Below are 281,984 nucleotides of genomic sequence, written 5' to 3'. Positions count from 1 at the left end.
GGCAGCATGGGGAGTGAAAAGCAAACGGATCACTGCTGGATTAAGCCGACCATCCCATCCCAGGTGTGACATAAGTAGCCAAGTGCATCTCTTTCCCTCCCAGCAGTCAGCAGAAGTGGAGAGATGCCCACTACCCTTCCAGCCTCCAGGAGGGGAGAGAGAGAGAGAATTCTTCTCCTTTCACCAACTGGGGCAGGGTCGTGCAGGTGCCATCAGATTCACAGTCAGCTAAATAAGTTAAACTGCGCCCCCGGTTATCAGGGATTTCACAAAGCGTTTGAACGATGCTGTTTTTGCTTTGTGGCGGTAGCCTGGGATGCAGACCCCAGCCGTCTGGGCTGTTGGACTCACTCTGCAGTCAGCTTAATAGGAAAAAGAAGGAGATGCCAGTAATCTTGACCATATATATTTTATACATAGCAAAATAAATATACAAGCCAAAAATACCTTTCTGGAGGTCCAAAGCACCTCAGACTCTAGTCTGATTGGTTGGATTAGCAATAGCCTACTCCTCCCCTGGTCATCCAATGTTAAACTTCTGCACCATCAGTTCCAGAATGCATGGCTTTGGGAGACAATCCTGCTGACTTGCCAAGCCTCCCAGCACACTGTCCCAGTGCACTCGAGTCAGGCCGCAAACTGAGCCCTCACCACGAGGGAAGGGTTTGTTGTAGCACCTCCTCTTCCAATTGTCCTGCCGCTCCTGTGGTATTGGGGACTGTGCTTTTGAGGGCTGAGCCTCCTAGACAGGCTGGGTAGGGGGTTTGTGAGGCTCTTGTTCTGAACAGCCAGGTGAGACCTGACAGGGGGAAAAGTAAAAGTACTCAGTGATCCCCGAACACCACAACTGAGGATGATGCACCATCAAAGAGTGATGCGATCTGCAGACCCATGTGTTGCAAAGGAATCCCTTTTGCTTCAGTAACTGTTCCAAACACAGCAGCTGGCAGTAAGGATGCTGCCCTGTTTGGGGTGATTATCCCAGCATCCTTTATAAAAACAATACGACAGTAACCATGCCATGATTGCTCAGTGGCTTTTTATGCTGCCACAGAATGACAAAGTGCCTCTACAGCTGGTAAAGGTTGAGTACCTCTTCTCTAACCGGTGTCAAGAGCGAGAGAGGAGGACTACTTGTGTAACGGTAAATTACACGGCATGTTACACCCAGCCCTGATATTCTTTCTGTTTTAACTATTTTGCATACCTTCAGGGAGGTAAGGAAGAAGAGAGAGGGAATAGGACTCTTCAGGTATCCAGCAAATATAATCACGAGCAATCAGGAAAAGACAATAAAGAACTAATTTATTACATAAAAGACTGTCGGATACACACACCTGACTAAGGACCTAATCTTGAGGATTTCAGCATAACATACCAGGGCCAGATTCTGATCTTACAGATACTGGTGTAAAATTGACATAGCTCCATTAACTTCAGTATGAATCTTCCCTATTTAAACCAATGCAAGACCAGAATCAGATCCTTAACCTTCCCTCTTAAACAGAATGCACGTTTTTCCAGTCCAGTATCGTACCACCCAGTGTTAGTGATGTTCAGTCTCTCTAGTGATTTCCCCTTCTTAGTATGGATCTCTTGGCCAGGTGATTCTTGTCTCAAAGACCCAATGCTTTGCTAAATTACTGGCTGCTTTGATCGGTGATCAATGATTTGCAGCAGAGGATGCTAAGTGGAATAATTGCATTTGAGTTTACACAGAACAAAGACGTCTAGAAATCAACAGCTTTCAAACCCATAAACCTGATCAGAGCCAGCCCTAGAAATCTTCAGAAGTTGTTATAGCTCAGACCTTCATGGGCCTTTTTCATCTAAAAAACAAAACCAAAGAACTCCCAAAGATCCCTTCCCTAACCCTCATCCTTGCAGTCAGTAAGAGCATTTGGTTCAGAAGTGATTGCAATAGGCAGTTCCATTTATTTACAAATAAAGTCAGTGAACTGGACCAGCCAGTACTGCCAATGTAGACAGAGGATTCCCCATTACAAGATTATTAATAAATAGGCACTTGTTCTGTTTTCTCCTTCCTCACATTGGGCAAGAGTCCCAAGCCTTTTCTGACTGTTCATGCCACTTCGGTGAGGCTTCTGGAGAACAGATAGGCACCTCTGTTATTTCTCATAACAGCCCTAGAAACCACCAGCTGTCCACTGCAAACAGTGCCCCTGGGTGGTAGCCCAGTTAATGACACCCAGTAGTGACTGGCTGACACTAGCCATCCAGTCTCTGGCTACCTGGTGTGTTAACCCACCCCTAAGAGTGCCTCAGATCACATGAGCTAGCCTGCCTTACTCCTACCACTGCCAGGAGCGGCGCCAGGGTTTCTGGCGCCCTAGGCAGAATTCGGGGGGCGGCATTTTGTGCGCTCCTCCCGGGGCGCGTGGGAGCTTCCGGTTCCGCTCCCGTCACACCGCCGAAGAAGGACCCTCCGCCGAAATGCCACAGGCGACAGCGGCAGTCATTGAGCTGCTCAATTGCCTGATGCTGTTTTCCGCGGCACGTCGGCGGAAGGTCCTTCTTCGGCGGCGCGACGGGAGCGGAACCGGAAGCTCCCGCGCGCCCCATGGGGAGCACACAAAATACTGCCGCCCGAATCCTGGCGCCCTAGACAACCACCTAGGGTCGCCTAATGGAAGCGCCGGCCCTGACCACTGCCCTGAATGACACTCAGCACAAGTCAGGCGCATTTCAGAATCTGGATAGAGTGTTTAAGACCATAAGAAAGGCCATACGGGGTCAGACCAAAGGTCCATCTAGCCCAGTTTCCTGTCTTCCAACAGGGCCCCAGAGGGAATGAACAGAACAGGAATCATCAAGTGATCCATCCATTGCCCATTCCCAGCTTCTGGCAAACAGGGACATCATCCCTGCAACTCAGAGCAACCTAAACACCAAAGATGTTTTTTTTAAATAAATTGATTTTTTTTAAATAGCCACTCCAGTCTTATTCATACTTCAACTCCAGTAGTTTGGTCATAAGGACAAAGGAAGAAGCAAACGATCTGGGCTTCGGTTCCCAGTTTGGCAGGACAGATGCTAGCCCCTGTATTCCCACTACAAGGAGGAGAGTAGAAATAGCACAAAAACAGCTGTTCTGTCACCACTTCTTGGGTCCAACAGAAGTGAGTAAGGCACAGATGTGGTCACGGTGACCACCTTCTTGGAGCCTCTGACTCTTTCGAGAGTCACCCTGAAGCAGTTCGTAGCCAGCCTCCCTGCGTTTTACGCCTCCAGCCAGTCAGGCCCTACAAGAATGATGTAGTTTGAAACAGCCTGATGAATGCATCCCAGGAAGCACTGAATCAATCAGTCACAACGCAGACGTGTTTTGAGACCCGTGCACAACCCGGCATGTTGAGACAGTGAATCTGAGCTTCCTTTGGAAAAGCCAGCAGCACTCAAGACCAGGTTAACCTGACTGATGCAGCACTAATCCACCTTAGCTTCCTCAGGAACCACGCACCGCTTGCGTTATGTGGGAAAGGATAGGACCCGAATCCTGAAGTCTTTCCAGAGCTAGCACATCGACAATGATTAACGGCCTTACGACCTATGCGATTTGGTTGTTGTAGGAGATCTAATTCTATGAAAACTGCATTTTGCTGAAAGGGCTTAAGTAATAAAGGGTCCAACCCCCGACAGCCCTCGCTCAGATGAGATTCCTTGCACAGCCAGAAGGAATTTGGTCTGGGTAAAGGCTGTTGGTCTTGCCACTCTAGCAATAAGTAAATGAAATACAGAGTATTAACTGAACAAGGCTTCAAGCTAAGAGGGTCTTTCTGAAATGTTTTAGCCTTCCCCCCATCTCATGAGTTCTACCTTGGGCTGCGATCCCAGCAATTCTCATAAGCGAAGCATGGCTGGGCCAAGTTAGCACTCAACAGGAGAGCTTCAAGGCCTAGCTTGTTGCAGGAAGTGGTGCTGATGACTCAGTTTTAGTCAGAATTGAACCAGTGCCCAGCACGGTGCTCAGAAGCATATTTAAGATGAGGCATAACATTGAGGTTCCTGAAGGCATATGCCCTTATGACAATCCAATGGCATTTTAATAAGAGCAGGAGTGTCAGCTTCAGCATCCCGGGGAACTGCTAACGTAGACAATTTACGTTCACCCCTAGCGAAACTGTCCTGTGTAGTTTCAGTTAAATAAATTGTTCTTCAGTTCCTGTCCTTAAACTGTCAGGCAGGGATGCTTTGCACTGTCATACGCCACCCCAGAAATGGCTGGATTATAGGGACAGTTGGGGCTGACTGCCATGGAGGAAGGACATACGCCACCCGCTCCATCCAAGGCTCAGCAGAAGCCTGCGGCCTGAGCAATCCCAGCTGCAGGAGCTGCTCCTGCCTAGCACTCCTGCAGTCACTAGGCAGCCCAACCCGGTGGGTGAGGAGATGCAAGGAGAAGGATTAGCTGTGGTCCTGCTCAGACATTTGCTGCACCCCAGGGTGGAGTAGCAGGTATATACCAGGAGGCTCCTGGAAACATTGCACCATCTTGAGGCACATTGCTCTGGGAGCTCCCCTGGGGGGGGATATCACATCCACCCCAGGGCTGTACCTACTTGTAGACACAAGGAGCCATGGCCTTCAGGAGAATAGGGAGCTCTAATGACTAGTGGCTGAAATTCCAGCTACTCCCACTCTGTTCAGTCAGCAGCCCCAGGAGTGTCTGTCCCCAGGAAGAATGAGGAGTACTTGTGGCACCTTAGAAACTAGCAAATTTATTTGGGCATCAGCTTTCATGAGCTAAAATCCACTTCATCGGATGCATGCAGTGGAAAATGCAGTAGGAAAATATATAGATACACCGAGAACATGAAAAAAATGGGTGTTGCCATACCCACTATAACGAGACTAATCAATTAAGGCAGGCTATTATCAGCAGGAGACAAAAAAACTTTTGTAGTGATAATCAGGCTGGCCCGTTTCCAACAGTTGACAGGAAGGTGTGAGTAACAGTAGGGGGAAAAGTTAGCATGGGGAAATAGCTTTACTTTGTGTAATGACCCATCCATTCTCAGTCTTTACTCAAGCCTAATTTAATGGTGTCCAGTTTGCAAATTAATTCCAATTCAGCAGTTTCTCATTGGAGTCTGTTTCTGAAGTCTTTTCGTTGGAGTATTGCGCCTTTTAGGTCTGTAATTGAGTGACCAGGGAGGTTGAAGTGTTCTCCGACTGGTTTTTGAATGTTATAATTCTTGACGTCTGATTTGTGTCCATCCATTCTTTTGCATGGAGACTGCCACGTACATCAGCCAAACCGGACAGAGGGGCACTGCTGGCACATGATGGCGTAGAACCCACCTACTGCAGAGCAGCAGCAGCTCTGGATGCTTGTGGCTTGTATTCTAGTGGAAGTTAAAATCTTCAATAGAATGATCAGTCCTTGAATGAAGAATGAAAAAGACCATTGTGTGCTGGGTTTAAGGGGCTGGGGTTTCACATACTCTAGGAAAAGCTGCAGATGTTAGGATCCCTGTCCCTCCTTAGAGATACAAAACCTGCACATTAGGGTGAACTAACACACCCTTCCTCTGAGCGCCAGTATTGCCATCTGTGCAGCTTCATTATCCCTCAGCGATGGAAGCGAAGGCGGCGGGGGCGGGGGGGGGCTATCTAAGAGGGGAGCAGAAGTGGCCACTGAAGCTTTGAATGGGTATTTACTTGGGGACCCATCCACAAACCGCTATGATCCCTTGCCCACATACTGCAGCTAGGAGCTGTTGGAGTGTTTAGTGCATTAGCATCCCCCTGTACAAGGCACAGGCTTGGGAGAGGGGTAATAATTAGGGTGGCAGGGAGTGGCGCCCCTGCTGCTCACTCGTGGCAATTGGAGGACATTAAAGAAAGTCTGCCTAACTTTTCCCTATCAGAAAACTCACCGACAGGGAGCACAGAAAGCCCCAGTCGGGATGTTAGACCTGCACCAGAAGCATGCGGCTGAGGACAACCTTGCACTGCATGGGGCGAGTGGGAAGGTGGCCCAGGCCCTCCAGTGTTTGTGGTGGTTTGGGGGTGATGTGTGGAAGGGGCTGAGTCCAACAGGGTTCACACAAGCAGGGCTGGGTTTCCCAGGGGAGCAGTGCTCAGCGGGGACGATGATGTGGGAGGCTGGTTTCTGGAAAAGCTGGACCAGAGCTCCTGGTTATTGTATGACAATGCATGCAGAGTCCCCTTAGCCTGATTATTGGCAAGAGCTGGCAGCCTCAGCTGCGAGACCACTGATTGAATGAGACCAGACCGCTCTGATCCCTGGACCAGCAAACACTCCCCCTACATGTGCTGCTGTGCTCAGAAGATTTCAGGCTCCCGGGTGATTGTGACACTGCACCCCAAATTCTTCATAGTGATATTATAATGTGGTTATGACATAATTGAGGCATTTTGTACAAGACAGGTCATGTGAGGTGTCATTGGAAAAGTTATGATTTGCTGAATGTGATTATGCTACTTATATGCATGTATCATTTTTGTATCTAAAGTTTTGAATATTGACTATGTATCTGTATTTCAAATGTGCTTACTCTGGGTGACACTCACAACTAGCCTTTCCGGTACAACAATGACAAGACAATGGACCCTGGAAGAACTTAACCGTCCTGGAAATGTTCCAGGCAGCCTGTAAGTAATGGCTGCTATGACTCGGTGAGGTATGCAAGGGTATGTAACCAGGCCACGTGACTCTGGACTCAGGGCCGGCTCCAGAGCCCAGCGGGGCAAGCACCTGCCTGGGGCGGCCCTTTCCCGGGGGGGCGGCAGGCTGGGCCGGTGGACCTGCCGCAGTCATGCCTGCGGGAGGTCCACCGGAGCCCCGGGAGCAGCGGACCTGCCGCAGGCATGACTGCGGAGGGGACGCTCGGCCGGCGGCTCCAGTGGACCTCCCGCAGGCATGACTGCGGACGGTTCGCTGGTCCCGCGGCTCGGCTGGACCTCCCGCAGGCATGCCTGCGGCAGCTCAACCGGAGCCGCCGGACCTGCGAACCGCCCGCAGCTGCGGGAGGTCCAGCCGAGCCGCGCAACCAGTGGACCCTCTGCAGTCATGCCCGCGGGAGGTCCGCTGCTCCCGCGGCTCGGGGGCGCCTCCCGGGCATGACTGCTTGGGGCGGCCAAAAACCTAGAGCCGCCCCTGTCTGGACTTCATCTTGGGCTGTTTGTATTTTTTCCACAAACTGGTCTGGGAACCAAGTTTAAAACAAAGGGTTCCTATGCCCTATGCTAAAACTATATAAGGCAGGGAGTGATATTGTCTGGTGTTCTTCACTCCCTACCCAAGAAGACACCTGAGGAACAAAGATTGAACTGGGGGAAGTGCTGGACCCAGGCTAAAGGAATTTCTAGCCTGTCTATGAAAACCTGGGATCCGAACCTGCAAAGCAAATGCAGCTTGTCCCTTACAAATCTGCAAGCCTGCTTATACCATCTCTTGGGGTGAGAAACTGCTAATTCATATCCTATCTATCTAATATGTTAAACAAATGAAAATGGAGCTTATTTGCTAAGTAATCTGTTTGCTATCCCTTATAATCACTTAATTAGGGCTGTCAAGTGATAAAAAAAATTAAGCATGATTAATCATGCTGTTAAACAATAATAGAATACTATTCCTATAAATATATTGGATGTTTTCCACATGCTCAAATATATTGATTTCAATTACAACACAGAATACAAACTGTACAGTGCTCATTTTTTTATTATAAATATTTGCACTGTACAAATAAAAAAATAGTATTTTTCAATTCGCTTACAAGTACTGAAGTGCAATCTCCATCATGAAAGTTGAACTTACAAATGTAGAATTGTGTACACAAAGGAGCTGCATTCAAAAAGAAAACAATGTAAAACTTTAGAACCTACAATTCCACTCAGTCCTACTTTTTGTTCAGTCAGTCACTCAGACAAACAAGTTTGTTTACAGGTGCAGGAGATAATGCTGCCTGCTTCTTGTTTATAATGTCACCTGAAAGTGAGAACAGGTGTTTGCATGGCACTGTTGTAGCCGGTGTTGCAAGATATTTATATGCCAGATGCACTAAAGTTTCATATGTCCCTTCATGCTTCAACCACCATTCCAGGGGACATGCGTCCATGATGACAGGTTCTGTTCAATAATGATTCAAAGCAATGCAGACCAACGCATGTCAATTTCCATCATCATGACTCACATGCCACCAGCAGAAGGTTGATTTTCTTTTTTGCTGGTGTGGGTTCTGTAGTTTCCGCATCAGAGTGTTGCTCTTTTAAGACTTCCAAAAAGCACGCTCTACACCCTGCTCCTGTCAGATTTTGGAAGGCACTTCAGATTCTTAAACCTTGGGTTGAGTGCTGTAGCTCTCCTTAGAAATCTCACATTGGTACCTTCTTTGCGTTTTGTCAAATCTGCAGTGAAAGTGTTCTTAATATGAACAACATGTGCTGGGTCATCATCCGAGACTGTTATAACATGAAATATATGGCAGAATGCAGGTAAAACACAGAGCAGAAGATATACAATTCTCCCCCAAGAAGTTCAGTCATAAATTTAATTAACACTTTTTTTAACGAGCATCATCAGCATGGAAGCACGTCCTCTGGAATGGAGACTAAAGCATGAAGGGGCATACGAATGTTTAGCACATCTGGCATGTAAATGCCTTGCAATGCCAGCTACAAAAGTGCCATGCAAACATCTGTTCTCACTTTCAGGTGAGATTGTAAATAAGAAGCAGGCAGCATTATCTGCTGTAAATGTAAACAAACTTGTTTCTCTTAATGATTGGCTGAACAAGAAGTAGGACTGAGTGGACTTGTAGGCTCTAAAGTTTTACATTGGGTTTTTTTGGAGTGCAGTTATGTAACAAAAAAAATCTACATTTGTAAGTTGTGCTTTCATGATAAAGCTACGGTGCTACAGTACTTGTATGAGGTGAATTGAAAAAATGCTATTTCTTTTGTTTATCATTTTTACAGTGCAAATATTTGTAATAAATATAAAGTGAGTACTATACACTTTGTATTCTGGTGTAATTGAAATTAATATATTTGAAAATGTAGGAAAAACATCCAAAATATTTAAATTTCAATTGGTATTCTACTGTTTAACAGTGCACTTAAAACTGCAATTAATCGTGATTAAGTTTTTAATCGTGATTTGAGTTAATTGTGTGAGTTCACTGCGATTAATCAATCGATTTTAAAATAGGGATATCTTTTATAGTTAATAAACTTGTTTTATGTTTTAATTTAAACCCAGTGTGCCTTTAAGTGAAGTGTCTTGGGGGAAAAAAAAATCTCAGCTTGGTTTAACACCGGCTTGTTGCATTTCCTCTCCACATTGATGGGAAGGTGAACTGGATAATAAATTCATACTGGTTGAGGTTTTGGCCAGGGCAGGACAGTACAGTTCTGTGGTCCCAGGCTGGGAAGCTGGTGATTATTTTGGCTGTAGCCTCTCTATTGTTGGTTTATGCAGTGGCTGGTCAGAGATCCTGCTTGTAACTGCAGCTCGTTGTGAGCCTACCTGTGTGAATGCTGGAGGCAGTGTAGGACCAGGAGCGGGTCTGCAATTTGTCACAGCAAACACAGTGTGAGAGGGAGCCCAGGCTGGTGGGTCAGAGGGCTCAGTGGTACCCCAGTTTGAGGTGGCACCCCCGGGGGCAACTCATCACAGTGGTCATTTCCGTAACACTACAATTCACCATAAAATACTATTTAAAACCCCAGCCCCATATGTGTAGGGATGTCTCCTGCTGGGTGACTATTTGTTAAGGGCTGAGAGTGCTTGGTGCTGTACGATCCCCACAGGTCCTAGAGTATGGCAGACACCCCATGCATGGGAGACCCAGAGGGGAGTTTCAGTTGTCTCTGGCTCACTGCCTCTCCTTACAGGGACCTTTGTTCCCCTCTCTTGCCTGCTCCTGAGGATGCAGCATGAACAGACCCCTCAGAACCCCATGTTTTCTGCAGTAAAACCACGCCCACCCCACCCCGCAAACACATCCAAACAACCAGCCACTAGTTTTGTGGATGCCGTTACCATGGAAACATGGCTCTGGAGATGCTCCTCCTGACAGTGCCAGAGCCCCTGCTGTCTCTCCAGGTGGGTATTTTCCTCAGGCTGCTTTACCACCAGTAACCGGAGCCCGGATATCACATGCCAGACTCCATGGGCTCTTACAGAAGGTCGTTTAGGAGACAATGGGCTATCGACAAGCAGCGGCTGGATTATCTTCCCTGGACTCCACAGAGGAAACCAGGCATCTTGTTTCATGTCTCACCCTCCATGCCCTCACACCCCAGAGGCTGTCAGAAAGAGCAGAGGTTGCCCACGATATAGAGGAAGGGCAGCTGACTGGTGCCTCAGAAGTTTGAGATCAATTCGACTCCCTCTTCCTCCACCGCCATTCTCGTCCCACAGGGCCTGAATGGGTTGACACAAGCCCCTCGGGGTGGGTGGTATCTTCCCAGGTGTTTGTACAATGCTCAGTCAATGGGGCCTTGAGTAGGGCATCTGGGCACTAAAGTAATACACATAATAATTCGCTGTCCCATGCATGGAGCAGGCTTCCCAAGAAGTGCATCTTTTACTCTCAGTCCTGGTTTCCTATTCAGAGTATCCTTCTTCCCACGTTACTTCTCGTAACCATGAATCAATCACGTGAACCTGCGTCCATCCACTTTTCCAAAAGAGGCCTAGTCGACGCTGCCTGGGACTGGAAGTCAGGATTCCTGGCTCTGCCACCAACATACTGTGTGAGCCTGGGCAAGTTGTTCCGCTCCTCTGGGGCCTCCGTTTCCTCCCTCATCCATAAAGTGAGGATAAATACCAACCTCGCATGGATGGGAATGAGTGGGTCAGACAGCACGACTTTCCAGCAGTTCTCTGATGAGCCCCATCAGTTTCTAAATAGGAGATTGAGGGGCAAACAGATGTCTTATCTCCAAGCTATGAACCCTGATGGCCCAGTTGCCTCCAGAGGCATTTTGGCCAAGCGATCTGCATAGTCACAGATCGGCTAGGAACAACTGCCCCTCCTCTAGTCCAGGGGAATGCTATGTTTGGAGAGGCTGCATACATGGTACAATCATGAAATTTGCCCTATGCTTTTAGTTCCATGTACTATTCTGTACAAATAGGGTGACCAGACGGCAAATGTGAAAAATCAGGATGGATTGGGAGGTAATAGGAGCCTATATAAGAAAAAGACCCAAAAATCAGGACTGTCCCTAAAAAAAAATCGGGACATCTGGTCACTCTATGTACAAACAGCATGATTAGAACAGCATGACAGTGACTATTTTAAACAAGTCAGAAACGACGGCTATCCCAGCACTGCTAGCTCATCATTATCTGTGAGGTATCTATGGTTTTTATGCAGCGTCCAAACATTTAAAACTTGGATGCCTAAACCTTAGGTTCCTAAATCTATGCTTGGGCACCTAAATAAGTAGCCTGATTTGTCAGGGGTGCTGAACACTTACAAACCCCACTGATTTCAGTGGGATTTGCGGGTGCTCATCACCTTGGGAAGAAAAAGAATCAGCCCATTGCCTATGGATTTAGGAGTCTAAGTTTAGGTATCTTAGCTTGAAAACTCTGGCTAACCACAGTACATCCTGTTTATAACCAGAACATGCATTTAATACCCTAAACAGCAATAGATTAAAGATTGATTAAACAAATGAGTAGAAAGTGTGACAACAAGCACGACGTAGTCAAGTCAACGTGACGGTGAGCATCTTGGAACTTGGTTTCCTGAGCCTTTCCTCTTTTTCTCCCCACGCACAATTATCTCCGTTGTTTGCGCATTGGCCTGCTAAACCCAGGGTTGCGAGTTCAGTCCTGGACAGGGCCATTTAGGGATCTGGGGCAAAAATCTGTCTGGGGACTGGCCCTGCTTTGAGCAGGGGGTTGGACTAGACGACCTCCTGAAGTCCCTTCCAACCCTGAGATTCTATGATTTGCTGCCTCCTTTCTCCCAATTTAAGTCACTTCAATGTATTTTAATTTGGGGGAGGGGCTTCCCTTTAAAATAAAGTGACGGGCATGGGGTTGAGACTGGGAAGGGAAAAGGAAAGCTAAGGAGTGTCAGGCAGTTGGGGCCCAGTCCTGGGAGCTGCTGTGCATTTCTAAGAGGTGCCGAGCAGCTTCTCCTCTCTCTGAGCCCCGTTCAGAAGCACACCACATCCTTCAAATTCAAGAGCATCTGCCCAAATCCTGCTGTCTTTACTCACCTGGCCAAGGCTCTGAGGGACTTCAGTAGGTGCTGCCGTGGTTCAGCACCTCACTGAAAGTTAGGCCACTTATTTAGGGACCCAAACTTTTACACAACCACGTCTGAAGATTTCATCTTTGATGCCTAAAGATTTTCCACACTGCAAGCTTTGAGCAGGGTGTCCATCTCTCAGGACCACAGTCGGCAGATCACAGACTGCCTGTCCACCAGGGTCAGAGAAATACCCCCACCTACCAATAGGCAGCTTCACATCATGGTCAAGCCTGGGGCTTCTCATGCTGTTTTGCCAAAAACGAGGCCTTGATTGCAAAATCTGGATTGTGCTCCGAGGAAGACACCAGCGTCCAAAGCAAGCAGCCCTTCTCAGGTAGGCACAGTGGCCTCAGCAGCTGCTAAAGATGAGTCCAGGCAGCGAAAGAGTTAGGAACCACGCTCAGTCCCTGGGCCAGCTTCAGAGGCAGCACTCAGCTCCAAAAAGCATCCTGTATCTCTTCCCCGAAAGGCTTCATCCCTGCCCAGCCAGCGGTGGCAGAGGACAGAAGCTCTGAGCAGGGATCCTCATGGAGTTTGCCTTCCCTAGTGGGTTCTTTCACAAGATGGGACAGTGTGGGCTATGGACAGCAAATTGACTGCAATCGGACATCTGTTAAATGTGTGACGTAACAAACTCTTACCAAGTGTTCAGTCTAATCCTTAAGCACCTTTCAGAACATCATACAATCTTTATGCACAGTTCAGGGAGCACCAGCTCTTCATGTCCTTTCAATTCTCCTCTGAAACCAGCTCCTTTCTCCCTTGCCTGCACATCTTAATTTCACTCGCTCAGCTATTACACCCATAGAGTGGGATAATGTGTATTATTTATCTCTGTAACCGAGCCAACTGGAACACCATGCGTTGCTCCTCCATTATTTATTTAGTTCTCTACAGCACTTTAAGAGGCACAGTTTGTATGAAAGACACTTTTAGGAGATGAGATAAAATTCTAATTATACCAACTTTCCACCACCATCACCTTTTGGGCCCCAATCCTGCTCCAATTCAAGTTAACTGCAGAACTCCAACAGATTTCAATGAAAGCAGGATCAGGCCCCAGTATAGGAACGGCTGCTATTCCTGCTCGGAGTCAAGTTCATGCCGGCTCGTGTGGAGGTTTGCTAGCTGCGCCCTAGACTCAGCTGAGGTCACCAACCTTTGGACCCAAACTAGATTTGCTCAAGGAACATTGCTGCTAAGATTTGCTTTGCTAAGACTCAGTTCTTCTAGTAGAGATGGGCGAGACCATGGGCCTATGGGTCTTGTGTTCCCAGGGTAGTGCAAGCCCTGGGTAATAAGAAACCCCTCCCCATCTTCAACCTGAACCCAGATCAGCCGGAAAAGCAGAAAGAAAGATCTGCCCTATGGGCTGTGGAGCTGCCTTGTCGGCAAACACGCGTATTAAACAGTTGTCACGAGAGTGGAAAAGGTGACTGGCTTCAATCCACAGTTATTCTACACTGAATGATCGAGACCATAACAGCCTCATATTGCTCACGCACTAGGGACAAGCCCGAACCAAAGCCCTGAATCCGACCAGCCCTGAGCTTTAGGGTAGCATGGTCCAGTGGCTAGGGCCTGCGCTGAGAGTTAGGAGACCTGGGCTCTGTTCCCAATGCTGCCACCAACCTGCTGAGTGTCTCTGGGCCAGTCACTTCCCCCCTCTGTACCGGTTTCCCCTCTTGCCCTTTGGCTGTTTAGGTTATCGGTACTTAGGGCAAAGTCTTATGGGCACGTACAGAACCAGCTACAACAGGCCCCTAATCTCAAGCGGAATCTCAAGTTGCTACTGTAATTCCGCTAATAGATGCTGAATCTGCAATTCCAACTCATCTATACTGATGGGAGACCCTCGAAAGGTCTGGTTTACAGGAACACCCCCCCCCACCCCCCAAGACCTTCTCCACATATTCAGCCCCCTGGGGTTATACAATAACAAAGCTTCCTCCCTCTCTTTTGAGGCTGTGGCTTCAGCTGCTTCCCAGAGTCAGGAAGTGTTGAAACCTGGGGTCGGGAAGGAATTTTCCTCCAGGGCAGATTGGCAGAGGCCCAGGAGGTTTTTTGCCTTCCTCTGCAGCGTGGGGCTCAGGTCACTTGCTGGAGGATTCTCTGCACCTTGAGGTCTTCAAACCACAATTTGAGGACTTCAGTAACTCAGACATAGGTTAGGGGTTTGTTCCAGGAGTGGGTGGGTGAGATTCTGTGGCCTGCGTTGTGCAGGAGGTCAGACTAGATGACCATAATGGTCCCTTCTGGCCTTAAAGTCTATAAGTCTATGAAACAGGCACAGAGATGAAAAATTGTTTTTGTTTATTCCCAGTTAACCTAAGGAGCCACAAAACATTGGTTCTGTGCACATTTGATTTGTCATTACTAATGTCTACATGCTTTGCACGCTGGCTGTGCCTCTCTCTCACACTAAGCTTTGTACGGTGCCCCTGTGAGGTCAGCAAGTATGATCATCTTTTCACAGAGAGGGTGACCAACATGACACAGGCCCCACGGTCACAGAGCTAGTCCTCGCTCCCAGTCCTTTGCTCGAACCCCTCCACACATGGCCTCTCAGAACACCCGGCCTCGGGAAAAGTTTGGGTCGTGTCATTAACTCTTTCCATTCTCCCCCTCCCCCCATTCCTCCTCTCCCCACCCCCCAGCAATCTGTCCAGGCCACATCTTTACTGGATACCAGCCACCTGCCATGCATGGTTAGTGGACTTTGGTGGGATGGTCAACCCCAGCACTTGAGCCGTGTGCTTAAAGTGCTTTATCATAATCTCAGCAGCAGCAGCATTGTAGAGATGCACCCTTAGCAACTTGGCTGTAGTTTTTAGGGTTTTTTTTTTTGCTGGGTCTGTGAACACCCACCCAGGGAGCGGAATGGGTGGGGGGAGGAAATCAGATGCTCCCCCTTAATTTGGCAGCAGGCCTTGTACATTCTAGCACCTATTTCCCCCATTCTCACTGCAGTTATGTGGCTGCACCTCTGTCACCGTCTTCCATCAACTTGCTTCAGTAGCGTATTCTCTCATGCCCTGGAATGTGTTAACGCCACCAGTGTGTTATATTCTGCACCTGTTTCTCCTTTCACCTCACACCAGTGTAACTCCACTGAGCGATTCCTGAATTACACCCGCATAAAGTGGGAAGAAAGTCAGGATCTGTGCGCTGCTGTAGTGCCAGTCTCTAAGAAAACCCAATCCAAATAACACTTAAAGATTCCCTGCAAGACACTCCCTGGAGGCTCCGGCAGGGAAAGGTATGTAATTTACACCAGGCTAGCTGTAGATGAGAAATGAAGTCTAATCAAAATAAGAATCACTCCTTCGTGTAACCTTCCCTGTGCCACTTCCTATGTAGATTGACTTCTCTGAATATTATTCATATGTTAAGGGAGAGAGATGCTGATGCATTTCAGAGGCAGTAAGTAATAATGAGGCCAGGCTGCAAACAGATGGGCTAACAGGATAAATCCTCTCTCCGTTGATTTTATTTTATTAGCGGCATTATTGCAGGCCTTAAAAAAGGCAGATTGCAATTTCCTCTCTCAAGGGGAATACTCTAATCTGCTTCGTAAAGGTGTAGCTACAGAGAAGCCAGTGGGGAAGAAAATGAGGCCTATTGGTTACAGCACGAGACCGGGAGTCAGCAGGCTTGGGTTCTGTTCCTGACTTTGCCACTACTGTTGGCGGACCATGGGGCCATTAGGAAGCCACCTCCCCATTTCACAGAAGGGTAAATGGAGGCAGAAGGAGAGAGAAAGATGTTGCTTACCTGGAAATTGAAAGGTCTAACTATGTGGCATGGAGAAGACACTCAACCAAAAGATACTACACAAAGGCCCTCTGCTCCCCGCTGCCCCATAGCCCATGACTAACATTCTATTACAGGAGGACCTGATTGTGCTGCTATTAAGGCTGCCTGATACTTTCATTTTAAGATCCTGTTTTCAGTTGCTTATAACTTTGCCAAACATTGGCCATTTCAGCTGAAATTATTCGCTCCCGGTGTTTGCCTCAAGCTGAATTAAGGTTGCACGGGGAAGCTTAATTCTGTTACTTCCTAACTTTTGAGTGCTTAGTATTGTAATCTGAATCATTCCCTTTTAACGTATTTTGGTGTATTATAAAGTAGGAGGCACCCAGCTGCTCGGACGGGGCCCCCTGGCAGTTCTCACACTAATCTTCAATCTCTCTCTGGAATCTCATCTTTGTATTTTCAGCGTCTTTCTCCCTATCACTCACTCTCTGTCCCTCACACATGTTGTGTGCAAACTAGGCATGGAACTCAGTCTCTGGGCAGGTTTGAACACAGGTTTTTGTTTGAAGACTCAACTTGAACACATGAAGCCCACCCTTAACAGCCTATTAACATTACCTCCCTGACTCCTCTCCCCTTTGGAAAGGTCCTGCTGCTTTCACTACACTGTCTCCTCCTCTGTCCAACCTGCAGGGAACTGAATTGGTTTTGTTGTTAAAGTGACAGCTATTAATACCAATCTATTATGGTTTGCTGTCCTTTACCTCTTCTGTTTAAGGCAATGCACAGCGACTCGACACACCAGCAGTCACTGGGAACTGAACTTAGGCACTCTCAAAAGACACAGCTCTCGACCTCGAAGATAAATCTTTTTACACATAAGTAGCAAGCTACTACAGTTGCTGGTACCAGCCACTAGGGGACACAATCCCATATCCCCATTCAGGATCAGGTCCCAGTCCTTAGCCGTATAATGGACTTTGACGTGAAGGACCAATGCTCAATATGCCCCACCATGGCATCTGTGTTTGCCAGGAACTGCGAAGTGGCAGAAACCTGGTTAAAACTCACTGAGAAGCCCTGGGGTGCACTTCTGTGAGTCTCCCTAAAAAAAAATATGCTCTAGCTCAACCTTAAGATATGAGCTTGGTGCTGGAATTACTGGGTGAAATGTTTAGGCTTGTGTTATGCAAGATGTCGGACTAGATGATCATAATGGCCCCTTCTGGCCTTAAATCTATGCACACTAAGACTGTTTATTCCATTAACAGGGGACACTGAGTACAGCCTGAGGGAGGTAGATAATAATCCACTTGACCTCTCCAGTAGGTGTCCTAGGGACAAACATCCTGCTTTTTCTAAAGCACATGCTTTTGTTTGCATTAGCACAGGTGCCTTCAAACTGCCGAGTCAAGAGCATAAAGACTGGAGTGCACAGAGGGCAAAGTCCTGATGAAAGAGATTGTCATTGTAAGAGACCTGGAGTCATGGAGGTAATTAGAAATGAGAAATCAAAAACACAATACCGAGTGCCAGCCCTCTTGCCAGCTCCCTAAGACTGCCCCAACTTGGGCAAGTGCCATGCCCTTCCCATCATAGCATTCCAAGAAAGGAGAGGTCATGAGGGGCGCATGATATCACATGACACCAAGCAGATCCGGTTATACCATTTCCCTGCACTTGCAGATGCAGAGACTCATTTATGAGCAGGATGCAACTCCCATGGACCCCAGGGCGCTCACCCCAGGGAAAATGAACTGGGTGTAAAATCTCTGGGTGGATGGCACTGTAGTTTGTTCTGTTTACATTGGCAACTGAGTAGCTGGAAATACTGGTCTCAGCTTGGTTTAACCCCAGGTTTAGCACTGTCAGAAAGCATGAATTGCTAAGAAATCCTGCAGGAGGGAGAGGTGAGCTACAGGAGATGAGGAATAGAAAGAATCTTCTTAACCCAGATGCGCTCAGAGGAGCCACCTCCCCTGAGGAGGGCTTGAATAAGACTATGTTAATCACCAACAGACTGCTTTGCCAGGGCTTGTGAGAGATGATCGCCAAGCTCCCCCAACAGCAAAGCCAGCTTCTCGCAATGAGGCCGCTCTTCCTTAGCCACAGAGCGGGACTCGCCCCGGCTATTATTATTAGACTGAAGGCTGCTACTTTCAAGGTCTTTCACAGAAGATAAAACCCTAAAACATGCTGGTTCTGCCTCTGCCCATTCAGGGAAACAGGCCCCAGACGCAGGGACGTCAGCGCCTCTTCACCACAAAGTGACCCGTCTCAGCAGCTCGGCATGGAAGGCAGGCAACCCAGAGTTCTATTCCTGGCGCTCAACTGCCTTGTTGTGTGGGCAAACCATTCCAGCTCTCTGTCAGACAGGGATAACGATGCTTATTTACCTGCCTTGTCACAGCGGCAGCACCATGGTGATGATTAGTTGATATTAATAGAGTGTTTTAAAGAAACCAGATTAGCAGAACCTGCTATGAAGCACCACTTCCGAGTGGGAGAGGTGGGCTGGAAATGCTAAGGGTGGAGGGGAAATTGTTCACCAGAAGACACTGGTGCTTTCCCCTAGAAAGGAGCCGGAATCAGAGAGTTAGAGGGCCAAATTCAGAGTCAGCGAAGTTAATGGAGTTGCACCAGGGTTCATACCAGATCTTTTCATGCCTGCAGCAGGCACCCTTTGAATCCTTTGCACTCCTTCCCCGACTGCCTGCAACAGCTGAGAAGCAATGTACTCTGCACCCCTCCCCTGCTCACACCACTTCCAACGTGGGGCCAACCATGCCTAATGGTCCACTAAAGAATACTGAAAAGACTATTGAGGGAAGAAGGTGCCATGGGGGTGGCCTTTCCAGGCCTGCACTATCCAATTAAAATATTCTCTAGGGCACTGCTGATCCTGCCAGCTGGAGGACCCATGGTTTGGTGATGTGGAGCCCTGTCCAGCAGCAAGTGAACTCACACTCAGGGCTTGTGTCGCCCAGGACACCAAACAGCCACCACTTTGAGTCACTGACAGCCTGACCTACATTTGCACCATTGGCCTGCAAGAGAACATCTCTATAGCCCAGAGAAGGAATCCTCCCAAAACCACCTGTGTTCTTTAGCTTTCAGGCTCTAAATCGACTCCTTAATCTGTCAGTGCCTGGGTGTGGGACAGAACCCATCTTGCAATGACACAGGGCTTGTTGCCACCACATGAGCAATATTTTCCAGCGCTTTGGTTTCCTGCTTCTGTATTTGAGAGGCCAGTTTGATACAAATAGACAGGACGCAACAGCAGCTTTCTGCAGCATGGAGTTAGAGGGGCACCTAAAATGCAGGGTGTGTCACAAACTGAGGGGCCGGTCACACCAGACTGCAGTTTTATCCCTTGTGAGCACACGAGAGATCAGCCAGAGGCCCAGGCTCAGTCCCTGGAGCAGGTTTTCTAACCCTAACCCTGACAATGCTCGGGGGTGGTCCCAAGGCAGCACCCTTTGCCAGTGTGAAGGTTTTCATCCGACATATCAACAGTTCCAGCAGTTTCTCCAGATTTCAGGGAGATGCCCCATGCTCCTGTGGCCCCTTCATGCCGCCATTTCACTCCCCAGCCTGAGATCGAGCTACTTCCTGTCAGAGGGCAACCCTGACTGAAGCCTCTTACAGCAGCAGGCTACAGCATGACCCACACACACCCCTTCCTCAGTTTCCCCTCTCAGGTAACCCAAGGACTCCAGCCCATGCTCTCTTGCCCCTTCGTTGGGGCTGGTTTATAACAAGAACGCACTGTAAATAGTACAAAAACTAAGCCCCCAAACATAGTCCGTTTGTCACCCCTGCACAAGTCACCTCTCCCCTCAGCCATTGATGTGACATCCTGCATTCCAGCGCCTTCCGCCACACCTGGTCCGTTGGTCAGTCCTCTCTATCCCTCTGCCAGGACAGCCATCCCACTCTTCCCAGTGGGCACCCCCACAGCCTCTCTGCTGGGAGCTGATCCTCCCCAGGGGAGCATCTCTTAGTCCCCCACCCCTCTCACTGTTCCCTGAGCCCAGCTCTCCAGCAAGGAGACTGCAACAAGTAGCCCCTCTGGCCTATGCGACTCCCCTCTCTGGCCCTTGGCTTCTGCTTTCCGGCTCCGAGCCGGCAAGCAGCTCCCCCCTCCCCCGCCCCCCACTTCAGCCCTGGCTCGAGATCAGCCAGCAAACCCCTCTTGCTGCTGTCCTTGCCTTTAGCCTCCCCGCAAGAAATACTCTGGCAGCTCTCACCTGCCCCTCCTCCTGACTCTCACTCAGGAAGTTCTGATTCACCAGGTCGCTGGGTTTATCTGCATCACCAGGGAGGTAGGCGGCTCCATCCATCTCTCTCGGAATCTCCCTGGGTTCCAGGCACTGCCCTGCCCTCTTAAGAGAGCAAACGGGAACACCTGTGCTCCTACAGGGGCGCTGGGCCTACTTCATTTATTGGGTCCAACCACCCTATGACATTTCCGCCAGCCATGTCCCCCTGACATGTGCCCCATACAGATAATTCCACTGACCACATCTCTCCGCAAACCTGCACTGCCTTCGCCACCCCCATGGGGGTTCCCCCAGGCACTGCGCACACCCCTCCTTGTAGAAACACGCCTGCATCTCACGCTCCCTCCAGAGACTCAGTCCACCACATTCCCCATACACCCCACTAAGGAGCAGCTGCTGCTGACCACGTCTCCTATACCCCTCCACACCCCCAAAGAGGCACGGCCTTCCGAGTCTCCTGTGCCTCCCAGAGACTCCAGCCGACCACATTCCCAGCACTGTCCCATCCAGGAACTCCCATGCGCGCTGGTTCCTTTCCCTGCACCCACCTCCTCCAGACTCCAGGCTCTTCCAGCACACTGCTGCCCATGATTCTCCTTCCCAAGATGTCAGTTTTTCAGAGGGTTCCCCCCCCCCAAATGTAGTAGCTTGCATCCCCCCATCCCCTCTAGCCCAAGATAAATGTGTTGTTTCCTTCCCATCTCTCCAAGGCCTCTGGGCTCCTTTGTATTATTTCTCTCCGGCCTCAATGTTTGCAAGGCCTCCCAGTTCAGGAACCTCAGCAAAGCTGATTAATGTGCTCTTTCCTCTACTGCTTATGGCTCATGGTTATCAGTTTCCCTCTGGACATTTAGGCTTTTAATTAAATTTTCTTAATATTTGCTCCATTATTTTACTAGGGAAGGAAGTTAGGCTTACCGGAGGCTAACTGGCAAGGTCGCATCTCTTCTCCTTTCTAGACAGTCAGTGGCACATTCGGTTTTCTTTAGTCCTCTCCTTTCTCCTCCGTTCTCCGTCCTTTCCCAGAAATGCTCAGCAGGAGCAGCACAGCAAGCTTGTTAGCTCCTTCCCCACTCACTCCGCCCAGCAAGTCGCCATGACCTGTTGGTTTGACATTCGCACCTTTTCCAGGTAGTCCCCTTACCGGCTTTTCCAGCTACAGCTGTTTTCGGCAGTTTATTATCCCTGGTTTTCTTTTTTTTTAAATTGTTAAAGGATATTTATAAATGCTTCTCCTCCTAATTGTTTTTAACAGCCTGCTGCCTACGTGCCCTCCAGTCAGTGAGTCAGCCCCTCTTGGCTGTTTCTGTAGCACCCCCTTACTACAATAGCTAAGCTCTGCTGGTATCCCATTGGTGGCACCTACCTGCCCCCTCTACTTCTAAGTGGTAACTTCCACACCTGTTGCCTATAGGCATTTTTCTTGTCCTTATGCTCCCTAAGACTCACTGGCCATGTTCTGTGACTGCCTCTTCCCAGTTACCACAGGCAACTTCCTACAGCTACATCGCCATCCACGGAGATGCTCCCTGACAACCTGCTATGACTCCATTCTCTCTCTGACTCCCAGAAGCCCTTGCACTCACCCTCACCTTTCACTGGTATTTAGCGCACAGCTTTGCCCTGTAGGTCTGCACTGAACACTTCCTCCCCACGTTACCCGCTCCAAATCACCTCAGCAACTTCCTGCACCAGTGACCCCTCCAAAATCACCGTGGCGACTTCCTGCAGGTGTGACCCTCCCAAAATCACCCCATGGCGACTTCCTGCACCTATGCCCTGCCCAAAATCACAACTTCTTGCACCTGTGGCCAAAGTCCTCCTCACACATCTGCCAGACATCCCCTGAAATCTGTCTGCAATTGCTCCTCTGTCCTGGATCTTGTTATATCTACCCTCCTTCCTTTCCTTCCCACTGAGAGACATGTCCACCATCCCCTTGGCTCCTTCTGGGGCACAGCACTTCCCAGTTTTCATTCTGAAACCAGGTGTTGAGGGGCAGGGGGTCTAAAGAGTCTGGTATAATTTATACCTCCTTCACACCTCTTCAGGGCCTAATACCACCCTCAGTTCCTTGTGGGTGACTCCATTTGACTTCCTCTAGTTTCTCCGCTGAGTGGAGGTCAAACTGAGTTCCAGGGGGAGGGAAAGTACCCCTACCCTGAGGCTAGACTGGTACTAAGGGACTGCAAAGCAGCCATATTGTCTCCCCATTGAATACCTGTGGCATAGGAGGCCTCCCTGGCAGACATCAAGCTGGCATTTTCGGGGACATGCAGAGGGGGCATGTCAGAGGACCGAGGAGGCATGCCCGAGGACATTCCTATACCTCGGTTATTCTCAGGCGGCACAGTAGCTCATTGCAGCTTGCCAATGGAGAAAGGATGGTTCTGTGCTTAGGGTACTAGACTAGTGCTTGGGAGCCCTAGATTAAGTTCCCTGACCTACCATAGTCCTCCTGTGTGAGGCACAAGCTTCTTTGTGCTCAGTACCCCATCTATACCATGAGGTAATAGCACTGCCCTACCTCATCAGCAGTGCTGCCGGATTAAAGAATTCTGGAAACTGGAAACTGCCCCCGTACACACTGGACTCGTGATGCTGTGAACTGGCACGTGGGGTCACAGTGCCACTCAGGTTTGGCCTGGTCACCCCTCGTTCACGACAGAGGGGCAGGCAGGCCAAATTTGAGTGGTGTGGCAGCCTGAAAAAACAACAACAAGGAGACTGGGGGCACCTTAAAGACTAACAGATTTATTTGGGCGTAAGCTTGCAGCCTGGCACGCTGGGTCACAGAGCCACTTTTTCGCTTTTTTTCTGGTGGTCGGGCCCCCGCCCCCAAGACGGGGGCCCTGGGCAAATGCACTGAATGCACCTTGGTTAATCCAGGCCGGCTCACAGGATACATAGATTATAGACCCTGTCCTGAAGCGCTTTGAGATCCACTGATGAAAAGTGCCATATGAGAGGTAGGTATTAGTATCCCTGAGCCCAACCCTGAATAAGGAAGGGGCAGCCCCAACGGGTCCCTCTGCTGAGCTCAGCACCAGCCCAGGGATGAGCTGGGCCCCTTGTGTGTGTAACTTACACCACCTTAGACTCCACAGGCTAAATTTGTCCCTGGCTAACGCAAGTGGAGACTGAAGTTGCACCAGGGATGAATTTGGCCACATTAGATTCTCTCCTACCCACTGCCTGAAGCATAACTTTACAACCCCTTCCACATCACCTCTGCACGTGGCCAAACAGGTTTTGCCACCGGTTGCCCTGGGTGCAGGCTCAGACACTATGTTTGCCTGCAATTGTATCATTTGATAGCAGCTATCTCAGAACCGCCGACGAGAGATTTCACTCGCTTTTACCAGAGAAACTGCAGCCAGGTGCAAGTCCCCCTGTGCTAGGACGTGCTGTCATTAACATTGCCTTATTCCGCACAGCAGGCTTTGGGATAGTTTTTACAATGTTCTTTTTTTTTTTTTCCTTCCCAAACAGGCAGGTTTTATAAACCAGAGCAGCTGTTCCAAGGGTGAGGGGAGAAGGGACTGTGCAGTCTCCAGTCTGAGATGACAGCTCCACTCAGCAGGAAGTTGCTTTTATTAAAATATTTTTTTGAAAGCATCCATCATGCCTTTTGCAGAACCTAGGCTACCACTGACACTGCATTCTTCTCAGCTGGCTTGGGGTTTGCACAGATTTCAGGGCTTGCGTTTATTGTACAAATATCAGTTCTCTCTTTGTTTCTAAGATTCTTGGTTTCCCCAAGCACAGTCAATACTCAATTTCCCTGCACAAAGCAACTGCTATTTGCAAAATGCCAAGCACCGGTGTTGGCCTCTTTACAACTAATCAGTAGTAGCAATAATAACTATTATTTTTAACGCTGCGAGCTGTGCCAATGGATGTGGTTCTTTTGTGATGTGTGAAATACACTTCTCAAGGTGTGATTAATTTTTATGGTCATAAGCATAAGGCAGAAGCATCCAAACTTTGCAACACTGAGGGATGTGTTGGCAATTAGCCAGCAGCCTGTGGGCATCACCTCATTTACATGTCAATTTACATACATTTAACTTTAAAAAAATCCACATGCCACCATAATATTTTTATCGTTGCTGGCAGGTGAATAGAGACTACTTGGTGTTTTAGTTCAGCGGCTGCTATACACAAACTGCAGGTGACTGGTTTTGTCTTCATCTATATAAAGGGAAAGGGCAGCTGCAGGACACTCCCTGCCCCCAGAAGTGTTTCACCCAAGAGCTGTGCTTTGGGGTCCCTGATCTAAGAGAAATATTTTGTGACTAATAATTATATTTATAGACTAAGAATTAATTTAACTTCCCATGAACAACTGTGCATTGTTAGTCTGAGCTATTCCACAACAGCTGTGCGGCATCCCAGAAATGGCTGCATTTCAGTGCTGGATGACATGTTATTGTATATACGTCTGACCTAACGCACAAGACCGTTGTGAGACTTAAGCTAGGGCCCAATCCTGCACACCCTTATTTGTGGGAATAAGCTTTACTTATGCTTGTTGTCCTATTAAAACCAATGGAATTGCTTGCGTCAGTGCATATTGCTAGCGTGAATGAGAATTTGCAGGATTGGGCCCTTCATGTTTGCCAAGTACTTTGAGATCCTCAGATGAAAGGCAAATGTGATGAATAGCCTGACCCTGCAATGGGCTTCACCTGGGCACAGAGGTCCACCTGCACGGAGCTCATTACAGGAATGGGTCTACAGTTCACATCTTTCAGTGGGTGCAGGATTGGGCTCTATTATTCTTAGGTCTGATTGTGCCTGACTTGTGCTGAGTGTGCCAGGAAGTCATTTTCTCTCTCCCTCTTTTCATTCTCTCTGCAGCTGCTTCTTTCATTTCTCTCTCCTCTCTCTTTTTAAAATCAATAATTTACAAGAGTTTGTAAAGAATTCCCCCAGCAGCAAGGCTGGGGGTGAAGGGTGTCTTTTAAATTGTCAGCCAGAATCCACCAAGATTTACATTTATTGCAAGTATTCAATTAATTGTGTTTGAATAATGCAGCCCTTGATGCTCAATCAATAAGAGAAGGATTATAGATTCTCTCATCATCTTAAGAGCTTAATATCCTCCCTTTCTATATTTACTGTTGCTCAGACATATTTTCACAATATGTTCTACACTTGGCATAATTTCCTGCCAATTAACATGCTTCCAGATTCCAAAGTGCATCCTTTACAGATGTTTACATTCACATTTTCCATTTAAAGATGCCTGTGACACGGAAGCGTCCACGAAACTAGCTGACACTGCCTCCTCACCACTGACACCATTGCTTTTGTGCTATTATAGTAATATTTTAATGCCATCTCCTGAAAAACAACCATCAGAGCCTTTCAACCACCAATTGACAAACCTACTCAGCTTGAGAATAGGAGCTCTTTGTTCGCGTTCCACAGCCATCCCCTCTGCATAATCCTCTCACAGTGTATTGTCCACAATGAAAAAAGGCTACACAACAGAAACCGCTCACACAATTGTTAGAGAGAAAAAAAGAAAAGAAAGAAAGAAAAGGGGAGAGGGAATAAATAGAATTAAGAAAATATATTTTTCAAATATATAAAAAGAGAGACATTTTCCAGTGATCAGTACAGTTTTGGAGGCGGGATAATATTTTTTTCCCTTTGTTCCCACCCTGCCCCTACCTCTCAAATGTCCCTGTTTTGAAGGAGGCCACTCATCTTAAGTCTAAAGGTACCTACAGCTGCATAGATCAGACATGTCCTCACTTTTAGTCTTGAAAGTTATTTACATTGGGTTTTTTTTGTTTGTTTTTTTTAATGACAAAGCTGAGGCTGTAGAAAGAGTTTATGATACTGAAGCAATGAATCCCATGGCATGGAAAGTTTTTTGCATTATTTTGCATGTCCCTCATTTGGGGCCTTGCTGACCTGTCGCATCTCACAATCAGGCGCTAGCAGATTGAGAGATACCCCTCTTAGCTCTTCCTGTTGAAATTACAATCTTCTTAACACCACTCTCCATAAATTTCACTTCCTAGCTGGGGCAGTTCTTTGGTGAAAGGATCTCAAACATAGCATTACACATACACACAAAACCCCCCAACGGCAGTAAATATGAATTCTTATTAACAACACAACCTAGCTGTCCCAGGGTGCTTTTCCTCCATTGAGATCACCCTGCGGCACCAGCCACTACAATAACGACCCATTTGTAGGCATCTTCATGTTTTAGTATTTATATAGTGGTAGGATCTAGTAGCCAACCAGAGTGGGGCCCCACTGCATTAGGTGGCGTAGAAACCTATAACAACTCGATTCACATGTGAGAGTCAGACCCCTGCACCTTTGTACGGCTATTGTTGTTATTCTAGAATTATGCTTCTTAGTCGCAATTGCCATTGTTCAGTGAAGACGACTCCTGAGTTACCCTCCTGGGCCCTTTTGTCCTGGCTGTTACATCTCTCTCCGTCACTCCCAGCCCTCATATCGCTCCGCTCAATGTTAGGACACCAGATCTCCAGAATCTTACCACCAGCCCCAGCGATGGCTTGGGAGTTCTGGTAAGAATCCAGGGAAGCCTCTTGCTGGCAAAGCTGGGAAGAGAAAAGTTGTGCTTGTTTTGCAAAACCAGAAACAGGAACAGTTTGGCTCCAGGTGCCATTTAATCTGAGCCCCCTCCCTCCCCTCGGCCCAAGGTCAGGGAAGGGGAGCTGGTGAATGGCTCTGCTTTGGCCCAGCTCCAGTAACAATCCAGGCAAACATACACTTCCTCCATCCCCCAGCCCCTTCTCCTTCACCTTCACCAGCAGAGGCTCCAGCAGCAGGCATGTTATTGTTCGACCCACTTGGCAACTGTTGGAAGCTAGGGATAGCACGTTAAAGCATGGGCAGGTTTCCTCAGCTGCGAAGGGGGCACAGGGAGCAAGCACAAGGATCCTGAGGGTTTTTTTTTCCATCTTTCAAGTAAAATCCTTCTCCTTGCCAGTAGTGAGTTTTTGTGTGTTTGTTTATCAATACACCAGGCAGGCAGTTCTAAGCAGGCAGGAATGGCTGGTGGGTTTGCTCTTGTGTAATGCCATCCAAGGAGAGACTGGCACAAAGATGGAGATATGTGTGTGTTGAAATGAATCAATGATGACTAGCACACCAACACACCCAACCCATCGGGGTCTATTTAACTTTCCCCTGGGGAGCAATCATCACAACTCCTCCATATGCCCAATTCCCTATTAGCCTCAGTATGAAAAGAAAGTACTTCCAGCATGGGCCAGCTCGACATTTCATTAATTTCTTCTTTCCTTGACATTCCCCCAGTGACCACCTAACACACCTCACTCTGAGACAGACCTAAGCAGCCTTAGCGTTCGGGCTGAAACAGATCTCTCTGCATGCTGCAGGCACAAAAACAAGACAAGAGATTGTGATCGGACACAGGAATAGACTGTTTTGTTTTTTATTGTACATTGCAGAAATAGCCCTGTGTCGTGGATAAAAGTGCAACATACACAATATTTAAGAAAAGGAAAAAAAAATAAAACCCTTCTTGAGGTCTGTCTTTCAAAGTTGCAAACAAAACCAGTAAAATAGTCCCTCACACAAGAGGCTTTTTTTTTTTGCACATATCATGCAAAAAAAAAAAAGTAAAAGAAAACTCAGAAGATATTTTTATATATAGATAGATGTCTAGATATCAATAAAATCCAGTAGAGAGCCCTATAAAGAACAGAAATGACACCAAAAGTGCTACTTTACATAGACTCAAAGAGCACTAAATAAGAAAGGAAAACAGACTGCCATTTGGCATCTCAAGATATTTGGCACTCTTGTGATTACATTGGATTTTTTTTGTTCCTTTTTTTTTTTTAAACACAGTCTATTAAAGAGAATAAACTGCCACAATATAGGGAAAAAAACCAGAGATCGCCCACACTACAGACTGCATGGTAGTTAGAAAAAGCTGAGCATTTTTTTTTCTGTTTTACATATAAAATTTGTCCATTTGCGCTAACTTGAGCAGTTGCTCACAGCAAAAGTAATACAAGCTTTAAAAAATAAAACAATAATTCTTCCTATAGTTCATTCCTTATAAAAGTTTTTGCACACATTCCATCGATACGTTAAAATGTGACTAAAATGAAAATATAATTTATATATAATTTTTTTTTAAACATCCAAGGACATCAACATAAAAAAACCCAATGAAACTGATAGCATGTTACATCCAAGTGCACGGAATCATTTTTGCAAGATTAAATAATGTAAACAAGGTGCTCATTTGGAACAACCATGACCAGCAAAAGGTACCCACGGTCTGAAAACACTGTGTTTTGCTGCATTGTTCAAAGTACTTTAAACCCCAGATCAAGAATTGTGCAATATTCATCATATAGAAAAAAGAAATGACTAGTAATTTAAACAACATAGCTGCAACTGATACACTTTGATTTATTACTGTTGTTTGTGGGCTGGGTTTAGGTTTTTGTGGGGTTTTTTGGTGGATTTTTGTTTTGTTTCGCACATTACTTAAACCTTCTTCCTTTTTGCACCTCTTCTGTCTCCAAGCCTGATGTTAAGATACAATCTGCTGATGTGCATTGTGGATCACAGGCTAGTAATGAAGGATTTCAGAGTGCTTTTTGTTTGTTTTTTTGCCAATAATGTGTTACATTGCAAATTATTTTCCCCCTTTACTCAGTGTCTCTGGGAGGGAATTAAACACCGGGAGGTGCCTTTTCTGAAAGATTTTTCAGCACATCATCAATTCTATCATCTTCAATGACAACTGTAAAGCAGAAAAACAAAATGATGAATACATTGTAGCTTCCCTTGTCCCCCCTCTCCTTGCTGTTGCATGAATTCCCCCGTTATTGCAATCTGCCCCCCTGAAACATGTATGGTTCAACAGAGTCTCTCTACCTAATGTCCAAGGCAACACTGGATTCCAACACACACACAGTTATTGCAAATGATTTTGTTTAAATAGCATTAAAGGCAGGGAAACGCGAGTTTCTTATAGAGAAAGAACTGTGTCCATTCAGCAATTTGCTCCTATTTAAAAAGAAGTGATACCATTGCAAAGAATTAAATGCACTCGATAATGTTACCCACTTAATCCAGTGTTTTCAAGGTCACCAAACACTTGGCCGCTAGGGTTAGGTTGCCTGAAACAACTGATGGTGTATTTATTTAATCAACTGGGGTAAGTCGTAGCTAAATGGAACCTATTCCCAGTTACAGGATCTCTGGAGCTCTCCAGAAGTCAAGAGACACCTCTAGGTTAGCTATGTTGTGATTATTGAGATCACCTGGAATTTCTTTGTCTCTACTAGGGACAGGGGGTTAGGACTGTTTTGGGTTTTTTATCATAAACATGCAACGTGGAGAAAGAGAGAGAAGAAAACACCTCTCTCACTGCCAGATGACCTTCCCTCTCCCCCATGAGTACCTACAGGATCTACTGCAGTTTTTCCACTCCTCTTTGCCACTCGATGCAGACTCAACACCTCCCCAGCAGCATTTTGACTTGCAAGCCGGAATGCCGCGCACAAGACTCAGACTTGGAGATGATACATTTAAACTAGTCAGAGAACTCCACACACCCTCTCCCCCGCCCCGGTACGCAGAATGTTTTAACTACAGGGATGTGTTCAGTTCTCTACAGAAGTGGAAATGCCCTTGGGGAGGCGCTGAGAGCGGCAAGGAGGAGTGGGGGAAAAAACCGCTTTGGATCTGCTCACCTAACCTGGGGGGTAAAAAAAAAGACCCATCGGTTTACACTGCTAAGTGAGCAGATGATCCCAAGCGACATTTATCCCCGCACCATTGATCACTCCTGTGCACAGAGCAGGCACACGGCGGCAAACGGAGCTGCCCCCGCGCCCGGTCCCCGCTGCCCCAGCATTCCCCCCGCAGCCTGGGGACCCCGACCCCGTACTCAGCCCGGCCACCCGTTCCGCGCGGGTGCCAAGCCCTGGCTCATCCCCTTGTTCTCCGCCAGCCGGGCACGAGTGGCCGCCGCTCGGGGAGCCCCATCTCGGGGCGCTTGCCTGGCTCCCTGCCTCGAGGGGCACACGGGGCGGCGGGGAGAGGGGCGAAGCAGGGGTGTGTGTGTAAGGGGGGGGGTGCGTCGGGGCGAAGTGACTCCGATTCCGAACAGCTGCGGGGCAGGCAGCGGGGCGGGCGCGGGGGAGACCCCCCCCCTCCCCAGCCGGGGGCTTTAGGAGACGGGGCGAGCCCGGCCCTTACCTCTCTTGCTCCGGCCGATCTGCCCCAGCTTGGGGGGCCGCTTGCTCGGCCCGCCCGCGAAGAAGCCGCTGGTGTCCTGCAGGCGGCAGGTGAAGGAGATCTGCCCCACCTCCCCGCCCTCCCCGTAGCGGCCCAGCTTGTCCTCGCCGTAGGGCAGCACCTCCGACATGGTCTGGCCGGGCGGGTCCGCTGCCCCTGGCGCTCCGCCCGCTCCGCCCCGCTCGCAGCCGGCAGACAGGGTCGCCGCTGGCCCGGCAGCCCCGGCCCGGCAGGGGAAGCTGCACCGGCGCTGGGGGTGGAGGGGTCCCGCTCCCGACTGGACTCGGCGGCGGCGGCAGCAGCAGCAGCGCAGCCCCAGCTACATCCTCCGGCGGCGGCGCGAGAGTGGCCGCCCGGCTGCCGGGCGCGAGGAGGGGGCGGGGGGCGGGAGTCCTTCCCCGCGCTGCCGCTGGGGGCGGGCTGCGGGCTCCGGCCGGCACCGAGCGAGATCCCGGGGAAAGGAGCAACGTCACCGGGGGCAGAGCCCGGCTGCCGCGCGCGCGGGCTGGGCGGGGCTCGCCCCTGGGGGGGGGGTCGCTCCTCCCTCGCAGCCCCCGCCCCAGGCTCCGCCTCCCCGCCCGGGGGCACGAGAGCTCGGTCCGGCTGCCCGGCTCTGCCCGAAGCCTCCCATCCCCCCCCCCCCCCCGCAGGTGGGGACAGCCAGGCACCGGGGGGTGGGTCCTGCTCGCCTGACCCAAGCCTTTGCTCTCACCACTGAGCCTTACTGCCGCCTAGAGGGAGAAACAGAACCCCGGGCTCCTGACTCCCAGACAGGGCTTAGCCCCGGCACCGCTGGGCCTGGCACATCGGTTATGAATGTAAAAAAAAAATTTGCCTGAGCCCCAGCACCTCTTTCATTCCAAATTAAGCCCTGTTCCCCAGCCTCCCGGCCAAGGCTACCCTTCCTCTCCTCAACCAGTTTGCCTCTTTGGTTTTCAGCAGCAGGGCAACGTCTCTGCTTCTGCTTCTACACCCCCACCCCACCCCATATATACTGCAGCATTCTTGCTTTTCTTGTCTTTTCTGATGCACATCCCCATGCTCCCTTGATTTCTTGGGGCGCCCCTCTTGCAGCAGAGTGCAGGAGGGGTGCTTTCAGCAACAAGATGGAGTGGAAGGGACAGAGCCAGCGAGCTGCCAGATGCTCTGCTGAAAAGGCAACGGCTGCTGCTTGAATGTATTATTATTGTTCATTATTTCGAGGAAACCCCCCCTCCCACCCAGCACCCCTCGCTGCTGTGATCTCCAAGAAAGGGTCTGACAATTGCCTTTCTCCCTCTGAGTACCCTGGTCTGGGTCAGGCTCCTCAGTAAAGGGGCAGGGACACAACCTCAGGTGGATGTTTCATTGGCTCCCTTTACAAATCTAAGGAGCATTTTGAACAGCTTCTGACCAAAAGCCTCAATACTGAGATTAACCTCAGAGAAACACAGAAAGAAGGGACCTAGATCATCTAACCTGGTCTAGCCAGGTATTTAGACTGCTCGTCAAATTGGGAAGGGACCAATGTCTCCCAATGCCCATGCTTGTCCCAGTCCTATGGAACTAATTGTAATGTTTTTACCTCTCTTAGCCAGAGAGTACATGCCCATCCCAGCTTTATAGACAAGCTCAGCTCATTGCTCCTGAACAAGCAGTGCCCTCCGGCAACAATCCCATTTATATCCTATCTCTAGCATCTAAGTAATTGTCCTTTTCCTCTCTCACCCCTTCCAGGAATCCCTGTCAAGTGGATTCTCCCACCACTTCCTGGGAAAAGAAGCCTGAATGTTGATTCCCTGACTAAGGTTATGCAATACCCTGGCCAGCCATTACAGCAGTGGGGAAAGGGATCATAGAATCATAGAATCTCAGGGTTGGAAGGGACCTCAGGAGGTATCTAGTCCAACCCCCTGCTCAAAGCAGGACCAAACCCAACTAAATCATCCCAGCCAGGGCTTTGTCAAGCCTGACCTTAAAAACCTCTAAGGAAGGAGATTCCACTACCTCCCTAGGTAACCCATTCCAGTTCTTCACCACCCTACTAGTGGTGAGCAAAGCCCAATTTTCTTTAGCTTCAGAGCAGCAGCTCTGCAGTAATGGCACTAATGCAGCGGGTGGAGCATTTGTGAGGCTTGGGCTGAGGCTATTGCCATCTTCCTTGTGATGAAGCCTTACGGCCAGGGAGATAAAATCTTCTACACTGCTGGCAGCTTTACTCTGTAAATGGCTCTGTTTCCTAATGTGTGCTTTGCCTCCATAACCAGTCCTCAGTGTGGATGGAAAGGAAGGATTCACTTACAAGGGGGGTGTAAATGGCAGAGAATGAGGGATGTGGCCTGCTCACAGTGCTGGAATATATAGTGAAGACTGCCGTGTGGTATCTATATGCTCCACATACCTGGCTCTCCACACAGCCAACACTGTAACAACCTACATGGAAGCTGGAGGGCGGAGCACAGGTTACAGGAGGGAAGAGTTTGGAGGAGGCGCTGGGAAGTCAGTCTGTGTGCACGTGGCTGGAATGCTAGCTGCCACTGCAGCACCCCCGTGAACAGTTCTCTTAATAAAGATTTGATTTAGTTTTAGAAACATGGTGCCCTCTCATGTCATTACTCAGCATGCGGTACGTGAAACAAGCACTGTGGGCATCTCACCTGTCCCACTCTCAGATGCATGTTTCTGCCACTACCTCCTCCCAGCAGTCCCTGCTGTACTGAGGGAGGTGATGTAATGTGATAAGGTGTGAATGCCTCCTGGAAACACTGTTGCACTCCCATGTGACATGGCATAACCCTGGTGCAGTGTGTCTGAAGCAATGCCTGGGCAACCTGATACCCTGTAACTTCCTGCTGCTGGAAGGCAGACAAATGAGTCTCTTTTGACCAGCAGGATGTGACTTCTGCAACTGGGGAAGCAAACAAGGGGAAGAAAGAAAATCCTACCCCAACACAAAGGTCATGCTACAAAACACATGAGCTGTGAAATTTTTAGTCTAAATCTGTAGTTCCCTGTGTCCCAATCCAACACAAATGGCTGTGAAACTGCAGGGCTGCGTGACCACAAAGGGTGCAACATCAAAGCTGTCCTATGACACATGGCAACCCCTCTGTAAGCCAAAGTGATGCTAGAGTAACAGCACAACCCAAGGGAACATGAGGTTATGCAATGCAGCAGGACCCGTGTAACCCAATGCAACAGAGGGAGATGGGCCACTGCAGCATAGTGCATTGCAGTGTCATCTGATACGAACCCCTAATCCAGTGCAGTGTGATAAAATGGTCTCCTGATTTGGCGATTTAAGCATAGTGATGCCCATTGCAGCAGAATGAGGCTGGAACCTCATGCAGTGCCACATACACACGCTGAAGCAACACTAACAAGGTTCTGCGATAGTGACTAGGAAAACCATGTACCATTCCATCCCAACACCCATAACGCGCAGCTCCAGTGTACACCCTTTTAAGGGAAAGGAGGGCATAGTTAGCAGAGTTCACGAGTCACTGCTGCTTCTTACAGGCCTTTTTTGTAGTCTGTTCTTCTCTTTGAGCAAACCTCTTTTGCTTGGAGGGTAACGTGTTGATCCTGCAGCAATTCCCTTGTTATTTAGCGCTAATTCAGATCCTCGTCTTGTGCAGATTTATTCAGTACGTGGAGACGGGTGTGAATTTTAGTGCTGGCAAAAGGTGCCAGACTGACAACCCTGACGACTGAAATCTTGTTTATGCAGAGAACAGGTACTAGCACAGGCAGTGGCATCTTACAGAGAAGGGGCGGGGATGGGTAGGGGCTCTGCTCCTTCTCTCCCATAGAGGTAACAGGAGTAGAAGCCAGTCACGCATGCTTTGAACCGTCCTATCAATGGCTAGTCTGCATGCCCACTCACGCCTTAGGCTCTCTGCTGAGGCTGCCAGGAAAGTTCCCAGTTAGTGCCCATCACAGTGGTTCGGGATGGTACCTGGATTGGTACTGCCTGCTCACTGCAAGTAGGTCCCTACGCCACCATCAGGTGGGAACAACGCTTCTGTCCTTCCTCAGCTGAATTTGAGCCATTGACCTAGAAGCAAAAGGCTCGGGCTATCCTGTTACCAAGCTCCTTGCCCCTGCTATAAAGTTTTGTGATAAATAATATTCTTTGTAGCATTCCCAACTAATAACAAATCACCACCTTGAAGCATTTAATGCTTCGCAAGCATCTCAGGAATCAAGGGTCCGGACAGCTCATGAGATGGAGCTATAGAACCTTTCGTTTCTGGGTACCGATCCGATTCCAGCTCCAGATGTCCGTGACTGAATGTTATTGCCACTCGACAGCTGTTCCATGCCCTCTCTGAAGTGAACTGGTGGTCTCAGGCCAGTTCCTAGTGAACAGATGTGCACGTGAGCCTCAGCACTAATTAACGCTCCTGCTGGCAGTCTCGGCTGAGATCCAGCAACCTAGGGTTGATGGGCTTAGAGACAGAGCTACCCTCTCCCTTTAAAGATGGGGGGTGCAGATCAAAAAAAGCAGGGTAGGAGAACGTGTACTGTTGTTGCGCACGACGTACTTGTTCTGTGGATACAGGACTTCAGCCTCAAACGTTCCACCACTACTGAATTCAATGGAAAAAACGGAAATCCTTCCCCTGGCCCTGGGCCCAGGAGCCCAGGTGACACCGAACATTGGCAGGCTGGGCTGAGGGACTCCGGTGTGTGTTTTGTGACAGTACGTCAGAGCGGGAGCTGGAGGGCACCGTGGTTAGTGACTGTGGCAGAATCACATCATCTGAAGGGGATGTTGTCTGTAATCTATAAAGTGCTTCAGCAGCGGATGAGCAGGTGAACAAGCACTTTCCACTCCCGAGAGGTTTAAGAGCTCCAAAATGGATTAAGTGTAAATGAAGAGCTCTTTGGTACTGTCTTCCAAGAACCAACCCACCCAGGAACTCGAAACCTGATTCTCTCAATCCTGCCCAGGCTTGCAAGGAGATGCTGGCTGTCAGCTCCCCAAAGCCTCTTGTTCTGATGTTTCTGTAACAAATAAGCCTATTTCAGGCTTTGCCTGCAGACTCGCTGGTCCCAGTGCACAGGAGATGTGTTTAAACAGTTATTTGCATGGCTACCTTCTTTTTCCCCTGGAAATCACTTGGCAACAGAGATAACAGAGCAATGGTGTGGCTGCTGCCTGAAAGGCTAAGTCTGGGCTGGAGAAGGAAGTATCACTTGTGCCAAAGTCCCTGATTAAAACAGACAAACAGGCTTCATGGGAAGCAACCCTGACCCTCTGTTTTGTGCAGTACATCGCTCAGCAGAGGGAAAATGATACAGCAAAGGAAATAGGCAGTAATGGGTCAAGCAGCTGGGCATAAAAGCCTGCACTAATTGAGCACAGCTTTTGGATAATTTCCCTGCCTCCAGAATGGGGGTTTCTCCTTTTATTAACCACAGGCCTCCTATACTGGGCAGGCAGCATGGCCCAGAGGACTGAACACAGGAACAATGACCAGAAGCAGTTAAAGCTTATGGACATCTCTGCCACTGATTCCCTTTGTGGCCTTGGACAAGTCACTTAACCACTCTGCTGCTCCCCATCTAAATGCATAGCAATGCATAATTCTTGTTAGCAGAGTGCTTTGAAAATGAAAAGTACCATGTTGCTACCTGATAAAGGAAAAGAGGCTTTTTAAAGGTTCCTCAGTAGCCTCACATTTTAGGGGCTAAATTTTCACTGCAACGCTTAAATTCACCTGGGTTTGTGGGCTCACCAGACCCAAAACAAGGCCTGTCCACCACACCGACTAGGGATCTCAAACCAGCTTGCTCTTAATTGCTGCAAAACACACACAATATATCTGACCATCCCACCAACCAGTGTGAGGTCCTTAGTGAAATTAGCAGCACTGCCTGCCACAGAGAGGTCCGGCAGCAAAAGGGTTAAAACAAAAGCGTCTCCGAACACCATGGTTTATTAATAAGGTATACAACTTTCTCTGGCCTTCAAACGTTCTTGGTGGGTTCCAGAAGCGGGGAGAGTTGCTTGCTGGTTCAGTTTTCGCTTGTGCTGGCACTGCGTACCCAGCCGGTCACGTGATCAGTTTCTGGCTGCTTTATACAACTATGGTTTCTAATCTAGCAGCTGGAGAGATCAGACTCATTTTTGAGAAGAGGAGGGGAGCGGGGGTGAAGCAGAGAGGCAGCATCTTCTGCATTGTAATTGTTCTGCTGCGTGAGAGTGCGTCTTGATTCAGGTCAGTAGTAACGTTTCCGGAGACACTGCTTTTAGGATGGATTCTGCAGAAGCGGCACTTTAGCTACATGAAATACCTATTTTACAACTGTACCTATTTACTGATCCTTCTAAGGCTCTTCTACCACTCATTGCAGATGCTCAGATCATGCAGCAGAGCTGATGCTGGATGAATGCCACCAAGCTGCCAAGTCCTACATGCAGATACCACGTGGCTGCTGATTATTTTGCTGCCACTGCAGGCTCTTGCTATTGCATTGGCTTGGTACACTCCATCTGAGGAAGTGACTTATAAGCACTACCTGGACCATCGTAGGCAATCCCCTGCTGAAGGAAGAGTTTGTCCGAGAAAGGAAATCGCCACCATGCACAACTGGCCCTGGGGAGGGGAATCCCATCACTGAAGGACAGATGGGAGTAAAAGGTTTGCCATCAATAGTCACTCTCATGCACAGTCCTGCTGATTTCAGTGGAATACTCATGCTAGTAACCACTCGCTAAAAGGTATAAAGGGTCAGAGTGTGTCCCTTGAGTGAAGGCACAGAAGCAGCTGGCAGGAGGAAATGAATAGCTTGTTAGAATGGGTCTCTCATTTGAGCAACATGGTGGGTAACGAGGCACATATGCTCATTCAGAGCCTGTCGCAGAGATTCCCCTGCCTTGATACTGTGGTTCTTATTATCAGTTCAGGCTGTGGCTGCTTTTTGGGTAGGATACATTTCACAAGTACTAAATTCCCATGCACTTTTTTCTATTTCTTCCTGAAGAGTCTGGCTGAAAACCAACAAGACAAGGTGGGGCAGGAGAAGGAGGGGAGACATAATGGTAAAATTAGCTCTGCTATCGTGCTTTACAAAGAATGGCCAGTATCACTAACCTTGTCCGGCAGCTGGCAAAACTAGAGGCAGAGAGAGGGGAAGTGACTTGCCCATGGACACAGGTATGGTCTAGGATAGTGATACTCTGACCTCAGTGGTTCAGGAGCCAAATTAGGACCAACATTACTCGAAGGAGCCAGAGTTGTGTGAATTCATTGTTTCATTTACTATGGACTATATCTTTTATATAAATAATTCTTCTCACAGCAAATAAGTTAATAACTTAGTGCAAGCTGATAACTTAATTGGTTAATAACAGAGTAAAAGTATCTTGACTGGTTAATAAATAAATCACACAGTGTTTTAATATTATGTGCTGCAGCAGATGTGGTAAAGAGCCCTCCGTCTGAGTATCTCTGGTCTAGCATCACCAGGAATAGAACCCCAGTCTCTTTGCTTGCAGACAGGCACACTGTCCACTGCACCATAGTGCCTCCTCCTTTGAAATATAAAAAAAATCCATTATTAAGAGGAAGGCAGAGAATGTAAAGCCCTTGAAACCCTGGAAAAAGAGAATGAGGGCACAGGCACAGGCACAGGCACAGGCACACACACACACACACACACACGCACACACACACACACACACACCTCTCTGTCACCGCATCGAAAACAACAGACGCGCCAATTTGTTTCTTTAGACGTTCAACATCTAGCAAGTTGATCAAGCTCTCGCTCTGAATTCTGTCCCTGGAGACAGCTGCAGCTAAAAGCTGAGATCTTGACAGATTCTGCTGTTTACTGGTGCGTTGCTATTAATTCTATCAGCTAAGGATGGAAAGGGATAGCAGTTAAATTGGCAAAGGTTCACAGTCCCCCAGATCCTGAAAAGAGGGGACTAATCAAGTGAGGCCAGGCTGCTTCCTGGCAATCCTCCAACAACTGAAAGCGCCTTTCTGCTCAGAAAACTGATTAACATGGCATCATTGCATCACCTGTGTGTCACAATCATCTTAATAACAAAGTAAGTTTACGAGTAAATTATGGGGCTTTTTCCTCCCCTCCAGCCCCCAGTTACCCCTTCATACTCCGTTTGGGATCCGAGGGTCATATGGGGTTATTCTCTTTGGCTGCATCATCACCCATGGCCATTGGGCGACCTCCTTGTCTACAAACTGTGGCCTCCGTGTACTTCCATTGCTATCCCTGTGTTGGCACATGCTAATTGACTGGAACTTACGACATAATTTTGCCAAGGCCTGACTAGAACCTCGCTCGCTTCTCTTTAGCTCTGCAGCGCTGACAAAGGTAAACACTTATTTTTGACAGTAAAATCAGCTGATCCGATTCCAAATACAAACAAGGAGCGGGTCTGTTGAGTAAGAGTGAGTTGTTTTTACACAGCGTCTTTTTCAAAAGAGACGGGCCCTTTGAGCTGCCCAAGAGATCATTTTTATGACATCATAAAATGCAAGGAAAGCGCTTTACGAGAAGACAAACTGCTGTAGAGAGAGACTGAAAATTAAAAGACACTTAGAAAACGTAACCTGGGAGAAAAACCAAAGAGAACGCAGGACAAAAAGAAAGACGACCACCTTTCCCGCAAGAGAACGAGAAGCAAATAAATGAAAGGGAGGGAAAAAAGAGACCAGAACATGGAATGAGAGGGAATTGTAATTGTAATACAGACGAAAGCACCAGTTTGGGCTCACTTATTTTCTATTGCAGTAACGCCCAGAAGTCTTACGTGAGAGGAGGGCCTCATTGTGTTTGACCCTGTACATACGCACAGTAAGAGAGAGTCCCGGCCCCAGAGAGTTTACAGCCCAAATAGACAAGACAGAACAAGGAAGTATTTGTATCTCCAGTGGACAGGGGAAACAGAGGCATAAAGAGATTAAGTAATTTGCCCAAGGTCACAGTCTGTAGCAGAGCCAGTAACTGAACCACGGCCTCAAGAGTCCCAGTCCGATTCCTCAACCACAAGATCATCTTTTGTCCCTTGTCCTGTAGATGTTTAATTAAAATGCTCAGTGAGCATTGAGCGGCTGTCTCTCAGTTTCATACCAAATCCTGCTGTCTCCCCTTCCTTACTCCCTATGAAGGAGTGAACCTCATGGAGAGAGAAATTATAGTTCACATTGGAATCAAATACAATGGTCACACTATACAGAGAGCCACAGAGCAAGGAGTGACCATATTAATAACAATATGCATGGTTATAGCGATTTTCATCAAGGAGGATCTCAAAGCACTTAAAAATGTAGTGTTTTTCGAACTATACACAGGATAGGGATCATTTCAGTGACCACTGAATTGCAGCCACCTCTGGGGGTGGGGCATGACAGCTGTTTAACAGCAATGCAAGAGTTCAAGACAGAAAGTGAGGGGAAACACTTTTTTCCGAGCAAATCTGCGAGGGAGAGGCAAGGAGAGATTTAGGAATTGTGACCAAGACATGAGAAGCTCAGCATTACAGGACTCATTACATAAATCCCCATTAGCATCCTTCTCCTCCCCAGCTCTGATCAGTTCTACTGTATTCCTCGACTGAAACAGGTGGCTGGGGGTGGTGGAAAACAAACCCTCCTCTGGACTGCATTGGCAGGTACAACGCTATCACAGTAGTGGGAGTGAAAGTGCCTAGTGGTGAAACAGAAATAGCCTTGTGTGGCAGTTCCCTCTTCCCTACCGCTCTTCATTATTGCCCCCTTCCACCCCTACGTCTCTCCTCCTCTGCCTGACCCCACCATTTCTAGGCGAGAGAGGCAGCCTGTTAACAGTTTTACAGCTGTTTTTGCTAGAACCAGTATTTTCAAAAAAGCACAGTGGTGAGAGAGCCATAGGCAGGTGTACTGGATATCACGGTTCTATTGCGCCATCTAGAGAACAGCCAGGACCGGACACGGCTAAAAACCTGTGGAAAACATGCAGCTTCAAACTCTGCAGCCTGAGAGCTTCTGAACATTCTGTTACAGATGAAACGTGTCTGGTGTAGGAACATGTTACGGTCCAACTGCTTCCGAAAGTTGATGATGCCGTTAGTCTCACTGCTGCAAAAATGTCGTCTTTGTTTTGGTAACAAGATGATAAATGAATCACCAGGAATAGCATCAAAACCGGCGAGAGGCAGAAAAGTCATTTTCGTGCTGCCTGTGAGGAGTTTCTTGATTCACTGCCTTATTTCTAACCCTCCAAAGATCTACTTTCGGCCACCAAGCCTATGCAAGTTAAGTCCTTAAATGAGAGAAACTCTGGACTAATGCAGGGCAACTGGCTTATCAGGAAGAAACAAAGCTCCATGAACTTCCATTAATAACTCTTAGTTAAATGTGAATCCGGCCATAAAGAGACTCTCACAGAGGGACATTATAACTTTGAGTTTCCCATTTCTATTTTTTAAAAGACACGCATAATTGATTACGCCGTTATCTCTTCCCTTTGCCACCCATCTTGCCTCGGATCTTGTGGACAAGCCTGTCAATGCAACATCCACCTCATCACTGCATGGTTGAGTGGTCTTTTAACTTGGCCACAGGCAGGGAAACTAGACTGCAGTGAAGATGCTCTTTTTCAGAATGCCAGTTGGGTTGGCACGGGGATAGCTACAGGGAAGGAGAGCAGCGAGTCCCCACTGGCCTCTTCCCACTACTTCGATGTCTCAAGCGCCGAAGCGTAGGCCCGAGTGGCATCCCCTCTAATCCCCACAGGCCTGCTCTCTCAAGTAATGGGCCGAATAACTGGGCCGCACTAGTGGCTTCCTCGCAAGGTTCTGCAGTTGCACTGCAGGATACCACCAACCGCTTGATACATATCTTGTTTCATAAGCATGCCTTGGATTGTTTCATTGTAAAACTAATAAAGAGAATTTACCTTTTAAAAAGACTCGGTTCAGCTCTGGAAACGGTTTCCTTAGGGGAAACTTGCCTGTCTATGCCTGCAATGAAATCCAACTACCCCTTGTTTTAGTGAGAACCCCAAAGGGCAATGGTCTTGTGCTCTCTGTCCCAGTTTTGCAGAAGCAGCTCATACTATTCCCAGAGCTGACATAATCCTTGATGCTAGTACACAAAGATCTCTCGGTTTAACCTTGTTAGCATTTAACAAAGAAACAAAGCACATAATTCACCCTTTATTCTAGCTGCTGACAAAAGGAGTGTGTATCAAAGGGGGAGTTGTTTTCATTTAAAACCAAACAAATACAGCTCTGAGCTCTCAGAGCAAAGGGGGTCCCAAAGTGAGGATTATAAAAGGCTGAAACTCCTGTTCAAGTTCACTGACTGCAGCAAAAAGAGTGACAGTCGTGCTATGCAGGATATAACCTTTAATGGTGTCAGTTTAATGTGCACAGTGCGGCCATCAGTCTCGCACAATGTGTATCAGGGAGTAAAATAACAACGAAACAGCTGTACAGGAAGTGACTAACAAGCACATCTGGGAGCCGTGAGGGATTTTTGGAGGCAATAAAATGGAAATTCTTTTGTCCAAGATTGATAAAGTGGCTCAACCCACTTCAAAATAAAGTGTAGTTCTGCTCCTCCTGGCCCATTTCAGCCAAAAAATCCTGGATTCAATGTCATAATGAAACACACTACAGTACAGCAAGCTCATCTCGCAAGGCAGACCCCAGTAATGTATTCTATTTCCATGACAACTACACCAAACCATTCTACTGATAAATGAAGAATACACTGTGATCAGAGAGGAAGAAAAAAAGCCATTGTCCCAAATCCCCTCCCCCACAACCTCCAATAACCTTCACAATCCTTGGTACCTCGCTCAACAGAGGATTAATGCACCAGGGCAGACAAGCTGGGGCACAGGATGTGCTGGGCACACTGTGTCTCAGACAGAGAGATGCTTGTTAACACAGGTAAGGGTATGACGACAAGTCTGAAGCTGTGAGCTTTGTAATGAGGACATGGAGCGGCTCTGGAGTAGCTGCAGCATCTCTCAAAGTGTTTTACTCTCTGTCATATGCTGGACTGGCTTAGGATACAAGAATATAAACAAACACACACAGATCTGTCAGAAGCCTTTTGATCTGCCAGCTTAAAGAGCCACACAGATCCAAACTATATGCTGGATTTCAGTGACAAGGGCAGCTGCAAGAAGAGGTACCTAGTCTATGTGGAAATGGGGTAACAGGTGGTTTCACTTATCAAAGCAACTCCTTCCTAGTCAGTCTGACGGACGGGCCTCTACACACGGCATGGGGTAACGAAACGTCAGGAACTAGGATACGAGCATAAACTAAGAATACATCCGATAGTCTCCCCTTGTTCCTTTAAGGCATCCGCATTCTTCTACCACGGGTAGTTGGGCGAATGTGGCGACATGAAAAAGGGCGAAATCGTTAAAGTGAATTTACAGACAAACTGGCCTGCTGCTAAATCACATCAGTGGTTTGGAACACTCCTGCTTTGGGTGATGCGCTAAGCCAGGGGTAGGCAACCTATGACACGCATGCCGCCTTTCAGCTGATTTTCAGTGGCACTCACACTGCCCGGGTCCTGGCCACCAGTCTGAGGGACTCTGCATTTTAATTTAATTTTAAATGACATTTCCTAAATATTTAAAAAAACTTATTTACTTTACATACAAGAATAGTTTAGTTATATATTATAGCCTTATAGAAAGAGACCTTCTAAAAATGTTAAAATGTATTACTGGCCCGCGAAACCTTAAATTAGAGAGAATAAATGAAGACTCGGCACAGCACTTCAGAAAGGTTGCCGACCCCTGCTCTAAGCAATGGTCACTCGATCTGTTTGTCCCATTCTCCCCAGGGGTGAGCACCTACCATTTCTCCAGAGAAGGTGATGAGGAACAGGCCAGTGCAGGGGCAGAAGAGGGAAGAGAAAAAAGGATGACAACCCATTTGGAACATCTTGTGCCTAAAAAGCAAGGGCTTGGCAGATGTCTAGTGCCCAGTAGTGGCAGGATGGGAAATGCAAAGGGGTTTGTTTGAGTGATTTAAGTACAAGACCAGCAGCCAAAAACCCCAAGGCTTTGGGCCAGTTTCAACTCTTCAGGTCTTTATTATCCCGTTTGTTAAATGCGGATAGGCACCTCATGCAGTTGTTTGAGATTACCCATTTGTAAAGCTACAGACCCTCCCCCAGGCTCTTGTTCCAATACAGGAGCCCCAACTCCCAGCCAGATCCTTGATTACAGTATTGCTTCTTTGGAATGGAGAGCCATACTGCACCACATTCAGCACTGCTCCACTCTGACGGAAGGAATCCTGAGACTATCTCCCCTCTCGTTACACTGACTCACAGGGCCAATGATTTATGGTTTAACTGCTTTGGAATATTGGCACTAGAGACCTGACATCCTCCCCTTAACTCCAGTTTTCCAGTTGTGCCTATCAGGGTCTCTAGAACTATCACAGCTACTAAAACACAAACGGTCAAAATATCAAGACCCCCATTAAAAAAAAAAAGAGACAGGCTGTCACAGGGTCCGCAGAGGTTTCTGCCTTCTCACCCTGTGCCCAGGCTGGTAAAATAAGAGACCTCACGCCTTCTTCTGGTGTTTCACCCTGTGCTTTATTTTACAGTGCCACCGTGCAGTCCCCCTTATCCCCCAACTGTTATCCCCTTTCCAACCCGTTCCAGGGTCTCTTGGCCCGTGAGGCTCCTTCCTGTGGTGAGGAGACAGAGCTGTAGCCTCCTGTCCCCTCCCAGGCTAGCCTCCTGACTGGGCTTTGTTCAGGGCTTTTATAGCCCTCCCAGCCTTCAGCCCAGCTGTCGCTGCTTAGCTCAGACTATTGCAGCGAGCCAGCCCTCGTTCGGGCCTGCAGCTGGGCTCCCTGCTGGCTGCTTTGCACCCCTGCCCCTGGCCTCTCTGCCTGAAAGCAGGGCCCTGCCGCACAGGCCCAAAAAGCCATCCAAGCGCCAACACAATTCCACTGTATGCCAAATTACTTTTAACCCATCAACTTCCATTGGAGTTGCCACCCTAATCCATCGCCTCCATCCTCTGGAATAGCAACAAAGAATCCTGTGGCACCTTATAGACTAACAGACGTTTTGCAGCATGAGCTTTCGTGGGTGAATACCCACTTTGTCTCTGATACTTGACATCCTCTGGAATGTTTACTCCCGTATATATGAGAAAAATCCTGGTCTCTAATTGCTATAATCTGTCATTGATGAGCCAGCAACTTGCTATGTACCTCCTCAGAGGTATGCAGTAATGTTAACCAATCAGAACATGTTATATAAATGAGCGCAACGTTATTGGCTGTGAGCTCCAAGACAGTAGTTTATTTTCCAGATATGTAGTGAAATCTCCTCTTTAGAATGACAGTTTCAAAGGAAATACTGTTACCCTTTTAAAATTCATGGCCACAACAGAAGTGGAATATACTAGAAATATCTCAAAATATTTTGAATGTACAAAAACACAATACATCGACTGACTTTCTGTTTACTGAATATGAAGATTTGATGTCCTCCAGTGTAAATATTGACCTTAGTGTCACCCGGATCAGGAAGTCTTTATATTTCATTCAAGAACAATTTCCATCTATTATTTAATAAGAAATTTGGGAAATGAAAGAGATTTGTGCTTTCTTTTTGCAGATAAACATTTATTTCTAATATACATGGTACGAAATAAAGAGGCGTACAGGAGTATCAACAAAGCTTTCCTTTATGTTGTGGTCAATGAACAAATATGCAATGCACCCCTTTGTTTCACAAATGTTGTGAAATAGTACTGAGGGTGACCAGCACTCTGTGGTTCACCACCACACATGAAATCAGAATGTTAAAACAAAGGAAGAAAGAAGGCAGAACGGTGTATTATAAAGTACATTAAAAAAAAAAATCTAATCCCACTCAAGATTTTACTTTATAACCATTGTGGAAGAGTTTTCTCCGACACCATACACTGTCTATTGTCATGACGCTGCTTGGCCAATTTGTGTATGTGTCAGAACAAACAGAAAGCAAAAGAAATACATACAACATAACACAAGGCTGCAGAGGAGTGCTGTTCTCTTATTGCTTACTGCTCTATTGCTGGGAAGTAGTAACATTTATTCTGACCTCGTGGGCAGAGACAGAAACTTTGAGAGTCAGATTCCAAAAGCCCAAATAACAATCCCATCCGTCATTTCCATCCCAGTTCCTAGCCTGACATCACTCCCAGTCTCACCTACTAAAAGAAGGGACATTGTCAAAATAAAAACTCATGAGAAAGGAAATGTCTTACCTGCTCTACCATCACCACTTTAAGATTTGTTTAGTTTTAATAATCTAAGTCAAATTTACTTTTCTTTTTGCATCCGACTCAAGCTTGGACAATGAAGCCAGACAGGCGAATTTCACTGCCTGGTTTCCGTGTGCTAGAATGACTCAGTCGTATATGGATTTCCAATGCTGCCGAGAAAGGTTTAACGAACAACCCCATATGTTCTGTGGTGGCGGCAGGAGAACAAGGAGAGGGCAATGGGAACGTAACTGCTCACTCTAATTAAATACAGTCTTTCTTGAAAATATTTCCATTCATATGAGGCTTTGTAAAAGCCCTTAAAAAATCCCTAACGCTAAATTCAGGCCCTAGAACTACTTGACAGCATCACTTTAATCCGGCAGTCTAAAGGCGATCTCAGACTAAAGCTTTTTCTAGCCCAGATATTTCAGACACTGAAATCAAGTGAGATCAAACTAAACCTACAGTGACTGCAGATCCAGTTACAATAAACCAATAACAGAAAGTACAAAAATCAAAAGATATGTAGATACCAACTGTAATAAACACAAGGGATTAGAAGTGCAGAAAGAGAAACATTAACTCACCATCTTAATAAAAACTTCATTTCTAGAGACTGCAAAAACCATCCTCAAAGTCTACGAGGTGCAATCTAAAGGAAACTCAATGCACTCATTAGCTGGATTTGCTCCCTTTAGGACCAGTTCTTGATTAAGTTATAAACTTTATGTCAGTTCTGCCCCTGCAGTAAAATTCTACTGTTGCATTTTGGATCACAAGGCAGCCTCACGCGCTCACTCTTCTCCCAACAAATCCCCCCCTTCCCCGGAACAGCACCCGCCCAAGTTGCCAGACAGACTAACCAGCTGGAGGACTTGAGAAAGCCCCTTAAGAGGGGAAACGTTTTTGCAAATTGCTCCAAAACCATGACCGTTTAGCTGTTATATAAAGGAACCACCCTAGAAATTGCCTGCCTACAAATAGGGCATTTCTTTGGGTCTGGAAGTGCCTGGTAGCACTCGTCACAGGAGCAGACGTGCCCACACTCGAGAAAGACACATGATTTCATGTTACTCAGACAGACGACACAGGCGTTTTTTACAGTCTCCCCACCCTCCGTGTTCATGTCATGCCTTAGCTGCTCCTGAGTCTGCCTGAATTCATCTTGCATTTGTTTCAGGCGCTGCTTTTCCCGAAACTGCCGGTACTGCTTCCGCAGAATGAAGAAGAGTGTGGCACAGGTGGCAAAGCCGAAAATGACCGTCAGGATTTTCCAGAGTTTGACATTTGATTCTTGCTTCTTCAGCAAGGAGTCAAAATCCAGGCTGCTCAGATAAAACTGCAACCCTTGCTTGGGGGGCTGCAGCTTGATAATGTTGTTGTCTAGGACCAACTCTCCCACTCCCGTTAACGTTGCTCCGACCTTCAGCATCTCTTCAGTTTCTTGGATGCCTTTGGGACGTTCGCCGCTAATGTAGTGGCCAATCACATCCGTGAAGGACTGAATAGAGGGATGGAACTTTTCGTACACCGTCTCCAAGCTGAGTTCTGCAGAATCCAGGGGCTTTACCACCCTTACTGCGACGCTGGCACTGTCCTCGTGAGGCACCAAGTCAAAGGGTGTTGCATTGGTTCTCTGGTGGATGATCTTTTCACAGTCATTCCTGGTGGAGGACAAGTGAGCGAGAAATAAAGCAAATGCAGGCATAGCCGTTTTGCCATCAGCTGGAACACATGACAAGCAAAAACACAAGCCACTTTCCCCTAATTAAAGACTAGCCATGAAATAGGTGTTTAATCTGCTTTGTTGTAAACACACCATCTTCGAGCCCTCTCCTCTTCTATAAGAGGTTAAAAAGTCTTCAAAAGATGCACTGAAAGTTGACTAATTTTATCTACAGCCAGGGGAAAAAAAAATCTTTAGCAGCACCTAACCCTACATAAGTTAAATCAACAATGCATCCTTCCTCTCACATACCTGACAGTAGCATACTACAGTGTTGTGAGGCTCAGCTAATTAATGCTTGAAAAGCACTTTGAGGTCCGTAGACAAAAAGTGCTAAAGAACAAAATATTACGTTAATTCACACTACTGGAGCCATTTAAAGTTTCTGCAGCATTTGATCCTCTTGAAAAATCCCTCCTTTATATTAGTGTGCCATAACAGGGCTTTCAGGCAAAGCACTGGTATTATCTGAATCCTTTTTTTACATGTCCTACCAAAGTTTCTCTAGGTCAAAATAACCGTAAAGCTTTTTCTTTCTGTAGCAGTGTTGCCTGGGGAATCTGTATTAGGCCCCTCTTTTGTATTCTCACACTTCTGCTTAGCTCCATTATAAGGAAGCAGACACCACACTTCCCCTGGCAAGAAGACGACACTCAGACATACCTAATCTTCCAAATGGGTTTCCACCTTTGACAAATTGTTGTGTGGCAAGAAGCACTGCAAGGCACATAAGCAATTTTAATAAGTATTACCCCATTTGACTGAGGCTTTGTTTAGGCTCAGAGAGTAGAGCAATGATCTGGTTTCAGCAGGTTCATTTGACAATGCGACTTCCGATTCCTTCTCCGGGTACCGAGTCCGGGAATCATGTTCTCACCTGATTTATCATTTGAATTATACTTATTAAGAACTCATTTTAACATCTGGGGAATTTTGCCAGGTTATGACCATTGTTCAATATGAACAATTTACAGCTGTTGACAAATGCTCTTAAACTAGCTAAGTTGGATTAATTCCCTATTTTCCAGTATTTTGCCAGCTACATGAGGGTCACAACACATCGTGATCTTGAAATCTTTATGCAGGCACCTCCATGAATTCTGCAGTGATTTTAGTTTATAAGGCTTTTGGGAGAATGCCTTCCACCCCAAATGACACTTCTGTTTCCTACACCCAACAGTTTCATTCATTCTCTGATTAGGCTAGTTATGTAAAGTCGCCCAATCTTGAACCTTTGGGGTGGGGACCAAGGGCTTGTAATAACAGCTCTCCTCACGCTTACAGAGTGAAATACCCTCCCTGATGTAAACAACTGCTAATGTGCAACAGAATTCTAAAGTAGGTTAAGGACGTGACTGTTTGCTCCCCACTTCAGTTCACCATCACTGATTTTTTATGATTTTATTGAACAGCGTTCAGACTTGGTGAGGGATGCTCTATGAGGCTCAGATTGTTGTTGTTGCCACTGCTAATAATAATCCACACTACCTTAAGGCTTTGCCATTCCCACCACTCGATTGCCAATGAATTAAAAACAAATGCATCACAGATGATGTTAAAAAACCTCACAAAACAGTGTAAATTACACCTGCACTAGCTATTAAAGGGAACAAATAAAGTTGGCAGGCCCAAAAATCTGACCTATTTACATTAATTTGTAAAGAAAGTGAGTGTTTACAGGTGTCTTCCTTCCCAATTACCACCATCAACACTCTCTACCCTGCTCACCTCAAGGGAAAAGAAAAAAAGAAATAGAAAATGGATTTGAGAGAGAAAAGTTTTCAGCTCCTAAAGAAGGATTTAATATAGGGAATGGGATGGAAGATGTTAAATCTTACTAAAAAGTATCCATGACATGCACATGCACCTTCAATATATACACACTTTAAGGGATTTACAAACTTTATGTATAGGAATGACTTCACCCCACACTGAAACATATTCACCTCTGAGTTCGATCACAGCAACCAGGGCTGGCTCCAGCCTTTTTGCCACCTCGAGCGGCGAAGCCAAAAAAAAGCCGATTGGCAGCACTTCGGCAGCAACTCAATTGCGCTGCTTCATTCTTCTGAGGCAATTCGGCGGTAGGTCCTTCGCTCCCTCTCTTCCTCTTCAGCGGCACTTCGGTGGCCGCTCAAAGAGGAAGAGAAGGACTGAGGGACCCGCCGCCGAAGACCCAGACACATTGCCCCTTTTGATTGGCCACCCCAAGCACCTGCTTTCTTCACTGGTGCCTGGAGCTGGCCCTGGCAGCAGCTGGTTAACACTGCACAGCAATATTACACACCAGTTACCATCATACCCAATGTTCACAGCAGAAAAAATTTAAGGAGCCAAAATAAATGGAATTTGGCTAGGACACCAAAGTTAACAATATTACTGCTCATGGAAAGTGTCATTTGACCTCCAGTAGCCAAGTGGTTACAGTTCGATCTGAATGACTGCATTACCAGCAACGAAAAGAGTCTGACAATCTACACTGGAGCCTTGGTTCAAAACTGATCAGTAACCCACCCAAATACCGACTAGACCATTTTAATTGTTGAATAACTCTCATGTCCATTCAAATCCAACACAATAATATTTGTCTGGTTTTGAAACAGCATCCATAATTCATGGAAAACAAAATACCCAGCCAACTAGTTACTAAGTAACCTTGGGTTACAGGCTATTTTATATGGAAGGAATTGCCCTATAGTTGCCTCTCCCATCAAGTAAACTGAGCTACAAAATCTAGTTCACGGTCAAACTCCTGCATTATTCAGTAGACTTCATGACCAAATGAAATCACACCACTAAATTATCTCACCAAATTCAATACCCAATTACTTTCTTTGGCAGCTGTCTTCATCATAAAGCCAACAGGGGGAGCACAGATGTCTGGATCTTTTCAAGAAGAGACGTAGACATACCAGATATGGGTTGTTCGATTCCACACCATTTTATGCTCCTGGAGTGTCAGCCTCTGAACTACCCCCTTGCAATTGTCCACAAATTGGCTGTTGAGAGTTTCCTTAACAGACCGCACAACACCTGAAAGATACAGAACCATTTAACCAAGAATTTTAAAGGCTATATATTTGTTAACCATTAATAAAAATGAAATGTATAATAAATACATATAAAATTAGTAATGCCAGAGTTAACCCTGTTATGCAACAAAGGAAGACTGGTATAGACAGGCTAAAAGTATAAGAAGAAGAGAATTAGTGCTTTCAATTGTCAGCAACTGTCCCAGATGAAGAACTAGATTAGGATCTAGAGCAGTGGTTCTCAAACGAGGGCTGATGCTTGTTCAGGAAAAGCCCCTGATGGGCTGGACCGGTTTGTTTACCTGCCGCGTCCGCAGGTTCAGCAGATCAGGGCTCCCACTGGCTGCCATTCGCCGCTCCAAGCCAATGGGGGCTGCAGGAAGGGTGGCCAGCGCGTCCCTTGGCCCACACCGCTTCCTGCAGCCCCCATTGGCCTGGAGCGGTGAACCGCGGCCAGTGGGAGCTGCGATCGGCTGGACCTGCGGACACGGCAGGTAAACAAACAGGCCCGGCCCGCCAGGGGCTTTCCCTGAACAAGCGGCGGCCCTAGTTTGAGAACCACTGGTCTAGAGGGTCAGGAGGTGGATATAGGCTAGGCAAGGAAACAGACACACTATTCTAGGGAGACTGCCTGACTTTCTATTCTAATGGAGGTCATTTAATGTAAGGACTTGTCTGGGATTAGACAGAAACCACTGGAAACATTAGGAACTATTTTGTACATGTATGTGCTGAGCCTACTGCTTGAAATGGAACGTCATTATCCTTGTGAGTTTTCTCGGATGGTTCGATGTTTTCTCGACCAACCTCTACTTTAGCTACCTGACCCAGTATCAGAGATGCTGGAGAAAAGTTATTTTCTTAGAAGAAGGGAAGGTGAAATGGAAAAGATTGGAAGCTATATTTATAACCCTTTAGCAACCCAGGCACTTCTGCACAATACCTTCAATAACTGCATATGGGACACATTTTCCTGGTGCTTCCATAAGAATGTTCTTCAAGTCTTGATCTAGATTCACTTGTTTTGCTCCCTACATAAAAAAAGAGCCCGCTGTATCAGTAGTTATAGACTAAATGTGCGTTATGAAACAGATGTAAGAGAGACTTCTCACTTATGACTAATTTCTAAAGACCGTGTTGTGCAGATAAACTTGGGGGTGGGGAAAAGAGGGTTTTGAGGAATAGGGGTCAGTTCAGTGCTAATTTACAATAAGCACTATATTTAGTCTTGGGAGCGTTAGGTTTTTATTGGTAAATGTCAATTTCACCACACACATACAAATTGACAAAAAATAATATTTCCATCGATAATATCAAAATTTACAGATAGGCAAAGTAAGAAAAATGCTGCTTGAGAAATTATTAGAGCTTGATTTAAGGATATTTACTTTGTATATTTTGGCATGTGATGTTGACAATATGTGTTTTAAGTTACAAAGCTTGAACTTTTTGAATCTCAATATCTACTGTCATTAAATAATTATTGCCTGGTCCCTCCACAATTTCCCACAACTGTGAAAATTTAAATTGATAAAAATTAAAAAAAAGTTTTAAAATAAACATCAATATTATCTGTCAAAATTGTGAAAATACAAAAAATAGAATTCTGCCAAGCCTAACTATATTAAGTCTTTTTCCTCCATAGTTTTAATAGGACAACTTTACTCTTATCTAGTGTTTTTCCTCAGTAGACTTCAAGGCACTCTACAAAAGATGTCCGTATCATTATCCCCATTTTACAGATGGAAAACTAAAGCACAGATCAGTGAACTGACTTCCCCAAGCTCACCCAGCCGGTCAGTAGCAGAATCAGGAACAGAACCCAGGTCACCTAAGTCCCAGTCTAGTGTTCTATCTTAAATCACCAGTGGGAATTACTTGCTATCATAAGTGTATCATGTTAATCTAACAAAACACCTCCAAACATGCTTATCATACTAGTTAGTTTAAGCTATTACAGTGAAGCAATCCCTGAACCAGTTTTAAAATACTGAAAAAAAAAAAACCAATATAAAGGGGGAACACTTCTGGGAACAGGATAAATACTGCACCGTCAAACAAATGAAGCACTAACAACACACTCTACCGCCAAATAAAGACATGAAATATTCAATTAAGAGAAAAAACAACTCCAAATGAACCAAATATTTCCTCATCAGAACACTCTATTCTTTTATATGGAGTTTCTAACCTATGATTGTGCTACAGTGTTACACACCAAACTGTAAAGTTAGTACTTTTCAATAATAAAATAAAAATATCACACAACTGACCTTGAGGCTGTGAGCAACTTTAGATTTCTGCCTGTAAATGGAGTACAGAATTGCCGTGACAGCCGAACTGGTGGCCAGCAGTATAAGCTGGCCAGTTGAAGGCCGCCCCCCACTTTCCATCATCGCAATTTAGATCTAGTTCAAACATATTTAAAAAATAAAAAGGTTACAGTAATGATCAGGTTATTAAGAGACTTTCCTGTGATCGTGCTTTTGAGGGGAGGAACAGACCTCATGAAGGAAAAGGATTTGCAATGGTCTCAATCTAAGCCAGAAGCACTGAGCCATGGGGAGGGGGGAGAGGTACCAGAAAGCAGTTCAGGAAGCAAGAGGGATAATTTAAGGCAGAAGCTGATAGCTCCTGGCAACAAGGGAGAGTCAGCAGGTGTGCACTGTATAAGCACAAGAAAAAGCAGGGCTGATGTCAGCTATTTACTTTATAGGGTTGGTGGCAGGAGGGCGAGGTGAGGAGAGCAGTCAGGGCTGAGCACTAGCGTCTGGGAAATCCAAATGTGACCAATGGGCAGGCAGGTCCCCGCCCCGTCCTACCTGTCCCACCCCCAAAACTTCCCTCCTAGCTCCAAACACCCCCCGCCCCCGGTAGCCCTACTCTGCCCCACCCCCCCCAAACACCCCCCCGGTAGCCCTACTCTGCCCCACCCCCCCCAAACACCCCCCCGGTAGCCCTACTCTGCCCCACCCCCCCAAACACCCCCCCGGTAGCCCTACTCTGCCCCACCCCCCCCAACACCCCCCCGGTAGCCCTACTCTGCCCCACCCCCGGTAGCCCTACTCTGCCCCACCCCCCCAAACACCCCCCCGGTAGCCCTACTCTGCCCCACCCCCTACTTTCTCTTCCCCATCCCTCACCCCGCCGCCAGCGTCCTCTCCTAATGCACCCAGCACACGCAGCGCGCCCCCCCCCGCAGCCCGTGGGGGGGAGGGGGCGAACCCCTTCCAGGGCCTGCCCCCCCCCCCGTATGACGCCCCCGGCCGCTGTCGTCGCCCCCCCCCCCGCTCTGTGCCAGAGAAGGACACTCACCCCACCCCGCCCTAGCCAAGCCTGTCCCTTCCCCTTCCGGCGCGGCCTGATGACGTCAGCGCCTACACTCTATCCGCGAGCAGCATAGAGTTGAATCGGGAGCATAGAGAGTGGGGCTAGAGGAGACACGCGGGGTCCTCCATTCCCCCACCCCTGTGAGATAGAGTCTCCTGCTTTCCTCTAGGGCTAGAGAGACAGGCTGGATCCCGCCCTTCTGCATGGCCCCAGCTATGCCTCCCTCTGGGGAGGGGAGCCAGGGTCAGGGCTTCTCTTCCCAGCTCGGCCCCTCATCTGTGTGCATGACGTAGACTAGCTAGGGCTTCCCATGAGTGGCTCTCGCAGCACTTCCCAAAGGAAGGCGGTGCCATCAGCCCCCTTTTACAGCTGGGGAAACTGAGGCATGCAGGGGGAAAGCAACTTGCCTACGGTCACCCAGCAGGCCGGTGGCAGAGAGCTGGGAATAGAACCCAGGTCTCTTCAGCCCAGGGCCCTGTCTGGTAGGCCACACTGCTTTATACATTTCATAGCACCTCTCATCCCAAAGTTTTGCAAACAGGAATCATTTCACCGAGAGCCAGTACTAGCCCAGTGGGGGGCTGAAGCAGAAATATCCTGAGCCCCTGCTTGCCCCTCAGCCACTCCCCTAAATATACAAATTGCATTATTTCCACAAACCAAAAAACATACCAACACAACATATACAAATACACTTGTTAAAAAGTCCACGTTAAATAAGATGAATGGTATGGGGGGGTCATACTAAACTGGGGGGCCCTTGAGCTTCTTGGAACCTTAAACAATTGCTTATTCTACTTATGCCTAGCGCAGTCTTCACCAACTGTTGAAGAGCAGAGGCCTTTGGGGGTGGAATTCAGCATAGCACTGCACAATTGGTTGGGGCCAGATTTTCAGATGTGGTTGGAGTAACAACTAGGCACCTAAGTAATCCATATTTAAGCATTTAAATCATAGGATATCAGGGTTGGAAGGGACCTCAGGAGGTATCTAGTCCAACCCCCTGCTCAAAGCAGGACCAATCCCCAACTAAATCATCCCAGCCAGGGCTTTGTCAAGCTGAGCCTTAAAAACCTCTAAGGAAGGAGATTCCAGCACCTCCCTAGGTAACCCCTTCCAGTGCTTCACCAATGTGTGGCTTGATTTTCTGAAGCACTAGGCACAGCTCCTGTGGAAGGAGTCTGAAGTCAATAGGAGTTGTGGGTGCTCAGCAACTTTGAAAATCAAGCCACTTACTCAGGTGTCCATATGTGCATTTAGGCACACAAGTTTGAAACGCATGGCCTGAATGCATTATTGAGGAGGAGGTCACCCTCAAGACAGAAAAATTTCACTTTAGAGATCTATTTATCTATAACTATATATGTAATTATACTTGAAGACGAGTTCTGTACAAGCTTGAGAACTTGTCTCTTTCACCGAGAGAAGCTGGTCCAATAAAAGATATAACCTCACCTACCTTGTCTATGTATTTATACCACAGTCACCATACCGGCACCTCTTCTTTGTTCCCATCAGTGCCGCATGTGTGGTTGATAGAAGAAGTTTCAGGGGCTCATCAAGAAGAAAATTTGTCCCATTAAATGTAATATTTCCAAGGCTGATTTAAGTTATTTTCTGTGTTGCTTTCTTTCTGTCCACTAGATGGTGAGATGCTCACATTGATAGCAAAAGCAGAATCTGGCTTTAACTTTGAAAGAGCTAGTGGTGGAAAGGATGGGATGTGTTTTCTAAGATGGGATGGCTCCACTGCATTCAGTGTTTAATGTTTAGGGGAATGGCCAATCCTAGGAGGGAAGTGTGGGAGGTCAGAGATACTTCCAAAAGGCTCATGGCCATTGCTTTCCACTAGAAGGAACTTGCACCAGTCGCTATTATATCAAAAGGGACCAGGTCATGGGGTATTGTTCCCAGTTTTTCTTCAGATGATTTTACAAAACAAATTAATTAAAAAATAGAAACCCATTCTGAACATTTCTTTTGCTAAGCAGCAGCAGGGAATGATGGTGCTAATTAATCTTTTATTCAGTGCTCTGAAGCTAAAAAGTACGATACAAGAGCAAAAACTATGTCTACACTACAGAGCCTATGCCAGCATAGGCCCCTAGTGTAGACACAGCATATGCCAACAGGAGTTTTTCTACTGGTGTAGGAATACCATCTTTCTGAACCACGTTAACTATGCCAATAAAAGCCCTCATAGCTATACCAGTATATGTTTTAAGTGTAGATCATGTCTAATTAATGTTAGAAGCAATGAACCTAGCCAGTTTCTCTAATTCCTTCAACTAGGAAATGAGGCCGGGACAGATTCCTTGGGATATGCATATGGATAATATTCAGTTCTTTGCTAATGAGCTTCTTATAGTGCATCCATCACCGTAGTATCTGAGCTACTGAGCTACTCCTAGGCTGAATATAATCAGCTATGGTACTGCTGAGCTACTTGGATCTCCATAGGGAATATACGTGTAATGTAATTGGCCGCTAGCTGTCATCAAGCACTTCACTTGCATTCTCAGAGAGAGCGAGTCCCAGTGCAAAGGTTCCTGTTGGCTCAACCTGTCACTGTAGGAGGACTGCCCCGTGATGTTTCCACTGCTGATAATACAAGTTGCCTATGGAGCACTTTTTATGAGTCGATGTCAAAGGAGGGAAAGCCGCAGTTTGCCCTTTTAATTAAGAGAGGGGAAATGAGGTATAGAGAGACAAAGGGACAGATTTTTAAAGGTATTTAGGCACCTAAAGATGCAGATAGATTCCCTAGTCGATTTTCAAAAGCCTCTTAAGCAGATTAGGTGCCTAAATCTCATAGGCATCTATCTGCACCTTTACATGCCTAAACACCTTTACAGATCTGGGCCTTAGTGACTTATCCAGGGTCTCATAGCAAGTGAGTCACAAAGCTGGCCCAAAATCTTAAGCTCCCATCCCATGCCCTGTCCACTACCATGCGCCAATTTGTATGCAATACTGACCTCCCCCACCCTTCATTCTTCTCTCCCATCATCTTCAACAGGGCTGCTTGGACTGAAGGTTGCAACTGGGTTTGAAAGGTTTCTCCCAGAATTACACACCCCACGTCCAACTCCCAGACAAGATATGAAACACAGAAGAAAGTGATCTAAATGAAGTGGAAAGAGGGCACACATGTTTAACAGTGAGGGTCATTAGCCACTGGAATAATTGAGCCAGAGCTTTTACGTCACTTTCAATCCAGAGTGGACATCCTTTAAAAGAGAGCAGCAAAGAATCCTGTGGCACCTTATAGACTAACAGACATTTTGGAGCATGAGCTTTTGTGGGTGAATACTCACTTCGTCGGATGCAAGTGAATACCCACTTTGTCTTGCATCCGATGAAGTGGGTATTCACCCACGAAAGCTCATGCTCCAAAACGTCTGTTAGTCTATAAAGTGCCACAGGATTCTTTGCTGCTTTTACAGATCCAGACTAACACGGCTACCCCTCTGATACTTTAAAAGAGAGATGCTCTAGTTCAACCACAGGTTACCAGGCTCAGTGCAGCTGAATTACTAGTTGGAAACTGGTTTCAGAGTAGCAGCCGTGTTAGTCTGTATCCGCAAAAAGAACAGGAGTACTTGTGGCACCTTAAAGACTAACAAATTTATTTTAGCATGAGCTTTCGTGAGCTGCAGCTCACTTCTTCGGATGCATAGAATGGAACACACAGACAGGAGAAATTTATACATACAGAGAACATGAAAAGGTGGAAGTATGCATACCAACAGGAAGAGTCTAATCAATTGAGATGAGCTATCGTCAGCAGGAGGAAAAAAACTTTTTGAAGTGATAATTAAGATGGCCCATAGAAGGTGTGAGGAGAACTTAACATAGGGAAATAGATTCAATTAGTGTAATGACCCAACCATTCCCAGTCTCTGTTTAGGCCACAGTTAATTGTGTCTAGTTTGCATATTAATTCAAGTTCAGCAGTTTCTCTTTGGAGTTTGTTTTTGAAGTTTTTTTGTTGCAAAATTGCCACCTTCAAGTCTGTCACTGAGTGGTTAGAGAGGTTGAAGTGTTCTCCCACTGGTTTTTGAATGTTATGATTCCTGATGTCAGATTTGTGTCCATTTATTCTTTTGCGTAGAGACTGTCCGGTTTGGCCAATGTACATGGCAGAGGGGCATTGCTGGCACATGATGGCATATATCACATTGGTAGATGTGCAGGTGGAAACTATGGCTTGTGCTACGCAGGAGGTCCAACTAGATGGCCACAGTGGTCCCTTCTGGCCTTGAACTTTATACATCTAGATGCGTTTGTCAGTGCTCAGCCTGTTTCCAGGTGAATAGATGTCCACACAACAACCCCCAAAACAAACAGCACTAACTCATTGGAGGAGCCAAGAACTGAATGGGTCTTAGACACTTAGGCCTGATCTGCACTTAAAAGTTAGGTTGACACAGCTATGGCACTCCGGGATTTGAAAAATGTATACCCCGGAGCACTGTAGTTAAGGTAACCTAGTCTCCAGTGTAGAAGAGGCTAGGTATATGGAAGAATATACTTAGCCTTTTGTAGACCTACCTGCCACCGCTTGGGGAGATGGATTACCAATGTCCATGGAAAAACCCCTTCCATCACCATAGAAGGCATTTACACTGTGGCAGTACAGCTGCATAGTGGTGTGCTACTGTAGCGCCCGTAATGTAGGCTTGGGCTGAGCTACCTTTCTACCCTAGCGGTAGTCGTCCCTCCAGATCAGGATTGGAGCAGCGCTGGAAACCGTGCAGTGCCACTGACTAGGCTCTGATCTGATTTGTGGGAGCCTGGTACCAGTGCAACAGCTGTTCGCCACCTCACCGTGTTTAGCTTGGAGGAGGAGAAAGAGGAAGCTTACTGAGAATGGAAAAGGAAAGAACACTCCAGTTCCTGCCCTATGTTACCAAATACCCAGTTAACTTTAATTTACCAATAGTGCTGCAGCATCCACCCAGGGACTGCATCGTTTACACACCTTCTGTAGGGAGCATGTCTGCAAATCCTTGAGCAAGGCATGGTAGAGATTCTTCCCTTTACTTCCCATGATGGTTTGGTAACTGTACTGTGCTTCAGGGAGCTAATCATTTCATTTCCCCCTCCAACAGACATCCCAGGGCACAGTCCAGAAGTGTCTGGATCCCGGTGGCAGGAGGAGGCAGGACCCCAGGTACAGAGCCATCTATCTCTTTCCAGCCGGGAGCTGCAGCTTTAATGAGAGATGAGCGTTGCACTTTAAAGAAAGCTCCACAATGGTACATTGCGGGGATAGGAAAAGCAAGGGGAAGCAGGGGGAGTGGGAAGGGAAAGAAAGGAAAGATGGAGGAGAAAGACAGAAGAGGAGGTTTATGGGAGCCTAAACCGTGCTGAATCCATTGGTCTAAATGCCCTTCTGAGCTCAGGAAAGGATGTCTCGGTGGATGGAGCCCTGTGCCGTCAGCTGTCCCCACTGGCTATAAAAACTAGGGCATCGCTCTGTTACACCGCGTGAGCTCCCTATATGCCACTCCCCCCATTCCTCTCTAGTTCACAGATTCCCTGCAACCCCACCTCTCGCTCTGTGTGGACCCCATTCCTCCTTTTCCCCACATACCAGGACCTTCCATTCTCCCCCATGCCAGAGGCTCTGTGTGCACCCCCTCTCTGGCCATCACTTCTCCATCGCCTCCTTCCCTCCCCCCACTCAGTTCTCTCTGTCTGGGAGAGAAGTCATTTAATACAAGGGTTCTCAAACTGGGGGTTGGGACCCCTCAGGGGGTCGTGAGGTTATTACATGGGGGGTTGCGAGCACTCAGCCTCCACCCCAAACTCCGCTTTGCCTCTAGCATTTATAATGGTGTTAAATATATTAAAAACTTATTTTTAATTTATAAGGGGGGTTGCACTCAGAGGCTTGCTATGTGAAAGGGGTCACCAGTACAAAAGTTTGAGAACTCCTGATGTAGGGTGTCACCGTGTTTAAACTGTATCGAGACAATGGGGGGTGTTGTTGTGCTGAAAGGTGTTCATGGCTGCCATCAACCAGTTCTTTGATATGTAGGCAATTACAGATCTGGTTAAAGCACCTGGGCCTGCTAACCAGATATAAGAGGCCCCGTGTGTCTTCCATGGCCAATGATACCGAGAACATTCACTGACATTTTGAAATAAATCAGATGTGGTGTTGACAGACAGCCAGACAGACAGACATGCCACTGAGTTGTGTGAGACCTCACGCTGCTTGGCCAATAGGATCAGCATCACAGCTTACGGAGAGCTGAGAATGGCCACTCGTCAACCTTTTTTCTTTCCGATCCCCCTGGAGACAGGCGCCAGTGTCCCTGGGTGAGCTCATTCTATAGCCAGAAGGCAGAAAGCGCATGAGCTGCCACAAACTGCACATATCCCTGCCAGCTGGAGAGAGATCAACATGAACAGAGTTACTCTCTCATCCTGGGGACCCGTGGCTCATGCCAGCAATGGCCCCACAGCTGAGACAAGGGCTGGGCCGAGCACCGCCACACAACAAGCCACACTTGGATTTTCACTCACATCAAGCATATTCTTGTTGTGACAGCACCAGGACCTTCTTCCACTGTGCTAAACCGTGGGGAGCAGCCGGCCTGAGAGCTGCTGCAGTCCATCCACTTGCGCTCCCTCTGGCCCACTCAGAAACCACTGGGGGTCAACGGTCTCTAGCATGGGATCCCCCAGGCGCACCTTTAACCGCGCATCCTTCATCTCACTGGCCATTATCTATGAAGATCACATTTGTGCTCACAGAAATGCCGATAAATCGGTAATGAATGGAATGCCAAGAGCACTCAGCAGGTGTATTCTGCCCAGCTGTACCTGGTCCTGGACCATACAGCTGCTCTCTGCCTGCAGTATCCATTTGGTCTGAACCTCAGGTTAACATCTCCTGGATAGATACCCCCAGCAGGACAGCAGCCCCTAACACCACAGTGGTATGTCAGTGCAAATCAGCCCAGACAGAAAAGTGGCTCTTCATTAGTCACCAGCCCCACCTCTTAAGGCAGTGAGGTGGCCCTTACAGGTCTCCCATCCAGGTTCTGCTCTAGCCTAACCATGCTTAGCTCATAAGATGTGTTAGGATCACACCCCACGGCCACATCTCTGACAAGTCAAAGCAGTTGAAGTTCTATGGCACATGAGATTCTTCTAAGCTCTCCAGGGACAAGCAGAAATCTACTAATGGGAGCGCTGAGTCCACCAGGGAGAATGTTCTCAAGCAACTTATCCTGGAGTTCTCTTTTGCCTCTGGTTGCTTCTCTTCCTTCAGGGATGTGTTCCTGTCTGACTGATGCTGGCCGTGGCTGCTGCACTGACTTGCCTCTAGCTGATTAAATCTCTAGGAGGTGAGAGCTGGAGTGTGATTTCTAAGCCACGTGCAGCGATCAGGGCTGCTTTAGCCCTAGCAACGTTTCTGCTTTTAGAGGAATCTTAACCTTAGGATGCTGGGGATGAGTCTGAAAATTCATCTGTAAGTTCATGCAGCTGCTGGACCCCGCCATGATTCCCCCACCCCCACCTCCTGGCAACAAACTGCCAAATCCTTCCTGTAATGAGGTTCTTGATCAGTGGTTCTCAAACTTGGGCGGCCGCTTGTTCAGGGAAAGCCCCTAGCGGGCCGGGCTGATTTGTTTACCTGCCGCGTCCGCAGGTTCAGCTGATTGCAGCTCCCACTGGCCACGGTTTGCTACTCCAGGCCAATGGGAGCTGTGGGAAGCGGTGCGGGCTGAGGGATGTGCTGGCTGCCCTTCTCGCAGCCCCCATTGGCCTGGAGAGGCAAACTGCGGCCCGTGAGAGCCACGATCAGCCGAACCTGTCGATGCGGCAGGTAAACAAATCGGCCCAGCCTGCCAGAGGCTTTCCCTGAACAAGAAGCAGCCCAAGTTTGAGAACCACTGTTCTTGATCTTCTACACAGCTGCTGTAACTCTCTTTCTAAAATCCTGGCCATCCACCGAGGTTCCCAGCTGCCAGAGGGATCACTTATCCAGAGAGGTGCCCTGACTCTGCACCAGCTGTCTAACCTGCCACCAAATGCCCCTCCTCAAGGCAAGACCACACTTCCCTTCCAAATCCAGAACCTCCTAGCCCCCTGTTGCGTGGCCTGACCCACTTCCCAGCCACCAGAATCCTCCTTCTACCTGCCCCCACTGCCCCCAAGACATGCACCTCCTGGCCAGGTGTCACCCACCTGGAAATCAGGACGCATTCTAAAGGGTTGATTCCTTTTGCTAGACACAAGCATGCGATGAGGTAATGGCCTTGGTGTCTCCACCAAGGAAAGGGTTACAAGTTAAACATGTACCTTCCATGTTCCTGTTGTGTCTAGTTGGGAGCTAAACACCTTCCACCTCTGGTCAGGCCAGGTCCACACACAGGGCCAGGATAGTCAGCCAGCTGAGAATGCTTCTCCTCTCTGTGAGAGGAGGGGTCTTACAGAAACAAGATAGGTGAGGTAATATCTCTTACTGGACCAGAGAGGTGAGAGAGACAAGCTTTGGAGCCACACAGAGCTCTTCGTCAGGTCTGGGGACCAGGGGCGGCTCTACCTTTTTGGCCGCCCCAAGCAGTCATGCGCGGGAGGCGCCCCGGAGCCGCGGGAGCAGCGGACCTCCCGTGGGCATGACTGCAGAGGGTCCGCTGGTCGCGCGGCTCGGCTGGACCTCCTGCAGCTGCGGACGATTCGCAGGTCTGGCGGCTCTGCTTGAGCTGCCGCAGGCATGCCTGCGGGAGGTCCAGCCGAGCCGCGGGACCAGCGAACCGTCCGCAGTCATGCCTGAGGGAGGTCCACTGGAGCCGCGGGACGAGCGCCCCCTCCGCAGTCATGCCTGCAGCAGGTCCGCCAGCCCAGCCTGCCGCCACCCCGGGAAAGGGCCGCCCCACGCGCGTGCTTGCCGCGCTGGGGTCTGGAGCCGGCCCTGCTGGGGACGTACACCGAGTGTCACAGCTCAGCAAGGTGGAATAGATTGTTCAGCCTAAGGAGTTAGCATATATTCTAAGGGATGCTCAGAGCACCTTTCCCAGACCTCAAGAAGAGCTCTGGGTAGGTCGAAAGCGCATCTCTGACACCAACAGAAGTTAGTCCAATAAAAGATACGACCTCCCCCACCTTGTCTCTCTAATATCCTGGGACCCACCCACGACTGCAACAGCAGGGTCTGTAAGTGTTCAGTTGGGTGGGGGTGGGAACTATGCTACTTTCATACTGAGTTCCAGGTTCAAGGTACCAGCCACACAGAGCTGGGGATTTTGCAACATCTGTCTGGCCCTGTCTGGCAGCAAAAGACAGGCCCCCTGCATCCAACTCCCCAAGAATACAGCCCTGACCATCCCAGTATGTTTAGGTCAGGTGGAGAGACCAGCTGGCCAATAAACCAGTTCCCAATACCAAGGGGCCGGGATAAAAATGGGACGAGGGGATGCTTTGTTAACTGGTGGGTTAGCCTCTCTCTCCAAGTTCTTAGGATGCCAATACACCTTGGGCTGGACTTTGGCCACACATCCACCTTGTAAGCTCTTTGGGGCAGCAGTGGGTCTTTTTCTGTGTATTCAACAACAGCGGAGGGCCAGTCATCAGCACTAGAGGAATAATAATGTCCCCCAGTCCTCGCCCCTGCTTTGGGGACGTGCGCCTGAATCTAACATCTGATTCTCAGCCCCGTCACTCAGCACAAAGCAAATAAGCTTTTAATAAAACCCACATGCCTCAAAGGCAGAAGAATAAAGGGAAAGAGAAAAACAATCTTCTTAGCTTAAATGGGACCAGTCCCTCCCTGGTGGAAGCTCCTCGCAGGGGGTGGAGTTATGCCATGGAGGCATTTTGCCTCATGATTTTAAAAATGCTGGTTGCCATGGTCACTGGAAGCGGCTGTTTATTTGACATCATTTCTAGAACTTCCGATGCCATCGGGAGGGAGTGTGGATTTTTAAAAGCATGTCGCGACTTTTCTTTGGTTTTGTTTTTTCAGGAGCTGTTTGTTCCTCCCAAGGGCCGAGATAAATGCTGCGGGAGTGTGGGGGTGGCGGCCCTGGGGAAGATGAAAGGGAATAATGCAGCTGTCTCCTCGCAAAACTACTTAACCCAGCCCCCTTTCTCCTCCTCCTGCAATACACTCTGGGATATTCCTTTATGTTAGAGCACAGAATCATTCCAGAGTTTCTCTCTTTTCTAATAATTGGTTGCTAGGGACTGATCTCCAGAGAGCACCACACAAAAAGGGTGAGATGCTTTCATGTCTACAACTTACCCAGCATACAGCACACAGAGAAATATAGGGCTCTGTTGTCAAACAAGTGCCTGAATGGGACATCCACATCTCACATTTGGTCACTGAAATGGGCACTTAGAGAGGGTATTTGTGCACTTGCAGGTAACTTACTGGTGGTACATGCTAATTTGAACGTCTGCATGTGGGCTTTGGGCATCCTGGTACAGCTCCCCAGTTTGAAGCCAAACATATATCTATATTCCTACATCTACCCACGGCAGACACATGAAATGCACACACACGCAAAGTGCGAGTCCACATTTGGAAAAGATACATGCATAGCCACACACTGAGCAACACAATCACAGATTCATATGCGTGTGCACACAAATAATCAAACACAAACCCCTTTTAGCAAACAAATCTTCATCCACATACACACCCACACAAACATCATCACCACCATCATCACCATCACAACAGAGCAGTAAAATCCCTCATTTATAATCAGGGCTTGGTATACAATCTAGCCAAATGGCCTTCCTGGTCCAGAACCTAGACTGGACCCCATAAAGGGAGAGGTGCCAGCATCTCCATGAAGACCACTAGGAACGTTGATACCGCTATTAATTTTACAGGAAGGTGCTCAGATACTCCTATGAAGGGCAGCAATATAAAACTCTGAGCTAGATCAATAGATAGAAGCCCGATCCCTCACCCAACACTGAGCTAGTTTAGGTTCCGGCTATTACAGCTCTTGAGATACAATGGCAGCGCAATGTTTACAGAAGATAAAGCACAGCAATCATATCGCAGAAAACGCAGAGAATCTTTATTACAATTACCACATTATATGCGTGCATGTGTGTGTGTACGCATGCACGCACACACATGCCGTTGGGCTTTGCATTGTGAACATACAAAGGAGACGTGCAGCTGACCATCTTCTCCTGGGGTTAAAACACCCCACATTTTGTGTCAGAACAAAGCTTCTCTCTCTCTCTCTGTGTGATGCTCTGCATCTCATCCCCAGAGTCAGACACATGTGGGCCAGATCTGTCCGTGATGTAACCTCACTGAAACCAAAGCATGATGAAGAATTTGACTCCCGGGTGTTCTAGAGCTCATTTCTTGAAGACACAGCTAGGCACCCCCAGGGCCAAATTTTCCAAACTTGGGTGCCAAATTGTAGACAGCTAACCCCACCTTTAGCTACCTAACTCAAAGAGGGCTGATTTTCAGAGGCACTGAACTTCTGCAAATCTCACCAAAGACAACAGGTGCTCAGCACCTCTGGAAATAAGGATGCTTATTTAGGTACCTAAATATGAATATAGACACTTACATTTAGCCATGTAACTGTGGCCTGATTTGCAGAGCTCTGGAGCACCCACACAACCCCTTCTGGAGAGTGATGGGAGCCCAGCACTTTTGAAAATCAGCCCCATCGTGCTGTACATCCCATCCCCGGCCACATCCCCTCCCCAGTGTCAGACACATACAGGCGCCTGTCCTATGTGACATGTACAAAACTGTACAGAAAAATTGCACATTGTAATAGAAGTGAAATCTAAGGGCATCTCTCTGTACATAGATGGCTTTTTTTTTAAATATATAAATGTTAGTTTAGATCAAGTAGTAAAAGTCACTTCAGCTAGACTCTGATGAAATGGAAATATCATCCCCCACCCCCAGTTTGTGTGTGTGTCTCTCTCTTTCCTTGAAACCACTGGAAGTACAAAATACACAAAAGAGTTGCTCCCTGCCCAATCTGCGGCAGCTGCCCATTCAGGGAACCTTCGCCCTTCCAGAACTTGCGGGTATGTCTCAGTTTAGCAAGAGCCCGTCCCTTGCTCTAATGCCAGTCAGTCTTTCTCTGAGCGGTTAGCAAGTGTCTGTGTGTGTGTAGGGGTGGGGAGGTGTGTGGAGGAGATGGAGATGTGCACCAACCCCTCTGGATCATTTCAGTGTCCGCTCAGCAGAAGAACAGGTGCCAGGGCCACCTCACAGCTGGTGCCTGTGCTCGGATGGCAGTGGAGGAGTGTTATCTGCAGGCTGGGTAGCTCAGTCTATCTGTGTGTGAGCCCTGGCAGCCAGCAGGGCCTGATGGCTGTTGTCTGCCTCTCCTCAGGCTGCAAAGGCAGCAGCCAGGGAGACGTGGGCAGGGGGCAAACAGCAGGCGGCCTTGGCAGACTCCTCCTGCCCCTCCTCACCCCGGGCAGGCGGGCCCTTCCGAGAAGGCAGCTGGGCGGTCTCTAGCCGCCTGGCTTCAGCAGCAGGGCCTCTCCCGGGCGGGCTGCCAGGGCGGCGGGCTCTGGAGGCTCCAGCCCCTCAGCTCCCGGGCTAAAGTCAGCACCTCGGCCCGCTCCCGGCGCTGGGGGGCGGCAGCGGGCGGGGCGCCGCCGGGGGCCGGGCTGAGGCCGGCGGGGGGCGCGTTGCGGCGGGGGGCGCCCAGGTTCTCCTCCTCCTCCTCCTCCAGGATGGAGCTGAGCCGGCGGGCGGCGGGGGGCCGGTAGGGGCCCTGCCCGTTGAGCAGCTTGCGGAGCGGCACCAGCGGGACGATGGAGTCGCCCAGGCGCTGGCGCCGGAGGCGGCGGGCGTCCTTCTGCCGCTGCAGGCGCTGGAAGTCGCGGAAGGCGGCGCCGGCCGCCTGGAGCAGCAGGCGCGCCAGGGCCCGCGCCGCGGCCGCCTTGGGGAGCAGCGCGGCGTGGCAGCGCAGCACCACGGCCTTGTGCTTCACCTGGTGCCGGTAGACCCAGGCGAAGAGCTTGGGGTGCCGGGCGTCGGCCGCGCAGTAGGTGACGCGGCGCAGCAGGTAGGCGTGGGCCGGCCGCCGCCCGCCGCCGCCGCCGCCCCGCTTCTCGCAGGGGGCCATGCGGAGGCCGTGCGCCCCCAGCGTCAGCTGCACCTTGGTGCCGCCGGCCCCGCCGCCGCTCTTGGCCCAGATCTTGCCCACCGCCTCGTCCGTGCAGCCCTCGCCCTTGGCCTGCAGCGTGACCGCGTTGCCCAGGTACCAGGCCGTGTAGGTGGGGTCCTCCGGGTTCAGCTCCACCGTGTGCCGCCGGCTGCGGAAGACGCTGCCCAGCCGCTCCAGCGGGCACTCGGGCAGCAGGTCCGGGCAGGAGCGCACGAAGCTGGAGAGCAGCGAGGCGTAGCTGAGCCCCGGGCCCAGGCTCTTGGCTTTGCCCTGTCGCTCCTCTTCCACCAGCACGAACTTGTTCCGGCGCCAGGGCAGCATCGCGGCTCTGCAAGGGGGGGAGCGGGGGGTAAGAGGCTGGGGAGGCAGCGGGATCCGGTGCCTGTGCGGGAATCGCTGCCTGCCCCCGGCTCGGGGAAGGGGCTTTCCCCCAAGCGCACCGGGAGGCGCCCCGACCCCGCTGCTCCTGCCTGAGCCACTGTGCCGCCCACCCCCGCCGGGAATGGCCCCGGTCCCTGCCCCACTGCCCCGCCGGGAGATGCCCCGGTCCCTACCCCACTGCCCCGCCGGGAGATGCCCCGGTCCCTGCCCCACTGCCCCGCCGGGAGATGCCCCGGTCCCTGCCCCACTGCCCCGCCGGGAGATGCCCCGGTCCCTACCCCACCGCTCCGCCTGGAATTGCCCCGGTCCCTACCCCACTGCCCCGCCGGGAGATGCCCCGGTCCCTGCCCCACTGCCCCGCCGGGAGATGCCCCGGTCCCTACCCCACCGCTCCGCCTGGAGATGTCCTGGTCCCTGCCCCACCGCTCCGCCGGGAATGGCCCCGGTCCCTGCCCCACTGACCCGCCGGGAGATGCCCCGCTCCCTCCCCCACTGCCCCGCCGGGAGATGCCCCGGTCCCTGCCCCACTGCCCCGCCGGGAGATGCCCCGGTCCCTGCCCCACTGCCCCGCCGGGAGATGCCCCGGTCCCTGCCCCACTGCCCCGCCGGGAGATGCCCCGGTCCCTACCCCACTGCCCCGCCGGGAGATGTCCCGGTCCCTACCCCACTGCCCCGCCGGGAGATGTCCCGGTCCCTACCCCACTGCAGATTGCTGGGGGTGCCCCTCCCTCTGGCCTGCCCCACTGCAAATGGATGGAGCTGCCCCTCTCTCAGCCCCCGCCACCCGCTCTGCTGCAGCTGGCGGGTGCCCCGGCCCGGTGTCCCTACCTCACTGCAGCTGGAGGAAGATGCGCCGATCCCGATCGCACTGCCCCGCAGCGGGCTCTGGCTCCCGGTCCCGCGGCTTCTCCTGCTGTGACAGCAATGAGGAGAGGATGCGGGGATTCATCCCTAACTGCGTGTGCTGCTCCCCCTCCCGGCCTGCTCCATCATGCAGCCACACACGCACACAGCAGCCCAGAGCTCTCACATAGACAAACACACACACCAGCCCAGAGCGCTCTCTGTCACTCACTCACACACACACACACACACACACACACACACACCAGCCCAAAGCTCTCACACAGACAAACACACACACCAGCCCAGAGCGCTCTCTGTCACACACACACACACACACCAGCCCAGAGATCTCACACAGACAAACACACACACCAGCCCAGAGCGCTCTCTGTCACACACACACACACGCACATGCCAGCCCAGAGCTCACACACACACACAGAGCAGCTCAGAGCTCACTCACGCACACATATATACATACACACAGAGAGATCAGTCCAGAGCTCACACACACACACACAGTGGCTCAGAGCTCATTCACACACACACACACATCAGCCCAGACTAGAGCGCTCTGTCTCACATATGCACACACCAGCCCAGAGCGTTCTCTGTCTCACACACGCACACAGCAGCCCAGAGCTCACACGCGTGCACACACACACACACATACATACACACACAGAGCGGCTCAGAGCTCTCAAACACATACACACACAGAAACACACATCAGTCCAGAGCCCCCCTCACATACACACACACACACACACACACACACACAAAATGGCTCAGAGCTCTCTCTCTCTCTCTCTCTCTCACACACACACACACACACACACACACACAGTGGCTCAGAGCTCACTCACACATACACATACACACACAGAGATCAGCCCAGAGCTCACTCTTTCTTACACACACACACACACACACACACACACACACACAGAGTGGCTCAGAGCTCACTCACACATACACATACACACACAGAGATCAGCCCAGAGCTCGCTCTCTCTTACACACACACACACACACACACAGCTCAGAGCTCACCCACAGGGAGACCCCACTTTTCTCACAGCCTCACCTGGACCATTCTGCAATGCCCATAACCCACCGTGCTGCCTCGCAAGCAGACACCTGCCTGGCTCTTGGCTACACATTGCTTTGGCCATGGTGATGTGATGGGGTGAGGTATGTTCCCTGCACTCACAATTCCGAGCACTCACAAAAGCAGAGAGATGCCAAGGATGTTTGCCATAGCAACCTTAGCTCAGGCCTGTGGTGTCCAAGTACTAGAAAGCCCACAGTTCCTCTGTCAGGGGAGAGAAACCAGTGCTGTGGTCCACTCACTGCAAAAGAACCTAGAATTAGCCCACGGTGGGGAAACAAATATTTACCCTGCCAACTACACTCGGGGTCAGTGCTGTGGGATTCTCATACCAGCTTCCTAGTGCTGGTTTCAAAGATGCTGGAGGCAAACATTTCCTGGGTGCTTAAAGAAGGCAATTGCATCAATATTTAGGCAGGTAAATAAGTGGCCCCATTTCCAGAGGTGCTGAGCACCTGCAAAATCAGGTGTCTTATTCCAGGCCTAAATGTGCATCTAGGCATCCACGTTTGGAAAGTTCATTATTTTTTGGCATGACTCCAAAGCACAAAGGCCATTGTCATCACTTATGCTGCACTCTTCATCTTCAAAGCACTTGGCGAACATTTATCATTGCAACAAACCAACAGGGGAGGTAAACATCAGGCTCCTGTTTTACAGATGGAGAAACTAAGGCAGAGCGGGTGGAAATGACTCGCCCAAGGTCTCAGAAGGGTCAGAGATTAACTCACGGGTTCCTAACCCCCATCTTTGCTCAGATCCCTAGACCAGGCCTCTCTTAGCCCAGCTCGCGTAATGCCATAAATCCCAGCTCAATTGTAATTTTCTTTTTATGAGTTTCTAATAGCCTCTGAACATTGTTTGAATGAAATATTTATGGCTGCTGGTGAGTATGGAGTTAGGGTTGCCAGGTGTCCAGTTTTTGACCAGCACACCCAGTCAAAAAGGGACCCTGGCGGCTCCAGTCACTTTGCGGACCAGGCCATTTAAAAGTCTGATTAGTGGTACAGTGGGGCTGGCAGGCTCCCTGCCCAGCTCCGCCCAGCTCCTGGGAAGCGGCTGGCATGTCTGGCTCCTAGGTGGAGGAGTGGCCAGGGGGCTCCGCGTGCTGCCCCCGCCCACAGGCGCAGCTCCCATTGGCCGGGTCAGGGCAGGGTTACATAGCGTGACTCGCGAGCGCTCCAGCTGGAGATGGCTGTTGAGGGGTTGTGGCGTGCGACTCTCCTGCTGCTGCCCCTTCTCCTCGCACTCCTGTGGCTGCATTGTGTGCCCCAGCGGCTACCCCGTGCTCTGTCACCCCAGTGCCAGCACCAGACGTTTGAGATATCTCTGTCTCCTAGTGCTGCAAGGGGCTCTGGGAATGGGGCTGTTGTATGGCCTCCCAAAGCCCGCACCCCCTCCCGCATCCCAACCCTCATCCCTAGCTCTGAGCCCCCTCCTGCACCCCAAACCCCTCATCCCCGGCCCCACCACAGAGCCCACACCCCCAGCCGGAGCCCTCACCCCTCCCACACCCCAACCCCCTGCCCACTGAAAATGAGTGAGTGAGCAAGGGTGGGGGAGAGTGAGCGATGGAGGGAGGGAGGATGGGGTAAGTGGGGGTGGGGCCTCAGAAGGGGTGGGTTCTCAGGGAAGGGGGTGGGGCAAGGGGCGGGGCAAGAGTGTTCGGTTTTCTGCAATTAGAAAGTTGGCAAGCCTAGATTCCATGCAGAAGGTGTGTATGTGCCTGTATGGCTAAGTGTGTATGTGTCAAGTGTACACAAAAGAGCCAATGTGAATCGTGTCTGTACGTGCTGGAGGCTGTATGTACTCACAATATATTGTCTGACACCAGCACATCTTGTAAATATTACAGACCTTGTTCACTCCAGAAATAATTCAGGTTTTATCAGAACTTGCCAGGAGAATAGGTGAGGCTGAATTCTCATTTACATTAAGGCCTTTTTACACTGAAAGGGACCTTAGTGTAAATGAGCATCAGGCCCTCAGTGTTCCTGAGAACTGTGACATGTGTGGTTGCGATAGCAATGCTGTCATGCTCCGGGTGCGTGACGGTGAGTGGGGGAGTCTGGAATCTGACACACAATTGCCTGCTAGAAGCCAGAGCTGCTGATTAAGCTTGGTAGCTCTCTGTGGTCCTGGATGAGAGCAAGGATGGGTTCAGCTCCTGGATTTGAGCCTTAAGACCCCTTGCAACCACCTAGAGAGCTACTGCCTGACAACATTTGGGTGTGATTCCCGGCATGCGTACACATGCTCATGCTAGCTTGAGGAGCGCTAGTGCGAGTATAAATAGTAGCTGTGGTAGTGTAACGGGACAGAGCCTGGTCGCCGGCGGGCAGGATCGAACCGCGGATCTCTGGAGCTTAGTGCATGAGCCAAAAGCCACCTGGCTGTTAGCTAAGGCTGTAGAACAGACTCATTAATGGTGCTTTCTCTAAGTGGTCTCAGTGCCACTAGCTGGGACCGAACACCACACCCAGACGGTGTGTGGGTTACAGCAGCACAGGCAGTGGCAGCACAGCTTAGCTGTGCCAAGTGAAACCCGCCTGCCCCTGTGGGTCTGTGTTTCAGCCACGCCACCGCAGCTGCTGCCTGGGCTACCATGGCTACTTGGCTATTTATACTGGTTCTAGCTCCCAACAAGCTGGCATGAGTACATGTACATGAACTGGGAATCACACCTCTAGCCCATTGTGTACACGTAGCCTTAGACATATGTCAGCCCCCCCTTAGATGCTGAGGCCTGATTTACACTTAAAACTTAGGTTGACATAGCTATGGCATTCGGGGAGGGCGGTGGTGAAAATCCACCTGCTAAGCACCACAGCGACACTGACCAAAATCCCCAGTGTAGACACAGCTAGGCAGGCGGATGCATTCCTCCTCCAGCCTACCTACCGTCTCCGGGGGAGACAGAGTTAGTACAGCCACCAAAGGGGTGCTTCCGTTGGAGCAACTTCCCCGTAGAGTTTACACCACGGGGTTACCCTTGCAGCCCCATCGCTATGCCAATGTAAGCCCTGGAGCACAGACCAGCCTTTAATCCAGAGGTCAGCAACCTTTGAGAAGTGGTGTGCCAAGTCTTCATTTATTTACTGTAATTTAAGGTTCCGAGTGCCAGTCATACATTTTACATTTACAGGGGCTGGCAGACTGAACCCCAGACCGGCAGTGGGGGGTGGCAGACAGAACCCCAGACCAGCAGCGGGCTGAGCGGGACTGGCAGCCGGAACCCCAGACTGGCAGGGGTAGGTGGCTGGAACCCCAGACCGGCAGTGGGGGGCGGCAGATGGAACCCCCGACCGGCAGTGGGGGGTGGCAGATGGAACCCCAGACCGGCAATTGGGGGTGGCAGACAGAACCCCAGACCGGCAGCGGGCTGAGCGGGGCTGGTGGCCGGAACCCCAGACCGGCAGGGGCAGGTGGCTGGAACCCCAGACCGGCAGTTGAGGGTGGCAGACAGAACCCCAGACTAGCAGTGGGGGCGGCAGACAGAACCCCAGACTGGCAGCAGGCTGAGCGGGGCCGGCGGCTGGAACCCCGGACCGGCAGTGGGAGTGGCAGACGGAACCCCCGTCCGGCAGTGGGCTGAGCGGGGCCAGTGGCCAGAACCCCAGCCAGCAGTGGGGGTGACAGACGGAACCCCCGACCGGCAGTGGGCTGAGCGGGGCCGGTGGCCGGAACCCCAGACCGGCAGTGGGGGCGGCAGACGGAACCCCCGACCGGCAGTGGGCTGAGCCGCTCAGCCCGCTGCCAGTCTGGGGTTCTGGCTGCCATCCCCTGCCAGGCGGGGTCCCAGCCGCTGGCCCCGCTCAGCTGCTGCCAGCCCAGGGTTCAGGGGACGGGGGGAGGGATAGCTCAGTGGTTTGAGCAGTGGCCAGCTAAACCAAGGGTTGTAAATTCAATCCTTGAGGGGGCCCATTTGGGGCAAAAATCTATCTGGGGACTGGCCCTGCTTTAAGCAGGGGGTTGGACTAGATGACTTTCTGAGGTCCTTTCCAACCCTGATATTCTATGAAAGGAGCTAGGAACTCTGCATCTCCATACAGCTAAGGTGGCTGGTGCATTCACTTGATGCCAGAATATGGCCTGGGCCTGGGCCTGGGGGGCAGCTTGCCCTATAAGGTACCTCTGTGATGTTATCCTGGGCCATTAAGGACCCAGATGGGGATGGGAAGATGGATTGGATTTGCTGGAAAGGAATGTAGAGTTGAAAGCACTTCCTCTGCTTCTGGGCCCAGAGATTTATTTTGAAGCTCTCTGGCCTGTGTTCAGACTAGACAGTCACAATGGTCCCTTCTGGCTCTGGAATCTATGAATGAATCTAGGAAATTGGGAGCTCACTGTTAACATGAACACAGTGCAAATGTGACAACCTATGTGAATCATCAGACGAGGTTGGATTTTCAGCACCACAACACAGACCTTTAGCACTTGACTCAAAGGAGTAGCTTCATTAGCTGGTAGCAGGACTAGGCTGTTATCCTCTAATGACCTAGCCCCTAGCCGGGGGAGCATGACACACCCTGTGCTAGGATGGGTAACACAACCAGGCCGGCTACCAGACTGTTTATTTCAGCCCCAGAGCCGTCTCACGGAAAGGAGAAGATCGCAAAAGAGGGACTATCAGATAATGAAATAAGTGTCTGAGCTTCAGGATGAGTTTGGCAGGATCCTTTATGCTAATCAGGTTTCAGCTCTTTCGTTCCATCGTCCTGATGACAGGGCAAATGCATCGCCTCACTCTGGGGTTCGAGCCTGAGACATAATCCTCCTAACAACCCCTTTGAAACATCGCACCAGGAACAGCAGCATTTGACCAGGACCAAAGCCTGGGGAAAAGGGACTCCTGAGTCCTCACTAAGCACCTCAGTGGGCATCAAGCATTCCTCACCCTGCTCCCAAGGACTGTGGGTTGGGAGAGCCGGACGGTCAAGGCAGAGCTGCTAATCTGCAAACACTTGCTGTCCTCCTGGTGGCACAGAAAAGGCACACATCTCGCTGCTTCTTCATTAAGCGACATTTCCCAGCAGCCCTTCTCAGCCATGGGGCGATTACCAATGAGAGATCTGGGCTGGACAACACTGACAGGCACAGGGGAGCATGTGCTCCGTCCACGGGATGGGTAGCGCAGCCAGCCAGGGCCTGTGGCTGTCCCTTCAGATCAGATCAAGGGGAGGCGAAGGAGGTGGTGAGATGCAGCCCCCTAATGAGCAATGAGTAGTGACTCTGACGTGTCTCACACCAAGCCAGCAGAGCTTGTGACTGGCACTGCTGCTCCGGAGGAGCCCTGGATTAAGAGCATTATTCAGTGACATCTCTCATTTCCTTCCCGTCTCTCTGCCTGCCTCGATCCCTCCCCGACACTCATGGCAGCATGATGAGCCCTGGGTCATGACAACGTTAATTACTCCCGCTCCACGCAGCTTGGCTCCGTTCCGGTTCCTTCATGGGGAGGATGGAGGCCTTTCCAAGAGGGATGATGAATTTGACTCATCAGTGGGGCTGGCGGGAGAGCCCTCTGACAGCCTCTGGTGTGGATTTTCCTTCCTACATTCCACCTCCCTGCCCCCTCAGTGGTGGGGCTATTGTGCCCCACATCCTTTCTTCATAGGAAGTCATACAGGAAGCATGAAAAAGCTCAGCCGTGCGCACAGGGCTACCACAACGTAAGTCCCACGTGAGTGGTGTCCAGGGTTTGTGCTGACTGTCTCCACAGCACAGAAGCAGGAGTGGATAGTGCATAGGAATGAATAACCAAAGGAGAGGAATAAATAACAACACTGTAACTAATGCTACCAACCGAAATGAATCTGCTGGGCTGCATGTGTGCCGTGGCCCTCTTCTGGATCGACTCAGCACTGCTCATCTGTGTGTCAGTCCCCTGTACTACTGGCAGGTAGCGGAGATTCTCCAGAAGCAGAGGCATCTGAGTTGCTAGCCAAATTGTCACCATAAAGTTCTGGACCATCTCATTTTGCAGCACAAAGACAATCTCAGTATCCTGAATGGCATAGATTTCCCCCCCCCCCCATGATACTTTGCCTTTTTCATAGTGTCTCCTATCCAAGGCTTTCAAAGCATTATACAGTTATGAATGAATGAAACTTCCCAGCCTGGCAGGTAACTATTATCATCCCATTTTACACTTGGGGAAACAGAAATGCTCAGGGACTTGCAAAAGACCATGGAGTGAATCCTTGGCAGGGTTGGAATTCAAACTCAGGAGATCCTGGTTACCCAGGATGCAGGCACTTATACTGTGTTCATCACCACTTAGATGGGCCAACCCTGAGCTCGGCCCACTAGACAACACTACCTCTGGATAGAAAACCCCTGTGCAAAGTGGTCTAGGTACAACCGCGGGAACTGCATGAAGACAGGCAGAAGCCATTCATCCTGGATTTGGTGATGGCTGGTGCTGCCGTCAGATCTTTGTCATCTCTGAGACCAAGTGCCGTGGGGACTGAGAAACTGACCAACAGAAGGGCCCAGCGAGGATGGAAGCGTCGCCATATAAGGGGCTCTTGGTATAGCAGGGAAATGTTCCATTCAAGAGCGCTTTTCACAGCAACTTCCTGATCCCTTTGGTGTCTTTCTGAGCCCAGCTTGCCTGCCCTCTTGTAAGCACTGGTTTCCCAGCATGCTTTTCTAGGGACTGCTCCTTTAAATGCAGCAGAGCCAACCAGCTGCAGGCTTAAGAAAGCTGTTTTACAGCCAGGCACTGCTTCTCCAACAGTTCTAGTTGGTAAGTCTCTGGAATGCCTTCGATGGTTTCTAATTCCTTTTCATGTTAATATTGCTGAGCAGAGAGCACATTCCCCCAGAGCTCTTCTCAGATGGTTGGGGGGGGGAGGAGAGACCCCATTTTAGCAAAGTGTAAATAATTGCCATTAAAACCAGTAGGTTGGACACTGGATGGGCACCCTGAACTCCAAAACCTGTAAAGGATAAGGCCTTTGTTCCTGTGTTTCCATTCCTGCATAAGCCAGAGGAGCCTGGCGTATCCACACGCAGGCTGAGGAACTCGTAGTACTGCATATTTCCAGATGAAAGTCCTTCAAAGCATTCTTCCCCAGTTGAAATCCAATTTGCTGGGGCTACAAAATCCAGGAAATTTGCATAGGACTATTGCAATATAAGTCAAATACCAGCATGCAGCCTGTTCTCCCTTTCCCCTTCCAACACAGGCATCCGTCCATATACATACACACCATGTTTATACACACAAGCACTCCATTTGCATGCAAATACGCCACATTCATACATGGCACATTTGCATACACACACACCCTATTCATGCAAACACACTGTTGTCACTCTTCCCGTTCCCACCCACACTACAGATAACACCCAGGCAAGCACAGTCCCCTGCTTTCACTTCCAACAGCTTATGCTATGACACCAGCAAGAACGCCGTGCGGCTCTAGAATACTAGGATAAAAGATAAGCAACCAAAATAATAATATAAAATGGCTTGTTTCCAAACCAGATCCCTCACATTAAAAGAGAAGAACTTTCCAATGTGCTTTATCCTATCCGCAATGTAAGGCCCAGAACGTAGTGGGGTTTTGTTTGTGTGTTTGCATTTGGAGTGGGGTGGTGTTATTAAACCTCATGAAAATGTCTTGAGGGTTGAAAGGGGTTGAAAGGGAGAGTTCATCCTTCTTAAAGGTCATGAATGAATCTACCCACAGCAGCCTTGTGCTAGGTAGTGCCTGAGAGCTGGAAAGTGAAACTGACTACATACCACTGTGAAACTAACCAGGCTAGTTGGAAGGTCAGAACTGAGCAAAATTCAAGAATTAAACAAACATCAGAAATGGTGAAAAATACATTACCAAAGATTGTAGCGATTCTATCAATTATAGATAATACAGTTATCTTCGTGGTATCTTGTAATGGTTCCCCTCTCTTCCGCTTGGAGGGAGGCCACTCAGGCTGGTCCTGTCGAGACAGCCGAGCGCCCGCAATAGGGCTGGGTGATTAATGGTCACTATCCGGCTTTAGCCTGGGCTTGGATAGTTCATGTAGTCAGCCCTTGAACACAGTCTATCAGGACTGGCCGTGGCTTGGGCGGAGCTCCAACAGCTAACAACCAACACAGTCTCTAAGGGCTGGCTTTGGCGTAGCGCAGGCAGCCAGCAAACAAACAGTCTACAGGTGAGTGGTAAGGGAAGCTCCTCTCCTGAGCTGGAGCCTCCTTGCACAGTGTAGGGGGTCAGGCACCCTAGGGTGGGATGGCAGGGGGACGCGGGCCCACCCTACTCTACCACGTTCCAGTCCAGAGCCCTGGAGTGGCTGCCCCAGTGTCAGTAGGGATCCAGCCGCAACACGCCGACTGAGCCACGCTGGGCTTGGCAGCCAGCTGCTCCGTGGCTGCCCCTGGGCTACTTACTGCCTCCCTGGGGTTCGGTACCTATGGTCTCCAGGCCTCTTCTGGTTCCACAGGGTACACGGCAGCTGGTACTCCGGGCCAGTCCTCATCAGCGTCTGGGCATCGGGAATAGCCAGGTGTAGGTTCCTCTCGGGGACGCGGGAGAACAGGCAGAGCATCCTTCTTCTGCAGCTGTTCTGCAGGGCTGCCTTTTCTACTTCCGGTACTTCTGGCGAGGGGGGCGGGGTGATCTAGGCTCCGCCCTCCAAGGGGCGTGTAATGGTCCTTCGCTGTCCCGCTGGGAGGGAGGCCACTTGGCCTCACTACATATCTGAACCCAAAACTTAACATTTTCATTCTCTGTGATATTATTGGTGCCAGAGATAAGGAATCTTTATTTAATTGCTTGACTTTTATAGTGACAGGGTCTCTTTTGGCAGATTTAAAATCTCCCCCAAGGCTGGTGTTTGTTAGCTGGTTTATTTATAGATCCTATATTATTTAGGAAGCGTGGGGGTTTTTTTTCCTCTCTGGTTTCTACTTTTCTGCCTCCTGTTTGCTGCTTTTGAGTTCCCTCCCACAAGCTGCATGGGAATACATTTTTTTTTATCCTTGACATTTTGCTGTTTAACTTGATCATGGCTCAATATGGACTGCCAATCAATCACTCTGAGTGTGTCAGTCAAATCCAGGCTGGCTGTCCGAGCTAGTAAGCTTGAGGGCATTTCTGCAGTTTGTCTGTCTGTAACGTGATAGCTTTTTAATGCCACAGCCGATGAATTCCAGGATTTCAGGGAACATTCTAGGCCAGAATCCTATTGATCTGGGGAGAAACTGGGGAGACGGCAAGCCCCTGCCATCTGTTTAGTACAGCCACAGCTTCAAGCTCCTTTGCAGTTATCTATGGATCAAAGAACTGGTTGGTGGCTCTCCTTAACACCCTCCAGCACAACGAGACACCAGTCTCATCTCAGCCCATCCTCCCAATAGAGTTTAATATTTTGACATCCTGAATGTATTATCCTTCCTCTCAGATCAATAAAAATGGTGGGGGGAGAAATTAAGGGAGGGCAATAAGGGGCAAGAAGGGCATTCCCACAGCCCCCGGCATGGGGGAGAAGAATGATATGGAGGAGGAGCAAGGGAGGGGGCACACAGAAATCCTGGTGTGGGGGAGATTGGGAGATCCGGGTATGGAAGAGAGGTGGGAATGCAGGGGAACATAGAGCCCTTGCCATGGGGGAACAGGAATGGGGGTTGACACAGAGAGCTGCTGGCAGGGTGGATGTTGGGGAAGTTGCACTGAAATGAAGGAGGATCGGAGGGGGCCACACAGCGAGCTTGCTGGGGGAATGGCAGGAGGCCAGGAGCCCCTGATCTCAGCCTGCCTAAGCTCTGAAGCGTGCAGCCCTTATTACAGACCATTGCAGGGAAAGGATATGCACCTCTCATGGTTGCGGCATTAATTTGTACTTCCCCTGAGGGCTGCAGGACAGTCACCTTCTTTAAGGATGTTGGCTGGCAAGTTCTCGGGGGATTTTCCCCATTGTTATCTCCAGGGAGCAGTCTGCACTGCTATGTGTGGATAGGGGATGCTGGAGCCCCAGGTGACAAACTTCAGCAGGAGCCTTGGCCAGTTCTGCGGCAGGCATAAGGAACAGGGAGCCTAACTCTGTCTACACTGCAATTAAACACCCGTGGCTGGCCCGTGCCAGCCAACTCGGGCTTGGGCTAAAGGGCTGTTTTAATTGCTGTTTAGATGTCTAGGCTGGTGCTGCAGCCTGAGCTCTGGATCCCTCCCACCTCGCAGGGTCTCAGAGGCAGGGCTCCAGCCCGAGCCTGAACATCTACACTACCCTTAAACAGCCCCTTAGCCTGAGCCATGTGAGCCCAAGTCATGCCAGCTGAGGGATGTTAATTGCCGTGTGGACGTACCTTTAGTTCTCTCCATCCTGCAGCAGGGTTGGGCTGACACGGACCTTCCTCTCAGTCAAAAATAGAGCGAGCTTAGGGTGAAGGGGGCAATCAGAAGTAGGTTTGGCACCCAGTGGTGATTTAGTTGGTGTTCGTCCAGCTTTGAGCAGCGGGTTGGACTAGATGACCTCCTGAGGTCTCTTCCAACGTTAATAGTCTAGGATTCTGTACCACAGTTTCCCATTGTTTGGGTCTGTGAGTCGGGCAGGTCCCTATCCTGTCATCGCTGGTGAATGAAAGACAAATGTGACTTCGGTCACAAGTAACATGAGTTTGGCAGTCTCTGTCAGGAGGACACTGCATGTTTGCCCAAACTGCCACTTGTCATAGATTGCCAGAATTCAAAGATGAGGCCGGCATGGGAACAGGCAGGCGAAGGTGATTCACTACCACAAGGATAGCGCCTTAAAAATACACAATAGAGCGGCAGAGTCAGTGTTATGTGAGAGGAGGGGGTGTCATGTTGGAGCAGCAGGGGGGCGGAAAGTTAATGGCTGAAATGCATCGGAAGAGCTGCAATGGAGGCTGGATATCAGTGCACGGTGCAGTGGAAGGGAGGAGGGGGCAAATCTGGAATGAATTCATAGCAGAGCAGCATCAACGATCAATGGCAGTGGATCCCTGGAGGAAAGGCTAAAAGAGCTAGGTACGCAGAGATTGCCTGAACAGCAAGCAGTGGGTGACTAGACCCCGACTGCTACCGCAGGGATCAGTTCTGGGTCTGGTTCTGTTCAATATCTTTGTCAGTGGTTTAGAGAATGGCATAGAGAGTCCACTTATAAAGTTTGCAGATGATACCAAGCTGGGAGGGGTTGCAAGTCCTTTGGAGGATAGGATTAAAATTCAAATTGATCTGGACAAACTGGAGAAATGGTCTGGAGTAAATAGGATGAAATTCAATAAGGACAAATGCAAAGTGCTGCACTTAGGAAGGAACAATCAGTTGCGCACATACAAAATGGGCAATGAGTGCCTAGGAAGGAGCACTGCAGAAAGGGATCTGGGGGTCATAGTGGACCACAAGCTAAATATGAGTCAACAGTGTAACGCTGTTTCAAAAAAAGCCAACATCATTCTGGGACGTATTAGCAGGAGTGTTGTAAGCAAGGCACGAGAAGTCATTCTTCTGCTCTACTTCTCGCTGATTAGGCCTCAGCTGGAGTATTGTGTCCAGTTCTGGGCACCACATTTCAAGAAGGATGTGGACAAATTGGAGAGAGTCCAGAGAAGAGCAACAAAAACGATTAAAGGTCTAGAAAACACGACTTATGATGGAAGTTTGAAAAAAAATGGGTTTGTTTGGTCTGGAAAAGAGAAGACTGAGAGGGGACATAACAGTTTTCAAGTATGTAAAAGGTTGTTACAAGGAGGAGGAAGAAAAATTGTTTTTCTTAACTTCTGAGGCTAGGACAAGAAGCAATGGGCTTAAATTGCAGCAAGGGAGGTTTAGGCTGGACATTAGGAAAAACTTCCTAACTCTCAGAGTGGTAAAGCCCTGGAATAAATTGCCCAGGGGGGTTGTGGAATCTCCATCATTGGAGATTTTTAAGAGCAGGTCAGACAAAAACCTGTCAGGGATGATCTAGATAATACTTAGTCCTGCCATGAGTGTAGGGGACTGGACTAGATGATCTCTCGAGGTCCCTTCCAGTTCTATGATTCTGTGATAACTGAAGTGTGCCAATGCATGGAGGGTGGCTAATTATTGAGGGTGGCACAAGGTATCGAGCTAACAGCAATGGGATGAAATTCAGAAGAGAAGTCCTTAGGCTAGTTATCAAGAGAGGCCTCGTGACAGTGAGATCTGAAGGTGTGTAGCCCAGCTTCAGTGGTGTCCGCTGCATGCACTGCAGGGGTCTGTCCATCTGTTAGGGACCTTAGATTGGGAATAGTGTCCCCAGGGGCGTGGTGACAGTCCCATGGCCTGACCAGTTTAAAAGCAGATGGGACAAAGCTCTAGCAAAACAGGTGGTAGGGAGCAATCCAGCTTTGGTCTCTGGGAGGTGACGGAAGGACCTGTGGGGCTTCCCAGTCCACCTGTAGCTTCCATAGTTCTAAGCAGGGCTCTGTGCCGCATGCAATTCTCCTGAGCAGTAGCGCTAACATCTACCTACCAAGCAATGCTGAAAAGAATCAGGAGGAGGGTAGAGCTTCTTGGATACTTGTGCGGTGAAGATAGTAAAGAGGTGACTTGTTCTGTTGGCACATCCTGGGATGGTAGCAAACCCCCCAGTCCGAAATGTCATGTCAATTAACTATAAGACCTTTCCAAAGCATTTACCATAATACACATAATTAATAGGGAGAGCTCCCAGATGCGCCTGTCAAAACCAAGGCCCCATTGTGCTGGGCACTGCACAAGCATCCACTGAGAGACAGTCCCTGCCCTGGGGGAGCTTAGGAGAATGTAAACAGACAAAGGATGGGAGGGGAACAGAGGTGGGGCATGACATGCCCAAAGTCAACCCAGCATGTTGGAGAACCAGGATTAGTACCCTTGTCCTCTTGGTCCACAGCCAGTCCCCCATCCACCAGACCCTGCTGTCACCTGTGAGATGTATAGCTGTCAAACACGCCTTGATTATTGTCCATAACTCCAGTTCCTTCTGCTTCTCGAATCTGAAACGCTGATTTATCACAATGACAAGCTAGATTGTAGTTGCCCACCTCTGTTTCTCCCCAAACAGGGCCTGCCTCGTTCTAAACTCCACCTAGAAACTGAGCAAAACAGAGCTTCACGCCGTGTGCGACACTTTGTCTAAGGAATCCCAGATAAGCTAAACTTGAAGTTTCTCTTCCTCCAGGAACACAAATGGAGATGTCTAAATAAAAGGATTGTTAGTCATTTAGACAAGGATCTCACAATCTACAGACGGCTCAAATGTCTGTGTCTCTGCATGGGCAGTGAGAACCCCCACATGGTTGACCGAGGAACACCCTGCTTTCCTATGCAGAGTGACCCATTTAATCCTGAGAGTGAATCAAGTTCCAGAGGTGGGTAGGGAAGCTTAGCCCACTTAGAAATAGCTTGCTGTGTTAGTTGGGTTAAGTTTCCTGATTCAAGTCCAATTCACGTGTTTTCACCCCAAATTAGAAATGGTACATTTGTCTGCCTTATGAATCAAACATGCTGTCTCTCTATATGTGTGGATGGTGTCTCTGGGGCATAGAGTAAGTGCTGAACAATGTGAAATGAAAGGTACTGGATATAATCAAAGAGTGTATGGACCATGTCCACGACATTAGAGGAATTATAAGGGATTTTCTTTTCTCAACAAATGATTGTTGCACTCTAGAAGTGATGTGAATTGTATTGCACCAGCAGGACAAGGAATATTGAAAGATATAAACACCTAACACTGAAATATGACAAGAGATCCCTTTAAAAGGCAGGGAGTTGCAATTACTAGTCTGGATAATAGAGCAATACCATCCTTGAAATGAATAAAACGTAAAAAGCCTCAGATAAAAAATACCTTTGATCCTTTTATGACCCACCCACACCATCTAGTTAGTAGATATTGACAGAAGCAGGCAAGAAACTGCAAGAGCTGAAATCCAAGAGCTAATTGCCAAGTGTCCAATAGGAAATTAGAGAGTTTCCCTCTCTAACCATCCCTGAAAACAGGTCATAAAACTGAGATCATCATATGAGATGCTGGAGACTCCAGGAGAGCTGCCCTGTTGAGGTTTCCTATTTGGGATTGTGTTTCTCTTTGTGTTCTTTAATAGAAGTAGCTAAAAGTTCCCCGGTTGAATCTGCGCTCTTTCGAGTGAGACCCCAAGGAACCATATTTTGGAGTTTTACCCAGTAATCCTAAATGAGTGTTTCTCCTTTGCCAGACCAGGTAAATTGGCCTTTGAGATCCTCAAAGAATAACAGTCAGCAATTGCTTGGATGTTTCAAACTAATGATTTTCAAACCAAACACTAAGAATAGCAAGGGCTGCAATCCGAAAAGTGCTTCGAAACAAGGTGCAGCCTCACTCCTCGGAGGATTACTTAAGTCACGTCTACACTACCGGCTAAATCGGCACTGCTGCGATCGTTGCAGCGGTGTTGATTTAGTGGGCCTGGTAAAGACACACTCGACCTAAGTGACGGTGACTTCAGCTAAAATCCACGCCCCAGAGCGATGTAGTTATACTGACCTCACCCCTGACGTAGACAGAGCTATGTCGATGGAACAGCTTCTCCTGTCAACATCCGTACTGCCTCTTGGGAAGGTGGATTAACTAGCCGAAGGGAGAGGTGTCACCCATGGGTCTTAGAATGTCTTCATTAAAGCATTACAACGGCATATACATAGCTACCGCCACTCAGTGGGGGTGGTTTATTATGTCAATGGGAAAACTCTCTCCCATATGCTTTTGCCACTGTCAGGTCTCTTGTGTAGACATAGCCTGAGCTAGCGTTCCCCCATCTCAACAGAAGGGGTTATCGTAATTAATTCCATTCAAATGTTGGCAATAACTTCGAACTGGCACGCCTAGTTTGGTAGATTTCAGCTGTCAAATCTAGCTGACACTTCAGCATATTCATAACATTGACTCTGCATCTCCGCGTACAATCCCATTGTGTTTATCTTGGTTTACTGATGTTCTGCGTGTGTTCAGGACTGCTCTGGAGACTGAAGAGAGGGCAGCTTGCAACCCCTCCTCCCCCTGCATCCCAAGAAGCATCCTCTGTGTTTTAGGGACTCAAAATCCCAGATTTGTGCTGCATCAGCACACATCGGAGATAAAATTGCTGACTCACCTGTGTTCTGCAGCTGGATTAAGGGGTTCCACACTCAGAGATCATCTTCAGCAATAAGGCCTTCCTCCTTCCAACTCCAGCAATATCAAATATGCCCATGTAACAGAACCAGACCCTGGGCAGTGAAGCATCAAGTGAAATACAACGTCAGTGGCAATTTCTCAAGCTGCAATCCACTTCCAGGGGGAGGGGCCTTTGTTATGGAAAATGCATCCAATAATGAGCTACCTCTAGAAATCTACAGGATCCTGCTAGAAGGAGCCGTAGGGTTAAGGACCTCTGAGATTACGCCCCAGGATAGCCTGCTCCTTTTCAGAACACCTGGATCTGAAGGAGGCGAGAGCAGCAGGGTTGGTGGATGGGGGATCTGCAGATTCGCACCAGATGCCTCATTAGTTTGACTATCTCCATATGTTTTTCAGGCATATGTTACCCCGCCTGAGAACACAGCTCAGGCAATGTGGAACAGACGGTGATAATCGCAGAGCATGTTGTGGAATGACAGTTAATTTTAATAAGGTGAACAAGCTTCGGGGAAAGGGTTCAATCCCACCCAAGGCTCGGATCTCAGCCTTAAAGCCTGCAGCCCTCTGTGTGTGGGGGAAATCATGAGACATTTGCAGAGCATTTACAGAACCTTTTCAAAATGCACAACCCCCTTTGAGATCCACCCTTCCTTGCTGCAAATGAAACACACTGTTAACCAGGAGATGGAGATAAAACAGGGCATGTGATGGAAACCATAAAGCTTATGATGCACAGATATTGAATTCCAACCCTCTGGTGGAAAGGAGGGAAGCATGTGGTGGGAGTGGTGACGGGTCAATTCTCACAATCTTATCTCATTCCTGCTAAGGTTTATGTGTGGAAGTCCTAGAAGTGCTACCTTTCTTCACTGATCCTGCAGCAAAAAATCTGTCGTATGATGACAATTGTATATCACTACATCAGTGGTGCCCAGAGACTGTTAGTGGGCATCTATTGATTTTTCTTTCTTTCTATCTTAGGGTTCATACCGCCATCCATCCCCATGGTAGCTGATTGTCTTCCATTGTTAAATGAATAGCAGAGTCCCTCTCGTGGATTTCAGGCAGCGACTGGCTCACCATCCTTTTTGGGTTAAAAGCTCTGTTTGGGTTAATCCTTATTTTTTGTTAGAAATTGGCTGAGTGATATCAAAGCTAATGCTGCATTATGACAGCATCACACTTCGATGCGATGACACAGCATGTGAGAGGCCGATACATCGTCGTGGTCTGGTTCTAAATTACCAGCTCAAATGGCCAAGGCTTTTTCACCATAACCAGCCTGGAATTTATCCTAAAGAAATGCCATAATAAACCAGCAGCCCTTCGAGTGGCCGATCCTGTTCTACCCAAATAGCTGTTTCCATATCAGATCCTGATCTGAATCTAAACTTTCCAGCTGGCTTTTATCTGGGTCATCAGCTGAACCAAAACCCTGGAGCCAAACCCCGCAGAGTGTTGGGGAGCTGAACTTTGCAACACGGGCCGATCGCTGATAAGAAAGTTGATGCAACAGCCCGTGCACTAGGGTGGAGCCAGATTCCGAAAGCTAAAGATGTAGACAGATGCCTAGTGGGATTTTCAAAATCCCGAGGTGTCCTAGGGTTGGAAGCTCTCAAGCAAGGATGGAATTAGCTCCTCTATAGCAAGGGGAGAACCTGAGTCAGAAACCTCCCTTGCGGTCAGTCAGGCCTTTAGCTTGCTATGTGCCTTCCCGCTCCCCATTCACTCCCAGCCCAAGCCTTTGAGGGTATGTCTACACTGCATTAGACACCCATGACTGGCGCATGCCAGCTGGCTCGGGCAAAGGGGCTGTTTAATTGCAGTGCAGACCTTCGGGCTCGGAGCTCGAAGACCCTGTGAGGTGGGAGGGCTGCTGGTGTTGGTTACCTGGTTCTTGCAAGGAGCAAGGCCAGCCCCCTTCTGCCGCTGCCCCTGATCAGATGCTCTCTGGAGTGGGCAGGGCTGGGCTGGCCCACCTTACAGCTTCTGTGGACTGAAGGTGCCTTGGAGAAGGCAGGGCAAGGTCATTCACCCCCCACCCCCATCACTGATATTGTTGCTGGCCATTCCTCAAGGCAAGCAGGGCTGATCCTGCTCCATCTCTCATGCACTTCACAGGCCATGCAGCGGCTCTGCTATCATCTGTCGTTCCTAAGGCCTGGGCTGCAGCCTACACCAGTGCCTGGTCTGGAACCAATCTGGTGTGAGGGTTGCTGCTGGCTGATGCTCTTTGGCGACAAACCCTGGGATTCACAGATCCACTGTTAATCTGCAGCTGACGCAAGTATCATGGATACAGACCTTTCCAACACCCTTTCCAGCAGCTCGGTAAACTTTCAGCTGGGTATCACAAGAGACAGGCTGGGGCTGTGGACTCCAGTTCTGAACTCAAATCCAAGAACCCTTAGTGTCAGAGGCAGGTGGGTTTGCATCCAGTGTCCCAGCTGGGGCTGATCTCTCCAGTCATCGCTGCCCTGGGACCCTAGCAGCTTCTGAGCTACTTCCGACGGTTCTGTTGCCTCCCTGTGAATGTTATGTCTCTGTTTTACACCCCCTTGTAGGAGCCAGGTGCTGAAACATAAAGGGCAGCATTGGCAAAGAAAGTCAGCAAGCCCCATTTCGGAGCACGGCCCAGGCACTGTTTCCATTTTCTCGTGCATGGATTTCAGTGGCTCTCGGAGGGGGGTATTTCATTTTTAATGGCGCAGGCCGAGCGATTGCGTCTCATCCTTTCAGAAGAAGAGCCCCCCCCCCCCGCCGCCCCCACTCACATGAACAGCAAGGAGGTCTGTGAAACCTGCATTTCTTTGCATTGGCACGTTACATTTTCTGTCCATCATCTGTTATGTAAACACATAAGCGGGCCTGGAATAAATTCAGTGTGGTAATGAGCAGCCCTTGCCAGCCTCGGCAGAGCTACTGAGAAAGTGGGTATATGTGTCTAATAATAATAACCACCCAGCACTTTCCATGTTCAAAGCACGTCACAAACATTAATTAATCCTTTACGGCACATTGTGGGCTTGGGAACCTTATTCCCATTTTTATAGCTGGGAAATGGCAAGTGAAGTTAATTAGTAATTTACTCAAATCCACAAGGAATCAGTGGCAGACCTGGGACGCTAACCCAGGTCTCCCAGCCCTGTCCTAAAGCCCTGGAAATACTGCCTGTCACGACTCAGATTTATCTCAATAGATTCGATGCCCATCATCAAAAAGCCGCTGCGGGTCTGTGTGTTGAAATCAATGAGACTCAATGAACACCTGGGCCCCATGCACAGAGGGAGGAGGTGAAAGACTGTCCATCAGGTACCTGAGTCCAACATGACTGAGGGCTTTACATGTTAATAGTAATTATGGCTAGCTCCTGCAAAGGATGTCATTTGAGATGGGGATGACTATTTTATGGGAGGATTGAATCCTTATTTCCAGTGTGACCGAAGGCCCATGTTGGTATCAGTGACGCCCACAAGCTGTTGGAACAGCTTCCCGCAGGATGTGGTGGATTCTCCATCACTTTACATGGAGAAAGGCTGTCTCTTGAAAAAAGGCCACTGTTTCTGGGTTTGAGTCAGGAATCATGGGGGTGGAGGGAGGTTCTCTAGCCCATGTAATGCAGGAGGTCATGTGAGATAATCCTAATGGTCCTTCTGGCCAATACAACCTATGTATCACCAGAGATCTTTGTGGCAAACATAACAGGGCCAATCTCCAGCTTGTCTCTTAAGAGATGTGTTAGGATTTTAAATCCAGTTAGCAGATTCTCTGCTTTCCATATAAACTTGTAACACTAAATATACCCCGCGGGCCCTCTTGGGGATCGGGAACAGCCTAGCATTGGAGTCATCAGGGCCTTCCACAAATGCTTGATTCAGGAGCCCCTGGGTGGTGACAGGAAGTGGTCCTAGCTGGGATGCAAGGTTTCCCCTCGCCCAGAGGCCTCAATAAAGAAACCCCTCCCTATTCACGACACCTCGAAGGCAGGGGGAGGCTGGGCCTCCCCAAGCAGCCTTGTGTGGCCTCGCCCACGCTCCGCTCCCAAGCCCCTTCTTGCTTCCCGGGCTGTACTGTGGCGGGGGGCTCTTCCCCCTTGTGGCTGGGGTCCCAGGCTGGGCTGGGGGGCTACTGGGGGCCGGCCTGCTCTCCAGGGATGGGGGAGGGAGGCCACACTGCTTGCCCGGCGCACTAGGGACGGAGGAGCGTGCTGCCCGCTCACTTGCCCGGCGTTTTGGGGCTGGGGGCACTCAGACGGCCTGGGGGGGCGCTGTGCTGGGAGAGGGGGACTCTGGGTGAGAGGGGCAGGGCTTCCGGTAGAAAGGGTGGTCCGGGATGGGGGCTAGCCTCCCCGAGCCCGAGGTTCACCCGCCGCCCATGACAACGCCCAAGTCTCGTCCCTTCTCTGCTATGCCCAGAGACACAGCCCTGCCCTGCTGACCCTCTCCCGGGAATTGGGACTTGCTGTTCTGGTTCCTGCTCCCACAACAGCATAAAAAATGGCAGAAAGTGCGGCTGGAAATTTAATTATTCAAATCCGCTTTGCATAGTGGAAGAAAATTCCCCAGCCCGGAGCACCGCTCTGTGCTCAATCTGTCAGTTGAAACAGCCGCTCCTCTGCCTGGCTTATAGCATTAATTAATAAGCCCCGGGACAGAGCATGGCGCTCCCATGCTGCCCATGGTAGAGGGATATTTAGCACTCTCCCAGACCGCGCTGTGGCTAGCCTGCTTCGCGAGTGTGTTTTTAGCTTATTGGCTTCCTTGGTATTTAGCCGTGAAAACAACGGGACGGCAAAGAAATTTAATTCTCTGTCGCTTCGAGCTTCTTATGCCCTGGCTCCTTGCGTGGATCCGTCGCTTTAGTCTGTTACCCGGCGGACTCGGCTGGGTTCCACCGAAGGGCCTTGATATGACACTAGCATGGCCCTGGGCTTGAGGCAGAGCCGGGGAGCTGACAGTGGGCAGCAGGGGTCGGGTGAGTTTCCAGAGGAAAGCAAGGCCGCTATGTGTCAGAGCAGCAGTGCCTCGGAAAAGGCTGGAAAATGTCTACAGGCACCTGCCGAGGGAGACAGCGTAGTCTAGTGGAAAGGGCACCCGCCTGGGAGTCGAGAGACTTGGGGTCTATTCCCAGCTCGGCTGCAGACTGGGTTTGCCGCCTTGGACAAGATACTCCTGTCCCGTAGGGTTTGGGTGCAAACCGGGGCTTTGTCTACATTGCAATCAGTGGTGTGACTGCACCTTGGGTCGACATACCCATGCCAGCTTTCATCTAACTAGCAGTGAAGACAAGGTAGCATGCGCCCCAGCACAGGCTAGCAACGCAAGTACGTACCCAGGGTCCTGGTGGGCTTGTGCAGCCCCTGCTGAAGCGCTTGCCAGTGCATGGATGCTGCTATTTTTAGCCAGGCTGGCTAGATTGAAGCCGCCGCAGGTATCCCTGCCTGAGCTGCGCTCACACTTCTGTTTGCAGTGTGGATGTACCCTGAGCGTATGCACCAACTTAACCAAATGGATTTAGAAGCTGATTTAGTTTAATCAGTGCAAGCCCTACCTCTGCCCAGTGGGCACATGCCTCGGACTGGTCTGCACACAGATTTTGTACTAGTAGAACTATTTTTGATAGGTCTGATTTTTCTTTCCTTTTTTTTAAACTGGTACCATTACACAAATACAACCTCTAGTGGCCTATACTGGCATAGCTTTTCCCCCTTCTCTCACAGGAATATCTAGACCAGTGTAAGTACATTTATATGGGTGGAACTGTAGCCCCATTGGGGGCCTTGTACTTCATTAACTACATGTGGCTATAAAGGTGCAATTAACGCAGTACAACGCTTGTGTAGACAAGCCCTTAAATCAAGTCAGCTTAACCTGATTACAAACCAACTTAACTTATATTGGTTTAAGATGCTTTTAAACTGATTTCAGGGTATCCACACACAGAATTGCGCTGGTTTAAGTAACCCAGTTTAAAATCTCACCCTTAGTTAAACTGGTGTAATTTTGTAGGTAAGGCAGGCCTCAGTTTCCCCATCTGTACAGTGGGCTGAGTAAGCATTAGCATCTTTCATAAAGTCTAGCGAGGCGAAAGATGGAATCAATGCTCTTCACTGGGGCTGTGGTATCAGCACTGGCATTGTAGACAAATCAGCAGTGCCTAGATGGGGCAGAATACTCTTGTGGACATAAACCCTGTGAACATACTTGTCTTGCCTGAAGACAGGACAGAACATCCCTGCGGTTGTGTTAGAGATGGAGATAGGGCAGGTCACCCCTACAGGTAACAGCCGGTCTGGCCATAGGGCAGAACACACATATCTGCAGTTGTATATCACCAGGCGAGTTAAAAATCAGGCCGTCTGGAGCCAGCCAACAACCAGGGACTGTCTACCAGCGAGGCTGATCATCATTAACATTATTTTCAAGTAGCTGCTGTCCCTGGAGACTAGACAATGAAGGAGGAAGTTATTCCCCCACTGCCACAGCAAGGGTGTGCGGCTGCGACCGCATTCGCACCCCACTCTCCGCTTGGCTCTCTGGCTCCGGTGTACCCCAGTTTCGTTGAACACGTGAGGATCCCCCATCATGCACCCCGCTTTTCATGGGTGCAACTGGCCCTCTTGTGCAAGGCATCAACTCGCTTAGCTAGAGAAGTGGAGCAGGGCTCAGAGGTGCAATGTACACCTGGGAACACTAGAGGGAGCTTAGGGGAAGAGTAGAATAAGATTGCAGAGCTAAGGGGTTTGGCCTGAATAAAAAAATCCAGCGTAACCCGTCTAACTGCTGTTTACTTCAGCCAAAATGCCCCCAGCCTGTCCTCCCATGCACACTGCTGCAGCCTCCCTCTCTGAGCTAGGTATCATAGGCATAGACACTGTTCTTGGGGACACAGAGTCCTGCTCTTCGGAGACCACAACCCAGAGAGGTTCAGGAAACAAAAGAACCCAGCCCCACCCCTTCTTCCTGCTCCCCAGCAAAATAAAAACAAAAGAAACTTTGCCAAACGTAAGATTCATCTTGTAGCTATATCCTCGAGGCTGTTTTTTTCTACACCAAAAAAAGAAAAAAAAAGTGGTACTCTCAGAAGCTCCACCCACTTCCCAAAGGCCATCTCTCAAGAGGCACCAACTCATTATGCCAATATTATAAGGATCCTTATAACATGATTGTCCCTCTCCTTTTTTTTTGTTTTTTGTTTGCGTACCTTAATCAGCTGCCAAAAATGTAAGTGTTTATGGTTATACTGTTATCATTTAGGATTCAGGGTTAACATCCAATTGAGGTGAATGGAAGCAGATAATACCTCTTTGAGCTGTTGTTTCAGGCCCTCTGCAGATTCAGGCAGATAGAACCATGGGACCTAGAGATTAATTTTTGTTTTAACGAAAGCTTTAAGCTAGAGCAAAAGGTGGCAGCCAACCTGGGAAAGCACCAAGCTACCACAGGCCAATCTCCTCCGTACCTTGGGCTCCGTGCATAGAGCACTCAAGGCTGAGGAATAGCCCCAGTATCAATAATTTGCATTCCCAGGTGCAATCATGGGGCCTGATTCCTCTCATTTACCCCAGTATCAGTCAGGAGTAAATGAACAGAGTTACACCCAGGGGCAGCTCCAGGCCCCAGCATGCCAAGCACGTGCTTGGGGCGGCAAGCCGCGGGGGGCGCTCTGCCAGCGCCGCGGAGACGGCAGGCAGGCTGCCTTCGGCGGCTTGCCTGCGGAAGGTCCGCTGGTCCCGCGGTTTCGGTGGACCTCCCGCAGGCAAGCCATCGAACGCAGCCTGCCTGCCGTGCTTGGGGCGGCGAAATGCCTAGAGCCGCCCCTGGTTACACCAGTGTAAATCTGCTGTAAACAAGAGGAGAATCGGGTTCCAGTGTGTCACGTTTCACCCCAGTAACTTCATTTGCAAGCACATTGTCTGGCCCTTTAAACAAGACGGGGGTTGGTGAGAATGAAACGCTCACAGACCCATCTGCTTCGCAGGTTGGCACCCTGAGCGCAGAAGAACACCCCGCTCCCCCCAGGCTGTGCAGATCAATGCTTCTGCTGCTCGGTTGTGTCATTACTGAGTCATTGAAGAGCCGTTTACATTTCCAGCCAAGTTATAGATTATGCTGTAACATCAGTGGCATCGGGAGTCTGTCCCAGGGAAGATCTCCACATGGAAAATGAAGACCTCAGAGATGTCCTCGGAACCACAAAGACACGAGATGAAATGAGATCTCTACTAGGAGTTTGATTGTTCCTTCCTCTTACTTGCTAGTGGATGACTTATTGTGTAAGCGAGGGAGTGGGGTAATGGAGCTCAGATACTACATGGATTGGTGTAGTATAAATGCAGCTGGGAAAGGGTGCCTGTGCTCATGTGTGGGCAGGCAGGTGTGCTTGTGGGAGATGGTCGGCAGTCCTAGCTCCGTGTGTGTGTGTGTGTGTGTGTGTGTGTGTATACGCTGGGGCGTGAATGGATGACTCAAGGAGTCCTAGACTCACAGCATCACCAGCTTGTATGAGAATTCCTGCCAGCTGGAGAACCATCCCCCTTGGTGCACTAAAAAAGCGTGCAGACAGAAGGAGGAAATGACATCCGCAGAACTCACACAGTTAGTGAAGCCAGCCCCATCTGGACCCCAGCTCTGGTGAGAGAGGTGCTGTGCTGGCAGCCCAAGCATTCCCTGGCAGCTAGGAGTTAACGAGCAAGACTCATGGATCGGGGCAATGCACAAATAAGCATTCAGGAGATGCCTCTCTGAGGGGCTGGAACAGAGTCCTGGGATTGGCTCAATATGCCACCTAAGGAGCATTCCTAAGAGAAACGTGTAGGTGCTGGAAGTAGGGGTGCTGGACCTCTAGCTTGAAGTGGATTCCGTTCTATACCGGGTTTACAGTTTGGTTCAATGGCTCTCAGCATCCCCACTATACAAATTATTCCAGCCCCCCTGGAAACACGTAAATAATGGTCCATCTTTAGGCCATGCTTTGCCATTGGGCGGGATCCAAAGCCCACCATGCGGATCAGACCCTAAGGAGATCACTGGTGATGTACAATCAGCAGTGGCACGTGGCTATTAGGGTGCTGCATGGCCAAATTAGTTCCCAGCATGTCTGAAAACAAAATGGCAGCCAGCCCTTTCCCAGACATGGTGGGATAAAGCCAGCTGGCGGACAGAGAACAAGTGCAAGCTTCCCTGCACTGCACCCCCAGCTGAGTTTACTTCAGCCCCGAGTCTGACCCCGTTGTGACCTCCTCTCGGGGCCAGAGAGCATTGGCGTTTCCATGACTCTGCAGTTCCTGGCATCTCTCCTAAGGTCGCTGGCTAGTGCCAAACGCAGTGTGAATGGTGGTGGCGTCAGGGGGAAGGTCATATACAAATGCCTGTCCGCTAGGAGCTGGGCTGTGACCATCAACACACTTCACATTGGGGGCTTGGACTGTCAGTCACTCCTGACCCAGGCTGCATCAGAACTGGCAGCCCAGCTTGGAAGGAAGATCTCTGATGTTCCTTCCCATTCCCAGTCCTCTGAGCTATCCAGCCCTCTCCTCCCCCGTTTCCCTTCTGCGGGAGCCGTGCACACTTGGCTGCCTTGCTCTAGAAAGGACCTGTTTCCGGGCTGGTGACACAGCCCTGTTATTCATCGGGAAAGCAGCTCTGTCACTGCAGTCTGGCTAATGCGAGTCCCACTTTAGGTTGATTAGAGCTGTCAGAGCTCAGGGCATGCAAGGCACAGAATGTACTGAACAATTATTTTTGAAACCAGCTTTAAAACAAAACAAAAACCGGTGCAACTGTTCTGCTTCTAGGCTGAAAGTCTCAGCTCTCCAGAGCCCAAATATTTGACACTGCCTTTTAAACTGGATGGGGGGGACCATATCCCCCCCGGGATTGAGAATGAAGGAGCCGGTCAAATTACTCCCCGTGAATAATTATCTGGCAAATTGAGCCCTTGTGTGTGAAGATTTGCCTTCCAATGGGTTTGGTAGCCGTAAGTATGACAATGATTTTGTCAGGGACATTTTTAGTCAAAGTCATGGACTGGCAATAAATGAAAAATCACGGAAGTGGTGACCTGTCCCTGACGTTTTTACTAAAAACATCCCTGACAAAATGGGGTGCAGGGGAAAGGGTCCAGCATCCTGCCCCTGCCCTGCAGTGACTGGGAGCTGCAGGGACCCCATTGCCCAGTGTCTGGGAGGGGTCCCCCTGCTGCCCTGTGAGGCTGGGAGCTGTGGGGGGACCCCCACCCGCAGGCACTGAACAGCTTGGGGTCTCTCTGCCGCTGCCGTGGTGGTGGAGCCTCTGGGCAGCTCAGGTAGGGTGACCAGACAGCACATGTGAAAAATCGGGACAGGGGTGGAGTGTAATAGGAGCCTATATAAGAAAAAGACCCAAAAACCGGGACCGTCCCTATAAAATCGGGACATCTGGTCACCCTAAGCTCAGGGGTCACCACCAGTGGCGGTGGCTGGTCAGTTGCAGGGGTTCCACCACCCACAGCTGCTGGGCAGCTGTGAGAGGGTCCCTCACCGCCCATGGAGGCTGGGCTGGCAGCTGGTCAGCTGCCGGGGCTCCCAACGTCACCGAGGTCACTGGAAGTCACTGATTCTGTGACCTAATCTTAGCCTTAGCCATAAGTATTCGCGGACTAGTTTGGAAGGGCTATTTTGAGCCTCTTGGGTGCCCAGCAACTGTTGACCTGATCCATTTCTCAGGGTATGTGATTGGTCATCTAAACCACATGGCTTTGTTGGTGTTCCCTGAGCTATAACCTGGAGAAGAGGAAATGACAAAAAGGCGATTAATGGGCAGTAAATTATCGTTATTTACGAAGCGTATGCCTGGGAAGAGAGGGAGGGGGAGATATTTGTGCAGTTAGAAGCCATAACCCCGAACGTTTGCGGGAATGGACACCTGTCCGGGAGAACCTTCCCAAGCAGCTGGTAAACGAGAACGTGACCGGACCCGGTTCGGTGGCATTCGAGCAGCCCTAGGAATGGGACACACAGACTCTTGCCCTCTCTGGCCCAGGTTAGAAGTGACTGGAAACTCATTCCCCCCTGACAGCTGGCGTGCAACAGTTTCGGGAGTGGGCACAGTCTCCGCCTCGCTTAGAGCGACCAGACAGCAAGTGTGAAAAATCGGGATGGGATGGGGGGTAATAGGTGCCTATATAAGACAAAGCCCCAAATATCGGGACTGTCCCTATAAAATCAGGACATCTGGTCACCCTCGCCTCGCTCCTAGTAGACAAGTACCCCCAAGCACAAAAGCTGCCGTGGGAATCACCGCAGCCCGATTGGGGTTATGGCAAAGCCTGCGTGGATGTGCAGGCTCTGCCCTGCCTGCCGGGCTTTAACTGGCACTGTGCAGGGAAAGGGCTGGATGTCGGATCCCCTCCATGAGGGACAGCACAGACTGCAAGAGAGGAGGGCAGCCTGCAGCGGCTGAGGGCTTGCTGCTGCAGCCGCTCTTTCAAGACTCGGCCCGTCTTTCTTTCCTGTCCAGGGATCAGCAGTGGGGTAACTCCAGCACCGGGTGGGATGGAGGGAAACGTGGCTCTGGAATGATGTAGCTCCGGATGAGTTAGCATCAGTGTAGCAGACGTCTAAAAATAGCCCCCCCGCCGCCCACACCTCTCGCTTCAGATGACGCCACGTAAATGGTGTACATGGTTAGTGAGCAATGAAGGTTCCTGGGGGCACTGCCTGGCATCAGAACAGCAGGGCGAAGGGGCAGTCAGGGCAGCAGGGGGGGCTGTGAGCGGGGGCTGGGCTGAATGTCCATCGAAGCACCGGGAACCCGTGAAGACAGCTGGAGGCAGGAGAAGAAGGTTCTGCTGCAGCAAGGAAGCAGGAATAGCACCTCCAGCATTGACACGCATCCTATGGAGACTGCACAGAAGCAGGGAAAGGAGTTTGCAGGAAAGCTGGAGCCATGTGTCCAAGGCCAAGTGGGCAGGGAGGTGTTTGGGGGACGGGGTGCAGAGCTGGGTCGTAGGAAAGGGAAGATATTGGTGTGCTGCACCTTTAAATGAAGAGGTGTTTCCCAACCTGCTGCTTCAGAGGCGGCTGGGAGGCAGCTGCCATTATTCATCTGACTTCTGCTGCAGAATGTTAGTGTGCAGCATCCCACGTGTCTCTCTGTCTCACGTGGGCTGTGAGATTTGCTCACGCTTTGGCTGTGGGTTTGCAATCCCGCTCTCGAGGTCCGATCTCTTAGTTACAGTCATCACCCCTCCCATCCCCTGCCTCTCCGCAGCCAGAGAGCAAAACCTGCTTTTGGTTTCAGACTAAGGAAAGCAACAAGAAAGAACTAATATCAAGTCTCTATGACAGCAAGAGACACAGCATAACTCTCTCTGCATCCCTGTGCAACACAGCAGCCCCGGCAGCAGGCAGGGAGACCACAGGTCATTTCATGGGGCAAGCACATTGCAAACAAAAGGTTGTTTACTTTCAGTTACCTAGCTAGACCTGCCGTAGGTTTGGATCCAGTGCTTTGGTCCAGCCCATTACTAAGAAAGGAACTGTTTGCTAAATCTGCCCCTCCCCTGGCAAATTTCAGGAATGTTCAACTCTGGGAGTTTGTCCCCATCTCTACTTTAAATCTGAGAAATACTAGATGTCACGTGGAATTGAGACAGGGCTGGACTGAATGCAGCTGTGAAATCACAATACTTTTTTTTGTCTGTGTTCTGAACCTTTAAATTCCTGAAAACTCTCCCTGTGTGCAGAGATGAGCCATTTTATTCTGAGTTGTAGCAGCCTGTTAGACCAGGACCCACACACTTTCTCTTTCTCCGCTCTCTGCTGGGGGGACATTACGTTCGTTCTTTGTTCTTGTGCTTCTCCTTAATCTAAAAATGTCACCTAGATGATCTACAACATCTGGGTCATTTTACAAGATGAGACTATGCAAAGCTAGTGGGTTTGATGTCAAGTCTCAGGAGAATTAGTGGTGTCCCTTTTAGTTTCAGGCTTCATTTGAAGCCCAAAACTCAAAGCAAAGTTCAGGGGGAGGGAACCCATAACAATAAAAATGTAGAGTCCCTCACAGCTTTTCCTAGCACCTGATGGGTGGCCCTGCACAATCCCATGTAGATGTGAGAGATAATTCACTACACTTACCAGTTACCTCCAACATGAAGGATTGTCCTGTGGCAAAACTATTGGATGGGAAGTCTGTGACAGTCTGTATCCGTATGTCCACCCCTTTTTCAAGACTATGATACATTTTGTACAAACTCTGGCGTGTAAGGCAGTGGTCCCCAACCTTTTCGTCAGGCGGGTGCCAGACGAAGGACCATGGCGGTGGTCAAGCATCCGCCGAAATGCCGCCGAATTTCGGCGGTGATGCCTCTCAATGACGTCACTTGTCGGCGGCAAGCGGCGTCATCGAGAGGCATCGCTGCCGAAATGCCGCTGAATTTCGGTGGCATTTTGGCGGATGCTCGACTGCTGGCCAGGACGCGGGCACATTTAGATGCCCTGCGAGTGCCATGGCGCCCGCGGGCACCATGTTGGGGACCCCTGTTGTACGGTATCATCTGAAAACTCAGGATTTGCTGATCTTTATTGTCCTGGTAAAATGTGTGGCAACATTGTATGTAAATTTATAAGATTCATATTCCAAACCTAGGGAAGTAGCCACAAACCAGTTCCTCAGGCAAACTGATGCCTCAGCCAGGTGTCAATGAAATCAAATGGACTGTCACCTGGTTAAGCGGCCATTCTTTGGCAGGAAAAAGGGTGTGAGCGAGAAATTTACACCTTGGCAAAGAAACAGTTGGAGGTTCCCGTCCTCACGGACTTTCTGTCTCCTGAATCCAAGCTGGAGACGATCCTCAAAGAAGAGGAAAAGGTATAAGAATGGGGAACAGACACCCCAAAAGATTCCTCCCTTTCTCTCTACCCACCGCAGCAACAACACCTAAGGAACAAAGAGACTGCTTTGGACTGAGGGAAGGACCCTGTCTGAAAGGAATTCAGCCAGTAAGACTGCTGACATGTGGTGAGAGAGACTTTTGCTTTAAAATCACGTAGCTTGTTAAAAGAACAGGAGTATTTCATGAAAGCTTATGCTCAAATAAATTTGTTAGTCTCTAAGGTGCCACAAGTGCTCCTGTTCTTTCTGCGGATACAGACTAACACGACTGAAACCCTAGCTTGTTAAGTTACATATTAGTTTGTGTTTTATCTTTTATTTCTTTATAACCAATTCTGACTTTTATGCCTCATTACTTGTAATCACTTAAAATTGATCTTTCTGTAGTTAATAAACTTGATTTTGTGTTTTATCTAAATCAGGGTGCTTGGATTGAAATGTTTGGGGAAACTCCGTTTGTGATAACAGGATCTGGGCATATCATTGTCTATTAATAAATGACAGACTTTATATGAGCGTGTGTTGTCCAGGAGAGGGCTGGATGTACATTTCTGGGGGAAAGCCTGGGACTGGGAGTTTGCTGGTGTTTCCCTGCAGTGTAATTCATGAGTGACGGGCCATAGCACTCCTACAGTGTAGCTGGGAGTGACTTACATGCAGGAGGCTGTGTGGGAGCAGACCAGGAGTGGTTGCTCTCACAGTGAAGCAGAGTAAAAGGCACCCCAGGCTGGAGAACTGAGGGGAAACAACTGTTTAACAGTCCAGATTGTACCCTAGGCAATGTCACAGAGACATCGAGTCTATCCCAGACTCTCCCATGTGTTGCCAGTGTGACCTTCACCAAGTCACTCCACCTTTCTCTGCTTATGCTTCCCAAGCTGTATAAAGAGTTGCCGTGAGACTGAATCCATTAATGTATATTGCTTTGAGATCCTGGGGTGAAAGGCAATATAGAAAAGTCAGACTCCGATGCTGCCCTTCCCTGGAAACCCTACAGTAATTTCACTTGGAAATATGTCTTCTGCCTGTACTGAATTGCTGTTATAGAGCTGTCATGTTCCACCTCAGAGGTGGCTGCATTTCAGTGGTGGATGACGTGGTTCCTCTTAGTAAATTTCTTTAGGATCCTTCACCAGGACAGATGCTACTATGTGGGTGTGTAATATGTTGCTTTAATAAGGCTGGGGGTCAAAAATCGTCAGTGCCTCTGTAACCTGAGGGGAAACCCAACACAGCACACAGGGCTGGGAAGTGAGTCAGCAAGGATAACACAGAGTTGGGGCCATTATCCACGTGCAGAGGGAATTTGACAGTGCTGTCCTCTGCAAGGTACATGATAACCCATCACCTGGGTGCTGACACATTCTGTGTCCTAGGATTCTCTCTCCTTTGACATTAACGAGGACATCAGGTGTGGGGATGACACACAGGCAGCAATTTGGCCCTGTAGAACAGTGCAGCAACTACTGGAAGTCACTCATTGTTCCTTACCTCCGGATCTGGCCTCTCCCCCGCACAGTTCAAAGGAGGCGAAACTAGTCAGCCTCATGCCAGTGAGTGGAGCTGAGCCTCCAGGGCAAATGCTTGCAGATTGATAAGAGTAAGAACCCATCGCTGCTTATTGGCTGCGGAGCAAATGGCTTTGCAGAAAGGAGACGCCAGGAATCTCGACCTGGCAATGAGCTTTCTGAGCATACCCAAGCCGGTGGCAGGATAGCACTGGGGGCTTCATTCATCAAAGCCATGACTCAGGGAATATGTCTTGGACCCAGTGCAGAGTTCTGTGCCTTTATAACTTTATTGATTAAACATTGATCAGAGCATTGGCTTTTCCCTCTGTCAGCGCCTCTTCTGTTGTCAGTAAGATCTTTCCCCAAAATAGAGCTTGGGAACATTGCCCTTGAGCCTCGGTCTTTGGCCGGGGAGGGCGGGGGGGAGCATTCCAGAGGATTTTTATTTTAAAGCCAGAGTTCGGGATGTTTCTTTCAACATTGCTTTGGCTGAGGAATGTGACTTGAAAGTTGTTGGTGGCCTTCAGGGCTTCACCCTTGGCCTGCATGAGAAAGAACCATCTCAGATCCGCCCTCGCTTTGCAGCACCCCCCAGTGTGTGATAAGTGTACTTATCTCTTGCAGTTGCCTACATTTTCAAGTGACACCATAGAGGGGACTGGTGCTCAGCCCCCTGAAGACATCCCTTTAAGGGCCCCTAAATTATGAATGACTTTTGAACATTTAGACTAAGTCCAACAATTGTCAAATACCAGGGCAGGGCTTGTTAATCTATTCATCTTATTAAGAGGCAACGTGTGGGGGGAGTATGTGGGGTCACGTGCCCCCTCAGGTTTGCTGCTTGGCTTGTACGGAGCAGGCTCAGTAACACTGCTGAAGCCGGCTGCCCTCACTCTGCCCACCCACCATCAGCAGGCCCGGGTCGTCTCTGTCTTAAGTACTTATCTGGGCCCCATTATCACAGTGTCTGAACATCTCATAGTCTTTAATGGAGTTATCCTCGCAACACCCCTGCGAGGTCAGGAAGTGCTGTTACCCCATTTTACAGAGGGGGAACTGAGGCCCCAAGAGACTACAGAGCTGGATAGTGCTAAGATCAATAATATCGGTTGTTCTGGAGGTTCAGTTGCCTGACCCTGAGAGGCCTAAGACAGAGGCAATCTGATCTGCCTCAGGATATCAGCTGATCAGCCAAAGGGGTCAGAGAGAAACATCTTCCCACCTGTACGCACCAGGTCTCGGTGCAGTTACATAGGTTGTTTTTTTCTGACATAGCAAATACCAGCCCCTGCTGGAGCCGGTGGCTATGTAGGGATATTAAAGAAGGTTTATATTAAACATGGTTTATATGAGAAATGATTTATTGTTAATTAATACTTTATAACTTAAGGTTTATGTTAGAAGTAAATTTGTGATTCCCAACATTTAGCCTCTAACCTGCAAGCCACCAGCTGTGTCTGTGTGAAGCCTGCTCAAAGAGATACTTGGTATAAAATTTGTTAAGCTCAAAGAAATGTGTAAAACTTGTTAAACATCAATTGACTCTAAGTGCCTGTTCTCTAAATTGGTAACACCCCAAAAGGTAAAGAGACAGTGAAATAGATGTGATTAAGATAGAGAATGTATGTGAATGCGTGCCTAGTTTAAACAATGAATGAATGGTTAGGGAGTTACCAACCTGAAGAATTCAGTGTCGGCTGAAGAAGGTGTCAAGTGGGATCAACCAGATGACCCCCACCACCTCAAAGGAAGGAAAAACAAGCATCTGACAGAATGGAGCCAGCTACCTGCTGATTGATTTAGCAACAGCAGAATGAAGCAACTCTCATGGACTGACATAGGAATAAATTCCTATAAAACTGGACTCTAAAGACTGAGGACTTTGAGTCTATGGTTTGAATTAGTGTATTTACTGTGGATACACAAATTCGACTTCAAAAGGTCGAATCCACAAATTCGACTTAAGTAGATTCGAAATAGTCTTGTAGTGTAGACAAGGCCTATGGTTCTGCTGCCAGCCTCCAGGAGCATCAGATGCATCTGACACAGACTCGGCTTCATCCTCATGACCAAGATACCTGGCCAGTAACTTGGCATGAGCAACATCTAGGCTGGTAACTATAACATCTATACAGAACCTGAATGAATGATTGTGTGAATGAATATATATGTATGTATGTGTGTGTGTGTGTGCATAAGGAATAAGTAGTGATAGAAATAAGTAGTAAAACAACGTTGTTTGCTTTTGTCTTTTGCTATCTTTTGTTTTATTATGGTATTTACAATAAATGTGGCATCTTTGCCTTATCCCTCTTAATAAGATCCTGCTGGTTTTTATTATATTGTTATAACAGCTAGACCAGTAGGCTCAGATACCCCAGTGATGAGTATGGTGTAAATGTTCGGATGGAGAGCTAGATGGCTAGATCCAGCACAGCAAATCCTACACTTCCAAGAGGCTGCTGCGAGTGTTGGATTTTGCTCTATAGAAATAATAAGCTGACGTGAGATCTGCTCTTTCCTGTCATGTCATCTTTGGATACATCCACACTACCCGCCGGATCGGCGGGTAGCGATCGATCTATCGGGGATCGATTTATCTAGATGCGATAAATCGATCCCCAAACGCGCTCCCGTCAACTCCGGAACTCCACCAGGGCGAGAGGACGGGAGGTAAGTCGAACTAAGATACGTCGACTTCAGCTACGCTATTCCCGTAGCTGAAGTTGCGTATCTTACATCGACCCGCTCCCCCCAGTGTAGACCAGGCCTTCGGGTTGCTTCTCTTTTCTTTAAAAAGGAAATGTTCCGCAAGGAGGGTTTTTCATTGCAAGGAGCCCAGCATTTGTTGTGATGTTCTTCGTCATAATTTGAAAGTCGTGTATTGACTTTTGTGCCCCAAAGGGTGTTTTGTTAATGAGATTATTTAATGGGAGGAAACATACTTAGTCCCACATTGAACTACAGGGAACATTTCTTGCTAATGAATGGTGTAGGGCAGGAGTAGTCAATTAGTTTTGTCAAGGTCCAAATTTCTTGGTCAAGGTATAGTCAAGGGCCAGAGTCCAGAGAAAATAATAACAACAAAAAGATGTGTGGTGGAGTGGTTACCCGCTCCTGCCCTTCGGGGCTTAAAACAGCCCAGGAGAGGGCTGGGGCTGGGGCAAGAAGCCTGGGCTGATTGGGGAAAGCAGGCTCAGCTGTGGCCATGCCCCAATCAGGCCCAGCTGGCCCCTATAAAAGGCTGTGAGCCAGAAGCCCAAAAGTCTCCCTCTGGCTGTAGAGGGAGAAGGGCCTGGCTGCAGGGAGCTAGACACAAGGTACCTGAGCGGAGCGGAGCAGGGCTGGGGAAAGGCAGAGGAGCTGGGGAACTCCAGCCTGGAAAGCCCCAGGCTGCGGCCTAGCACAAGGCCAACGGGTACTGGGGGTTGCAGAGGGCAGCCCAGGGGTAGGCCAAGGCAGCAGGTCCAGACCCAACCTTGCCAGTGATGAGTGGCTGATACTGCAGTCTGCCCCAGGGCGTGGGGCTAGGTGATGACTGGCAGTAGCCGTATACCGAAGCAAGGTGGGGATAGTGGTTGGGGGTTCCCCAGGGAGGGGAGTCCCAGATCGGTGGGGTACTGCCAGGGGGCAGCACCCCAGTTAAAGGGGCACCAGGGTCCAGGGAGGGACACTGGGGCCAGAGGACAAGCGGATCACTGGCCTGCAGAGGGCGCTCTGGAGCTGGAACGAGTTAATTCCTGGAAGTCACCAGTGGGAGGCGCCGCAGGGGTGAGTCTGCACCTCTAAAGGTGATAAATAAATAAAAAGATTTTGGAGTTTGTTCAAAAGTGTCTGGTGGTCTGGATTTGGGCTGCGGTCTGCATATTGGCTATCCCGGATATAGCACCGTGTTTGGTTGTCCATGAACTATTTCAATGTGCTTGGTCTGTTCCTCCCAGGGACAGAGGAGATCTGAGATTTTGTGAGAACATGGCATAGTTTATAGTTACTGTCCTGGGGATGGGAAGGAGAGATCCCCAGGAATGAGAGTCCCTGTCAATTATAAAGGCAAAGTGCGCCTCTCAGATCCACATGGGAAATCTTGATCTCCATTGTCTTATTTTTCTCCCTTGTGTTGGAAAGGCAGAAAATTGGGGTCAAGATTCCCCATCTGTAAAATGGAGATAATGGGACTGACCACCTTTATAAACTATTTGAGATCTAAAGATGAAAAGTGCCATGTAAGAGCTAGGGATTATTATTAACAATGAGTAAACTTCAGCTGTTTGAATGAAGCCTCTAAAAGTTCAGATGCTTTGTCAGGAGCTTATCTGACCTAGCCAAACTTCGAAGTATGCAAAACTAGGCTGGAAATCTCATGAGAGCTGGCTCTCGCCCAAAATTTGTGGCCCAAAATGCCTCCTCATGAAGCACAGCCTCTCGCATTGGATTTGAATAGTTCAGAACTTCTTATAAGCTTCTCTTCAATTTCAGTCTGAGATGAATGATAGTTTGTGAGGGGCTGGGGTCTCAAAGTGCTTTGCAGACCATGCTGAGTTAAACTCCACCATGTGCCCTGTGAGGCAGATCAGTATTTGCCACATTTTACAGGTTGGGAAACTGAGGCACAGAGCAATTACAGGGCTGCTGTTCAGAGGCGCCAAGCATCTGTAGTTCCCCTTGTCTTTAATGGGAGTTACAGTTGCACAGTGCCTCTGAATATGGGCCCATCCATGGTAACACAGCAAGTGGTTCGCACCTGGACAGAACAGAAACTAGATGTCCGATACCCATGCTTTTTCTTTAAGCACCAAACCAAGGGGGAAGTGTTTGGCTGAAGAGGAATTCCTTTGGCAAACATTTTCTGGGGCAGCCTTCCCAGCACTGGCAGGAATTCCACAGAGACACGCCATGTCTCAGATCGGTGTCCTTCTCCCACCTGGCCATAGGTGCTTCAGATGCCTCGCATCTTAGCTGCTGGGAGACTCCAGGGTAGCTAATAAACAGAGTTCGGCCTCCTTTCTCCTCCCGCAATACAGTGCCAAGCTGTGCAATGAATTCGTCAGCTTTGTAAACTATACCGGCTGTATTGCTCGTTTGCGCTGGTACATAAGGAGGGCTATACTGGGTCAGACCAATGGTCCATCTTGCCCAGTATCCTGTCTTCCGACAGTGGCCAGTGCCAGGTGCCCCAGAGGGAATGAACAGAACAGGTGATCATCAAGTGATCCATCCCCTGTCGCTCATTCCCAGCTTCTGGTATCACTGTCTGTGTCTCCCGGAGGAGGGGGAGAAGAGCTCTACAACAATAGTGCCATTTTCATAAAGCCCCTGTCGCAGTAACTAGCCTCATTGCCGTCAGGTAGGACAGTCCCGTTCATCCTTCAGCAGCCCTCTGCAGTCCTATCTCAGGCAGGAGGACACAGAGGCCTGGGGCAAGCCTAGGGATGTGCCATGGAGGGGAAAGGAAGGAGGAGATGAAGAGACATGGATGATTCAGTGGGTGCTGAGCACGGGGGGTCTGACTACCAGCCTTGAACTGGGACGAGGGCAGCTGGTTGATTGATCTCTCTATTTTTAATAGCCATCCCCATGATAGCTGGACTCCTGCTCAGAGCACACACGGACAAGACGCTTTCTACTGTCTGTCCGCCCTTCCTAGTCTGATAGGGCTTTTGGGGATGACTCAGGGTATGTAATCCTGGGACAATGGACAAGGAGGGCTTTGTGCTGCTTTGATTGATTGGGCTGGCTGGGTCATTTTGTTTCCTAGGTATGATTATTTTTTATGCTGCTGTGTAGTCATGATTGTGTGATTTGGTTTTAACTACCCATTCAGGTGCCTTGAGCTGTGCCTAGGCACGATTTTATTGTTCAAAGCCAAATAGATAATAAAAATAAAGATTTTTGTATGGATGCCCATCACCATAGCCTCAGGGCACCTACTGAGTGTGTAATATGGCTCCAACGCCAATTAACAGAGGCCCTGATTCAACACAGCATCCCTGGAAAGCGTGTAAACAATTCTAGCACATGTGTAAGTGCTTTCCTGAATCAGGGCCGGAGTTCAGTTCATAAGGTTACAGGATATAGGGGTGAAATCCTGGTCCCATTTAAACCAACAACAAAACTCCTGCTGACTTCAATAGGTCAGAAACGTCACCCTGTTTATCTCTATTGGAGTCCATGTTTGAAATGGCACCTGGGTTTCATTAAAGCCACTTCCAATAAGGATGAAGCGCTCTAGAACAGAGAACATCCAACAGTCCCCCACCCCGACAGCCGATGGAGGAGAGCGGAAGGACCCACCGCCGCCGAATTGAACTAGCATGCCCCTTCGCTTCTTTTAACACACCCTCCACATGTTGTCTTGCCCGCTTTGGAGCAGCCTCTGCCCTGGCAAGACGTCCCTTTGCACACAGCTACTGCCTGGAGCTTTCCAGGGTCAGGGAGATGAATCCGGGGAGCAGGACTGCACTTAAGTGACTTCCTTGCATGGTTGTAGTTAAAAAACCTTCCAAGAATGATCAAAGGTTTGCAATACTGGCTAGTCGCTCTTCTGGAAGCTGCGGTCACGCATCCCTGCTGGGGAAATGCACTCATGAAAAGCCAGTAATAATAACCTTGACTCCAAATACAGGCAGATTAGTACCTGGTATAGCTACGACCTTTGGGACAGAGGCACAGTGGGAAAAATGGGTCCTTTTTTGGCCCATCTGCCTTCCTTTGACATTCCAGGACCAGGGACTGTCTGGAGAATTCAGGGTTACATGAAGCTGGCAGTAAGATTAGTCACCAGCAAGCTTTGCAGGCCTGAGGTGGAAAAGTTTAAGTGACCGGCCTTGAAGTGAGTAGCAGGGTTGGGTTTAGCATTAGAGCTGGATGAAAAATGCCGATTGTTTTTCATGTGACATTTTGAAAAAAAAATAGAGTTTGGGGATTTTCTTTTACAAATTTCCCATTAAAACGTTTGGTTTGTCTTTTACCTCCTCCCCCCACGGGAAAAAAAAAAGATTTTGGAAAACTCAAACCCAACTTTTCTAGAAACCACAATTTTTCAGTTTTTAAAAAAATGTCATCCCCCCCTACCCTGCAAATGTTTGTTTTTTCATGAAAATATGGGAAAACTTGGAATGAAATGTAAACATTTGTTTGGTTTTTTGGGGGAAAGGCCATTTTCTATTGGGGGAGAGCCAGGAACTGACAATTTTCTACCAACTCTAGTTAGAACCCATTGACTGCCAATTCTGTTTCCCCTGCCCTAACCACTAGGCCATGCTCCCTCCTTATGGGTGCAGTCTCTGGCACCAGCTCTTTGATCCCTACTGTCTATCTTAGCCCCTGAGAGTTTTGTTAGCCTGCAGAATTCCTTTTCCCTCCCCGAACTCTCTGGACTTCAGTAGCTTCCCAGCGAGGTCAGGGATTTGGGCTCTCCTTTCTGCAGCTCTAGACAGAGTGTGTCTGTGAACAGTATCACAGCACTCCTGTTTGCCTGGATCTGCAGCTGAGAGATCTGGCCCAGCACCCCATCTACTGCGTCTTGTTTGATCTGCTGCTGAGAGATTGGCGTGCGACTTCCATCATCGCCGGGAACATCTCTTTGCTGCAGGTTCTCCTGGGCCAAGGCGATTGCCTTACTCCTGAGTGCGCCACTATAGCTCCCGGTGATAACCCAGCAATGAGGAGTTAAGTACTGACTGGAAACAGGCACTGTCCTCATCTCACCTGTTTCTCCTGGCTCAGTGCCCAAAGCAATACATTGCTCCTCTCCCGTCCCGCAGCCCCTTGCTGAGTTAATGTCAGAGCAGCGAGCAGAACGCTGATGTTGGCAGAGCGGAATCCCCTAGGGCACCTGGCACTGCAGGCTGGAGAATGGCAAGTCTATTCCAGGTCATGTTGCTGCACTTGAGTTACACAGGAAGCCAGGGCTGTAACCCCACTGGGAGGAGGTAGTGCGGCCAGGCAGAGAAATAATCATCTAAAAGGACATAGACGCAGCGAGGGTCTGCATGGCACTTCTAATTTTCTTCCTCACTGGAGAACAATTGTCAAATCGTTTCAATCCAAACTGTGGCCTGGTTTATGCAATTGTTACGATCTGGCTGGGACTGTTCTCGGCTTGTCTGACATCTGCCTCTCCCCACTCTGTCCCAGAGAGGTGAACCCCCAAAGCATTCACTGCGAGGCCCTGTAATAGTTTTGCTCCAATGGTGATTCATTAATTCAGCCAGCCAATGGAGCACAATATAGGCCTTGTCTACATAGGGATGTTTTTTTTCAATATAAATTAAGGTGTGAACTTAAACTGGATTTAGTTATACCAGTATAATCCACTCACGTGGACACTCTTACTCCAGCATGAGAGCATAGGGTCAGGGTGGGGACACTGTTGGCTAGTGGTTAGAGCACTGGACTGGGGCTCAAGAGACCTGGATTCTATTCCTGACTCTGCCACTGGTCTTCCTGGGTGACCTTGGGCAAGTCACTTCCCTGCTCTGTGCCTCAGATTCCCCATCTGTAAAATGGGGATGTGATGGGATCCCTAGGGTGCAGCCTGGGACTGTGGGACTGCTGTGCCCCTTAACTCTCTCCAGCCTGGGCTGTCCCTCACAATGCCTTGCTAGTGACAAGCAGCAACCCCCTCCAGGTGCTGTTATCACTCAGCACAGCCGCATGTGAAGCCCCATACCCAGCTGGATTGCATGAATGCTCCCAGAGCCACTCATGAATCACCCAGAGAAAGGCACCAGCTAAATCCTCCCAGCTCCCAGCACTGTACCTCAGGACTATACCATCTTGCACTGCTCAAGACTAGCAGTGCAGATTTATTAATTGGTTCACCACTTCATCAATGGAAAGTGGATATACATCAGCCTTTGCAAACCTGAGCAGATTTGCCAAACACTTCAGGCAAACTCACTGGCAAAGATAAACAGTTAAACAAATTTACGGACTACAAAGGATAGATTTTAAGTGATTATAAGTGATAGGCAAAAAGTCAGAGTTAGTTACCAAAATAAAATAAAATATAAGAATTCAGTCTAAACTCTCAACCCTTATAGACTGAGCAACATCTAGTCTAAGCAGTTTTTCTCACCCCACTGGATATTGCAGTTCATAGTACATAGATTCACCCTTGAAACCTGGGTCAGTCTCCTCTGTTGGAGTCTTAAGTCTTCTCAGGGTCCTTGTTGCTTGCAGCATAGGTGGGGGCAGGGGAAAGGCCAAGCATGTGGCCACTGTTTTATACCCTTAGTCCATGTGCTTGGAGAACGCAAGTCCAAGCATGTCTGTGGGGTATTGCTGAGTGCCCAGGCAAGGTTGAGCAATTCCCCTGGGGTGACCTTATGCAGGTGAGTCATTGCATTGTAGCTCCCTTGCTGGACACCCCACCCAGGCATTAGTTACTTTCTTTGCTGTTGTCTCTGGGGAGCTAATATCTGGCTGATTCCCCAACTGACAGCGTGTTTTAGTGACAACCATACAACACAATTCTCATAACTTCATATGCATTAAGGATACACATATATGGATAGAAAAATGACTTTCAGCAGATCATAACCTTTCCCCTGACACGTCACACGGCCTGCTTTATATGCAAGATCACAGTTATAAGTGAGGAATATGGGGGTTACAGGGCGCTCCCCCAAGGTACAGAATGTCACAGGGAATAATTATACTGACCTCCTTTACAGAGCTTTTTGAGTCTACTGATGAAACGTGCTATATAAGCGTTAAGTGTTGTCACTGTTGTTGTTATTATTTGGTTTAGCTTATGTTGCTCAGCAAGGAGGTTAAGCTAAACCAAAAAACCCCACTCTAATACTGGAGTAAGAGCATCCACCCAGGGCTTATACCAATCACACTACATCAATTTGACTATTGAAACTTTCCCATGTAGACAAGCCCTTAATCACTAAATGCAGATGAATACTGCAGAGGAGGTTGCAGCAAGATTTTTTTTTAAATTAATAAATGCAATTCTGTGGTGAATGGCTCCAAATAACAGTGTTGTAAGGTCCGCAGGCCGCCCATCTCCTTCTGTTAAATTGTGTGTTCACCTAGAAATGGTTTTTAATTTCCTGGGAGGAATGGGAGATAAGGTGACTGGCAAGGTTTCTGACGCTTTTTGTCAGCCCTTTTTATGAACACGCTGCAAGGTTTCCCCGTCGACTTGCACCTGTTTTAGTGAGGAGATGGTGAGTCTGAATTTCAAATGTTTATCCCCCTATTCTGCAATCTGGGACCCTGAATGCTTGTTACGGGCCCCAAGCTGGTGCCCAGATGCACAGCTGGGTGCCCTAATTTACACACACTAGGTGAATGCAGCCCTGCGGTGGGAGACAGGGGCGCTGGAACAATGTGTACAGTGGAGGGGGGGCTGAGAGCCATTGAACCAATCTGTAAACCTGGTATATGATGGAAACCACTTCAAGCCACGGGATACAGCTGCACCCCCCAGCATCGCTCATTCCAGCACCTATGATGGGAGAGATTGTGGGTATACTGTGTGCAGCAGGGAGCAACAGAGCATCCAATGGCTGTACAGTTTTCTGATTGCCAGCTACATCCCTGTTCTCAGAGCGATGCTGACATCAGCACTGAGAAGGAGGCCATGTTGCCAAGTGGTTACAGTAGGGAGCTGGGAGTCAGGATTCTGAGGGTCTGTTCCTAGAGGTGTGATTGGCTCCCTGTGTGGCTTTGGGAAAGGTACGTCGCCTTTTGTTGCCTCAGTTTCCCCATTCCCCTGGAAAAAGGGGCCGAGGATGAATGTTTGTAAAGTTCTCGAGGATGGTAGGTGGTGTGATGGTTCTGGATGCTGACAGTGCACAAGGAGCGGGGGGTGAACCTGACTGAGATGTATATTGCGGTTTATCCCATCAAAACCAGAGGGGCAGGAGGGGGGAAACAGCATTTGCCAACCGGAAGAGCAAGGACAGAGGAAGCAAATATTATTTTCCAGCGTCTCTGAAGATTTTACCGCAAATGGGGGGTTCACACTGCCAGCATCAAGCAGGCTTGTGTAGGCGATGCTTTCCCCGGCCATGTGGGGGATGGTCCAGACTGCATTCATGGCGCCACTTCTCCACAGTCCTAGCTGGCACGGGTGGATTAGAGTTTTGTGGGGCCCTGGGCCAGAGCAAGTGGGGGTCCACCTGCCCTCCCCCTCCCCCTCCCCCTCCCCCTGTGCTGCTCCCAGGAAAATGGGGTCAGGGCACAGGGGCTTGGCCCAACCCCCCCCACACCCGGCACTCCTGCCAGGGAGCACGGGGTCGGTGCTCCAGCCGGGAAGCGGGGTCAGGCACCCTGACTCCCACTCCCCAGCAGGAGTGCTGGGTGGGCAGAGCCGATCGGGACGCGGGGGTGCCCGTTTTTATGGGCATTGGCCCAGTGACTAATCCACCACTGGTAGCTGGCAGGGCTGAGGGGAGCCATGTCGGCAACAGATGGCACAGGCTTGGGGCGGTGGGGGTGTAACACTGCTCAGCGTCTACACCAGAGCGGGAAGGTCTCATGTCCAGCAGGGGTCGACATACTGCACTAGCTCTGGTCGACCCGGCACGCTAAAAACAGAAGCGTACGTACAGAAGTGTACTTGGGGCGGCTAGCCCCGCCCACCGCTTGCGTTGCCATGGCTACGCTCGCTTCTTTAGCGCGTTCACTTGCTCAGGGCCGGCGTGGGTATGGCTCCTCCAGCTGGGAATTCCCTCTCCAGCTCGACGCAGAGACGTGCTCGACGCGGGTTTGCAGAGAGCCAGACCTGTCCTCCCACTGAGCTGTTAGTGAAAGACGTGGCAGTTAGTGAAAGACATGGCAGTGCACTGCACTGCACTGAAAGCAAAGACCCAAATTGCCCTGCCTGTTGGTCAGGCCCCAGCCGGTTAGGCTGGGAGAGGCAGGGTGGCAGCAAAGGGATTTAGAGCGGTTTCACAGGCACTTAAGAGCAGGCACCAGGCTCGGACACCTGACCGGCTGCTGCGTTTAACCCCGCAGGTCTGGCTGCTTTGGAGGCTGGTAATGCCTTGCTCTCCCCAGGGGCCGTGGAGTCCTGGATAGTGCTCGGACTAAACCGGTGTGCGGGGGATCCGTCCCCCTCCTCCCAAACCCCACACCACCGTCGCTTATGTTGTGGAAGGGGCCTGCACTGCTTCAGTGGATAGAAGCAGCGGCAGGTCCCACATGCCACCAGCCCTACCCACAGCCACAGAGGAGCCTGAGCTCCCTTAAAGGGCCCGGTCCCTGCTCCTCTGGCCATTCTCCCTCCAGTGGGGTCACAGACGCTGAAAATTTGGAAACCAGAGAGAGGTCTCTCCAGGGCAGGAGCCTCCCCTGGGAACAGAGCTTCCAAAGGCCACTTGGACGGGGGAGGAACCCTCAGCCCCAGCCCTGCTCCACCAGACTTCGCCACCATCTTGCAGCCGCTTTCCAGCACCCGCTGCTGGTCATTGGTAAGTGCTATCTGCCCCTCCCTGCAAAGCAGGACAGGGCCGTGGGAGTGTATCTCTAATGTCGTTGTCACCCTCCCCCTCTTCTGGGACTCCACTCGTACTGTGGTTATTATTTCGGTCGCTGCCAATGCACCATGCTTCCATCCAGCACACCCCACTGCTGTCCCAGGAACAGACTGCTCCAGCTCCCCCCATCCTCAGGACTCTACCAGGGGATAACGCTAAACAAGGCCCAACCGACCTGTCCTGCCCATGGCGTGTGGCAAATCATATGACCTTTCCTGCTCTCCAAATGTCCCATGGCACAATCCATTGCTTTGCCTATAGCAATCCAGGCTGGGAAGAACTGTTCAAGGAAGTGCCATAAGAAACCAAGTCCCACTCATCCACTACCTATCCACTGCATGGGCCTGAAGCAGGCAGCCCAAAGCCACAATCAGCTAAAATTGATGCTGGTGATCAATGCAAGATCTGTCACAAATAAAATACGTGACCTCATCCACAATGAAGCGCGCAGGCTAGAGCCTGCATCTCAGGGAGGTGGCTGGATGACCATGCAACCCCTGTGCTGCCCACCTTGTCCCCACGGGACACTGGGCTCATCACAGACGCAGCCAGGAAGCACTGCAGTCAGCTTCTTTTCAAACACAGATGCACTCGGTGAGGTAATAGGTTTTTTTTTTTCTTCCCATCTGTAGTGTCTGATTAACAGCTCAATCCCAGAGCGTCTCTTTGTAATGATGCCCATGGCCAGGTCCCTTATTGGGCTTGAACCTAAACTGCTTGAGCTAAAAGAGTGAATGTCTACTGCCTGAGCTAAAGAACCGGCTTAGTAAGTGCAAAGGCAGCAGCAGATTCATAACCCTCTCTGTGGGCTAGCTGAAGATGCATGACTGAAAGGCAGAGAGTTGGAATAAAGTTAGCCACAATGGAGTCAACTCTTGCAATATGTGGCGAGGTTTGTTTTTTATTTAAGAAAACACCCAGCTCCTGGGGAGAGCAGGGTGCTCACTATTGAAATTGGTTGGTGAACAGGGAGACGAGTGGTCCAGAGCTGCTTGAGAACTCCAGACGGAGGAAGCTCCATAGGGGAGGGAGCGCTCTGCTGCCATCTGCTGGTGAGCAAGGGGAAAAGGCTGAATGGACCAAGCTTTATTTGCATTTTTGTTAAGTGATAATTTGGGACATTTTGATAAAATTCAGTTATTTTTTAAGTTTGGGAGGTGATGGAAATTTATTATTCCTTTTGTGGAACTAAATAACCAGTGAACAACACCAGGTGTGCCTGTGAGGAGGGGTCACCCTGACCAAAATCGTAGTCTGGCATGATTGGATAGTGGTGCCTGGGTTCAAATTAATGGGAAAAGGGTGTTTACTATCTACTGACTACTTCTGGGGTACAGATCTGTCACAACTTATGTGCATTTAACATGCACGATTTCAGCTTTACGCTGTAGGGCTGGAGTCTGGGGGCATGGCCTCAAGCGGAAGAGGCGTGGCCTCAAGATTTAAAGGTCCTGGGGCACCAGCTGTGGCTGGGAGTCCCAGGGCCTTTAAATCACCCAGGGGGCTCCCAGCTGCAGAGGTGGCTGGTAGCCCCTGGGGCGAACTAAAGGGTCCGAGGCTCCAGCCACTGTGGAGCTCCAGGCCCTTTAAATGCCAGCCCCAGCCCGGCTGCCAAAGCTGTGGGTGGGATTTAAAGGGCTCCACCGGGCTTCCCGCCGCAGCGGGGAGCCCAGAGGAGCCCTTTAAATGCCGCCCCGGCCCAGCTGCCAGAGCTGCAGGTGGGATTTAAAGGGCTTGGGGATGTAATTTTGAGTTTTCGCTTTACGCGCTAACCGCGGAATGGAACCCCCGCGTAAGATATGACTTGCCTGTATTAATATTTCTGTCAAGGTCCTATGTGCCACTAATTCATCAACAAAGTATGGAAATATGGTCTAGATGAAATTATTATTACATCAGTGCATAATAGGGTAAAAAAGCATAGTCAGAGAGTAATTACTAATAGTTTGCTGTCTAATTTGGAGGATCTATCTAGTGGTGTCCTGCTGGGGTCTCTGCTGGGCCTGGTACAATTCAACATTTTCATTAATGACTTGGATAATGGCGTGGAGATAATAGTTATAAAATGTATGGGTGACACCGAGCTGCAAGGGATTGCAATCCCTTTGGAGGACAGGATTAGAATTCAAAATTATCTTGACAAATTAGAGAATTGTTCTGTAATCAACGAGATGAAATTCAATAAAGACAAATGCAAAGTATTAAAGAAGGAAGAATTAAATGCACAACTACAGAATGGGGAAAAACTGACTAGGTGTTAGTACTGGTGAAAAGGATCTGGGGTTATAGTGGATCACAAATTGAATGAGAGTCAGCAACGTGAAGCAGTTGTGGAAAAGGCTTATATCATTCTGGGGCGTATTAACAGGAGTGTTGTACATAAGACATAGGAGGTAGATGTTCCACTCTACTCAGCACTGGTGAAGCCTCAGGTGGAGTAATGTATCCAGTTCTGGATACCGCACCTCAAGAAAGATATAGAAAATTAGAGAGAGTCCAGAGGACAGCACACAAAATGATAAAAGGTTCAGGAAGCCTGACCTATGAGGAAAGGTTAAAAAAAATGGGCATGTTTAGTCTTGAGAAAAGAAGACGGGGGGCGGGGGAAATAAGTCTTCAAATATGTTAAGGGCTGTCATAAAGAGGACAGTGATCAATTGTTCTCCATGTCCACTGAAGGTAGGACAAAAAGTAATGGGCTTAATCTGCAGCACGGGAGATTTTAGGTCAAATATTAAGAAACTTTCTAACTTTAAGGCTAGTTAAGCTCTGGAATAGGTTTCCAAGGGAGGTTGTGGAATCCCCATCACTGAAGGTTTTTAATCACACATTAGACAAACACCTGTCAGGGATGGTCTAGGTTTCCTTGGGCCTGCCTCAGGGCAGGGGCTGGACTAAATGAGCTCTCGAGGGCCCTTCCAGCCCTACATCTCTATGATTCTGTTATTCCTTTGACAGCTGAAGTCGCTGTGAGGTAGTAGTCAGCATGGGTGCAACATTGAGGCAGGTGATAATGCTGGTGGTTTGGGATGAGCCACCAAGCGCAGCCGCCTAGCTGAGGGACTCTGACCAGGGCCTCCCTACCTAGCAGCAAAGCCATAATCACTTCAGCTGGGATAGTTGGTGGAGCCCCCAGAGTAGATCAGGCAGCACTTTCCTTAAGGGCTGGAGATGGACCTGCCCGAGTTCTGGACTCTACCAACCCTGGACAACCAACTATGAGTGGGGAGCAATGGTGGAGGGAAATGGCTAATGCTACATCCCCTTGTCTTATTAGCCACTCACAACCAGGAGAAGATGCTGTGGGGACTGGGAGTCTTATCTAATAGATACTGTTAACTGATAAATTGCTGACTTTCCCAAGTTCATTCTGTGCCTCCCTTCTCCCACACTTTAGCCAGAGACATCCTGCTTCATAGACATAGGAACAGAAGATAGGAAGGGCCTCGAGCAGCGAACCGCGGCCAGCGAGAGCCGCGATGGGCCGGACATGCGGATGCGGCAGGTAAACAAACTGGCCCGGCCCGCCAGGGGCTTTCCCTACACAATTGGCATCCCAAGTTTGGGAAACACTGCTCTAGGCTAAATATGTCCCAGGTGTAACTCTGATGAAGATATTGCTCTAACTACTAGGCCATGTGCCCTACCATAGCAGCTCCAGGTTCCCTGCCATCACTGGAGGTGGTAGGGCTGCACCTGAAATGCACTGGTCCCTCTCTCTACATCCCATGTTCCCACCTGTCCTGCCTGAAGTTTGGCTGATCCTTTTTACCTTTTCAAGCCCTGAGCTCCGGCTGTTCCACACTCATGTCCTGAGGAGGAAAGAATAGCCCATTTGTCAGAGCCCATGTGATGGACCCCACCTAGTTCTGCCTGTTCCTCACCATGGCACACACGCAGTGTCGAAGCTAGTGACCAAAAAGTGTGTATTGGCACATGCAGTGCCAAGCATTAGCCCTCCACATTCACTTGCATGTGATTGACCAAGACTTCTGCTGCTTCCTCCAAACCCGTAGCACAGCTCAGTGGGTGCAGTGCAGGGAAGGAAGGCAGGTGGCATTCTTGATGTACCCTCCATGCAGTCAAAGGGCAGCGCTAAAGGAAAAAAATTGGCCTTCAAACTTCTAAGAGGAGAAGCTTTGGATTCCTATCCCCGTTGACTTGCATGGAACTGCCCTTGATTTACAATGGGGATATGTCTTCACCGCAGAGTTAGCCCAGCTGACTGGCACCTGGGTCTGAGCACCTGGGTTAGCCTAGGCCAGATGTGAGTGTCCCTACTGCAAAACCTTCTCTGTGTTAGTGTGTCTGCACACCTGTGGGTGTCTGAGGGAGAGCCCATCGTTCTCTCTGTTGAGATGCTTGAGGATTCTTTCCCTATCAATTACGGGAGACCTCATCTGCCCTTTGGGGGGATCTGTGTGAAGGCAGTGGAGGGCCATCAGGGTTGGCCTGCATCCTTACCATTCATCCAATTTTAAGCCGGATAGTCCTGTTTTTCTACGGTTTGTCCCTGTCGGCACTGAGACAAAACTGGAAGATGCCATTTTGAAGAGTGCGCCACTCTGCCCCCTGCTGGCGTGATTTCGCATGCACCGCCTGGGTGAGGTCAGGCTGTTGGGGTCATGCAGGCGGTGGCGGGCTGATGCTGTTCCCAAAGTACCAGAATGTCCACTATTCAGGGGATGCATCAGTGGCCACCCCAATCCTCGCTGCAAAGTGGGAGGTTCCAGCCCGACGGGAAGCGGGGCCCAGGTTCTAACCCTCCCCCTCGCCCTCAGCTGGGTCAGCGAGCCTGGGCTGGAAGAACCTGCAAACAGGTCAAGGGATTTTCTGTGTGGACAATAGAGCGGTTTGGACCAACACCCAGGTAAGAGCCTGGATTACTTGTGCAGTGCAGATCTACCCTAAGTCTGCATTTGTCCTAGTGTGCGCTGGGCCAGGTTCTGTTCCCATTTCCACCTGCATAGGCCTTGGTGTCTTGGTGGGGGTGTCTAGGGGGCACAGTCTGGCTCAGATTCATGCCCTTGGTGAAAATCTTTAATCAGATCAGTCTGCTGAGGTGTATTCCGCTACCTAAAGTCCTGGTGGGGCAAAGGGGAGAACGGGCCCTACGGACTCCCTCAGGGAATAAATAACAAGGATGGTTGGCGTGTGTTTGTGGTGGCGGCAGATCTGTCTGAGCTGGAGTCTTCTAGGCTCTGTTTGAAAGCCCATTGAAAGACTCCCTTTGACTTCAACGGGCTTTAGATCAGGCCCATGGTGATGTTCTGACACAAAGGTTCAAAGGAAAAACCCTCCCTGCAGCAGCTTTAGTCATTCAGTACCTGAGCCAGGTCTTCATAATGCCACCCTACAGGGGAGAGAATACACTAGTAATTAATCATGGCCAAGTTCTGGGCATAGCCAGCTGGTGAAGACAGCAAATCACTCAGCTAATATTTAAAAGGGAAGTGGCTTTGAGCTTATTTTGATACCAGGAACATTTTGTGCTCAAAGATGGATCCTTCCCCCACTCCTAGATGTTTGATCTATTCAGTGGTTTTTACTGCACATTGTGTTTTCTTTTTTTTCCACCTCTCTGGTGGCTCTTAATGAAGTTAAAATTGGTTCTATTAATCCTTTGCCTGCGATCCCTTCTGGTTTTTAAGTAACTTTCAGCCCCCGCATGTTTTCACAGTCCTAAACCTGTGGAGTTATTCTATTTCCATTAAAGACAGAAATCAGTGTACCTGACGCAGAATATGAAAGGCATATATACTCCTTGCAAGAGAGTGCTTTTTACAAAGCACCACCTCCCTTCTCCCCCTGGGCGACTTTCAGAAGGTCCCAGGAGGGCTACATTTGAAGGCGCTTCTGTTTCTTTTTCATCACAAGTTTATTTGCTCAAAGCCGGGAAGGTGCACGTTGAGGGGACACAGAGCGGCCGCTATTCGCGCCTAAAGATGGTTTTGTAAATCCATTTCTGAAAGTTGGCTACTGCCGTGTAAACACCTGGGTACCTGGGACTAGCACAGCTGTTCCCCCAGGACACAATCCCGAACACTCGGCCCTCGCACACCAGCGGCCCGCCAGAGTCCCCCTAGAAAAGAAGCAGACACAATAAAGGTTGCGGTTTTCTAAAATGGTTTGGGGGTGACCTTTCCATCATAGTAATAAACACCTTTCCTGTCTAGGAACGGGAGGACCCAGACGGCTCTGGGGCAGATTCTCCATAGCCCTATACGATAGGTAGGCATTTCACTAGTGCAAAGCATGCATAAAATGCTACCAAGTCAGAAGAGTAACAGCCTCTTTGCACTGGTGAAAGGTGCATGGTAATGAGGAATCAGGCTTCTAGATTTCATTCCATATATTTCTGTGCCTGAGTCCCAGAAGGACTTGGGCAGCCTGGAGGGAATTCAGAGATGGATTCTCTGCTACCTAAATGGGCTCTATGCCATTGACATCAGAGTTTTGCCTCTTTACACCAGCAAAGAATTTGGCCCCATGAATCTAACTTAACGCATTTCCCACCCAGTCCTGACAGCCCCGTTCAATGGAAATTGCACCTGACCTTTTCCCAGGGCAGCACCCATCAAAACTGGGACTGTCCTGCCATCTCAGAGACAATGCTGGAATCCCAGAGAGATTTAGTCCAGCCCTTGGGGACAATCTGCACCATTGTGCCTTCCTAGGTGTGATGCAGCAGCATCGTGCAACGACCTGGCATCATGACACAAGAACATGACATCATGCCGCACTGGCGACATGATGACTAGGTCCTGCCAGACAAATGATTAAAACAGAGGCAACAGCTGTAATGTATTTTGGAAGGGACGCCTTCGGCTCCATTGTACTTCCTTGCTATTGTCTTACCCAGGAAGAATTTGAAAAAAGCTAGCTCATTTCTAGCTTGCCATTTTGTTCTTCTCGCTATAAAAATAGATCCGCCTTCTCCACCCACCCTCTGTGCTTCAATTCCGAGCGTGAGTCATCTCCAGTTAGGAAGTGTGTGATCAAGGCTTTAACTCTATGGGAACCTGAGAACAAGGCAGCGCGGAGGACAGCTGACTTCTGTGTCTCTGTGCAAGCATTTTCCCCCAGATCCCCTCCCATGACGCTGTCCACTGGCTGCAGTAATGGTGGTCAAGATTTTCAAAAGGGACTGGTGGTTTTGGGTACACCATGAAAAGAGCCTGATTTTTCTCCCAGAACGTACATCCTCAGGAAACCCGATTCTTTTAAAGGTGTACTGGGCACCCAACATTTGAAAGCCCCCAAACTCATTCGTCACTATTGGCTTGTGTCTTCCAAGTCTGTCTAGAAAAGTACTAATTTCCTGTCAGATATGGAGGAGGCAGGAGATGCTTTTTAACAGATGGATTCTTTTTAAGGGGACCCAGTTCAGCATGGTTCTCTGCAGCTTGGGCATAGCGGGACGTGCTCTCCCCAGAGGAGAAATTTGAACTTGCAGCTTCCTCTGCAGAATTAAGGAGGGAGGCTGTACCTGGCAGGCATCTTTGCCCCCTGTGTTGAACCCGGCACAGATCATGTTCTTGGTGATGTATCCCGCATAGGAGGCCGTGCTGTTACACTTCCCAGAAGAGATGATCGGCAGGCGCACGCTGCGTAGGGTGTCCGAAGTTGCCCCGCCCCTGGGAGTGGTGTAACCCCAGCCAGAGACTTGGCAGAAGCGGCCCTCCCTCATGACCGCTCCTTGCTGGGGAAGTGGCACAATGGAAACAAAAGCGTTATGCACCAGCGGCCTGTTCAGCTGTTCGGAGACACCAAGGAGAGAGTCATTACTGACTGTAAAGAAGCAGAGAGGCGGGAACAGGTGATCATGGGCCTAGGGCTGTGTGTACGGTGACAGGCGAACCTCGTGCAATTCACAGCTTGGGTTCCACTCACGTTTGGGATGCTTCTCTGAACCAGCCAGACGGCATCAGCTGCAAAATCCAATCCAGATCCAGGGTTTTGGTTTGGCCCCTCGTGGAAACGGGACCTGGCTGCAAAACTTGGATCTGGATTCAGTTTCCAATCTTTTCCTCAAAGCCATGGGGTGTTTGGAGCCACTATTTTGGTCTAAGACTTCACCCTTATGGAAAGCCCTATAGAATGTAAAAGGCAATGAGAACTTTTCTATAAGATTCTTTGAATCCTCCTATAGAATCTAGAAGAGAATTATATCCTGGCTATAGAATTCTATAGGATGGGTCAAAATACCTATAGAAAGGATCTCATTCTCTATTAAAATATCTTGGTCTTAGGACTAATTTCTATAGGAGCCTATTTATTATAATTCTACAGGACCCTCTTGGTTTCATCTCTAGTAAATTCTATAGGCTTCCCATAAAGGTGCTGTGCAACAGCTGTAAAATGGTATTCTCCACTCCTCAACTTGAAGGGAGGATCTGTTGGCTTGTTCAGGCCCTTTCTGTTAGCAAAACAGAGCTGCACAGGGAAGAGTATTGAACTAAGCATTTTCAAACCCTCAGAAAGGTTCGGTTTGAGTTTGGTTTGAGTTCTGGGTGAAGGTGGAGGTCATAGATTTATAGAGTTTAAGGCCACAAGGAACCATTAGAATGTCTGTTATGATCTCTTGTATATCCCAGGCCATTCAATTTCACCCAGTTACCCCTGTATTGAGCCCGGTAACTTGTGTTTGGCTAAAGCATCTTCCAGAAAGGCAGCCAGTTGGGCTCTGAAGCCATCGAAAGATGGATGGAGAATCCATTACTTCTCTTGGTAGTTTGTTCCAAGGATTAATCCTCCCCAGTGTGAAAAATGTGGGCCTTAGTTCCAATTTGAATTTGTCTGGCTTCAGCTTCCGGCCACTAGTTCTTTTTATGCCTCTCTCTGCTGGATTAAAGATAATTTTAATACTGGTATTTTCTCCCCAGGAAGATACTTATATACTGTATCCAAGCCGTCTCTCAAATTCTGATACACAAAACAGACCGATCCCTTTAAGTCTCCCACGGGAAGGCATTTTCTTTCCAGCCCTCAAATCATTATTGTGACTCTCTTACTCCACCCTCTCCAATTTTTCAACATCCTTTTTTAAAACATGGACACCGGAACTGGATGCTGAATTCCAGGATTGCTCTCACTAATGTCATGTATAAATGTCAATTCCCCTCCCTCCTCCTACTCAGTACTCCTGGGGTTATGCATCCGAGGATGGCACTGGCCCTTTTGTCACAGCATCACACTGGGAGCTCATGTTGCGTTGCTTATCCACTGTGACCCCTAAATCCTTTTCAGAGTCAATTCTTCTTCGGTCTATATCAAGTCATCCACCCTGTGCTATCTGTTTGAGCACTATAGGAGCAGACCACAGTACCATTTGCTAGCGTATTGTGATGATACTATCGTTTCCAGTGCTGTGAGTATGATTTATCAACGTGTGTGTGTGTACGTGCACATGCACAAGCGAAGGGCTATGTTCATTTGCACGCACTCCCCTGTTGCTCACGGCAGGAGTCTGCAATTTAGGTTTTCAGTCTCTCTGAATGGTTCATACTGGGGCTTTGGAAATTTTTAATTTTAGGGAAATAAGAGCCAGACTACCAGGGGCCCTTAGGAGAGAACTGAACAGCATCACTATGTCCCAGCAGCCTCTGAGCTGCTGCCGCTTCAATCAATAGAAGCCCCCTCCAGCTCTGCACTGCACATTCCCTCGGGGGGCAGTCTAGCAGACTCGGTGCCTGGGGCCTTGGACTGCATCACTTTAATGATTATTTAAACTTGAGTCCATTCTTATTAATACGCAATGCACTTTGCAAACCTAGCTGAAGGTATGAATGCCGTTTAAGTGAAAATGATACCGGCTTAGCCTGAAACGTTAATTCGTTAAAGGCAATCCTCCCTGGGAATTTCATTTAGCGCCTCGTTCGGTTTCCTCCCCTGGCTTGGACTCTTCACTACTTCCTTTTGAAGCCGCTGGATTAGTAAAGGGACTTAATGAGTCCCTGTTATGTCAGGTAATAGACTCCTTTGGCTTACAGAATATTTTGAACAGCAAATGCTCTTTCAGCAAGGGATTGCTGCCTGGGAAAAGATCTCTGGAGAAACCATTCTGCAAGCACCTAGCATTTGCCTAGAAGACTAGATCTAATGAATTTGCAGCTTGTGCTCTGCAGGGGGATTTGGTGAGATTTCTTTCAGTGCCTGGGCTTGGATTCCTTCCTGTCTTTGAGTTCTTTTTTGCCCGTCACCCTATGAACTGATTTACATTCGTCAGCTCTTGGTTTTTATAATACAACATCTGTCGCAGTGTATTCAGTCATTTTGTCCCTACCTTTAAATGATTCATTAACACCGCTCCAACTCCCTCTCCTGAGCAAACGCTGAACCTCATTCTCCCATGAATGCTTAGTGAGCTTATAAAGACCTGGTTCCAAAACCAATACACAAGTGAAAAAGCTCACACAGGATGTGTATATGCAACAGTGACGCGTGCCCATTCACCCACTCAAATGAATGCTTCTGCACAGGCAGCCATGGTGTAGGTGTACAGAACTAGAAGGGGGCATGATTATATTCTGCTGCAATGGCTAAAATGTGTTTGCATTAACATGCATTGCCATTTAAACCTGAGGCACAAGCAGGAAGGCTTTGGGGCTAAACTGGCTTTCACCCATGAGGTTATCGTGCAGAATCCTTTTAGATTGTTTTTTGCAGGGATGGGAAGGCAGGTTGGCCCTGATTCTGTGTATACGCCACTCCATATCCTTTCCGGATGCTTTTCTGCTCAGCCTGCTCAATTCCTTACCAAGGAATGGTGGGGAATTGACAATGATAGGGAGCCTGGAACTCAGGAAGTATATCTCCAGCCTAGGTACTAATCAGTGCCTAGAGGTTGATACACTTCACTAAGGTAAATAGACCCACAGAGTGAAAGAGACCCTGTGAGATCTGAAATATACAATGATCAGTAACTAATAATAATACCTAGCACTTATATAGGAGGTAAGTATCACTTTATAGATGGGGAAACTGAGGCACAGAGCAGGGAAGTGACTTGCCCAAGGGCATGCAGCAGAGCCAGGAACAGAGCCCAGTTCTCCTGAGTCCCAGTCCTGTGCACTCTCCCCTAGGCCATACTGACTTCTGGGGTAGAAAAGCATCAGAAAGCAACAATCGGAGAGAAGAATGCACACCCCTCCTGTGACAAAATGTCCCCTCCCCAGCTGGTTTGCAGGTAGATGCTGCTAGAGCCCCGCTGTTGGGGGAGATGGGAAGAGCAGACACGTGTGTCCTGATTACTAGTTACTAGCCTCGTTAATCATACATTGCGTTTCTTTCAGAACTCAGGGCCCACCTCCCTCACTGGGAGGAGTAGCCCTAGTTGTGTCAAGGAGGAGTAAGGCAATATTCATGGGGAGTAGGGGCAGTGCAGTCTCGGCCTCTGGGATCTCTACACTGGAGCAGGGCAGTGTCGGCAGCAGCAATGGGATAGGTAGGGCTGGGAAGGCCATTCCACTCCAATCTCCTATTTCCAATTGCTAGTAACGTTGTCAACAATGTCCTTTCTGGGGAGGACACTTGGCAGGGATTGGTTAGTTTGTTTTATTTCTTTCCGGGTGTGAGAGAAGGGAGATGAGGGCGCTCTGCGCCTCCCACGATCAGACCCTACGTTTATATCAGAAGCAGTGTGGCTGGGGCGATGGGACTTGTACCCCAGTTTGGGTTCTCCTCCTGGCTCTGCCGCTGGCCTGCTGAGTGACCTTGAGTGAGTCACATCGCTCTGTGCCTCAGTTTCCCCGTCCGTAAAAAGGGGGTGATGATTCCTCTCTCCTTGTGTAAAGTGCTCTGAGATCTACAGGTACAGGATGCAGATACAGTATTTGTTATTAGGGGTCATTGGTGGTTTGTTCCTCTCCACCTTGGCCTCCTGCACATTGCTCCAGCCCTGCCTTTATTTCCCTTACCATGCTTCATGTGTGCTCAGTGGCGCACATGTACTCTGCTGTGAACAGCCAAAACAATCCGTAGTGAACCCCTCCCTCTCCAACAGCCGTCCTCCCTTTCATGGCCTGGCGAAAGCTTGTTACCTTAATCAGCATGATGTCTGCATTTTTGGAAGCGGAGCTGTAGTCCGGGTGAACCACCATCCGAGAGGGCCGGAAGATCTGCTCTGTGCCTTCAAAAGTGGAGAGAGAATATTCCCCAGCTACAATCATCATCTGGTTAATTCTGTTGGGAGACAGCAGAGGCCCTGGTCACCGGTGCATCATTGCTGGGGGGAAATGGCTCTGCCCAGGTCTGATTTAAAAATTCAGTCACTCAAAGGACTCAAAACTTTTCACAAGCCTTGTAGCACTCACAGCACTTCCCATGTGAGATCTTGTGCACCGGTGTTTGAATTCACGTGGAGTCAACGCCGAAGTGATGGAGGGACGTGTGCGTGTTTGCCTAGTGCGTAGATCTGGATGTACGACTGCTTGGAGGTACACGTGACTGTGGGGGTGGGTGGCACTGTGGTGAGGCGGGTAGAAAATAGCATCATTTCCATTTTGCAGATGAGTAAACCAAGAAATGAAGAGAGAGACGTAATGACGGTGATTCAGTAGGAGAGCCGGGAATCCAGGCCTTTGCGCTGATCACTAGAGAATCCTCCTTCTGTGTTAGAATTCCTCGGTCCAGTGTTTCTCCAGAGAGAGGATCATGAGCTTGTCCAAAGCATCAATATTATGAAATGTCGGTGACTAGGAATGGGCAAACCGGATGGGCTAACAGAAAAACGGACAGAAATTGTGCCCCAAACTTTGGCTGCACCAGCAATGAGAAGGGGGAAAAAATCTGGCGAGCTGCCTTTTGCTGCTGCTCTTTTCACACCCTTGCTGCTGCTACTGTGATGACCCCCCCACGGAGAAATGCCAAATGCCCCCCCGCACCCCGCCAAGAAGGCTGATCTTTCTGACATTACGTCTTAAACACAACCAGGAAATCCTGGCAATTCTAGGGCCCCAATTCAGCGGTTCAGCAAAGCACGTGCTTAACGTCAAGCACGTGTTTAAGATTTAATGGGGCCGCGAGACACAAGGAAGATTGGCACTGGCTCAAGGTCACATGGGCAGCCTGGAGCTGAGCTGGGGACTGACCTTAATAGAACTTAAGCATGTGTTCAAAACACCGTGCTGAATCGGGGCCCTGGTGAGACAGGCTGGAAAAGTTTCTGGCCCTCGTGGGTCAGACCCAAGAGGCTCGGATAGTTAAGAGAAGAAGCCAGACTGTTGGGTCCTCATATAAACCAAACCTTCCTGCCTTTGAAAAGTCATCCCCGGTTACAGCTCACCAGTCTGCGGGTGTAGGAGCTCTAGGCATGTGAACCGGTGGGGTCTGTGCATAGATACCTACCAGATCAAGGGCCCAGCTTTCAACCTGAACACGTAAACTTAGGCACCAAAATCCCTATATAGACACCGAAATGGGAACGTAGACACCCAAGTTTGAAAACTGAGCTGGGCGCGTGTGTGTAACTATGTACAGGACTCCATGGAGTCGTGCTGTTTGATGGGAGTCCAGGACCCTATGTTCTAGCAAACCTCTATACTCTGCTGTGAGGGGAGGCTGGTCTCTTGTCTGATTCCCAGATGTCTGACTGTGCTCTGAAAGCCCCCTGAGTCTCCCGGCGTTCCTTACTCAGTTTTGCAGTGAGCAGCCGTCAGGACCCAGCTTCGACTGACCAGCGACCCGCCACAGAAATGGAAGCCTGTCTTCCTCTTCAGGGACACCAGGTACTTGGAGGAATGTGGTGCCACTATGTAACCCCCGATGATGCGCTGGAGGCTGTTCTGACCATCTGCAGAGCAAAGGCAAAGCTATCAGGAGGAGACAACTGGCAAACCCAGCCGCTGTGTCATGCATGAACTGTGGCTACCTCTCACCCCAAAGACACCGGGGCACTCTGCATCTGCACAGATCCCAGTATCACTGCATGCAGCTGGACAGATCCAAGTGTCATTTGATGTAGGCAGCTGGCCAGGCCTTATTCTGAGGGAATAGGAGCTCTGAAACCAAGTTACCTTCCAGGACTTTTGAATTTTAATCATGACGCCAGGAGTTGCTGTGACAGCTCAGGCCCTGCTAGGGCTGTGCAGGGGGAGATAAATGGGACTACAGCAGACACTACACACCAGAGAGGCACTTTAAATCACAGACAAGGTGCCAACTCCCTCCCTATAGGCTCATGTCACTGCCATTAGCATCAATAGGAGTTAGACATCAGTGCCAAGGGGATGGATAAATCCCTCAGGAGGGATTCTAATTGATCTACTACTCTATTATCGTCCTCTCGCTGACATTAGCAAGACGAGAGTCCATCTGTTATTCATGCAGCTACCGGCCTTGATTTCTCCAGAGGCGACAGAGCGATGATAAATATACAACCTACTTGGTTTTTAATTGGCATTTTAATCAATCTGAATCCAGTTTAACGCTCACCAGAGTGAGGGGCTAATTGTACTAACCTGCCTGAGGCCTAGTGCAGGCAGGCCCCAGGCGTCTATCCCACCTGGCGCCCCAGCTCTGATCTGACCCGTTATCCCAGTCTCCAGCACAGCTCTACTAATGCACATCCGTTATGGCCTGGGACTACCCTGGTTCTTCCAGTCCTGGGCCTCACTCTCAGCCAGGGGCTGTTAACTGGTTGTGTCATGTGAGCAAACAGGCTCTGGGATAAGTCTGTCAAACTCAGGTCTGATCTTGAGCAAACAAATGGATTGGTGCCAAAAGGAGAATGCCAGAGCGCTAATCTAGTCACCTACAAGCTAGAAGGTTCATTTGAATCTTGTTAGATGCTGAGTTTCATGGCACAGAGCAAGGTTTCCTGTAACATGTCTCCTCTGTTCCTCTAATTAGCAGCCATTATGCTGATTTCTTTTAAGAAGGTGTAAGGGCTTTGACCTGCTGTGTATGCAGAGCACCTGTAAACTATTGAAACAGATCTTTAATGGCCCACAGCTGGGCAGATTGTTACCAGTACTGGTGAAAATGATTGTGCATTAACCATACTGTTCCTGTATTTATTTGAGAAAGAATCACACAAGCAGTAAAGGTTATGTAATACACATCTTCCTAACAAGTATTCCCCAAGTATAAACCCTCAGTAACTGTATTGGCCTTACACAGTATCCTGCTTGGCAAACAAAGCAGGTATAGCTAGATGGAGACTTCTTTTCTTCTCCTCTCTCAGGTACTTGGTCTGTGAAAAGTCCCTCAAAGCAGGGTCTTGGTTACCCCAAGGCCTCCTGTCTTACAGCATCATGGACCTCTTCAGATGTTAATTGGGGAATTAACTAACTAATTTACTTTGCTTAACATTTATACCTTTTGTTCTCAAAGGAGTCACATGTCCCAAAAATATGCCCTGTGGGTGTTTTATTACCGGTTTTCTCTAATTAATATTATAGAAGGGGGCTACAAAACAGGCAAAGACCAAAGCTCAATCAACGTTTACCCCCTCATCAATCACTCACTCGAGCTCCTGGTGCGGTGTCCTCCAAAAGGAGTTATTTTGTCCTGGGTCAACCTGTACCAAGCTCACCGATGGCATGTTTTTGGGTTTTCTTTACTTTGTGAGCTGGTCAATCAGCTGACACGTTTCAAAGGCTATGTTTACACGACTGCGGTAAGTCGACCTACGCTATGCAACTCCAGCTATGTGAATAACGTAGTTGGAGTTGGCGTACCTTCGGTCGGGTTACCACGGGGTCTACACCGTGGGGGGTCGACAGGAGAAAATCTCCCATTGACTTACCTTACTCTTCTCGTTGGGGGTAGAGAACAGGGATCGACTGGAGAGCGATCTGCAGTCGATTTGGCAGGTCTTTACTAGAACCGCTAAATCGACCGCCGGTGGATCGATCTCAGAGCGTCGAACCCTGCCATAGAGTAGACTTGCCCAAAGTCTCATGTTGAGACACATGCACAGGTGGAGCCTCAATTAGCCATTCAAGTGCAATTTCAGCCCTCTCGGTAAATTTCCATACCAACTGTCTGATGCTAAGAGAATCCTGCTCCCAGAATCCTCTCGCCAATTCAGACATCCCAGGCCATACCAACTTCATGCTTACCACAGTCATTCATATCAATCACAACAACTCATAATAATTTGGCACCACCCCAACATAAACTGTACTGGCTCTTACATCACTAAACAGGGTGCTGTGTTGTCAGAGTTATCGGCACATGAGCTTCACTGGGTTAGCGATTGTCCAGTCGCCATCATGCTCTGCTAGAGCATCGGTGACCTACAGATGAATCTAAGTGATGGAGGCACTGACAAGGCCGGGAGACTCGGTTGCATCACTGCAGTTGTGACTTTTTTGGTCAGGATGGACAACAACAAGCAATGACAATAGAGATCTCTGTCGAGACAATGGTACCAACACAGACTGGATGTTAAAAGGTGACCCTAACAAAGCCAAGGTGCTCTGGTAGGTCAGGGTAGTGCCTGCCACATGGAAGTGATGGAGGAACAAATCACGGTGCTTGGTCCGCTCAGTGCAGTGTCGACCAGAGCGACGTACTGAGAAAGGACTGCCCACCGAAGAAGCCGCTACATTTTGTTGGGCGAGTGTAGCCTCTGGGCCCTGGTGGCGGGGGCACAGGCTGAAGAATCTCTGATCTAATCTGGGACACCAGGAAGGTGTCCAGAAGGTGGTGTGAAGAATCTGCTGTTTAATGACTAATTTACCTAACCTTTCCAAAGAGGTAACAGCATCCTGGCTTACTTTAACTTGGCCCCTTGTCAAAGAACACCAACACTTAGCTACGTAACAACAATACAATAATTATTTGAAGCCTCCTTTGGTTTCAGATGCGAGCTGGTCCCCTGTGTAAGAAAGCCATTAGGGAGCTGTGAGAAGAACCTATTATTTTGGGTGCTCCAGGGCAAGATTCTGAGGTCTCTATTTGGTTTACACTCAGGGCTCTTTACGGCAAAGTGCCGAGTGCTTCTGGGAAGTGCCGAGTGCCCACAACTCCCAGTAAAGTCAATGGGAGCTGAGGGCTCTCAGAAGCCATCAGCTCATGCCGAGATCAGGCTCTTATTCCTTACTCTGGACATTTCCTTCTGAAGTCCATAAGAGTTTGTCCTGGTTAAGGACTCAGGAAAAGCTTCAGGTTTGGGCCCTTTCCTAACATCCCAAAATTCCTCCCAAGAATCCCCTGAGCTGAGGCATTGCCCTGTGTTTCTTCCGGTGGTGCAGTCCGTTTCCAGGGCAGCTGATAGGAATGTACGTGCTTTCGTGGCATTGTTTCCAGAGAATATCGAAGTGTTTGATTTGTGTAAATATTCTTCCTGGCAAATTACACCGTTCTTCCAAAAGGTCTCCCTGTAGGTGGTCTCTTTGTCTAGAACAATTTTGCTCAATTGTGGTATCATTTAGGAAGCAAACTTTCCTTGCTAATAGTTTTACTAAACAGATACTGAATGAGAAACACTTTGGGCATGTTTCCTCCTTTGTACAGCTCCTTTCAGAGAATCTCCAACCATATTACAATAATCAATTATGCCTCATAATGCCCTTAAAAATATTATCCCTCTTCTACAGAGAGTTAGGCTGAGAGGTTGAGTGAACTGTGTGAGGACAAATGGTATTTCTATGGCAGAGCTAGGAATATAACCTAGGAGTCCTGACATCCAGTCCACTGCTCTGATGACTAGACCTCATTCTTCTCTCAATATCTGCAAAAGATCCTTGCTGGAATCTCACAGTCCAATTTCTTGTTTCTCTGGAGACCTAATTAACTTGTCATGATGCAAATATTATGGAATGTTGACAGTGGGCCAGTTTCACCTGAAATGTTGGTCCACCGAAGATACACTGGATCTAATTGACCCTTGGTGTATCTCTCTAGATAGACAGAAGATAACACACATAAATAAATGTCCAGGTATTCTATCAGTCTGATGATTTAAACAAATAACATTATTAGTTCTGTAAAAAAAACAAAACAAACAAAAAAACCTATGAAGAATGTTGAATGTGAATCAGATAAAAATGAAACCTGGGAACAAAATATGGGACATCTTAGAGCGGGGGAAAAAATCATGGTGCATTTCTGGATATGAAGAAATGTAAACTGTAATAGGGACTCAGGGTGGTGTAATTTGACGGGAAGCGTATTTACACAAATCACACACACTTCAATAGTCTCTATACAGATGCACATTCAGCAATCGAAAGACTTAGTAGGATTTCTAGACATGAAAGGCCATCTAAAGCTAGCTATGCATATGAAATACTCACCGATCAAAGAAAATAACTGCAGGATCAGCAGAAGGCTCAGTGCCAGATAATTCATCTCAGAGTCAATGTAAGATCTTATAAGCACCTGCCAAAGGTAGCTCCAGCTCTTAGCTGCTGAAGGGAGAGAGAGACCCAAAGAAACTTCACTTCATACCTAGATATTCTGGTTCCTCTTTCAGTTTCCATGACAACGTGAATCCCAAAGAGAACAATCAATTATTCATGGAGGCACTTCAGGACACTGGTGTCTGATTGACTAGAGTTAACCTTGTGTTCTCATCTTCCTCCCCTCAGCGTCCAGCTGAAAGGGCCATAGCCTTTACTGCTCACAAACGCTGAATGGAGCTTCTTGGGTTTCCTGGCAGTGAAGTTACACTGATTTCAACAAACCATCCCTTGGCAGACAGGGGAAGGCATATCTTGAAGGGTCTCCATCTCCTGCTTCCCTTCATGTGGCACTGCAAATTAAAGCAGAGATCCACTCAGCTGAGCTGGCGGAGCTGGAGCGGTAGCAGCCCAGAAGCGATGCGGACAAGCTGCTCATCAGTGCTGGGCAAAATGCTTTTGACAAAGCCTGAAACAGGGTCACACCTGCCTCATTTGGGAAATGGGTGGCAAACTCAGGCCTGGATTCACCATTGCCCTGCAGCTTGTGGTGTCGTCATTTACACCAGTGAAAGAGTGCACACCTGATGACGTTTGACCCCCACTTTGCACTGGTGCAAATGACTGCATATGGTGTAGGCTATGGGGAATCAGGCCACCACAGGTGCAAGGGGCTTGCTGGAGACAATGAACCTTTCAGGTGGATCATGGGCCCAGTATGAAGCAACCTGTTCCCCTGGTTTTGCCAGGTGTAATGTGGGGGGTTCACTATGAATTTTGGGGTCCTGTTAGTTCCTCATATTGGTGTAGATTTACCTCCACAGGTGAGAGCATTATTCCAGCTGCTAAGCGTTAGCCCATTAAACCACCATCTGTGAGCAAACTTCTGCCTTCAGTTTCATCCATGAAACCCCACAGAAGGCAAAGGGCTTGCATGAGGCAGAATGCAGCTCACTATGTTAAATAAATCAATCAATCCTAGAGCCTTGCAAATAGCTGTGATTGTAGGTGTAAAACGTATGCAGGAGAAAGTGACACATTGAACCTGGCTTCAGTTGCAGTATCTAGGCCCTCACCCCCGTAAAATCGGAGTGTATCCAGGATGTGTGTTGGCTACGGCTGGGAGAAATATTCAGTGAGAACGTTTTGGGTTTTTTTTCAATGACACTTGCATGTGGTAATGATGATGCTCCAGATTAGGGGGAAATAAAAAGAGCTGATTCCATTCTGCAGGTGGATGGTGACTTCTTAGCACTAAGCAAAAAAAAAAATGCAGGAGTGAAGACGATATACACCAAGAAATTACTCAAATTCACTGTAACCCATACAGTTAGCTCAGCCTTTTATTTTACTTAGCAGTAACATGAGGAACCTACAGACCTATATCCTGTAAGACATTGTCTTAAGCAGGTTAGCATGAGTGAAGCATAGGCCCGTGACCTTCAGTTTAGATAAAATAGCCCCAAAGTTACCCTAGATTTGGGGAACAGGGAACCGCTTGCTTAAGACAGGAGTTGGTACATAACAAGACTAAGCAACCACAGGACTTTTGAACTGATGCTAGGCTTGGATATTTTTGGATAAAATCATTGGCAGATGTTTAACCACCAACTTGCTTTAGCAACAATTGATGTGTATGGTAATGAGCTAAAAGGCATTAATACATTAACCTGTAGGATAAAGGCACCCCAATATTATGAGGGTGAGGAAGTTAGCTATGGACATGGGAGGCTGGGCATCTGAATGAGTATTCATAATAGTCCTCAGGCTCTGTAATAGGCCAGGCCACCATGTAAGCGGGAGGTGAGCGATCCTCATTGACCCTTCAGCTCTTCGTTGTCATCATCTACCACCGACCTTTGGGCATTTGGGTCTGGACCATTGGACTCATTTGGCATGCCAGGGATGAGGCTGGTCCCTTGTCTCTTACCACCAGATCTCCAAGAAAGGGTGTGAGTATATGAGCACATGTAAGGAATGCTACCGAAGATATTGCTGCTATTTGTGTCTATGGTTTGGTGCTTTCTTGTCTTTACTGGTTGTGTCACTAAAAGTGGCTAAGGCTTTGCTTAGCCCTCAGTGTGACACGCTTTGCCATGCACCCTGGGTTCCGACAAGATACTGAACTTGTTCGTTTTAATTCTGTTGTATCTGATTCTGGTTCTAGAACCCTATTAAATTACTATTCATCGGCAACCAATACAATTATAGAATCGGTCTACATCACACGCAAAAAGACAACCATCTGTTTCCACTGGCACCCACCAGGGACTTCCAGAAACTAACACCTGTCTTCTCCCATCTCAGCGCAACTCCACTTCGACAATTGCCTACACGTCTTTTATAGCCCCTCCCCACTCAGCAGCAGGGTCTGTACCTCCCATGGGGCCACCCTTCCCTCTGGCCCATGTATTATCCTACATGATGGCTGTGAGACCCTCACTTCCCCCTTAAGCAAATTTGTGCTCCGGAAGGCATGGGGCGGAGCTGTCTGTATTTAGGTCAGCCAGAGAGACTCCTCAGGGGCCATCCTTTGAGCTGAGGAAATGTCTGCAAAGTTGCTCCAATTTTGCACTGTATGAAAGTGGTCTGATGAATTTTTGAGTAGACAGTTTCTCTTTTCCCACTATGTGGATGTTAGAAATCACTAGACAGAATGAATCCATGCACACACATGTGCAACTACATAAATACATATGCATAGTGCTGGATCCTGGAGCGTGACCCAATGCAAAGAGCACAAGTCAGGAGTGAGTGAGTGAAGGCGTGTATTGCACTCTTTTGGTCTCTGTGATGCCCTCTGCTGGTCTGGTCTCACAGTACCATGTCAGGGCAGCCCAGGGGTTGCTCTAATTTATGTCAGGCTACAGTGGACACAGAGAGCTGAAAACAGAGCCCTGGACCAACAGGAAGTAGAGAGATTCTGGCATCATGCACTTTCCTCCAGCCACACCAGCAGCAGAGAAGATGACGCTCCCAACGCTAGTTAAATTGACGTAATGATCAGAGGGCTCCAGCTCTGTGACACAAAGCAGCTGTGCTGCAGCAGAGGATCTGGACAATATACACAACTACTAGGATGCAGAGAAATGCTCACCACAATCCACTCGGTCCTATAATGTGTGGCTGTGGAATATAGATCGGTATCGGGGGATATTTATTGCCAGAGTCGGGCTGCTGGATTTAGGGGAGGGCGTAGGATTCTAGTCTCTAGTTGAGCTCCATCATAGGATTCTTCCTTTAAGTAGGAGCTAAGGGGGTGACTTGCTGAACTCAGGCTATCCCATGCCCCTTAAGAATCAGAATAATAAAAATATAGGGCTGGAAGGGACCTCACGAAGTCATCAAGTCCAGCCCCCTGCATTGAGGCAAGACCAAGTAAACCTAGACCATCCCTGACAGGTGTTTGTCCAACCTGTTCTTAACCTCCAGTGATGGGGATTCCACGACTTCCGCTGGAAGCTTATTCCACAGCTTAATTATCCGTATAGTTAGAAAGATTTTCCTAATATCCAATCTATATCTCACTTGCTGCAAATGAAGCCCATTACTTCTTGTCCTACCTTCAGTGGACCAGGAGAACCATTGATCATTGTCCTCTTTGTAACAGCCCTTCTCGTACTTGAAGAGTGTTATCAGGTCTCCACTTCAAACTTCTTTTCTCAAGACTAAACAAGCCCAGTTTTTAACCTTTCCTCAGCAGTCAGGTTTTCTGAATCTTTATTGCTCCCCTTTGGACTCTCTCCAATTTGTCTACGTCTTTTCTAAAGGGTGGTGCTCACAAACTGGACAGAGTGCTCTAGCTCAGGCCTCACCAGTGCCGAGTCTAGTGGAACAATTGCCTCCGGTGTCTTTCATATGACACTCCTGTGAATACACCCCACAATGGTATTAGCCTTTTTCTCAGCTGCATCACATTGTTGACTCTCATTCAGTTTTTGGTCCACTGTAACCCCAGATCCTTTTCAGCAGTACCGTCACTTAGCCAGTTCTTCCCCGTTCTGTAATTCCATTTGATTTTTCCTTCCTAAGTGAAGTACTTTGTACTTATCTTCATTTAATTTCATATTATTGATTTCAGACCAATTCTCCAATTTTTTTCAAGGTCATTTTGAATTCTAACCCTGTCCTCCAAACCCCTCGCAGCTTGGTGTCATCTGCAACTATCCACTCCATTATCCAAACCATTAATGAAAAGATGGAATAATAGACTCAGCCTTTTCAACTGCGACCCCTTAACTTGAAAAAGGGGAGGGGGACAGAGGTACCTAGGATAAAATGGAAGGTGAAAACCCACACACATTACCAAGAAAGCTGAGCCCCCTATCCAGGGGGGGGTTGTTATCCCTTCGAAAAAGGGAAGGGGACTAGGAGGGAAGCCTGTGAGAAGACATCAGCTTTCTACCGTAGTGACTCCAGGGCAACAGACATGAAACCAAGAAGCAAAATGATCAGATTCAACCTTGAGAGCCAGTGCTTTAACATTCCCCTCACTGCGAGCTGGACTGAAATGCTAAAAAGTCCTGACCAGCAGCCCCCCAGCCCCTCCCCACTGTGTGTGTCTCTGGCTCCAGTTTAATTTAGAAAAAGCTTTTTTATGGCTCTACGCTTTTAAAAAAAAAATCTTGAAGTCGCTTGATCGATAAATCCTCTCCTTGGCTAAATAAACTTGGGGATATCAGTTAGCAGGAGAACTCTGGGTTATTCAGAGGCCCTTCATTACAGCAGGGGTGATCAATACAAGAGGCACGTAAGTAGTCGCTCCTTTTTATTATTCGTACTGGCATTGATTGGCTAGGAGAAAGCTGGAATAATTCCCTGGGCGGCGTAGCCCCTCTCACAGGCTGTGCTCGTGATGCGCTGCTGAATGTGAGTTACAGGTCCCCTCTCTGTGCCTGATCCATAGAGGATGAGTCCAGCTAGGGAACCTGAGATTTTCAGCTCAAGCTGTAGCAGTTTATGGCTCTTAGATCTGGAGGCCCCCAGTTCAATTTCTGGTGCGTCGGCCAAGCTAGCTGCAGTTACGTACCCTCACCAAATATTTCATGTTCCCACTAGGGATGGAGGAAGCCATTCAAATCAACTAAGAATCCTCCCAAGACTTGGACCACAGCAGCTGATAGCCGGCAATGTCGGGAATCTCACAAAAGAGAGATCGTTCCCAGGAGTTTCCCAGCCTGGGCTGTTAGCCGGAGGGATTAGGGCAGTGGATCTCAAACTTGGGCCGCCGCTAGTTCAGGGAAAGCCCCTGGCGGGCCGGGCTGGTTTGTTTACTTGCCGTGTCTGCAGGTTCGGCCGATCGCGGCTCCCACTGGCCGCAGTTCACCGGTCCAGGCCAATGGGGGCTGCAGGAAGGGCGGCCAGCAAATCCATTGGCCCGTGCTGCTTCCTGCAGTCCTCATTGGCCTGGACCGGTGAACCACGGCCAGTGGGAGCCGCGATCGGCCGAACCTGCGGACGCGGCAGGTAAACAAACCAGCCCAGCCCGCCAGGGGCTTTCCCTGAACAAGCAGCGGCCCTAGTTTGAGAACCACTGGGTTAGGATATGTCCAGTGAAATGTCCTCTCAGTGGCATCTTCATCTGAACCACTGACCGTAGCTGGAGTTTCATTCATGGCTTGTTCTGGGAGGCAGAGGGGGAGCGAATGGCCTGAGCAGAAGTTGGTCCCAAAGCTGCAGTGCACTTTTCAGTTCCTTGTTTGTAAATTCTGACCCCACAGGAGCCACCTACCTCTGTGCGAGCTCAGCCAGGGCTTGGGGGAAGTGGTTTGAGCATTGGCCTGCTAAACCCAGGGTTGTGAGTTCAATCCTTGGGAGGCCATTTAGGGATCTGGGGTAAAAATCTGTCTGGGGACTGGCCCTGCTTTGAGCAGGGGGTTCGACTAGATGAGCTCCTGAGGTCCCTTCCAACTCTAATATTCTATGATTCTAAGTGGAGGCTCCTGCCTATCAGTCACGAGGCAATGGCATTTTCACAGTGACTTAGTTGTGACCTGAGGCGAGTCTCTGGAGCGGACTCCATAGACGCTACATTCTCCCCTGTGTAATGCCCAGTTGTACGCTGCCAATCAGGAGGATGTGCTGTGTTTTGAATGCTCAGACTGAGGTGCTTTTGCATTTCCCTGGAGGAGAGGGTGCTCAGGACAAGCTGTGCAGGCCTCTCTGAGAGAACAAAGAGGGTCACCTACAAAGCGCTCTATCCACGCAGGGGGCTCTCGCTTTGTGAGTGTGACAGCTGCCATCTTTGCAGACACCAGGAACTCAACTGAGGATGTCCAAAGCTAAAAGCATCAGCTAGCAAGCCCGGCTATCTAGTTTAGAGCTGAACAGAATCCTCTGCGGATCAGGCTCTGAGGGGGACACATAACACACACTGACCAGTGGGTTATGTTCATCCTGGCTGGGAGAGCACCATTCTAGCATGTCACACAGGAGCACCCAGTCCCCTCCCTGCTTTAAAATACGCAGCAGTCATCTGGCACTCTCTGGATTCCTCTGCAAGCTCCCTAAGAGGAGTTTCTTTCTGCAGGACATGTGCCGAGACACAAAGGACAAGCCCATCTCCAAACAAGGCCCCCAGTCCACTAGCATCCTTTCCTCATCCGGCATTGCAGTACGTTGAATCTCCACCACGCCCTGTTGCTGCTTGTGTGCTGTACCTCCCAGCCAAGCCACAGGAGGCAGAAGGGAGGAAAATAGGAACGAATGGCACAATCAGAACACCAGCAGAAGTGGCAGCAGGATGGCACAGCATGAGGAAAGATACTCAAAGAAGGTACGTTTCTACAGGGAAACGACACGTTGTTCCTTCTAGTGCTGGCAGGTGCTCTCACATCTGAACTGTATGTCAGTGGGCACCGATCTTGGCCATCAATCTGGCATGTGCAGAACACTTCTACCGCAGGCTAAGGGGCTCTCCGCATGTAACCCTGCTGCTGGGAAAAGCTGCAGCCCCGGAGCAGAGCATTTCTAGGGAATGCGGGCACAGCTGCAGAAGAAAGGCATCGGATAGGAACACACCAGTTTTGCTTGGTGGCTACAAAGGGTGATGTCTGCACCGCAGACACCACCATGCCCCTCCACCCCTGGGCTTCAGAACTAAAGAGAAGAAAGGTGTGGAAAGGTACAGTCATGAAAATGTTAGGGGAGAAGACGTGGGCACCCAGGAAGGAGTGTGGAGATGAGTCTCGAGGTCCTCAGGGAGAAGAGAACCACCCTCTGAAGACAGGCACTTCTAAACGATGTCTAAAATAGATAATGCTGTTGAAACACAAAGCAGCCTCCCAGTGGTGTAGTAACAGCTTCCTCCTGTGCGGCGACACAGGCTGCTCAGAGACAACAGGGTGTCCCTAGGATTCACAACAGGCCTCCTCCCTCAGCCACAGGAGCACACCTGGGCTGTCTCACCTTTCAAGGTCTGTGACAGTGAGGGAGGTAACCGGTATCTTGCATGCCCTCCTCAGCCACTCACCTGTACACAGGGCCTATACTGTGTCCAGGTATCCCTCAGCAGGGCAATGAACCCCTGAGGACTGTTTGCTGAGTCACCTGGTGTCATGGAGTTGAGTCTCTCTGGCTGAGGGGACAGAACAATGCTTTGTTAACTGCCTCCCGGGCTGGGAGCCACAGTCCTGGATCCATAAAGGCAGCATCCCCACGCCCCACCGCGTGTCTTTACTGTGTGTTCTGTTCAGCCACCTTGGGCACTCAGGCACTTAAGGAAACCAGGGAGGTCACAAAAGACACCATCTGCGAGAAGAGGGGTCTTAGAGAAACCAGGTGGATGAGGCCATAAGTTTTATTGGACCCACGTCTGTTGGTGATAGAGACAATAAAAGATAAGACCTCACCCACCTGCTCTCTCTAATATCCTGGGACCAACAGGGCTACAACAACGCTGCAAATGGGAATTGCTAAGGCAGTTCTGGCTCCTATTGCTGCTTGGACACCGATTCGTAGCTTGCCTCTGTCAATCATGGCTGACAATCCTCCTCTGATAGCCGTTTATGAAACGAGTTTGGCCTCTCCGCCTAGTCCTGACCTGACAAGTATCCACAGGGTTGTGGCCCCTGGCTGGCAGCACAGCAGAGAAACCTGTGGCTGAATGCACCATGCTGAGAACTGGCCTACTCTCCCGTGCGGCGGGTGCTGGATTCATCAATCCCCCGCATCACAAGCTTCCATTGCCCGCATTCCTTCAACCTTTCTGTGTTACAATGAAAAGCTGACTTTAATGCCACCGGTCCCGGCCCAAAGGCATCAGATACCAAGAGGGACTTATGAGCAGCACCTGGGAACCACGTACAACCGCGCTATTGGCAGATCCCTAGGATCGACTTTGCTTCCCTCTCGTGCCTCGAGGGCAACTCCTCCATGGCAGGGTGGAGGTACATCAGTGGGGCATTGTGGGAGGAGCTGGTACTGCCACTGGGCATGCCAATAATTATTCTGTGGAGAGCGGGTTTCAGACTCCGGGGCTGTCAAGCCAGCCTTTCCTGAGTGCTTAAAAAAAGGAAGGGTCAAGAAGCAATGATTGGCGTCTCTTCTTGGTGTTTTCACTGAATGCTCTTTTTACCACCTTCTTTCCAAAGAGTTTATAAAGCAACTGTTACTGGACACAGCTGTCAGTGCCTACAGTTACACCCTGAAAACGAAGATGGGCCCGTGATTCTCGTTTGGATCCAGAGACGGGTGTCTAGTGCCCCCAAATCTGGGAATGTTCCGCTTCGACCCGAGGTTTTCATTCAGCCCATTATGACAACTCAGGTGCCATTTGCAAATTCTGATTGGACCGGGAAGCAAAGTGTGAGGGTGGTAAAATCTTGGGGTTTAGATCAGGCCCAGGTAGGGTGACCAGATAGCGAGGGTGAAAAATCGGGACAAGGGGTGGGGGGTAATAGGAGCCTGTATAAGAAAAAGCCCCAAATATCGGGACTGTCCCTATAAAATTGGGACCTCTGGTCACACTAGGCCCAGGTCAGCCTGGAAGGGTAGTGAGCTTCTCCCAGGCAATTCAGTAATTCCTCCCAAGGAAGAAAACAGAAGGAAAGCAAGCTGGACTCAACTATCAAATATATCAAGGAAGTGGGACAGTCTCCAGCAGCTGGAAAACAGTCTCTTAATTAACAATGAATTAGGCTCCTGCAATAAGATAAAGGGAAGACAATGTGACATAATTAAAGAACAATGAGAGCAAATTGCTTCGCATGCCCCTGTACACCCCTCCCCAGCAGGGTCTTGCTGCAAATCAGAATCCTTTGCTCCCACTGTCGCTTCCATTTGATCCTGGATGTCCTCATTTATCCTGGTCTTCCCATCACCCACACGGGCTCTCTGATGCCTGCCCCACCGCCCTGTACTGGGTCAAACCTTAGCATGCAGCTCCCATCTCCCTCAGCTGTCTGATTTTATTCATTACATATGACGCTTGGCTATGAGACTGAGGAAACAATCCGTGAAACAAAACTGCCCTGCTGCCCTCCTGCAACTTTCCTCCTCCTCTGAAATGTGTCTGTCCCGCCCTTTTGGAGGCTTCTGTGGCACATTTTAACAAACAAGCATCCAACATTTGGACCACAGATAGTTAAAAAAAAATTGAGACATGGCTTAGCCACATGCCAGACTCAAACTCCCTAGCATGGCTTTCATCTGTAGATCAAAAATCATGGAATCCAAAATACAGTCCCTTAAAAGTTACCCGAATGCACCATCTAGTGGTTCACTGGGACTCCCACAGATTCATTCTGCAGGCATTCCTCTAAACCAGCGTTTCGGTGTCAGGAAGATCTCAGGGATCAGCGCCGATCCACAGACCGGTTGGTGAGAAACACCACTCTAGACAATCACACTGTGCAGTAGATCCAAAGAACTCAGGGCACTTTCCCAGCCTCACAACACGCCCATGAAGTAGGTAAGTTATTAATGATTATTATTATTTACTTATTCATTGTACTGGGAAAGCCTCTAAGAGTGCCCCACTCCTGGATCAGGACCCCATAGTGCTGGGCACTGTGAACATAACATAAGAACGGCCGTACTGGGTCAGACCAAAGGTCCATCCAGCCCAGTATCCTGTCTGCCGACAGTGGCCAATGCCAGGTGCCCCAGAGGGAGTGAACCTAACAGGTAATGATCAAGTGATCTCTCTCCTGTCATCCATCTCCACCCTCTGACAAACAGAGGCTAGGGACACCATTCCTTACCCATCCTGGCTAAGAGCCATTAATGGACTTAACCTCCATGAATCTATCTAGTTCTCTTTTAAACGCTGTTACAGTCCTAGCCTTCACAACCTCCTCAGGCAAGGAGTTCCACAAGTTGACTGTGCGCTGTGTGAAGAAGAACTTCCTTTTATTTGTTTTAAACCTGCTGACCATTAATTTCATTTGGTGACCCCTAGTTCTTGTATTATGGGAATAAGTAAATAACTTTTCCTTATCCACTTTCTCCACATCACTCATGATTTTATATACCTCTATCATATCCCCCCTTAGTCTCCTCTTTTCCAAGCTGAAAAGTCCTAGCCTCTTTAATCTCTCCTCATATGGGACCCATTCCAAACCTCTAATCATTTTAGATGCCCATCTCTGAACCTTTTCTAGTGCCAGTATATCTTTTTTGAGATGAGGAGACCACATCTGTACGCAGTATTCAAGATGTGGGCATACCATCGATTTGTATAAGGGCAATAATATATTCTCTGACTTATTCTCTGTCCCCTTTTTAATGACTGCTAACATCCTGTTTGCTTTTTTGACTGCCACTGCATACTGCGTGGATGCAGTATGCAGAGAACTATCCACGATGACTCCAAGATCTTTTTCCTGATTAGTTGTAGCTAAATTAGCCCCCATCATATTGTATGTATAGTTGGGGTTATTTTTTCCAATGTGCATTACTTTACATTTATCCACATTAAATTTCATTTGCCATTTTGTTGCCCAATCTCTTAGTTTTGTGAGATCTTTTTGAAGTTCTTCATAGTCTGCTTTGGTCTTAACTATCTTGAGCAGTTTAGTATCATCTACAAACTTTGCCACCTCACTGTTTACCCCTTTCTCCAGATCATTTATGAATAAGTTGAATAGGATTGGTCCTAGGACTAACCCTTGGGGAACACCACTAGTTACCCCTCTCTATTCTGAGAATTTACCATTTATTCCTACCCTTTGTTCCTTGTCTTTTAACCAGTTCTCAATCCATGAAAGGATCTTCCCTTTTATCCCATGACAACTTAATTTACATAAGAGCCTTTGGTGAGGGACCTTGTCAAAGGCTTTCTGGAAATCTAAGTACACTACGTCCACTGGATCCCCCTTGTCCACATGATTGTTGATCCCTTCAAAGAACTCTAATAGATTAGTAAGACACGATTTCCCTTTTCAGAAACCATGTTGACTTTTTTGCCCAACAATTTATGTTCTTCTATGTGTCTGACAATTTTATTCTTTACTATTGTTTCAACTAATTTGCCCGGTACTGACATTAGACTTACCGGTCTGTAATTGCCGGGATCACCTCTAGAGCCCTTTTTAAATATTGGCGTTACATTAGCTATCTTCCAGTCATTGGGTACAGAAGCCGATTTAAAGGACAGGTTACAAACCATAGTTAGTAGTTCCGCAACTTCACATTTGAGTTCTTTCAGAACTCTTGGGTGAATGCCATCTGGTCCAGTGACTTGTTATTGTTGAGTTTATCAATTAATTCCAAAACCTCCTCTAGTGACACTTCAATCTGTGACAGTTCCTCAGATTTGTCACGTACAAAAACCGGCTCAGGTTTGGGAATCTCCCTAACATCCTCAGTCGTGAAAACTGAAGCAAAGAATTCGTTTAGTTTCTCTGCAATGCCTTTATCATCTTTAAGTGCTCCTTTTCTATCTCAATCATCCAGGGGCCCCACTGGTTGTTTAGCAGGCTTCCTGCTTCTGATGTACTTAAAAAACATTTTGTCATTACCTTTTGAGTTTTTGGCTAGCCGTTCTTCAAACTCCTCTTTGGCTTTTCTTATTACATTTGTACACTTAATTTGGCAGTGTTTATGCACCTTTCTATTTACCTCACTAGGATTTGACTTCCACTTTTTAAAAGATGCCTTTTTATCTCTCACTGCTTCTTTTACATGGTTGTTAAGCCACGGTGACTCTTTTTTAGTTCTTTTACTGTGTTTCTTAATTTGGGGTATACATTGAAGTTGGGCCTTTATTATGGTGTCTTTAAAAAGCATCCATGCAGCTTGCAGGAATTTCACTTTACCTTTTAATTTCTGTTTAACTAACCCCCTCATTTTTGCATCATTCCGCTTTTTGAAACTAAATGCCACAGTGTTGGGCTGTTGAGATGTTTTTCCCACCACAGGGATGTTAAATATTATTACATTATGGTCACTATTTCCAAGCGGTCCTGTTATAGTTACCTCTTGGACCAGCTCCTGCACTCCACTCAGGACTAAATCGAGAGTTGCCTCTCCCTTTGTGGGTTCCCGTACCAGCTGCTCCAAGAAGCAGTCATTTAAAGTATTGAGAAATTGTATCTCTGCATTTCGTCCTGAGGTGACATGTTTCCAGTCAATATGGGGATAATTGAAATCCCCCACTATTATTGAGTTCTTAATTTTGATACCCTCTCTAATTTCCCTTAGCATTTCCTCATCACTATCACTGTCCTGGTCAGGTGGTCGATAATAGATCCCTAATGTTATATTCTTATTAGAGCATGAAATTACTATCCATAGAGATTCTATGGAACATGTGGATTCACTTAAGATGTTTACTTCATTTGATTCCACATTTTCTTTCACATATAGTGCCACTCCCCCCTGCACGACCTGACTGTCCTTCCAATATATTTTGTACCCCGGAATGATTGTGTCCCATTGATTGTCCTCAGTCCACCAGGTTTCTGTGATGCCTGTTATATCAGTATCCTCTTGTGAAAACACAGAACAAAAGACAGACCCTGCCCCAAGGAGGTTAAAAATTTTAATTTTCATACAATTTTGTCTTATTAACGTCATTTCACAGATGGATGAGGAATGAGGTTGAGAAACTTGCGAGTCACTGACAGAGCCAGGAATAGAATCCAGAAGTCTTGTCCCCCAGAGCTGTGCCCTGACCACTAGATAACGCTGCCATCTGCATTAACTGAATTAATTCATTCAGCTATTTGTATTAACTGGAAATTGTGGGGTACGGTGGCATTCTAGCTTTCAGTATCTTGTGATCAGTGTCTTTACACATGAAAAATTACAAGAAAGCAGATATATATGTTGTCTAACACAGGTGACTTAAATAGAATATGAAAGTCTAATTACCAAGCACCTTTGTTACATGAAATCTATGTGCATTTTAAATTGGTGATGACAGATACTCAGCTCAATGTAGTTTTCAAAGAGAGAGGGGCTTGTTCTAATTCTGCATGGTATTTTATAGCCCCATGTAGATCCATTAAATATTTTCTGCTTATGCAAGATCTCCAGGATGAAATTACCCTAACAGATCATCTGTGAGTCCTTGTAGATGCTAAGGACCAGACCCTCAGCTCCTGTAAATATGCATAGGCAATTGATTTACACCTCCCGAGGATCTAGTTGTCTGAGTATGAATTATTTGCAGGTGTCGTTCTTAATAAATAGTCTGTGCAATTTATGATTTCCAGGCTGGGCAGAATTTTGTGATACTAGATGTTGAGTCTCTGAGTAAATTCCAGACAGGACTTGGCTCCTTAATGTTTAACTGATTCGCAGTTTTGACCCTTGGAATGGGACCTGGATTATTGCACCATAAATTTAGCCAGATTAAAGGCTGGTGGGTGCGCAGCCTTTAGGTTAGATGACTCTCGGCTCCAGTTTTGTAAACTACCTTTAAAAAATTCCCCTTCCCTTTTTTTTAGCTTGCTCCACAAGAACACGGACAGGATCCTTCTGCTGCAGAGACGTGCAGCGGCAATATACAGCACACCAAGGCCTGGAACAGAATGGGAGTACATTGTGAAGGTCGGGGGTGTTAACGTTCTCCTATTCTCTCTCCTGACGTGAGTGAAATCAGGGAGAGAAGGTTTGAACCATTCTCTTCCTGGGCTAATTCCAGCTCTCATGGGCTAAGAAAGTTGGTGATAAAACGTGACGTGAATTTCAGCAGTAAATTAGCTTTTAAAAAGGGGCTCCATCCTGGGAAGTGCTGAGCAGCATCCACTGCCATGGGCGGGAATGCTCAGGATGCCACAGGACGTGCTCTGCCCTTCGCAGTATCAGGCCATAAACACAACATGTGACTGTATCCCTGAAAGGAGATCGGACCATGCCTCTTGGTGCCCCTAAGTCACAGGGTCCTGGCCGGGAGTGGCAGCAGCTCTCTAAAAGTGGGTGGGGGCCACTGGTGCATGAACTGTGGCCCCACCCCTTCCCCCGAGGCCCCGCCCCCATACTGGCCATTCCCCTGAGGCCCCGCCCCCTTGCTGCCTCTTCCCCCCCCCAAGACCCTGCTCGCTCCTCTCCATCCCCTCCCTCCTGTCGCTCGCCCTTACGGCTGGTAAAAAGTGGGAGGGCTAAGCCCTGGCCCTCCTTCTTCCGGCACCCCGGTCTTGGTTCTTCTTTCTCATGTTTCTCCCTCCCTCTCTCACACACCTGCAGAAAGGATCCTGTGGAACAGGGTATAGTGTGACCCTGGTAGCATGAAGCAGAACGTTTCTGTGAGCAAAGATGCAGCAACATCCCAGCCAGAGACAAGACACAGTTCGTTGTCCTGCAGCAGCAGCAGCACCGCCCCCCTGCACTAGGCGGGACAGCAGGCTCCTCTCCTGTCTGAGTAAAAGCATCTTGACAGGTGTTTTCCTCAGAACATACTTCGTGTTCCTCTTTGGACCGTGCCCTTCCTCGCAGGGAGACCGAATGTAAAGAAATGTCCCACTGGCAATAGGAACACAGGATAGATTTGGCCTAACAGATCCAGCCAGTGACCCACCTAGTCCAGTAGCTACACCGTGGCAGTGACCAATCCCTCTTTGCTGTGAGGAGGTGAACTGGAAACTTCCCCACAATGCAGTTAGCCAGTGGTACAGTGCTGTGGCTAGAGGGGAAAACACCTTTCCTGACCCTCAGGTAATCAGCAGAAGCCTTGAAACATGAGATTTGATTCTGTGAGACAGGAATATCTCACCGTCCATAAAAGCGAATGTTTATCAGTGGCTGTGAAATTATCCAGCCACAGCGATTGACTCACTGCGCCATGGAAGAGGGTCTATAACCGGCCGTGGGGGACGACAAGGTTCTCCAGTCAGGGGCAATAGCAGGTTAACTGAATGCTCCCAGGAGATGTGTGTCAGCCAAGGCGGGTTGGACACAGCTCCCCACCGAGTGTGGCAACACCAATCATACAGCAGTGTGGTGATGGGTGTGTGCACCACACAGGCTCCAAAACGGTTAATGTGGGAAGCCAGTGGACTTACTGGGAGAGGCAGGCTCTTAACTGAGGGTGAAGTTCAGCAGAGAAGAGGCTGGCAGAGGACTATAAACTGAGGAAGCCGAGAGCAGAAGAGGGCAGCAGGCAAGGAGAGAGTCTGCAGTCACCCTCTGGGATGAGAGAAAGCCGATAGACCAGCTGGGATCCCAGCCAGAGTAGAGAAGGTTGGCAAGCAACCAAGGGAGGTGTAGAGCAGTCGCTGGGAGTGAAGCAGGCTGCAATGGCAAGCCCTGATAAAAAGGCACAATCTGGACTTCCAGGAGAAAGCCCTGGGCGGTGTTTAGTGGAGGAACAGCAAAAGGGATTTAAGAGGCATGAAAGGCCAAGTTGGTTTGGGTTTATTAGGAGATTCCAGGGGAGGTTCTGGAGGGGCTTTTTCACAGGGGAGGGGGAACTTATTCTGCTCTTATCTGACACACCTGTTCATTTTACCTGTCACTTGGGTTACCCATAATGCTCTTGATCCTGTTGGTTAATTATTACAGGCACTGGGCCTTCAGCAAGAGCTTGTCCCAGTTCAGCCCCCACTACCCAAGCCTGCATCAGAGTCCGAGCACCGACTTTTCCATGGTAAAGGACCCTGGTGTCGCGCGCAGGGCTCCACTGCTACAGAAGAGTGTGTGACAAGGGAGTAAACCCCTGCCATGAGCCGACCTGAAAGAATGCCTATGGGATCAGGTGAGAGTGAGTTTCTATCAGGGTCAGTCCTGCTGGCTGCAGGACTCAGTCCCTACTATCCTATAGAGACAAGGTGGGTGAGGTAATACCTTCCAGCTGCTGCACAAACACCCAGCAAGGGATTAGAACTGGTCGGGGGCGGGGGGGGGGGGAGAATTCTGCAGAGGATTTCAATCAAAACAGAAAAAAAATTGCTTTCATCAAAGCTTTCGGTGGAACATTTTGACTTTTAATACAAAAAAATAAACCCACCAGAAATTGTTCAGCGTTTGGCCAGGAAATTTTCTGATGAGAATTTTTTAAAAAATTTCTAGGAAAACAGATACTTTCCGTGTAAATATTTTTTCACCTAAAACCGAACCTCTGTCTCCGAAGAGGCAATGTTTTCCCCTGGGTACAGCAGTACGCTGGGAGCCAGGCTGCTAATCTTGGTGTGCCTCCGCCTTGCTGCATGACCTTGAGTAAGTCACGTCCACCCTCTGTTCGAGGTTTCCCCCTCGCACCACCACCTTTCTCTCTCTTGTCTAGTTACATGGTACATTTCTAAGGGCAGAAAGTGTTTTCTTATAGGGCTGGTCGAAAATTTTCCATCTAACCCAGGGGTGGGCAAACGTTTGGGTATGGAAAGTATATGGCGGCCCATGAAATTGGGGGTTGGGGCGTGGGGGGGTGAGGGCTCAGGGTGCAGGCTCTGGGGTGGGGCTGGGGATGAGGGGTTGGGGGTGCAGGAGGATGCTCCAGGCTCGGAGCGAGGGGTTCAGAGGGCGGGAAGGGGATCAGGGCTGTGGCAGGGGGGAGACTCAGGGGTGCAGGCTCTGGGGTGTGCTTACCTCAAGCAGCTCCCAGAAGCAGCGGCATGTCCCCCCTCCAGCTCCTACACAGAGACATGGCCAGGAGGCTCTGCGTGCTGCCCCTTCCACAAGCGCTGTGGTTCCCGGACAATGGGAGCTGTAGGGGTGGCACTTGGGGTGGGGGCAGCATGCAGAGCCCCCTGGCTGCCCCTATGCATAGGAGCTGGACGGGGAACGTGCCGCTGCTTCTGGGAGCCATGCGGAGTGGGGCAAGCCTTTGACCCCACTCCCTGGCGGGAACTTGAGGGCCGGATTAAAACGTCTGGAGGGCCAGACGTGGCTCCCAGGCTGTAGTTTGCCCACCCCTGAGCTAACCCCTTTTCAGTGAAAAACTGCGTTGGGGTTTGTGCAGCACCTAGCACCAAGAGGGCTCTGATCCCAGCTGGAGCTGGTACGCAGCCCTGCAATACGATGGATCATAGCAACAGCAATAACTGGTTAAAGCTGCATTTGAGAGCTAACTTGCCTGTCCTGGGTTGAGCCTGGGCAAAATGCAATCATTACAAGTAACCGTCCAGCGAAATGCCAAGCAGGAACAGAATGACTGCCTGCTCTCGACGGAACCTTTCAGAGAAAACAAGTGCATTTATCATCCTGAATCAGAAGTCTCCCTAGCTTTAATGGAGAGGCTGGGGGGTAATTTTTAACTGAATAAATAGCACAATCAGTACAGTAGCCCCTGTATTCGTTATTTAGATATTCAACTTTGCCTGTAAATCACCGGGATGGCCTAGCTGAGGAACAGTCTAGTGAGAGAGAGTTGTCTCCTCATGCACAGTGTAAGCTGGCAGAATGATTCAGCAGGAAAACAGCTGCAGTCAGCAAGGTGTCTTCCTCCAGGGTTAGTGTTTATAACCACAAAGTACACAGAAAATTCCCCAGCCTGAGGTTCATCCCAGTCCTATGACCTGACCTTCCCACGCTGCCTCCCAAGCAGCCAAATTATTCCCCTCACCCTCTATGCACCCTATCTAGCCGCTTACATCAGAGTCGTGAGCACAGTGGGATGTCAAATGCCACCATGCTTGTTCATAGGGGCCCAGTAGAGCCCCTGCCCCCAGACATTCATTGAATTGTCAGGGTTATTCATTCGAGGGAGAGGAACCCATGGTCAGGTCTGTGGGAGGGAGTCCTTTAAGGTCACAGAAATATTTAACCAGAGCCTCTTTCAGGGCATGCCTGGCTGAGCACTGCAGCTTTTACCAAAAAATTACACCCACAAGCTGATAGCCAGTTTATGGGTGTGGAATTTTGGCAAAAACAGCTGATTTCATTGCCTGAGCTCCACTGAATTCCAACTGGCTCTTGGCCCCCAGCTCTGGCTAGCAGCACCCGTGAACCTCTACCCCACATTGGCGAATGCAAGACGCAGTCTCTTTTCCAGTGCTTTATCCAGTCTACTTTGAAGGCCTAGAGCAGGGGTTCTCGCAACAAATGTTTTGGTGGCCGCACTCTCACTGGTGGCTGCACGGACACTTTTTCCCTAAAATTCTTAATTAACTTTAGGAAGGACAATTAAATATGCACAGAGGCACATCCAAATCATTGTCATGTATATTTGTAGGGTTTTTTTTTGGCAAATTCAGTAACAAAAATAATGCTGACTTCCACTTCAGCCCCCACCCGCCTCTACACACACATATCCAGGGCTTGGTGGGTCCTGGGGCTTGCTATGAAAAGTGATAGTTGTATGTTTGTTAATATCACAGCACACTTAGTAGCTACCTGGGAGGCTATGAAAAGTTCTGTTAACAAACATACAAGTATCACTTTTCACAGATAGCAAGTAAGGCTGCTGTGAAAAGTGATACTTGCATGTTTGTTAATATCATTTTTCTCAGCAATCCCCAGGACCCATTAAGCGCTGGATGTGGGGGTGAAGGGAGAGGCAGCAGGGGCCAGAGGGGATGGTGGGATGGATGCGGGACCGGGGGAGGCAGTGGGGGCCTGGGACAATGAGGGGGATGGATGAGAGGCCAAGAAGGCAGCAGGGTCCTGGGGGGGAGGATGCTTTGGATATAGGGCTGTGGGAGGCAGTGGGGGCCTGGATGGACACAGGGGCGGTGGGGGTGGGTGGCCAGAGCCAAGTGGCTGCTGCCATGCGGCCAGGGCTGGGGCTCAGTGCCCACAGCCGGAACCCGGAGCTGGGTGCCGGAGCCCAGGAGTGCGTGGCTGGAGTCAGGAGTCGGCGCTCGCTGCTGCATGGCCAGGAGTTGGCATCCAGGGCCAGCTCCCACCACCGCGTGGCCAGAGCCCGGGAACAGAGCTGTGGGTCGGCGCCTGCTGCCGGGCAGCTGGGGATCAGCGCCAGGGTCTGGGGCTGCATGGCCGGAGCAGCGGGTTGGTGCCTGCCACTGCGTGGCCGGAACTGGGGACCAGAGGCCGACTAAGCTCCGTGGCTGGAGCCAGAGGTCAGCACCTTCTGCCCTGTGCTTGGAGCCCACTGCCCTGTGACCGGGGTTGGGGTCCGCACCTGTAGCCAGCACCTGCCGCTGTGTGGCTGGAGCCCAGGACTGGAGCCAGGAGCCAGCACCTGCTGCCACGCAGCCGGAACCAGGGGCTGGAGTCAAGCCCCGCAACTGAAGGCCAGGGCCACGTGGCCAGAGCAAGGTGGGTCAATACCCAGGCAGCTGTGGTGGCCACACAAAAAGCCCCTGGAGGCCGCATGCAAGAACCGTTGGCCTAGAGTCACAGAGCTGCTGAGCACCTGAATCTCCCTGTGATTTCAGTAGGAGTTATCGGTGCTCGGCCCGTGTGATAATTGGGCCCTAATGACCAATATTTCAAAGAGCTCAGTGTACATGCTGGGTCCTGAGCACTCTTGAAAACCTTGCCTCACTTTGGGTACGGAACACTTGGCAAACGTGCCCTATCTCTAGGCTTGGCAGAATTCGATTTTTATTTTTTTATAATTTCGATGGATATCATCGATTTATTTTTAAGCATTTTTTTCCATTTAAATTTTCACAGTGGTGGGAAATTATGGGTGGGGTGGGGGTGGTGCCAGATATTAATTATTTAATGACAGCAGACACCAAGATTCAAAAAGTCAAACCTTTATAACCGTTAGACACAATCTGACAACCTCACCTGTCAAAATATACAAAGTAAATATCCTGAATTCAAACCCTAATAAGTTCTCAAGCAGCATTTTTCTTACCTTTTGCCTAATTGTACATTTTAGATGATTAGTGATGGAAATATTATTTCATTGGTTTGTGTGTTTATGGGGAAATTGACATTTACTGATAAAAATGTAAATCCTTCCAAGTCTTCATAGGTGCTGGAACTAGGGGTGCTGCTGCACCCTCTGGCTTGAAGTGGTTTCCGTTATATACAGGGTTTACAGTTTGGTTCAAAGGCTTTCAGCACCCCCACTATACAAATTGTTCCAGTGCCCCTGGCCTACCTATCTCTCACCATCAGCTCAGGTTTGTCACTGAGTGTCTGTAGTCCTGTTTCAGAGGAGTAGCCGTGTTAGTCTGTATCAGCAAAAACAACGAGGAGTCCTTGTGGCAGCTTAGAGACTAACAAAGTGGGTTATAACCCATGAAAGCTTATGCCCAAATCAATTTGTTTGTCTCTAAGGTGCCACAAGGACTCCTCGGTGTTGTTTTTGTAGTCCTGGTATTTCCTTGCAGATTTTCCTCTGCGCCTCCTGAATTTCTTCCCAATGCCAAGTCACCTCCTGGCAAAATGCCCCAGCCTGACGCACTGAAAGGACTGGGGGGGCTGCAGAGCTGGGCAGAAAGTGGGTGGCGCTTGCTGACAGCTCTCCAGCGGTTCCACTAGCCAAAAGGCACTTTGAGAATCAGCTCGGACCACAGAGGGTGGAAGCTGCTTTTGCTAATGCAGAGCCAATCAGAGCCAGGCGGTCAGGGCATTGCAGGCTTTAGCCAATCGTGTGGGAAGCCTGTCACTGTGAGGATGAATGCAGAGCCCTCCAAGCTGGAGCCTGTTGCTTCTTTGTTGCTGCATTGTCATGGGACGGCTCCTTCCCTGAAAGCTCCTTTTCAAGCAGAGAGTCCTACCAAAGGTACATGCTCATCCTCGGCCCCAGCTTGCTCCCACAGAGGTCAGGCAGCGGGGAGACAGACTGTCCGGGGTGGAGAAGGACAGCTCCATTGCAGACAGAGGAGAGGCAGAAGAGAGAGAGAGATTAGGTGCACTGAATGGCTCTGGACGCATCTCATGGAGACAGCGCACACACCAGTGCAGAGATACTGGTGAAAACGTAGAGCACACGGCCTCACAGGCTGCCCATGAATCCACCCTGTCCTAGACACTCTCAGGGAGAATGCAGCCAAGTCTGGGAACGCTCACTCGCACTTTGAGCTGAGCTGACCGTTAGACTCCTGAGCTAGAGGAATACGTAACACAGGAAAATCACAGAGGATGAGCGTGAGAACTGAATTGCAACACATACGCTGACGAAGAAGACACACACAAATCCTCCACTCACTGGCACTCAGAGACACGTCCACCACATATACACTGTGAGTCAGTCTATCTCTCACACACACACACACTCTTCAGGAGTGGAGACTGGCACTTCCTCTTGCTCAGACCTGTTTTTTCCCCTCACTTGCTGCAGTTGCAAAGAGGAGAAGTCCTGCAGATACCCGTGAGTGTAACCATGGCCCAGGTGCAGTACGACTGTTCCACGGGGAATCATCCAAACATCACCAATTCAACAGCCTCCCCCGTGGGACATGAGCAAATTCAACTCCTGTTGCACGTCTGCAAGGAAGCTAAGAAATCTGCTTACTGTCCATATAGTCGCTTCCCGGTGGGAGCGGCGCTACTGACTTGTGATGGGAAGATCTTCTCTGGTAAGTAAGGACAGCGCTCCCCGAAACGGTAACACTTCAGCTCCTGAAGAGCTGGGCCCAGGGTGGGTGCAAGGATGTTTCGTGCCCAAGGCGAAATTTCCACCTTGTGCCCCCCCCCAAGCCCTGTGGCAGCTCCCCACCCCCCCGCCCTAAGGTGCCCCCCCGCAGCAACTCCCCACCCCCCTCCGTCCTGTGCCCCCCCCTCCACAGCAGCTCCCCCTGGCCCGGGAGCCATGTGGCAGCTCCCTGCCCCAAATGACCGAAAATACCGCCCCCCACATACTAGCACCCTAGGCGACCACCTAGGTCGCCTAATGGGTTGCCCCGGCCCTGGTTGGGCCCTACGCCCTCCCAGAGATCCAGGTGTCTCCAAAAAAGCAGAGGCAGCTCACATCCACACAGGAGAATGTCTCTGAAGAAGTAGAGGCCCTGGAGTCAGGGCTCCCTGAAAAGGCAGAGACTGTTTGATAGCAACATATGGTTTGTGCCATGAGCAAGACGTTGTGCAGGAAACTTGCCCTGTATTCTTCATGTTGTCGTCCTTTGCTTCCCCGAGATGTGGCACTGGCCTCGCTCGGCTGTAAGGTGGTTTGGATTTGGGCCGTCCTTTCCAAACTGGGTCACAATTTATAATCTGTCTCTGGTTTCGGTCTCTGTCAATGGCCTGCCTTCCTCCTCCAGCCCTGGAATAGCAAGAGGAAACTAAACCGGGAAGCCCCTAGGTTCCATCTTGTTTGTGCCCTGACCTGAGGCCACAGCTATGAAAATGCCAGCGTACTCACCAGTGTTGCCAGCCCTTGGGATTCTACTACAAGTCTCATGATGACAGGTTTCAGAGTGGTAGCCGTGTTGGTCTGTACCAGCAAAAAGAACGAGGAGTCCTTGTGGCACCTTAGAAACTAACACATTTATTTGTGCCTGCAGCCCCCGAGCATACCCAAATAAATATGTTAATCTGTAAGGTGCCACAAGAAAGTTTCATGATGTTTCCAACAGCCCAGCTCCTCGAGATGTGAGAGAACCTCAGCTTTCATTTTTGTGATAGTAAGTTTCTAGCCTTCATGGCTGCAAACAAAAGGTTTTGGAAAAAGTGATCCCCCAAGGCTCAAAACCACAGAAAGCAAAGAAAATGACCCCACATCTGCTACTGCTAGAATCTTATGATTTTCAAGCCAATCTGGGGGAGGGGCTGACTCATTATTTTTGCCTGTGTTTCCCAGTACTACCCCATCTGTCAATATCCACCCATTTCTTATCTGATGGAATGTAATCTTTCAGGAAGGAACCATCTTTTCATTCTGAGTTTGTATAGCACTTAATGGGATGGGTGTGACGGGTTGGATCTCAGAAATCCCCTTGGGAACTGCCAACTGATGTGCCAAGACTACATCTGCCCCTGCTTTCCCTGCCAGCTTGGGACTCCAGCACCCTGTCTTGTTGAGCCAGACACGCTGGTCTGCTCCAGCACAGACCCAAGGTCTAAATTATGTGCCCCAAAGCTGCAGACTTAACTGAAAGGAGCTTTCAGAACTGTTCCTGTCTTTAACACTCAGATGCCCAATTCCCAATGGGGTCTAAACCCCAAATAAATCCGTTTTACCCTGTATAAGGCTTATATAGGGTAAACTCATAGATTGTTCACCCTCTATAACACTGATAGAGAGAGATGCACAGCTGTTTGCCCACCCAGGTATTAATACACACTCTGGGTTAATTAATAAGTAAAAAGTGATTTTATTAAATACAGAAAGTAGGATTTAAGTGGTTCCAAGTAGTAACACACAGAACAAAGTGAATTACCAAGTAAAATAAAATAGAACACGCAAGTCTATGTCTAAGAAACTGAATACAAATAGAACCTCACCAGTTCCAGTAAGCTTCCTTTTACAGACTAGTCTCCTGCTAGTCTGGGTCCAGCGATCACTCGCACCCCCTGTAGTTACTGTCCTTTGTTCCAGTTTCTTTCAGGTATCCTTGGGGGTGGAGAGGCTACCCCTTTAGTCAGCTGAAGACAAAATGGAGGGGTCTCCCAGGGGTTTAAGTAGACTTTCTCTTGTGGGTGGAGACCCCCTCCTTACTCCTATGCAGAGTCTAGCTCCAAGATGGAGTTTTGGAGTCACATGGGCAAGTCACATGTCCATGCATGACTCAGTTTTTACCAGCCAAGCCACATTCCTGGGAAATCTCTGATGTGGATTGGCGTTTCCAAGTTCAATGTTGGCTTAAGTGGTTCTTGACTGGGCACTTAATCTGCTGGCCAAATGCTTTACTAAGGCTATCAAGCAAGTAGGCAGCCAATAGTCCTCATTTCAAGCACAAAAATGATACATGCCTACAAATAGGAGCAATGTATTCAGTGGATCATAACCTTTACATAGATACGTTACATGGCACACGCAGCATAAAACATATTCTAGTTATGTCATATATACAGTCAAGAGCATATTCCATAAAGCCTTATGGGGGGCACCGTCACAGTGGGGTCCTGGCCCGTAACTGGGGCTCCTAAGTGCTATTGCAATGCAAATAATCACAATGATTCTTGAAAGGTTGAGGTTGGCAATCTTGCATATCTCTGGGCGGGGGCAGAGCAGATCGCACTGATTATGCCATTCTGCTCTGCCTGCCTGTGCTATATTGCTCTCCCTTGCTGAGCAACAAGAGGCGGCTGTCTGATCTCCTGGACGGCATTCAGATCTTTGCTGCAAAACAACTCAGAGCTGGGAGAGCCCACAGCTCCTCTGTGACGCTGGGCTCGGTTTCCTCTGTGCCTGGGCAGAGTCGAGGCATCTCAGCAAGATGGGGATTCCTCTTGGGATAGTGAATCACAGGGCATGTCTTTGTCATAATGATAAGAGACAATGTGGTGGGGCTGGGAGACATGCCAGATCTTGCCTTGGAGGGGGATGGCCCTTGGGTGTGCTTCCCAGGTCCCTGTGCAATCAGAAACGGGGAAGGAAATGGGTCAAAAAGGGACAGGTTTGGAGACCCCAGCGCCACCACTTCACTCCCCTGAGAATGAAGAAGAAGAGAGCCAGGAGACGTCACCTCACTTTCTGACAGGAGCCAGAAGGGCTCTGGGGCAGACCGACCTACTTTTCTAAAGGTTCATGGTTAGAGCAAAGTGACTAATGAAAAATATGTGTAACCCACGCACCTTCTGGGGATGGTGTTTGTCCCACCTAGTGGCACGGAGACCACTTAGAGCGAGTTAAATGAGTCTGCTCTACAGCCTTAGCTAAGAGTCAGTTGACTTTTAGCTCACGCACTAAGCTCTAGAGGTCCCAGGTTCGATCCCACCTGCCGATGACTGGGGTCTGTTGGCGTTACACATGTATTTGCAAATAATTATCCAATCTGGCCCTTGAGTCTGGCTATTGTGCCTTTAGGATCTTGTTCCTTCCTTTCATCAGCAAACCTGCAGTATGCATTTACAGCCTACTTTTCAGAGGTGCTGAGCATCTGCAGGGCTCATTGATTTCAGCTGAAGTAGCAGGTGCTCATCGCTTATGAAAATTAATGGCTCAAGCTCATGCAAACATTTATGCACATACTGAACTTTACTTGCTTCCTTAAAATTAGGCACGTGCTTAAATGCTTTGCTGTCTCAGGACCATATAGTACTTAAAATAACAAACCCTGTGTAAAATACCTTGCACCTGCATCCCCATAACAAAGCAGGCATCTAAGGAGGCAATTAAATACTGAAGAAAGACAAAGGCTGAATGGCCAAAGCTACTGAAATGCACTTTAACTTTGGGACTCTGGTGATTTAACGCCATTGGATGCCACTGAAGGGAGGATTCTGCTGATTGCATGAAGAGAGGGAGCTGTTACCATTACTTAATCAATTTCCTTATCAAATCTTCCCCACACATTACCCCTGAAGCCATGCTATCACAATCCTGAGTGCCATTAAAAGTGGTGCTGGTGATTCAGTGGGTGGAATTCTTCTGCCTGGGGCAGTCCAATACCACCCCCTGTTGTGGTGGTAGCGGTACTCCAGTGCCGGAAGGGCTGTCTTCTGAAGGTCAAAATCCGCTGCAAGCTTAAAGAGCATGACTCCACTGACTTCAGTGGAATTGTGCCAGCTAACACCAATGCTGAATTTGGCCTATAGCCTTAAAAGGTCCCATGTCATTAATTATTCCTTATTTTTAATATTGATTTATGTTATATTAGTGCATGTTAAGAGCTAAAGTAAAAAGCTGCACAAAAGAAGCCATTTGCAGTGTGCTACAAAAAGTCTTATTGGTCCTACAAAATTCAGCGATTCCGCTACATATTTTTGAGGGCCATCAAACTGGCCCCATATCTCTTAACTCTGTCTTTACATGTATACAGATATACAGCACTCTTGTAGTTGGGCATAATTAGGCGGCTCAGCCCATAGGATTCTGGCTGTTTTGCAGTGTGAATAATTCTGCCTCCCTAAATCCCATCTGCAATTTCAGCTGGACACCATGCTCTCCACTTCCTCTCACATTGCTGTGTGTGTTTCACCCCAGTGCTGGGTGCAGTGATTCTTGTCTATGACCTTGTAGAGCACTCCTGGATGAAGGGCACCCCATCAGTAGGTGCGATTGTATTTATTGTCCGACAAGTTTGAAAAGTAACAAAATGCTCTTTACTTCCTTTAGGCTGCAATGTAGAAAATGCCTGCTACCCCCTGGGGATATGTGCAGAACGCACCGCCATTCAGAAAGCCGTGTCAGAAGGGTACGTGAATTTCAGAGCCATGGCCATTGCTAGGTAAGTGAGAGCTGTGAATCATATCCCTTTTGAATCATTTCAAAATGTGCTTGGACTGGAAAACTGTGCAACACTTTTGTTCCTCTAATTCTTTGCTTCCTGCACTTTAAACACACAGGCACGTACAGCTCTGGGTGGTGGCAAGAGGCAATGGCCATCCTTTCAAAATGAGCTCTCTCTTTTACCTAATTTTTGCAGCATCAACTTTGAAGTCTGGGAGAAAAATGTGATTAGCGAGTTTTGTTTTGCGAGATTATCATTAAACTACATTGCAACCACTCTTAAGACTGAGGTCCGGGTCCTGCCAGCCATTACTCATGCAAATAGCCGCACAGAAGTGAGTAGGACCATTTGAGGGACCCTGATCCCGCAAACTGATCTGTGCAGGACCTCGCAAACTCAGCAGGGCACAGGGGTCCAGTTTTGCACAATCCAGGCCCAAGTGAGCATCTAAAGGAGATGCAAAAATCAGCTGTGGGCCTTTAACTAAAGCTTGAACGCAGCCATCCTGGAAACCTTGCTGAGACTTTTAAATTGGTCACCTAAAACTGGAGGCTGCTATTTAGTTGGTCCTTACTGTAAGCTTCTGTTCCGTGATGTGTCTATAGGCTCCTAATTATTGGTTTGATACAGAGCAAGTGAGGAGTTGTTGAGAACATTTTGTCCTAATGGACTAAAAGCAGAAATGATGTCAAATTATACTACTTGGGAATAATCCATGTCAGTAACCAGAGCCAAGGAATTAATTTTATTCAGAACAAAGGGGCTACATTCATGAAAAGGGATAATGAAGAGAGAGAAATTGTAAGTTTGAATTTTAACAGTCACCCGACATCCTCTCTTTGTTTTAGTCGCTCCTTTCAAATGTTCATGAATATTTCTAGGGATAATGAGCAGGTTTCTATATTTATATTAACCTGGTGCTTGCTAAGGAGCAGATCCTTTGTCTACACACAATGATCATCAACACTAGAAAGGAGGAAAAGCTATGTGGTTCTGTAGTCCATCCCATGCAGGGTTAGCTACAAGGTACTCCTGAGTGCTTCGTCTAGGCTTGTTTTTAAATGCCTTCCAATACCTCCCTCAGGAGGGTATTTTACATCCTAACAGACTTTGTAGTTAGAAAGCTGATCCTGATATTCATTTGAAATGCACCATTCTTTCACTTCACCCCATTACTCCTAGAGATATGGTCTTATGTCCCCCTTCCCCTCCAAATGATTCTCATGCCTTCCTTGATCTTAACACCTTTCAGATACTTGGAGATAGATACACAGTTGTCAGAATCCTAGTAAAGTCCAAACTAATGGGCCAGTGCTTTCCCTATGGGGTTCTCCCAGTAAGGGATGAAAACTGAGTAAATACCAGGACAGAATGGCCAATGTACACAGAAGAGGATGAGATGAGCAACATCCCCCCTTTCCACGGAAACCTCTGTGGGCTTTGGGAAGACATGACAGGATCATGGCCAGGGACAAAGTTGCTGCCCATGTGGCATCAACCCTCCCACCCTCAACCCTCCAAACTCACAAATCTGTGGGGATTTACTGCAGTAAAGGCCTGGAGTGGATTTTCCCAGCCTTGTAATCTTCCCAGGATCTGAACCCTGTGCAGTGTGGAGCCCAGCTCCATAGACCCTCCCAACTCCCTGTGCTGTTGTGTAGTGGAGGTTAGATGGTGGACTTGGGGAGGTGGGAAGGGTCAGAAGACCCACCGCCATGTGGATCCTGTGGTCCTTTTCCCACCTTGGAGAGAAAGACACTAGGATTATAGACTGCAATAGTAGCTGCAGAGTAATCCCAAAACAAAGCAGGTCTCCAGAACCCAGCGCCAGGATTAGCAAATTTGAGTGAATGATCAGCCATTGAAAGACGCCTTACACACAAAGTGGTATGCAAGCTGCTTTCAATGCATTTTAATACCACCAGATGCCAAGTTTTACATCTGGGAACAAGGAATATAGGCCATACCCATAGAATGGGGGCCTGTATCCTGGAAAGCAGTGACTCTGAAAAGGACAAGCAACTCAACATGAGCTCCCAGTGTGAAGCTGTGGCAAAAAGGGCCAATGCCATCCTCGGATGTATAACCTGGGGAGTAGTGAGTGGGAGGAGGGAGGGGAATTTATCTGAACACACCATTGGTGAGACCAATACTGGAATACAGCATCTAGTTCTGGTGTCCACGTTTTAAAAATGATGTTGAAAAATTGGAGAGGGTGCAGAAAAGAGCCACAAAAATGATTTGAGGGCTGGAGAGAATGCCTGACAGAGTGAGCACATTAATTCTTAAGGAAAAAACACCACAGAGAAACCTTAATAAAAACAATGATTACATTTAAACACACACCAGATATAGCAGGAGTCACCCCCATCAGTCCTATGAGACCCTAGCAGGCCCAAGTATTTCCAAGCCTTCCGCCAGGGTGGGGCCCCCTTAGGTCCTGTATATTTGCTGGATCAGAAGGCAAGCACTGTGTCAGTCCAAACTCACCTCTTTATACCAAAAAGTCCTTTCTTTGTCTGCCAATCTCTGGAAAACCCAGCTTGAACCAGTATGTGCAACCCACGCCAGGGGGTGGTACCTCACTGACGTTAAAGAACTTCTAGAGAGTGACTTGCCTTAATTCCCGCCTCCCCGCCCCCTCCACGGTCTTTAGTTCCTGTAGGTGCTGCGATAGCCGTCCCCCATGGAGTAGAAGACAATCATACAGAAACCATTCATAGATTTAATACAGTCTGGTCCCCAACGATATTGTACGGGGCTGCAATATCTGTCACAGCTACCTCCCTGGGAGATGTTGGGCAAGTCACTTCCCCTCTCCTTTCCTCAGTTTTCCCATCCGTCACATAGGGACGATGATCTTGACCCTCTTTTCCAAAACACTTTGGGATTTATGGGTAGAAAGAACGATCAAAGTGCTATTTACTAACTACTGTTTGTTATTATTTGGTGCGTTAACATTATTTATCGGATGCATTAACTGTATAATAATTTTCCATCATGAGCTACACTGACCTCGGCATTCTATTCTCCTTCGATAGCAACACTGAAGAGGATTTCATCGTGCCCTGTGGGGCCTGCAGGCAAGTCATGAGAGAGGTAAACACCTTGTGCTTCCTTTTTCAACAGCTGAAACTAAACTGCTTTAATTCCCACCCACTTGCCTGGGCTGAGAACATTGGTTTCTTTCAGACCCCACTCTGAAATGTCAGGGGACACAGCTCAAAAATTGGCCAAGTAAGGAAGCATTCTGAGATGTGCCCAATTGTGAGCGTCCCATTTCCTGCACTCCACAGCACCAAGCTGGGAAAGGTTTTGAATGTCGAGAATGACAAAAGGAGAGGGAAACTCGGGTCCGTAAACAAGGGCTTCCAAGTTTGGAAACAATATTAATCCCTAGAGTGCTGACCGCAGTGTGTTTTCAAGGGCAGAAACAGAAGGAAAGTTCAGCTCTGGTGTAAGTAGGTGTGGTTTCAGTGCAGCTTACGCTAGAGCCAGATTTGCCCCTACATCTCTCAAAAGTATTACTACAGGGCCAAAGCGTGAAAAGGGAGCCAAGCTTGAGTGCAAGGGCTCTGGTCAGGGAAAAGTACACTGAAACACGAGAGCTGAGGCAAGGAATCCTTGGCCCCAGCATATTCTTTGGGGTTTTCTAGGCACTCAGCTTGTGGGTACTGGGGGGAGGTAAGGATTGGTGCTCCCCTGAAGCACAGGGTCTGGTGCTCTGCAGAAATCTATTAGCCATGCCCCCAAAGCATCTGGTTGAGGCCATGTAGACTGCAGGGATGCAGGAGGGTTTCAGAGTTCAACATGGGGGCTCCCTGTGTTACGTAGTCTGCAAATGCAGCAAGGATGCAACATTTCCATTGCATTTGGGCCCTGCCCATCTGCAGAAGTCTGCTCAAGATTCAGCCTGCAGCATTTAGGACCATTGCTGTAGAATGCTATAGTATTTTGAAAAAAAAAGGATCTTAGGAGCTCCACCAGGGTCATTTTCTTCATGTGCAGCAAACAGGCATAGCACCAAAACGGCGCTCTAAGCTGCATTTAACGTTTTCAGCATTTCTTTAATGGCTAATGTTTAACTGATGGCAGATTCCCTACATGGATAAGCAGCATTATTTCAAAGGTAAAGTTCCCCGAGGGCCTGATCCCGTGTACTTTATGCATCTGAAATTTCCTTTGGAGGTTAAAGCCAGTTTTGGATGTCCAAGAAATGAAGCATCAGGCTCTAATCTAGAAACTGGTAGACGACTTAAAACAGGGGTGGGTAAACTTTTTTGGGCCACATCTGGGTATGGAAATTGAATGGTGGGCCCAAATGCCCACAAAATTGGGGGTTGAGGTGCGGGAGGGGGTGAAGGCTCTGGCTGGGGGTGCAGGCTCTGGGGTGGGGCCAGAAATGAGAGGTTCAGGGTGTGGGAGGGGGCTCTGGGTTGGGGCAGGGGGTTGGAGTGTGGGGGTGAGGGCTCCAGCTGATGGGGTTGGGGATGAGGAGTTGGGGGTGCAGGAGGGTGCTCCAGGCTGGGACCAAGGGGTTTGGAGGGCAGGAGGAGGATCAGGGATGGGTCAGGGGGTCGCAGTGTGGGAGGGGATCAGGAGTGCAGGCTCCAGGTGGTGCTTACCTCAAGCAGCTCTTGGAAGCAGCTGCATGTCCCCCCTCCAGCTCCTATGCAGAGGCGCTGCCCGGCAGCTCGGTTTACTGCCCTGTCCGCAGGCGCTGCCCCTGCAGCTCCCATTGGCCATGGTTCTCGGCCAATGGGAGCTGTAGGGATGGCGCTTGGGATGGGGGCAGTGTGCAGAGCCCCCTGGCTGCCCCTACGCATAGGAGCCAGAGGGAGGACATGCCACAGCTTCCAGGAGCTGCATGGAGCCACAGCAAGCACGGAGTGGAGCAAGCGCCAAAGCAGAGCAAGCCCTGGACCCTGCTCTCTGGTGGGAACTCGAGGGCCAGATTAAAACATCTAAAGGGCCAAATGCAGCCCCTGGGCCGTAGTTTGCCCACCCCTGCTTTTAAAAGTTGCTCAGAGTTTCATACTAATGTGTTAATACTATAAAGGCCTCCAAACTTTGACCCAAGGAAGAGGTTGCTTTAGGAACTTGCCAGGCGCCTAAAGTGGGACAAGCAGGCAGATGTGAACTTCAGGCAGGGAGCTGGAAGGAGGGTTAAGGAACTCTTGGTGCAAAACATGGCAGAAGGCTCAGGATAGGAAGGGGGAGAGAAAGGGGTCTGAATAGGCAAAGGGTTAATGTTAGGAAAATACAAAAGCGGTAAGCAAACAAACAAACCCCAACAAGAATAAAGAAAAAAGGAAGATGGTGAAACAAGCCAAATAGCCCAGTGTTAATATGCAGAACAAAACAATGGCAAAATCTAATGGGCAATGAGCCAGCTGCCTGCTGCAGTAAAAAAAAGTTAACAGAATGCTCATTTTAATTGAATTTACTTCAACTGTGTTCACCCCCCCCCCCCCCGTTTCTGCAAATACACCTCTACCCCGATATAACACAAATTCGGATATAACGGTAAAGCAGTGCTCCAGGGGGGCAGGGCTGCGCACTCCGGCGGATCAAAGCAAGTTCGATATAACGCGGTTTCACCTACAACGCGGTAAGATTTTTTGGCTTTCAAGGACAACATTATATCGGGGTAGAAGTGTAGTCTAGCAAATGACTGTGCAGGACTAACTATAGGAGTGTGACTCTTTATAACTGCGTTTTTAGTCTCTGCTCCTGAAGTTCTGGGTGGGTAGATTCCTGAGCCTGTACAAAGCCAACTCCCCGTGGGTGCAGGGATCAACCCATAAGGAATAATTTGCATGACCATGGCCTTCGACACTAAGCTCTTCATGGCAGTGATTTTGTCTTATTGCATATCTGTAAAGCACTGGGCATGCTTTGGCATTGATCCTGCATTTGGATCTACCTGGGCACAAGACACATTTGATCACAGGATCAGGGCTTTTGTGCACTATAAAAATAATACAATAAAAAGATCGGTAATTGCGTTACCCACTCGTGAAATGCAGCCACCTCTGGGTTGAAGTGCAGGACCATCATATGTGACAATGAAACATAAAAAGAACGTGAAGCCACTTTGACAGATACATTTTTTAAAAACACACATATTGTTTCTGCTTATGATTTATTTAACTGGTTTTCGCTATTGGGTAAATACCAATGAACAATTCAGTTCTGCACAGGTGAGATTCACAGACAGTTCTCTTTGACTCTTTTTCTAGTTCAATAGAGACTGGGACATTTACATGACGAAGCCAGATGGGACCTATATAGTCAAGACTCTTCAAGAGCTCCTGCCCCTGTCATTTGGACCAGAAGATCTGAAGAAGTTCTGAAGAGAACGTGGAGCATGTGATCTGCAACGGCACTAAAGAACCTCCAGACAATCTTATGCTTTCTGTCTGCAGGACGAGATTTATTTCAGATACTTCCCAACTCTGTCTCCTAGGGAATGTCATTCAACTTCTGTAAGCCTCAGGGAACTCTAATGAAAATAATTTCCATTTATACTAGGCCTGGGGAAGGGGTGGCAAGAACCAGATCTGCCTCATTGTGAATCGGCCAATCCCAAACGTTCACAAGTTCGGTTTAGCAGACATGGCAGCAATGATGTCATGATTACAGCAGGTTGGGAATTTGTCAATGAAACGTTTTGCGTGGGAAAACGCCAGTTCATCGAAACAGTCTGAGCTAGTCACATGACCACTCTGTGCCTCAATTTCCTCACCTGAATAATGATGCATTAACCTTTTTCGCAAAGTGCTTTGAGATGCTTGGGTGAAAAATGCTTTTATAGTGCTAAATATGATTATTGCTCATATTAATGCAGTTACTCCAGCTTTATACTGGTTTAACTGAGGCCAGAATCTGGCCTAAGAGTCTCATATAAGGTCAGAATGTAAATTCTAACATACTAGAGGGTCCACATTATTCTGACACATATTACTCAAAAACCATGGGCCAAGTGCACCTTCTCCCCCACATCTTCCTACCTCAGGCTATATGCTGTACATTTATTTACTAGTGATTAGAGAACAACCAAATTAAAGATTCACTGAGTTCTGGTTTGGCTCCAGATCTCATTTTATGCAAACCTCGAAAGTTCCGATGGAGGAGAATTTAACACACAGTTTTAATTCTGGCTCATCACTACTGTTGATCAAAATTGCACAGATCAATAAATCATACAAATGCAGGAATTCGGTAATGTAAAATAGTTATTTGTAAAGATAAGAAGAAAAACTAAATAAGAGAGAAGAGAAACTAAAGGTTTAATAAATCCAAAGTAGACTATCTTGTTCATCTATGAAGCAGGTTATTAGTAAGCAACAGCCGATAGTAAAATGGGCATTTTAGATTATGCTGCTTATTGTCACTTAATTTTCAACACTTTGTCAACATCCTCTTCTTCGTTACCCTTAGTTTATTTTTCTTGATTTATTTTTTTTCTGTGTGTGAGAATGGATGGGAAAGGGAATGTAGTGGTGAGAACTGGACAATACTCTTAACAGTTCTGTCTCCAGAGTAATATGATGTTATGACTGAGCTACATTAGGCACAATGAAATTATCTGAATTGAACAAAAATGGGTTAATTTTTCTAATCATGTTATTGTAAATGTCCAAACAGAATAAATGTAGTCACTAATTCTACTGCTCCATCCAACTGTTGTTTTATTACAGAACAGAGCCACTCAAAACGATGTGGTTTTAGTTTCTAGGAGTTTAGAGGTAAAACAGAATAATACTGTACAGCATTTAAGCTACATATGCAGTCAGACTTCAGGTAACACACAACATTGAGTAGCACGTAACAGAGCACACATTCAGTATTTCCCTCAGGGTAACACACAACAAGAGAGTATACAGCAGTGATCCCAGGTGCAACGACAGCATACAGAGTACACAATCTATACCCAGGGCACCACACATCATGCAGAGATCCATACCCTTCCCAGGACAATACAGAATATGCAGAGTAACACATGGCAGCATGAAGCATACACCGTCCATACGCAGGGCAACACACACCAGACAGAGTCTGCAATCCACAAAAAGGCCAACACAGAGCATGGAGAGTACACATTCAATACCCAGGCCAACACACACCATGCCCAGTACACAATCCATACCCAGAGCAACACACACAGCTACATGTAGCATACATAACCCTTACCCAGCCAGAGTAACACAGTCCACAACCTGTACGCACAGTAACACACACCGCATGCAGAGCAGGGTGGATTTGATTTAAATCACTAGTCAAGAAGACTCAATTTAATCATGGTTTTCTACATAAAAGTGCATTTTTGTTGGTTGTTATAACCTTAATACATATTCTTCACAACCCAGAGATAGATGTAGGTTTCATTTTTAGAAGGTACACACTATACATTTTAAGACAGTGATTTATTTTGAAAACTTTTCAGATTTGTTTTACAGCTATATCAGGAAATGAATGATTGTTTGGTTATTTCATTTACCAAAGTTAATTGAAGCAGATATTTATGAAGTCACTGGGAGGTGAACTATCTCCAATTAACAGGTTAATCATTAATATTTGGAGGATTTTCTTGCCATGCTGTATTAGGAGGAGAACATCACCAGACAGACATTTACATTGTTTTATTTAACTAAAACAATAAAGTTAAGTATTCTGGATTTTTTTCTTTAACAGCAAACATATAATATTTTAACAAAACAAGCATATGTCCCTTGCTTCTCACATTTATCTGCAGACTTATTTTCCTTGTCCAGATCTATTCCGCCCCCAACAATCTTCTATTCAATGAACTTTTTGAAACTTTGCACTTTTAGAGAAAGGTAAGGGACTGACTCTGTGTACACAAATTTGCAGAGGGACAATAGAGTTGAGGTCTGTTATTTCTCACCTCTATATATTATTTATTTATTTAAAAACATTTTTGCTGTTAACAAGCATGTTACCTCTGGGGAGACAAATCCACAGAACTGCAAAACTAAGCGTCTCTGATGGTATCTTCTAGACTGAGCACTGAGTCCCATTAGGTAGCTAGAACGATTAACCTAAATAATCTATACAGAAGCCTCTGGAACCCCATAAAATTGGGTCCCTAATCCATGAACTATTGGAACTCATTTACAAAACTTTTCTTAAACATTACATGAATATATATTGTCTCATACTATAGAATGAGGATGCATAATCTGTATTCCATATCTTTGAGCAATAATATATCTTAATTAAAACTATCTTTAGATAGGTTTTTTTCCCTCAAAAAGCATTTTATCAAAAAAATCTGATGTAAATAAAATCCTAGCACATACAACCCGTACACAGAGTAACACGCACACACTATGCCCGGTTCCCAGGGTGACACACATACCAGGCCTACCACACAACCTGTACTTAGAATGACACACACCCCATGCCCAGCACACACAACCCATATGCAGTGACACACACACACACACACCATGCCCAGCACGCACAACCCATAGGCAGTGACACACACACACACACCCCATGCCTAGCACATACAACCCATATGCAGTGACACACACACACACACACAAACACCATGCCCAGCACACACAACCCATATGCAGCGACACACACCCCAGGCCCGGCACACAGAAACCCTACGCAGAGTAACACACACACCCCGTGTGAAACACACACACGCACCCCGTGCCTGGTCCTACCCGCGGTGACACACCCACCCGGGGCCTGCCGTGCCCCCCACCCCACTGCACGTCCGCAGTGACTGACAGACCCGCCCCCGGGCCGGGCGCGTCACAGCGGGCGGGCGGGTCCCGGGTAACCAGGGGCCGGGGCTGAGGTCGAGGCGGGCGCTGCCGAGCCGGGCCATGGCGCTGCGACAGGCTCTGGGCCGCGGGCTGCAGCTGGGCCGGGGGCTGCTCCTGCGCTGGGCGCCGCCCCGGCCGCTGCCCGTCGCGCCCCCGCCGGCGGCCCGGCTGCCGCTGCCCGCCCGCTACCGCTTCTTCCGCGAGTCGGTGTCCGGGCTGGCGGGGCGGCTCCGGCGGCAGCTGCTGTGGCGGGGCCCGCGGGCGGCCTGGGGGCTGAGCCTCGCCTGCGGGCTGGGGCTGCTGGAGCAGGGGCTGGAGGAGCAGCGACAGGCCGCCTCCGCCTGCCGCCACATCCAGGTGCGGGACGGGGGCAGAGACCGGCCCGGCCCGCGAACGGGGCCCCCGGGCTGCCCCCTGAGGGAGTGTTGGGGGAGGGGCTGAGCACAGCAATGACCTCTGGCTCTCCCCCTCTGGTCCCCTTTTGTCTCCCCAGCCCAGGCTCCTGTTTTCCCAGTCACCTGACACCTTATTCTCCAGCTCAGTTCCCAATTCCTGCCCGCCCGGGTTTCCTGCTGATAAGTGTTGGGGCATCTCTTTGTCTTGCTGGGCCCTCTGTTGATTCGGATCAGTTTGAGCCAGTTCTTTAAGGACTGTATTCATTCCTCCCAGACAGCAAGGTGGCTCACTCACCCCTCCTGCCTCTTGTGCTGTTCCAGGAGCTTTGTTGCCCCAGCGGGTACCAGTGCCACACTCTGAGGGGTGCTGAGGCATGCCTAGGTATCATAAAAACATTACAGAAAATTCCCACTTCTTCACAACTAGTTTCTTCAATGTCTTGATTCTTAATTCCTGATCCTGTAGTCCTCTTCCTCGTTGCGTCTCTTTCCATTAACCCCCAAACATTTCCCCCGCATTGATTCTCTCTCCTCTAGCCAACGATCATTTTCAGCTGCCGTGAAAGTCATTGTGCTTAACTAGGTTTTATTTTTAAACATTTTATTCGTTCAGAGAGGGAGGGAAGCACAGTAAAAATCCCTGTTATAGAAGCTGGCCAGACCTTTCTCTGCCGACTTTATTTGCTTATGTTGTAGATGAATGACATGTTTTTCTTTCCTCTCTTCTGTCCAAACACAATTATTTGTCTGTAGTACTGGTTGACAGACACCTTAAATAAAAACGTGTGTTGCTGATGACAGATTGTTTGCTGGCTTGAATATATTGTCTATAAATGGTTACTTTATGAGTACAAGGCTCTGACTGAATTGCTCAAACTTGTACCTGTTTTCAAATGCGAGTAATCTAATAGGATGTCTGTATCCCATATTTGGATAACTATACCCTCAAAACCCTCGCAGTGTAGACACAGCCTGGTCCTGCAAAGAGCTTTTCTCAGCACAACTTATCAGTTGGGCAAGCAATATGAGTGATGCTGGCAAAAGCCCTTTTAATGCTGGTATAGCTGAGTCTACAGCGGGGCTTTTGTGGGCAGAGAAAATTGCAAAAAATACCACATCCCTAACTGACAGTGCTCTGCCAGCAAAAGTTTCTAGTGTGAACCTGGCTGTTGTCCCTTCACTTGTAGGATATGGATAATAATTTACTTACCTAATGCTGCTTTGAGGCTTAATATTTATACAATGTTTTGAGATCCTCAGGTAAAGGGTGCTACAAAAGCACAAAGAATTATATGTTTTATGTGCCTATATTCGAATCTGAAGCATGCACATGCAGGATTTGGATGTCGTGAGTTTGTAAATTGGATCCACCATGTGTTTTGTAAGTGCTCAGCTAGATTGTAGTTTAACATAATAGAAGATATAAAGCTTTCAAATGCCGCCTGTGCTGGCCGTGTAGTATATATCCTTGTATGCACACCTTGGAGCACATACAATCATATCATTTAACATAGCAAAGTAGTTCTCTGTTTTTTAAAGTGTTGCATAATTGAGTGATTTTTTCACTTTCCTTTCAGACCATATTTATCGGAAAGAACAAGCCACTGAAAGATCCACTGAGCGCTTTCCGCTGGCAAGGCTTCAAGCTAGAAGAGTACCATATTGGGCAACCCATTGGGAAAGGGTGCAGTGCTGCTGTATATGAAGCAGCTATTCCGTTGTCTTCCAACTACCAAAGCAGTGAAGACAGCAAGGCTTTAGAAGGAAAGACTCCAGATACGCAGTGGGATCACTGCCCAGATATCCAGGCTGCAGAAGCGAAACCTATACAAACAAGCCAGCAAAGAGCTGCTTTCCCATTAGCTATCAAAATGATGTGGAACATTTCGGTAAGGAGTTAGTCTGTAGTCTTCCTGTTTGACACTTGCGAAGTCGGAAGGAAATGTTTACCACGGATGTGTTGAAAGCTCTAATTATTTTGTGCACGATTAGTACATTGGAACAAAGTTGTTGATACATAGCAATGGAAACACAGATTGTTCATGAACAGTCACTCAGTGAGGTAATTAATGCTCATCAAAAATCTTCCTATGGGAGTCAGCATCAGCATGACATTTGTGTGGCACTGCTGGTTTGTCTGCTGCTTCTTGACAATATTGACAGTGTTTTCTGGGAAAAAAATTATTAGGTTTAATATTAAGAGACGCTTGGAGAAACGTTAGGAACTAGCAGAAAATGGAAAAACACTGCTAAAGGAGTTTGGGGAATCACTGCTTTTAGAGATACTCAAGGATACAACTTAGGTGTCCATTTGCTGGAGACATTTTAGGTATGAAACCAGTAATGCTTCATGGAAGCTGGATAGCTAAATTACCCACTGGAGGCCCCACACAATTAGGTGGGCAGACCACATCTCTTTTCATAAGTTTCTTCCAGCCCAAATGATTCTGTGATCAGCCATATCCCAAAGTAACTATCCCAGAGACTCAGAGAGCTATCGTTCTTTTCTCTATGGAAAATCACTGTATCCATTCCAGTCTGCAAACAACCGAACATGAAGACATAGGCACCGAGTTTCTAATCCGCTAGGAGTGCTCCGCCAAGGCCCTGCCCCCACTTCACCCCTTCCCCCAATGCCCCACAGTGGCCCTGCTTCTCCCCATCCCTGCTCTGCCCCCACCCCTCCTTTTCCCGTCCTACTTCTTCCCCGCCCAGTTCTGTCCCCTCCCCCAAAGCATGCTGTGCCCTCCTGCCACCTCCCTCCAGCACCTCCTGATGCCGCAAAACAGCTGATCCATGGCAGACAGCAGGTGCAGGAAGGGAGAGGGAGGTGCTGATCGGCAGGGCCTGCCGATGGGCAGGAGGCGCTGGGGAGGGGGAGAGGCTTTGGTGGGCGGCTGCTGATTGGTACTAAGCATCCACCATTTTTTCCCCATCCACAGAGTCGGCGCCTATGCATGAGGAGTCTTCCAAACAAATGATTCCTTAAATCTGTTGGGATTCACACATTTTTTTAACAAAAAATGTTTAAACCCGGAATGGACCATTATGATCATCTATTCTGACCTCCAGCATAACAAAGGCCATAGAATTTCGATCAGTAATTCCTGAATCAAACCCGTATCTTGTAGCTGAGCTAGTGAATATTTTTTAGAAAAACATCCAGTTTTATTCTGAAAATTTCAAATGATGAGGAACCCACTACACCTGCGCTGTTAAAAATTACCCCTTATTTCTAGTCTGAATTTACTTAGTTTTAGCTTCAGGGTTATCTGCTTGCAGTTTTGTTATTTAGATTGGATGATTTTAAAGCTCAGGTTTGAATACAATGTTCTATGTAACTGCTGTTGTAGGCTGGTTCTTCAAGTGAAGCTATCCTCAGCACCATGAGACAGGAACTCGTTCCGGCGAGTGGTTCTGCCTTATCTGGGGAATATGGAGCTGTTGCTTGCCACAGGTATATTTTATTAGTAGATGCTTTTATTGGTCCTTAAAGGTGATCAGAGAGCCTTTATTAGCATGTTTTAAGAACACAAGTTTATTATAAGAAGCTGTGAAGCCCATGCATTTCAGATACAAAAAATTGGAAAATCAACTTCCCCTTTTGCATGTCTATCAAGACCTGAGTTGAGGGTGCTGTGTTTCCCTGCAATAGCAATTGCCATCACTAAAATCCCCCCAAAAGATGGAACAGTACTGATACATTCGGGATCTGAGGCACCTTTCATCCAAATCCCAATGTGGCTTACACATTTTACTCATTGTACTTGTAAATTGCACGATATGTGTGGAAATCATGTCATCAGACCTCTGAAATTCAGCAGTGGTTTAGAGTGCACAGGCATACCACAGAGAATCTAAATAGAAGAAGTTAAGAGAAAAGACTGCATCCACTTGATGCTACGTAGGGGATTTAATGAGGGCAGGATTTAATCACTCAGTCTGGACCTTGGCCAGCATACTGGGGTTCACTCTTCTCTACTTGCCCTCCAAAAGAAAAAAGGCCGTGCAATTATTAGTGACCACAAGTGGTCAGGACCTCTGTTGTACATTTCAACTAAATGATGGCACCTCCGGAAGTACAGGGTACCCTAAACATGGTTTTGGAGAATTCGTTCATAGTGATTTGGAGGAGAGAATACCACCATATCTGTTTGTTTGTATAGCACCTAGCATAATGGGGCTCTGGCCTGTGAGTGAGGCCCCTAGGTGCTGTGCTAGTTGACAACAACATGCCAATGAATTTTACTCAATACTGACCAGAAACAAAAGTGAAAATGGCTTACTCTGTTTTCACATACTGAGCGAAGAGAAAAGTAAATAAATACGGGGCAGTAAATTAGAATTTTAAAATTCTTTCAGTTTTGTCATCTAAGATGTGAACACAGGAAAGTGGTTTGTTTTTTTTTAATCAGTGTCCTTTTAAAAAAGCTCCCCCACCCCCAGTTTAAACAATGTCGTCCAGAATCCAGATCAACTGTTTTACATTTCAGATACACCTCTGCTGCCAGTACAAATAAACAATAAACACTGATAGGTATGTAGCTAGCCAGCAGTGTAACAGACAAAGCAGACAGATATTTTGCATTCAGGGGATGAGAGGAAAGAGAGGTCTGTTTTGCTCTAGATACGTGTGCGTTGCTCTCATTCGTTTTAATGGGCACTTACTGTGTACATCAAAGAATAGATTTCCTGGTTTGGTGTCCCCTTGATCTTGATCTGCTTCTGTAATAAAGTCATTTTTTTTCAAAGCCAGTCCTAGTTTTCTCCTTAATCTTATTGAGAGTCAGGTCTCTTCCACTAACTCTACTCCTCTGTTAATTATTTAGAACACTAGCACTTAAAGGGTAATTTTGGAGACTTAATAGGTTGTTTTGGAGTAAACTGTTGGCTCATGTTCAGCAATCAAATTTGTGGAAAATTCTGTTTTCTCGATGTAATCTTTTTTTTTTAAATAGCCAATACAGTAAATGTTTTGAATGCCCTCTACTGGTGTAACATTAAACTGCACCTCGTAGAAAATAAAAGTTGATTGTTTTGGGTTATTAGAGCAAGAGAATCTAATACATTTGGTGGAAAGGGCCAAGTTATAGTTTTAATTATGGTCAGTGGGTTAGGTCTGTAAAGCTAGAGTCCATTGACTACCCTTGATCTGCAGTGGATTGCCCACTAATAACAATAGGAGTGGGGATTTGCAAGAAGTCTGAGTCATGCTGGCAGATGCTGGTGTCTGTATGGAGCGCTGTTTATCTCAATGGGACTCCATATAGGCGATGAGTCTACTTTGTGGACCCCTGTTGAAGTCAGTGGGATTTCGTGTGATGGCAGGAACCTGCCTGTATGTATTAGTTTGCAGCATTGGAGCTTGGTTAGGAAAGTTTCTGTTGAGCAATTCTTAGAATTGTTTGTAAACTTGTGGTATCCAGAGCTTTTAATGTTTGAGAGTGGTTGAGTATTTTTTACAGACACTTTTAAGGTACATCTTGTTTTGAACTGCACTTTCTAACCTTAACTGTAACTTGCCAACATTGTTTATTTTAGAATGAGTGAGTTTATAAACTGCTTTGGGATCCTTTAGGAGGAAAAGTGCTATATTAATGAAAAATATGATTTTAGTAAGAATACCAAAAATGAAAGTGTCTGTAATTCACCATCCTACCATAGCTGTTGGGTTTTAATTTCTTTGTCTAATGTGATACACAAATTATATTGAAACAGGAAACCTGTCTTTGGGAAGAAGAATTTGAAACCTCATCCGAATATAATCCAGGTGATCCGAGCTTTTACATCCTCAGTTCCTCTGCTGCCAGGAGCATATGTGGACTATCCAGATGTTCTCCCATTAAGTCTGAACCCCAGTGGGATCGGTCACAGCCGCACGCTCTTCTTAGTGATGAAGAAGTAGGTAGAGATGGGTTTTGTAAGTTACTCAGATTTCTAGTGTGACTGTGCTGTGAGGCTCTGTAGTCCGCAGCTGCCGGATAGGCAACACAAGGCCTTGTGAAGTCTTCGCCCGGCTCATTGCCATGGATCAAAGCACACCCTAAGAAATATCCTGTGATCTTTCCCCATTTCTGCGGTTTTAACTCTTGTTAAACAGTGAAGGCTAGTTGCTCTTTTTAATAATTACTTTAATTAACTCATTTTAGAAACTTCAAACACTTTTCAGATATTCTGGTTCTCTAACACTACCTTCTCAGCTGCACATGAAGGCAAAATTAAAACAAAAGTGAGGACCCAGTAACTCTGGGCTTTCTCTTTCTTTCTGATCAGCTGTTGCTTTTCAATTGAGACACAACCATTAGACTCCAAATTATTCCTCCATTTTTATAAAACACTTTGTAGGGGGATATCTTCATTTCCCCCACTTTTTGCTATTTTGACTAACCTGACTCCAGAAAAACTCTTCCTTCTCTGAATCATATCCCTTCCCACCAAGTCTGTCCGTTCTGTAATAACACACTTCCCTCTCTTTCCTTCAGAATACAAAGGAAGATACAGAAGAACCCTCTGTAAATAAAATACCTAAGAAATCTCATTGTACACCCTGTGAGCCTCCTACTTTTAGAGAGGATGCTTTTATTTAGAGAGGTCAGGCTTGACAAAGCCCTGGCTGGGATGATTTAGTTGCGTTTGGTCCTGCTTTGAGCAGGGGGTTGGACTAGATGACCTCCTGAGGTCCCTTCCAACCCTGAGATTCTATGATTCTATTTCCAGTTCCAGTTATTTCCAGATACCAGATTTCAGATAGTATGCCATGTGTCAAAACATGAGCAGACATTTTTGTGTACTGGGGATGAGGGGGGAATTGGGGTTGGTTAAGGAATTTGGGATGTTTAGAGAGAAGTTAGTAAATGTAACAGTGAAGTATGTCCAGGCAGATGCCACTAATGTTGAACTGAATATTTGCTTTACAGCAGTAGAATACTGAATCAAATATTGTCTTTCTCAATCTGTCCAGTTATCCATGCACCCTGCGCCAGTACTTGAACGAGAGGAATTCAGATGCCCACCTCAGCACCTTGATGATCTTACAGTTACTGGAAGGCGTGGATCATCTTGTTCGACATGGAATAGCACACAGAGATTTAAAATCTGACAATATCCTGGTTGAATTGGATTCTGGTATGTAGCTTGCTGAGTCCAGCTGGAGATGAATAGGGAGTTTACAAAAGTAATTTGACTTGTATTGGGACTTGTGCTACTAAGTTTCTCAGACTGTCTACACTATTGTGGTAAGTCAACCTAAGTTACACAACTCCAGCTGCGTGAATAACATAGCTGGAGTCGACGTAGCTTAGGTCGACTTACTGTGATGTCTCCACTGTGCTGGGTCGACGGGAGACACTCTCCCATCGACTTACCTTACTCCTCTCAGTCCCGGTGGAGTACCAGGGTCGACCAAAGAGCGCTCCGCTGTTGATTTAGTGGGTCTTCACTAGACCCACTAAATTGACCCACAGTGCATCGATTGCCGGAACATCGATCCTGCGGTAGTGTAGACATAGCCTTAAATGCTTTTGAAAATCACATCCACGGTGTTTAATGGGGAAGGAAGTGAGCCTAGATGTTACAGCCTTTGTTTAGGGGGAGTCAAGATTCCTAGGTTCTGTTCTTGGCACTACCACATGCTGCTGTTGTGACATCTGGGAAAGTCACTTATCCTCTCTGTGCCTCGGTTTTCCCATCAGTAAAATGGAGATAATGCTTCCCCGCCTCGAGGGGGTGTTGTGATGTTTGTTCAGTGTCTGTTACATGCTTGGAGATCATCAGATGAAAGGTGCTATGTAAGGACAAAGCACTGTTAACAAGATATGTTGCAAAAATTACTAAGTGAATGACTGCTTAAACAGAGAGCAGAAGGGCATGCACTAGCCTGCACTGCAACATTTATGATGCATTAGCTCCATGCCCATGGTCTCTCTGATCGTAACTTGCTAGGCAGCACTGAGCAATTTCTAAAATCCCACAGCAGAGCTAGGTTAATGATATTGCACCTTCAGATCATTAAACATTAGCTGATACTAGAGGGAATAACATTTTGTTGTTTTGGTGTCACTCTCTTTAACTGAAATGTTAATTACCTGAGCACTGTTTCCGTGTGACTGAGATTGAAACGAACAGGGAACAATAGCGAGGGCCTAGATCTGTGTAATTAAATACCCTGCTGTAGTGGCTGTAGAAGATTTTTAGAGGTCCTACTAACATAAGTTTCGTTTTCTTGAAGCCTTGTTAAAACTATACTGAATGCAGATGGTAGTGATTACAAATTCAGTCTCTGGAAATCAATGTTTCTGTTTTGCAATGTTTGACTTGACATCAGGAGAGTAACCATTAACTAGCTCAAACATTTGCAGGCTCGCTGACTCTGTATCTGCTACAAATTAAAAAAATATATATACCAAAGATTCCTTCAATCCCTGATTAATTCTTAACCTTGTGTATCTTCTCTGAAGTCAGAGTGGGACTCAGTCAGACCTGGCACACCAGTCTCTTTTCTCTTATCACTCAGCAGCAGCTCCAATTCTTACACTGCATTTTGTATGTAGGAATATGCTTCCGTTCTGCCCATCTCTGCTGTACATTTGTACTATACCTCACTCACTGGGTGTGCAAGTTACGATGGAAGCTGTATAAATGAACAAGTGTGTTTTCCTTCATGCAACCTTAGAAACTGAAAGTATGTGTGGAGTGTGGGTCCCAGACTGCTGAATTTGGGAGAATCACTGAGGTGTCTGTTAAAACTCTGAATATAAAATAATATAGAGATATACCTATCTCACAGAGCTGGAAGGGACTCTGAAAGGTCATTGAGTCCAGCCCCCTGCCTTCACTAGCAGAACCAAGTACTGATTTTGCCCCAGATCCCTAAGTGGCCCCCTCAAGGATTGAACTCACAACCCTGGGTTTAGCAGGCCAATGCTCAAACCACTGAGCTATCCCTCCCCCCAAATGGGTAACTAATTCCTTATTCAGAGAACTGGGCAAACATTTTACTTTACAAATGTCACCAGTGTTCTAACTTGTAATACTGAAGAGAGGAGATGCAGAAATGGTCTGTGGTAATATAGATTCCTGTAAGGAATGAGACTTCTTGTGCTGATTAATAGTCAGTCAGTTTTCTGATATGATGTGTGGTATCTAATATGGCCAAATATTGTTCACTGCACATCTCAGTTGCGTGCTAACTTGGTTAACCTGTGATTTTTACAGCTGGCTGTCCCTGGCTGGTGATCACAGACTTTGGTTGCTGTTTGGCAGATGAAAATATTGGCTTGAGATTGCCTTTCACCAGCTGGTATGTGGATCGGGGAGGCAATGGCTGTCTTATGGCACCAGAGGTAATTCCTCATCTGTATGAGTCTCAGTAAGTAATTATAGCCTGTATTAGGTAGGTATATATGTGTAGTGCTGTTGGAAGTATAGGATCCGGTAAAGTCCATTAACATAAATAGGAGCAGGATTAGGTCCAAAATAATGGATTTGGGGAATGCCAAACCTTCCCCTTTGCCCTATATACCTTCCGCACCACAAGATGAGACATTTGAATGCCATTCAGACACATCCAATTAGTCAATACTGGGTAAAAGCCTTTTCATTATTGGGTATCTTGCCATTCTTGCCCAATACTATGCCCACTAACTTGCTATATTGGCTGCTACAGGTTGTTGTGGGTGTGGCATTGTCTGTCTAGTTTATCTCCCCATGAAACTTCCTGCCATCTCCAATAGCATTGCTTAGAGGATTCATGGTCTGGTTGATTGCCACTACCATGTGGTTAAATGTCTCTGATATAAACATCAGAATGGCCACACTGGGTCAGACCAATGATCCATCTAGCCCAGTATCCTGTCTTCCTACAGTGGCCAGTGCCAGGTGCCCTAGAGGGAATGAACAGAACAGGAATCATCAAGTGATCCGTCCCCTGTTGCCCATTCCCAGCTTTTGGCAAACAGACGCTAGGGACACCATCCCTGCCCATCCTGGCTAACAGTCATCAATGGACCTATCCTCCATGAACTTATCTAGTTCTTTTTGAAACCCTGTTATAGTCTTGGTCTTCACAACTTCCTCTGGCAAGGAGTTCCACAGGTTGACCGTGCGTTATATGAAAAAATACTTTCTGTTTGTTTTAAACCTACCGCCTATTAATTTCATTTGGTGGCCCCTAGTTCTTATGTTATGAGGAGTAAATAAGACTTCCTGATTTACTTTCTCCACACCAGTCATGATTTTATAGACCTCTATCATATCTCCCCCTTAAGCCTCTCTTTTCCAAGATGAAAAGTACCAGTTTTATTAATCTCTCCTCATACGGCAGCCATTCCATACCCCTAATAATTTTTGTTACCCTTTTCTGAACCTTTTCCAAGTCCAATATATCTTTTTTGAGATGGGGCGACCACATCTGATGTTGAATTCATCAAGAGAACACCTTTACAGAACTCTGTACTGGTCAATCTCCCATTGGTATCTTGAGCAACTGAAAATGGAAAAAAAAACAACAGTGTTACAAGGTGGTAGTTGGTCTTACACATAAAAGTACAAAATTCCAAATTTGGCTGCTTTCCATTCGTATGCCCTCTTCTGCTTAGCTTTTTCAAGGGTCTCAGAACAATAAGTTTTCCTACACAGCATCTGTGTAGCAATTTTTGCATTATTATCAAACTAGTAATTATTCCTCTGCATCCTCTGGGTGGAGGTGAAATTAATTGTGTTTCCTTTGACTCCCCCGTTACCAGTAGTCTTAACATATGGTAAGGGATCTCTAGCCTGGCACCGGTATACTGGGGAGGGATACTTTTGGCTTTCATGCTGTGTGAAATGGAACACCTGGTCCCTTTATAAGGCCACTATCTGGAGTCCCTCTTCAGCTGCCCAAGTAATATATCCCTATAAATACTAAACTGGGTGCAAGCTTTAGTCAGAGGTAAGAACGGAGTTCATGACAATGGAAATGCTGACCTGATGAATAGAAGTAGATATATCAAAAGGTTAAACAAACTTGTGCTGTGTATTTCTACCTTCCCATATATTTCCTATGGTCTTTCTGATGCAGGTGGTCACAGCAGTACCTGGTCCAGGTGTCCTGATTGACTACAGTAAAGCAGACGCATGGGCGGTTGGAGCGATAGCGTATGAAATCCTTGGACTGTGTAATCCTTTCTATGGCCAAGGAAGGTCCTCTCTGGAAAGCAGAAGCTACCAAGAAGACCAGCTCCCAGCATTGCCAGATACTGTGCCCTTCGATGTGAAGCAGGTGGTAAAGATGCTACTTCAGCGGGATCCCAACAAGGTGAGAGACCTTGCGGCTATTGCCGTGAGTGGGGTTTTAACAGGGTGTCAGTTGCGTAGCAGTCACTTTCCTGAGAGTATTGTGATAAAATGGTTGTACAGTGCCTAGCACAATGGGGTCCTTCACTGTGACTAGGGCTCCCAAGCGCTGTGTTGGCAGTAATAATAGAAAACTATCGCAGGACTTCAATGAAACCGTGATGCAATATAAAGATCTTGGTTCTTGACACTTTTTTGCATATTACAGCGAAGTTATAGTGTGAAAGGGTGGCATGTAATGGAACTTGAGTGACTTGGGAGCTCAAGAATAGTAGCCTGATAGCAACAGCCCCCAAAAGCCTTTCAATTAGAAGTGAATGTTGTGTGAGATGAGAAGATGCTTGGGAGCATTTCAACAGTATACATCTCACATGTCTGTTCTAACACCTTTCACGGGCGTTCAGCTGATCTTTCACTTCTCGTTTCAGAGACTGTCTGCTCGAGTTGCAGCTAATGTGCTTCACTTAAGCCTCTGGGGTGAAAATATTCTAGTCCCAAAGAGTCTGAAACTAGACAAGATGATCGGCTGGCTTCTTCACCAATCTGCAGCCACTTTACTGATGGATGGACTGGTGGACAGAAGCAGGGTAGAAACTAAGATGAAGACGTGCTTTTTGGCAAATCTGGAGTACGAAGATCTTTGGGAGGCAGCATTTTTACTGCTCTCTTGGAGAAACCATTCTGTCTGAAGGGTACAATTCTGTGGGTGGCCCTGTGGTAGATAAATGGCATTTACTAAAAGCACTTGGGAATCTGTCTAATACTTCTGTCTCTCTGGAAGCCTAAAATACTTTAAGGAAAAATATCTGCAGGCCTGGTGTATGTGTTAATGTAAGAGGTTGAGTTTGCCTACAAAAAGCATTAGAATAAGGGTTGTTGTCTTACCTGTAGAGAAAACAGCATTGAATTGTTATGAGAATTGGTAGGGTTTGGAAAGTGTTTGAAGGATATCTGGTCGGCTTCATTCACACCAGAGAATTTAGATTTACTGCTTGAAGCAAATTCCTTTACAAAAGGGTTTATGCACTGAAGGAGGTATAACACAGCTGCTCTTTACAGAAAAGCATTACAGTTGCACTTTTGCTAATCCTTTATAGTTCGAACAGAAAATCAATATGAAGTTGAACTGATGGAACAAAATTAAATCTTTGTTTTCTTAAATTTGAAATCAGAATCATTCTTATTAAAATCATATTCCTCTGTATCTATGGCTTCCTTTTATGAAATGACAGTCAAGAGCATCATGATTGAGCTGTTTATCTGTGAGGAGTCCTGTCAGGAGCTGCAGGGTGGGTTATAAATGCACAGCCAAAGTGCGTATCTAATTATATGTGAAATGCCATATGGGCACTCAGTACAGAACAACTAATTTCTGTTTTCTGGTTGATTTGCTGTAATGACATTTTTATCCCTGCTTCTTATAAGCATAACAATTTGAGGGCTCTCGCCAACTGTAATATCCAAATCTGAATTTCACAAGCCAGGCTAGCGGTGTTAGAAGGTCCCTGCATGAGCTGAACTGGAATACCAAATCCAGACATCTCCCGGCTTTTGAGAAGTTTGGATTCAGATCTTGATCTGAACTAAGCAACTGAGTCACATCTCTGATCACAGCAGGTCAGTACTTGAACCATTGAGAGAGACATGTGTCCTTTTAGACTGTGTAGATCTAGTTCTTTTAACCAGAACTAAAATTCCTTCCAGGGACATTCTACTGTTTCAGTGTGCCAGGCTCAGAGAGAATTGCATCATGATTGAGAGAATGGTGAAAGAGGGTGTGGGGTTAATGGCTCTTCTGGTAGTTATGCTTGACTCAGTTCCTTATTATATATACCTGGTTTTCTGTTTCATTACCAGGGCTTATTCTGTGGTTGCAAGAAAAACACTATTTTTTTAATCAGCAACAACTGTTTTAGTGAAAATATCATGAGACTTTATAGCTGTGTATTGTGAGTGTTTGAAAAAGTTAGCTAATTTTCCTCTTTGCACAATAAAGTGGTGACTGTGCTGTTACAATGAATGAATCCACAGTTGCTGTTTTTGTCTCTGCTCACTGTACCAGGACTTAATGCCATAGTGACCTGGGGATTAATACATATTGAGACTTGGCCTTTCAAATTTACTCGTCTGTTGCATGCTAAATATTTGTTTCAATGTGGTCCTGAAAGCATCATCAGCTCCTTCAAGTCCAGCATTCAGGACTCTCATACTCCATCACCTAGGATAACCATTAAGTCCAGTTTTCAAAGAGCAATTCAGCACCATTTGGGAAAGAAATCAAGCACCAGGATTGTTCAACATATTCCTGAAAGTTCTGAACGTTTTCATGGTAACTTCCTTATATTCTTATTTCAAGGAAATCATTAGAACTGTGTGGTGAGACACTGAGAGCTGTCAGTGAATTGCTACACAGTAACAAGCTGCCCAAGTAGCGTGGGTCTCATAAGTAGTTTTGCAATGCTTTTAAAAATGTTTTATTTCAGGCGTCTTCTCCATTCACTTGTAAAATATAATGGAAATGGCAATTGCAAATTGTACTGCGCTGGAGGAAATCTGCTTACAGAAATTGGCACCATTCATTTTATAATACAGCCAATGAGCTATGTGCTTTCATAGCTAACATACCAGAAAGTGGATCAGCGGACTAACATAACCAGCCACCTAATTTGAACCTTTATAGGTGCCATACAACAATACCTAAATGCTCCCACACAGAAGGGCCCACAAAAGGCACAGAATCTGGGAAGATTCAGGAAAATCAAAGTAAATCCTAGCCCTGGAAAAACAAAACCCTGATAAGTTTGTTTTTTTTTAATAAGTTTTTTTTATAAATGGTGTTTTGAGCACAAATTGCCATCAGCAACAATCCCATAACTTGGTAGAGTTCAGTCTAATTGTTCGTGGATGGCAGCACCTAGAGGTGCTATCTGTAAATCGGAAGTGGGAGGTGGGCTTTATCCCAGGCTGAAAAGGCCTTGGAAAAATTCACTGCAGTTATGTAGACCATGGTTATTTACTATGGAGTCTACCCTGTGTTTGGCAGGGCAGGGCTCTGCTTCAACAACATACTATCCTTGTTGATAGTATGTTTCTAGCCACGCCCAGTGTCAGTTACCAGGACTATGATAATGATAGGTAGGAGTTTGTATCCAATTTGGTTTTGAGGCTCTTAGCCTTTTTTTCATTTATTTTTTGCTTCAAAGTATGGCTTATGACCTGTTGTTCCAAGCAGGAGGTGTTTCCTGAAACATCCCATTTTGTGCTTCCCAAGGGTGGGGTGCCAGCATCTCCGACAACCTGCAAGATAACAGCACGGAACTGGACAAATCTTATCAATGTTTCCATGATAAATGTGGATAGCGAAACAGTAACTAATTGTCCTGAATATAAACCTGGGTTGGATCTCTCCCCCACCACACTCACAGCTGCTCTGTATTATGTAACACCCTGTAGAAAAGTGGTTCTCAAATTTTTATACTGGTGACCCCTTTCACACAGCAAGCCTCTGAGTGCAACCTCCTCCCCTTATACATGAAAAACACTTTTAAATATATTTAACACCATTATAAATGCTGGAGGCAAAGCGGGGTTTGGAGTTGTCTGATAGCTCGCGACCCCCCCATGTAATAACCTTCCAACCCCCTGAGGGGTCCCAACCCCCAGTTTGAGAACACCTGCTGTAGAAGATCTGAGGGCTAGTAACCTCATGTGAGGCACTGCTGATAGTAGTTGCATAATCACTGTTGAGTTGAAATCTCTGGTTGATGCTGAGATTTCAGCTTGCATGGAGGAGTAAACACTGTCACTTTTCTGATAGCTTTCAACCCCAGCGGTGAATTATAGACTCATAGACTTTAAGGTCAGAAGAGACCATTATGATCATCTAGTCTGACCACCTGCACAACGCAGGCCACAGAATCTCACCCACACACTCCTGTATCAAACCCCTAACCTATGTCTGAGTTATTGAAGTCCTCAAATTGTGGTTTAAAGACCTCAAGGTGCAGAGAATCCTCCAGCAAGTGACCTGAGCCCCATGCTGCAGAGAAAGGCGAAAAAACACCAGGGCCTCTGCCAATCTGCCCTGCAGGAAAATTCCTGGACCCCAAATATGGCAATCAGCTAAACCTGGAGCATGTGGGCAAGACTCACCAGCCAGCACCCAGGAAAGAATTCTCTGTAGTAACTCAGATCCCACCCCTTCTAACATTCCATCACAGGCCATTGGGCATATTTACTGCTAATAATCAAAGATCAATTAATTGCCAAAATTAGGCTATCCCATCATACCATCCCCTCCATAAACTTATCAAACTTAGTCTTGAAGTCAGATATGTCTTTTGACCTTACTACTCCCCTTGGAAGGCTGTTCCAGGACTTCATTCCTCTAATGGTTAGAAACCTTCATCTGATTTCAAGTCTAAACTTCCTAATGTCCAGTTTATATCCATTTGTTCTTGTCCACATTGGTACTGAGCTTAAATAATTCCTCTCCCTCCCTGGTATTTATCCCTCTGATATATTTATAGAGAGCAATCATATCTCCCCTCAGCCTTCTGTTGGTTAGGCTAAACAAACCAAGCTCTTTGAGTTTGTCCTTTCATAAGACAGGTTTCCCATTCCTCAGATCATCTGAGTAGCCCTTTTCTGAACCTGTTCCAGTTTGAATTCATCCTTCTTAAATATTGGAGACCAAAACTGCACACAGTATTCCAGGTGAGATCTCACCAGTGCCTTGTATAACAGTACTAACACCTCCTTATCTTTACTGGAAATACCTCGCCTGATGCATCCCAAGACCGCATTAGCTTTTTTAACAGCCATATCACATTGGTGGCTCACAGTCATCCTGTGATCAACCAATACTCCAAGGTCCTTCTCCTCTGTTACTTCCAACTGATACGTCCCCAATTTATAACAAAAATTCTTATTAATCCCTAAATGCATGACCTTGCAGTTTTCACTATTAAATTTCATCCTATTACTATTACTCCAGTCATCCAGATCTTCCTGTATGATATCCCAGTCCTTCTCTGTATTAGCAATACCTCCCAGCTTTGTGTCACCCGCAAACTTTATTAGCACATTCCCACTTTTTGTGTTAAGGTCAGTAATGAAAAGATTAAACAAGATTGGTTCCAAAACCGATCCCTGAGGAACTCCACTAGTAACCTCCTTCCAGCCTGACAGTTCACCTTTCAGTATGACCCGTTGTAGTCTCCCCTTTAACCAGTTCCTTATCCACCTTTCAGTTTTCATATTGACCCCCATTTTTTCCAATTTAGCTAATAATTCCCCATGTTGAACCGTATCAAATGCCTTACTGAAATTGAGGTAAATTAGATCCACTGTCTAAAAAATCTGTTACAGTCTCAAAGAAGGAGATCAGGTTGGTTTGGCATGATCTACCTTTTGTAAAACCATGTTGTATTTTGTCCCAATTACCATTGACCTCAATGTCCTTAACTACTGTCTCCTTCAATTTTTTTCCCAGGACCTTGCATACTACAGATGTCAAACTAACAGGCCTATAGTTACACGGATTACTTTTTTTTCCTTTCTTAAAAATAGGAACTATGTTAGCAATTCTCCAGTCATATGGTACAACCCCTGAGTTTACAGATTCTCAGCTTCACTTTTATGAAGGTTAATTGGGACATGTGCCACTGCATTCATTAATTTTCACTTTAACTAGAGAACTGAGGCTGCCATCTGCATTTATTTGCATGAAGAGGTATTGGCAGAAGTTCTACCCTGGAACCAGATTGCTTTACACATGTGAATGCCCCTCCTGTCTCTAAGAAGCTCCAGTCTGTAGAACAGTAGGGAGTGGCATTAGAAATATAGCATTTGCCAACCAGATCAGACCACTGATCCAGCCAAGCCAGTATCCTGCTTTTTACTGTGACCTCATGCTTCAATGGAAAGTGAAGAAAAACCCATAGTGCACATAGCTAGTTGTGTAGGGGACTCTCTTGAACTCTGCATGCAATCAGCTGGCATCCTGAAGTAGGAAGTTTTCAAAATGCATTTGTTACTTACAATGCACCTCAGTGTGCTGGGGGATTATGAGGACAGGGACTGCCTGTGAGATGCAATGTGCTAAGTGAAGACAAAACCAAAAGGGGCAGAGGACCAGGGTTCCAGTTACAAAACAGAGGTCATTCAGATGTTAAATATAAGTTCCTAGAAGAGACAAAGGGAAAGATCTGTCCGGTGCTTTGATATAGAGGGAGAAAAGAGGTGTGGTGATACACCACCAATTAAGGCTGGAAAGGCAGACGCTTCCACTAACTACCATCTGAGCACATCCTTGTCTAACCAATGTCCCCACATCGCAATACTGTTAATATTTTCACCCATCTTGACTCAAGGCATTTCAACTGCTGTAGTCAATACATCTCACAGCTTCCTTGCATCATCTGAGTTACGCCTGCTTGGTATGAAACACAGGTGAGCCTCGGATATTCAATCTGGTTTGATCTTGTTCAGCCCAGCTACTAGAATTAGAGCTGGCAGGAGGACAGCAATTCTGCTTCACTGTACCTTTTGAGGTTTTTGTGAAAATTGAATTACGTTGTTGTCTATTTTCAGGTTGAAACGCGAGCTTTTTGATTGGGGAAGATAAGGGTGAGACGGTCCAGGTACAATCTCTGCTTGATTCAGAGCAGAGATTTTCATCCTAGATGACTCTGAATCAGGCAGAGCAGGGACTTGAACCTGGGTTTCCAACATCCCAGGCCAGCAGTCTTGCCACCAGGGAACAGAGCACATGTGTATTCTTGCATGCACACAAAATATTCTCACCAAAACTTTCCTAAAAACTGATATGTCCACATGAAATGTTTCAGCTTTGCTGAAATTTCAGTTTGTTGAAAATGTTCCAACCATCTCTAGCCAAGATTAATATTGTTTTTTGAAAGGTTGCAGGTTCCTGCGTACTGAAAATGGGAACGCTGGGGGTGGTGGTGAAGCAAAGAAATGCTGAGTGTCCATCATCAGAATGTATTTAGCCCCCTGGTGAATGCCCTCACTGGAACTTTTGGTCATAGCTGGATTTTGACAGAGAGTTTGCCAGTTTTCTGATATACACTGGCAGTGTTCACAGCCGCACTGTTACAAGGAGTTGCCATTTCTTGGACTTCCTGCTATGAGACTTCATATCACTCGGGTATTAATAAAAAATGTGATAAAACTCTAGCATTGTATTACTCCCAACCCAAAGTCTTTTCTGTTGACTAAGGCCCAGGCTTCCCTGGGGACTTACCCTGAGACCAGTCATCAGTGGCTGGTTACCAGTATAGCTGCCCCATGCATATCCTCTGGAAAAGGAAAGCTGCAATTTGTATTAACACCGCTTACTTTGCTTTAAGTGTTACAGCTGCATATTGGGACTCTCTGTGTATATGCTTGGGGTTTGCACTAGGTCGCTGGGCATCAGTAGCTGGAACTGGGGCAAATCTGCATAACTCCCCTGGAGAATTGTCAGTGGAGACCTAATAGACAAGGCTCATGCTGAAATCACGTGGTCGTCAAGAAAATGGAAAGACAGAGGGTGAGATGTGAAGAAATCTTTTTTCTCCTTTCCCTAAACCATTGCTATGACATCTGACCCTTTTAAACTGCTGCTGCATTCCCGTCAGAGTGTACTGCAGTGGGGCAGTCAAGATAACTCATAATTCTAGTGGTAAATTTTAAGAACATAAAATGGCCGTACTGGTCAGACCAAAGGTCCATCCAGCCCAGTGTCCTGTCTACCGACAGTGGCCACTGCCAGGTGCCCCAGAGGGAGTGAACCTAACAGGCAATGATCAAGTGATCTCTCTCCTGCCATCCATCTCCACCCTCTGACAAACAGAGGCTAGGGACACCATTCCTTACCCAGCCTGGCTAATAGCCATTAATGGACTTACTCCATGAATTTAGCCCATTCTCTTTTAAACCCTGTTATAATCCTAGCCTTCACAACCTCCTCAGGCAAGGAGTTCCACAAGTTGACTGTGCACTGTGTGAAGAAGAACTTATTTGTTTTAAACTTGCTGCCCATTAATTTCATTTGGTGGCCCCTAGTTCTTGTATTATGGAAGCAAGTAAATAACTTTTCCTTATCCACTTTCTCCACATCACTCATGATTTTATATACCTCTATCCTATCCCCCCCTTAGTCTCATCTTTTCCAAGCTGAAAAGTCCTAGCCTCTTTACTCTCTCCCAATATGGGACCCGTTCCAAACCCCTAATCATTTTAGTAGCCCTTCTCTGAACCTTTTCTAATGCCAGTATATGTTTGCTTTTTCGATTGCCACTGCACACTGTGTGGACGTCTTCAGAGAACTATCCACAATGACACCAAGATCTTTTTTCTGATTAGTTGTAGCTAAATTAGCCCCCATCATATTGTATGTATAGTTGGGGTTATTTTTCCCAATGTGCATTACTTTACATTTATCCACATTAAATTTCATTTGCCATTTTGTTTCCCAATCACTTAGTTTTGTGAGATCTTTTTGAAGTTCTTCATAGTCTGCTTTGGTCTTACTATCTTGAGCAGTTTAGTATCATCTGCAAACTTTGCCACCTCACTTTTTACCCCTTCCTCCAGATTATGAATAAATTGAATAGGATTGGTCCTAGGACTGAGCCTTGGGGAACACCACTAGTTACCCCTCTCTATTCTAAAAAATTACCATTTAGTCACTGGATCCCCTTTGTCCACATGTTTGTTGACCCCTTCAAAGAACTCTAATAGATTAGTAAGACACGATCTCCCTTTACAGAAACCATGTTGACTTTTGCCCAACAATTTATGTTCTTCTATGTGGCTGACAATTTTATTCTTTATTATTGTTTCAACTAATTTGCCAGGCACTAACGTTAGACTTACCGGTCTGTAAATATCGGGATCACCTCTAGAGCCCTTTTTAAATATTGGCGTTACATTAGCCATCTTCCAGTCATTGGGTACAGAAGCCGATTTAAAGGACAGGTTAAAAATCATAGTTAGTAGTTCCGCAATTTCACATTTGACCTTTTTCAGAACTCTTGGGTGAATGCCATCTGGTCCCGGTGACCTGTTAATGTTAAGTTTATCAATTAATTCCAAAACCTCCTCTATTGACACCTCAATCTGTGACCATTCCTCAGATTTGTCACCTACAAAGGATGGCTCAGGTTTGGGAATCTCCCTAACATCCTCAGTCCGGAAGACTGAAGCAAAGAATTCATTTAGTTTCTCCGCAATGACTTTATCGTCTTTAAATGCTCCTTTTGTATCTCGATCGTCCAGGGGCCCCACTGGTTGTTTAGCAGGCTTCCTGCTTCTGATGTACTTACAAACCAGTTTGTTACTGCCTTTTGAGTTTTTGGCTAGTCGTTCTTCAAACTCCTCTTTGGCTTTTCTTATTACATTTTTGCCCTTAATTTGGCAGTGTTTATGCTCCTTTCTATTCACCTCACTTACAAAGGATCCCTTTGACTAACAGGCAAAAGTTGCCCAGGCAGTTCTGCAGTGAGGCCTTTGGCTGCCTTTTCCTTTAATCATATGGAGGAGCAGCCTGCGGGGACTGCCGGCTGCTTGATTTAAACCAACATGTTGCAAGCTGGAACCTGGCCACGTCTGGTCACTGCCATAATGCTCCATGTGGCACAAATTCAAGTTGCTCCGGCCACTTGGCTGAGTAGAGTCTGGGATCCCTGACACTGCAGCTGACAAACCCAGAGTAGGAAAAGACTCCCTTTCCCAGAATGCAAGGGGGCGAGGGGGGCGGGCAGAGGAAATTGATTGAGGGCAAAGCATAGGGCTGAGTTTAAAGCTGTTGCATGTCTGGGAGCTGCACTTTGACCCTGCCAGGAGGGAGGGGGGTAGAATAAGTACTGTGTGTCTGCTACCCCTGCCTCTCTCTGCTTTGAACCTGCAGGGCCAGCTGTGGCCGTGGTGCTGTGCTGGGGGAGGAGGGTTAAGCAAGGGGTGCAGGATGGAGCCCCTCTTCGTGCATGGCAGCCAGCTGCTCCGGAGAATGCTCTGCCCTCGGAGGTTCTCGGCAACTTTCCTGGCAGCCAAGCTCCAGCCACCCAGAGCTAGCCTGTGTGTGTGGGTCACAGCTCACCCTGCTGCAGCTGGCTCCCTGCCTGGCTTCCAGCGTGGGGGCTCGGAGAGCCTGCTCGCTGGGCACAGTGCCCCTCGCCGCTTCCTCGCTGGCTCTAGCTTCAATCTGCCTCCCAGTGCTCAGCTCGTAGCCAGGCCCGTGGGGGTCTGCTCCATGATGAAGCTGCCCGTTCAGACTTCACCAGAGGGACTAGATGCTGCGTTTGTTGGGGTGCCCCTTGACACGGGAACCTCCAACCGTCCTGGCGCAAGGTAAGGGGCAGATGTTAGGCTAAGATCTGAGGAGGGTGAAGCCAAGAACCCAGGGGATGGGGCACTTGCTGTCTAGTGACTATTCAAGAAAAATCCCAGGGGAGTCTGTGCTGGTGAAAGATGCGGGACTGACTGCCCAGTAATGTGGTTCCCTCTTTTTATTCCAGGGAACAGATACGGCAGCATGCCAGGTTTCCCTGTTCTGCCAGTCTGCCTCTGCCCCGTCCTGCAGCGACCAAGCAAAAGCAGGAGAGGGTGGTTTGCTCTTGGTACCATTCAGCCCTGTGAAGGTGCCAGTTGTCAGAGTGGTTTTGTAATGTGACAATCAGGGTCCAGACACCCCAGGGGGAGAACAGGGGTCTGAACCCCAAAGAATTTGCAATTGAATCAGCTGATGGAATATAATATTATTGTGCTATAAAAGCACATTGCGTAAAGTCTTTTATGAAAACTGGCGACATGCTAGCCATGAACATCCGTGTGATGTATGTATGGGCTGTGCATAGAGTTATGTGTGGGTGTTGAAAATATGTTCCTATAATATGTTGTGGACAGAGCTGATAAACCAACTTGCCTTAGACAAAGGAATGTGGATTTGCCTGTCTAGATCAGGGGTGGGCAAACTTTTTGGCCCAAGGGCCACATCTGGGAGGGGAAATTGTATGCAGGGCTATGAATGTAGGGCTGGGGCAGAGGATTGGGGTGTGGGAGGAGGTGCGGTATGTGGGAGGGGACTCAGGGTAAGGGGTTGGGGTGGCTCTGTGGAGGAAGCAAACCTAAGAGTGTCTGTGAGTGTCCATTGAGCGTGATGGATGCTGAAGGGAGATGCCCATTTCAGGCTTTCCAGTCATGAGCTTGGCCTAAGCTCTTCAGCAGATGGATCATGTGTGGCTCCAGTCAGAGACCTGATTGTAAATCTAGAGTGACTGGCAAAGAGTTTCAAAAGTACCTGATAATTTAGGGTGCCCAAACTGAGACACTTTAAAGGGAGCGGAGGTTGAAAAGGTGGGCATTCAGCATTTCTGAAAAGCAGGCCCCTGAAAATCTTCTCAAGTTGGCCACTCAGAATCAGAGTCGCATGTCTTTGCACACACGCTAGATTTGCAGTAAGCTCTCTGCCCGGATCTACAGGTGACCTATCTGTTGAAGCCATTAGGCCAAACTCATTATGCATCTGACGTAGACGATCACAACCACAATATAATAGTCCCACTTGAAACATTTGCCCCAATGGTCATTCCAACCTTCAACTCCTAAGTGTCTAGGAGGAATGTGTGCCCAACCAGCCATGTGTTCAGAATCCCCTGGTCCTATGGAAGTTTCCTCCTCCAACCATCCCTGATAACAAAGTGTGGGATTCTTTCCCTTCCAGGTTCGGCCCTCGCCAGATTCGAGCCGAGTCGTGTATGGTGAGGACCTATAACCCCAGCACTGGGGCAGCACCTTTCCATTCCCTCATGGTTGCTGACATTGGTGATGTGAACGTGAACCTCTACAACCTGCAGGACAGCTGCAGGCAAATCCGAGAAGCCTATCAGAAGATTGTGGCAGCCGGCTGCATTCCCCTCACGCTGGGTAAGGAACCCAGGGCTGGGCCCAATCTCATGCTTTGCTGTTTAAACACCAGTTATATGGGCACCCAGAAGAATAGCAGGATCCAGTAAAGCTGCCTCCCCCCTTCTGTCCTATGCACTGCAATGGATACAGGCTAATTTATTAACAGGGTCTTGAGAGTGCAAGAGAGCTACTCTCTCCTCCTCCCCACTGAGATAATTCAGTCTCCTTCAGCTGCTCCCAGACCTTTGCTGCTGGTTCAGCTCTGGGGCCAGGGCTGGGGGAGAGGCGCCTCTCCCTCAAGCTGCTGCGGTGAGAGAGGGCTTGGGGGGAGAGTCCTCTCTCCCCGCTGCAGCCCTGGGGCAGCCTACACCCCAAACCCCTCATCCCCGGCCCCACCCCAGAGCCTGCACCCCCCAGCCAGAACCCTCACCCCCCGCACTCCAACCCTCTGCCCCAGCCCTGAGCCTGCACCCACACGCCGAACCCCCCCTATATTGTAATTAGTTACTACACAGTACAGTCCATTCAGTAGGTTATCTGGAAGACAGCATCCATAAGCAACTACTGGTGTATCACAGAGCAGTTCAACCAATGGAACAGAGAAGCTAGCCACTTCTGTTTCCTGCCCAGTGAAGCTTACCAGAGGGTGACAACCATCAGTAAGGGTAACCTATAACATGAATGGACAGTACTGTGTAGTAACTAATTACAATATATTTATATATAGAGGCCTTAGTGGTAGTGTCACTACTCCAAATTTCTGTTTTATTTCTCATATACATAGCACTGTGGGACACACTATCATAATCCCTATCCTAGTATTTCAAAACACTCAGCCTACTACTAATGATGAAACAGGTGATAACTGGAATTGCCCTAATAGGAGTGTGTTTCTATCTGTGTCACCAAAGTAAAAGGGCCAGAGGACACCAGCAGACTGGGAAAACATGGTTACGCTTGGATATAAGGTGGTGTCATAGGTACACATACATACATGCCCATGCACACTACAAATATATAGGCCATATCCATATAATTCATATATATTAATTATTTGGGAGGGCCTCTAAGACTCAATCATAATACTACATTCCTAAGTCATGGTCCTGGGCCTAACATTCCCAGGCCCACAATAAGGGACTAAAAAATAATTGGATCATAAAATCTGTCTATCAGTCGTACGTGGGAATGTGCAGACTAGAGTCAGATGGGGCATGAGTGAATGGATGGTAAAGTAAGATAACCACATAACAGTGTTTAGCCCACTGGGTTATCTTCAGTCCATGCATTATGCTTTTCTGGGACGATGGGTAAACGTCCTCCCCATAAAAAGACAAAAAGTGGGGGAATATAGTAAGAGGAGGCCATGAGATATAAACCTTGGTATCAGAGGCCCAGTATGAGGCCTAAGGCCTGAACTAAAGTAATGGTTAAGACTTTGCTAACATAAAGCAAAGTTAAGCTGTGAGCCAGAGGCAGGCCCTGCTCACAGAAGCTGGCAAGGAAAGGGCTGATGCTGCAAAAAGAGACATACCTAAAAGGTGCTGGACACCAGAGATCAGAACATTCGCATACTTGTACACTCCACACAGATAACAAGGAAGAGGCTGACCCATCCAAATGACAGGGCCAAAAGGATAATATGATGGATAGTCGTTTTGTTCGAACCAACATGTACAAGGTGAGAGGCGGCACCTTACTACGTAGAGCGGTTGTACCTTGCTATGTAGAGGGGTTGCACCTCATACGTCAGGAGTGATGTGTAACTTGTTTGTACCTGTGTATAAGAATGCATCCCTGGGGCGGTGTCTTTGTCCAGCCTAGGGGGCAGTGGAAAGTCCTGCCACTGACTGAGCCGAGTCCATTGCCAGGGAGCACATATGTACTGGCTAGCTGCACCTTAGCAGCAGCTTGGACTTTGTTTGCCAGGGAGCTGGAGACTGTGTTTCTCTTCGACAATAAACCTGGCCAACGTGCCTTCGTACCTTACTAGAGTCTGGTCATTGGGGGTTCTCTCGGGGTCTATCTGCGCAGAGCTGGGACAGCACACAGAGGGAACACACGCACGCAGGCGATTGATATCAACATTGAGCAGAGCACCACCCCGGTAGCATCTGACATCACCATCTTTCAGATAAAACTTACAACAGAGTTCCAGACTGCTTGTGCTCATCAGAGATACCGTGCCACTTTTTGCAAGAGATAAGTGTCTGTGCCCTGACTCAATTCCAGTTTGGGTAATAACATTCAACCTTCCCAAATTCCTGTTAAAATTTCAATGGCTTATGCTGGTGTTCTGCTCCTCAACTGTTGTGTAGCATTGCTGTCGATTAAGTCCCAGCTGCGACACACCCCAGAGGCAGCTGCAAGTAGGAGATGAAGTGACTCCTGGATATACATCTGTATACCAGGTATCTGCATTCAGAAGCTGGCCTTGAGTACCAGCTGCAGCAAGAGAATGACAGCTGGCTGGATTTTTGAGAGCTTTTAATAAGAGAAGCTGCCCCTTTTAATACTATCAGTCACCAATTTAAAGTTTCAGGGAAGGTAATTAGATGAATAAAGGCTGTTACTTCTAAAGGATGAGCTCTCTCTTTGTGAAGTGCTGATGTGTTCCCCTATGAGAGGAGAGGTGCTATATGACTGTAGCTTGCTACTGATCAATGCTGGCCTGTTCTTATTACATAGCATGTTCTCTGTTCCCTGTCCCATTGCAGGTGGCGATCACACAATAACATACCCGATCCTGCAGGCAGTGGCAGAAAAGTAAGTTTAAAATCTGAAAATGAAGCATGTTTAAAAAGCTGATACCTTGTGGTGATAGACGTGACGTCCCCCTTGAGTTGTCGAATCTGTGCTCTACTGGGCAGTTCATGGAAATGTCAGGCTGGAAGGGACCTTAAGCAGGTGTGACATGCACTCTATATGGTTTTATGAAAGTATGCTGATGAGTGTGAATATAATGTAACTAAAACATGCTTCGTGCAAAAGGTCTCTTGTAAAATATCATTACAAAGCTTATAATCTACTGAGTGTGGTCATCCTATGTGTATAAATGTATCACTCTTGTATCTGAAACTAAAATATGAACTATAACTCTGAGGGCCTATTGTAATTATGCAAAGTGTGGGCCATTAATGGTGGTTTGGAATCTTAATTACTCCCATTAGCCAGGACAATTGACAGTAGATGGCTCTGTTTTACTTGTAAGTCTTCCTGTATACCTGTGTTCTGGCAAGTGGGTAATGAAGTAACCCTGTCGTAAAGGAAATTTGGTTGGGTTGGCATGATTTTTTCTTGATGAATTCATTTTGGCTATTCTTTATAACCCTAGTATCCTGTAGGTGCTTACAAATGTATTACCTAATATATTCCAGATTCTTTCACATATCGAAGTTAGGCTGACTGGTCTATAATTCCCGGGGTCCTCTTTCTTCCCCTTTTTAAAGATCATTACTATGTTTGCCTTTCTTCAGTCCTCTGGGACCTTACCTGCCCTCCCTGGGTTCTCAAACATAATCATGAACAGTTCTGAGATTGCTCCAGCTAGTTCCTTAAGTCCCCTAAAATGAATTTCATCAGGCCCTGGTGACTTGAATACATCTAATTTAAAGAAATATTCTTTAACTTGTTTTTTCTCTATTTTGGCTTCCCCCCTGGTTCTTAACATGAATTGTGTAAAGTATTGGGTCACAATTTACCTTTTTAGTGAAGACTGTAGCAATACAGGCATTACTTAGCTTCTTAATGTGGTCAGTTATTAGCTCTCCTTCTCTGCTAAATGGAGGACCTATATCAGGGGTCAGCAACCTTTCAGAAGTGGTGTGCCAAGTCTTCATTTATTCACTCTCATTTAAGGTTTTGCGTGCCGGTAATACATTTTAATGTTTTTTAGAAGGTCTCTCTCTCTACAAGTCTATAATATATAACTAAACTATTGTTGTATGTAACATAAATAAAGTTTTCAAAATGTTTAAGAAGCTTCAATTAAAATTAAATTAAAATGCAGAGCCCCCCAGACCGGTGGCCAGGACCCAGGCAGTGTGAGTGCCACTGAAAATCAGCTCACATGCTGCCTTCGGCACCCGTGCCATAGGTTGCCCACCCCGACCTACACTGTCCTTTGTCTTTCTCATCCTACCCATGTATTCCTAGAACCTCTTCTTATTGCCTTTTATGTCGCTTGGTAGGTGTAACTCATTTTGTGCCTGTCTTTCTGATTTTGTCCCTACATGCCTGTGCTATTCTTTTATACTCATCATCAGCAATTTGTCCGGTTTTCACTTTTTTGTAGGCTTCCTTTTTTAATTTTCAGTTCATTAAAGAGCTCCTGATGGAGCCATCATAGCTTCCCACTGTTCTTCATATCTTTCAAATGGCTCCGCAGACATTTGGGATTCCAAGGTTCATGTAATCAGACAGGGTTGGAGAGTCACGTGAGGAATAAAGTCAGGCTGCAGCAGTATCTGTCAATCAATAACTAGATGCTGGCAATCTTCCCATTTGCTCCTCTCACTTATCCAGAGTGAGATAAGTTTGTGCTGATCCCAGCCGGCATCTTGTGTCCCCACTCTGTCTCTGGTGATCTTTGCCTTAGAGTTAATTGGTGAGAGAGCATGTGTTTGTTGCCTTCCTGAACCTACTGAATAGTAAGATGCCTGCTGAGGTCTGAAGCCATAGGAATGTAGGGTGGGAAGAAGACCTTGACAAGTCAATTGTATGATCTGTTTGGAGTTTAGATCTCTATCATTGTGAAGAATCCAAGATTTTATGCTGACGGATTGAACAAGGTCAGAAATAGTGTAAGCACCTGTGTTAACTAAAGCATGTGAGCACGGGGCTGGCGTTAAGGCAGTGTTTGTGCCTGCCCTGTCCCAATTAGGCATGGTCCCGTGGGACTGGTGCACGTGGATGCTCATACCGACACAGGAGACACAGCGCTGGGGGAGAAGATCTACCATGGGACGCCATTCCGACGCTGTGTGGACGAGGGGCTCCTGGATTGCAAACGCGTGGTTCAGATCGGAATCAGAGGCTCCTCCTATACCCCGGATCCCTACAAATACTGCCGGGACCAGGTAGTGTATACCACCGCCAAAACCTTCTCTATTCTCCGCCGGGTCCTGCCTGTGCAGTCAGGTCCACATGGCCATTGATTTCAGTGCTGGGAATAACAATATGTCCCTCTGGTTCCTGAGACGGCTGTTGTGAGGCTTGCTGGGTGTGTGTGACATCGTTTGAGATCCTCAGACAAAAGGTGCAAGATGATATTGTTCGTTAACTGACGCCGCTGCATGGAACGCTTCTCCCACTCCAATCCCTGCAACTAAGACACTTAGAGCAGGAAAAAAGCCCCCCACTGCCATTCTTCTCATTGATTGTCCCCTCCTCCTCCTTTTGCACCAGACGGCAAGGCTCCCCTGCCCCTCACTGCTCTCTTGCCGGTGCTGTTTCCAGCGGCACGTGCCCTTGAACAGCTTCACCTGTGGAAAAAGCGCTACTTGCCAGGGCAGGTGGAGACCATAGTCTGTCCTACGTGGGGGCGTAATGGAAGAGGGAGCAAATGTGAGACCACAGAATGGCTGGAAGCACCTGTTATGATCTGCAGAAGACACTGGCTTTGGCCACTTAGAGCTGTTTGCATAAACATTACACTGGACCACTGCTCTCTCCACCCGGTTCCTTTCCCCAGCCCCGTGTTTCAGGCACTGGAAGCTCAACTTTTTTTTTCTTCTTGCCTCCAACAGGGTTTCCGTGTCATCCTGGCTGAAGACTGCTGGCTGAAGTCCTTGGTGCCACTGATGGCGGAGGTGAGAAAGCAGATGGGAGCCAAGCCCATTTACATCAGCTTTGATATTGATGGATTAGACCCTGCATACGCCCCTGGCACAGGGACACCTGAAATTGCTGGTCTCACACCTGCTCAGGTAAGGAGATGCTCAGACTCTATTTCTGAATGTGCAGAGTGGATGCAGGGAAAACCTGGCTCCCTTTAAAGGAAGTCCCAGGGCTTACACCGTCCGCCCCCTAGAAATCTAAGGGTCAAGGATCTACATGGGATTTGGAAGTCTTTAAACAAGAAAACTGGCGTATTGGGAACTGAAATCATTGAGAGTTCCTGTTGTGTCCTGCCTATAATGATACATGGAGCTATACCTATCTCATAGAACTGGAAGGGACCCTTCTATTCTAGGAAAAGCCACTGCTAAGGGAGATTGAGCTGATGTACAGTTTGATGGTGTCTCAGTATTTATACATCTAATCCTCTGCTTTCCGCTCACTCTGGTTCAGCAAAGAGCACCAGGTTACAGCCGTGATCTTGGATGGGAATTGTACGGACTGAAACTTCACAGATTTCATGTCAGCTGTGTTTAAAAACAAAACCACCCCCTCGGCTATTTAAATATATAGAATGTTTTCAAAGTTAACAATTTGGGTACCTGGTAACTAGCCCTTTATTACCTTCCCTAGGCTTTGGAGATCATTCGTGGGTGCAAAGGACTGAATATAGTGGGATGTGACCTTGTTGAAGTTGCACCAATCTATGATGCTTCTGGTGAGTGAAAGGAAATATTTGGGACAATACAGCAAAGTTAGAGAAATGCTACATCCAATGTTTGTCAGTAGTAGATTGGGTCCTGTTTAGCTGTGGACACTGGACGCTGTCTATAGAGTTCAAAACAAAATGACAGATATTTGGTCCTGGACAGTTTGAGCATCTCTAGAGAACATAGTGATGGCTGTCGGGAATATTTATAGTTGGCTATTTCTATTCTGTGTATTATAGACAATTCAAACAGCATGTTGCAGGAGAATATTTAAGAAAATGCAGAGTAGTCCTTAGAAATCTAGCAACAGCTATTTCAGGGTATGCTAGAGTGTGTGACCACCAGGATGTCGGGGACAGTAGTGCTGTGTAAACAAGAGAGGCCACAGCTCTTCTATAATCAAGAAGTGGATTCCTCAGCATTAGTCAAAACTCAGCTCAGTCCTCTACACAGCTGGAAGGTAAGAAGCACTTGTGAATGAATTGCCGTGTTTGTGTAAATCTGTACTTCCGTTCTGCAGTTTTATAGCACCTTCAGTGCAAGCACCTCAAGCACTAATGGTCTGATCCACTTGTAGCTCCATTTTCAGATTGGGGAAACTGAGTACAGGGAGGTGACAGGACCTGTCATAGCTCACTCACCAAACTGCCTGGTGGAGGCTGTAAATAAAAGCCAGATTTCTGGAGTCAAAGTCCTGTGCTTTAACCACTAAGCAATGCTTCCTCTGCATTTACGTGGCTGCCACAGCAGTACAAGGAGACATTGGTCCTGCCCTTGGTGACAGAGGCGACTCCATGCTTCAATAGCAATAAAGAAAAAACAATAATTAAAACAAATTTAATTTAGAAAACACACTGTTTGAACCAATTACGTTCCGAAACGGTGGTAGGCAAAGCGCATCCTATAAGATGATGCCTGCATTTGGCTCGTACTGCCAAAGGCACAGCTGTCACTCTTTTTAGCAGAACACTCTGCTGCAAATGGAATTGACTTTGTCATATGTATATATCATGCAGGGGGAGAAGTGCCTCCTTTACAAAAACAAACAAAAAAACCCAAGCAAAGCAAAGCAAACACTGTATCTGGTTCCTGGAGCTCTGTAGAGACTATAACAACACTGGAAGGTCCTGTCCTGGGGCCACTCTGCCTTTAGATTGATTTCAGCGTGAGCTATATACATAAAGGGGCAGACTTGGAGTCCTAGGTTGCATTTATGCTGGCAAAAGTCGGCTGTGCATTTCACCACTGGTGTCGCTCCAACAGTGTGGAAATGGTGAGTGATAGTATGGACAGGACCGAGTGTGTTCTCTTCCCTCGTGCAATGGTAGAGACGACAGCTTTCCGCCAAGGCGCTCCCTACGGAAGCAGCACCAGCTGTGAAATAGGGGCAGGCTCTGTGAATACAGCCTTAGTGTACTGAGCAAATGAAACTTGTGTGACTAAGCATTAAGTTACTTGTGTATTGGGTCAGCTGTTGACTATTAAATACTCTAATTTATTTCCTGGGGTTGGGGTAGAGATTCCATTTGAAGACAAGACGTCAGTTGGGTAGAACTAAAGCATTCAGCATAACTACGTTTGTAGTTTACCAGCACAGACAGCTTTTCACTAGTCTATGGCTTTTAAGCATTCAGTCTCAGTGCGGCAAGTGAATTTGTGCAGGAGCACGTCGTGGACTTGAATGAGCCTCTGCCAACATGGAGTCAATTACAGGATTGGGGCCTTGGTGTCGGAGGAAGAGTTGGAAAAGAACTCCTTGTCGTAAGGACTTTCTGACTGACCCTTTAATTGGAAGCCATAGGATAGTCATGGTGTTTTTTTCTTTGTTTGTAGGTAACACAGCCCTCATGGGAGCAAATCTGCTGTTTGAAATGCTGTGCGCTCTCCCGCGAGTCAAAACGATTTAAAGCCGTGTAGGGCGGCTCCAGCTTATGCAAATCAAGTCACGACCCCTATCTCTTCACCTACACGATGAGTTTAATATTCCCAGCCTTTCCGCGCAAATACTTCGACACAATACGAATGGAGAAAAAAGCCTGAATGGAACAACTCAGTCCGATTTTGCTTTTAATTTCTGCCCTCCCTCACTCTCTGCAGGTAGAGAAGGGGCGAGGGAAAGCTAAGCTTTGTGGTAGAGAATAAAAACCATTCCTCACCAGACAAAAAGTCATTTCAAGCTCCTCGTATGCTCTAAGCAGCAGGTAGAAGAGATGCTGGAATTGGCGGGGCAGGCTTCCTGTTCACGGTGCTGTAGTAATATGGCTTAGCAGCACATGGATCCAGCGACTGCAGCTTGAATTCTTTCAATATAAAAACTGGCGGCTATGATCTAAAATGGGGGTTTCTTTTGGAAGTGCCTAGTAAGGATTTTTCCCCACTAAAATTAAACCTAGGAGGGGAGCAATATACAGACATAATGTAACATCCTGGCTCTCTTCCATGGGCATGGAATAGAACAGAAGTTCTTCTGGCCTCTTCATGCAATGGATCCAAAGTGGCACTAGCTCCAAGCCCTACATTACGAGATGACTTATGCCAAGGCACTGTGGTCTCGACGTTTCTAAACCCCATTTATGCATGATTTTCCCAGGGCCCATAGCTGTCAGTTCTCAGGAGGCCAATAGAAACGTTGACTCAACTACAGGGCAGCTTTTGGAAACAGTTGTCCTTGGTTAAGCAGCCCTGGTGCCTGAGTGGAGATAACTGCTCGAAATTTATCATATGCAATGGGCTAGTTAACAGCCATCGAACTTTCGCAGTTAACTCCCATACGCCACACCGCATTGTCAGTGTGTCGATTAAAATGCAAGGCCACCTCATCGTCTCACATTAAAATAGTTTATTTCAGTTGCGAATCTGTAATAATCTTAAAACAAAATGACATCATCAGTGCCTGTTCACAGATACAAAAACAAAAATTAAAAAAAGACATTTGCCAAATAAATTATTTCCCCCCCTCTAAGAGTATCAAAAGTGCAAAATATTGACCTGCTTTTCAATCCAGTCTCCCAGGTTGCATTATTGTATTCGTTCCTGGCAAGCTTTTACTGACCATATATATGTCAGCCAGCACTGCGAAGCTGCTGTGCCCCACACTCAGTCAAGGGGAAAGGTCAGGTACGGTATTTGGACTCTAGGCTACATTTCCCTGTGTTGGAAAGATGTTTCGCTTCAGCTCCTCAGAGTTTTACTTTAAAAATAGCTTGTATTTAGGTTTGTCGCAGAGCAGTGCATTAGCACTGAAAACTTCCTTGCTCTTAGCTCAAGAAAGTATCATGCACAAACTGAGAATGGCCGAGTGCATTTCCTGCGCTATGAAGCAAACCAAAGGGCAATAGTGAGAGCAGTAGGACAAAAAATTAGCCCAGGTTAATGGTCTTGCAGCATCTGGAAAAGGGTGGAGGGAAAGCAGAGACATTCACTTCCAAGCAGCAGAGAGGTCCTGTGACTGGTCTTCTGCGCCAAATGAATAACGTAACTAGCTGGATATCAGAGCAGCGCTACCCTTGCTGAACAGATGCATTCAGAACAGTTGGGGTGTGCCTGAGGCCAAGAAAGCGTAGCTACTCCCTACCAATACAAAAAAAAAAAATCAGGTACTTTTACAAATGAGCTGGTTTGATCCTGCAACTTTGTTCTATGTTCACTTTTATCAGTAACTGAATGGAATCTGTAGCACCCCCAGTTAGCTATTTCCCAAGGGTGTATTACTGTGAGTGCTCTCTCCATGAGACCCACATCAACAGGTGTTTATACACAAGGTAAGAGTCACCCCTCTGTAGAGAACAAACACAAGGCCTACACACCACTTGAGCCTCAATATAGGGTTTAAGTAATGCCTATGGCCTTTTCCTGGATCCTTGGACGGGGAATTTCTTCTACACAGCACACGGGGGCCCTTAGTTTAAAGCCCTAACATTTGACACCAAAGTTTCTGACTAGCAGAAGAGTCAGTAACCGACAGCTTTTGTAAATCCTCCTTCTGGGCCCAATCCGCTCCTCGAGACATTGTTCAGCTGCGTTTAGAGTGTCAAAAATTTTCTGCAGTGTGTCCAACTCTGGGGTTTACAGCACTGTGTTATACCATGCAAGACCCCAAAGGCAGAACTGGCTACAAACATAAAAAATAACCAAGCTATTTCATTACCCAAGCCAACGAAAGCACCGTCTTCAACATAAAGAGCGAAAAGTCAGTCTGCTGCTTACGGTTAGGTTCAGGGTCAGTCTAATGCCTGGGTTTTTCCAGCATTTTATTTTGACATATCTCCTCAGAAGAAAAATCCTCTCCTTCCTTCTCATAGCCTGTGCTCAGCAATCAAAACGGTTCACGCTGCAGGTAGGACTTTACAGATTAAACTCCATTGGTTTAAGTAACATAGGTAAGGTCGGTTGAGTCTAATATTTTAACCTGACAGTACCCTTATATATAAGAGCATTGAGTATTGTTCAAGTGGCCTTTCATTAGTTGAAGCACCTCTGTTCTCCAAGCCAAGCAGAATGCAGCAAGTCACCAATTCAGTGGGCCACTAACTCACCGTTTATAAAGCTCTGAGGACTGTTCAGCCAATCAGGTTACTTGAATAGTCCTAGATCTCATTTGGGTCAGAGGGTGGCTCCCTTGGTGGAATATTGATCCATAGTACTGGGCTGCTCTGCTGGAGAAGGGGGGAGGGTAGTGAGGTTTTTAAGTAAACCCCCATGCTTGTAGGAGTGCTTCACAATATGGTTCAGAATGCTACGCAGGAGTTAATCTCAATCTGAATGAGAGGAAAACTCATGCAGGATTTGGCCATCACGTACCATAACATGACCTACTCGTGTGGAAGCCTCAGATTCCTATCCAGGTCACTTTGGAGAAGTTTATTAAGTTTACAGCAAACATCAGATAAAGTGACTGAGTCTAGGCGGATTAACAGAGAGAAAAAAGGAAGTGGCAGTGTCGCAAGATTACAGTTCCCTGCTTTGAAAAGAAACCTTTCCCTTTTACCTTGACGTTCAGGTAGCAGCTCCTTGTCACTAACAAAAAGCCAGCTCCCTGGGCAAGCCAAAGGGCTGGTAGGAGACTATAATTAAGTACAGTAACTCCACAGCCTAGAACCATTCCAGTTTCACACCGAACCATATGTTTAAAAGAAAGAAAGAAAAGGCAACCTGCATGTTAAGAAACCTTTGAGCTGAGGATAAAAACAAAGTGAGAGAAGCTGAAACTAAGCATCTTGTAAACGTCTGTCTACAACAAAACTAGTTCCACACGTAACAGACGATCCGATGACAGCACTTTTTGGGCAACATAGTTCAAAAATACAATCATTAAAGAATTAAGTTCCTTGATACAAAGAAGTGTCAATATTGTACTAGAGATGTACCATGGTTGTTTGAAAGGTGTCCAAGTTGATTCACTAGCAGGTACTGACATTTTCTTTTACATGTCTACTGGCTCGTAGCAGCTTACGCCTACAATCTGAGGACATGGGTAAAGTTATGGCTCTAAGAGACACAGTCTAAAAATCGACAGAAGCAAAAAGGCATCTGAGAAACAATGTACATTTAAATGGCTCAACATCTTGACAGTATTTACGGCTGTGTTAATCCCCTTCCCGCCCTGCTTATGGCTTAGCTGGTGAAGCTGCTCATGGAACTATTACACAAGGAGCATGAAACATGCAGAGCGCCTACTAGCCCCCACCGTCTGTAAATACCAGCTATCAGTTTGCTACAAGGGAGATACCCCCAACCACACTCCTAAATCACTTACCGCAGGGAAAGCTGATAAATAAGAATGCTTGGTATGAGGCCTTTCAGAGTTGCAGAGGCTGGGGAGATTCTGTAGGGTCTTCCCAGTATCACACCATGCACTATGGGCTAAGCATTGGGAAGGGGACCTGACCTACGTAACAAGTTCATTGTGTTCAGTCCAAACTGAGTCAACGTTGCAAAGAACTCATAGGTTTTCTTCAACTGAGAAAAAACAAGAGACTGGACATAGGCGATGCGGTGAGCAGGACATTAAAGGAAAATAGACTGGGTTTTGTCTTAGATAGTACAGCATTCAAATACAAGAACAATTTGGTACAGAGGACTTCAGTACGTTTCATCTTTCACTCCTAGGTCAAAGATGAAGGAAGATACTTCTACTCACTGGGCCTAGGAGAGTTCATCTAAAACCTACTGTCCATTTGTCATGACTGTTTATTCCTGGAAAGAATTGTCCATAGTTGTCATCTTAAAAAGTTTGTAGTGTTAGAATCTCTTAAATCCCTTCAGTCTAATGCAGGCCAGGATGGAATATAGAACCTTTGTAAGGAACCTTCTAAGAGACGTTCCATCCATAAGGACAACTTGCTTAATTTGTTTTTAACTTGTTTGGATCCTGGACTGCAGGAGGATTTTCCTCGGGCTTCTCCTGTATGTAGCAAGGGGTCATAATCCTCAGAGGACCCCATGGTTCCCCCTTCATCCCCCGATCTGTGAGGCTTGAAGAGGCAGAAGTATTTCTTGTGGCCATTTAGAGCTAGGACGTAACCGGCGTAGTCGCGCTCCAGGAAATGTTTATCATATTGATATGGAATGGGGGCAGCATCCTGGGCAAATTCTAACAAATACTCCAGCCATTCTCTATGCTTATCGAGGCTGAGGAAGGAGAAATGAAGACAGCTGCTCCTGCAGGAGAAGTGAGAGGGAACCAATTTAGACTGTGTTCCAGTTCAGACCAGACACCACACAGGAAACATCAAGGTTAGAAACTGAAGGAGGGTTGAAGTAATTTATTTTTTTTATTGTTTTTGCACAAACTATTGTGACTGACTTAAAGCCCTGGAAAGTGAAGCCCTGTATTTGTCTGAACACAGGCACAGCATAAGTGGCAGTAGAGGGACCTGGAGGGGAGAGTTCAGGCTCCATGGTCCATCCAGTCCTCTCTGCTGAGATTACCAGTTGCACTAGCAGCAGTAGGGAGAACATACATCCATTACAAAGTGGACTGAGCCCACCAACCCATTTAATGTTGGCTATCAAACAGCTACTCATTTAAGCCGCCTCACAGGTGCAAGCACCCACATGAAGGTGAAGATGTTCTTTGGAGCAAGCATGCAAGTATACACGCGACGAAGCAATGCAACAATACACACCCCAAGCCTATCCACTGCGCGACACTACACAGGCCATTAAGAGCATAGCAGAAGCCCAAAGAGGAACTCCATACTGACCCTGTGAATGTGTAGACTTCCAGGGCAAACTTCTGAAGTAGGCTGGTTTTGGTGGGGTTGGAAAGGATCAGAACCACGTTCATGTGACCCGGCCTCAGGCGCACCAGGTTACTAGTATAGGTAACATCTGTTAGCTCAGTCACTTCGACAAAGCCCTTTTTGGGAATCCTGCTGGGCAGAGAGAATGACTCAAGTGAAAAAGGAGCAAAGGACAGTAAATGCACCTGGGCACTATAAGGAAAGAGTGACCTAGTGAAAAGTCACTCAAAATCCATGTCACAATACGGGGGGAGGGATAGCTCAGTGGTTTGAGCATTGGCCTGCTAAACCCAGGGTTGTGAGTTCAATCCTTGAGGGGGCCACTTAGGGATCTGGGGCAAAAATTGGTCCTGCTAGTGAAGGCAGGGGGCTGGACTCAATGACCTTTCAAGGTCCCTTCCAGTTCTAGGAGATTGGTATATCTCCAATTATTACCTTTTATTACCTAATGTGTTGGCTAATCTGGCACAGTGCCGAACCCCTGAAAACTCACACCCCCTATGCCCTCTCTCCAAAGCCTATTAAAGCAGTTTATCTTTGGCCTGCTAAAGATTAAAGATTAGATGTTCTTTGGCAAATCATTGTTTCTTCTCCTTCATCACTCCACGAAGTATTTGTCTAGGCAAACAGGTGGGTTTCTAAGTGACTGTGTGGTGGGAGGAGGATAGATTTTAAATGTAGGAGATGGAGAAAGGTGGGTAGATGGAAAGACGTTGGCTCTACAGCCACTAGTCTGTTGCTAGTTCAAAGAACTTAGCAGTGGCTCCCTTGTCTGACAGATTTCAGTCACAGCTCAGGTAACAGCTACTTTCCAGTTCTCTACCTCGAAGGGGCTTTTGGTCCCAAATATTCAATTTGTTGCTTTCCGACGACTGCCCATTTCCCCGTTCACTCTTTATATCAGCTACACCAAACTCACCCATGCGCTGTTCACATGCTGCCTGTCACTCACACCACCATGTTCACACCAGCTCCATTCCTTCCCTACCACCTACCCACTGCCCTTCCCCAACCTGCCCTCTCTGCCTGGGGGAAAGGCAGTAGGAACCAGACTCTGCCCCACCAAGCCTCTTGAGCAGGAAAGTGGAGGTGCAGAGAAGGCCTGACTAGTGCAGGAAGGAGTGAGCAGGGGAAACCTGTTCTCTTTGCTGAAGGTCGTGTCATTCTTTTCATTCTTTTCAGAGGGATCTTCTTTCTGGGGGAGAGGAGAGTCTCTCTCATCGCTCGAGTCGCTGCAAAGGAGCATTTTAAAACAGGGTAAGTTTCAACTGAGATGCCGAAAGCTGGTCTGTAAGGCTCCAACAGCTGGTCTGGTAGGTACTCACCTGAAAGCCTGAACAATAACAGTGCCAAAGAGAATGAAGAGGGCTGAGAAGATCAGGGAAAGAAGCGGCATCATTTCCCGCCTAAGAGAGAAGGTTTGCAGTTAGTTCCGAGTTCCTACAGTCAACCTCTGCCTCAGGCTTTCAGCTCCCTTCCACCCCAGATAATAGCGTATAATTTTCCCTGAACTGCCTGTCTCCTGTTTGAAGGGCTTTAATGGAAGCTCTCTCATTGTTCCTATCTCCTAATGAAAGGCAGGGAGACAAACGGAAGAATGTTTTTAAAATACCCTAAACGCTAATGAAAACCGCACAGCAAGACAGCCAAGCCAGGACTATTGCCAACAGGAGCGGTGTGTTTTCAGTAGCACAAAATCCAGTGGCAGACCTCAGCTTCACAGCTCAACCAGCTACCCAGAAGATGAGACAGAAGTCAAGCTTCACTGGCCCACAGTTCCTCTCCTTTCTCCAAGAGAAGATATATATGCCTCCTTCTGTCCCCGTCAGATACCTCCATATCTAGATATGCTTTTGAATTTATCCTCGGGCAAGACAAAGGGCTATTACATCTAGACACAAAATAAGAGCTACACTGATATTTTAAATCAGATTCCATACCAGTTATTATGAAATACACTATCCCAGCAGTCCGAGACATACTCTATTGCGGAGTAGAGCCATCGGAGAAAGAACACCTGTAAAGATACAACAGATCAATGACAAGGTGGCTGCTCTCCCCCTACCCATGAAGAAACAAATCAACGATGTGACTATCCCCTCTGCACCCCTTGTCCAAACCAGCTCAACTACCTCAGAGCCCAGGGGCTGCCCCCTGCAGCTGATGCGTACACAGTGAAAGAGTCTTGCCTCTCCAATACTCAAAACTCGAGGCACAATTCCCATCACTGACCACAGTGGTGCAGTCTTAGCCCTGGTCTACACGGGGGGTAGAATCGATCTAAGTTATGCAACTTCAGCTATGTGAATAATGTAGCTGAAGTTGACACTTAGATGGACTTACCGTGGTGTCTTCAACACGGTGAGTCGACTGCTGGCGCTCCCCCATTGACTCTGCTTGCACCTCTTACAGCGCTGGAGTACAGGAGTGGATGGGAGAGTGCTCAGGGTCGATTTATCACGTCTACACTAGACGCGATATTGATCCCCACTGGATTGATGGCTACCCGCCGATCCAGTGGGTAGTGAAGATGTACCCTCAGAGTTAACTAGAACCAGCTAACATAGGTTTGTTATGCCTCTACAAAATTGAGAATACTTACAGGAGCAAGTTCATCATTCAAGTCTGGCAGGACAGTGTCTGAAGAGAGAAGACCAGGGTCTGTTCTTAACTGAGCCAGAAGATCCAAAAGGATGAAGTTATCCTCTTCACTGCCCTCCCAGGCATCTTCCAAGATTTTATAGACCACTCTTCCTACATTATTGCGCCTTTCCAAGATGGCCACCTGGACAAAGCAGTAACAGCACAAGCTTCAGGGAACAAGATACCAACTTGGAAGAAAGCCTTGATGTGTCAAATGAGAATTCAGAACTAGGATCCAGATTAAAAACAGCTATTTCAGTTAATCTCTCACGACACCCATGTCAAAGGGCAGGCACAACATCGGAATGGGAACAAGTATAAAAAGTAGCTGCATGTTCCATTATACCCAATAGGAACAGAGATGAACAGCACATGTTCTCTGAACCCCAGCTCCTGTTCTTTGGAAGCACAACACTTATTTTGTATAGTGTTTTTCCTACACACTGCATTCCACATCACATTAGAGTTAACTAATTAGAGTTAGCCAGAAGGAGAGTAATTAAGACGCATACGCAAGGAGGAAAAAGAGGGACGTTTTCTCAGCAGAGATGTGAAATAAAAAAGTGGGTTTGGTGGTGAGACATAGGAAAGTCATTCCAAATAGGAAGAACTGCCAAGGACAAAGCTCTCACATTAAGAGTGGAGTGACAGAGTGAATGACAGAAGAGAACAGTGCTAAATAAGCGGGAGTAGTTTGGGAAGGAGTAGAGAGAAATAAGGTCCATCCATGAGACTGGCAGGAGCAAGTTCACGGAGGGGTTTAAGATCAAAGAGGACAATTTTGAACTGGACAGTGAAATGAACAGAGCCAGTGGAATCATGAGAATGGAAGATGACATGGTTACACTTTGTACATGTCAGAAGGCAGGCAGTGGTGTTCTGCACATGCTGGAGGCTAGAGAGCTGAGATCGGGACAGATCAAAAAGAAGGGAATTGCAATACACAAGACAATGAAGGTCCAACCTGAGGCAGAGCACACCAACATGCAATACAAGAGGATCTATTAGAAGTAGAGAGGTCTGATCCTGCCCATAGCATGCTCCCGTAATATTTCAAAGAAGCAGCATCAATGTTCTCTCCCCCTGCACATTTTTGAGGTTGGGGTGAAAAAGAATAAAGCTCAGAGAGAGACTGAATTACAGATTAGGCAGAAGGAAAATGTGACACTTACGGCAGATTTCCCCCAATATTTCTCATCATCCATCAGCAAGGCATGGGCAAAGTCTCGCTGACGGTCGTTGTAGATATGCACAAACCTCACGGTGTCTTTCGTGTTTGCCAGAGCAAAGGCCACAAATGCCTCATAGGTCTTAGCAAACTTGTCACCCTCACCAGTAAGTAAAACCACACAGTACCTAGACAACACAATGAAATGGAGGATTCACAGCAGGCCCGGAGATACAAAGGAATAACAAACCCAACCTGCCAGCTAGAACAGACCCTGACGAGCCAGAGAGACACTTCATCGTGTCTATCTTCTTACACACTCCATTGCTCAATGTTCCAATCTCAGTCCTTTCCATCTTCTATGTTCCTGTCCCCACAGAGTTACTGCAAGGTACTCTGTTCAATAATACAAGAACAAGGGGATAGTGAACTGAAAAGTGGCATGTTTGAAACTGATAAAAGGAAGCACTTTCACACAACGCACAATTAGCTTCTGGGACTCATTGCCATGGGACAGAAGCCAAGATCTTAGCAGGATTCAAAAACAGATTAGACATTTAGATGTATAAGAAGAACATCCAGAGTTCTAATACTATATAGAGAGAGACCCCCTCAACGCCTCTGAAAGGATATAGACCTAACATTGCATTATTAGGGGTTATGAGGAAACTTCTCTGGGGGCAGGTTGTTCCATCACTGCCACTGAAGGGCTTCTTGGAAATCTCTGTGAAGCATTTGGCACTGGCCACTGATGGTGACAGAATACTGGACTACATGAACCACTGCTCTGATCCTGTCTAGCAATTTCTATTCTTCCAATAAACCCTTTAATGGACCCCCCCCCCCAGAGAATTAAACGAGACGTCGCCTGTAAGCAGCCACCGGGAGTAGGAGCATATGAAGATAGGAGGAACTCCCATCGCAGCGAGCCTTACTTCCGCTGACGGTGAGACTTCTTCACAGGACACAGCTCACGAAACAATTTCTGGTTGGTGAGTCTGGCTGCCAGAAGGAACTTGTTCTGGGAAAGGAAGTCATCAATGAGCTGCTTTTTCATCTCTCGTGCCTAGAAAGGACAAAGCAAATAGAAGATCAGCATTGTTCAGCTAAACCAGAAGGATGTTCAGCTCTCAAGGAACATGAATGCTCTAGTGTTAAAGGGTCACCATGATGAAGGTCAACAGGCTGTTTTACACAATGGAAGAGATGTTCAGGAGATTGGAAGTATGGCCACTCATGATGGCCCCTGGAGAAGGGGCATTAAACAGCTGTTGTTGCTGAGGGGAAAATAATCAGAGCATCCAGTAATATTAAAATCCCAACAGTCAGAAATTGCAACAGTGACCGAAGGCTTCTGACAGCTCAGCATTTATTGGGGTGTACCTGCATAATAACCTTTCGCTATTAATGCACTCTCTCTGTGAAACCGCAAAGTCTCATGGACTCTCTAAGGAATTCCTCAGAGCCAAGGGTTCTTCCCAGGAGACTAAGGATTTCTGACAAAGCTGAATTAATTAAGAGCTGCCCTCTCTCTGTACAGTCACTGCACCACTGAAACGCAAAGACCTGCCCTCCTCCACCAGCTTAGTTACAAAACTATGCCCCAGTGAAAACCACAACTGTCACCCAGTTATCCTCCAAGTTCAGATGCCTGTTGAAACCTACAGAGCTCCCTTCAAGACATCCTTCTGAAGCTCCAATTTCTGCTCCCATCCAACCCAGAGTTGGTTTGAAATGCTCCACTGACCAACTTCTGATGTAAGAAACAGGCCAAAAAAGCAGTTACTATATATTTTACTTAAAACCCAGACAGACAGACAAAGACGCAGACCACAAAGTGATACCTGAATAACATCGGCAGGCTTCTCAATATGTTCCTTGAAGATCATCATGGTGGGGGTGTAGACGTTGATGTTATATTGTCTGGACAACTCTTCAGTCCCTCTGAGTCCAACATACACGTATCCAAAGGACAAATAATCTCTGTACGCAAAAGCAGTGAGCTAGAAGGAAACAGAGGTCCAGTGCATGTTTACATTGCAGATCATGCTTTGATTCTTCCCCAATAAAGCTTATGGTGACTATTTCCCCCTAGCCTCCAGAGCGCTGTTAAGTCTAGAACAGCCAAATGACATACAAAGTCATCCCATTCCCTTTACCAGGCTTATTACACAGTTCGCTTCTTCCTCATGACAGAGGAAGGTTGGTGGGATCCATGGTTTTATTTTACTATCTAACATTCTATATCTGGCCAGCTGTTTCTTTAGCAACTCATCATCCTCAAACAAACTAGACCCAGTGCTCGAATGGCCTAGATCATTAACTATTTGTGGTGGGAAAGGAATGATGGTTTCTCCCCTTGCCCTCAACCCCACCCACGCCCTTACTTCCACTAGATATCTGTCTATGACAAGAGAAGTAAGTTCTACTCATATTCAGATGTTTAAAATAGTTAGCAAAGGCAGGTCACCTGACTATGCAGTCTCCAAATAACACACATGAAATTGCTGGGTGTTCGGGGTGGGTAATGCTACTTAGAAGAACCATCCAGCCTGTGCCTATACCGAGATCCCATTCTCTACTAAGACAGGTGGATTTACAAAGCTATCCAAATGCCAGAGATAACACACAAACACACACATTACCTTGTATAACAATGGCACTACCGGCATATGATCAAACAGAAGAACATGGGGTTTATTTTCTTTCTTCCAGTTCGACAGGAATTGGACATAATTTTTATCTGTAATCTTAAATGTAAAACAGAGAGTTCGTTTCAACCTCAATACATTCAGAAAACTAAAGTTCAATAAGGTTAAATGGCTGCATTAGAACTGGGTCACGATTTCTGTTTTGTAAAGGACACCTGTGCCCATACATCTTTTCCGGCTAAGGCGATTTGAGCAAAACCAGGATTTTTACACTAACAGTTCTCTCTGCTTTTGCTGATCTTTCCTGACTTGATGTCATAAATTCTCAGTGGAATCATAATCATTTCCACAGTAGCTAACTGGTGGTCATTACTGAGGATTATGACTTCAGATGGGGAATAAGCAAAAAAGGGCAGAGTAGAAGTCAAACAATATGTTTATTTTAAAATGTCTCTAGTGATAAAAAGCTCTGTCTGCCGAAAGGGCTCAATGCGCTCAACTGCCATTTACAGGCTTGATCTAAAGTGTGCTGAAGTCAACAGAATGATACCCAATTCACTTCAGCAGGCTTTGTGCCAGGCCTAAAAATCTGCAGGAGCTGAGAATTTTGAAAATCTTGCAAGAGATACTTATCAGTTTGCAGGATAGGGCAAGGGAGGGGAAGAGACATACAGTGATGGTCTCTAAGGTCATGTCCACACCGGAGCACCGGTTTGGAACCTGGCCATGGCTACCTTCCAAGCAGAGTTCAAACACCATTCCTTAATATAGTTGTAACTATCTCTGGTGTAGTTCCAAACAATATCAAATCGGCACCGTGTGGTTACAAGCCCTAACATAAGGCACATGTACGATCAAATGCTTACCATGAGCATGGCAGTTACCCTAACTCACGTCCTTCAGGGTTAAGTGGGGTATCATCAGTGAGGGGGAGTGTCCTGCTGCCAGCTCTGGCACCTATCTCACCATGCACAGGGGAAGATGGAGAAAAATTCCATCTTATGCGTGAATGTAGTGTTTCCTTCAAAACTGCCTCCAGCATTTATAGCTGTAACGATTTCACTCATCCGAACCGCCATTCTCCCTTGATTAAGGCCATTGCAAATAGCTTCAGAAACTTCTGACATCCCCAAGACAAAGGTCACATCAGAGACTGACTCTGTCAGATGATGTGTCAGAGACAACAAAGAGATCCAAGTGTCTAGCACACACTACCACTTATCAGAATCCAAACACGCTGATCTCCCTGTCACGTACCTTCTCTATGAGGTTCCCTGGAAGAAGGCTCTCCACAAACTGCCTCAGGTTCTCTCGGATGACCGCATTGTGGAAGAAGGATATTTTCCCATTAATGAGTCCCAGAATGGACGGTGTGCTGTGTGCTCCCAGGTGATGTGCGAGGCGTCTCTCATACCCAGCGTGGACGACTCCAATTCCCACTCCTGAAAACGGAAGGCAAATCCAAAAAGAGGGTCTCCTTGACATGGGGGGGTGAATGACCCAAACTCCCTTAAAGGGAATCAGCACTAAGGTGGCTGCTGTTACACAGCACACCAAGAGGATGAATTATTCAGCTGGTACCACATAGTGTTTCCCCTTTTCACATTCCATGGGGAGCTGTATTACTCTGCTCTCAGGAAGAAGTAACAATGGTACCATCTCCTCCTTACTCTTCTGCCTAAAGGTTCTCTATTCAGCACGTTAAAACCCCAAGGAAAAATATCACGTTAAATATACAGTGCAGCAACTTCTTGTCCCGGCACTCTTATTTTGGATTCTATGTCCTCTGTATTGACCATCTCCAGTTATGTAGATGACCCATAAGGGGGACTGGAATTTTCACCCTGAGCAAGAAACACTGCAAGTACTTAACTGGAATCCAAGTATATGTTGCCAGGGTTCCCTGATTTTTATTTTGGACACCAAAATTTTCTCCCATCCTCCTATGTCCTACATGATAGTGGCCTTGACTCTGGTCAAGTTTGGGCGGGCTCACAGCCCCCTTTAGACTCCAGATTGCATCTCAGGACCATTCTTGATATATATCAAAGGGCAATGCAATGTTTATATTGCAGGCCAGAACATAGCAGTACCTGACCATGCAACAATCCTTGGCGCTATTTAGAGTGATGCAGGCACTGGGAATGGTTTAATCACGCTGCAGCAGAAAAGGAGACAATCGCTGAATTTAGAGATGGAAGAGACTCTCCAGACTGCATCTAGTCCATACTCTGCCAGGGCAAGATTTTCTAATGCCTTGTCTCGTCAAATGCCAGCTATCTACAGGGATGGGGCTTTCACCAGCTCCCTTCAGCGACTGACCCAGCCCTACAGATCTAAAGTGTCTCCTCATGTTTTAAACCTAAATTTGTCTTATCTCAGTTTCATTGATGAGGACTGGTGTTGGGAAGAAAGAGATCAATACCCCTCCACTTACACTGGAAAACAACAGAAATAAAGCCATTCACACCACACTGATAAACCACAAAGGAAGTTTGCAGCTGAATTCACATTCAAACACAACCCCCAAAAGCTGAAGTCAGTTGCTGCAGCCTAGGCTGGAAAGCTTTGAGACAGCCTCTCTCTGAAAACACGTTGCATCTTGAGTTTTTTAAATTTGCTTCTCTTACCCAGCACCTCTAGCTCCTGAACAACCTCCTTCCACACAGGCTCAATGTGGATACAGCTGAAGCACCAGTCCGAGGTTATTTTAATGAGGTAGGGCTTTTTGAAACTGTCCGGTACAATCTCGTTCACGTAGTGCGAAAAATGCAGCAAGTACTTCTCATCGGAGGAGTCTCGTCGCTCCGAATTAAACGGGAAGTGGAAAAAGGATTCGTCAAAGTAAAAGCTTTCGTGGAAGTGATGGAACTGGCGGTGCTGCTGCTGCTGAGGGTACCCCTGGTTCTCACCCACGTCTCCGTAACGATCAAAGTTTGATCTCTTTTCCTCATTGGAGAGGATCTGTCAATCACAGAGTTAAGAAGGGTTGAAAAGAAATAAGGCCTGGCTCATGTTGAGAGGGAACTGGAAGGATGACAATTCTCCTTCTTAAAATGATTGAATAGCCATAAGGAGCAGACACACTGGGAAGAGGACATAGGTGCTGGAACAGGGCGTGGGGGGTCTGCAGCACCCCCTGACTTGAAGTGGTTTCCATTATATACAGGATTTCCAGTTTAGTTGAATGGCTCTCAGCACCCTCACTATAAAAAATGTTCCAGCACCCTAGAAGAGGAATTCCTTTTGCTGAACGTCTACCCAGTTGAGCTCCAAGAAAGGGAACTGTCATGTCTTTCACACCTGCATCTCTGGAGCCAAATCCATGTATGTGGCATGGAGTGAGACAGAGTTCACACAAACAAACAGAACATTTATTTGGAGAATTTTGTACAAACCTACTCACTAGCTAACCATTCTTTTTAAATATTAATTTCTGGCTTCCTAGTTCTGTGACGCTGTCTTCCAAATTCCTTTATCATTTCAGTTTCTCAGCTAAGAGGCCATAACAACAAGTCCTAAAACCAACATAGTCCAGAAGACTATTGTGGTTTTCTCATAACGTCAAACATTTAACAGCCACATGAATCTGAAGAGCTGAAGCACTCAGGAAGACAAGCTGCACTTTAAGCGGAAACTGCCGATTGAGCTGGAAGCTGAGAATTCAGTTTATTCCTGGGGACTCAGCATGGTTGTAAGAACAGCATCAGCTGAGATGCCACATGCTGAGGTAGCTGATTCAGGGAGGCTTGGATGAGTGACCTGCAAGTGCTACTTATGCAAATAATATTTTAGAAGTGACTAAAGCTCTCAAGCCATTAATCCCACTTACAACATCACTGGAATATGCATAACGAATATGAAGAGGTGGCACCAGCCTGCTTTGCTGAACTCAGTGGATACCCCATACTCTTTGATTTAATTAATTAATTAATACTCTTTGATTAATTCACATCTCCCCCAATAGCTGGGGAAGTGTTAAATGGATATGCAGGGGGTTTTTTTTTGGTATCAGCAGCATCCAGGGGCTAGTTTTTCCTCAAGAAAACCTAGACAAAGATTCCACCAGCCTACCCCCTGCCATACACAGAGCAGAGAAATTGTTCCATGTAGATATAAGTGGAAAATAGTAAAGGCTACTTGTAAAAGATGAACAGCATTTTCCAGGTTCTAACATACATCCTGAAAGCAGCACAAAGTTACCAAACAGTGTTTAATACCTCATAGGCCTTGCTAATTTGTATAAACTTATCTTCTGCTCCTGGGTCCTTGTTTTTGTCAGGATGCCTACAATGCAAAAAATAAAGAAAATGGATTTTGTCCTTTAGAAAGCATCAGCAATTTATCACAGGGAGTCACAGCGAGCCACAAGTGTTTTCAGCTTCAGTTCAATACTCATACTAAGCAGGATATGTAGATATTAATGCCATTTACTGGTATCCACTTCTTAATCCATCTGATGCAGATTTATGGCAAAAGTCTATTTCTCCTACCCAGGCTGAACCACATAAAGAATTTCAATGGGATTTGAGTGGTGTATGTAAAAACATTTCCTCGGTTTTGAATTTTATTTCATAAATAAATGGTCCAAATGGAGCTAAAAAGTTGATTTAACACCAGGCAGTAAATTCCTTCAGCAACAATCCTACCAATTTCAAAGATGCATGCTCTAGCTGCTGCCCTATATATATATATATATCAGGCAGAGCAGCTACTTGGTACATCTGCAGCTCTATTCTGCATGTTAATAGTTTTCTGTTATAGCATTAGACCACAACCTCAATGCCTAGGTTCTATGAGACCCCAGAAGCTATCAGATAATCATGTTTTTCCAGATGCTGTACATCAGCTCTTCTCTTCAGTGTATGAAACAGGTCTTAATGTATGGTCATAATTTGGCTTAACTTAATTCACTTCCTCTTTTAAGACTCTTGAAAATTTGACTTAAAAAAAAAGCTCAGTGACTAGAAGTTGGTCATGATCAATTTTATAAATAAAAATAATAATAGATTTACTCAGTTGAGTTACTGGGATGTGAACACACTTAACTAGTTGGAGAAATTAACAAGCGAATGCAATCCTGTTGCAATTCCTACAACAACCCTAAAGATATAGCACAGAAGTTATTAAAAGACATTTGTTTCTTAAATTTCTGCCCTTGGTGATTCTTCCTATATGCTATATTTTGTAATGTACAAGATAGAGGGGGAAAGAGTTTCATATTAGACCCTCCAGAGTCTGATATCCAGAGTACTGGATGAAGTGGAAGTTAGTATAATCAGAAAATATTACAGCATGTGCAATGTGCAAAAATAACTAAAATTTAGGGCCAGATCCTGCAGTTCTTGTAGTCAACCTGTGAATAGTCCCACTGAAGTCGACAGGTCATTTGTGTGAGTAAGGGACATGGGATCAAGACTCATACATACAGAACATAATGTATGATTAGCCTTTTACTTAGAATACACATGCAAACAAGATAGCTAAACATTATAGGTCCAATTCAAGAAACCTTTTCTTGAGTAGTACTTACTCACAAAAGAAGTGCTCATGAAACTAAGTACTTCTCTTTCAGGCTGCATAATTGCCCTTTATTAGGAAACGGTTTTCCTTCTCCTTTAAAAAAAAAAAAAAAAAGTTTCTCTCTGGCCAGCAGATACATTTATGCCAGCTCCTCAGCTGAAATAAATCAGTGTAGTTCCATTATGGATTTAAGTTGATGTACACCACCTGAGGCGCTGGCTCACTATTCAGAATATGGTTTTATTCAGCATGGTAAGAGCAAGTATACTGTTGATGGGGGGAAACGGTTTTTGTACCATTTTAAATGTCTTTGTTTTTATTTTGAAGATGATGGTTTCTCTCGCAAATATTTGGTCATTGGTGAAAATAGCTGACTCTAGCTTGCAGAAACCATTTAATATGCAAAATATTTTGATCCACCTACCATTCCCGGGCGAGCTTCTTATAAGCCTTTTTAATGTCAGCCTGGCTGGACGTCCTGCTAACCCCAAGGATTCTGTATGGGTCAAAATCCACTGCAGACAAAATTTGCAGGACCAAGACCAGAACCAGGACCACAACCAACGAGATGCTTAACTTTTTCAGTTCCATTTCTCTTCCTTTAGGCAACCTGGACAGGAGAGTTTCCATATGCATAAGACAGAAGTGCAAAACTAGAGACTGATGCAAAATCCAGGAACCCCTATATTTAGTCCTGGACCACTGGCAAAAGAACTGAAAAACCAAAGGCCCCATCTCCTTCAAACAACCAAGACCAGAATTCATGTCTTATACTACTAAAAAGGTAGGATTTGGGAGAGAGTCTGTTCCAGCCCTTGTATGTCATGAAATATCACATCATTCTAATTATAATTTTGCTTCACCTACAGTTCAACATTTTAGTAGCGACTATCTTGAGAATTCTAGAGTAAGAGACCTGTGCTTTACACCTACTAACAGTTCGCTACCAGTTTTCAGGTATTAAAAAAGCAGTAAACTGTAGCTGTTTCTGCCATTCCATCATCTATTCATTTATCAGGACTAGCAGATACTTAAAGGACCAGTACACTTTTCTAAATGCTAGTACTACACTAGCAATCCAAAACCAAAGAACTCTGGTGGCTGACAGTTAGATGGGACCATGTTAGTTGAGGGGACAATGCCACCGTGAACTCTAGTCAGTTCCAAAAAAGTGAGTTAGAATATTTTCAGGTACTACATCTGCCCCTCAGCCCCCCGTGTTGTGTTTTTAAAACTGTATTTTCCAAAAATTGTTTCTCTCTCCTGTTCACGTATAAGATCCACAGAATCACCTCCTGAAACTAAATGCACAATGACAACCGGTTGACTACTTAAAATGCTGCCAACCACACAATTAAATAAAATGAAAGAATACAAAAAAAACATTTTTAATAATCTGTCACTGTTAGCTTGAGCACTGCTTGCGACAGTTAAGTGAAACCATTTCTCACGGATGGGGTGAGATTTTTAAACTGATCATGTAAATACATTTATTCACAGATGTTACTTATAACAGATTATTAATAGTGGAGATTTTTTGTAATCCAGTTTTTCACTATTTACACACTCTATTTACAGTCTGCAGAGTTCACATCTTGCGCAACGGAAATCAATGCAGTCAGTTTTACCATCCGGTTCTTAGAGCTACAATCTTTGGTCTCCAGACACTATCTAGCAGCGGCTGTTTTGTTTGTTTAAAGAGAAATCCTAACACTGGACATTTAACAGTAAAATCCCCCCCTCCCCCGCCGCCTTCAAAAAAATCACAAAAAAATATTTCTCAGGTTTTATAAAACCTTATTGTTATGACATGTAAATTTGGAGGCACGTGATCTGACAGAGCCGCTGCTGGCACCTCGGGCTCCCCCAGGCAGGGGGCTGCGTGGGGGGAAGAGAGAGGAGCCAAGGGACCAGGAACAGGGCCCCCCCCCCGCGGCACTGGGTGGGGGGAGCGCCGCGTGCTTCCCGACGCTGCTCCCCAGCAGGGCCCTGCCAGCCCCCCCGCCCCCAGGCAGCTCTGGGCTCACCCCAGCCCGGCGCCCCGACTGTCACCCCCACTGCCCCTTGCCAGGCCCCGGGCGGCGCTCGGAGCGCGAGCCCCGGACCGGGCGGGACGGCCCGCGGGAAGGGTCAGCCCTGGATCACATGGGGAAGCCCCTTAAAGGGCCAGCGCCCACCCCGGGCCGGGACCCCTTGCGGGGGTGGGGGGGCGATACCCACCCTGCGCTCCGGGCGCCCGGTCCCCGCTTCCGGCTTCGGCGCCCCGCCTCTCGCCGTCACCATAGAGACGGCGCACGGCTCATTTCCGCTCTCTGCTCCACCCGGTCATAGAGACGGGACGCGGACCATAGAGCAGAGCAGCGCGGCGCTCCGAGGGCTAGCGAGTCCCATCGCGCGGAGCATGACGGGATACAAGCCAAGAAGCCCGGGCTGGGGGACGCCTTGTTGTAACCACCTTTCCTGTCGCGGCAGGAGTATCGTGACGTGATGCCATGGTGGGGCATTGGCCCATGTCATCACAGCACCATGACCTGGGGCGTGACGACATGTCATGATGTCAGCCTGCGTCACCATGTGACATGTCATGATGTCAGCCTGTGTCACCGTTGTGCTGCGTCACCATGTGACGTCATGTCTCGATGTCAGCCCATGTCTCCGTCACCATGGCGCTGCATCATAATGTGGTATCCTGTCATTGCAGGGGTTCTGGAACAATTTGTATTGTGTGTGTGGGCGGGGGGGTTGCTGAGAGCCATTGAAGCAAACTAAACCCTGTATATAATGGAAACCACTTCAAGCCAAGGGGTGCAAGAGCACCCCCCTAAACCTGGTTCCAGCCCCTGTATGTCCTGCTGTCACCATGGTGCTGCTGTGACAACATGTTGCATCACGGTGCCAGCACTTCACCGTGGTGCTGCGTCACCCTGTGGCTTCTTGGCCTCACAATATGTTTTTTTTTCTGCTTCTGCATCTCACCTCCGTCTCCCCTGCTCCTCTGTTGGCATGGTAACTGAATTAGGGAGCTTGACCCACTGGCTGTATAAAATGCCAACCCTATTCAAAACAGCCTACATTTCTTTGCTTCCACACAATTATATAGGGCTATTAGTGCGACCTCAAAGACCACACACTCGGGTCCAAATTCCGCTCTCAGTTGTACCAGTGTAAAGCCAGTAGAACACCACAGGTTGCAGCAGAGTTACTCCAAATTCACACCAACGTGAGAGTAAAGTTTGCCGCTACACATGGAAATATTTTTTCCTTGCAGGAATGACAGCACTAATGGTCCGTCTAGTCTGGGGTCTTCACCCATTGCCAGCCACTTGAATAGAGGATGTGGACATACATATACTGCTGTTAGCTGTGCAGTGCTGCTTGATGGGGGAGAATTTAATTGTTTTGGGGGATGACTAGTATTGATAGTGGAAGGGCTACAGGATATTATAGAAAGGTGCAACAGGGGCTTCTAAACCCCTAGAGAGAAGGTAGATGCTTTTAGGGCCTCTGGGTAGAGAGAAAGGGAAGGTGCTGTGAAGGGAGCTGGCGGAAAAGGGGAAGGACGCGTGCAAATCCCTGGGGATCCGCAGGGGCTGGTATCCCACAGCCCTACACGTTGGGCATCAGGGCGGGCGCTATAGGAACCAGAGGGGAGGCCCCTATAGGAGGAGGGGCCTCAGGGAAGGCCGGATCCTATAGACCGCCCCGAAGGGGGCCGGGCTGAGGGCGGATCCCGGAAGCAAGCGGAGCATCTCGGCTGTCTTCTGGCTGCGGCTCCCCGCTGGGTCCCACCCAAGGGGGTCCGCGGGCGGCGGGGATGGAGGAGGCGCAGCGGGCGCTGCTGCAGCGGAACCGCCTGCACCTGGTGGGGGAGCTGCAGGTGGCTCCGCTCTGGGACCTGCTGCTGCACAAGGGCGTCTTCACGCAGGACATGATCGAGGAGATCCAGGTGGGAGCTTCTGGCCGGACCCCCTTCACCCCCCGCCGCCCTCGCTGTAGCCCCCATCCCTGCTCAGTCCTCCCCTCCTCCTTTGTTCAGGCTGCTTCCCCCTGCCCTGGGGTCACTGCATGTTGAGTCCCCGCCCATGGCTAGAGACTGCAGTGCAGTCCTGCAAACCCCCCACACACCCTGCCCCCCCGGGGGTTTGCAGGACCCCTTAGGCTTGCTGGGGAACTTCTCCACTGAAATGAACCCATTCAGCCGCTAGATGCCATTGCCATTGTCAGCTGAACTTTTGCAGCCACTGGCAAATCAGAAGTTGTGGGGAGTTCCCTGGATTTCTGATCAGTCCGTTCCGGGTTATGGCGGGAGCTGCTGTGAATTTAAGTGTTATGAATGTGAGCTGGAAGGACAACATTGGAATTAAAGTGGCATAACCCTAACCATGGCGGTAAACAAGCCAAGAGACGCTTCAAAGGCTGGGGGTTTGTTTGTACAAAACCAAAACCGACAAAGTTATGATACAGTAGAACTTGCCCTGTCATGTGGGAGGCAATGTTGGCTTGTGGTTGGAGTGGAGCACTGTGAATCAGGTGACCTGGGTTTTATACCTCACTGTACCACTCACTTGCTGTCTGACCCAGAGGAAGTTCCTCCGTGCCTCAGTTTCCCTACCTATCAGGGATAATAGTACCTGGGCCTTAAAAAATTCAGTGGGCCTCTACTAGGCAGAGGCTTGAATTTGCTAGCCAGAGGCTGATGTGAAAGATGGGAGGGCCATCAATGAGTTGGCTGGCTAAAAAGACAACACCCTGATCAGTTTATGTTCTGTTCACATCTAGAAAATCCCCCGTCCTTTCTTGTGCTCATCGCCATGCTGTTTATGAATTGCTGGACTGCAGACATGCCGTGCACATGGGATGCTAATGCTTTCTGCCTTGGTTTGGCTCCCCTATAGAGAGCAGGCACTCGAAGAGACCAAGCCAGGCAGTTGGTTACAGACCTTCAGACGCGAGGAAGACAAGCTTTTCCTGCATTCGTCTCAAGCTTGCGAGAAACTGGACAGAATGACCTTGCCGCTTTGCTGAGTGAAGGGGACAGATTCCCACCGTTGCGTCCACTTGATCTAAAACCAGTTGAATTGGGCTTACGTGGTGGAAAGGGTGATACCTGTAAGTATCAGTGGTGGTGCTGTTTTCGTAATAGACAGCAAAATTGGATTCAGCAGTTGTAAACCCTGTTGCTGTGGAGGTACAGGAGGCTGGCTAACAGCTTGTGAAATCTGATAGCCCAGATGTCTTCCAGAATCATTGCTCGTATAGATTATTCCGCACAGCCACTGGGAAAATATAATGCTATCCAATACCACTGAAAACTTTTAATTGGCAGCAATCTCCTAGTGCTGTGCTAATAACTTTTTTTTTTGCAGGTAACCTCGGTGGTGTCTCAAATCTGACCTCCGAGGACACAAACATTTCTCTTTTTCTATTGGCGAGAGAGGGTGATCCAGTGATTAGAGAAGGGATTGGACATTGGCAGAGCTGAATTCCATTCCTAGCCTGGTGTCTTACATGCTGTGGGATTTTGGTCAAATCACAATTCCTCCATCTATAAAATGGGGGTAAAACCTCCTTACCTGTCAAAGGATTTCTGAGGTTTAATTACTGTAAAGCTAAAGGGTGCTAAGGTTCTTGGATGGAAGGGACTGTATAGCGTAGTATATTTTATTTGCATTTGATGTGTAACTTGTCTACCTATCCTGTTTTTAACTTTACATATTCATATTTCTTGGATAGCTAGTTTCATTAACAACATTTTCTTTGTTATTCCTAAGGACTTGTCTGCCCTTAAAATGTTACAGTGGCACAGCTGCGCCACTGTAGGGCTTCAGAGTATACACCGCTGTATTGACGGGAGGGGTTCTCCCTTCAGTGCAGGTAATCCACCCCCCTGAAGCTATGGGGGGAGGGATAGCTAGGTCAACGGAAGAATTCTTCCATCAACCTAGCGCTGTCTACACAGGGACTTAGGTCGGCTTAACTACGCCACTCAGGGGTGTGGATTTTACATGCCCCTGAGTGATGTAGTTATGCCAACCTACTTTTCCAGTGTAGACCAGGCCTTATACAGAGAGTTCTATAAGTATTACAAATTGTTTTACCAAAAACATAAAGGCAGGATCCCTGCCCTGAAGAGTGTCTGCTCTCACTCAGACGAGTCCGATACACAGGACGACAGCAGAGAAGTTGCAAAGACATTTGGGACTGAGAAGATCAGCACAGTAAGGCCTTGAGAAAGGCAAAGGGTTTGAAGCAGGAGAGACGGGGGTTTTGGGAGATCATCCTGACAATTAGTGGTGGTAGGAAAGAAGAGGCAAAAGTGAAAGTGGGACCAGGAGGAGGGATGCAAGGATCACGTAGGACAGAGGACATGAAGGAGTGAGAATTTAGGGTGGGATTTAGGTAGGGGTGGAGTAGAGAGAAGTCTTTTTATGAAGGGCTTGGCCTTTTCAGGGTGCTTTAATTATTTGGGTGGGGTGAGGAAGGGGGAGAGGGTTGCTATTCCTAAGAGCACAAGCCAGGAAGAAAGGGGCAGGTGCCCTCCAGGTGATGGTGAGAACAAGTTTTGCTGTGTGCTCGCAATTCCCGTCCACTGTTGAGTCTGGTCCTAGCCTCAGCTCCCACAGTTCTAATCAAAGACTCGCAGGGGAAAAGTACAACTGCTGTCCCAGCTCCAAGCAGCAGGGCGAGAGGCTCAGTTACCTGGTTGGCATGGATCCTCCGGAGAGAGGCCTGCTCTCTGCTTCGTATGCTTTTATCTCTTGCAAAAGTCTATAGGAAGGGCAGTAATGCAAGTGTCTTATACCTTTACAGATGGGAAGGTTCATGAATATTTACCTACCCCAGTCCAAGCCGTGACTAAGAGATGCCAAGAGCCAACACGTCCCAGTGCAGCAGCTCGGGGTAAGCCGTCTCCGCTTGCCAATTCTTGGCTTAAATCCTATCTGTCCTTCATTCCTTCTCCTCTCTCCCCATACCTCATGTAGATCCCTTCAGCCCATCTTTCTCTGAGAGCCTCAGGGTGGCCCACATATTGTGCCAATCCACCTTGTGGATGGAGCAACCTTTGGAGCAGTGGTTCTCAACCTGCAGCCCAATCAGCACAGACCTGTGGCCCATGTGACATCCGCAGGGCCATACAGGTATCGGATGCAGCCCACATAACACATTTTTGCAGCTCACAATGGTTGAGAACCTCTGCTCTGGAGTGTATTAGTACCGCTCCATAACTCCGCTGGACGCATTCCCTCTACCCTTTTGCCACCGGCTAGCTGATCATGCTGTCTACACGTTGCACCCATCCCCTGCTAGTCCAGGCACCTCTCCTGAGCAATGATGATTTTCTCCCTGTGTGCAGTGACTAGCAGCCCCCTGCAGCCATTTCCCTCTGTGAAGCAGGTATCTCTGCGTACTATTACTTGTATCGAATCCATAGTGTTTGTACACATTTCTGTCTGAGAGCCTGCTAGCCACTAGAAGCACCCAGAGAAGAAAATACCGAGCCTAAAACCAAGGCTCTGTCAGAGAGGATCCATCCATCAAAGGTGGGAGAGATGCAGCCCCACGTGTACTAGTGCCATGTAATTGTTGATTTAAGATGGAATGTAATCAGTCTGAACAACTAGACGCTGTCAAAAGGAAAACTACTTTGAGTTGTAACAGTGATTGTTCCAGAGACTTCTATAGGCTAGGCTAGTTTGCCTGCTGCTTAGGAGAGGAGAGAAGGTATTTGGGTTGGTAAGGCTCTGAGATGATTTCCCATCCGATTCTGTTATGACAAATGAAGCTCAAATTCACGACTCTCTGGTCAATAATCTTTAGCAGGCAATGTCCAAAGCCATGATAAATGAACCCCCAGAACTTCACTCTCAACATCTGCAGTCCGATTATGCATGTAAAGGAACAATGTTTCTTTCCTGTGTGTGGCCGGGAGCGAGGAGGAGTTCAGGTGTGACTGAACATGTTAAGAAATGGGTCAAAGCACTGGAAATATTTGCATTAATATTAATCCCATTAAGCAGGGACCCAACCCCTAACGAATGTGAAGTAGGCGGCGGAGCTGTACGTCATTTCTCTCTCATCACATGTTGTAGGTTCTGCTGCAGAGACATCCAGGAGGAACTCAGATATGGTTAGTTTCCTGTTTCTACGTATGTCATTTTTACTCATTGAACTACCACCTTTTTCTCCCCCATCCCACCCACTTTGCATCCCATTTTCAAAAGTCAAAGGGACTTAGGCTCTGAAGTCTCTGAATTACAAAGGTATTTAGGTGCCTAAAGGTGAAGCAGGTGTCTCGTGTAATTTTCAAAAGCATCTATGCAAGTGAGGTGCCTAAGTTCCATTGAAAGTCTGTGGGAGTTAGGCGCCTATCTCACTAAGCTATTGTTGTAAATCTCACTGGGGGCCTGCCATTATTTCAAGTGACTAACTACCTTTGTAAGGTTCTGTCTATGCTAGAAAGGATTTGCCAGAGTACTGGGCAAAAGAATTTTTTTGCCAGTATAGTTTCTACCAGTTCCCTGAACGAAACAAGCAGCAAAAGGACATTTTTGCTGGTATAACTGTGTCTAGGGGTTTTGCTAGCCCTAGAGCAATCAGTTATGGGTGTGATTGTCCTTCCTCCCCCACAACCAACTGAGCTATGCTGGCAAAACTTCGAAGTGCCTAGCAGGTCTCAATCTGGCCTCCAGTGCCAAAGTTAATGGGAGTTAGATGCTTTTGAAAATGTTTGCCTGCAGACTGGTAACTTACATTTCTGCTTATTTACGGTTCATTTGAATCAAACTGTTCTGTGTTGTTTAAAAGATCATTTAAATAATTACTGGCAAATGTGACTTTGATGTCCAGGTGTCAGATGCAGCATCTGAGGGAGTCCTGCTGCTTTGACTGGGCCAGTTCAGATTAGAACAATTGTCACACCACACTCGCTCTTCGAATTACATTAAATACAACATAAATGTGACCAATAACGCATGGTCAAATATTTTTTATCATCAAGACAACTAATAATTACCTAGCGCAACACTTAAAGTGTGCTGCATTTATAGAGTGGGTATTTTGTTTTTGTAATTATCGTGTGAAATATACGAATGAAAAAACCCCCACTAACTAAAATGCACTGCACACATTCATGCACCATGACCATTATAAGTTAAGCTAGTATCATGAGAATACAGACCTGCATGTTTAGGAAAGTGGAGGCCAAATCCATCCCTGATGTAGGTCAATGGAAGTGAGTTTGACCCTGTATCCATTTCAGTCAAGACCCTGATTCTGCTGATCCCGTTGACTTCAGTGGGACTCTGCATGAATGAAGTAAAGTTGCATGTGCAACATTATCCCAGCTGCTTGGGGAGATATATATAGTGAGCAATGTTCCCTCCAACTTTTTACGTCCATGTGCGGAATGAATTTTGTTTTGTGCACCAATATGGAGGTGATGTGAGGTGAGGGTGGGGCTGAGCTGTTTGGGGTGCGGGAGGGAGCTTAGGGCCAGGGCAGAGGGTTGGGGTGAGGACCCTGGCTGGGGGTGGGGCCAAGGGTGAGGGGTTTGGGATGTGGGAGGGAGCTCAGGGCCAGGGCAGAGGGTTGGGGTGAGGGCTCTGGCTGGGGGTGGGGCCGGGGTGAGGGGTTTGGGATGTGGGAGGGAGCTCAGGGCCAGGGCAGAGGGTTGGGGGGTGAGGGCTCTGGCTGGGTGTGCAGGCTCTGGGGTGGGGCCAGGGATGATGGGTTTGGGATGTGGGAGGGAGCTCAGGGCCAGGGTAGAGGGTTGGGGTGAGGGCTCTGTCTGGGGGTGTGGCCTCGGGTGGGGCCAGGGATGATGGGTTTGGGATGTGGGAGGGAGCTCAGGGCCAGGGCAGAGGGTTGGGGTGAGGACCCTGGCTGGGGGTGGGGCCAAGGGTGAGGGGTTTGGGATGTGGGAGGGAGCTCAGGGCCAGGGTAGAGGGTTGGGGTGAGGGCTCTGTCTGGGGGTGGGGCCGGAGATGAGGGGTTTGGGATGTGGGAGGGAGCTCAGGGCTAGGGCAGAGGTTGGGGGGTGAGGGCTCTGGCTGGGGGTGCAGGCTCTGAGGTGGGGCCGGAGATGAGGGGTTTGGGATGTGGGAGGGAGCTCAAGGCCAGGGCAGAGGGTTGGGGTGAGGGCTCTGGCTGGGGGTGCAGGCTCTGGGGTGGGGCTGGGGATGAGGAGTTTGGGATGTGGGAGGGAGCTCAAGGCCAGGGCAGAGGGTTGGGGGGTGAGGGCTCTAGCTGGGGGTGCAGGCTCTGGGGTGGGGCTGGGGATGAGGGGTTTGGGGTGCAGACTTCCCTGGGGCTGCGGCGGGGAGAGAAGACTCCCCCACAGCCGTCTCTCAGCACAGCAGCCCGGGGCCGAGGAGAGCGCCTTTTCCCGCCAGGCGGCTCCGGAGCTGGGGCAGAGGCGCCTGTCCCTGGCTGCGGCAGCTTCGGGCCAGGGGAGAGATGCTTCTCCCTGCCTGCACGGATGCAGCTGCACAGCACAGAGGGAACTTAGATAGGGAGCATGGATTCCATTATCCATCTGTCATCCTGGGCAAACAATACATTGAGTTTACAGAAGCAATCAAATGAGCTTCATGAAAGCTGCATTTTCGGTTCTGAGTTGCATCCCGCTGGATTAGCTGGTGGACACTGAACCAAGGAGGTTGAATTTAGTTTGTCTGTCTGACTGCTCCCCGGTGGGTATGTGTGCCAGGCTTATGTTCTGAAAGCTGACCCGTGTGGTTACTGCCTCATCATCAACAACGTCCGTTTCACCGAAGAGTCTGACCTGTCTTCTCGAGAGGGCTCCAACGTAGACTGTGAGAAACTGGAGAAGCGCTTCAAGTCACTGCACTTTGACGTCCTGGTTCGACGAGATCTCAAAGCTCAGGTAAAGGTGGACGCATTTGGCGAGAGCCGAGGGACTAAGAGGCTATGCTGCAGGTGAAGGTGTTGTTGTAGCAAGGGTAGGCAGACCTGTCCTAGCTTCAGTCTCACTAGTACAGATAACCGTCGTTGTTCAGACCTGGCAGCACAGGCTAACTGCCTGAGGACAAGCCCGTCAGAGAGCCTGTGTACGTTCTTGTGTGGCTAGCCCTCACTGAAGTCCATGCCACCACATCTACACGGCTACTGTTATCTGTGCTAGCTAGATGAAAGCTGGTATGAGTCTCCCTACCTGTGCTACAATCGCACCTTCGCTTGCAGTGTAGACGTACCCTAAAAGTGTTGCTAGAGGGTGACAATATGTGCTCCGATGGGAAAGGCACATAACCCCCCAACCCAAAACTTCAGTGTTCAAAGAGACCGCGAAAGCATTACTTTCAAATCTTGTCTTTTGCTGTTATAGTAACAGACGAAAAAGGAGTCCCATTTTTGGCGCTTTCTGGGCTGAGTTTTTATCCCTGAACATGATTTATAAGTAATTGTCTGTGGGTGTATTTATTTGATATCTCTGACTGAGATTCTCCCTGATTGGCGTACCCAGGGGCTTGATTTTCTGTTTGTTCTTGAATGATATAATAGTTGATATTAAGCAGGATATTCAATCTCCTCGCATACCTATTGAAACCAAAACAAACGAGTCTGATTATTTTAAAATCTGTGGTGGAGCATTGGTGTGTGTGCGCACGCTCAAATGCACTGCCTTCCATTGGTGCTGCATTTGGGAGAAACGCAGAAATGAGGGTGTCCTTTAAAATAGGAAAGTAAATCTCTGTGGTTAAATGGCAAACGTTAAGTAGCAGTAGATTGCAATCACCCTGAACTTGTTCCATCTGACAGTGGTTCAGTGTCCCATGTGAAGAAAATAGGGTTGGTCTCCCTGTGGACACACATCAGTGTAACAAAATTGTAATCACACCTGGCACTGATTTTAACAGCCTTGCTGGCAAAAGAGAGGGCAAGGATTGACTGAGCCGTGGAGCGAGCAATGGGTCTGCCCTCCTCCACAGCAGCAGTGTCCCCAGATCAGCATTGAACAGTGCAGGGAAGCTTGTCTGTGCTCTTAGGCGGGCCAGTCTCCGGGGAGCACAACCTGACCCCTTTCAGCAGCATAGGATTGCTAAGGGGTAGGACTGAAGGTAACAGTTGCTGACCTTTGCAAATGTGTGTAGGACATTGCCGGGGAGTTGCAGCGCCTGGCGAGGCAGGACCACAGCGCTCTGGACTGCTGCCTGGTGGTGATCCTTTCCCACGGCTGTCAGGTAGGAGGATCGGCGATCTCGTTCATATCTCTCTGGGCGTGTGGGAGAAGCATGCTCCTGAAAGGTCGGTGTTGATTGCCACCGTTCCCTGGGCATCAGAGTGAAGACTGGTTTCTTCTCCCTCCTGTCCTGATCTTATCCGGTGGACACAGGCCATTGGGGCCTCTCTCTTCCAGGCATCGTGCTATGTAGGGTTGCCAAGGGAAAGGATGTTCTAACTGCAGTGCTGAACCAAGTGTACAGTCCGATGGGGGTTACCTGGTCACCATGCGTGATGGGGGCCTCCCTTGGTGGTAGGCCCGGTGGTTGCTTTATAGCTGTAAAACGTTGTGATGAGGTGTTTTCTCACAGGGGTGACAGAAACCATATCAAACACAAGCTCTTTCCTATGTTAATCTGACCTTGCTGCTAATCCCCCTTCCTGTGCCCCTTATAACTCTGCTCTAACCTTCTTGGGACACGAAGTTTATGGTGAATGAAACAGTGAGGGGAGCCTCGTGCTGGACAATGTTTTGTATGGAATAATTCTACATCCGCCATGGGAGCTTCCATGGATCAATGGGGGGTGTATAATGAATCCCTGGATTACAACAGCACCTAGCTAGAGGAAATGTGGTGAAATTACAGAAAGAAGACCATTTAGGGTGTCCGTTAAGCAAATATTCAAATTAGCCCGTGGTTAAACTAGAGCTGACAAATCCCAGGTTTTGGGGGAGAGATAGGGGCCATTGGAAGATCAGGGGCATGGGTTTCTGGAATTTAGACTATTTAAAATAACTTATTGGTTTTCTCTCTCCTTAACTCACATCCTAAATACCAGAGCATTGGATTCATCCTGGCTTCCAAGGAAAGACTTTTAAAATGGGGGTTATTTATACTAGAGGAAAGGTTGGCCTATTGCCTTTGTGTTAACAGCCAGTGGATTTTGCTCTTTCAGACCAGCCATATTCAGTTTCCCGGGGGTATTTACGGCACGGATGGAAAGCACATTCCCGTCGAAAAGATTGTGAACTTTTTCAATGGGTCCCATTGCCCAAGCTTGAGAGGAAAACCCAAGCTCTTCTTTATTCAAGCCTGTGGCGGAGGTGAATATTGGCTTTAGCAGTGCTTTGCCTTCGGGGCTCCTTCAGGGGGAGAAGCAGTTGTCTGGCCGCTTGCTTGTGCATTGGCACTTAGGGTATAATAATTCTGTGTCATCTCTTTCTTTTGCTGTTCTTATTCCCTTTTCTCAGGCTGTCTTCTCTTGCTCTGTGCCCCATATTCTTGTTGCTGAGGTAATGCACTGATTGGCCATGGAGAGTGAGACGTCCGAGCCGGAGGTGTGTTCCACTGCACTGGAGCTTTGAGCAGAAGGAAGCAAACTGATGCAGCTTCTGTATGGCCTCTGCCATGGCTGATTGTTTCAGATTTCAGTATTTGGCTCAGAGCATCTGGTTGGCATGAATGGACTCTGTGCTTGAGTGAATTGCAGGTGGCTCCGAGTCAGCCAACATAGCAGAAGATGAAACAAAAGGCTCCTTTAGTTCAAGGACCGTGTTTGCTAAGGGGTGAGAGGGACCCACGGCTTATTTCTTACATATGTAACAGAGAAGGGCTTTCTGGTTGCCTCTTGCAGAGCAGAAAGATCGAGGATTTGAGGTGGATTCTGATTCACCTGTAAACCAACCTCATGGAGGTTCTGTAGAGTCGGATGCAACTCCCTTTCAGATCCAGCCCGGTAACTTGGATGAGCCAGATGCCGTAGCCAGCTTACCCACGCCCAGTGACATCTTGGTGTCCTATTCAACTTTTCCAGGTGAGACAGCCTAAGTAAAGCACTGGCCTAGCAGGGAGGCAGTGGCAAGAGCACTGGTCTGGGATTCAGGGGACTTGGGCTCTGTACCTGGCTCTGCCACTGACCTGCTGGGTGACCTCGGACAAGTCACTTCCCTGCCCTCTGCCTCAGTTTCCCCAACTGTAGAATGGGGATAATTTACCCCTTTGTAAAACGCTTTCAGGTCTGTGAATGAGAAGTGCAATGTGAGAGAAAGGGCTTATTATGTATTCTGACTTTCCCTATTTCAAAGCCTTAAAGAACCTATTCTTTGGTGAGTAATAACACCCTGCATTTATCATCTGAGGCTCTGTCCTTCTCAAACATTAACTGAGCCCCTCACCTGCATGAGGCAAATAATTATTATCCCCACTTCAGATGGAAGAAACGGAGGCACAGAAAGGTTTGCCCCAGGTCACCCAGTGAGTCTGTAGCACTGGCCACGCTCCCGCACGAAGAGTCTGGATGTTCTAGTGCTGGATTTGGAAGAAGTTACCCATAGGGTGGAAATTCTCCTCCTAAGGGCATCTCCTTATGGAGTTAGGCAGGAAAGAAAGGACTGCTTGTAGGGAATGAGTTCCTTACTTTCCCTGTGTTCGCCTAAGGTTTTGTCTCCTGGCGGGATACCCGGAGTGGCTCGTGGTACGTCGAGACACTGGACAGCGTGCTTGAACAGTATGCTCATACTGAGGACCTGCTGGGCATGCTAGTGCGGGTAAATGTTCCTTTTTCTAACTCTCTCTCTTGCAGAATGTAGGCGTTTGGTTTTGCATTCAGTCAGGCGTTAGACACTTAGGCCTCCATTTTTAATAGTGATCAGTGATTTTTGGGTGCTTCAGTTTTGGGTGGCCCAAGAAGAGATGCCTTGAAAAAGCCTGGTTTTCCGAAAGGGCTGAGCACCTGCCCTCTGAGTATCAGGTCCCTTTCAGGTGTCGCACCCAAAATCACAAGTCACTTTTGAAAATATAGGCCTTAATCTTTGCCTAACGGCCTGTCCTCACCCTGCCTCAGAGCAAAGGACCGTCTGTCCGTCCTGTCACAAAACAGCCAAACGGTCAGAGCAGACAGCAGCAGGCACAATGGTATGTGTTGAGATAATCTCCTACTTGGACGTATAATAGCAAGGCATGGTTGTGTTTGTAATGTTCAGAGTTCTCCGTATTCATCTTTCTTAGCTTTTTGCTTTTACTCTCTCTGCTGCCATGGTGAGGTTTTGATTTGTCTCCTGGAACGTCCTGCTGTATGGTTAACCCCACCGGATGCTTGTGTTAATGTTTTTTTTTTTTTATCTTGACTTGTGAGTGCTGTAATTGCATCTTAATTTATGTGCATGAAATGTAAATGTGTATGTTAATGAACCAGTAAGTTTTGAGTATATACTAATTTAGGATTCTCAGAAATAACTCTCCCATATTGTGAATGACGGGTACAGTGTTTTAGAAATAATTCAGTGGAAATCCTAACCTCTCAAACTAACTTTTAAGGGTACCCATTCCGTGCTGCAGCGCTCATACACTGCAATGGAATTGCACAAAAGCCCGTTTTGTCATTATCAGATGCACCACTGTGTTTACTCAGCGGTGCCCAACAATAATCATCATCATTCACCTACCAGGAATTGTGTTTTGGGCATACACCTACAACTCGGATAGTGGGGAGGTGGTTGTTTTTGTCCATCCAAGACTAGGCAAATGACATTCTATTTTTCAGAATTTCAGCTGGTCTTTTGCATAACCCGTGTGTCAAGAAGCATCTACATTGTCTTCAAAACAGGAAAGAAAAATTGTTCTCACAATCTCCTGGACCTGATTCTGCTCCAATTGAAGCCAATGGCACAATGGCTGTTGATTTTAACAAGCTGAGGATCAGGCCCTCTACTTCTAAAGTGGTCAGGCCGCTTTCAGTCTGGGAAGCGAATGCTTTGAAATCCTTCGGTCCCAGTGCAGGATTCTTGGGGAGGTGATGGGGAGTCTTAGCAAATACAGGAGGGGAAGAGGGATAATAGACCTTTCCGCTTTGAAAGAAGCGGCATGAACGTGTCGACACAAAAGAAATGCCTGATCTCTTGTGAGCAAAGGAAAGGTTATTTGTGATTCATACGAAGAACTGTATGTGTGGGCTGGGCGGGTGTTGACTGCTCTCGGGCAGCCTTCAGTGGTTAGCATCTGATGAGGAGCACGGGGGCGATGGAGGGGCTCTGAAGTGTCTTAGAGGCAAAGACCTACAGTGCAGCACAGAGGTTTGACGCAAGATCTGCTCTTGGACTCTTTATCTTGCCCTGCCCTTCTTCAGAGTTGTCTTAATTCTGCCAGCAACCCCCCCCCTTCACCTTATAAATGTTAAACCTACCCACTGCCTCTCCTCCCCATTCCCTAACACATACAGCCCTCCTCACCGCACCGCTCGTTAGCTGTGCGTCTCCAGGGCTGGGAAAAGCTGTGCTCCGCCACACTCAACCAGCAAACTAGCCAACTCCTTGGTTTTTCTCTTCCCCAGGTGGCTCATGCTGTGTCTGCTAAAGGAAAGTACAAGCAGATGCCGGGCACTTTTAACTTCCTCCGTAAACAATTCTTCTTCGCGACCGACTAAAGTTGTGGCTGGGAGGTCTCCGCCATATGCCCGGAGAGACGCCTCTTCGGGCCTCACGATTCTGCACCTGGCCGTCACTGCTCTGAACCAGTGCTCCTGTTGGCCTTCGTCTTTTCATGGATTAATTTATCCTTGGAAGCTTAATGTGTTCACTCGCTCATTACTGTGAAATAGACGTCTCACCCCCTGCCTGGTCAGACCAGGACTGGTCGCTTCCTAATCTCAAGACATTTAAGACCGACAACAAGGACTGAAGGGAAGTGTCCTGCCCTCCATTAGGAGGTTGCAGCCTTGGACTCTGTATCTCTGCTATCCAGAGGGCCGTGCCGGTGGCCGTTTCAGGCCCCACTCTAACCATGATTACGGTGCCCTCTACCAGGAGGCGTGGGTGAAGCGTCGGCGTTTTGTAATTACCTTTGTGTTTACGCTCTTTGAATCAAAAATGCACCTGAATCAAAAGCCAGTGTTCGAGAGTGGGGAATCGTTTTACAGCATCTGTTGCCCTTTTGTATTAAAGACTCCACTCTTTCGGTACAGTTTGTCTTGCTCTTTTATTCTCTTGTCTTTTCTCCAGCTAGCCTGGCGTTCTCTGACTTCTCTCTTACTGCTAGGCTTCCCCCAGTGTCCGGGGGAATAAAAGCATGACGATTTTAGGAAAAAAAATATGTTGCTGGCTCTTTAATAACTCCCCTACTAATGAATTATCACAGCCATCCAGACTTACCAAGAACACCAGAGTAGCTTAGACCAGCTGCAGCTAGTCTGTGATGCTTAATGGCTGATTCTCTATTTAAATAAAATCAGAAGCGTGATTCCTTTGGTTGCTGTGTTAAGACATCAATTAAATTATTTCCCCCGCAGCTGACTCATTGCTGTTGGTCTTATGTACAATTCTGATTGGCTTTACTGTAGAAACACTGTATGCCTGGCACCTGCACTGTTAATGGTCCTCCAGGGAGAGGGAAGCAGAAGACTTATCTGTGGGAAATGGAGCTGGGGGCCCTGTCATGTGTCAAAGCTGCAGCTAAGCAACATGCTCCTTCTGGACAAGCGATATGGCAGGGCTAGGATAGGTGAGGGACTCCGTGCAAGAAAGGGGAGAATCTGGAGCCCTGCGGTTCGCTACCGTACATTCCCTGCACTGTGCTGGAACGTGCTCTCTCAAAAGACACGTAAGTTACTGCTACTGTGAGCACTTACTGTCCTTTGCCCCCTCCCTTGACATCATTGCAGCTTCCCTTAGCCAGCTGGCTTTGAGTCGGAACGTTCCCCAGGCCATAGCTCATCCTGATTCTTGCTCACGTGTGCAGGACTGAATTGACCAATTGTCTGGCATCGGTTTTGCTCCTTTCTGGAGGATCAGAGCTTCTTTGTTAGGATCATTTAACTAAAGGCAACGGGGATGTAGGTGGCCCTCAGTCCTTCCAGGCTGTTTCTATTGGGTAGTTCCCGGCTCTGAAAGCTCAAGGCAGAGAGGGTGAATTTATGGCCTTTCACTAACTCTTTCCAAGTGGGTTACATTTTATAATGGTAGAAAAATGAACACTGGCTTGCCTTTCCCCTCTGCAGGTGCGCATGGAACTCCTGTTGGTATGAGATTTATGGGCTGCTGGGAAGAGATAAGCACCATGGGCTCCATTCCCCTTAAAAGGGTCAAAATGTATCATCAGAAATTATCCTCAGTCTTTGAAAGCCCCCCTGATATTTCAAAGTAGCTTTCAGGCGGTTCCCTGCTCTACGGCATGTTCTTCAGCCAGCGCCGCTCCAGGATCACCTCTTGGGATTTATAGTTCTTATAATTCCCCCATGTTCAGGTGTGAGGCAAAGGGGGAGTTGGCAGCTGGAGCCTAGTACGGGAATGTGGGGTTGGAAGGGAGTGTGGGGGGCACTAGGGTGACAACACCCATTTCTCGTGGCAACCACCGTGGAAGGAGATGGCTCTGGGTGAGCCCCCCCCACCCCTCATTCTTGTGTCGTGCTTCATATTCCACTTCCATTCACGTTGGGTTTTATCTAATGGAAGAAAATGTCCATTGCATCACTTCCTGCAACTGTTGTCATGCGCTTCCATCCTAAACCCTCCCTTTCCCCGCAGCACAGGCTATACACCTATGTTGCAAACAAATGTTGATTATTTATTATGCACAGATTCCTTCAGCTCCTCATCGGATTGGAATTTCGTGATTACGACTTTATTTCAAGCAGCAAAATAGCCTCCCTTCCCCCAGCACAGGGTTAGTCTGTTGTCCACGGCTCTTCAGATTAGTTGTTTGCCATAACCTGCAGAAAGTATAAAACAAAGTGGGGGGGGAATCGGACCAGAAAACTAAGAAAATCTGTAAACAGGGTCATCCAGACTCTACAAATTTTCCCTTTAAATACATAAACCAGTCCTACAACCCTCTCTCTTCCTAAGTATTTAAGAGAGGTGATTTGGCTTCTGAGTCATCCTTTATGTTATGGGTTCATTTATAGTTAATAAATATTTGATGATAACATTATAGCCATGAGCAGCATGTGTTGCTGATTACCATACTAATAGATAGCTAATTAAGTTGTTGGACATCAATTAACATTTATTAAAACTCTATAAATATACCCTTAATATAAAGTGTGACAGATTTATTCCAAAATGACTGAACTTTGGTTAGAAATGAAGATCATTTGGATAGTTCCATTCAACAGGAAGACACTTCACCTTCGCTGCAGGAACTAATTCCCTAGAAACAAGACAACATTCTCTTTTGGTGTGTGAAGGGATTGTCTATGCGGTGAAGTTATTATGGAATAAGTTACGGGGTGAATTTAGATGTGCACCAGGCAAGTCTTATCTTACGCAGGGGTTCCGTTCCACGGTTAGCGTGTAAAGCGAAAACCGCATATACTCAAAATTATATCCCTAAGCCCTTTAAATCCCGCCCGGAGGAACCCTTTAAATGCTGCCCCGGCCCGGCCGCCGGAGCTGCGGGAGGGATTTAAAGGGCTCCACTGGGCTTCCCGCCACGGCAGGGAGCCCAGAGGAGCCCTTTAAATCCCGCCCGCAGCTTTGGCAGCCGGTCTGGGGCTGGCATTTAAAGGGCCTGGAGCTCCACGGTGGCTGGACCCTCAGGCCCTTTGGTTTGCCCGGGGGCTACCAGCCACCTCTGCAGCTGGGAGCACCCTGGGTGATTTAAAGACCCTGGGACTCCCAGCCACACCTGGTGCCCCAGGACCTTTAAAGCTTGAGGCCACGCCCCCCCTCCGGCTGTACACGTAAAGTTGAAATCGCGCATGTAGACACTAGACCCTTACCGTAGCGATCCAGCTGTTGAAAGCGGAGACTCGAGTGAAGACAGAGGGTTTGCGGTAATAATTACAGCCTAGCGAGGAGCCAAAGCTGACTACGCCATGCACTTCCCACGTGCCATCAGCACTTCTGCAGTTCAGTGGGCCGCCAGAGTCCCCCTGCAAGGAAGGAGAGGCACAATCATTGAACGCCAGTTTGGAAAAATCCACATCTTTCTATGGTGCATGAGCAGAGAAATCACTGTCACGGGTCTTGTATAACTGGAGATGGGACATGGGAGAAAGGCAGGAGTGTGAATGAAATGAATATAGGTTCCATCTCATGAGATGGCTCCCAGCTGCCATGTTCAGGTCCAACATGTAGGGAGACTTTGGATCCAGGGGTTTGAGGTGGATCCCTCTTGCAGGGTTTATTAAATACTCCTTCAACATGTTAATTTGCTATCAGCCTCTATGAAGGGGTTTCAAAACCCATCTAGAAGGGGTAGATCCTAGTACCCTGCCCCATCTTCAGCGTCCCTTCCCATAATGCAGAACTCTCTAAAGCCACGCCCATAACTGCCAAGTTCTCTGGACTCACGTTGCAGCTGGAGATCACCCCGTCGCCGCCTGCACAGACCATGGTGGTTTTTACTGTGCTACCCCACCAGGCAGGCAGGGAACAGGTGGCGTAATCCACCACGACCAATGGCCCTTGCTGCAGTATATCTGGGAGAGCGCCGTTTGCTGGGAGGGAACAGAAACAAGGGAGTAGCATTAGCTCCTGGCAGTCAAGAAATAGCAAAATAACATGTCCAGGTACAAGAGTCAACAGGGATTCCCAGCACAGAGGGCTTGCAGAATCCAGTGCTTATTGCAGCCCTCCTTCAGAAAAGTGTCTGAACTAGCTGGATAATCCTCATCCATTTTAACAATGGCTCTCTGTCACTATCGCATGGGAAATCACCTGGTGGCCTACCACTTTATCACATACCAGCACCTTACTAGCAGTAGCATCAGCAAACAGGCCAAGGAAGGAATAGGCCAGGATTGCTGCTCTGTGCTCTCACCTCTCTAGGTGATGCATCCTGGTCAGGATTGAAGCACAAGGCTGTTGCCTGCATTGTACCCGTTCTCTGCATGGGGACTTCCCTGTTCCAGGCTGGCTGTCTATCACTAACATTCACTTCTTTAAAGCGGCTTTTCAAGTCTTCCATGAGCACTAACAGCCCCACCAGTCTTCAGACCGCTCTGACTTGGGTTACAATTGCACCTCGAGGTCTCAGCTAGGATCCTAACAAAAGCTAAATATTTAGCAAGGAAAATGCAAGAACATCCCTGCTGCAGGAGTGGAGCCAGAGCCTGGTCAGATCTCTCTTTGAATTGAGGGCTAAGGGGCACTGGAAAAAATAACCTTATTCCAGTCAATCCCAAAGGAGACATTAACACAGACGGATTTGGGGCATGGCTACGCTTGCAGATGTAGAGCTCTGTGAGTTAAACCAGCCTTCGCAGAGCGCAGTAGGGAAAGCGCTGCCGTCTGTCCCCACTGACAGCTGACAGCGCGCTGGTGTGGCCACATTTAATGCACTTGCAGCAGCATTGGGAGTGGTGCATTTATGGGCAGCTATCCCAGCATGCAAGTGACTGCAATGTGCTTTTCAAAGGGGCGCGGGGTGGGGTGGAGTGTGACCAGGGCTGGCTCCAGAGCCCAGCGGGGCAAGCACCCGCCTGGGGCGGCCCTTTCCCGGGGGGGCGGCAGGCTGGGCCGGCGGACCTGCTGCAGTCATGCCTGCAGGAGGTCCACCGGAGCCCCGGGAGCAGCGGACCTGCCGCAGGCATGACTGCGGAGGGGACGCTTGGCCGGCGGCTCCAGTGGACCTCCCGCAGGCATGACTGCGGACGGTTCGCTGGTCCCGCGGCTCGGCTGGACCTGCCGCAGGCATGACTGCGGCAGCTCAAGCGGAGCCGCCGGACCAGCGAACCGCCCGCAGCTGCGGGAGGTCCAGCCGAGCCGCGCGACCAGCGGACCCTCCGCAGTCATGCCCGCGGGAGGTCCGCTACTCCCGCGGCTCGGGGGCGCCTCCCGGGCATGACTGCTTGGGGCGGCCAAATTTGTAGAGCCGCCCCTGAGTGTGACAGGGAGTGTGTTGGGTGTATGTGGAGGGAGAGAGAGTGGGCTTTTGGGGGGCTGAGAGCATGTCAGCATGCTGTCTTGTAAGATCAGACAGCAGCAGACCTCCCCCTCTCCCCCTCCCACACACAGCATTCCACACTAAAGGTTGCTTTGTCTCAGAGCAGATAAGCAGCTGGCTGTCAGAAACAAAGGACATATCAGCATTCCTGCAGTGATTCAAAAACGACGACAAGAGTGGCCACTTGAGGATTATGGGCCGTTTCCGGAGGCTGATCAGAGCTCAGTAATGCGACACCCCATTCGCCCTGGCGCCGCAGCGCTCCAGCGGGGACGCAGCAAACGTTATTTCACTCGCCGAGGTGGAGCACCGGGAGCTGTAGCTGCGGCGTCAGGGCGCTCTATGTGCCTGGCCAGCGTGGACGGGGAGTGAGCTAGTGCACCCGGGGCTCCTTTATTGCGCTGCAGCTCACGAGTGTAGCCAAGCCCTTAGTGTTCCCACTGAGCTGTATTAACACTTACTCTGCAGCCTTCCCCAGCCTGTGACGTAGCAGACCACGCCAGAGGCCAGGAGACGGTTGGCCGGGGGGAGGCAGGCCGGCTGGATTTGATCGCTCAGGGCGACGCTCTGGGAGAGTTTGATCAAAGCGATGTCGTTGCTGTGTTCCCGTGTGCACAAGCCGGGGTGGAGGAGGGAGCATGGACAGAGGGAGCGTGGAAGAAAACACAGACCCATTAATACGCAGCATTTATCGAGGGCTCTGTCTATTCGAAAGAGGGGCCCCTGTCTTTAGGGGGAGGAATGTCCTCAGGCCATGGCAGAGGCGTCCCACCCCTTGGCGTTGCCCATACCACACCCACACAGTGGAGCACCTTGATTTTCCTTCCCCGTGGCCCAAAACCCATGTGGAAATCCAGGCCCAGCATCTGCAGCTCCTCTGCCCACACGGGGCTCAGTTTGAGCGGCTTGGCCTGTCTCTGTCAAGCTTTGGGGTAAACACAGCGTGTGACTGTGAGAGCTTCTGGAGAATATATAGAGAGGCTCCTGGAGCTTCAGACTCGTCCGGGTTCCCTGATTTAAAGCACTCGTTTCCATTCAGCTCCCTGCGGTGGGTGGGCGTCTCCCTTCAGAGATGCCCATGCTGTTACCGACTCATCCTTCTACTCAGAGACTCCCAGGAGATGGCCTGTCAGCCTGGGGCTTCCTTCTCAGGCTGGGGCAGGTGTTCTGTCGGGGCCGGGGGAGTGAGACCTTTGGCTCTGTCTTGGAATCCCCCCATGGATAAAAGAGTTCAAGAGGCATAACTCCTCCTCCAGTCTGTGCGGCCCTTACTCCACCTCAGACACATCCCTTAATGCCCCCCGGCCCTGTTGGAGCACCAGGACTTTCCTTGTGTGAGGCCTGTGAGGTTTGTGTTTCAGTTTATTGCTGAGTCAGCATCCAAACGTACAAGGGCTCATCTGGTGCATGAGAGCATCAATGATTCCATGTTTTTCTTTTTACCACTCGGAGTTTGCCAAAACGCTTCCCTCACGGTAGGGCAGTGAGCTGTGCCTTTCCTCTCCAGACAGGGGCAGCGTTTAAGTAATTTTTCAAGCCTTCCTGAGCCTAAAGAAACATCATTATATTGCCCCCTGTAACTGCTAGACTGAGGCGTAATAAACAAGTGGAATCTAAAAGTGTTGGCTGCAGTTGGACACAGTCTAGCTCTGTTTAATGGTGTTCAGCCCTACGTTTGGTAGATAACATAATGTAGCACGTTTCTCAACTGCTTGGTGTTAAGGCCCCTAATGGAGGCATTTCAACCCTGGGCAGTTATCATTATATCACAATGCCAATCTATTAATCCATGATATGCTCACACTTGAATACTGCGTGCAGTTCTGGGCACCCCATCTCAAAACAGATATATTAGAATTGGAAAAGGCACAGAGACGGGCAATAAAAATGATTAGGGGTATGGAACAGCTTCTGTATGAGGAGAAATTAAAAAGACAGGGACTTTTCAGCTTGTAAAAGAGATGACTAAGAGGAGAGATGATAGAGGTCTATGTAATCATGACTGGTGTGGAAACAGTGAATAAGGAAGTGTTATTTACTCCTTCACGTAATCCAAGAACCAGGGGGTCATTAATAGACAACAGATTTAAAACAAACATAAGGAAGTACTTCTTCACACAACACAGTCAGGGGATGTTGTGAAGGTCAGAACTATAATGGGGTTCAAAAAACAACTAGATAAGTTCCTGGAGGACAGGTCCATTGATGGCCATTAGCCAAGATTGTCAGGGTTGCAGCCCTGTGCTCTGGGTGTCCCTAAGCCTCCGACTGTCACTTGATGGTTGACCTGTTCTGTTCATTCCCTCTGAAGCGTTTGGCACTGGCCAGTATCAGAAGACAAAATACTAGAGTAGATGGACCATTGGTCTGACGCAGTATGTCCGTTCTTACATCGTAGTTCTTGTACTAATGCCTTGAGAAGCTGGGCTTGGCCACATACTTGGGGACACAGCACACAGAAAGTTGGGAACTCAGCTGATTAGCGGAGCTAATGGACTAGGACTTTAGCAGAACCAAGGAGTCCTTCAGCAACGTGGCATCAATCCAAGTTACTAATAATACTTGGCACTTCTAGTAGCACCTTTCATCTGAGGATTTCAAAGGACTTTACATACATTAAACGTATGTATTAAATGAACCTCTCCACACACCTGTCTGGTGAGAGCTCTCTTCACCCACTGCTAAGATGCAGGAGACGCTGTTGGGTCGAGCAAGGCAGCTGTTTAGCAATGCACAGCTCTGCCATGCAGGCATTGAATTGAATTCAGTTGCAATAGCTGGAATTTGGCTAGGGACACTGGGGTTAATTCACCTGTACTCTTACGAAACCTGCTGTGGACTCTTTAACAGCCACACGTGGTCAGCATCTCAGGTGAATGTGTCTGAAAGTTTCTGAGATAGTGGAGGCTGAAGGCATCACTTCATTATTGGGGAGGTGGCTCCTGCACTGGCCTCTGTCCCTTTGGGGGTGATGGGCGTCTGCTCGCTGAGCCAGGCGCGCCCATCCTCCATAATGTGACAAGGGTTTGAATGGGGAAAGGGTTGCCCACCCCCCACAGCCAATCTCCCAGAATTTTGGAATCATCAATTTGAGCCTATGCTGTAACAACTGGCTCCAGATTTGGAGCTGCCCACAGCGTGGGGGTGTTTGGACCGAGGGGTTTGGTTTGGGGCCATATCTCAGACTTTGTATAAATAGCTGCTATCAACTTACCCATCTGCAAGACGGCTTGAGTCCCAGTCTTCATGGACAATGATTTTTTCTGGACTGACTGCAATCGATCCTTCTTCAGTAGCCTTTAGGTTGTATTTGCCAAGGAACACTCGATAGGTCCGAGAAGAGCTGGGGAGGAAAACGAATAGGGAGAGCTGCTCAGATATGTAGCTCCCTGCTTGCTGTGCATTCACACGCCTCTTTGGGAAGGGTGGCCAAGGGGTCTCCAATGGGAACCCTCTGAAACCTGCAGGTGCCAGCATGCATTGAGCTATATTAACAGCCGTTAGTTGGCTTAAGATGGAGCACTGCATGCTGGAACCTATAGTCACTAGAGGCTGCACCTCCACATGGTCCTCTGACTCCTGCCAAGATTCCTGCTAAACTTGGGCCCCAGCTGATCTTCGGAGCGTGAGGCTGCCGTTTCCTGGCGCACCCCAGCAATTCAGAAGGCCTCTCTGGTAGGGTGACAATGTCTATTACAAAAGCATCTCCACTGGTACATAGGTGTGTGTAATAGTATTGTGCACCCTGGCAATTCTACCTCACACACAGCCAGCCCGTGGGAGCTCAAATCTGCTCTGATGATGCTTCCTGTAACTGCAGTGGTAGTAACCAGCCCCAGTGCATGTGTGAATATTTCCTCATGGAAGTGGGTGAGCTAGTGAGCCTATGGAACTCACTGCTACGTGTGCTTGTAAAGAGAGCCCAGCTGATTTTAAAAAGGGCTGGATAATTTAATAACCCATAGCTATACATGCAAAAATAAAGCCAACAGTGCAGGGCATGGCATAAGCTGGGGAAGAGGAATGAAGTTTTCCCCTTCCAGTGTATCATCAGGTAGGGGCCACTGCCAGAGACAGGATCTAGACCTGTGGTGGGGAGAGCTTGTTATTAATATGCTTTAACTTTCTCTTTCCCTCAGAGCATTTACAGCTTTCTGCACATTGACTTCAAAGAAATGATTCCCCGGGATTCTGCAGCTAACGTACCTGATGCAGTGAGCAGCTGTCAGGACCCAGTTGGGTGCAATGAGGGTTCCCCCACAGGTGTGATACCAGTTACCACTGGAACTGTATTGCAGGGACACCTAGGAACGATACGATAAGAATGCTGCTCACGGATCGACCTCTCCTTCTGTTGGGAAGGTGAAAAGCTGAGCACCCAAGTGCTCCGGATCCAGATCACTCGCTTGTGAAAAGGCTTTTATCCAAAGTTTCATTTTGGTGCTGCTTTCCCAAAGCTATTTACTAAGCATGGGCCAAACGGAGGGTTGTCTTTGCTACAGAATAAATGGGTTCATGAAACACCTCTGTGTCACTCTGTGTAGAAATAGGTCCCTGTAGGTGGTTTGGGATTTTTGTTTTTTAAATATTTCACTGGGTTTAGTGGGCGAGTGACCTGATCATGGAAATGGAATCTAGGGAAACAGGGATCTGGGAACTCCCAAGTTGTCACTTCTGTTTTGCCTTTGACTGGTTGTGTGACCATGGGTGGGTTGCTTAGCTTCTCTGCCACCGTTTGCCCAGATATGCCATGGGGATTGTATCAACTTTACAGGGGTGTCATTTATTAACCTTTGAACAGGTGAAGAGCTACATAGGTGCGACTTTTTCAATGTATTCTAGGAGTTAAATAGTCCCTATTGTGAGACACCAGTTACTTGCTGAGTATGGCTCTGCATACCCAGCAAAATGTAATGACATCGATCTCTTGTTCCTCTGGAGCTTTCACCCTGATGGATCCCAGCATGCTTTGACACTTAGCTAACCTATCAGCTGTAGACGGGAATCACTTTATTCCCCAGTTAGTTCCTTAAAAGAGCACAGTAACGCTGCACAGCCGGAAGGTTAACAGTCGTCATTAATTGGTAATTTGTCTTTAGCACCTGCCACAGGAGGAGCTCCAGGATTGGCAAATGAATCCCGACATGCGCCCTTGGGAGGAGGATCAGAAACTGAGGTACCGTGTCCCAAAATAGCATGTCAGTGTCATTTCCCAGCATGCTTTTTATTTGCTATTTAATGACAAGCTTATCAAAGCACTCACCACATGGCCCTGGGCGCAAAGAGAGCCAGTTCCCACACCCATTGAAGCCAGGGTGAGTTCCTCCTCCCTCTCTGATTTCAATGGGAGCTGGCTTGAGTGCTAAGTGACTTGCTTAAGGGCAGGCAGTGAGTCAGTGGCAGAGCTGGGGATAGAACTCAGTACTCATATCCCTTCCAGCACCTTAAGCACAAGGCCAGTTGTCCTTGTAGTGTGTCCCATTCAGAATACAGCCATGATACACCTACACGGTCAACCACTTCATTGCCTTCGTAGGCTGAGCTCACCTCACGCACCAGGGGTCCTTAAGTTGCATTCCCCATTCTACCCCCCAAGCTCCTTGTGTGCTGCCCTCCCATCCCCCTCACATCAGGGATACGTGTAAACAATGCCGCTTGTATAATTTGTTAAATTATTTCTTTCCTTCGGGGGTCAAAATCTCCCACTCCCTTGGGATGATGGGCAGGGCTGTGATCTGGGGTGTATTGTTACACTAGACGGGGTCAATGGCTGCCATCAACTGCTTCTTTGATCTATGTCTATTATTATAGACCCAGCTAAAGCTGCTGGGTCAGCTAACCAGATGCAGGGGGCTCCAGGTGTCCTCAGCCTTTCTGCCTTCTCGTTTTCCAATTTTCGGTAAACTCAGTCGGGCTTTGACCACTGATGCCTACAACATTCCCTGGAAGTTTGGAATTTATCGGATACCGTGTTCAAAAGTTATCGCATAACAGACAGGGAAATGCCATCAATGTGAGCGTAGGTTGAGCAAAACAAGGCCCAACATAATGGGAAGGCAACATGGCTCAAGGTATCCTGGGCTGGGCAAACAAACCCGGGAATCACTAACCTGCCAGGGCCAGCTGAATGGTCTCGCATCTTCTCCTCCAACCACTCTGGTCAAGAGAGGCGGGTAGGCGGGGTCCCCACAACTGAGGGCTGCAAGGACACAAGATGGGGTCTGCTTTAGAAATCAGCACAGATCAAGCCACCAACCAAAACTGACCTGATCTTTGTGTTACACATGGCTGAACTGCTCTTCTGTAGGGTCAGGGCCCCATCTGGCGACCTCTCTATCGATACAGATATTTCTAAGCCATAGTCTATTCTGACCCTTACATTGTGCCCATCACTCTGATAGCTGAGCACCTCCAGGCTGCTGGTCAGTGTCAAGCTAGAAATCTGCGGTTGGTAAAACAGATGAAAACCTATGTCGAGGCGGGATACTTACCCCCAGCGGCCAGCGTCAGGGTAGCGAACAGGATACCGATCATGGTGCCGTGTGGCTGTGTCAGGAGCAGCGCCTCTGCTGAGCCCTCTTATGTGGTTGTAGCGCTTATCTCTGGGAGATACGGCCTGGGGAGGGGGCATGTGGCTTAGTTACCAGTGGGAAGGTTTTGCAACCATGGGACATTTTCCTGTGTGTGCAAATGCTAAAAAAAAGCTGGACCTTGAGATACAGGCTTCCGCTCTGCCTTGTGTGGGGAGCGCTGCGTGAGCCGGATTTTGTTTGTTGCAGCTGGTCGCTCTCCCGCTACCTTGAGTCCTGGTCATAAATATGTGGCTGGAAGGGAAAATTACCTGAATTTTGAGGGTGTAAATCTCCTTCCAGCAATTCATGGGGGAACTCCTAGTCCACAAGGTCCTCCAGGAGCCTCTGGTGTTGCAATGGAAGGATCAGGCTCAGGGCAAAGCCACCAGGGTCTGGGTTTGAGGGTTAGGTAAGGTTGGGGCAGGGGTGAGGAAGGACATTTTGGCATGTGGCCAAAGGGGCAAAGGCATGGGGGGGGGCGGCATTGACAGGACAGGCTCCGGAATATTATTAGACCCTTGCCTAAGTGGCCTTTTTTCAGGGAGTGAGATGCAGAGACCAGTGGGCCCTTGGGAGCAATAATTTGAGCCTCCAGCCCCAAAAATATAAAGACCCAAAGACAATCCTCCCCACCACCACCACCACCTTCTCCTTCAGCCCCCAAGTAAGCTGTATGTAATCACTTTTTCACAGCCCTGGTAAAGCTCTTCCTGCTGGAAACTCACCAGGCTGCTGCATATGGGTCCTACCACACTGGGCCGTGTGAGGTTTAGGTTTTCCTTGGTTTGGGTAGGCTCCAGCGCTGTCTCTTTCTTTTGGCCTCTCTGGCATGGTCCCTTGGCACAGTTTCTCTGTCTGTTTCCCCATCACAGCAATGGGACGTCATGGGCCAGCTTGCCTAGGCCCCCCAGGACCACTTCTGGCGCCACAAAGACACCCCAGTTGCTCAAGGGCTCCCTGGCCCAGGTCTCCCACCTTTGTGAGCACGGTGGTTGACACTTGCCAGTTGACGCACGCACCATGCAGGCTTTGCAAAAGGGGATCCTAAGCCAACTCCTCTGTACTTCGGGCAGCACAAAAACTAGACAGATCCAGGTGTGACAGGTTGGGTCACAGAAACCCCCTTGGGAACTGCCAACTGATGTGCCGAGACTACATCTGCCCCTGCTTTCCCTGCCAGCTTGGGACTTCAGCACCCTGTCTTGTTGAGACAGACACGCTGGTCTGCTCCAGCACAGACTTAAGGTCTAAATTATGTGCCCCAAAGCTGCAGACTTAACTGAAAGCAGCTTACAGAACTGTTCCCGTCTTTAACACTCAGATGCCCAATTCCCAGAGGTGTCCAAACCCCAAATAAATCTGTTTTATCCTGTATAAGCTTATACAGGGTAAACTCATAAATTGTTCACCCGCTATAACACTGATAGAGAGATATGCCCCCCCCAGGTATTAATACGTACTCTGGGTTAATTAATAAGTACCTATGGGTAGGGCTTCCCGCCCTAGGGTTAGGGTTCTTAAGGGTAGGGCACTTGGAGCTAGGTTTAGGGTTCCTATGGGTAGGGCTTCCCGCGCTAGGGTTAGGGTTCCCAAGAGTAGGGCACTTGGAGCTAGGGTTAGGATCCCTATGGGTAGGGCTTCCTGTCCTAGGGCTGCGGTTCCTAAGGGTAGGGTACTTGGAGCTAAGGTTAGGGATCCTATGGATCGGGCTTCCCGACCTAGGGTTAGGGTTCATAAGGGTAGGGTATTTGAAGCTAGGGTTAGGGTTCCTAAAGTAGGGCACTTGTACCTAGGGTTAGGGTTCCTATGGGTAGGGCACTTGGAGCTAAGGTTAGGGTTCCTATGGGTAGGGTACTTGGAGCCAGGGTTAGGGCTCCTATGGGTAGGGTGCCCAACCCTAGGGTTACGGTTCCTAAGGGAATGGCTTCCTGCCCTAGGGTTAGGGTTCTTAAGGGTAGGGCACTTGGAGCTAGGGTTAGGGTTCCTATGGGTAGGGCTTCTCGTGCTAGGGTTAGGGTTCTTAAGGGTAGGGCACTTGGAGCTAGGGTTAGGGTTCCTATGGGTAGGGCACTTGGAGCTAGGTTTAGGGTTTCTATGGGTAGGGCTTCCCGCCCTAGAATTAGGGTTCCCAAGAGTAGGGCACTTGGGGCTAGGGTTAGGGTTCGAATGGGTAGTGCACTTGGAGCTAGGCTTAGGTTTCCTATGGGTAGGGCTTCCCGCCCTACGGTTAGGGTTCCCAAGGGTTGGGCACTTGGGGCTAGGGTTAGGGTTCGAATGGGTAGTGCACTTGGAACTAGGGTTAGGGTTCCTATGGGTAGGGCTTCCCGACCTAGGGTTAGGGTTCCTAAGGGTAGGGTACTTGGACGTAGGGTTAGAGTTTCTATAGGTAGGGCACTTGGAGCTAAGTTTAGGGTTCCTATGGGTAGGGCTTCCCTTCCTAGGGTTACGGTTCCTAAGGGTAGGGTACTTGGAGCTAGGGTTAGGGTTCCTGAGGGTAGGGAACTTGGACCTAGGGTTAGAGGTCCTATAGGTAGGGCACTTGGAGCTAAGGTTAGGGTTCCTATGGGTAGGGCTTCCCTACCTAGTGTTAGGGTTCCTAAGGGTAGGGTACTTGGAGCTAGGAAAAGGGTTCCTAAATGTAGGGCACTTGGACCTAGGGTTAGAGTTCCTATGGGTAGGGCTCTTGGAGCTAGGGTTAGGGTTCCTATGGGTAGGGCTTCCCGCCCTAGGGTTAGGGTTCCCAAGGGTAGGGCACTTGGAGCTAGGGTTAAGGTTCCTATGGGTAGGACACCTGGAGCTAGGGTTAGGGTTCCTTTGGGTAGGGCTTCCCGCCCTAGGGTTAGGGTTCCCAAGGGTAGGGCAATTGGAGCTAGGGTTAGGGTTCCTATGGGTAGGGCTTCCTGTCCTATGGCTGCGGTTCCTAAGGGTAGGGTACTTGGAGCTAGGGTTAGGGTTCCTATGGGTAGGGCAATTGGAGCTAGGGTTAGGGTTCCTATGGGTAGGGCTCTTGGAGCTAAGGTTAGGATTCCTATGGATAGGGCTTCCTGACCTAGGGTTAGGGTTCCTAAGGGTAGGGTACTTGGAGCTAGGTTTAGGGTTTCTATGGGTAGGGCACTTGGAGCTAAGGTTAGGGTTCCTATGGGTAGAGCACTTGGAGCTAGGGTTAGGGTTCCTATGGGTAGGGCTTCCCGCCCTAGGGTTAGTGTTCTTAAGGGTAGGGCACTTGGAGCTAGGGTTAGGGTTCCTATGGGTAGGGCTTCCCACCCTAGGGTTTGGGTCCCCAAGTGTAGGGTACTTGGAGCTAGGGTTAGGGATCCTACGGGTAGGGTGGCCAACCCTAGGGTTAGGGTTCCTAAGTGAATGGCTTCCAGCTCTAGGGTTAGGGTTCTTAAGGGTAAGGCACTTGGAGCTAGGCTTAGGTTTCCTGTGAGTAGGTCACTTGGAGCTAGGGTTAGGGTTCCTATGGGTAGGGCACCCCGCCCTAGGGCTAGGGTTCCTAAGGGTCGGGCACTTCAAGCTAGGGTTAGGGTTCCTCTGTGTAGGGCTTCCCGTGCTAGGTTTAGGGTTCTTAAGGGTAGGGCACTTGAACCTAGGGTTAGGGTTCCTATGGGTAAGGCTTCCCGTGCTAGGGTAAGGGTTCCTAAGGGTAGGGCACTTGGAGCTAGGGTTAGGGTTCCTATGGGTAAGGCTTCCCGCCCTAGGGTTAGTGTTCTTAAGGGTAAGGCACTTGGAGCTAGGGTTAGGTTTCCTATGAGTAGGTCACTTGGAGCTAGGGTTAGGGTTCCTATGGGTAGGGCTTCCCACCCTAGGGTTAGGGTTCCCAAGGGTAGGGCACTAGGAGCTAGGGTTATGGTTCAAATGGGTAGTGCACTTGGAGCTAGGGTTAGGGTTCCTATGGATAGGGCTTCCCGCCCAAGGGTTAGGGTTCCCAAGGGTAGGGCACTTGGAGCAAAGGTTAGGGTTCCTATGGGTAGGGCTTCCCGCCCTAGGATTAGGGTTCCCAAGGATAGGGCACTTGGAGCTAGGGTTAAAGTTCCTATGGGTAGGGCACTTGGAGCTAGTGTTAGGGTTTCTATGGGTAGGACTTTCCACCCTAGGGTTAGGGTTCCCAAGGGTAGGGCACTTGGAGCTAGGGTTAAGGTTCCTATGGGTAGGGCACCTGGAGCTAGGGTTAGGGTTCCTATGGGTAGGGCTTCCCGACCTAGGTTTAGGGTTGCTAAGGGTAGGGTACTTGGAACCCTAGGGTTAGGGTTCCTAAGTGAATGGCTTCCAGCTCTAGGGTTAGGGTTCTTAAGGGTAGGGCACTTGGACCTAGGGTTAGGTTTCCTGTGAGTAGGTCACTTGGAGCTAGGGTTAGGGTTCCTATGGGTAGGGCTTCCCGCCCTAGGGTTAGGGTTCCGAAGGGTAGGGCACTAGGAGCTAGGATTATGGTTCGAATGGGTAGTGCACTTGGAGCTTGGGTTAGGGTTCCCAAGGGTAGGGCACTTGGAGCAAAGGTTAGGGTTCCTATGGGTAGGGCTTCCTGACCTAGGGTTAGGGTTCCTAAGGGTAGGTTACTTGGAACTTGGGTTAGGGCTCCTATGGGTAGGGTTTCCGACCCTAGGGTTAGGGTTCCTAAGGGAATGGCTTCCAGCTCTAGGGTTAGGGTTCCTATGGGTAGGTTACTTGGAACTTGGGTTAGGGCTCCTATGGGTAGGGTTTCCGACCCTAGGGTTAGGGTTCCTAAGGGAATGGCTTCCAGCTCTAGGGTTAGGGTTCCTATGGGTAGGGCTTCCCACGCTAGGGTTAGGGTTCCTAAGGGTAGGGCACTTGGTGCTAGGGTTACGGTTCCTATGGGTTGGTCATCCAGTCCTAGGGTTAGGCTTCCTATGGGTAGGGCACTTTGAGCTAGGGTTAGGGTTCCTATAGGTAGGTCTTCCTGCCCTAGCGTTTGGGTTCCTAAGGGTAGGGCATTTCGAGCTAGGGTTAATGTTCCTAAGGGTAGTGCACTTGGAGCTAGGGTTAGGGATCCTATAGGCAGGGCTTCCTGCCCTAGGCTTAGGGTTCATATGGGTCGGGCACTTCGAGCTAGGGTTAGGCTTACTATAGGTAGGGCTTTCCGCCCTAGCGTTTGTTCCTAAGGGTAGGGCGCTTGGAGCTAGGGTTAGGGTACCTATGGGTAGGGCATCCCGCCCTATGGTTCAGGTTCCTATGTGTAGGGCACGTGGAGCTAGGGTTAGGGTTCCAATAGGTAGGGCTTACCGCACTAGGGATACGGTTCCTAAGGGGAGGGCACTTGGAGCTAGGGTTATTGTTCCTATGGGTAGGGCTTCCAGCTCTAGGGTTAGGGTTCCTATAGGTAGGGCACTGAGCTTCAGTTCATCTGCAAATTTGACACCATCAGCTCAGGATTAAACAAAGACTGTGAATGGCTTGCCAACTACAGAACCAGTTTCTCCTCCCTTGGTTTTCACACCTCTACTGCTAGAACAGGGCCTCATCCTCCCTGATTGAACTAACCTCGTTATCTCTAGCTTGCTTCTTGCTTGCATATATATACCTGCCCCTGGAAATTTCCACTACTTGCATCCGAAGAAGTGGGTATTCACCCACGAAAGCTCATGCTGCAAAACGTCTGTTAGTCTATAAGGTGCCACAGGATTCTTTGCTGCTTTTACAGATCCAGACTAACACGGCTACCCCTCTGATACTTGACTTTATTTCAAGCAGCAAAATAGCTTCCCTTCCCCCAGCACAGGGTTAGTCTGTTGTCCACAGTTCTTCAGCTAAGTTGTTTGCCATAACCTGCAGTGTGTAAAGCAAAGGCGGGGCGGGGCGGGGGGGGAGGGATCAGACCAGAAAACAAAGAAAATCTGTAAACAGGGTCATCCAAACTCTACAAATTGTCCTTTTAAATACATAAACCAGTCCTACAACCTTTTCTTTTCCTAAGTATTTAAGAGAGGTGATTTGGCTTCTGAGTCATCCTTTATGTTAAGAGTTCATTTATAGTTATAAACATTTGATAACATTACAGCCATGAGCAGTATGTGTTATCTATTACTATGATAATCAGTGATAGATAATTAAGTTGTTGGACATCAATTAACATTTATTAAAACTCTAAATATACCCTTAATATAAAGTGTGACAGATTTATTCCAAAATGTCTGAACTTTGGTTAGAAATGAAGATCATTTGGCTAGTTTCCTTCAACAGGAAGACACTTCACCTTCACTGCAGGAACTAATTCCCTAGAAACAAGACAACATTCTCTCTTGTTGTATTAAGGGATTGTTTACGCGGTCAAGTTATGGAATAAGTTAGGGGATGAATTTAAAGTGCACTAGCTATTCTGGGGTGTGTGTGTCCACATGGGAAGTTCCTGCTGGCCAATATACCCATATAGCCAAACCCTCAGTCTTGTTTTGCAGGTGTTTTGTCCTGTTTTACCCTGAATGACCATTTAGAAGTTCACAGCAGAGATTGTTCTTGCTCAGGAGCAGACACTAGACCCTTACCGTAGTGATCCAGTCTTTGAAAGCGGAGACCCGAGTGAAGATGAAGGGTTTCTGGTAATAATTACAGCTTAGCACGGACCTGAAGCTGGCTATGCCATGCACTTCCCACGTGCCATCAGCACCTCTGCAGTTCAGTGGGCTACCAGAGTCCCACTGCAAGAAAGGAGAGGCATAATCATGGAACACTAGTTTGGAAAAATCCATGTCTTTCTATGGCGCATGAGTAGAGAAGTCACTGTCACGGGTCTCGTATAATTGGAGATGGGACATGGAAGAAAGGCAGGAGTGTGAATGAAATGAGTATAGGTTCTGTCTTATGAGATGGTTCCCAGCTGCCATGTTCAGGTCCAACATGCAGGGGGAGTTTGGAACCAGGGATTTGGGGTGGATCCCTCTTGCAGGCAAGAGTATAGAAATGTGTTTATTAAATACTCCTTCAACACGTTAATTGCTATCAACCTCTACGAAGGGGTTTCAAAGCCCATCTAGAAGGGGTAGATCCTAGTACCCTGCCCCATCTTCAGAGTCCTTTCCCATAATGCAGAATTCTCTAAAGCCACGTCCATAATTGCCAAGTTCTCTGGACTCACGTTGCAGCTGGAGATCACCCCGTCGCCTCTTGCACAGATCATGGTGGTTTTTACTGAACTCCCACCCCAGCTAGGCAGGGAACAGGTGGCGTAATCCACCACGACCAATCGCCATTGCTGCAGTTTACCTGAGAGAGTACCGTTTGCTGAAGGGAACAGAAACAAGGGAGTAGCATTAGCTCCTGGCAGTCAAGAAACAGCAAATAACATGTCCAGGTACAAGAGTCAACAGGGATTCCAAGCACAGAGGGGTTGCAGAATCCAGTCCTTAGTACATCCCTCCCTCAGAAAAGTGTCTGAACTAGCTGGATAATCCTCATCCATTTTAACAATGGCGCTCTGTCAACATCGCATGGGAAATCAGCTGGTGGCCTAGCACCTGAATGTTCACATATCAACACCCTACTAGTGGTAGCATCGGCAAACAGGCCAAGGAAGGAGTAGGCCAGGATCCCTGCCCTCTGCTCTCACTTCTCTAGGTGATGCATCCTGGTCAGGATTGAAGCACAAGGCTCTTGCCTGCATTGTACCCGTTCTCTGCACGGGGCCTTCCCTGTTCCAGGCTGGCTGTCCATCACTAACCTTCACTTCCTTAAAGCGGCTTTTCAACTCTTCCATGAGCACTACCAGCCCCAGCGGCCTTCAGCCCACTCTGACTTGGGTTACAATTGCATCTCGAGGCCTCAGCTGGGATCCTAACAAAAGCTCAACATTCTGCAAGGAAAATGAAAAACATCCCTGCTGCAGGAGTGGAGCCAGAGCCTGGTCAGAGTTCTCTTTGAATTGAGGGCTAAGGGGCACCGGAAAAAATAACCTTATTCCAGTCAATCCCAAAGGAGATGTTAACACAGACAGACTTAGTGTTCCCACTGAACTGTATTAACGCTTACTCTGCGGCCTTCCCCATCCTGTGACGTAGCAGACCACGCCAGAGGCCAGGAGACTGTTTGCCGGGGGGAGGCAGGCCGGCTGGATTTGATTGCTCAGGGCAATGCTCTGGGAGAGTTTGATCAAAGCGATGTCGTTGCTGTGTTTGCGTGTGCACAAGCCGGAGTGGAGGAGGGAGCACGCAGAGAGGGAGAGTGGAAGAAAACACAGACCCATTAACACGCAGCATTTATCGAGGGCTCTGTCTATTCGCTTTGGGGTAAACACAGCGTGTGACGGTGAGAGCTTCTGAAGAATACACGGAGAGGCTCCTGGAGCTTCAGGCTCGTCCAGGTTCCCTGATTTAAAGCACTCGTTTCCGTTCAGCTCCCTGTGGTGGGCAGGCATCTGCCTACAGACCTGCCCATGCTGTTACCGACTCGTCCTTCTACTCAGAGACTCCCAGGAAATGGCCTTTGAGCCGGAGGCTTCCTTCTCAGGCAGGTTTTGGCCACAGTCCGATGACAAGATACTAGACTAGATGGATCATTGGTCTGATGCACTATGTCCATTCTTACATCCTAGTTCTTGTACTACTGCCTGGGGAAGCTGGGCTTGGCCTCATACTTGGGGATACAACTCACAGAAAGTTGGAAGCTGAGCTGATTAGCGGAGCTAATGCACCAGGACTTCAGCAGAACCAAGGAGTCCTTCAGCAACGTGGCATCAATCCAAGTTACTAATAATACTTGGCACTTCTAGTAGCACCTTTCATCTGAGGATTTCAAAGGACTTTACATACATTAAACGTATGTATTAAATGAACCTCTCCACACACCTGTCTGGTGAGAGCTCTCTTCACCCACTGCTAAGATGCAGGAGACGCTGTTGGGTTGAGCAAGGCAGCTGTTAAGCAGTGCACAGCTCTGCCATGCAGGCATTGAATTGAATTCAGTTGCAATAGCTGGAATTTGGCCAGGACACTGGGGTTAATTCACCTGTACTCTTACGAAACCTGCTGTGGACTCTTTAACAGCCACACGTGGTCAGCATCTCAGGTTAATGTGTCTGAAAGTTTCTGAGATAGTGGAGGCTGAAGGCATCACTTCATTACTGGGGAGGTGGCTCCTGCACTGGCCTCTGTCCCTTTGGGGGTGATGGGCGTCTGCTCGCTGAGCCAGGTACGCCCATCCTCCATAATGTGACAAGGGTTTGAACTGGGGGAAGGGTTCACCACTCCCCACATCCAGTCTCCCAGTATTTTGGAATCATCAGTATGAGCCTATGCGGTGGTCCCCAAACTTTTTACCTCGCACGCCCCCCTTACTCCAGTACGCGCCCCCTCTCCCCCAGGCGGGAATCAGGCCCACGGCTCTGGGTAGAGGGGGATGCAGACAGGGGTAATGGGGCCAAGGCTGGGGGCCACAGCGGAGGTGGGGCTGGGAACGGAACCTCGTCTGGGGGCCTAGGCTGACTCCCGGGGCCCCAGGTGTGGGGCTGGGAGTAGGGCCCTGGGCGTGGGGCCAACAGTTGGGGCTGGGCCCAGGAGCGGAGCTGGATGGCGGTCCCTCCCCATCCCTCATGGGGGGCTGGCCCAGGCCTCAGCTGTGCCTCCCAGAACATTTCTCCACCCACAGTTTGGGGACCTCTGGCCTATGCTGTAACAACTGGCTCCAGATTTGAAGCTGCCCACGGTGCTGGGGTGTTTGGTTTGGGGCCCTATCTCTCAGAGTTCGTAAAAACAGCTGCTATCAACTTACCCGTCTGCGACATTGTTTGGATTCCAGCGTTGATGGACAATGATTCTTTCCGGACTGACTGCAATCGATCCTTCTTCATTAACCATTAGGTTGTATTTGCCAAGAAGCACTCGATAGGTCCGAGAAGAGCTGGGGAGGAAAAGGAATAGGGAGAGCTGCTCAGATATGTAGCTACCTGCTTGCTGCGCAGTCACACACCGGGATTCTGCAGCTAACGTACCTGATGCAATGAGCAGCTGTCAGGACCCAGTTGGGTGCAATGAGGGTTCCCCCACAGGTGTGATACCAGTTACCACTGGAACTGTATTGCAGGGACACCTAGGAACGATACGGTAAGAATGCTGCTCACGGATCGACCTCTCCTTCTGTTGGGAAGGTGAAAAGCTGAGCACCCAAGTGCTCCGGATCCAGATCACTCGCTTGTGAAAAGGCTTTTTTCCAAAGTTTCATTTTGGTGCTGCTTTCCCAAAGCTATTTACTAAGCATGGGCCAAACGGAGGGTTGTCTTTGCTACAGAAGAAATGGGTTCATGAAACACCTCTGTGTCACTCTGTGTAGAAATAGGTCCCTGTAGGTGGTTTGGGGTTTTTGGTTTTTAAATATTTCACTGGGTTTAGTGGGCGAGTGACCTGATCATGGAAATGGAATCTAGGGAAACAGGGTTCTGGGAACTCCCAAGTTGTCACTTCTGTTTTGCCTTTGACTCACTGTGTGACCATGGGTGGGTTGCTTAGCTTCTCTGCCACCGTTTGGCCAGATATGCCATGAGGATTGTATCAACTTTACAGGGGTGTCATTCATTAACTTTTGAACAGGTGAAGAGCTAAATAGGTGCTACTTTTTCAATGTATTCTAGGAATTAAATAGTCCCTATTTTGAGACACCAGTTACTTGCTGAGCATGGCTCTGCATACCCAGCAAAATGTAATGACATTGATCTCTTGTTCCTCTGGAGCTTTCATCCTGATGGGTCCCAGCATGCTTTGACACTTAGCTGACCTATCAGCTGTAGACGGGAATCACTTTACTCCCCCATTAGTTCCTTAAAAGAGCACAGTAACGCTGCACAGCCGGGCGGTTAACAGTCGTCATTAATTGGTACCTCGTCTTTAGCACCTGCCGCACGAGGAGCTCCAGCATTGGCAAATGAATCCTGACACAGGCCCTTGGGAGGAGGATCAGAAACTGAGGTACCGTGTCCCAAAATAGCATGTCAGTGTCATTTCCCAGCATGCTTTTTATTTGCTGTTCAGTAACAAGCTTATCAAAGCACTCACCACATGGCCCTGGGTGCAAAGAGAGCCAGTTCCCACACCCATTGAAGCCAGGCAGAGTTCCTCCTCCCTCTCTGATTTCAATGGGAGCTGGCTTGAGTGCTAAGTGACTTGCTTAAAGGCAGGCAGTGAGTCAGTGGCAGAGCTGGGAGAGCTCACATCTCCTCCAGCACCTTAAGCACAAGGCCAGTTGTCCTTGTAGTGTGTCCCATTCAGAATACAGCCATGATACACCTACACAGTCTCCCACTTTGTTGCCTCTGTAGGCTGAGCTCACCGCACGCACCGGGGGTCCTTAAGTTGCATTTCCCATTCTACCCCCAAGCGACTTTTGTGCTGCCCTCCCATCCCCCTCACGTCAGGAACATGTGTAAACAATTCCACTTGTATAATTTGTTAAATTATTTCTTTTCTTTCCATGAAGGAGCAAAGTCCTTCAGACGGTCAAAATCTTCCATTCCACTGGGATGATGGGCAGGGCTGTGGTCTGGGGTGTATTGTTACACTAGACGGGGTCAGTGGCTGCCATCAACCACTTCTTTGATCTATGGCTATTATTATAGACCCAGCTAAAGCTGCTGGGTCAGCTAACCAGATGCAGGGGGCTCCAGGTGTCCTCAACCTTTCTGCCTTCTCGTTGTCTGATTTTCAGTAAACTCAGTCGGGCTCTGACCACTGACGCCTAGAACATTCCCTGGAAGTTGGAATTGATCGGATACCGTGTTCAAAAGTTATCGCATAACAGACAGGGAAATGCCATCAACGCGAGCGTATGCTGAGCAAAGCAAGTACCAACGTAATGGGAAGGCAACGTGGCTCAAGGTATCCTGGACTGGGCTAAGGAAACCTGGAATCACTAACCTGCCAGGGCCAGCTGAATGGTCTCACATCTTCTCCTCCAACCACTCTGGTCAAGAGAGGCGGGTAGGCGGGGTCCCCACAACTGAGGGCTGCGAGGGACACAAGATGGGGTCTGCTTTAGAAATCAGAACAGATCAAGCCACCAACCAAAACTGACCTGATCTTTGTGTTACACGTGGTTGAACTGCTCTTCTTCAGTGTCAGGGGCCCGACCTGGCGTCCTTTCTATCGCTATAGATGTTTCTAAGCCATAGTCTATTCTGACCCTTAGACTGTGCCCATTACTCTGATATCTGAGCACCTCCAGGCTGCTGATCAGCATCAGAACCACAGGCTCAAGCTAGAAATCTGTGGTTATTAAAACAGATGACAACCTACATCTAGGCGGGATACCTACCCCTAGCGGCCAGCGTCAGGGTAGCGAACAAGATACCAATCATGGTGCCGTGTGGCTGTGTCAGGAGCAGCGCCTCTGCTGAGCCCTCTTATGTGGCTGTAGCGCTTATCTCTGGGAGATACGGCCTGGGGGAGGGGGCATGCGGCTCAGTTACCAGTGGGAAGGTTTTGCAACCATGGGACATTTTCCTGTGTGCACAAATGCTAAAAAAAGCTGGACCTTGAGATACAGGCTTCCGCTCTGCCTTGTGTGGGGAGCGCTGCGTGAGCCGGATTTTGTTTGTTGCAGCTGGTCGCTCTCCCGCTACCTTGAGTCCTGGTCATAAATATGGGGCTGGAAGGGAAAATTACCTGAATTTTGAGGGTGTAAATCTCCTTCCAGCAATTCATGGGGGAACTCCTAGTCCACAAGGTCCTCCAGGAGCCTCTGGTGTTGCAATGGAAGGATTGGGCTCAGGGCAAAGCCACCAGGGCCTGGGTTTGAGGGTTAGGTAAGGTGGGGGCAGGGGTGAGGCAGGACATTTGGGCATGTGGCCAAGGGGCAAAAGCGTAGGGGGGGCGGCATTGACGGGACGGGCACCGGAATATTATTAGAGCCTTGCCTAAGTGGCCTTTTTTCATGGGATGAGATGGGGAGACCAGTGAGCCCTTGGGAGCAATAATTAGAGTCCCCAGCCCCAAAAATATAAAGAACCAAAGACAGTTCCCTCCTCCCCCCCTACACACACACACACACACCTTCTCCTTAAGCCCCAAAGTAACTGGGAAGCTAGAAACCGTATGTCAGAACTTTTTCACAGCCCTGCTGGAAACTCACCAGGCTGCTGCATATGCATATGGGTCCCACCACACTGGGCCGTGGGAGGTTTAGGTTTTCCTTGGTCTGAGTAGACTCCAGCGCTGTCTCTTTCTTTTGGCCTCTCTGGCATGGTCCTTTGGCACAGGCTCTCTGTCCGTTTCCCCATCATGGGACTGGGACCAGGGCCGGCTCTGGCTTTTTTGCCACCCCAAGCAAAAAAAAAAGAAAAGAGGGGGGGCGCCGGAGCGGCAAAGCAGGGAAAAAAAAACACAGCGTGGCTAGAGAGGGGGGTGGGAGGGGCCGGGGACAAAAAAACAGCACGGCTGAAACTGCAACGCGGGGGGAAAAAAACAACAACAAAAAAACACGGTGCGGCCGGAGCGGTAAAGCAGGTGAAAAAAACCCACAAACCTGCAGCACAGCCGGAGCGGTAAAGCAGGGGGGAGAAAAAAAAATAAAAACACGGCTGGAGCGGCAAAGGGGGGGACGGTGGGGACAACGATGCGGCTGGCAAAGCAGGGGAAAAAACAAAACAAAAAACGCTACAGGGCGGCCGGACCCAGGGTGCAGGGGGACTCCCTGTGCTACAGAGTGCGCGCCTGGTCTAGTGGGGGGCAGGGAGAGGGAGCGGGGGGGAGGGAGAAGGGGGGCGGCCAGCGCTTCAGCGGGGAGCTCACCCCGCAGCCCCGATTGCCAGGACGTCTGCCGGGAGAGCTCCGCGCTGCTCCGGTCGGCAGGGAGGGAAGGACGTGGGCTGCCCTGCCGAGTTTGCAGCAGGGCGCTCCCCTCCTCCGCGCCTTACAGGGCGGCCAGAGCAGCAAACAAAACCAAAAAAAAAGCGGCCGTGCCGCCCTAGGACTGGGCGGAAGCCGCCCCCTAGAATCTGCCGTCCCAAGCACCAGCTTGCTCAGCTGGTGCCTGGAGCCGGCCCTGACTGGGACGTCATGGTCCAGCTGCCCTAGGCCCCCAGGACCACTGCTAACTCCACAAAGACACCCCAGTTGCTCAAGCGCTCCCCGGCCCACGTCTCCCACCTTTGGGAGCACGCTGGTTGACACTTGCCAGTTGACGCACACACCACACTGCTTTGCAAAAGGGGATCCTAAGCCAATTCCTCTTCACTCCATGCATCTGAAGAAGGGTTATGCCCAAATAAATCTGTTAGTCTTTAAGGTGCCTCTGGACTCCTCGTTGTTTTTGTGGATACAGACCAACATGGCTACCCCCTGATACTTGAGGTAGAAAGAGTTTCTTTAATAAAAGTAACCTAGCATTAATTTGAGAAAGCAACACAAGCGGGATTCATAAACATAAAAGCATGAACAAGACACCCTCCCCAGAGTACACTGGGCAGTGTCCTTTGCTCCAGGTTGTTAAGTCCAACACCAAACTCCCTATAGTGTGCACCCCCCACCCTGCCAATCCCCCACTCACAGTCATTGTCCCTGGTCAGTGCAGACCTAGAGTTCAGAGGTGCACCTGCACGAATTCGCCTCCTGCCGTGAGTATGTGGTGGGGGTAAAAGCCACCATGCTCCCTCCACTGCTCACCACCTCCCCCCTCTGCTGTAACCTCTCCCAGTCAGTGATTTAGTGATGTTCAGTTCTGGGCAGAATACAGTCCTATCACAGCTGATTTTAAGCTCTGGTTGAGTATTTAAAATAACAAACAGACTCTTAATAAAGCCTATTTAGCTCTAGTCTTTGAAGAGTAGGGAAGAACAGGTTAAACCAGTCGAGAAAGAACCCCTGGAAAAGGTTTTCAATCCTCTGGCTGGAACACTTGCTCCCCTCCTCTGCTTTTCTTTCACAGGGCTCTGGCATTTGAGCCCCTGGCTTAGCGAGGTTCTTTCAATAGCATGTGAGCCCCTCATTTGGGACAGGTTCAGCATAGTCCTGCTTCCCTGTATTCCTACAATTATTACAACATTGGTAACCATATTTCACTACCCCTGCATTCAGTACTAAGGTGATTTGTACCCTAATACCAGCCAAAGTTGATCACTTTGATACCGCTGTGTCTGCTGAATATCTAAGGAGGGCAGGAGAAAACTGTATTTATATAAACACACCCAGAGTCTCTCCCTCTCCAAGCTAGCTGCCAGGGAGCATTCATTCAGACCCTGCTTATAATTATGGCACCTTTCATCCAGCTGGCTTTGAGTAAGAACCTTCCCCAGGCCTTAGCTCATCCTGATTCTTGCTCACGTGTGCAGGACTGAATTGACCAATTGTCTGGCATCTGTTTTGCTCCTTTCGGTCCTTGTTAAGATCATTTGACTAAAGGCAACGGGGATGTAGGTGGCCCTCGGTCCTTCCAGGCTGTTTCTATTGGGTAGTTCCCAGCTCTGAAAGCTCAAGGCAGAGAGGGTGAATTTATGGCCTTTCACTAACTCTTTCCAAGTGGGTTAAATATTATAGTGGTAGAAAATGAACACTGGCTTCTCTTTCCCCTCTGCAGGTGCGCATGGAACTCCTGTTGGTGTGAGATTTGTGGGCTGCTGGGAAGAGATAAGCACCATGGGCTCCATTCCCCTTAAAAAGGTTAAAATGTATCATCAGAAATTATCCTCAGTCTTTGAAAGCCCCCCTGATATTTCAAAGTGGCTTTCAGGTGGTTACCTGCTCTACGGCATGTTCTTCAGCCAGCAGCCGCTCCAGGATCACGTCCAACAGGCGGGCATAACACAACGAGTAACGGCATCAAATCACTGAACGGGGAACTGCTGGGAGCCCTGCATTGTGTATTTTGGGTTCCCATCAAGAGCATTGCCAGGTTCTTGGGATTTATAGTTCTTATAATTCCCCCATGTTCAGGTGTGAGGCAAAGGGAGAGTTGGCAGCTGGAGCCTAGTACGGGAATGTGGGGTTGGAAGGGAGTGTGGGGGCACTAGGGTGACAACACACATTTCTCGTTGCAACCACTGTGGAAGGAGATGGCTCTGGGTGAGGCCCCCCCCCCCCACCGCTCATTCTTGCGTCGTGCTTCATATTCCACTTCCATTCATGTTTAGTTTTATCTACTGGAAGAAAATGCTCCGTTGCATCACTTCCTGCAACCGTTGGCATGCGCTTCCATCCTAAACCCTCCCTTTCCCCGAGGCACAGACTATCCATGTGTGTTGCAAACAAATGTTGGTTATTTATTATACACAGATTCCTTCAGCACATCATCAGATTGGAATTTTGTGATTACGACTTTATTTCAAGCAGTAAAAGAGTTTCCCTTCCCCCAGCACAGGGTTAGTCTGTTGTCCACGGTTCTTCAGGTTAGTTGTTTGCAATAACCTGCAGTGTGTAAAGCAAAGAGGGAGGGGCGAGGGATCAGACCAGAAAACTAAGAAAATCTGTAAACAGGGTCATCAAGACTCTACAAATTCTCCCTTTAAATACATAAACCAGTCCTACAACCTTCTCTTTTCCTAAGTATTTAAGAGAGGTGATTTGGCTTCTGAGTCATCCTTTATGTTAAGGGTTCATTTATAGTTAATAAATATTTGACAACATTATAATCATGAGCAGTATGTGTTACTGATTACCATACTAATAGATGATAGCTAATTAAGTTGTTGGACATCAATTAACATTTATTAAAACTCTAAATATACCCTTAATATAAAGTGTGAAAGATTTATTCCAAAGCTTTGGTTAGAAATAAAATCATTTGGATAGTTCCATTCAACAGGAAGACACTTCACCTTCGCTGCAGGAACTAATTCCCTAGAAACAAGACAACATTTTCTTTTGGTGTGTTAAGGGATTGTCTATGGGGTGAAGTTATTATGGAATATGTAAGGGTGTGAATTTAGATGTGCACCAGGTATTCTGGGGGAAGTGTGTCCACATGGGAAGCTACTGCTGGCCAATTTATCCAGATAGCCAAACCCTCGGTCTTGAACTGTTTTGTGGGTGTTTTGTTTTACCCCGAATGACCATTTAGAAGTTCATAGCAGAATTTGTTCTTGCTCAGGAGCAGACACTAGACCCTTACCGTAGCGATCCAGCTGTTGAAAGCGGAGACTCGTGTGAAAACGGAGGGTTTCCGGTAATAATTACAGCCTAGCGCAGAGCCGAAGCTGACTACGCCATGCACTTCCCACGTGCCATCAGCACTTCTGCAGTTCAGTGGGCCACCAGAGTCCCCCTGCAAGGAAGGAGAGGCACAATCATTGAACGCCAGTTTGGAAAAATCCATGTATTTCTATGGTGCATGAGAAGAGAAGTCACTATCACGGGTTTTGTATAGTGGGAGATGAGACATGGGAGAAAGGCAGAAGTGTGAATGAAATGAATATAGGTTCTCTCTTATGAGATGGCTTCCAGCTGCCATGTTTCAAAGCCCATCTAGAAGAGGTAGATCCTAGTACCCTGCCCCATCTTCAGCGTCCCTTCCCATAATGCAGAACTCTCTAAAGCCACGCCCATAACTGCCAAGTTCTCTGGACTCACGTTGCAGCTGGAGATCACCCCGTCGCCGCCTGCACAGACCATGGTGGTTTTTACTGTGCTACCCCACCAGGCAGGCAGGGAACAGGTGGCGTAATCCACCACGACCAATGGCCCTTGCTGCAGTATATCTGGGAGAGCGCCGTTTGCTGCGAGAGAACAGAAACAAGGGAGCAGCATTAGCTCCTGGCAGTCAAGAAACAGCAAAATAACATGTCCAGGTACAAGAGTCAACAGGGATTCCAAGCACAGAGGGGTTGCAGAATCCAGTGCTTATTGCAGCCCTCCTTCAGAAAAGTGTCTGAACTAGATGGATAATCCTCATCCATTTTAACAATGGCTCTCTGTCACTATCGCATGGGAAATCAGCTGGTGGCCTAGCACCTTAACATTTACATATCAGCACTTTACTGGTGGTAGCATCAGCAAACAGGCCAAGGAATGAATAGGCACCGGAAAAAAAGCATTATTCCAGTCAATCCCAAAGGAGATGTTAACACAGACGGATTTAGTGTTCCCACTGAGCTGTATTAACACTTACTCTGCAGCCTTCCCCATCCTGTGACGTAGCAGACCACGCCAGAGGCCAGGAGACTGTTGGCCGGGGGGAGGCAGGCCGGCTGGATTTGATTGCTCCGGGCGACGCTCTGGGAGAGTTTGATCAAAGCGATGTCGTTGCTGTGTTCCCGTGTGCACAAGCCGGGGTGGAGGAGGGAGCGCGCAGAGAGGGAGAGTGGAAGAAAACACAGACCCATTAATACGCAGCGTTTATCGAGGGCTCTGTCTATTCAAAAGAGGGGCCCCTGCCTTTAGGGGGAGGAATGTCCTCAGGCCATGGCAGAGGCGTCCCACCCCTTGGCATTGCCCATACCACACCCACACTCATGCCTTGGTGCCCATAGGCCCTGGTGGAGCACCTTGATTTTCCTTCCCCGTGGCTCAAAAGCCATGTGGAAATCCAGGCCCAGCATCTGCAGCTCCTCTGCCCACACAGGGCTCAGTTTGAGCGGCTTGGCCTGTCTCTGTCAAGCTTTGGGGTAAACACAACCTGTGACTGTGAGAGCTTCTGGAGAATATATAGAGGGGCTCCTGGAGCTTCAGACTCGTCAGGGTTGCCTGATTTAAAGCACTCGTTTCCATTCATCTCCCTGTGGTGGGTGGGCGTCTCCCTACAGAGATGCCCATGCTGTTACCGACTCTTCCTTCTCCTCACAGACTCCCAGGCGATGGCCTGTCAGCCTGGGGCTTCCTTCTCAGGCTGGGGCAGGTGTTCTGTCGGGGCCGGGGGAGTGAGACCTTTGGCTCTGTCTTGGAATCCCCCCATGGATAAAAGAGTTCAAGAGGCATAACTTCTCCTCCTCCAGTCTGTGCGGCCCTTGCTCCACCTCAGACACTTGCCTTAATGCCCCACGGCCCTGTTGGAGCACCAGGACTTTCCTTGTGTGAGGTTTGTGTTTCAGTTTATTGCTGAGTCAGCATCCAAACATACAAGGGCTCATCTGGTGTGTGAGAGCATCAATGATTCCATGTTTTTCTTTTTACCACTCACAGTTTGCCAAAACCCTTCCCTCACAGTAGGGCAGTGTGCTGTGTCTTTCCTCTCCAGACAGGGGCGGCATTTAAGTAATTTTTGAAGCCTTCCTGAGCCTAAATAAATATCATTATATTGTGCCCAGTAACTGCTAGACTGAGGTGTAATAAACAAGTGGAATCTAAAAGTGTTGGCTGCAGCTGGACACAGCCTAGCTCTGTTTAATGGTGTTCAGCCCTACGTTTGGCAGATGACACAATGTTGTAAGTTTCTCAACTGCTTGGTGTTAAGGCCCTGAATGGAGGCATTTCAACCCTGGGCAGTTAGCATTATATCACAGTGCCAATCTATTAATCCATGATATGCTCACACTTGAATACTACGTGCAGTTCTGGGCACCCCATTTCAAAACAGATCATTAGAATTGGAGAAAGGCACAGAGAAGGTCAATAAAAATGATTAGGGGTATGGAACAGCTTCTGTATGAGGAGAGATTAATAAGACTGGGACTTTTCAGCTTGGAAAAGAGATGCTTAAGAGGGGATATGATAGTCTATGAAATCATGACTGGTGTGGAGAAAGTGTTATTTAACCCTTCACCTAACCCAAGAACCGGGGGTCATTAATAGACAGGAGGTTTAAAACAAACATAAGGGAGTATTTCATCACACAAAACAACTAGATAAGTTCCTGGAGGACAGGTCCATCGCTGGCTATGAGCCAAGATGGTCAGGGATGCAGCCCTGTGCTCTGGGTGTCCCTAAGCCTCCGACTGTCACTTGATGGTTGGCCTGTTCTGTCCATTCCCCCTGAAGCATCTGGCATGGCCACTGTCCGAAGATAAGATACTGGACTAGAGGGACCATTGGTATGGCTGGTCTTATGTCCTAGTTCTTGTACTACTGTCTGGGGAAGCTGGGCTTGGCCACATACGTGGGGACACAACGCGCAGAAAGTTGGAAACTGAGCTGATTAGCGGAGCTAATGCACTAGGACGTCAGCAGAACCAAGGAGTCCTTCAGCAACGTGGCATCAATCCAAGTTACTAATAATACTTTGCACTTCCAGTAGCACCTTCCATCTGAGGATTTCAAAGGACTTTACATACATTAAACGTATGTATTAAATGAACCTCTCCGCACACCTGTCTGGTGAGAGCTCTCTTCACCCACTGCTAAGATGCAGGAGACGCTGTTGGGTCGAGCAAGGCAGCTGTTAAGCAGTGCACAGCTCTGCCATGCAGCCATTGAATTGAATTCAGTTGCAATAGCTGGAATTTGGCCAGGACACTGGGGTTAATTCACCTGCACTCTTACGAAACCTGCTGTGGACTCTTTAACAGCCACACGTGGTCAGCATCTCAGGTGAATGTGTCTGAAAGTTTCTGAGATAGTGGAGGCTGAAGGCATCACTTCATTACTGGGGAGGTGGCTCCTGCACTGGCCTCTGTCCCTTTAGGGGTGATGGGCGTCTGCTCGCTGAGCCAGGCGTGCCCATCCTCCATAATGTGACAAGGGTTTGAACTGGGGGAAGGGTTCACCATTCCCCACATCCTGTCTCTCAGTATTTTGGAATCATCAGTTTGAACCTCTGCTGTAACAACTGGCTCCAGATTTGGAGCTGCCCCCAGCGTGGGGGTGTTTGGACCGAGGGGATTAGTTTGGTGCCATCGCTCTAATACTTTGTATAAACAGCTGCTATCAACATACCCGTTTGATACACGGTTTGCGTTCCAGCCTTCATGGACAATGATTTTTTCTGGACTGACTGCAACCGATCCTTCTTCAGTAGCCTTTAGGTTGTATTTGCCAAGAAACACTCGATAGGTCCGAGAAGAGCTGGGGAGGAAAAGGAATAGGGAGAGCTGCTCAGATATGTAGCTCCCTGCTTGCTGTGCAGTCACACGCCTCATTGGGAAGGGCGGCCAATGGGTCTCCAGTGGGACCCCTCTGAAACCTGCAGGTGCCAGCATGCATTGAGCTATATTAACAGCCGTTTGTTGGCTTAAGATGGAGCACTGCATGCTGGAACCTATAGTCACTAGAGGCTGCACCTCCACATGGTCCTCTGGCTCCTGCCAAGATTCCTGCTAAACTTGGGCCCCAGCTGATCTTCAGAGCATGAGGCTGCCGTTTCCAGGCGCACCTGAGCAATTCAGAAGGCCTCTCTGGTAGGGTGACAATGTCTATTACAAAAGCATCTCCACTGGTACATAGGTGTGTGTAATAGTATTGTGCACCCTGGCAATCCTACCTCACACACAGCCAGCCAGTGGGAGCTCAGATCTGCTCTGATGATGCTTCCTGTAACTGCAGTGGTAGTAACCAGCTCCAGTGCATGTGAGCACTGGAAACAGGCCTGTACTGAGCTGCTGGGTAGGGGAGCTGCCCTTGACTGAGGCATTTAAGGTGATAAAGTCAAAGCTGATCACTCCCCTCATTTTTACGCCATCTCATACCCTGAGAACAAGAAGCTCTCACTGACATTGAAGGCTGGTGATTTTAAAACCAAAGGGAATATTTCTTCATGGAAGTGGGTGAGCTAGTGAGCCTCTGGAACTCACTGCTACATGTGCTTGTAAAGAGAGCCCAGCTGATTTAAAAAAGGGCTGGATAATTTAATAACCCATAGCTATACATGCAAAAATAAAGCCAACAGTGCAGGGCATGGCATAAACAGGGGAAGAGGAATGAAGTTTTCCCCTTCCAGTGTATCATCAGGTAGGGGCCACTGCCAGAGACAGGATCTAGACTTGTGGGGTGGAGAGCCTGTTATTAATATGCTTTGGCTTTCTCTTTCCCTCAGAGCATTTACAGCTTTCTGCACGGTGATTCAAAGAAATGATTCTCCGGGATTCTGCAGCTAACGTACCTGATGCAGTGAGCAGCTGTCAGGACCCAGTTGGGTGCAATGAGGGTTCCCCCACAGGTGTGACGCCAGGTGCCACTGGAACTGTATTGCAGGGACACCTAGGAACGATACGGTAAGAATGCTACTCACGGATCGACCTCTCCGTCTGTTGGGAAGGTGAAAAGCTGAGCACCCAAGTGCTCCGGATCCAGATCACTCGCTTGTGAAAAGGCTTTTTTCCAAAGTTTCATTTAGGTGCTGCTTTCCCAAAGCTATTTACTAAGCATGGGCCAAACGGAGGGTTGTCTTAGCTACAGAAGAAATGGGTTCATGAAACACCTCTGTGTCACTCTGTGTAGAAATAGGTCCCTGTAGGTGGTTTGGGGTTTTTGTTTTTTAAATATTTCACTGGGTTTAGTGGGTGAGTGACCTGATCATGGAAATGGAATCTAGGGAAACAGGGATCTGGGAACTCCCAAGTTGTCACTTCCATTTTGCCTTTGACTCATTGTGTGACCATGGGTGGGTTGCTTAGCTTCTCTGCCACCGTTTGGCCAGATATGCCATGGGGATTCTATCAACTTTACAGGGTGTCATTTATTAACCTTTGAACAGGTGAAGAGCTACATAGGTGCGACTTTTTCAATGTATTCTAGGAGTTAAATAGTCTCTATTTTCAGACACCGGTTACTTGCTGAGCATGGCTCTGCATACCCAGCAAAATGTAATGACATCGATCTCTTGTTCCTCTGGAGCTTTCATCCTGATGAGTCCCAGCATGCTTTGACACTTAGCTGACCTATCAGCTGTAGACAGGAATCACTTTACTCCCCCGTTAGTTCCTTAAAAGAGCACAGTAACGCTGCACAGCCGGAAGGTTAACAGTCGTCATTAATTGGTACCTCGTCTTTAGCACCTGGCGCATGAGGAGCTCCAGGATTGGCAAATGAATCCTGACACGCCCCCTTGGGAGGAGGATCATAAACTGAGGTACCGTGTCCCAAAATAACATGTCAGTGTCATTTCCCAGCATGCTCTTTGTTTGCTGTTTAGTGATAAGCTTATCAAAGCACTCACCACAAGGCCCTGGGCGCAAAGAGAGCCAGTTCCCACACCCATTGAAGCCAGGGTGAGTTCCTCCTCCCTCTCTGATTTCAATGGGAGCTGGCTTGAGTGCTAAGTGACTTGCTTAAGGTCAGGCAGTGAGTCAGTGGCAGAGCTGGGGATAGAACTCAGTACTCATATCCCTTCCTGCACCTTAAGCACAAGGCCAGTTGTCCTTGTAGTGTGTCCCATTCAGAATACAGCCATGATACATCTACACGGTCAACCACTTCATTGCCTTTGTAGGCTGAGCTCACCTCACACCCCAGGGGTCCTTAAGTTGCATTCTCCATTCTACCCCCCAAGCTCCTCGTGTGCTGCCCTCCCATCCCCCTCACATCAGGGATACGTGTAAACAATTCCGCTTGTATAATTTGTTAAATTATTTCATTCCTTCGGGGGTCAAAATCTTCCACTCCCTTGGCATGATGGGCAGGGCTGCGATCTGGGGTGTATTGTTACACTAGACGGGGTCAATGGCTGCCATCAACTGCTTCTTTGATCTATGTCTATTATTATAGACCCAGCTAAAGCTGCTGGGTCAGCTAACCCGATGCAGGGGGCTCCAGGTGTCCTCAGCCTTTCTGCCTTCTCGTTTTCTGATTTTTACTCATCTCAGACCACTGACGCCTAGAACATTCCCTTGGAAGTTTGGAATTGATCGGAGACCGTATTCAAAAGTTATCGCATGACAAACAGGGAAATGCCATCAACATGAGCATAGGCTGAGCAAAGCAAGTCCCAATGTAATGGGAAGGCAACGTGGCTCTAGGTATCCTGGACTGGGCTAAGGAAAGCCGGGAATCACTAACCTGCCAGGGCCAGCTGAATGGTCTCGCATCTTCTCCTCCAACCACTCTGGTCAAGAGAGGCGGGTAGGCGGGATCCCCACAACTGAGGGCTGCAAGGGACACAAGATGGGGTTTGCTTTAGAACAGCTGAAGCCACCAACCAAAACTGACCTGATCTTTGTGTTACACATGGTTGAACTGCTCTTCTTCAGTGTCAGGGGCCCATCTGGCGACCTCTCTATCGATACAGATATTTCTAAGCCATAGTCCATTCTGACCCTTACATTGTGCCCATCACTCTGATATTTGAGCACCTTCAGGCTGCTGGTCAGTGTCAGAACCACAGGCTCAAGCTAGAAATCTGCGGTTGGTAAAACGATGAAAACCTACGTCTAGGCGGGATACTTACCCCCAGCGGCCAGCGTCAGGGTAGCGAACAGGATACCGATCATGGCGCCGTGTAGCTGTGTCAGGAGCAGCGCCTCTGCTGAGCCCTCTTATGTGGCTGAAGTGCTTATCTCTGGGAGATACGGCCTGGGAGAGGGGGCGTCCGGCTCAGTCATCAGTGGGAAGGTTTCGCACCCATTGGACATTTTCCTGTGTGTGCAAATGCTAAAAAAAGCTGGACCTTGAGATACAGGCTTCTGCTCTGCCTTGTGTGGGGAGCGCTGCGTGAGCCGGATTTTGTTTGTTGCAGCTGTTCACTCTCCCACTACCTTGAAGTCTGGTGACAAATATGGTGGCTGGAAGGGAAAATTACCTGAATTTGGGGAGGGTGTAAATCTCTGCCCCGGCAAGTCCTGGGGGACCCCCGCAGTCCACAAGGTCCTCCAGGAGCCTCTGGTGTTGCAATGGAAGGATCGGGCTCAGGGCAAAGCCGTGGGGGCCTGGGTTTGAGGGTTAGGTAAGGTGGGGGCAGGGGTGAGGAAGGACATTTTGGCATGTGGCCAAAGGGGCAAAGGCATGCCGGGCGGGGGGGCGGCATTGACGAGACGGGCATTGGAATATTATTTGACCCTTGCCTAAGTGGCTTTTTTCAAGGTGTGAGATGCAGAGACCAGTGGGCGCTTGGGAGCAATAATTAGAGTCTGCAGCCCAAAAAATAGTGACACAAAGATAATTCCCCTCCACCCCACCCCCACCCACCGTCTCCTTCAGCCCCAAAGTAATTGGGAAGCTGGACACTGTATGTCAGAACTTTTCCACTGCCCTGGTAAAGCTCTTCCTGCTGGAAACTCACCAGGCTGCTGCATATGGGTCCCACCAACTTTTCCTTACCAAAAAAAATCCATCTTTGATTGTTGTCCAAACATTTCCCTGGTAATGATGGTTTAGGATATTAAATGGGACTGGGTCTTACAATCACATGTTGGGTTTCCACGTCATTTACTTGCTTCTGCTGCATTGGCAGAGCTGGTTCTTGAGCAGTGGTTAAAAAGCATGTAAATCCTTTGGCGGGGGGCAGGAAGCCAGGCTCCTCCAGACGTGCCAGTATAGTGCCTATTGCACTGTTGGTGCTAGATACATAATGTGGCTGTCTTACTCTTATTTGCATGGAGAAACTGCCCATTAATTGATCAGTTCTTGGGGGATCTTTCTATCTACTCGTTATCCCATGTCACTGTAGTATCTGAGCACCTCACACTCTGTAATGTATTAGCCTCACATGAAGTTCTGTTGACCCCATATTAAAGCTGGGGCACCCAGGCACAGAGACGCTATGTGACGTGCCCAAGGAAGTCAGTGGCAGAGCAGGGAACAGATGCCGGGTCTCCTGAGTCCTACACCATGGCTATAATCAGATCAACTCTCTTCTCTCAGGGGGATGGCATACATTTACGCTTCCAGTCCGGCTCAAGTAAAGAAACTTGTTGCAGTAGATTGTTTGAGCTACTTCAGTCCTGTCTGTTACCTCAGCATGTGCGCTCAACTCCCATTAAACTTAACCTCAGCCCCATCTCCAGACTAGGACCTGAACGCCTTCCCCAAGACCTTTGGTTCTGCAGCAGTTGTTGCTCATTACCTTGCTGTTCTGCCTTGATGGCGGCGCTCTGCAATGCACCCAGGATGGCTCAGATTTGAGATGAGTTTGGGCTCAGTATCAACCCACAGCAGAGGAATAGTTGAACACAGGGCAAAACCCACTGCAGACTTTGGAGCCATTAATCCATGTGCGCTGGGAAGACCCAGCACACTGGCAGGGGACAGGTGGCAAATAGCGCTGTGTGTGCAACAGAAATGGGGTTGTTTTTAACCAGTGTGCTCAATTCCCCAGTGTCACGGGCACTTTAATTTAGACAGGCCAACTGACATACAGAGAGCAGGGGATGGTGGTGAGCAGGGTGCCTGTGAATATTTTACAGTATTGCCCGTCTGCAATGTAGGTCATGTAGTGAACCTAAAAGTCACCAGGAGGCGCTGTTTGGCGCGCATGGATTGCGTGCTGCCCCTTCATTGCCGGGCCCCTCTGCTCTAGCTCTGTGAAGCCTCTTGCTCGATCTTAGTGTCTCTGCTCATGACCACTAGCCCTCTCTGTGCTCCCCAGGAAGGAGGGAGGTGTTAACCCCATTTTGCCTAGAGAAGAATGACGAGGTGGCTCATGTGAGGTAACAGTGAATGGCCTAGAACTCAGCCATGCCTGGTTGCCAGCCCCGGGCACCCTTAAGAGACGCTGTACAGAGTAAGAGCCACATCTTTTCTCTTCCCCTCACCCTTAAAAAAATAGTCTCGAGAGCCCTGATTGCAGTCAGCCAGGTACCGTGCCACTGCCCATGGGCAGGTGGGGCAGGGTTCCAGGAGCCCACAGAGGGATTCTGCAAAGCCATGCGCCCTTCCCCAGTGCACAGGTGTTTTTGAAGGAGCAGGTCAGGGGAGGGTTGGATCTGGCGGGTCTAGGCCTGCATTAATCTCCTAGCCACTCCCCTACACAACAGGGCAATTTCCTGCATCATCCATGAAAAATCCTTATCGAATTAAGGTTAAGTAGCTCTGGCAGCCATTAGAAATGCAAAGTTTATGTCTTATTGTGGAATTGTACACAACTTCTCTAGCGGCGCGAGGTGACCAGTGTCAACCCTGGGATGTGTTTTGAGCCGCAAAGGGCTATTTGAAACAATGGGCCAGAAAAGAATGAACTTTTAGGACAAACAAATTTAAGTGGGCTTCCCAGAACTTTGGTGGGGGGGGGGGGGAGGTGAATGCAAATGTACAACCACCCCTCCTTCCCAGTTATGCAAAAGCCCAGCCTTCTGAAGCTATGCCCTGAGGAAAGGACCTTTGTCTGCTGATCACCTGTTACATGAGGACAAAGCAAAGACCCAGGCCTTATAAAGGAAAAACAAAACCTATGTGTGGTTGTTCTTGTTCTGAGCTAAAGCAGTTGTGAACTTGGAGCCTCAGGAGAAAACCGTGCATAGGGTTTGAAGGAATTGGGTCAAATTGGGTCAATAATATGATATTCTTAACCTCTTTCAGAGGGTGTGGCTGGAGAGTCTTGCCCGCATGCTCGGGGTTCAGCTGACCGCCATATTTGGGGTCGGGAAGGAATTTTCCTCCAGGGCAGATTGGCAGTGTCCCTGGAGGTTTTTCGCCTTCCTCCGAAGCATGGGGCAGGGGTTGCTTGCTAAAAGAGTGGGTAGATCGGCTAATGTGGCCTGCATCTTGCAGGAGGTCAGACTAGATGATCATAATGGTCCCTTCTGATCTTGAATTCTATGATTCTATGATTCTATGACTGACTCCTGCCAGTGCCCGTTGGCTGTAGGAGCTGATTTCCAGTAAGCTTATTAGCAAGCAAGTAGGTTCTTTTATTATTTTTAATTATTTCCCTGTAATGCTTTCACCTGAAGAATAAATGTGCTTGCTTAGAAAGGGCTGCGGGGTAACTTAACTGTGGGCCATTACTCTGGCTGTGGCTACACTTAGCACTTCAAAGCGCTGCCACGGTAGCGCTGCCGCGGCAGCGCTTTGAAGCACTAAGTGTAGTCAAAGCGCCAGCGCTGGGAGAGAGCTCCCAATTTTCACACCCTGCTGCAGCGCTGCAAATTTGTAAGTGTAGCCAAGCCCTCTGTTAGTAGCCTCTGGAGAGAAAGCGACGGGCAGATGCTGGCTGGGTTAGGCAGTCTGGCTTGCTGGGGCTAGCACAGTGTAGGCAGGGAACAGTGCAGCCTCGAAATACCCCTGTCAGAAATGGGAAAGATGCAGGTTTCTGCCCAAGCGAGCTGACGGCAGGGGAGCCCACCGAGGGGGAATACAGCCGCAGTTGCCCTGCACTGTGCCAGGGTGCACAGCAGCCAGCAGGGAGGGGCTCCATCGCTTTGCCTCGCCTCCCTCCATGGTTGGGGATCTCCAGCAGCGCACGTCTCAGCCACACCAGACCGGTGGTGTTAACGGAGACAGTAACTTGTCATTTTAGCCCTGTGTTCCCTCAGACAGCTCTACTGCAGGAGCTAGCAAAGCATCCGGGGGCATCCAAACATCTCTTTCAATGTAAAAATGAAAGGTTCAGGCAGAGAGTGATCCCAGGTAGGACCAACACCTTCCCCCCTCCTTTGCTTTGCTGCCTGTGCATAACAAAAAATCTTCCTTTGAGTGGTTGTGCGGAAATGAGGCCACAGGAATGTGCTATGCGGTTTTGCAAGCACAGGCCCATAAAGGTATGGGTGAACGGGCTTCCCTCTGCCCCAGAGGGAAATGTCTTCTATTCGTTCAAATGGAGCCTGAAGTTACTGACCAGTAAGACAGGGGATACGTTATAGTTACACTCCACAAAGAGCCAAGCCTGGTCGTGTGCAACTGATGCAGTTTTGTGGGCTTGCTGATTTGGGATGCAGCACCGGCGAGATAATGCCGTTGTATACGTCAATGTATCAGCATCCGAAAGCAAAGCAATGCACCTTTCACTACAGCTTTATGTACGGATGCCAGAATAGCTTTGATCATTTCGCTGCTGAGCTGATACCCTTATTTTTAGCCCAGCCCGGGCTCACCCATCCTTTAGCAATTGGCTGTTGGAGGTACAGACCGTATCTCTGTTGTGTGTTTGGACAGTGCCTGGTGGAACAGCACTGGGAACGCTAGGTTCTGCTGCAGTGATAGCGTAGTAAGGGCAACCATCTGCTTTCAACTCTTGCCTATTGATATTCACATGATTCCATAGCTGAGTCTCAGGTATTTTCTCCCCTGTGTAAGAACGCCTGGGAAAAGATAGGGGAAGGGATAGCTCAGTGGTTTGAGCATTGGCCTGCTAAACCCACAGTTATGAGTTCAATTCCTGAGAGGGCCACTTAGGGATCTGGGGAAAAATCAGTACTTGGTCCTGCCAGAGAAGGCACAAGGCTGGACTTGGTAACACTTCAGTGTCCCTTCCAGCTTTATGAGATAGGTAGATCTCAATTCGTTATTCTCCATTAGTGTAACTTAACTGAAGTCACTGGCACTGTGTGTATTTATTGTAAATAAGTACCCATGTGTCCGACACATTTCAAGCAGCCTCTGGACCAAGGAACATTGTGATGAGACCATTTATTAGGGTTTCCTGGGATTTACAATCAATGAAATGAGCCGGACTCTTCAGTTGAGATTTATTTTCTGGCAACGGGGAAAGAAAAGAAGCAGCGTTAATCATTTTTTAAAAAATAAGTTACAGTTTCACCCTAAACCAGACTAAATGGTTCCCACTAAAGTAAGTTCTTATTTACAAACCCACTCGGAAGCATCAATCGCGCTCTCCTACTGGAGGAGCGTAACAGATACTGTGGCAAATTGAAACAGATGGGCCCCAAGTCCTGGTTACCCAATTAGATTGTTACACATGCAACAAGCTGGTCATAAAACTGGGAGATTTCTTTATACATGTCAAAGAGTGTCCTAACAGGTGACCACCATCCTCGAAAGTAATGTCCGCATCTGAGGCAAAGCCCTGATACCGAGTTAAGTGTCTCTGGGTTGCCTGCTCTCCTACGGGCATTTACAGCACTGTAGACTGTTTCTAGGCCAGGAGGCTCGAAGCTAGGGCCTAAATAAATGGCTGGACTTTCAGAGTTGCCGATTACCTAATAGCTCTCACTGAAATCCCACTGAAATCAGTGGAAGGTCCTTGGTGCTCTGGCTACTTACTTCAGCCCCTAAGTAATGGCTTAGGACACAAGAATGCCTCATTTTTGTAGGACAGCAGCAAAACCATTTGCTGTGTAGAGATGGCACCAAAGATGGGCCATGGCTGTTCATAGATTCATAGACTCTAGGACTGGAAGGGACCTCGGGAGGTCATCGAGTCCAGCCCCCTGCCCTCACCGCAGGAGCAAATACTGTCTAGTTGTGATCCTGCTCCAAACTTCCCCAGAGTCTGAGGGGTTTGGTGCAGGCCTGTACATTTGATTTAATCAGCTAGAACTGACTGAAAAAGAAACCGAAATAGCAGTTCTGGGATGGGTCAGCCGGCAATCATTTCCCGTAAGTGTGCAGAAACCTAGTGAAGCACCTGGACCTTTGCTTTAATGGGCCGATACCTACCTCATTTATCCAGTCGATGTAGGCAGACACCCGGGTGAAGACGGTTGGCTTCTTACGAGTGTTGCAGCCCAGCGCAGACCCAAAGCTCACAATGCCATGTACTTCCCAAGCATTAGCACCATAGCAGTTCAGTGGGCCTCCAGAATCTCCCTGACACAACATAAAACAGAGAAACTCTTATATAGTAACAGTGCTTCTGGCTCAGGGATAAGGCTTGGCTGATTTTCTTAGTATTAAGACTTTGGGAGGATACAGAGAGAATTTTTTTGTCTAGTGTCCTGGATTTCTTCAAACTCTTGAAGACAATTCAGAGTGCCTTCACACTGTATTGTGGTCACGGTTCAAAAAGTCAGTATATGACCCGGCGTTGTACATAGGATACTACCATTTTTTCTCTATACTAGGCGTAGGAAATAACCGATAGCTTTGACTTGGATGTGTGGCCAACTTGTTCTATCAGAAGTGGGTGAATTAGCGTCTGCATGAAAATAAGAGGCTAATGTTCAGATAGGGGTGAGGCGAGCCCCTTCAGACTTCTTCTCCACCCACGCACTTCAGTTCTAACCTGCCACAGCTGCTTTAGTTCAGAGGATGGGCCTTGTGGCCAGCCATGAAGTGGATAAAGCTTTTACATTTGTGTTCTGCTTTGTCAACAGCATACATCAATCACCAGTGAAATGCAGCCACTCTGGAATAGCCAGATTAGCTCTTTCTGTTCAGCAGTTAGAAGAGACACTGGGATCTTATGAAAAGTACTATGGGACCTTTAATTAATTTGCATGGACCAAAAAGGACATGGGTTTGTAAGGTTGAGTTCAATCTGCTCCCTACCGCCCCCCGCCCAAAGAAGTAAATAACTTGGCTTGAGGGGTGACTTGATCCCTGCTTAGGTTTGAACCTGTAACTCCAGGGAGCGCCGTATCCCAAACTTGATACATGGACAGCTCAGCTGTGCCACAAAACTCACTCAGCTTGTCAGCAAATATCAGAGGTGCCAAGTCTCACTTTGAGGTCATTATCCAGAGGGCTTTCTTTGTTGAATTTTCATAGCTAGAGAGTCTCTAAGAGCCACTGAGATGCAGCTTTGAACCCATCAGCACATGCCCCAGTTCCTGCCAACTAGATTTGCTCACCTTCCTTGGGAGGTGATGAGAAAGGATACAGCATTACCATGCTGGGAAGACTTACCTTGCATCCAGAAACGACTCCATCTCCTCCGGCACAGACCATGGTTTCCTCGACCCTGAAGCCCCACCAGTCCCACTGACTGCAAGTGGCATGGTCCACCACAGGCAGCAGTGCCTGCTGGAGGACATCAGAGATGGGGCCGTTGGCTGGTGAATAGAGTGGATCACAAAAAAAAAAGAAAAAGAACCATCAGGAGCGTTTTACACAGGTGAGAAGCCAGGTCATGAGCTGTCTTCTACATACGTGAGGTTATTCAGAAAATGGAAACATCAGATTGACTGGCTATCAGTGACCACACAAGATACCAATATATGAAGGGTGCAAACAGCAAAGGAAGGAGAAGAATCACTGAGGGTGTGTAAAAGCATTATGGGAAGAAACTGAGTAAAGGTAAATTTAAGATGTTAATCAGAGAAGACTAGACTGGGCAAAGGACTAGAAACATACAGTAGGGAACAATGTTGCATTGTCAAGCAGGTAAATTAATAACTTTCTTCCTAAGTCTCTTCCACCCCTAACCTCTATGATTTCTTAGCTCTCCTGGGCGTCTGAGATCCGACCTGGTTCCAAGAGAAATCCAAGCTCAGACATCCCTGGGTTTCTGGTTCAGGAGCTCAGTCAGCCTGGAGGTACTGTGCCCTATTCGCTCTAGCACAACAATTCCAATCTTTCTGGCCACCTGCACCAGTTCCCCAGGCTTTGACCTCCACTGAACCAGCCCGTGCTCACTCTAGCCTTTCACAGTGCATGGGCTGTTCCACATCTTAGCCTTGTGAGAGGGCCAATGGCCATGGCGGGTCAGAGTGGGACCAGTGACATGGGAAACTCGCAGAGGAGGCTCATTGTTAAAACAGGTAGCCTGGAGTGACACTCAGCAAAGGCTGGAGTCTATCGGTACTGGGCCACGTCCGAGGAGCAGGGACCCCATGGCTGTAGGAGAAGATGCTCTACTCACTCCAGAGGCGTCCCCATCCGGTGACGTAGCAGGGGAAGTCTTGCGGCAGGATGGCGCCGCTTGCGGGCAGGCAGGCTGGCTGGATCGTCTCGCTCATTTCCACAGGCTCAGCTAGCTTGATCAGGGCAATATCATTGCTGAAACCCAAATCAGATCGGGAGGGGAAGTTTAAACCCAGCTGGGAAACACTGGGGCGCTTGAGAGACCCTCTGATTTCTTTTCTAGCTGAGTAAGATGTTCGATTTCTTGTTCTGTCCATGCTCAAGAGCAAGTGGACTCACTAACAACCTTCCTTTTCTCATTTCTAACCGCTGGATATCTATGTCTAATATGATGGTTCAGTCCTGATGATTTAGTTGGATTGGTCCTGCTTTGAGCAGGGGGTTGGACTAGATGACCTCCTGAGGTCCCTTCCAACCCTGAGATTCTGTGATTCTTTGATCCTTGGTGTGGAAGGCAGACCCACAGAATGGCTTAAGTCCCATTTTCAAAAATGACCTGTGTCCCTTTGACTTTCAGTGATATCTAGGTGCCTAAGTCACTTGGGCCTTTTTGAGAATTTTACCAACCACTTTTTTTGCACACTAAATATATGCCTTAGTTTGCAAACACTTTAAACTTGAGTTATGAGAATAAACCAAGTGTAATATCTGAGCCAGTCCAAAAAAAAAACAAAAACAAAAAACCCACGGACAGCCAACGTAGCCATAAAACAACTGCTGAGGTGTTTCTGCCTTAGCTGGGCCTGTCTGCTGAATTTGATTGAATTGATTTCACTTGAAGCGCGACATTCCATTACAAAAGCAATCCTTCCCGAGAACTACCTCACCAAATCGCATCTCGCACGGCAACCAGTCAGAAAGCGAACGCAACCAAAAATCTCCCAAAGCTTCCCAAAGGAAATACGTCATGTGACTCCAGGTCAAAGCAGCGATAGGCCGGCAGTGCGTTTGGGGCGGTGGTGGGAGAATGAGGATTGGTGACACTAGCCAATAATTCTCTTTACACACGATTGGCCCATCTGAATAGCAACTGTCCTTATTGCAGAGGCATGTGTTAACCCAAGTGGCTTTGGGGGCAATCAGTGAAATAGAGCCAGAACTGGCTGATTTGAGCTAAGCTTTGACAGCAGAATTGCTGAACGAGAGACAGAGCCCCCCACCAACACCCTGGGGCTTTAGCGGATTTACGCGGTCTCGGGGGGGTTCCATTTCTCATGGACAATGATCTTCTCCACAGCAGCGGCCACAGAGCCACGTTCCTCGACCTCCAGGTTTTGTTTCCCCAGTAGAACTCGGTATGTTCTGCTGCTGCTATAGGAACAAACGGAAGGAGAAAACATGGTTAAACTTAAACCTCTCTTGATTGCCTCCAAATTCCCAGCTTATCTGCTAGGCCTGGGATTAATGTCCTAGCTGTGACAAGGCCACCAATGAAAGCTAAGGAAGCAACTCCGTTAGTGGACAGCTATTAGCCTCAATGTGGATCAGGCACCAGATGAAGGCAAAGACCCACGCGCTCCTAGCATGAGTTGCGTATTCTCACGCTTGGTCTCCTCCCCCATCTTTTCTCACTTGGTTGCTTTTCTGCACTAAATACTTGGACTCTGAGCCCATTCCCTTAGCAAAAGACGTCAGCACCTAGTCTGTGCCAATGGCTTATCTGCCCTCTTTCGCCCACCATGGCTATTTGTTTATCTCAGTGGTTCTCAACCATAGGTACGCGTATCCCTGCAGTGCCGGCTTTATGCCGATTCCACCGATTCCCTGGAATCGGGCCCCATGCTGAAGAGGGCCCTGTGCCTAAGGGGCACCACTCCGGGGGTCTTCAGCAGCAGAGGGTCCTTCAGTGCTGCAGAAGACCCGGAGCGGACCCCCCGCCGCCAAAATGCCACTGAACCCCAGGACCGCCGCCAAGTATTCCAATTGGGCCCCGTGGGTATAAAGCCGGCCCTGTACTCCTGGGGGTGCGCAGAGGTCTTCCAGGGGGTACAGCAAGTCATCTAGAGATTTGCCTAGTTTTGCAACAGGCTCCATAAAAAGCACTAGCAAAGTCAGTACACACTAACATTTCATACAGACAGTGACTGGTTTAGACTGCTCGGTATACTATACGCTTAACTGTGAGGACAATATGTAGATTCCAATTGATTTGTTTTTATAATTACATGGTAAAAAATGAGACAGTAAGAAATGTTTCAGTAATCGTGTATCTTTGTGTCTGATTTTGTAAGCAAGTTGTTTTAAGTGAGGTGAAACTTGGGGTGCACAAGACCAATCAGACTCCTGCAAGGGGTACAGTCGGCTGGAAAGATTGAAAGCCACTGGCTTACTTGATGCAGTGGGCCGCAGTGAGGACCCAGTTGGTAGCAATAAGGGTCCCGCCACATGCGAGAGTCCAGACGCCATTTTTGTCGAATTGGAGGGAAATCTGGAATGCACCAAAATCATGAGGACGTTAGCCTGGATTTCACCCAGTGGTTAGAAAAATAAAGCCCCATCTTGGGCAATAATAATGCTGCGTCTTTACCTGCCAAGGCCAGCTGTGGGGAATGGCATCTTCACCTCCGACCACCCGGGCGACATAAGGTGGGTAGGCAGGGACGCCGCAGCTGTAGGCTGGGAAATGCAGCAGGGAAGAGAGATGAGCATTTACGAAGTACCAGAACCTCATACGGATGGCCTGACCCTATGCTCCTGTCTGCTAACCAGCTCAAGGAATCCCAAGTTAATCCGGGGATGTGGTTTTATTTCCTCCCAAACTCCCCCGCCCCCTGTCCACCCGTGTAACTGGATTGAGTGTAAGTTCTTCATCAAGCCAAGCTGGGCATCCGCAGAAGAGATGCTCACTAAAGGATGTGGCACAACATCCCAAGGAAACTTAGGAAGGAAGAGGAGAAGCCCTGCGTATGGTAATCCTGCATTCAATATGCTGTGGGCACTGACAGTAAATCGCACCAAGGAAATCCCCCAAGTTAACTGACCCAAATTTGGTACATTCTCAAGTGCAATTGTCAGAGTCTCAGGGACAGGTGTCCATACTGCAGCGGGTCACCTTGTCTGGAGTCTCTGTAGTGAGGCCAAGGTCGGCCTGGGCCATGGTAACTGAATTCCCATCTGGCACTTGGAAGAAGCCCCTGTGGAGCAGGTTTGAGGCACACCTACCGGCAGGAAGCTTGCTCTTTGCTCCAGCTTGTGGTGAGTGAGAGGCCTTGCGTCACCAAGGCTGTCATCTGGCAGCCCCTGCACTCATTTCGGGCCTCCCCCTCCCCTCCCATCCAAGGAGCCTGGAGTTACCACATAAAAAACTTACCATAGCCCAGGAGCAAAGTGAGGCACACAAACCCGAACATGGTGACGGTCTAGGCTGAGTGAAGGGGACTGCTGACTACTTATAGGGTAAGACCAGTTTGACCTGAAGCCAAGAATGGAGATTAGCCGCAGCATAGAACCAATACGTGGTGAGATAAATATTTGTTCCTAACCTTGGCAAGTTATCGTTCAGCAAACACGGTGCACTGGGTAGTTTAGAAGAAAAAGCAATGTCTTGCCTTTAAAATGGGCGACCTAGCAGGATTTATCGCGTTGTAGAGAGAACTGAAATCCTAGCTCTGAAAGGCAGGCATGACTGGGGCTCAGGAGGTAGGAAAAACATTACACCACAGTGGGGAAAAAGGATTGTTTAGCCCAAGGATGTCGGAACCAACCTCAGCCCTGAGATCGTCATACGTGGGCAGAGCAGGCAGGAGCACAGTGTGAGGGGCTCATACTTAACACCCACCAGCTGCATGCAGAGTGAACTGCAGAGAGCTCAGTTCCTCTTCCTTGTTAAGATGAAGAGTTGGGTCATCCCGTCAGGGAGCGGAGGTGTTTCAGAGCTGGTGATTGGATGCCTCTCGTGAGCCATTTGCAATCCTCATTGGAACGCCCTTCTTCTGGATGGGCTCTAGATGTTTCATGGTTTCATCTTGGTCACCTCTGAGCATTAAAGCCCCCATGGCACTTTTAGCAAGAGTATCTAGCCTATGACATTGACCTCAAGGTTTCTCCATCCTGCTAGCCTGGCTTCGGGTTGCTGCTCACACGTTCCTTTCTCAAGAGGAGTGGTTCCAAACCTTCAGAAGTTAACCATTGTACATGTCTGCAAATAAGACGAGCGTTAACTCTTGGTAACTCCCTGTCCATGGATGGTTGCCTCCAAGGCAGGGCCGGCTCCAGACCCCAGCGCGGCAAGCACGCGCGTGGGGCGGCCCTTTCCCGGGGGGTGGCAGGCTGGGCCGGCGGACCTGCCGCAGTCATGCCTGCGGGAGGTCCACCGGAGCCCCGGGACGACCGGACC

General features: G+C 48.2%; 13 protein-coding genes across 26 annotated transcripts; 4 read left to right on the top strand and 9 right to left on the bottom strand.

Moving 5' to 3' along the window:
* Positions 1-28,946: 28,946 nt before the first annotated feature.
* On the bottom strand, positions 28,947-30,971 carry CAMK2N1 (calcium/calmodulin dependent protein kinase II inhibitor 1). The gene is made up of 2 exons (XM_044996448.1): positions 30,557-30,971; positions 28,947-29,093 (listed from the first exon to the last, which is right to left on the bottom strand). The coding sequence occupies exons 1-2, from the start codon at positions 30,723-30,725 to the stop codon at positions 29,023-29,025; spliced, it is 240 nt and encodes a 79-aa protein (XP_044852383.1). The 5' UTR covers positions 30,726-30,971; the 3' UTR covers positions 28,947-29,022.
* Positions 30,972-44,870: 13,899 nt separating this feature from the next.
* On the bottom strand, positions 44,871-54,003 carry MUL1 (mitochondrial E3 ubiquitin protein ligase 1). 4 transcript variants are annotated; one of them, XM_044996570.1, is made up of 5 exons: positions 53,984-54,003; positions 52,876-53,010; positions 51,546-51,633; positions 50,483-50,603; positions 44,871-47,508 (listed from the first exon to the last, which is right to left on the bottom strand). In XM_044996570.1, the coding sequence occupies exons 2-5, from the start codon at positions 52,996-52,998 to the stop codon at positions 46,779-46,781; spliced, it is 1,062 nt and encodes a 353-aa protein (XP_044852505.1). In that variant the 5' UTR covers positions 52,999-53,010; positions 53,984-54,003; the 3' UTR covers positions 44,871-46,778. The 4 variants fall into 4 exon arrangements, with proteins under 4 accessions (XP_044852505.1, XP_044852504.1, XP_044852503.1 ...); XM_044996569.1 differs by lacking the exon at positions 53,984-54,003 and adding an exon at positions 53,746-53,828; XM_044996568.1 differs by lacking the exon at positions 53,984-54,003 and adding an exon at positions 53,312-53,442.
* A 10,982-nt stretch (positions 54,004-64,985) lies between these two features.
* Positions 64,986-84,644, bottom strand: FAM43B (family with sequence similarity 43 member B). Of its 2 annotated transcripts, XM_044996609.1 has the most exons (3): positions 84,525-84,644; positions 68,284-68,368; positions 64,986-67,402 (listed from the first exon to the last, which is right to left on the bottom strand). In XM_044996609.1, exon 3 carries the CDS (start codon positions 67,393-67,395, stop codon positions 66,427-66,429), a length of 969 nt encoding a protein of 322 aa, XP_044852544.1. In that variant the 5' UTR covers positions 67,396-67,402; positions 68,284-68,368; positions 84,525-84,644; the 3' UTR covers positions 64,986-66,426. The 2 variants fall into 2 exon arrangements, with proteins under 2 accessions (XP_044852544.1, XP_044852542.1); XM_044996607.1 differs by lacking the exon at positions 84,525-84,644 and having other exon boundaries at positions 68,284-68,558.
* Positions 84,645-115,873: 31,229 nt separating this feature from the next.
* Positions 115,874-165,710, top strand: CDA (cytidine deaminase). 6 transcript variants are annotated; one of them, XM_044996588.1, is made up of 8 exons: positions 139,372-140,695; positions 144,678-144,818; positions 146,731-146,923; positions 147,238-147,384; positions 152,369-152,606; positions 157,247-157,358; positions 160,403-160,460; positions 163,604-165,710. In XM_044996588.1, exons 5-8 carry the CDS (start codon positions 152,411-152,413, stop codon positions 163,715-163,717), a joined length of 480 nt encoding a protein of 159 aa, XP_044852523.1. In that variant the 5' UTR covers positions 139,372-140,695; positions 144,678-144,818; positions 146,731-146,923; positions 147,238-147,384; positions 152,369-152,410; the 3' UTR covers positions 163,718-165,710. The 6 variants fall into 6 exon arrangements, with proteins under 6 accessions (XP_044852520.1, XP_044852523.1, XP_044852519.1 ...); XM_044996585.1 differs by lacking the exons at positions 139,372-140,695; positions 147,238-147,384 and adding an exon at positions 115,874-115,940; XM_044996584.1 differs by lacking the exon at positions 147,238-147,384 and having other exon boundaries at positions 139,373-140,695.
* On the bottom strand, positions 118,365-130,735 carry LOC123354472 (trypsin-3-like). The gene is made up of 5 exons (XM_044996582.1): positions 130,681-130,735; positions 126,068-126,227; positions 124,477-124,618; positions 119,925-120,191; positions 118,365-118,517 (listed from the first exon to the last, which is right to left on the bottom strand). The coding sequence occupies exons 1-5, from the start codon at positions 130,733-130,735 to the stop codon at positions 118,365-118,367; spliced, it is 777 nt and encodes a 258-aa protein (XP_044852517.1).
* A 1,475-nt stretch (positions 165,711-167,185) lies between the features above and the next one.
* On the top strand, positions 167,186-180,919 carry PINK1 (PTEN induced kinase 1). Its single transcript, XM_044996439.1, has 8 exons — positions 167,186-167,527; positions 169,143-169,454; positions 170,919-171,022; positions 173,284-173,466; positions 174,527-174,690; positions 176,779-176,906; positions 178,625-178,861; positions 179,328-180,919. Exons 1-8 carry the CDS (start codon positions 167,231-167,233, stop codon positions 179,586-179,588), a joined length of 1,686 nt encoding a protein of 561 aa, XP_044852374.1. The 5' UTR covers positions 167,186-167,230; the 3' UTR covers positions 179,589-180,919.
* Positions 180,920-188,746: 7,827 nt separating this feature from the next.
* AGMAT (agmatinase) lies at positions 188,747-199,520 on the top strand. Its single transcript, XM_044996081.1, has 7 exons — positions 188,747-189,255; positions 190,628-190,830; positions 193,530-193,578; positions 195,695-195,890; positions 196,560-196,739; positions 197,284-197,368; positions 199,194-199,520. The coding sequence occupies exons 1-7, from the start codon at positions 188,873-188,875 to the stop codon at positions 199,265-199,267; spliced, it is 1,170 nt and encodes a 389-aa protein (XP_044852016.1). The 5' UTR covers positions 188,747-188,872; the 3' UTR covers positions 199,268-199,520.
* A 664-nt stretch (positions 199,521-200,184) lies between these two features.
* DNAJC16 (DnaJ heat shock protein family (Hsp40) member C16) lies at positions 200,185-218,944 on the bottom strand. Of its 3 annotated transcripts, none has more exons than XM_044996080.1 (15): positions 218,810-218,944; positions 217,014-217,199; positions 215,287-215,353; positions 213,697-214,030; positions 212,324-212,508; positions 211,061-211,165; positions 210,260-210,418; positions 209,351-209,481; positions 208,420-208,603; positions 207,207-207,389; positions 206,545-206,621; positions 205,930-206,010; positions 205,741-205,836; positions 204,566-204,736; positions 200,185-204,020 (listed from the first exon to the last, which is right to left on the bottom strand). In XM_044996080.1, the coding sequence occupies exons 2-15, from the start codon at positions 217,178-217,180 to the stop codon at positions 203,621-203,623; spliced, it is 2,340 nt and encodes a 779-aa protein (XP_044852015.1). In that variant the 5' UTR covers positions 217,181-217,199; positions 218,810-218,944; the 3' UTR covers positions 200,185-203,620. The 3 variants fall into 3 exon arrangements, 2 of the variants coding, with proteins under 2 accessions (XP_044852015.1, XP_044852014.1); XR_006574682.1 differs by lacking the exon at positions 218,810-218,944 and having other exon boundaries at positions 200,185-202,821; positions 203,116-204,020; positions 217,014-217,215; XM_044996079.1 differs by lacking the exon at positions 218,810-218,944 and having other exon boundaries at positions 204,566-204,733; positions 217,014-217,215.
* Positions 218,945-220,283: 1,339 nt separating this feature from the next.
* CASP9 (caspase 9) lies at positions 220,284-233,730 on the top strand. Of its 2 annotated transcripts, none has more exons than XM_044996522.1 (10): positions 220,284-220,535; positions 221,485-221,698; positions 223,400-223,489; positions 224,680-224,717; positions 227,298-227,474; positions 228,700-228,789; positions 229,727-229,874; positions 230,405-230,584; positions 231,208-231,317; positions 233,099-233,730. In XM_044996522.1, the coding sequence occupies exons 1-10, from the start codon at positions 220,404-220,406 to the stop codon at positions 233,189-233,191; spliced, it is 1,272 nt and encodes a 423-aa protein (XP_044852457.1). In that variant the 5' UTR covers positions 220,284-220,403; the 3' UTR covers positions 233,192-233,730. The 2 variants fall into 2 exon arrangements, with proteins under 2 accessions (XP_044852457.1, XP_044852458.1); XM_044996523.1 differs by lacking the exon at positions 220,284-220,535 and adding an exon at positions 220,957-220,977.
* A 1,723-nt stretch (positions 233,731-235,453) lies between these two features.
* On the bottom strand, positions 235,454-245,184 carry LOC123354382 (chymotrypsin-like elastase family member 2A). Its single transcript, XM_044996393.1, has 8 exons — positions 245,142-245,184; positions 244,761-244,849; positions 242,857-242,954; positions 241,865-241,993; positions 239,112-239,248; positions 237,057-237,202; positions 236,483-236,635; positions 235,454-235,471 (listed from the first exon to the last, which is right to left on the bottom strand). Exons 1-8 carry the CDS (start codon positions 245,182-245,184, stop codon positions 235,454-235,456), a joined length of 813 nt encoding a protein of 270 aa, XP_044852328.1.
* A 6,526-nt stretch (positions 245,185-251,710) lies between these two features.
* On the bottom strand, positions 251,711-257,514 carry LOC123354378 (chymotrypsin-like elastase family member 2A). The gene is made up of 7 exons (XM_044996389.1): positions 257,472-257,514; positions 257,075-257,163; positions 255,160-255,257; positions 254,940-255,068; positions 253,203-253,339; positions 252,313-252,458; positions 251,711-251,875 (listed from the first exon to the last, which is right to left on the bottom strand). Exons 1-7 carry the CDS (start codon positions 257,512-257,514, stop codon positions 251,711-251,713), a joined length of 807 nt encoding a protein of 268 aa, XP_044852324.1.
* A 3,944-nt stretch (positions 257,515-261,458) lies between these two features.
* LOC123354373 (chymotrypsin-like elastase family member 2A) lies at positions 261,459-269,442 on the bottom strand. Its single transcript, XM_044996380.1, has 8 exons — positions 269,400-269,442; positions 269,012-269,100; positions 267,117-267,214; positions 265,955-266,083; positions 263,256-263,392; positions 262,718-262,863; positions 262,260-262,412; positions 261,459-261,556 (listed from the first exon to the last, which is right to left on the bottom strand). The coding sequence occupies exons 1-8, from the start codon at positions 269,440-269,442 to the stop codon at positions 261,539-261,541; spliced, it is 813 nt and encodes a 270-aa protein (XP_044852315.1). The 3' UTR covers positions 261,459-261,538.
* Positions 269,443-274,498: 5,056 nt separating this feature from the next.
* On the bottom strand, positions 274,499-281,085 carry LOC123354368 (chymotrypsin-C-like). 2 transcript variants are annotated; one of them, XM_044996372.1, is made up of 8 exons: positions 280,959-281,085; positions 280,176-280,264; positions 279,979-280,076; positions 278,837-278,959; positions 277,647-277,783; positions 276,692-276,837; positions 275,504-275,653; positions 274,499-274,579 (listed from the first exon to the last, which is right to left on the bottom strand). In XM_044996372.1, the coding sequence occupies exons 1-8, from the start codon at positions 280,996-280,998 to the stop codon at positions 274,562-274,564; spliced, it is 801 nt and encodes a 266-aa protein (XP_044852307.1). In that variant the 5' UTR covers positions 280,999-281,085; the 3' UTR covers positions 274,499-274,561. The 2 variants fall into 2 exon arrangements, with proteins under 2 accessions (XP_044852307.1, XP_044852308.1); XM_044996373.1 differs by having other exon boundaries at positions 278,837-278,956.
* Between the last annotated feature and the right edge of the window lie 899 nt (positions 281,086-281,984).

This window comes from Mauremys mutica, chromosome 21, assembly GCF_020497125.1.
Source record: "Mauremys mutica isolate MM-2020 ecotype Southern chromosome 21, ASM2049712v1, whole genome shotgun sequence".
Classification (NCBI taxonomy): Eukaryota; Metazoa; Chordata; order Testudines; family Geoemydidae; genus Mauremys; species Mauremys mutica.
Note: the sequence above shows the minus strand (reverse complement) of the source record. Positions and strands in the feature narration are given on the sequence as shown.

Excerpts from the sequence above, each read along its gene's own strand:
- CAMK2N1 (XM_044996448.1), bottom strand. The coding sequence starts at position 30,725 with ATGTCGGAGGTGCTGCCCTACGGCGAGGACAAGCTGGGCCGCTACGGG. Across the intron at positions 29,094-30,556 it reads GATCGGCCGGAGCAAGAGAG|TTGTCATTGAAGATGATAGA; the intron begins GTAAGGGCCGGG and ends TCTGCTTTACAG.
- MUL1 (XM_044996570.1), bottom strand. The coding sequence starts at position 52,998 with ATGATGGAAAGTGGGGGGCGGCCTTCAACTGGCCAGCTTATACTGCTG. Across the intron at positions 50,604-51,545 it reads CCCATATGCAGTTATTGAAG|GTGTTGTGCGGTCTGTTAAG; the intron begins GTATTGTGCAGA and ends TGTATCTTTCAG. Across the intron at positions 47,509-50,482 it reads AATCGAACAACCCATATCTG|GAATGACTGTGAAAAGATCA; the intron begins GTATGTCTACGT and ends GTCCTCCACCAG.
- FAM43B (XM_044996609.1), bottom strand. The coding sequence starts at position 67,395 with ATGCTGCCCTGGCGCCGGAACAAGTTCGTGCTGGTGGAAGAGGAGCGA.
- LOC123354472 (XM_044996582.1), bottom strand. The coding sequence starts at position 130,735 with ATGAATTATCTGGCACTGAGCCTTCTGCTGATCCTGCAGTTATTTTCT. Across the intron at positions 120,192-124,476 it reads CAGACATCATGCTGATTAAG|CTGAACAGGCCGCTGGTGCA; the intron begins GTAACAAGCTTT and ends GTCTCCGAACAG. Across the intron at positions 118,518-119,924 it reads GGGGCAAAGATGCCTGCCAG|GGGGACTCTGGCGGGCCGCT; the intron begins GTACAGCCTCCC and ends CTTCTTTTCTAG.
- CDA (XM_044996585.1), top strand. The coding sequence starts at position 152,411 with ATGGCCCAGGTGCAGTACGACTGTTCCACGGGGAATCATCCAAACATC. Across the intron at positions 157,359-160,402 it reads AGAGCCATGGCCATTGCTAG|CAACACTGAAGAGGATTTCA; the intron begins GTAAGTGAGAGC and ends CTCCTTCGATAG. Across the intron at positions 160,461-163,603 it reads GCAGGCAAGTCATGAGAGAG|TTCAATAGAGACTGGGACAT; the intron begins GTAAACACCTTG and ends CTCTTTTTCTAG.
- PINK1 (XM_044996439.1), top strand. The coding sequence starts at position 167,231 with ATGGCGCTGCGACAGGCTCTGGGCCGCGGGCTGCAGCTGGGCCGGGGG. Across the intron at positions 174,691-176,778 it reads CCTGGTTGAATTGGATTCTG|CTGGCTGTCCCTGGCTGGTG; the intron begins GTATGTAGCTTG and ends TGATTTTTACAG. Across the intron at positions 178,862-179,327 it reads TTCAGCGGGATCCCAACAAG|AGACTGTCTGCTCGAGTTGC; the intron begins GTGAGAGACCTT and ends TTCTCGTTTCAG.
- AGMAT (XM_044996081.1), top strand. The coding sequence starts at position 188,873 with ATGGAGCCCCTCTTCGTGCATGGCAGCCAGCTGCTCCGGAGAATGCTC. Across the intron at positions 193,579-195,694 it reads CTGCAGGCAGTGGCAGAAAA|GCATGGTCCCGTGGGACTGG; the intron begins GTAAGTTTAAAA and ends TGTCCCAATTAG. Across the intron at positions 196,740-197,283 it reads CTGGTCTCACACCTGCTCAG|GCTTTGGAGATCATTCGTGG; the intron begins GTAAGGAGATGC and ends TACCTTCCCTAG.
- DNAJC16 (XM_044996080.1), bottom strand. The coding sequence starts at position 217,180 with ATGGAACTGAAAAAGTTAAGCATCTCGTTGGTTGTGGTCCTGGTTCTG. Across the intron at positions 214,031-215,286 it reads AAATTAGCAAGGCCTATGAG|ATCCTCTCCAATGAGGAAAA; the intron begins GTATTAAACACT and ends TGTGATTGACAG. Across the intron at positions 204,021-204,565 it reads GAAGTCTACACATTCACAGG|GAGCAGCTGTCTTCATTTCT; the intron begins GTCAGTATGGAG and ends CTTCTCCTGCAG.
- CASP9 (XM_044996522.1), top strand. The coding sequence starts at position 220,404 with ATGGAGGAGGCGCAGCGGGCGCTGCTGCAGCGGAACCGCCTGCACCTG. Across the intron at positions 224,718-227,297 it reads CCAGGAGGAACTCAGATATG|GCTTATGTTCTGAAAGCTGA; the intron begins GTTAGTTTCCTG and ends TATGTGTGCCAG. Across the intron at positions 229,875-230,404 it reads TATTCAAGCCTGTGGCGGAG|AGCAGAAAGATCGAGGATTT; the intron begins GTGAATATTGGC and ends TGCCTCTTGCAG.
- LOC123354382 (XM_044996393.1), bottom strand. The coding sequence starts at position 245,184 with ATGATCGGTATCCTGTTCGCTACCCTGACGCTGGCCGCTGGGG. Across the intron at positions 242,955-244,760 it reads CATTCAGCTGGCCCTGGCAG|GTGTCCCTGCAATACAGTTC; the intron begins GTTAGTGATTCC and ends TATCGTTCCTAG. Across the intron at positions 237,203-239,111 it reads AGGCTGGGGAAGGCTGCAGA|CAAACGGCGCTCTCCCAGAT; the intron begins GTAAGTGTTAAT and ends GTTCCCTCCCAG.
- LOC123354378 (XM_044996389.1), bottom strand. The coding sequence starts at position 257,514 with ATGATTGGTATCTTGTTCGCTACCCTGACGCTGGCCGCTAGGG. Across the intron at positions 255,258-257,074 it reads CATTCAGCTGGCCCTGGCAG|GTGTCCCTGCAATACAGTTC; the intron begins GTTAGTGATTCC and ends TATCGTTCCTAG. Across the intron at positions 252,459-253,202 it reads AGGATGGGGAAGGCCGCAGA|CAAACGGTACTCTCTCAGGT; the intron begins GTAAGCGTTAAT and ends TGTTCCCTTCAG.
- LOC123354373 (XM_044996380.1), bottom strand. The coding sequence starts at position 269,442 with ATGATCGGTATCCTGTTCGCTACCCTGACGCTGGCCGCTGGGG. Across the intron at positions 262,864-263,255 it reads AGGATGGGGAAGGCTGCAGA|CAAACGGCGCTCTCCCAGAT; the intron begins GTAAGTGTTAAT and ends GTTCTCTCGCAG. Across the intron at positions 262,413-262,717 it reads GGGTGATCTCCAGCTGCAAC|GGGGACTCTGGTGGCCCACT; the intron begins GTGAGTCCAGAG and ends CCTTCCTTGCAG.
- LOC123354368 (XM_044996372.1), bottom strand. The coding sequence starts at position 280,998 with ATGTTCGGGTTTGTGTGCCTCACTTTGCTCCTGGGCTATG. Across the intron at positions 280,077-280,175 it reads CCCACAGCTGGCCTTGGCAG|ATTTCCCTCCAATTCGACAA; the intron begins GTAAAGACGCAG and ends GGTGCATTCCAG. Across the intron at positions 278,960-279,978 it reads ACTGCGGCCCACTGCATCAA|CAGCAGCAGAACATACCGAG; the intron begins GTAAGCCAGTGG and ends TTGTTCCTATAG.